The 288,358-nt window shown below is 37.9% G+C and overlaps 1 non-coding gene and 1 pseudogene across 1 annotated transcript; both read right to left on the minus strand.

Moving 5' to 3' along the window:
- Positions 1–38,733: 38,733 nt before the first annotated feature.
- Positions 38,734–197,852, minus strand: LOC113617684 (40S ribosomal protein S12 pseudogene; annotated as a pseudogene).
- Positions 98,030–98,137, minus strand: LOC113617742 (U6 spliceosomal RNA). The gene has a single exon (XR_003431751.1). It is a non-coding gene; the product is annotated as a U6 spliceosomal RNA (small nuclear RNA).
- Positions 197,853–288,358: the final 90,506 nt, after the last annotated feature.

Raw genomic sequence — 288,358 nt, forward strand, 5'->3', positions numbered from 1 at the left:
AATATAAAAAGAACTCTTACAACTAAATAATAACACAATTGAAAAATGGGAGAAGAGTTGAATAGACATTTCATCAAAGAAGATATAATAATGGCAAATAGGGGCTTCCCTGGTGGCACAGTGGTTGAGAATCTGCCTGCTAATGCAGGGAACATGGGTTCGAGCCCTGGTCTGGGAATATCCCACATGCTGCAGAGCATCTAGGCCTGTGAGCCACAACTGCTGAGCCTGCGTGTCTGGAGCCTGTGCTCCGCAACAACAGAAGCCATGATAGTGAGAGGCCCACGCACCGCGAGGAAGAGTGGCCCCCGCTTGCCACAACTAGAGAAAGCCTTTGCACAGAAATGAAGACCCAACACAGCAAAAATAAATTAATTAATTAATAAACTCCTACCCCCAACATCTTCTTTAAAAAAATAAAAATAAAAAAAAATAATGGCAAATAAGCACATGAATACATGGCCAAAATTATTAGTTATTAAGGAAGGGCAATCAAGGGTACACTAAGATACCACTTCACACCCATTAGGATGACCATAATCAAAAAGACAGACTATAACAGGTGCTAGTAAGGATGCGGAGAATCTAGGACCCTCATGCTTTGTTGGTGGTAGTGTCAAATGTTAGAAGCACTTTAGAAAACAATTTGGTAGCATGGCAGACAGACCCTAAAATGACCCCAAATAATTCCCACCTCCCAGTAGTCATTCCTTTTGTAATCACCTCCCCTTGAGTCTGGGTATGACAGGTGGCTTGCTTCTAACCAATAAAATATGGCAAAGGAATGTTACTTCCATGATTACATTTTGTAAGAATGTAACTACTATCTTGCTAGTGGACTCTCTCCCTTGCTGACTTTGATAAAGTAAGCTGCTGTGTTGTGAGCTGTCCTACAGAGAGGCCCACATGGCAAAGAAGTGACAGTAGCCTCTGGCAGACAGCAAGAAACTGAGGCCAGCAGTCCTACAACCCATAAGGAAATAAATTCCGCCAAGAACCACAGGAGCTTGGATGCAGATTCTTCCCCAGCTGAGATCTGAGATAATACTACTGTCAGCACCCTGACTATAGCCTTGTGAGAGACTCTGAGCCAGAGGACCCATGTAAACCAAGCCCAGACTCTGCCCCACAAAATCTATGAGATAGTAGCTAAAAACAACACGTAGCTATTAAGTTTGCAGTTTATTTTTACACAGCAAAAGATAACTAATACAGGCCATTTCTGAAAGCTAAACCTTAACTTCCCATGCAATCCAGCAATTCCAATCCTAGGTATATACCAAGGATAAATGAATACATATGTCCACACAACTATTTACATACATATATTCTTAGCATTATTTGTCATAGCCCAAAAACTTGAAATAATTCAACTATTCATCAATTGGTGAATGGATAAACAAAATGTGATCTATCAGTTCTATAGAATACTATTCACCAATTAAAATGAACTGCAGTGCAACATGAATGAACCTCAGAAACATGACGCTAAGTGAAAGACACATGCCAAATATTAAGCTAAGTGAAAGAAGACAGATGCATATGATTCCCTTTATATGAAATATTCATAAAAGCAAATCTTATAAAACAGAAAGCTCTGTGGTTGACTGGGGCTGGAGCTGAGAGTGGAGCTTAACTAAAGATGGAAAGGAGGGATCCTTGGGGTGATGGGAATGCTCCAAAACTGGATTGTGCTGATGGTTACCCAACTTTATTAATTATTAAAACTCACTGAATTGTACACTTACAGTGGCTGAAACTTACAATATGTCAATAGTACTTTAATAAATTAATTAATAAACTCCTACCCCCAACGTCTTCTTTAAAAAAAATAAAATAATGGCAAATAAGCACATGAACATATGGCCAACATTATTAGTTATTAAGGAAGGGCAATCAAGGGTACACTAAGATACCACTTAATAAAGTGTTTCTTTTAATCCTGATGGAGATCCTACCTTAGAAAGGATTATTTTCACTCTCTGGTCCTTGCAATACAGCCCCATATGGAACCCACAGAGTATCCTCACCAAACCATCAAGAACTTCCCCAGCCAAAACTGACCCCCTCAGACTGTGGCTTCTCTAAGCAGCTAAAAGGAGGAAGATCAAGATGATATGGCTACAGATCTTGATGGAAAAAGGGAATTTCTGCGCTGAGTCTTAAAGGAAAAGCAGGAATTATAGAGCCTGAAAGGAAGGCAATTATAAGTAAAAAAAAAAAAGCAGAAGCAGGAAAGAACAAGATATATTTACAGAAGACTAAGTATATTTTGTTTTAGTTAAAATGTTTCAGAGGAAGAAAATCTAAAGATGAGAATAGTATTCTTAATGTGGGTTGGTCTTTACAGATAGAATCTCTGTGATCATCATTATCATTTTCTTCAGCACTCAGCAGATACTTACCAAGAATGTGTGGCACACAATGCTACACCATAGGGATAAAATGTGCAACACATATGCCCTATAGACTAGGCATAAACATCAAAAAATGGTAAAATTATCAAAGAGAAAGAATCCTCTCTGAAAATACTTGTACTATCATATTTTCCTCTCATTCTCCTTACGTGGACAGGGAAGAAAATGGTGAAAGAAATCTAAGCTATTTTATCTTATCTAAAAAGTCTCTCTATTCCAGAAACCAGAGGAACAAAGAAAGAGGTACATAGTCACCTGACAACTCCCTTTTTTTTTACCCTATATTGAAATGGATGCATGCTGTAAGGTCAGAGATTCTAGTTCTAATTACTAACTTTTGCCAACCTTTATTTCTAAAGCTCTTTCTCAGAAGCACTGCTAATGGCTGGTAAAATATACACTTCCACTCCAAGTAATGGGACAAGGGAAACCTAGTAAGAAAACAAATAGAGGGCACTCCATGCTTCAGAGATTAAAAAAATCTAATTTTTCACAAAGTCATGGTGAAAAAATGGTAGCTATTATTCAACATTTAAAAGGAAAATCTCAGCATTCCCTTGTCTCTTTACAGCTTGTAGAAGACACAATAATAATGAGGACATTTCCTTGGGGCTACAATCAATTTGCTGAAATCAAGACTAAGCTACAATACCCTTTGTCTTCTATCCTGATGTCAGTGACAGCAGGGCAAGTCCTCTGCTCTAGCCAGGGTTTCAGTACTTTCCATTAGCAGTTAACATACCAAACACATGCTTTTAGAAGTCCACGAATTATTTTAGGAATTCATCTGTATCTAGAAGTTTAGGTAACTTCAAAGGAGATGGGAGCCACACATCTACAATGAAAGTTACCCTTTGATTATTAAATGCAACTACAGGAATGCATGTAGGAATTAGACCTGCCAGAAATGCACAATTCAAAATGAGGAAAGGCAACAAAAGCTGCAATGAAAGTCATTATAGCCCTTTGAAAAAAAGCTTCCAAGAATTTGAAACAGACTCTGAAATTCTCACTAGCCCTAGCCCTAACTGGTTTCTACACAAATATAAATATAAATATATAAATATATAAATATATAAATATATATATATATATAGAGAGAGAGAGAGAGAGAGAGAGAAAGAGTGAGTCCATCTGTCTGTATGAGTACACATTCTTCTGTTTTGGCTAAACCTTCATTTCATTTCTTGGTTAACTACTATAGAGACATTAGAAAGTTTTGTTCTGCAGTGTTAGAATGTCACAGAGTGACTAAGTCAAACTTAAAATAGAGAAAGAACATTGTGAAAGGCTGAGAATGTGACATTCAACTTGAGGGCCACAGGGGGAGCGATAATACCAAGTAAATAAATTTGTGTGCTAGATAGACCCACAAACTGCTTCTGGGAGATTACTTCCCAAGTTTTGGAACCTTGGAAAACCTAAGGAATATTCCCAGGCAACCTTTTCTTTCCAGTTCATCCTCACTCATCTAATTTAGCTCTGCTAATTAAAATTTGCTCAGGTAGTTGTAGAGAGACACATCCCCTACCTTAATTGTTCTAGATAGAAAACTGACAGGAAATGGGTAACTGCTGGATTTATTGATATTCCTATTTGACTCTGAATGGATAATACTACCACCCTTATTTTATGTATAAGAGAATGGAGGGGGAAATGAGATCTAGAGATTCTGAATCATATACCAAATGGAATTATGATTCTATTAATATAAAAATAATCATGAACATTTTCCTCTAAACAACAATTTTAAAAAAAAGATGAGATGAAAGCAAAATATCATAACTTCTTGTTTCGCAGATACATCCCAACTCAGAGCTGACGTGGACTAATGGGTTGACAGCACACACTGAACAGGCAACCTGCTAATTGTGGGTGGAGTAGAGAATTGAGGATGTTTGCAATAAAAACTGCTGCTGCGGCCCACGCTCTCACCTCCCAGAGAGCCACGGGACTCAGTGAAGAGACATCTTCATTCTTGATTTCTATGAGCAGAGATCAGAGCATTTCATTTACTTCTTGCAAGAACTGAACTTCCAGTGACAAACATTTAATCTGATGCAGAGCTACGCAAAGACAATTTATCCGTTTGTTTATTTTCCTGAGTTTCTAAAAATTGCTCTTCATTAAAACAGCCCCAGGATACAAGAACAATCAAACCACATTAGTAAACAACCAGAAAAACAACAAGCTGAAATGATTAAAATATATGAACTTACTAAAGCATATTTTAATTCTATCTTAATTCATCTATCATTTGGGATGCCTAGCAGTTTTAAAGTATACATGAATGTTGGCCAAACAGAGTATTTAATGCAGACAATGAGAAAGTGTCTCATTTGAGGAAATTATAGGAGTGTTGCTATACAGGCAGGGGGAAATAAATTACTGACAGCACAGCAAAAACCATCCTTATGGATCACCACCAAGGTCTAGAATTCAGAGAATACCACTAGAAAACTCTACTTTATCATTTTGTGCCGTATGCTGGGACAAAACCCAAAGCTGTCATTGTCTGAGTTCTTGTAAGGCTAGGCTCAGGAAGAGGCTCCGACAGGCAGGAACCACCTCACTAATATTTTTATTCTTTCACTTATTTAACAATTTATTGAACATCTATTATGTTCAAGGTTTTGAGGGATACAGGATAAATTAGACACAGTCCTTGAACTCAAGAAGCACTTGGACTATGCCTCTTTGTGGTAAGAATATTCTTACTCACCCCCTATATACTCCTCTCCCTCATAAAAACTAACCTCCCAGAATATTTTTCACTTAGGTTGGAGTTTGTTCATGTCACTAACACTAAAACCACTGATCCCCACCTTCCAATAGCCCGATAATTATCTTGAATTGTGAACCTCAATGTCAGCTCGAGCTCGTACTAACAAATACAAGCTCGGGTTAATGTCTGTCTTTGGAAGAAAAGATGTAAAATATAGACAGGATCGCTTTACAACCAAGAAGCCCAGTAAGACCAATAGGAAAGTATATTAAAGACCTTAGTGTGTGCTTTGGGTTAATTCACATGCCAATATTTATACACACACACGTTCATAACATACATATATACACACATATACACATATATATATAAAACAGACCCTAAATAATTTTAGAGAATGCTTGTTTAGAAAAAGAAAAGGATGTATGAATATGCCACAAAGCAGAAAACAACTTACAGAAGTCAACTGTGGGGCCACAATTCCAGAAATTAAAAGAACCTAAGTTTGTTTCCATTCTTCTCTCTGCATTACCTACATCTCCACAAAGTCGGTTGCTACCATAGGAACTACTTTCTCCTTTCCAGTTCTATTGACACCTTGTAAAACTGGGGCATCTGTTGACCCTAACTGGCTAAGGAAAAAGTTTCTAAGCCATTTCATGACTTTAACTGAACTAAGAATATGAGCAACACACAAAGCCTCCTTCCTGCCATTTGACATCAAGGATGGTTGGAACTGGCCTATTTAGGTGTAAGAATGACATTCAAGACAGTGAAGGATGGGAATGTAAGTCTCATCAACAGCCAGTTGGAAGGAATCTACCTGGGAGTGACTTGGGGATATTTAAGAAGCCATCCTCTAAATACTTAACTCAAGACAAGTGAAAATATGTATCACAAGACAGAAAACACAACTATAGAATTCAGATACTGTAATCCAGGTCTAATTCTCTAGAAGCCAAGTGGATACTTCGATAGAGGTCCAATGAAAACTATGAGATATTCTGTTAAACACAGTAACTTGTATGTAAACTATTATCTAGGCTTACTTCAGAATTTTCACTAAAATTATAGTAAAGGAACTAAAAGTATAAATCCAAAAGGAAAATGAACTAGAGAGTAGATAACAGACAAGAGAGGTCACCAAAATTTTGCAAGATGGACAATAAAAGAATACAATTGACTTAGGTGTAATTGTGCTGTCAACAGTTGTATAAAAGAAGCAATCTGATTCATCCTATAGAATCCCAGAGAAGCTCAGGATTTGGAATCAACAGGCATATAGATTGATTCCAGGATTTGGAATCAACAGGCATATAGATTGATTCCAGGATTTGGAATCAACAGGCATATAGGCAAAGACGACACAAACAGCTGGTATCAGATATTATTTGAAAGTCTAGTTAGACTTGAGAGCCTCTCACTCACTCCCAAGCAAGAAGCAACTATTCTTCCCCAACTCCTGAAGGAAATGATTAGATGTAGATCTGGAGGACTGAACTACAGAGGCTCCAGATTTCGTGACAACAGGCATAGGCAAGTTCAGGGAAAAGGCCCCTAACTGACAAGAAAAGGAATATATGAAAGTCTTCATAATGAAGGATGAGGCCTCCCCAACTCCCCTCTCCCCATCCACCACCAGCCAGTTCTAGGGACATTGGTGGCCAGCCAGGAGACTAGAATGTTCTTCTTTGGAGAAAACTGAAGTCTCCATAGAGAAGGGAGGAAGGGCGAGAAGGAGGGAGGAGAGTGAAAACATTTCCTGATGCTTCTGATGATATTTAGGACCTACTGGTCCAAGCTATGTGTTCACTAATTAGCATATACTATGTATAGTTAATGTCAACCCTACCTATCTCATCTTCTCAGCTAAACTATAAATTTCATAAGTTCAGAGCCCATTTCTCAATGCAGTATCTTCTGTATAATAGTTATTTCATTAAAGTATCAATGATTGCTTTAATCAAAAAACTGTCTCTTTTCATTGATCAGCACAATTGCTGGGCACAAATACAGTAAGGCTTTCCAATTGATATGGAAGAAATGGCTTCTATTATTTAGAGAGTTCCTCTGCCCTTTCTGATTATCTTCTATGGGAGCCAAGGAACACAAGAGTGTTGTGTGTGGTTGGGGTAATGATACTTTTATTTCTCCTTTGGTGCATTCACCTTGTCCAGAACTCCAAAAGTAAAGTGACTGCTTCAACATAACATGTTGCTGTATCTATACTATTGGTTTCTAATTTCTGTATAAAAATAGAGCTCCCAAGATTATGGAATCCACTGCATTTTAACAAACAAGAACATAAAAGCCTATGAATTTTAGTACAAATGCAAGTGTAAGTGTAAACACACACATACACACAAACAGATCCTGAAGTGCTTTTCCTCTTGGGACCTAATCAAAATTCACCCTTTTCGAACATGTTCTCACTGATGTAAATCTCAGTCCTAGCTACATGTAACATATTGAATTATTTGATGCAAACCAAGATTTGAGTCAGTTTTCCATTTTAATAAGTAGAAACAACTAGCTCAAACCTTGATATCAAATCTAAAATGTACATTTTACAGATAAGCAGAATTGCTTTTAAAAAAGTGCTTCCCTGGGTATATTTTTAAAAATAGCTCATTTTTAAAGTAGCAAGGCAGTAATATCTCGAAGTTTAATTGTGTTGATTCTTAACATATTCTAAAGCCCTGTAATGCTTGGATAAATATGTTGCCTAGTTCCTCAGGCCTCAATTATATACCTTTTTAAAAAGACTAACGCCTTGGAACTGGAAGCATAAATAATTAGAATAAAAACATGCTCATTTATATGAATTATCTATAGTCCTCAAAATGTGAAAATAACCAAGTTAGCACTTGTTGTATATGGCTTTTAATTTTTTTATTATATACTTTTTGTTTCTTATATGAGCATCTTTATTGCTTACAATTTTTCTTGTGGCTGATGGGAAGAGATACTATAAATCACCCACAATATACTATATGTTGTAGAATTTTCAATTTGTGAATCATGGGTGATGAGTCTCTGTGTTGGGACCCTGTATAAAAATGATGAGCTAGAAATAATAATTAACCAATAAGTCAGCTTAGTTTTATGCTAAGCTGAAGACTCTTTGCATCAGAATCAAAAAGATTTCACATTCAGGTAACAGATTACACATTACTGTATAACATGCTCGCAGCATCTAGCACGTGGCAAGTATTAATACTGGTTGGACGAATGAAGAGTTAATGATTTAATTTAATTTCTCCATCACACAATCAGCTTGTTTTACCTTTCCCATTTGAGGACATATTTAAGGATAAAAGTCCTTTCATGCCAGCAAGCACTCTACAGAGTTCCTTCTCCATTACCCCAGTGATATATTATTATTAGGAAAGGAACACAACTCAGCTACATATACCTAAAGGTCCAGCCTAGAAAAGAGGGGAGAAAGAGAAGCGATCAATGATAAAATAAAAACAAGCCACTGGAAACAGGAGGATTTCAATGGGTATGGCTACATCTGTGCTGTGCCTTTGTAAAGGAGTTTATCTATGCATGATGTAATTTTACCTGGAAGTAGTAGACTGACGACCCCAATGATAATAATGTACTGAGGGCCTATTTTGTGCCAAGAACTGTATTAGAGGCTTTATATAAAACTCTCACTCAATCTTCATATAGATTCTCTTTTAAAGAAGAATAGTATCATTGCCTAACCACAGCAAACTCTTCCAAATGAGAGAACTTACATATTAAAGAACTTTGAGTGATATGTCTAGCAAATTGGTAGCAAAAGCATAGCCAACTCCTCTTAGCTCTCTACTTTCCCATAACCTCAGATACAGCATAGTGTGGTAGGCAAGGAAATTAGGATTATAAATTACCTAGAATGTAGTTCAAGTACTGGCTGTATCACTTACTGATATTATACCATTGGGCATATTATTTAACCTTCCTCAGGCTAAACTTCCTTGTTGATAATAATACTTTGTCCTGTTATGAGACTGGTATGTCTCAAGATGTATGATGTACTTAGTTCAGGATCTAAAACATGGCAAACAACTGTGGAAGCTGTTCTTTATGATGCAGGATTTTACATTTCTGTGGGTATTAAGAAGGAGTCTATTATGCTCTATGTGCATTTTTGGAGCTCCTTAAAAGGTAGACTGACTATGTGACTCAACCATCCTAGCCACAGCAGAGTAAAACAGAGATCTACGCCTCTCCCATAGGCAGCCAATATCTTTATGGCCAGTAGCATCTGAAGTGATCTGGCATGACAGATTTGCCCAACAGGGTCAAAAATGTCTAACTAACTGAATAACATCTCTGTGTTGGAGACTTTGAACACACAATCTTTAGAGATAATGAAGTTGGTGGCTGCTGGCATATCCCAAATGCTTATATACTAAGATAGGGTAGTACACAGAAGCAGTTAGCAATAGAAGCCATGAGTAAACCAGAGGCCGTGAGAGTACTTAATTAGTTGATTCAACTTGAAGTGCCTCTGATCATTAAAACCGGAAGTAATTTAACTAAGTTTATTTGATATTAGAATCATGAGCAAGGGGACCAAGTGAACACAGTTGATCAACAACCAAACCACTATATTGAAGCACATTTCCCAATCCAAAAAGACTACAAGGAGGAATATGATGTCTGTATGATTATTTAGGGAAAAAAAGAGTTAATAACGAAGGGAATACATGGTCCTCTCCCTCAGAACAAGCAAGTTTTTCTCTAGGATTGTGTGTTAATATAACAACTGCAAGAATAGTAAAGAACAACAATGAAATGGTCAACTGACCACACCAGCCACTTCCATCAGCACAGCACCAATTGACAAATAATTTGCAAAATGTCACGGGAAGCATTTAATTAAGCCTGTGATGGCAGTTTCTGTTAGCTTTGTCTATAATTATTCTTTATTTCCTTAACATAAACAAATTATCTTTAATAGTATGTCAGATAGTGTTTTCAGTCCCCGCAGAACTTCTAATTTGTAGGCTTTTCAGTTGCTGGTTTATCAAAGCTGTCCGTAAAACATGTTCTCAACCCCGTGCATCTGCCTTCTGGTGCTCTTCTGGCCCCTGAATATCTATTAATATACTGTCTTCACACTGGGACAATTTTTTTGTTTTTTTTTTAAAGGGATAATTTCACTTTCTGAGAATAGATGTAACATGGTGTCAAGCATGTGGTAGAACTCCAGGATACTAGTATAATTTTGAAAATTCATGCATGTGTTAGAAAATTCCCATGTTTAAGGCAACAATGTTCCTCATCTGCTTAATGCAGCTGAAAGACAAGACACATTTTAGAATTTGCAAATATTTTCTCTGTCAACTAGTTTAAAATAGTGAGTTGCTACTGGCATCTAAACATAAGTAATAGGGGTGTCATACCTATCCACGAATATGAAATAGCCATTCAAGTGAGAGCCAGGAACAAGTGAATACCTTTCCATCTGTGAAATAGAGGGGACTTAAAGTGTTGCTGAGTGTCATGGTGTTAGTCATCATTCAAACTACTGCCATCACTGCCTATCAAAATGGGTCATCAAACACAGGCTTCCAGGGCTGATATGTGCATGGCAAAGGGGGAGAAAGAGACATTCAACCCTCTCACCAATCCATTCTCATTCCCACTGTATCCAATGTAGTCCTGATATTTTGTTGATATTTTTATTAAATCACATGGACCCGAAAAGTACTGCCTGGGCAAAACAATGTTGACAGTGATCTCAACCAATTACTTCACAGTTGGCATCAGTCTCTTATTCTAGCTCAGCATAATGAGCTGTCCCCTATTTAGAAATATATACTCTAAATTTATAATCCCAAGGTCATTTTAGAGATGGGATTTCAATGTTTCAGTATATTTCTGTACCAAGTGGCTTACCATAGCTTCCCAATCTTCTCTTACACTTCCTAAAACTTATCTTCCTTATTGTCCTATGCCCTTCCTATAAAGTATTGCCTTTAAAATTTCTTGAGTTTTCCCAAATTCTGAAAATCCACATATTTTAGAAGTCATTTGGGGACAAACAAAATGTTCTGGAGATGAAAACAATGTCTGAGAGAAACCAGTGAAAAATATAATCATAGTAAGCAACATCTTCCTTACGCAAGCATGTCAGGGGGAAACATCTTTTATGAATGCTAACCCACCCCATGGGTAGCACCATGCTCAACGAATAACTCAAATGAAGATTCCAATGTCTTTCTTTCTTTCTTAGTTCATTTCTGAGGCATCAGAGGTCCCGTTCTAAGTTACAAAGACCTATTGCTTTAGAGACATCTCTATTTTTCAGTAATCCTTTAGCTTATATCAGTATCACAAAAGACCAGCTGGAAAGAATTCCAGGGTTTTTATAATAATGACTTTTAATACTTCAGGGCATCTGAATTCTTCCAAAATGGAAAGACCTTCCACCCTCTCTCTACCCCTTAGCAGTGTTCATTGATATATGTTTCTGGCATATTTAAATATTTTAACTCAACTTGATTGAATTATAGAATGACAAAGTAACCAGTAAACCTTCAGAATCATTAAATGTCAACAAGAAAAAATCCTTCAAAGTAGGGGGATAATATCTCATAGCTAAGGTTTTCAGAATCTGGTGCTTATTGCCTGTCCCCTCTTCTCTGGGAGATTGCTTTGTGTGCCATGTGAATGGCAACTCACAAAGGAGAAACAAACACTTCCTAGTGAACATACTAGCCTTCATATCTAAGTTTTGAAATAAATGATTTTTTTTCTAAATGCAGCAACATTTTCCTCAGTAAATGTTCTAATTCAATACCTAGAGAGGTTTCTTGCCTTTTCTTCCATAGATTTGTTTTATAATACTTCCTTCTAGTCCAGGGAAAGAGCTCAGTGTCAGGCAGTATCTAACATAAAAACTCCAGTCTCCATTCCACATGAGCCAGGGAACAAAGCTAAAAGCCATCTACTTGCTGTTATACAGTAAAGAAAGATGTTTAAATTTAAATGAAGTATGTAATACTGGGTGTTATAGAATCAAAACTCTACAGGTTTTATAGAGATGGGGCCAAATGTATCCATTATTTCAACTGTCCAGTTCTCTATAGATTGCCACGTGCTTTTGACTTACAATGCTGTATGACAGATTACACCAACATCCTGAATGGGAAGGTGTTGGTTTATTTTTTATATATCAAATTCAGAATTTTTTATTCCCTTTGCCTTTTGGAAACTTCAGCTATTGACCCAAGGACACTCCTTACATCAGTGCAAAGACCAATAAATATAGCTTAAAACAAAGACAGTATTACTCAGCTTTTGGTTGCAAATTTAATTTCCTCAGTCCATAGTTATCTCTAATAGTCTTGAAGCTAGGCCATGTTTACAGAGGAAGTCTCCCATTTATATATCTAAACCCAAAAGTTGTTTGGCTCATTGGTTTTTTAAAGTACTACTTTTGAAAGGATAGATAATATGACAAAGGAAAAGTTCCTACTTGATAGGAAGAAGTAGAAATCTTGTGCATTTTGGATTGTAAAGAGATATGGAAGTATAAGACTAGGGGAATTATGAACCCTGAGTTTCTGGGGAGAGACATTGTTGAGAAAAAACATCTGGGGAATTGTCAGATTGTCAAGCTGGTGATATACATCCTTACAATATGACACAGGAGTAAGAGCTCCAAGGACAGAAATGCATCGAGATAGATGGTCCTGGAAGATTGAACTCAAGTTTCTCTGATCTTCTGTGTCATGTTAAAAGAATCCAGATTATCTCAAATGTCCATGAGTGGCTGTGGAAACTCTTTCATCATAACAAAGGACAGAAGTGGCATTGAAGCAGAAAGACAAAGAAACTTAAATGCTTGATCAGATGGTGCTGCAGCCAGGCTTCAGGGATTAAACCATGCTTTCAAGAACACTGTAGAAAAAGCCATCATACCTTGCCTGTAACAAAAGAGCATGCTAGAACTTATACAAGCCCAGACTTTGCTTCAGTGACTGTAGTCAAGGTCAGCCAGAGCCCTCAGAGAAGACTAACATGCCCCTCCCTTAACGCTATAGTGAAGCTTTCCACAAGCTTTCTCCACAAGTTGGGAGGCACAAAGCAGGGGAGAGACAGACCTAGAGAAGAGTTTACTCAAAGGATGTTCAGTTAAACTGAAACAGACTGCTTAAGGCCAGAAGAGTTACCTCTAACTGGCAAGTTTTCCTTTCTCTTCTACTATCAGCAGAAAGGGGGGCTTAAGAATATACAAGCAGTTACATTTCTGTACATTTTACAATATAAGTTATGCCCACTTTTCTAATATTGTATTTTCATTCATATCAGCTTGTATTTATGAATGTTTCTCTTAGATGTGACAACTATATCTCCCTCAGTGGTACCTATTATGTCAGTCTGCACAGAAACACCACCTTCATTAGTCATCAAATCCACTCATTCTACCTGATGTCACTGTCTTTTAAATCTGCCAATTTTCCTTCATCACCATGGCCATTCATATGGATAATCGCAAGAGATTCCTAAGTGGTCTTGATCTCTGTGCCTCTGAATTTTTTCAATTCCATTCATAGCCAACACAACCTCGGTCCTCTGTTTCATTCTTTATATGCTGCATCTAAAATAATCTCTCAACTGATTCACTTTGTTATAAAGCAGAAACTAACACACCATTATAAAGCAATTATACCCCAATAAAGATGTTAAAAAATAAATAAATAAAAATAAAATAATCTCTAAACATACAACTCTGTTCCATTATTGCCCTGCTCAAAATCCAATAGTTTTCAATTTTCCTTAGAATAAATCCAAGCACACTTTAATGGTGTATCATCCAGGGTCCCAATGGGAAAGACATGACACATTCAAATTAGTATCATTTCAGGTGGATCTTATAAGTAATGACTTATTTAGGTACTATAGGGTATAACATAAGGAAACCATAAGGAATAGTGTGGTGAGATTGCATCGTGTCAATATGGCTAAGCTAGAACCACATTTTTCAGAATCTCCTTCACTGTATGGTTATGGATGTGAGTTGACCAGAAAAAAAGTTTATTTTGAGATCTGGAAGACAGAAGTGAGGCAGAGGCCATTACAATCCGACGGCAAGTGTTTTACAGTGGTAAAGGACAGATACAGAGGTACAGATGGGTCCCAGCTGGTCCTTGCCCCAGTTCCAGCTGTCCTTCCCAACTGCTACCTCAGGATCCCTGTTAAATGCAGACTTTTCCCCCGGGGCTCCATCATCACCCCAGTCCACGAGCTGAAAGTAACTGGCATCCCAGATTGCCTGAGAAGTTTTGATTTACACAGCTGTACCAGTGCTTCAGAAGGGCTGATTTATGACTTCTCTCTCATCCTCTAACTCTCCCCATGGACCATTATTTCCCCAGCTTCTCCCACCATTGTGGAAGGTCTTATTCCTATAATAAATCCCTTATTTCATAATATCCATAGCAGTTCTGCTTCCCTGACTTTGCAGAGCATTTAAGAGTCTGGGATTATTGTTATCCCTAGGCAGAAAAGAGAGAAAACAATCAGGTGGAGGAAGCCTCCTTGAGATTAGGAGGGACTTCAAGCTATGGAACACAACTACTTCAAGGCTATTTCATAGGAAGGACAGTAGGGAAATACTTCAAGGCTATTTCATAGGAAGGACAGTAGGGAAATAAATACCCTGATTTCACTCTCCTCCTGCCTTCCAGTCTACTGTCTGGGGTCCTCATTGGCAGAAACTACAGGCACAGGAACCATTGATATAATCCATACATGTTGACCTCCAGTGCAGAGAGTAAGGGACATATTGGAAGACACCCAGCACACATATATTACATGACACATCATGACCTGCCCCCTACTCCCCAGTCCTTTTAACCCCACATATCTCACCACCCTTTTCCCCATACTCTATGCTATACCACTCTTTTTCTTTTTATATATTTGAGTCTTCTATATTTTTACTTTCCTGAGGGCCTTTGCAAATGATCTCTCTGTATGTGTTATTTTTTTCCTTTCTTCTTCTTCTTCACTCGGATAGTTCCAAGTTGCCTTTCAGCTATCAACTTTATCACTTCAGCATAGAACCATCACTAGACAACTTAGCTAAATTATAAATCCTTTAGGTGGGCTTCTATAACAACATGTATTCTCCCTATTATATCTTATATCTCATTAATTATAATGTCTTTCCTGATAGAACATTAACTGTAATAGGAGAGGCCATGTATATACTGTTCACTGTCATAACTCAAAATAACAGTGTTGTGCCAGGCACATAGTAGACACTCAGTATTTGTTAAATAAGGGAAATAAATAAGTGAATGAATGAGGACTATGGCTTTACTACTAAGGCAGCTGAATACCAACTAGAATATTTTTGTACTTGTAGAATTTGAGCCTAAATCTCAAGAGTGAACCCACTAGCATGTGGTGTCCATGTCTTCTTTGCATAGAGGGATCACCAGTGTGCGGAGAGCCCATACTCCTGAGAATATTGTCTCTTTCTGAGAGAGAAGTAAAAAGGGAACAAACGATGACCACTGTGTCTCTAACAGCCCAGGACCAGATTTCACTGGAAATGTCACTTTCAAGTAGGACACTAAGGCTACCAGATGGACCCCTCTGCAGAAAACAACTATAAAACTTAGACATAATACAAAAAGCAAATATCTGAAGGTACTGGAGAATGAAGATAACAGAGTCTGATGGAAAGTGCACACTCACTTGGAATGGGGAATATGGCATGCTCCATGACTATGTTTCCATCTTTTGTGGCCTTAACCTAGGACTAAATACATGCACGTGGAACACACAGTGGTGAGAGAGTCTCACATGGAGAAAGTCCCACTCTCTCTGGTCTGGGGAACCAGAAAAGTGAAGCTAGGCAATGTCAAACTCTGAAGGAATTATGGCAGTTCTGAAGTGGCAAAAACCATAAAGGGGATCTCCACACTCTTCTGTCAGTATCTCCAACTGAACCTGAACATGCTCAAAGCAGAATAGGCTCAAAGCACCTGAATTAAAGACAAAAGCTCTCAACTGAGACCATATCTGATACCCATGCAGCAGAGCTTATAGTTCAAATCCAGACAAGCCAAGTACCTGCTGCAAAGGAAATGATCCTTATCAGAGATAACAGAAGCTAGAATCTTTCCAACATTCATAATATCTTGAATGCAATCCAAAATTATTCAACACGAGAAAAACCAAGAAAATACAAAGGAGAAAAGGAAAAAAGGTCTGACCCAGAGATGAACAAATGTTGGAGCTAACTATAAGAAATTTTAAATGGCTCTTATAATTATCACCAATGAAGTAAAACTTTTGGTGAATGGAAGAAATAGAAAATTGTTCAAGGCAAAGAACACGGAGATAAAATATTGAGAAAAAAATAGTCTCAAGAACTGATTAGATGGTATCAAATGATCTAATATACATGTAATTGATATACCAGGAGAAAGTGAGGCAGAATATAAAATGACAGTTGAAACTTTCCCAAATTATTGAAATATAGTATTTTTCAAAAAGAATATATTAAACATCAAGAAGAACACAAAGAACCTGTTATGAGGCTCATCATAGTCAAAATGGTGAAAATCAAAGATAAGGAACAACTCTTGAAAGCAGTAAGAAAAAGCATTATGTACAGGGGACAAATGATCCAATTAATGGCTGATTTCTCATCAGAAACCATGAAGAGTGAGAAAATCTCTCTGTAGTGCTGAAAACTGGTTTGTTTTTTTTTTTGTGGGGGGTCTAACAAGGATTCTATGATATCTTTATCCTAGATATACAGGATATTTTCCTTCAAGAATGAAGGCAAACTAAAGATTTCCAGGTAAAAGAAAACTAAGAAGACTTATTACCAATATAATTGCACTATGATAAATGCTAAAGGAAATTATTCAGGTTGTGGGAAAATGATATTTGTGGAAACTTGGATCTTCTGAAAATAATAAAAAGCAAGAACTGAATTCTGCTAGAAACCTGAATGAACAGGGAGATAGATTCTCCTAGCATCTCCAGAGAAGACTACAGCCCTGCCAATACCTTGATTTCTGATATATGAAAGAGTGAGATAGTAAATGAGTGTTGCTGCTAGTTTGTGGTAATTTGTTACAGCAGCAAGAGAAAACTAACAGAGGGACTTTCTGATAAATGCTAACCTCACGTTTTGAATGGAACGTGGAAAAATCCACACCATTTTTCCAAGCGTCCCCAACAGAACTGAGTCCCACTTTTCTACAGCAGTAACCAGCCCAAAGATGTTACCTGGGATATACTTTCCTTCCTTTCTTGATTTATTCTTCCCATCCCCCCCATCTCTGGGTCTCTGGAAGCACATTCTAAATTAACCTACCTGAAAGGCAGGCTTTGTCTCAGGTTCTGCTTTTGGGGGGACTCAGGTTAAGATAGCTGGTCTAGAGAGTGGCCCTAGACAGGAGATCCTTAGTTTGGGAGAGTCCTCAGGTTAGGATACTTGGTTGTTCTCAGTGACCAACAGGTCAGCTGGCAATCAGGGCCCCAGGGCTGTCAATAGGTGGAGTGGTGATCAGAACTGGCTGCAGAAGCATCATAATTATAACACTCTAATCCTCTGCAGATTAGGATAAGTTACAGGTGAAAGTGAAGCACTGGTTTATGAGGTAGGGATAGCACCTGAAAGGTTTGGGGTCAATGGTAATAAGGTCTATAGAATTGGCTGCCTTTGGTTAACTGTTTTTAGAGTTGTTTTTTTTTTAAAGCAAAGACAGGTTTGGGTTATTCAACTCAATTCAAGGCATACTGTGAAAATCAGAAAGCCTCATAGCAATATTTAAGACCCTTTTCAGGTCCAAGTGTGGGGAAAATTTCAGGTTCAGGCTTTAAAGATACTGGTAGGACACCTACAAGATGAATGATAGCCTCAGCAGGACTTCTGCATCAAAATCAGGACCCTAATAGAGAGTGGGACCCTGATACCTGGGAAAGACGCATTTGCATGAAAGAAACTGAGAAACTTGAACGCCCTCGGCCAATTGTAGCAGATCCCACTTTCTTGATGGAGAGCCAGACTTCACTTGCCTGGACACCTTGCAAAGACCTCATCTGAGGCAGGTGCCTTATAAGATGAAGACTTTGCCATTTCCATCTGCAGAAAGGCTAGCTCTAGCAAGAGTTCACCTCTCTTGTAGGACTTTTTGAAAACTGCAAGAAGCAGGTAATATACCCTTTTGCAGCACAGGGAAATATAGCCATTGTTTTGGAGTAACTGTAAATGGAGTATAATCTGTAAAAATATTGAATCACTATGTTGTATACCTGAAACTAATATTGTAAATCAACTATACTTCAATAAAAAAGCAGCTAACATACTTCAACATTTTGAATTCATATGAACTTAAGAATATACAAAACAAAACTCTTTCAAAGGTGTAAAGAGAAAAGTCAGAGAAATAGAAAAGAAATATTAAAAATGTGGGTACTAGAATAATTTAAAATCAATTACATATAACAATGTTTTATCTTAATAAACATCCTTGTAAAGAAATCCTTACAAGGATTTCTTTAGTCAGGAAATGCTATTTAAATTCATGAGTACTTCCAAAGATATCATTATTTGAATGCAGAACCTGAGGCAAAAAAAAAAAAAAAAAAAAAAACAAGCAAGCACAAACACCAGGTAGTAAGTTTTGGTTTGTTTACATTGGTAAAGAAGGTTAGAAAAAAATTTTAAATAAGGTATTAGTTTAACAGGTAGTATTGCAACTGTTTATGGTTGCTTTGCTGTCTAGGTACTTTAAATAAAGGACTTGAATTCATGCTTTTGGAGATAAATATGCTCCTCACTATTGCTCCAGGCATAAATGAAGAGAATTGTCTTCCATCTGACTTGGCCCATAAGTCAATTGAGCACATTTAGCAAGTAAACCTTAGTAATTCTCAAGTCAACAACAAGTCAATGTTATTGAATGCAGTATGACAACATATAAATAAGTGATATGTCTGCTTATGAGAAATGTGGCACAATGAAATAAAAGACTGTGGAGCTAAAAAAAATAAAAGTTCAAATTATATTCTTCATTTATAAGTTATATGAACTTTGGTAAGTCAATTTCTCTGAACTTAAGCTTTCTGTTTCAAAACATTGACATAAAAATGCATAGTTCAGAGGGTTATATTATATAGCACATGCAAACATAGCAAATATATTGGAGAAATATAAATCCAAGACAAAACCTTCTGCCAACCCAGAAAACTTTTCACAAAAGTAGAAACAGAGTTTATTATTGAATGAACATTAAGCCAGAATATAAGTGCATCACAGTCAGTCTGCTAAGGGACTGTGAAGACAGAAAGAAATCTTCCCCTTTTATGTAGCCAAGAACATACAGCCCATTAACCACATGTTCAAGGTGAACAATAACTAGTCCTCAAGCAAGATGACTTGACAGCACCATGTGTCGTGCATAGTCCATCTTAACTTCACCTGGTAATTATGGTGGCCACCTGTGTTTGCTAATTTGCTTTAGCCAAAGGAAAATAAGCGTCTCCTATCTTTATGATGGGAGGTAGTTTTACATCTTGGAGCAATGGACCCACTGAAGTTAGGCTCTGACCCTCTGACAGAGACGAGGAGATAGGGATGCTATCTTTCTTGATTACATTTTAAAGGAATGGCTCCCAGGTCCTTCAGAAAGCCATTTCTGGGAGAATCTTAACTACATTACATATCAAGTAAGCATGTTTTTCATTTTTTACCAAAATTAAAACTGGTACATAAAGCCTCCAAATATTTCTTGTTCCTTCTGTCCTATTAAGTAGCAGTGGAAAAAATAAAGAACTATAAAGACTCTCAGTATTACAGTTCAGCCCAACAGAGGCTAAGGGAAATGGTGTGGCTGGGGAACACCTTTGGGAGTTGCCAGGTAAAATCTGAAACTAGAGGGCAAAGAGAGAACAGAAAAAGAGGCAGACCACTCCAAATTGGTAGGTGGCAGTTTTACAACAATAAGCAACAGAACTTACATACAGGGCTTGTCTTAGGTGGTCCTAAGACGAGCAGATCTCCACACCAACCCACCAGAATCTTAAGAGTTTATATAGAGGTCCTAATTGGGTTCAACCCCATATTCAGTTCAGGTGGTCTCAATCACTCCTTACTCTCTCAAGGTTTTATCCTTGAAACCGAGTCCCACTGTAGGAACAGTGGACAGAATGTATATTCCTAGACAGGGGAGGGGGTGAAGAGCCTCCAGTTGCCAGGGTCCAGCTCACAAGACCTCCTCCAACAACAGTCTACTATACTCTGATCAAGATGCTGACCAAAGTTAAATGGATAAATTACTCAAAAATTTAAAAAAGCCAACACTGTTGCAACAGAAATAGAAAACTTAAGTTTTAAAGATACTGAAATAATTCAAACACTTTCTCTCAAAAAAAAAAGTTTGCAGATAACTACTCCCAAGTATTCAATATCAATGTCAGGTTTTCTAATTTAAGCTAAACAAATATTGCTGTTTCCCTTAGCCTCCTCTGTTGGGCTACCCCCCAGGCCTTATAGTTGCCCAGCCTCAAGACCTAAGAAAGAACCCAGAGACAGCTACAGACACAGCAACAGTATATTGTACAGAGGATCTTACACACCTGAAACAAAGGGTCCTGGAGTGACACCCCACTGTGTACAGCAGACAGCAGGCAGGACGTGGCAGCACTCTTCACTACTTGGGAGAGAAAGAGGCTACCATTTATAGAGGGAATTGACGTTGTGTTGACTCATCTGTTACCAGGGAAACGAGTGAATAGGGCGGGGGCAGGAATGTAGGCAGTTACTGATTACGCCCTATAATTAGGAGGATTGGATAGTCATGGGAGTGAGGCAGGGACTGGTAGAGCAGGGGATATACAGACAGCAAGAGAACAGCCATCTTGAATGGCCTCAGAAGAAAAGTAGAGTCGGTGGCAGGGAGCATACAAACATATTTTGTTACAAACATATTTCAAAGGTAATTGCTTCTAACTTAAAACATTAATGACAACTTTCCATTTGGAGTTGAGTTTATCTATGACCAGAAATATTTCCATAACAAGTTATGGACAGACTGGGAAAAATCTCCTTGAGTTCAGAGTTAAATCTCCAACAATCTATATAAAAATTAAAATTTACACTGCAAAGGTGAAGAAGCAAAAGTAATAAAACTCAGTTACAATTAATTGATACATATAATTTGAAAACCAGCACACCAGTTGATTAGGCTGTATGGATTGAATAAGCATCCCAGCACCCACTCAAGGCACTGCTCCTTTGGGGATAAAACACCTTTCACTCTGAACAGATGACTTACAAATGGACTTTGGAAAAGATGCACTGTCCCCTTCTGATCATTGAAGCTTCCTAGGTCCACAGCCCTAAGTTCCCTATGTTTATATATCTATGCCATTTTAATAACCCATAACTATTAAGAATAAAATAATTATTTTATTAAGAGATGGATCTGACTGAACCAAGAAACAATCAACTATGATTGAAAAGTACACCTCTCCTAAGCTATTCTTTAAAGCAAGCATAGTTCCCAGACCAGTAACATCAGCATCAGCATCACCTGGGAACTTGTGAGAAATGGAAATTCCAGGGATCTACTGTAGATTTACTAAATCAGAAATTCTGGGGGTGGGCCCCAGCAGTTTGGGTTTTAACAAGCCATCCAGGTGACTCTGATGTACACTCAAGTTTGAGAACCACTGGCCTAAAGGTTGACTCCAAGAAGCAGTTACTAAAGGTGTCTGTAAAGTACAGATTGTCAAACAATATTGTTTTCTACAATGTGCCTGAATTTACCTGTCATTTCAAAGAATCTGAAGTCTACAACCTCATTTGAGTTATATTTTTCATGCCTCCAGAAAACTGTAAGACTGAGAGCAGGCAGGTTGTTGAGGTTCCTATCATGCTCAGCAATTCCTCTAAATGCTAATACCTTGGATGTCCCTGCTCTCCTTCTCCAGACTTTAAAACACAACTGCCCAGGCCCCAATGCCAGCAATTCTTATATAATAGATCTGGAGCAAGGCCTTGGTATCAGTATTTTTCAGCCCTGCACAACACACACATGTATGCAGCCCACCACCACCCCACAATGGCCCCCCACACACCTCCTTCTAATATATAGGCAGAGTTGAATACCATTGGCCATTGGCCTTTGAAACCATTGCTACATAGAGGTTAAAGAATCCAAATAAACTTTCAACAAGAGACAAGACAGGACACTGGATAATGATTAAGGGATCAATCCAAGAAGGAGATATAACAATTATAAATATTTATGCACCCAACATAGGAGCACCTCAATACATAAGGCAACTGTTAACAGCTATAAAAGAGGAAATCGACAGTAACACAATAATAATGGGCCTCTTTAACACCCCACTTACACCAATGGACAGATCAAACAGAAAATTAATAAGGAAACACAAGCTTTAAATGACACAATAGACCAGATAGATTTAATTGATATTTATAGGACATTCCATCCAAAAAAGGCAGATTACACTTTCTTCTCAAGTGCGCATGGAACATTCTCCAGGATAGATCACATCTTGCATCACAAATCAAGCCTCAGTAAATTTAAGAAAATTGAAATCATACCAAGCATCTTTTCTGATCACAACGCTATGAGATTATAAATCAATTACAGGGAAAAAAATGTAAAAAACACAAACACATGGAGGCTAAACAATACGTTACTAAATAACCAAAAGATCACTGAAGAAATCAAAGAGGAAATCAAAAAATACCTAGAGACAAATTACAATGAAAACACGACGATGCAAAACCTATGGGATGCAGCAAAAGCAGTTCTAAGGGAGAAGTTTATAGCTATACAAGCCTACCTCAAGAAACAAGAAAAATCTCAAATAAACAATCTAACCTTACACCTAAAGGAACTAGATAAAGAAGAACAAACAAAACCCAAAGTTAGCAGAAGGAAAGAAATCATAAAGATCAGAGCAGAAATAAATGAAATAGAAACAAAGAAAACAATAGCAAAGATCAATAAAACTAAAAGCTGGTTCTTTGAGAAGATAAACAAAATTGATAAACCATTAGCCAGACTCATCAAGAAAAAGAGGGAGAGCACTCAAATCAATAAAATTAGAAATGAAAAAGGAGAAGTTACAACAGACACCGCAGAAATACAAAGCATCCTAAGAGACTACTACAAGCAACTCTATGCCAATAAAATGGACAACCTGGAAGAAATGGACAAATTCTTAGAAAGGTATAACCTCCTAAGACTGAACCAGGAAGAAATAGAAAATATGAACAGACCAATCACAAGTAATGAAATTGAAACTGTGATTAAAAATCTTCCAACAAACAAAAGTCCAGGACCAGATGGCTTCACAGGTGAATTTTATCAACATATAGAGAAGAGATAACACCCATCCTTCTCAAACTCTTCCAAAAAATTGCAGAGGAAGGAACACTCCCAAACTCATTCTATGAGGCCATCATCCCCCTGATACCAAAACCAGACAAAGATACTACAAAAAAAGAAAACTACAGACCAATATCACTGATGAATATAGATGCAAAAATCCTCAACAAAATACTAGCAAACAGAATCCAACAACACATTAAAAGAATCATACACCATAATCAAGTGGGATTTATCCCAGAGATGCAAGGATTCTTCAATATACAAAAATCAATCAATGTGATACACCATATTAACAAATTGAAGAATAAAAACTATATGGTCATCTCAATAGATGCAGAAAAAGCTTTTGACAAAATTCAACACCCATTTAAGATAAAAACTCTCCAGAAAGTGGGCATAGAGGGAACCTACCTCAACATAATAAAGGCCATATACGACAAACCCACAGCAAACATCATTCTCAATGGTTAAAAAACTGAAAGCATTTCCTCTAAGATAAGGAAGAAGACAAGGATGTCCACTCTCACCACTGTTATTCAACATAGATTTGGAAGTCCAAGCCACGGCAGTCAGAGAAGAAAAAGAAATGAATGGAATGCAAATTGGAAAAGAAGAAGTAAAACTGTCACTGTTTGCAGATGACATGACACTATACATAGAGAATCCTCAAGATGCCACCGGAAAACTACTAGAGCTAATCAATGAATTTAGTAGAGTTGCAGGATATAAAATTAATGCACAGAAATCTCTTGCATTCCTATACACTAATGATGAAAAATCTGAAAGAGAAATTAAGGAAACAGTCCCATTTACCACTGCAACAAAAAGAATAAAATACCTAGGAATAAACCTACCTAGGGAGACAAAAGACCTGTATGCAGAAAACTATAAGACACTGATAAAAGAAATTAAAGATGATACCAACAGATGGAGAGACATACCATGTTCTTGGATTGGAATAATCAACGTTGTAAAAACGATTATACTATCGAAAGCAATCTACATAGTCAGTGCAATCCCTATCAAACTACCAATGGCATCTTTCACAGACCTAGAACAAAATTTTCACAATTTGTATGGAAACACAAAAGACCTCAAATAGCCAAAGAAATCTTGAGAAAGAAAAACAGAGCTGGAGGAATCAGGCTCCCAGACTTCAAACTATACTACAAAGCTACAGTAATCAAGGTAATATGGTACTGGCACAAAAAGAGAAATATAGATCAATGGAACAGGATAGAAAGCCCAGAGATAAACCCACACACGTATGGTCAACTAATCTATGACAAAGGAGGCAAGCATATACAATGGAGAAAAGACAGTCTCTTCAATAAGTGGTGCTGGGAAAACTGGACAACTACATGTAAGAGGATGAAATTAGAACACTCCCTAACACCATACACAAAAATAAACTCAAAATGGATTCGAGGGCTTCCCTGGTGGTGCAGTGGTTGAGAGTCCACCTGCCGATGCAGGGGACACGGGTTTGTGCCCTAGTCCGGGAAGATCCCACATGCCATGGAGCAGCTGGGCCCGTTAGCCATGGCTGCTGAGCCTGCGTGTCAGGAGCCTGTGCTCCGCAACAGGAGAGGCCACAACAGTGAGAGGCCCGCATACTGGAAAAAAAAAAAAAAAAAAGGATTCGAGACCTAAATGTAAGACCAGACACTATAAAACTCTTAGAGGAAAACATAGGAAGAACACTCTTTGACATAAATCACAGCAAGATCTTTTTTGATCCACCTCCTAGAGTAATGGAAATAAAAACAAAAATATACAAATGGGGCCTAATGAAACTTAAAAGCTTGTGCACACCAAAGGAAACCATAAACAAGACCAAAAGACAACCCTCAGAATGGGAGAAACTATTTGCAAATGAATCATCAGACAAAGGACTAATCTCCAAAATATATAAACAGCTCATGCAGCTCAATATTAAAAAAAACAAATAACCCAATCCAAAAATGGGACGAAGACCTAAATAGACATTTCTCCATAGAAGACATACGGATGGCCAAGATGCACATGAAAAGCTGCTCAACATCACTAATTATTAGAGAAATACAAATAAAAAGTACAATGAGGTATCACCTCACACCAGTTAGAATGGGCATCATCAGAAAATCTACAAAGAACAAATTCTGGAGAGGGTGTGGAGAAAAGGGAATCCTCTTGCACTGTTGGTGGGAATGTAAATTGATACAGCCACTGGGGAGAACAGTATGGAAGTTACTTAAAAAACTAAAAATAGAATTACCATATGACCCAGCAATCCCACTGCTGGGCATATACCCAGAGAAAACCATAATTCAAAAAGACACATGCACCCCAATGTTCATTGCAGCACTATTTACAATAGCCAGGTCATAGAAGCAACCTAAATGCCCATTGACAGATGAATGGATAAAGAAGGTATGGTACATATATACAATGGAATATTACTCAGCCATGAAAAGGAATGAAATTGGGTCATTTGTTCAGACATGGATGCATCTGGAGACTGTCATACAGAGTGAAGTAAGTCAGAAAGAGAAAAACAAATATCATATATTAACACATATATGTGGAATCTAGAAAATGGTACAGATGAACCAGTTTGCAGAGCAGAAATTGAGACACAGAAGTAGGGAATAAACGTATGGACACCAAGGGGGGAAAGCAGTGGGGGGGGGTCGGGGAGGGTGCTGTGATGAATTGGGAGATTGGGATTGACATGTATACACTGATGTGTATAAAATGGATGACTAATAAGAAAACAAAGAAAGAAAAAAATATTTCAACTGGGGATCTGTGTGAGGAAGATTTAAACATTTCTGATGTTAAGTGCCCATGCTGTTCTTCTGCACTCTGCCTTATCTCCTCTTCACATTCCAAGGCAAATTATGATGGATAGGGGCAAAAATGGAAGAATAGAAATAATTAGGATCATGAAGCTCCATACCACCATGTCCCACTTTCGTAACTCGTGTAAACTCCAGAGAAAGCATCAAACACGAGCCATTCATGGAAAGTAGAAAACATTTTTTTCAAAACCAAGAAGTTCCCTATTATACAGATTAGCACACTTACAGGACATTACTAGCAGTATCATTGTAAAAATCAGACCTTGATCTTTTAAGAATATATCTCCACAGGAGTGACTTTTAGCCATTCAGACTCAATCTCTTCCTGAGTATTGCGTATTTAAGGAGAATTACGTCACTGTTCTTATCCTCAGGTTTGACAGAAAAAAAACTTGATAAGTTACAATGAAGATAAGCAAGTTTTTTTTCTCTCTTTTTTCTGAATTTATTTTCCCAATTATATCTGTTTTCTTTTATTCATCAGAAATTGACTTCAGATATTTCTCTAATATGTTTCAAAGACTCTTACTCAAATGGTTTAGCTGGGCCACTAGTCTGACACCAATCCTTGGCCTCTCTCTCCTTTAATTAGATAAATCAGATGAAAATGTTGCCCAGGGGGCTTGGGTTACTCATGTCACTAGACAGGATAATAGGCAGAGGAAAAGATATCAGATCAATACCGCCATGGATACAGGGAAGCCTGCATTTCACTCAGTAGAAGTATAAAATCTCACAGAAAGCTTATACTATTGTGACTTTTCTTTCATGCTTTTCAAGAGATAGATGGACAGGACTAAGCAGCATATTGCAACTTGAGTTTGCCATGGATCTGGAAGGAAAATTAAAATCTGTGCTGAACCACTAGTATTTAAGAGATGTCAACAGAGTAAAATATTTCCCCTGGCCAGAGGCCTCCTCACGCTGTATAAATCTTAGGTAGTATCAAGGAAAGCCAAGTTTATAGTTATCAATATAAACGTCTAAAACCTCAGTTTTTAGACTAATTTTAGCTAATCATCTGAGGTTGAGAAGCCAACTTATGCAACTATTCAAGCACAACAGACTGTCAGCACTAAAGAAGAAAGCTAACCATAGAAGATAATACCTATGTAAGACTCAGTGAGGTCTTCAATCCGATCAGCTGATTCTCATAGGTGAGGTAACTTGTGACTCCTCCCTGGAAAACTGCCTAGAGGCAAAAAGGTTCTGAGTACTTGAAGCTGGGAAGACAAGGCAGCCTAAGAAAGAATATCAGAAAGATGGGGAGCAATGGAGTCACATGTCACATATATTTAAATTGAGTAAATATTGTCCATTTATGTCTGTTTTTCTTTGAAGGGACATGAATCATCAAAGACTGTACTCAGCTATTAAAAAAAATGGTCAAGCCTGGAAACCAGAATTACACGCATTCTCTGAAAATCAATCAAATAATGATGAAGTAATAACATTATATTTTATTTATGAGTAATTATCTTTTCCTTACTAATAAATATAACAATTTTCCCAATAGCCCTATGTGATGGACAAAGAAAGAGAAAACTATCCCCCATTTTATAGATGGGAAAATCAAGATCGCAAGTTATTGATTTGCTTAAATTAGCAATAAAATTGAGGACTCGGGACAACAGATTTCTTATTTCACAAGAGACACTAGAAGAGTTAATGTGATTCACACAAAAGAAATTTGGTTACAGTCACAAGGCAGAGAAATAGGATTTCCTTGACAGATTTGGAAACAAATCACATTCTGTGAAGCAGTGATGTTCATTTGCCTATTTTTCATTCTGAATCTACCCTTCTGTGTGCTTTTACCTGTGGAAAATATGAAAATTAATAAAAATGGACAACTATATCTAAACTACTATAATTAACAAACTTATTTAGGAAGTTTAGAATTTAAAAGTCATAGTACATCCAGGGGAATACAATGAAATACTGACATACTAAATTTTAAACGATGGGATACATAATGTGCCAAATAAAATACAATCAAGAATAGAAGGAAGTTTTTTAACGTCACAAAGGAAATCTACTAGAACTTACAGTAAGCATCATACTTAGTGATAGAAAATGTAAAGAATTCACATTCTTTACAGGAAAGAAATGCCTGCTACTACTTTTACTTTCCAACATTGTGCTCAATGTCTTAATAATTCAGTAAGAAAAGACAAAGATATTAAGAGAGGAAAAGCTTAAAACTGTCATTATTTTGAGGTAATGAGTTATAACTTACAAAAAAGCCAACAGAAAAGGCAATTAGCTCTAGTTAGAATTTATTAAGGAGACTTGATATAGATGTTAACACTAAAATCAATAGCTTTCCTACTCCTTATCAATATCCAATTACAAAATGTAATGTTTTAAGTTCCCATTTTTTAACTTTTTATTTGAACTAATTATAGATTCATAAAAGTTATAAAAATACTACTGACAGGTCCCACATACTCTTCACTTGGTTTGTCCCAATGGTTACCTTCTAGAATGAGAATATTATACCAAAGCAAGAAATTGATATTGGTATACAGTGTGTATTATTCCTATGTCATGTTATCACATGTGTAGATTCATGTAACCACCCTACAATCAAGAAACAGAATTAAAAGATGTACTTCATGCTACCTTGAGAAGATGTAGGTATAGATCTTACCTATCTCCTTCCTCCTCACCATCCCTAATGCTTGACAATAATTAATTTGTTCTCCATCTCTGTAATTTCTTCACATCAATAATGTTAAATAAATGGAATCATACAGCTACAGCATGTGACTTAAGTTTTTTTTTTCCTGTTCAGCATAATGCGCTTGATGAACTGGATATTTTGAATATTATAATGTAATAGCCCTGAAAATCAGACTCCTTCCCCCGCTTTGGAGTCTGTTTATGTAGCTTGATGTAGACACTAGCTCTTTCTTTATTTAGTGACTTTGTTTTGTGACTTTTCTAAACGATTTTTGTTAAACTGTACTTTTTTGTTATATGTGGTCTCTGAAAGGAACTGTTCATTTAGCGTAGGTTCAGCTAGTATTTTGAAAGGTTTCCTTAAATGCCAGGAGCCAGTTGAGAGAGGGGAGAGAGAGAGAGCTGAAAAAGAAGTAGAACAAGAAGGAGGAGGAGGAGAGGAAGACAAAGGAGAAGTAGAATAAGAGTAAGAAATAAAAAGAAAAGAAACCCTTTCCCAGTTTTTGAAGACTGGTACTCCTTCAATGCTTAACCAAGCTATTTACAACCCTGCCTTAGCTTTCACTTCTGCTTGCATTGTGCCTAGAGATAAGTCAGAGGTAAAAGCTTAAGGTCTTCTGAGGTCTGTGCTAAGCATGCATTCTGCCCTGGTCATGTCTGTGGCATTCTAAAGTCCCCACTATACACAGACACTTTTGTATGCTCAAATTCCCCAAAGAACCTCTCTCCCCAGCTTTACCTCCCTGGCTCCCAGTGTCTATAGTTGGCCTCAATTTAACCTTTTGCCTCAGGTGGCTGCTGATTGTTCATTTACCTCATAATATTTTTGAACAGTGACCAGCACTTTTCTGCCCTCAGTGAGTTCCAAGGTAGGTGAAACAAACCTTGCCCTCAGGTAACCCCCAGATAGGTTAGAATAATAGTTTACGAATAAAGTCAGCTCTGCCCCCTCCAAAACCAGAGACTAAGGTCCCATGCTGGAAATGCAGGCTGCCATCTTTAAGACCGTCATCAAGCCTGGGAGAGGTATGGAACAAGGGCAAATAAAAGGCTGCCAAGCTTTCCTACCATTTTTAAGTTGCCTGTTTCCTGATTCAGCTTTTGTTTGGTTGGTATAAACCTTTGACTATTTTCCAGAATGCTGACGAAGTTGATTCTAATAGCATTTGCTTTCTTATTCAATGTTTCCATGGAGGCCTGAGCCCTTGGAGCTACCTACTCCACCATTTTTGCTAATGTCACTCAGTTTAATGCCTTTGAGATGCACCTAAGCTCTTGTGTATATCAATAGCTTATTCCTTTTTATTGCTGAGTAGTATTTCAGGATATGGATCTACCATGGTTTGTTTACCCACTCACCTATGATAGGACATTTGGATTGCTTCCATTTGGGGCTATAATAAATGAAGCTGCTATGAGCTATCATGTACAGCTTTGTGTGGACCTAAGTTTTCATTTAGATGGGATGAATGCCCAGGATTATGTATGCTGAGTGACATAGTAAGTGTATGCTTACTTTTTTAAGAAACTGCCTATTTTCCAGAGTGACTATACCATTTCATAGTCCTATCAGTAATGTCTGAGAAGTACACTTTTTCCACATCCTAACCAGTATTTGGTATTGTTACTATTTTTCATTTTAGTTATTCTAATGGGTGTGTACCGGTATCTCATTGTGGTCTTAATTTGCTTTTCCCTAATAGTTAATGATGTTAAACACACACACACACACACACACACACACACACACACACACTGGAATATTATTCAGCCATGAGAAAAAAAGGAAATCTTGCCATTTGTGGCAGTATGGGTGAAACTTGAGTGCATTGTGCTAAGTAAAATAAGTCAGACAGAAAAAGACAAACCCTTATGGCTCTTACATGTGGAAACTAAGAAAACCAAACTCACAGAAATAGATAGTTGTATGGTGGCTGCCAGAGGCCAAGGGTGGGAAAAATGAGAAGATGTTCATCAAAGGGTATAAATCGCCAGTTGTAAGATGAATAGTTCTGGAGATTCCAAGGTACCACATGGTAACAATAGTTAACAGTACTGTATTATATAATTGCAGATGGCTAAGAAAGAAGGTCTTAAATGTTCTTACCATAAATAAGGAATGGTAATTATGTGAGGTAATGGAGATAATAACTAACCTTACTGTGGTAATCACTTTGAATATATGTGTATCAAATTATCATGATGTACATCTTAAACTTATACATGTCAATTATATCTCAATAAAGCTGGAATGAATGAATAAATACATAAAATAACACAGGTTTCTGAGCCTCAAAAAAAACTGTAATGGGATAAGCAAATATATTTAATTAAAAAGACAAGTTGAATTGGAAAGCATATCTCTAAATACATTATATAATTATATGTTATTATATTTATTTATTTATTTTTTGTGATACGCGGGCCTCTCACTGTTGTGGCCTCTCCCGTTGTGGAGCACAGGCTCCGGACGCGCAGGCTCAGCGGTCATGGCTCACGGGCCCAGCCGCTCCGCGGCATGTGGGATCTTCCTGGACCGGGGCACGAACCCGTGTCCCCTGCATCGGCAGGCAGACTCTCAACCACTGCGCTACCAGGGAAGCCCCTATATGTTATTATAGAGACATCTAAAGTACGGTGATTCTGAAAGCTTTGAAAGTAAAAGAATTAGAAGTTTGGTCATTTTGAGTATAATTAACCAAAATCACAGCATTATCTGTATACAGACAGAACCAGTTTAGAAAGATTACTAAAAGGATAAAAGATCTACGTTAAAACTTATGCTTAGAAAAATATACAAGGAAAATGAACCAAAAGGCCAGTTGAAAACTGGGAAAAGTTATTTCCACCGCATATGATAGATGAAGGGTAAGATGTCCTTAACATTGTTAAAAGAAGACTAAAACCCAATAGAAAAAAATTTTTCAAGCAGATCATAGAAAGGGAAATATAAATGGATCTGAATACTTGAGAAGATGCTCAACCTCATTCATTATGTAGCAAGTATAAATCACCACACGGAGAGGCCCTTAGGCTATGTGGAAAGGAAGAGAAGCTCAGCTGAACCCAGTCTTCCAGTTGTCATTTTGAACCTCTAGAAAATACCAGCCACCAGCTGAACAGCAAGTGACCCCAGACAACACCATATGGAAAAGAAGAATAATCCAGCCAAGCCTTTCCCAAATTCCTGACCCACATATTCAAGCACAAATTAAATGATTGTTGAATCTTAAGCCACTCAGATTTAGGGTGATTTGTTATACAGAAATAAGTAAACAGAAATTGGTCCCCAGAAGTGCTACTATAACAAAAAACTAAAACATGTGGCAATGACTTTAGGAACCAGCAGCAGGTAGAAGAAGCTGGAAGAGCTTTGAGGACACTATTGATGGAAGAAGAAGGGCACTGAGGCAGTGTCAGCAAAGAGTGGAAGGAAGGGGAAAGAGATACTAAATTCTAGAGTATCTGCCTCTCCAACTTTTCAGTCTGCTATATCTTTTTCCCAGTTACAGCTTCCCAAGTAACTGGAAACTGTGTCTTGTCCACCATTCTCTTGACTCCGCCTGAGAAACCTACAATCTAGCTTGTTTTGTGTGCGGATGGGATAGCCTACGCTTCAGAGAGGTTTGGCTTCTTTGCTTTTTGTTGGCTACTATTGGTTTGATCAAAAACAGCCACATAACCTGTCAGTGTTAATTCTTAATCCTCATTCCTCATGCTTCCATAGAGACAGAAATGATTTGTACACTACTGACCAGGAGGAGCCAGGTTGACTCTTCTCTGTCCCTCTTCATCCCTTCCCATGGAGGAGGAGACACTTGATGGGATGCTAAGTTCAAGAAAAGAATTCAAGTTCAAGAAAAGAATTCTTTCTGTTGAAAGAATTCAACAGTTGCTCCAGATTCTCTCCTCCATGTCTTTCTGCCTGGAAAGACTGCTGTGTGGTAAGCTTAGCTGGGAAGGCTATGCTGTGAGAGGGGAGACCTGCTGCTGTATCTCTCATCTCTCATTTGGTTCTAAACTATGGTGGAGACAAGGAGGATATTTACACCCTATTCCCCCAAAATTCAAAACTTCTAAGATGTTTACCTGTATCTTAGTTACAGGAAACTACTCGCTTACTTGACTCTATATCCACTCAATTGCATTCTAGAGCAGAGGTTTTTAATCATATAAGCTTAGAGGATCTTTGTGCACCATGAAAATATATGCATAATCTTGTCTTCATTTGTATTTTTTCTAGGAGAGTGTCAGTAGACTGCTCTCATCAGATTGTCCAAGAGGTCCATAACCTAACTCTGGTTAAGAACTAATGCTCTTGAAATATCCTGCTGAGCTCCTATTTCCTATTCCCACACCCTCACCCCACCGCATGCACCTAGTTCTTAATTGCAGAAGTAAAGGATCCTTTCCTCTTTCAGAGTACTCTCTGACTGGTGTTTGCTTTCAAGGATCTTAATTTTGCAATATCAGTGTATCCCAAATTTAGGAAAATAGGAAGATCGTCTTCACCAAAGCTAAATATGGAAATGAAATTTGACAGTCTACAAGCTCCGGGAACAGATGTGTTTCAAAATTCACACTTTTTCAAACTTTAGAGAAGATGGTGCATATATTCTATGTTACCCAATGCCACCAACAAGGCCTGGAACAGTATTCCATGACAAAACACGTAAGTATTTCTGCAACAAAACATGAATATTCACACCAAGTGGGAGAGAGACTGTAAATAGTGTCACCTCTATTCAGTCAGGTTTTTGCTATAAAATGAGTTACGAAATACTTCTTTTTCAGTGACTTGGGGGGAGCATGTGGTTAAAGAATTGTGAACCTATAACTAAATACCATCACTGCCTTCCTTTAATCTCCCCTTGTCCAAGACTAAATAATTCTAGTTTCTTAAATATTTCTTTGAAAGTCTGTTTGTCATCATCTTAATTATCCCCATAGCTGTCCTGTTTCAGCATAATCTGGCAAACAACAGAACTGAGAACACTGTATGTTATTATGCAGTAGGGTTTAAAGGGAAGATTACTTTTGACTTCCTAGGACTGTGATGATACCTGAACATAGTCAACTTCATATAGCCTCAGGGATAACACAATTTGCTCTGCATCACTCTTCCTAAACTTGATTATTAATCCCTGATCTAAACTCCAGTCTCCAAACATCTGCAAAAGTAATCTTCTTCTTACAGCCCTCGGAAATAGGCCCAGTGATCCTTTTATCCTACAACAAGATGAGCTGTCCAAAAACGGAACAGGCTGTCTTAGAGTATAATGAGTTCCCTTTTATTAGAGGTTTTTAGGTGGAAGCTAGACAATGTAGTGAATGTGCTCATAATACTGAACAAATAAACAATGAAAGAAGTTCATTTAATCCCTATGTGATTGCACATTTCATCTTGTAAAGCCACGGATACAGAGTTCATAATTAAGCCTTGTTCCACATGCTCAAATTTATTAACTCACACTTGGGCAACTAAAGCTATGATCTCAATTGTTTTCTTGCCCACTGGGAGAATGAGTATTCTATTTGGACTCATAGGGTTCTCATGTCACAGGACTGCTCTTCCCTAGAAGAGGCAGACAACTAGAATCCGTTTCAATTCAAATCAGTTAATGAGTATTTATTGCTAACTTGCTTGATCTCTAATAAACAGCATAGAGTCTGTTGAGGAGAAATTTATGTGTATATATAACACCTGGAGAACCACACTAAGGACAACATAAGCATCTGTGAAATAATATGGTGAATTCCTTAGGCAAGAATACAGAGAAAATTTAAATTAAGAGTTAAGGCACTCAGATTGAGGAGTCTGAGTCTTGCTACGGACTGGGCCATCTCAGGGCAAAAGAGAAAACTAGATGGCATTTGTAAACAGGGGACCAACCTATTTTTCAACCTTTCTTCCACTGAGTATTCTTGGGTCTTCAGTCCAAAATTCTCACTGGATCTCGTTTTCTTCAAAACTTGATATCAGGAAAAATTCTGATCAGATTATTTTTTTATTTGTATCAGATTCTATTGAGGGTTCAATAGCATTTCGCACAGTGCTAGACCCCTTAATAAACCCTAAATAAATTGTAGCAATTATTATAAATAAAGCATTGTATTTCTAAGGGTATTATCAAGAGATAAAAAGTTGTAATACAATAGAAAAGAGCTTAAATGATGTATTATTATATGATTATAAAAAAGTTGCAAAAAGACATATGTAATATATTAACTTTGAAACACACAGAAAATTGCTATATGCTCAGATATATGTGGTGAAAAATATATAACCGTATATGGGAAATCTATTCTCCCACATAACAATAGTGATTTTTCTCTGGGAAAGAAGGAAGTGGAACTGTGCCTATAATATTATCTTTAAAAATTCAAACAAGGTATGTACATTCTCTTCATAAACATTTGGCAACACATTGTGTGGGTTGGGGATGACAAGAGAAAATGGCCAAAGATAACAAAGTCCTTTGACTAGATTCCATTAGACAATCAATAATTCTTAAACATCATCTATATTCAAGTCCATAGTGGTGTTATGGTTGCTCCAACATGAACATGACAGAATCCTTGCCCCTGAGATGTTTGTGTTCTTACTCAGACACAGAAAACAACCAGGAATGATGTACAATCCTTTGGAAATTGATGACCCCTCAATATGAATAACATCTAGCATGTTGCAGTAACCAGAAATGCTTGCTTTATCAAAATTGGGCACTGTTTCAGGCCACATTTCCAAATATACTTCTGCCTACGTGCAGTCCAGTACAGTGAAATAAAATCAGGGTTTTCAGATGAGTATCCTGCATTTAAGTCTTGGCCCTCATGCTAGACAGGCCATAGAAAAGTCTTTTTACTTCTTTAAGGCCTCAGTCTGTTCATCTGTAAGTTAGGGATCAGCAGTAATACCTGTATTACAGTTATTGTGGTTATTAAATATAGTAATTTTTTTCTAAAAGAAGTTCTTGATTGTATATAAATTGCTATACAAAAAAATTTCAGCACCAAGTAAGTACCCAGCACCACACTAAGTACTAATAATTCAGAGATAAATAAAATATGGACTTTGTCCTCAAGAAACTTATAGGCTGTTTTGAGAAATACTGATAACTAACTGTAAAACAAGGTATGATAAATGGTAACAACTTGTTATGAAGATCCAAAAGAGGGAGAGATTAATTAGGAAAGTAGGCAGATGAATGAGTCATAAAGATAACAAATAAGATGTTCCATATGAACTGTAAAGAATGACTAGAAATGTGTTGAATCAGCTGAAATTAAGGCAAGCTCATCATGAACTAAAGTTAGGAGATGGGCCAAAGCACTTGGAGAATAGTGAGATGGCCTTGTGTCTAGAGTAGGGGGTACATGGTAACAAAAAGTGGGAGACAAGTTCTCAGAATGAGGTTGTGCCTGATTTTAAAAGATATTGATGTGAAAAGAGTCAGGACCGTGTTTGTTGGCCATGTGGGCATCAGAGCTTTTTGAGCAAGAGAGAAAATAATACCACCTTGGTTTTAGGAAAATTAATTTTTTGAAGACAGTGTAAATGACAAATTGAAAAACCCAATTTGGGTATATTAGTAAGGATTATTTTTTGGCTCTAACCTGGATGAGGGATGATGTGACACTGGACAGAGCAAGAGATTGGGGCAGGGTTGTTTCAAGAGAATGGACGAATTGGAGAGCTATCTCAGAGGAAAATGAGATACACTTCGTAACTGATTGTATATAGAAAGTGAAAGAAGTCAAAGATGACTCGAGGCTTCCACCAGGGGAACTGTGTGGATAGTAGTGCCATTAACCAAGACAATGCCCAGACAGAGAGATGTGTTTTGGAAAATGGAAGGGAATGAATTCAATTTGGGGTAAGTTGAGTTTGACAAGCCAGCAGGATATCCAGATGGAAATGCCCAGAAGGCTGGGCACAGATGCAAAGTGAACAATTTACTTTGCCATTCTTTCCTCCACTGCAAAATGGGTGGGATATTGCTTGCCACTTCTCTCCAAGGACCGTGGAGAGGATTAATGAGGCAGTCACATTTATTCCACACCGAGGATCAGTGAGAGCTTGGCAAAATATTACGTTGAGTCCCATTATGTTAACTTGGAAACAAAGCAGCTTTGATATGAAAGCCATTGAAGGAGGAGAATGCAAACTACAAGGCAACTTTGTAGAATATAATTGTACTTCAGGCAGCCAGTCCAAGTACTGCCTTGATGTGGGTGAGCACTAACCTGTTTCCAGCTGAAGGCAAAGAAAGTGAAGCAGCCTTCCTATTGTCTGCATTTTCTTTTTGAATTCCTTCCCAGTCACCAGGACTCAGCCCAGATGTGAGCTCAGGAATTAGTTAAATAGAAACCTTACAACACTTTCTAGTGAAACTCATCTCACAATTTCTCCCATCATCAATAACACTGATTTCTGAAGCAAGCTACTGTTAGCTGCCTCTGTCCTATATAAAAGTAACTTTGTTTTATAAATAAGTTCCACAAATAAGTGATATCATATGATATTTGTCTTTCTCTGTCTGATTTACTTCACTTAGTATGATCTCTAGGTCCATCAATGTTGTTTGTGAATGGCATTATTTCATTCTCTTTTATGGCTGAGTAAAGTTAGAAAAAAAATTTTATGGTTACCAAAGGGGCAAAAGGGGTTTTGGATTAAGAGATACACACTACTACACATAAAATAGATTAAAAAAAACAAGGACTTACTGTATAGCACAGGGAACTATATTCAATATCTTGCAATAACCTAAATTTAATGGAAAAGAATCTGAAAAAGAATATATATTCTTTACACCTGAAACTAACACAACATTGTAAATCAACTATACTTCAATAAAAAAAATTGAAAAAGAAAAAGTAACTTTGTGTTGGCTCATATGCCAGTGATTAACTGGCAACACTGAGGTCACCAGGTAACATATGCTTGAGACCACTGCCAAGCCAGCAACTCATATCTGACATGTTCCTTCTAAAATGTGGACTCAGGCAGAGAATTATGCCTATTCATAAAATGGAACCTTCCAGAATATTTCAAAACCTTTTAATTTACAAATTTTATTTCCTCTTCCTACACTTCAGAGAAGGCAGAGAAACAAAACACAGAATGAAAGATATATGATACAATAGAAAGAACATGTTCTTTGAGGGTTCTGACAGATCTGATTTCCAATTTGCCATTTACTGTGTCCCCTTGGTTCTGGTCTTTCTGGGCCTCAATGTCCTTAGTTGTAAACTGCAGTGTAATAAGGATTGAATTCTTGCCACTTGTTATCTCTGCGACCTAGTGCAGATTACTGAGACTCTCTCTGCTTCAGTTTTCTCTTCCATCAAATGAGGATAATGTTACCTGCCACAGTTTATGTAAGAGTTGGATGAAATAAAATTAGTCTTTAGCTTTGGTTCTGACACATAGTTATTTCTAAATAAATGGCAGCTGTTATACTGGTGGCAGTGGTACTTCTGCTGCTGATGTGCTAATATGAAGCAGATGGCTCATTAAAGGTCCTCAATAAATGTAAATTTAACTATGGAGTGTGAGTAGGGATACCACTATAAGTAGTTCCCATGTGATTCAGGTTACAATATACATCAGTGGTCATTTTATTTAATTTTAATTTTTTTTTTTGAGGAACAAGAGCCCAGTGTTTTTATTTGATCATTTCTTGCATTTGAAGTACTCCTCGATGGCATCCTTGGCCTGAGCCTCTTTGCCACAGCCCTTAACCACCACACAACTGCAACCAACCGCTTTACGGGTTTTCCCTCTCTGTCAGTTTTACGGAGGCCTACCCATCCCCCTAGTTTCTTGTTGTCATCAACCTTAATCAGATTGATTCGGTGCTCAGCACAAAGGGCCTCCACCAACTTGACATACATAGGCTCATCACAGTTGGATGCAAGCACGCAGAGATGGGCTTGATGCTTGTCTAAGGCTTTGGCAGCTTCGCATATTCCACGTGCTAGGCCATCGTGGATAAGGTTGGTCTTCAGCACCTCTTGCAGAGCAGGATTAACGTCCATTACACCTCCAGCAGCAGTGCCTTCCTCGGCCCTGGCAGTGGGTTATGGGTGGAGCCGAATCTTAAGTGCACCCGAGCCTCAGTCTCCGCGTGACTCCGTGGCGTTAGTGGTCATTTTAAATAGGAATAGAAACCACCAAAGGACAGCCTTGGGTGGATAAAAGTATATTACCTGCTTTGCCTTGGCTTTCAATGAGGAAACCTAATAAGTTGGATATTTTTTTAAATACTAAAATAAAATAAAATAAAACTTTGGAATTAAAAAAATAGTTATGGTAGAGCCAATTTCTTCATCTTCAGTGGTTGTTTCCCAGCTGCTCATAGTGAGGGTCTTCAAAGCAGGCCCAAGGAGCCTCTCTTGGCCTCATCCTAAGAAAACCTCTGTATATGAGATGTAAATGATGTTGGGGATATCCTGAGTAGCTGAGAAAATCAGCAGAGATGACAAGACAAAAACAGATGCCTCCCAACTTCAATTCCAGTGGTTTCAGGAACAGGTGGAGACATCTATGAAAGGCAGAAACACTTTCTTCTGCAACAATTTTCCTCTCTTTATTAGAAAAATAGGTGGTTTCTTGTCTAGTATTGTATTTGTTGCCATGTTGGCACTTTAGAATAGCTAAACCTTATATTCCTTAAAAACAAGGTCATTTGAGAAAGATTTAGGAAGTAGGCAAAGATTGCCTCTTTCCTTCCTTTCCTGAAGTTCAGGTTGTTGGAACTAGAACTAACCCTCCCTTTTCATCCAAACCTAAGTCCACTACTAATCAGGAGCAGATTTACTAGCTGTTTCTTCTAAAGACTGCTGTTTCTGCACATACCTAATTTTAGAGGATTCTCAAACATCCCCTGCCATTGCCTTCCTCACCCTATCATCCTGTGCCTCAGAAAAGATCCAGTAATCTGTATGTCCTCAGGAAATAGGAATTTATTGTGTTTCATCCCCCAGAAGTACCTACTATATTTCCTGGAAAAAAGAATAATTGGTCTTAATGATGTCAATTCTGCTTAATCTTTTATTACATTTCATTAGAATTTGGAAGAGGTAGTTCACATCTCTCTTCCACTGCACCCCTCCCTGCAACCCTTCTAAAGACAGAATTTTAAGCAGGATGGCATCTAGGGAAGAAGGGAAGAAATATACAGTAGAATAAGTCTTTCTCACCACCACTTTAAGCCCTACCATGGGCACCATGATTTATTCCATCTCTTTATAAGACCTGTGTTTGTTATATGAAAACAAAAACTAAGCACTTCCTTGGTGGTCCAGTGGTTAAGAATCTGCCTTGCAATGCAGGGGACATGGGTTCGAACTCTGGTCAGGGACCTAGGATCCCACATGCCGCAGGGCAACTAAGCCTGTGTGCCTCAACTACTGAACCCACACACTCTAGAGCCCATGTGCCACAACTAGAGAGAAGCCCACTCACCACAATGAAAGATCCCATAGGCCGCAACTAATACCTGATGCAGCCAGATAGATAGAATTGATTTTTTTAATACTTTTTAAAAATAAATTTATTTATTTATTTCTGTATTTATTTTTGGCTACGTTGGGTCTTCGTTGTTGCGTGCAGGCTTTCTCTAGTTGCGGTGAGCAAGGGCTACTCTTCATTGCGGTGTGCAGGCTTCTCATTGCGGTGGCTTCTCTTGTTGCGGAGCATGGGGTCTAGCACACAGGCTTCAGTAGTTGTGGCATGCGGGCTTCAGTAGTTGTGGCTTGTGGGCTGTACAGCTCAGGCTCAGTAGTTGTGATGCATGTATTAGTTGCTCTGTGGCACGTGGGATCTTCCGGGCCCAGGACTCGAACCCGTGCCCCCTGCATTGGCAGGTGGATTCTTAACCACTGCACCACCAGGAAAACCTCAGAATTGATTTTTTTAAAAAAGGAAAATAAAAACTATACATAATAACAGCAATGACTATAATTCCAGCCAAACAAATTAGTTTCAAGCACCCTAATGCAAGTTGTTGGATTTGTGAATGGTAAGGAACCTGCAATGGAAACAGGAAAATTTATATCAGACTCAAAATCAGTCTCATATTTAGGATGTACTTTTTGTTATATATGTCCTGAAAGCTATTCTTCCACGCAGGACGTCAAATTCTTCCATTAACTAACCTGTTGCCTTGCTGAATAGAGGAGTGAAATAAACACTTAGAAGTGTTTATTTTGATTTCCATTGTTAGCACCAAAGTTTCAAGGTTAAGATGTTGCCTTTTATTTTTGTACAAGGTTGCTATTAAAGTTGTTGCACTTTCAAAGGTGATTGTGCAGTTGGCCAACTAACTGCTGTGGAGGTATAACTTTTACCAGTTACACTGAGAATTAATATTTTCACACAGAATTTTGTTCTAAAGAATATCAATGTTAGAAATGATTTGTAAAACTATAAATTCATTTGACTGACTTCATTAAAATATTGCTGCCAAACTCTAGATATCATAGAAACAAAATAAAGGATTATTATCAAAGGTGAAAGTGCCTGGAAAGAACAAGAAGTATGCAAATACTAGTGTATTATCATAATGTTCCTCAAAAAGAAATGTATTATAAATTTTTTTCCATACCTGGTCCCAAACATGGATTTTTAATGTAGGTTAAGCAAAAGTCATATGCAATAAAACCATTATGATAAGGATTATAACAATAAAAAACATGAAAATAAATGAAAGTCATGTATCATTTATGGTTAAGAATATAATCTTAAAGTGAGAAATTAAGTCTTATAACTGATTAGAAATTGTAGTGTTGAGATTCATGGCAGCCAAAGAAAAGAGGAAATCATTTATTTGCTCAGGAGACACAATTTTACCTAGCATTAAACTCTAAGAGGAACTTAAAAACTTTTCTTTATATAAAGAACATTTAACTAGCTATTGAGCAATGAATTAAATAGATGTTTTACAAAAGATATGGAAACTATATTCATGTAACTGAGTTTTACACAAATTTACAACAAAAAAAATTGCCAAGAAAATAGTAAAATCATATTTCCATTAAGGGTTTCCACCTGGCTCTAAAACAATGCAATCCACAGGTGCTGTTTTATTTTTATTTTATTTTATTTTATTTTTTTGCCGTACGCGGGCCTCTCACTGTTGTGGCCTCTCCCGTTGTGGAGCACAGGCTCCGGACGCACAGGCTCAGCAGCCATGGCTCACGGGCCTAGCCACTCCGCGGCATGTGGGATCTTCCCGGATCGGGGCACGAACCTGTGTCCCCTGAATCAGTAGGCGGACTCTCAACCACTGCACCACCAGGGAAGCCCCCACAGGTGCTGTTTTAGGTAGCTTAATTGATAACAGGAAAAAAAAGCTCTCAACAAAAGAGGTTACCACTTTACATTTGAAACAAAAAGTTTAATGGATTATCTGGTAAGCAAGAGAGATCTGTATGAACAGAGCTCAGTATTACTGATCAAAGCAAGTTGCTGATCTTATACAGGGTTTGGGAAAGCAGAGATTTTGGGGACTGTTAGACTTTCAGAACTCGGAATGACTCAGAATTAGTTGATCTTTAGTAGTTATGGAAGTGTCTCTAAAAGTGGAAGCATTTCAAGCAGTAGAAGTGTCTCTAAAAGTCAGTCATAGTGAGGCTATTGCTGATTGCCTGGCCTTCAGCCAAGTGATGATGTTCCCAGTGGGTAGCTTTCAGAAGTGTAGTTAAAGAAGCAAATTTACAGGGATTGATTGAGATGGATTATGACCAACTTTTTTGAGTTTGAAGTACAAGAAGTTTTTCTTCTCAGAGCAGAGGATCTAGAAATGGATCATTATTTCTCCCCAACTTAACTTGGATAGGATTTTTAAGAAGTTCATTAGTAGTCAATTTGGATTTTAGTTCTTACTGAGTCCCTGAATAACAGATGTTATATGTTTGAGAGGAAATCAACATAACTTTGGAAACCAGATGTGTAGGTAATAAAGTTAACATATTGTTATAAAAAGTGAAGAATCTACATTGTTACTTTTCTATATGCCAGCAGTGAACAATAGGAATTTGAAATTAAAGGTACAAGCATTTGCCTTAGTGCCAAAAAATAATAATACTTGGGCATAAGGGTAAAAAAAGAAGTACAGGTCTATATTAGGAAACCAAAAAACTGATAAAAGAAATTAAACAAAAAAATCTACACAAGTGGAGAGATATTCCATGTTCATGGATAGAAAAAGTCAATATTTTTAGAATTTCAGGTCTTCCCAACTTGATTTATAGAGTCAACAGAATCCAAATCAAAATCAACCCCTTATATAGCTACTAGGAAAATTAAAAGACAAAAGTAGTAAAATCATCTATATCCACAATAAGTAGTTAAAGGAAACAAAAAAATGTAAAATATGATATCAGAACATTAAATATACAGGAAGGGGAGTAAAAATGCAGGGTTGTTAAAATACCTTCAAACTAAAGAAATCAGCAACTTTAATCATATATATAATGGTAACACAAACCAAAAATCTATAATAGATACACATGTAAAAAGAGAAAGGAATCCAAATATAACACTAAAAATAGTCAGCAAATCATAAGGGGGTACAGAGTAAAAGAAGAAGAAAAGAACAACTGCAAAAACAACCAAAAAAATGGAAATAAGTACATACTTATCAATAATTACTTTAAATGTAAATGAACCAAATGTTCCAGTCAAAAGAATGAATACAAAAACAAGGTCCACATGTATGCCACCTACAGAGGATTCACTTCAGATCTAAAGACACACACACACTGAAAGTGAGGGGATGGAAAAAGTATAAATGGGAAATAGAAAGAAAACCATGATAGCAATTTAATATCAGATGAAATAGACTTTAAAATGAAGACTGTAATAAGAGACAAAGAAAGACATTATAAAATGATCAGGGGAGCAATCCAAGAACATATATCAATTGTAAATATATATGCACCCAACAAAGGAGCACCTAAACACATAAAACAAATATTAACAGACATAAAGGCAGAAAGTGACAGTAAAACAATAATGGTAGAGGACTTTAACACCCCACTTACATCAATGGATAGATGATCCAGCGAGAAAATGCTGGCCTTAAATGACATTAGACCAGCTGTACTTAACAGATATAGAGAGAGAACATTCCATGCAAAGCAGCAAAACACACATTCGTTTCAAGTGCACATGGAACATTCTCCAGTGTAGATCACATGCCAGACCACAAAACAGGTATCAATAAATTTAAGAGGATTGAAATCATATCAAGAATCTTTTCTGACCACAACACTATGAGAATAGATATCAATTGCAAGAAAAAAAATAGCAAAAGACACAAACACGTGGAGGCTAAACTATATGCTACTAAACAGGCAATGGGTTACTTAAGAAATCAAAAAATACATGGAGACAAAAGAAAAGGAAAACCCAACGATCCAAAGTCTATGGGACAGGAGGAGACCTTCAAGATGGTGGAGGAATAAGACATGGAGGTCACCTTCCTCCCAACAAATACATCACAAATACATCTACATGTGGAACAACTTCTACAGAACACGTACTGAATGCTGGCAGAAGACCTCAGATTTCCCAAAAGGCAAGAAACTCCCCACGTACCTGGGTAGGGCAAAAGAAAAAAGAAAAGACAAAAGAATAGGGGTGGGACCTGCACCTCTGGAAGGGAGCTGCAAAGGAGGAAAACCTTCCACACATTATGAAGCCCCTTCACTGGCGGAGACGGGGGGTGGGCGGGGGCAGGGGGAATCTTCGGAGCCACAGAGGAGAGCATAGCAACAGGGGTGTAGAAGCCAATGTGGAGAGATTCCCGCACAGAGGATCGGTACTGACCAACACTCACCAGCCTGAGAGGCTTGTTTGCTCACCTGCCAGGGCAAGTGGGGACTGGGAGCTGAGGCTCCAGGTTCGGAGGTCAGATCCCAGGGAGAGGACTGGGGTTGGCTGTGTGAACACAGCCTGAAGGGGGCTAGTGCGCCACAGCTAGCCAAGAGGGAGTCCAGGAAAAAGTTTGGAATTGCCTAAGAGGCAAGAGACCATTGTTTCGGGGTATGCTTGGAGAGGGGATTCAGAGCATTGCCTAAACAAGCTCCAGAGACCAGAGATGGGGATGAAACACTAAGGCTGCTGCTGCAGCCACCATGAAGCCTGTGTGCAAGCACAGGTCACTATCCACACCTCCCCTCCTAGCAGCCTGTGCAGCCCATCACTGCCAGGGTCCCATGAAACAGGGACAAATTCCCCGGGAGAACACCTGGCATGCCTCATGCTGTTACAATGTCACCCGAGCCTCTGCCACCAGAGGCTTGCCCCGCATTCCATAACCCTCCCTCCCACCAGCCTGAGTAAGCCAGAGCCCCCTAATCAGCTGCCACTTTAACCCTGTCCTGTCTGAGCGAAGAACAGATGCCATCAGACAAGCTACATGCAGAGGTGGGGCCAAATCCAAAGCTGAACCCCAGGAGCTGTGTGAACAAAGAAGAGAAAGGGAAATCTCTCCCAGCAGCCTAAGGAGCAGTGGATTAAATCTTCACAATCAACTTGATGTACCCTACATCTCTGGAATACCTGAATAGAGAACGAATCATCCCCAAATTGAGGTGGTTTACTTTGGGGGCAATGGTAGACTTGGGGCTTGTTTTCTGAATCTAATTTGTTTCTGGTTTTATGTTTATCTTAGTTTAGTATTTAGAGTTTATTATCATTGGTAGATTTGTTTACTGATTTGGTTGCTCTCTTCCTTTTCATTTTTTTATATATAGATATATTTTTTTTTCCTTTTTCTCTTTTTGTGAGTGTGTATGTGTATGCTTCTTTGTGTGATTTTGTCTGTATAGCTTTGCTTTTATATTTGCCCTAACGTTCTGTTTATACTTTTTTTTTGGGGGGGGGGTATAGTTTTTAGCACTTGTTATGATTGGTGGATTTCTTTTTTGGTTTGGTTGCCCTCTTCTTTCTTTCTTTCTTTTTTTCTTTTTTAAATTACTTTTTAATATTTTTTAATAACTTTTTTATTTTAATAACTTGTGTTTTATTTTTTCTTTCATTCTTTCTTTCTCCCATTTCTTTTCAGTGGTGTGGCTAACGGGGTCTTGGTGCTCCAGCCGGGTGTCAGGCCTGTGCCTCTGAGGTGGGAGAGCCGAGTTCAGGACACTGGTCCACCAGAGACCTCCTGGCTCCATGTAATATCAAATGGTGAAAGCTCTCCCAGAGATCTCCATCTCATTGCTAAGACCCAACTCCACTCAACGACAAGCAAGCTACAGTGCTGAACACCCTATGCCAAACAACTAGCAAGACAGGAACACAACCACACCCATTAGCAGAGAGGTTGGCTAAAATCATAATAAAGTCACAGGCACACCAAAACACACCACTGGACGTGATTCTGCCCACCAGAAAGACAAGATCCAAACTCATCCACCAGAACACAGGGACCAGTCCCCTCCACAAGGAAACCTACACAACCCACTGAACCAACCTTAGGCATCGGGGGCAGACACCAACAACAACGGGAACTACAAGCCTGCAGCCTTCAAAAAGAAGACCTTAAACACAGTAACTTAAAATGAGAAGACAAAGAAACACACAGGAGATGAAGGGGCAAGGTAAAAACCCATCAGACCAAACAAATGAAGAGGAAATAGGCAGTCTATATGAAAAAGAATTCAGAGTAATGATAGTAAAGATGATCCAAAATCCCGGAAATAGAATGGAGAAAACACAAGAAACGTTTAACAAGGACTTAGAAGAACTAAAGAGCAAACAAACAAGGATGAACACAATAAATGGATTTAAAAATAATCTAGAAGGAATCAATAGCAGAATTACTGAGGAAGAAGAAGAGAGAAGTGACCTGGAAGATAAAATAGTGGAAATAACTACCACAGAGCAGAATAAAGAATGAAAAGAATTGAGGACAATCTCAGAGACTTCTGGAACAACTCTAAATGCACCAATATTCGAATTATAGTGTTCCCAGAAGAAGAGAAAAAGAAAGGAACTGAGAAAACATTTGAAGAGATTATAGTTGAAAACTACCTTAATATGTGAAAGGAAATACTCAATCAAGTCCAGGAAGTGCAGAGATAAATCAAGGAGAAACACGCCAAGACACATATTAATCAAACTATCAAAAATTAAATACAAAGAAAAAATATTAAAAGCAGCAAGGGAAAAACAACAAATAACATACAAGGGAATCCCAATAAGGTAAACAGCTGATCTTTCAGCAGAAACTCTGCAAGCCAGAAGGGAGTCACAGGACATATTAAAAGTGATGAAAGGGAAGAATCTACAACCAAGATTACTCTACCCAGCAAGGATCTCATTCAGATTCGACAGAGAAATTAAAACCTTTACAGACAAGCAAAAGTTAAGAGAATTCAGCACTACCAAACCACCTTTACAACAAATGCTAAAGGAACTTTTCTAGGCAGGAAACACAACAGAAGGAAAAGAACTACAATAACAAACCCAAAACAATTAAGAAAATGGGAATAGGGACATATATACTAATTAATACCTTAAATGTAAATGGATTAAATGCTCCAACCAAAAGACATAGACTGGCTGAATGGAAACAAAACCAAGACCCATATACATGCTATCTACAAGAGACCCACTTCAGACCTAGGGACACATACAAACTGAAAGTGAGGGGACAGAAAAAGATATTCCATGCAAATTGAAATCAAAAGAAAGCTGGAGTAGCAATTCTCATATCAGACAAAATAGACTTTAATATAAAGACTATTAAAAGAGACAAAGAAGGATACTACATAATGATCAAGGGATAAATCCAAGAAGAAGATATAACAATTGTAAATATTTATGCACCCAACATAGGAGCACCTCAATACATAAGGCAAATACTAACAGCCATAAAAGGGGAAATCGACAGTAACACAATCATAGTAGGGGACTTTAACTCCCCACTTTCACCCATGGACAGATCATCCAAAATGAAAATAAATAAGGAAACACAAGCTTTAAATGATACATTAAAAAAGATGGACTTAATTGATATTTATAGGACATTCCATCCAAAAACAACAGAATACACATTATTCTCAAGTGCTCATGGAACATTCTCCAGGATAGATCATATCTTGGGTCACAAACCTAGCCTTGGTAAATTTCAAAAAGAAAATTGAAATCATGTCAAGTACCTTTTCCGACCACAATGCTATGAGACTAGATATCAATTACAGGAAAAAATATGTAAAAAATACAAATACATGCAGGCTAAACAATACAATACTAAATAACCAAGAGATCACTGAAGAAATCAAAGAGGTAATCAGAAAATACCTAGAAACAAATGACAATGAAAACATGATGAACCAAAAACTATGGAATGCAGCAAAAGCAGTTCTAAGAGGGAAGTTTAAAGCAATACAATCCTACCTCAAGAAACAAGAAACATCTCAAATAAAGAACCTAAACATACACCTAAAGCAATTAGAGAAAGAAGAAAAAAAAAAAACAAAAAAACAAAGTCAGCAGAAGGAAAGAAATCATGAAGATCAGATCTGAAATAAATGAAAAAGAAATGAAGGAAACAATAGCAAAGATCACTAAAACTAAAAGCTGGTTTTTTGAGAAGATAAACAAAATTGATAAAGAATTAGCCAGACTCATGAAGAAAAAGAGGGAGAAGACTCAAATCAATAGAATTAGAAATAAACAATAAGTAACAACTGACACTGCAGAAATACAAAGGATCATGAGAGATTACTACAAGCAACTATATGCCAATAAAATGGACAACCTGGAAGAAATGGACAAATTCTTAAAAAGGTATAACCTTCCAAGACTGAACCAGGAAGAAATAGAAAATATGAACAGACCAATCACAAGTAATGAAATTGAAACTGTGATTTAAAATCTTCCAATAAACAAAAGTCCAGGACCAGATTCCTTCACAGGTGAATTTTATCAACATATAGAGAAGAGATAACACCCATCCTTCTCAAACTCTTCCAAAAATTTGCAGAGGAAGGAACACTCCCAAACTCATTCTATGAGGCCACCATCACCCGGATACCAAACCAGACAAAGATACTACCAAAAAAAAAAACTACAGACCAATATCACTGATGAATATAGATGCAAAAATCCTCAACAAAATACTAGCAAACAGAATCCAACAACACATTAAAAGGATCATACACCAAGATCAAGTGGAATTTATCCCAAGGATGTAAGGATTCTTCAATATACGCAAATCAATCAATGTGATACACCATATTAACAAATTGAAGAATAAAAACCATATCATCATCTCAATAGATGCAGAAAAAGCTTTTGACAAAATTCAACACCGATTTATGACAAAAACTCTCTAGAAAGTGGGCATAGAGGGAACCTACCTCAATATAATAAAGGCCATATACGACAAACCCGCAGCAAATATTATTCTCAATGGTTAAAAACTGAAAGCATTTCCACTAAGATCAGGAACAAGACAAGGATGTCCACTCTGGCCACTATTATTCAACATAGTTTTGGAAGTCCTAGTCATGGCAAACAGAGAATAAAAAGAAATAAAAGGAATACAAAACAACAACAACAAAAAAAAAAACAAACAACCCAATCCAAAAATGGGCAGAAGACCTAAATAGACATTTCTCCAAAGAAGATATACTGATTGCCAACAAACACATGAAAAGATGCTCAACATCACTAATCATTAGAGAAATGCAAATCAAACTACAATGAGGTACCATGTGACACCACTCAGAATGGCCACCATGAAAAAGTCTACAAAGAATAAATGCTGGAGAGGGTGTGGAGAAAAGGGAACACTCTTGCACTGTTGGTGGGAATGTAAATTGATACAGCCACTATGGACAACAGTATGGAGGTTCCTTAAAAAACTAAAAATAGAACTACCATATGACCCAGCAATCCCACTACTGGGCATATACCCTGAGAAAACCATAATTCAAAAAGAGTCATGTACCACAATGTCCATTGCAGCTCTATTTACAATAGCCAGGACATGGAAGCAATGTAAGTGTCCATCAACAGATGAATGGATGAAGAAAATGTGGTGCATATATACAATGGAATATTACTCAGCCTTAAAAAAAATGAAATTGAGTTATTTGTAGTGAGGTGGATGGACCTAGAGTCCATCATACAGAGCGAAGTAAGTCAGAAAGAGAAAAACAAATATCATATGCTAACAAATATATACAGAATCTTAAAAAAACATGGTTCTGATGAACATTGGGGCAGGACAGGAATAAAGACGTAGACGTAGAGAATGGACTTGAGGCCATGGGGAGGGGCAAGGGGAAGCTGGGACAAAGTGAGAGAGTGGCATGGACATATATACACTAACAAATGTAAAATAGAAAGCTAGTGGGAAGCAGCCACATTGCACAGGGAGATCAGCTCAGTGCTTTGTGTCCACCTAAATGGGTGGGATAAGAGGGTGGGAGGGAGATGCAAGAGGGAGGAGATATGGGGATATATGTATATGTATACCTGATTCACTTTGTTATAAAGCATAAACCAACACACCATTGTAAAGCAATTATACTCCGATAAAGATGTTAAAAAGAAAAAAAAAACTACATCTATGGGACACTGCAAAATCTGTTTTAAGAGGGAAGTTTAAAGCGATACAAGCATACCTGAGTAAAAAAGAAAAATCTTAAATAAACAAACTAACCTTACACCTAAAAAATAGAAATGATCAATGAAACTAAAGCTGGTTCTTTGAAAAGATAAAGTCAATAAACCGTTAGCCAGACTCATCAAGAGAGAGGGTTCTTATGAATAAAATCAGAAAGGAAAAAGGAAAAGTAACAACTAACAGCACAGATATACAAAGGGTCAGAAAATATCACTATGAATAATTATACACTAATAAAATGAACAACCTAGAAGAAGTGGACTCATTCCTAGAAATGAACAATCTCCCAAGACTGAATCAGGAATTAATAGAAAATATGGACAGACCAATTACCAGTAATGAAATTAAATCAATAATTTTAAAACTCCCAAGCAGCGAAAGTCCAGGACCAGATGACTTCAAAGGTGAATCCTACCAAACATTTAAAGAAGAGTTAAAACTTATCCTTCTCAAACTATCCCAAAAAATTGCAGAGGAAGAAATACTTCTGAACTCATTCTATGAGGCCAGCATCACCCTGATACTAAAATCAGACAAAGACATCATAAAAAAAGAAAATTTCAGGCCAATATCGCTGATGAACATAGATGCAAAAATCCTAAACAACATATTAGCAAATCAATTCCAACAGTACATTAAAAGGATCATACACCATGATCAAGTGGAATTTATCCCAGGGATGCAAGGATTTTTCAACATTCACAAATCAATCAATATGATACACCATATTAACAAACTGAAGAATAAAAACCATACAATCATTGCAATAGATGCAGAAAAAGATTTTGACAAAATTCGACATCCATTCATGATAAAAACTCTCGAAAAATTGGGTACAGAGGGAACGTACCTAACATAATAAAGGCCATGTATGACAAGCCCACAGCTAACATCATACTCAATGGTAAAAAGTTGACATTATTTCCTCTAAGATCAGGAACAAGACAAGGATGCCCACTCTCTCCACTTTTATCCAACATAGTATTGGAAATCCTAGATGCAGAAATCACACAAGAAAAAGAAATAAAAAGTATCCAAATTAGAAAGGAAGAAGTAAAACTGTCACTTTTTGCAGATGACATGGTACTGTACATAGAAAATCCTAAAGACACCACCAAAAAACTACTAGAACTCATCAGTGAATTTTGTAAAGTTGCAGGATACAAAGTTAATATATAGAAATTCTTTGTGTTTCTATACACTAAGAACAAACAATCAGAAAGAGAAATTAAGAAAACAATCACATTTATAATTGCAGCAAAAAGAATAAAATACTTAGAAACAAATCTAACTAAGGAGGGCAAAGATCTATACTCAGAAAACTTTATGACAAAAAAAAATTGAAGATGGCACAAGCAAATGAAAAGATATACCATGCTTTTAGGTTGGAAGAATTAATATTGTTAAAATTACCATATTACCCAAGGTAATCTACAGACACAATTCAACTCTTCTCAAAATAACAATGGCATTTTTCACAGAACTAGAACAAATAATTCTAAAGTTTGCATGGAAACACAAAAGACCCTGAATAGCCAAAGCAATCTTGAGAAAGAAAAACAAAATTGGAAGAATCAGGCTCCCTGACTTCAGACTATACTACAAAGCTACATTAATCAGAACCAGTACAAAAATATGCACATAGGTCAATGGAACAGAATAGAAAACCCTGAAATAAAGTCATACTTATATGGGCAATTAATCTACAACAAAGGAGGCAAGAATATACAATGGGGAAAAGACAGCCTCTCCAATAAGTGATATCAAGAAAATTGGACAGCTACATGCAAAGAATCAAACTGGACTACTCTCTCATACCATGCACAAAAATAAATTCAAAATGGATTAAACTCTTAAATATAAGACCTGAAACCATAAAAGTTTTAAAAGGAAACAGGCAGTACACTCTTTAACATTGTTCTTAGTAATATTTGTTTGGATATGTCTCCTCAGGCAAGGGAAACAAAAGCAAAAATAAACAAATGGAACTAAATCAAGTTAAAAACCTTTTGCACAGTGAAGGAAACTATCAACAAAATGAAAAGACCACCTACTGAATAGAGAAGATATTTGCAAATAATATACCCAATAAGGGGTTAATATTCAAAATATACAAAGAACGTATACAATTCAACACCAAACAAAGAAACAACAATGATTAAAAAATGGTCAGAGGACCATAATAGACGTTTTTCCAAAGAAGACATACAATGGCCAACAGGCACATGAAAGATGCTCAGCAACACTAATCATCAGGAAAATGCAAATCAAAACCACAGTGAGATATCACCTCATACCTATCAGAATGGCCATTAACAAAAAGACAACAAATTACAAGTGTTGACAAGGATGTGGAGAAAAGGGAACACTCACTCATGCACTGTTGGTGGGAATGTAAATTGGTGCAGCCACTATGGAAAACAGTACAGAGGTACCTCAAAAAATTAAAAATAGATCTACCATATAACCCAGCAATTCAATATTATATATATATATAAAATATTACTATATGTATTCTATGTATAGAGAGAGAATATTAATATTACTCAGCCATAAAAAGATAATTATTACCATTTGCAAAAACATGGATGGACCTAGAGGGTATTGTGGTGCTGAGTGAAATAAGTAAGGCAAAGACAAATATTATATGATTTCACTTATATGTGGAATCTAAAAAAACACCAAATGGACAAATATAACAAAATAGAATCATAGATACAGAGAACAAACGGTGGTTGTCAGAGGGGAGAGGGTGAGGGGAGGAGAGAAATATCTAAGGGAGATTAAGAGGTACAAACTTTTGATTACAAAATAAATGTGTCAAGGTACAATGTAGGGAATATAGTCAATAATAATATAATATATTTGTATGGTGACAGATGGTAACTAAACTTAACACAGTGATTATTTTGAAATGTATAGAAATATTGAATCACTATGTTGTGTGCCAGGAGCCAACATAGTGTTGTAAGTCAGTTATACTTCAAAAACAAACAAATAAACAAAGAACTCATAGAAAAGGAGATCAGATCTGTGGTTACCAGAGGCAGAGGGTGGGGGTAGGGGAAATTGGATGAAGGTGGTCAAAAGAAAAAAACTTCCAGTTATAAGATAAATAAGTACTAGGGATCTAATGTACAACATGATAAAGATAATTGATTATATTTCAATTACATGTGAAATTTGCTAAGAGAGTAAATCCTAAAAGTTCACATCACAAGGAAAAAAACTTTTTTCTATTTTTTTAATTTGATATCTATATGAATGATGGTCACTAAAGTTATTGTAGTAATAGCTTCAGGATAGTGTAAGTCAAATCATTTTGCTGTACACCCTAAACTTATACAGTGCTGTATATCAATTATATCTCAATATCTCAACAAAACAGGAACTAAAAAAAAACTTCTACTCTGTGAAAGGCACTGTTAAAAGAATTAAAAGACAAGTAACAGACTGGGAGAAAAATATTGTAAGATACATATTTGATAAAGGATCCTAAAATATGAAAAGAACTCTTAAAATTCAACTATATGGAAACAAAGAACCTAATCTAAGAAATGGACAAAAGATATGAACAGACATCTCACCAAAGAATACGTACCAATGGCCAACAAGCATATGAAAAGATGTTCAATATCATAAGTCATTAGGGAAATGCAAATTAAAACTACAACATGAATGCCAATCCACGTTTGGATTTGGTTAAAATCCAAAATATTGACAACATCAAATTCTGGTGAGGCTGCGGAGCACCAGGAACTCTCGTTTATTGCTTGTGAATATAAAATGATACAGCCCATTTGGAAGACAGTTGGGCAGTTTCTTACAAAACTAAACATACTCTTACCATATGATATTGCAATCACTCTCCTTGGTATTTACTCAAATGAGTTGAAAACATATCTACACAAAAACCTACACCCAGATGTTTACAGCAACTCTATAACAGCCAAAACTTGGAAGAAAGCAAGATGTCCTTCAGTAAGTAAACGGATAAACTGTATACATTAATACAACGGAATATTATTCAGCAATAAAAAGAAATGAGCTATCAAATCACAAAAAGACATTAATTAGATCATTAAATGCATATCACTAAGTGAAAGATGACAATCTTTAGAGGCTACATACTGAATTATCCCAACTTTATGACATACTGGAAAATGCAGATCTATGGAGACAGTTTAAAGATCAGTGGTGCCCAGGGGCTTGGGGGAAGGGCAGGAGGGATGAATAGGTGGAGCACAGGAGATTTTCAGGGCAGTGAAACTATTCTGTATGATACTGTAATGTTAGATACACTACATTATGCATTTGTCAAAATCTATCTAGCTGTATAACACAAAGCGTGAACCCTATTGTAAACTATGGACTTTAGTTTACAAACTATTAACATAGTTTAATACTATGTTATTAAACTATGTTAATAACACTGTACATATCAATAATAGTCATCAATTGTAACAAATGTACCACACTAATGCAGGATGTTAATAATAGGAGAAACTGGGGAAGGAGAGAGTATGTGGTAACTCTCTGTAATTTCAGATCAATTTTTCTGTAAGTCTAAAATTGCTCTAAAATATAAAGTCTGTTAATTAAAAAAGAAGTGAAGAATCTAACTTGACTTCTTGCCCAAAGAAAAGGCATTCTATCCCTGCAAGGAAACAAGCTACATGAGTCAAAAGGTCAACAAGTAAGACAAAGCTCTTCTCAGGAAGCAGATTTAGATTTGCTAATATGTTCAAAACTACATAATCTAAACCTCTAAAGTATATTTTAAAAAGCCAATAGGACTCTGAGAATAGATGACTTACCCTTGGTTCTCCTACGTGTTCAGCATGTCAACAAACTACTTTTTCCTAAAGCCTTTGCCTTATATCTACCCTCAAGAACTGGGTAAGGGTGTGTGTTGAAGGAAAGGTAGATCTTGTAAACCATCAGAGATGAAGCAACCCTGGGCACATGGCATGCTGGAGTATCCAGTCAGGGAGATAAGAAAAAGCAGAGACTGGTGTAAGATTGAGGCTAAGGATGAAATCACTGGGCAGAGAGTACCCTAGTACAAATTATAAAGTCCCAGATAGTACAAGAAAAGACTAAGCTGGATATTGATACACAAATGGTAGAATAATGTTTTGGGCATCATATGGGGACATAGACTTCTCAATAACAGAAGTGGTCAAGTCAGGTGGGGACCAGAAACCCAGATCAATTCAGGGAGAGGCTTACTGTGAGAGGAAAGGAGTTGGGGCTCTATTCCTACATACTGAGTTCTACGGACAGGCTCAAGACCCATTAGGACCCAGACTAGAAACTAGTTGCCATGGCTTTGGCAGTGTGTCCATCATATGAGTGGAAATGGAGATTGTAGATCCAAGCTCATCAGTTGCTAGGCTTCCCTCCCTCCCTCCAGTTTCACTAGGCATTTTTTGGATATTCCAGACCACAGTCTGATGGGGAAAAAAGTCCATGATATTCTATAACATTTTGTTCTCAATGGTTTTGAAATTAAGTGGAACTGAGCCTGTGAGTAACAGACCTCTAGTATATCCTGCAGGTTGAGCAGAGGTAGTCATTTTCTGAAATACCTGATAGGAAGAGTAAGTTCTGAAGTGTTGAAGCGTTTGCTAGAGAGTACCTAACTGTGCGGGACTTCTGCATGGGCAAAAGGTCAGCCCAAGAGCACTGGGAAAGATGGCTCTGCAAAGACTGGAAGGCTGGAAAAAAGGAAGTTATACACCAAGAGACTTCTCTTTATTGTCATCCCTCCCAACATACACTTTCAATTGTATGCAGACATCCTGACTCTTTTCCTAATGGAACCTGGGATCCCAAGATGTTGGGATCCTGGGATCTCAATATCCATTGTTCTTCTGAATCTCAGTTATTCCAACCTCCCTTCTCAACTACCAAAGCCAGTTCAGAAGGGAGAGTTCAAGATACATGCTAAACAGGGGCTAAAAGGAGTGTGTGCATGTGTGTATCTGACAAAACATGCACCTCTAACTGAGTATGATCATGTTTTTAAATCATGAATGACTAGAATAGGAAACATAAAACAGCCATTATGTCTTGACAGGTCATTTCCAGGCCACAGGAATCATCAAAACTAGCGGTTTCAGGTGCCAATCAAGGAGCTTCCCTCCAGAGATGACACATATCAATCAGACTGATGAGTTTTCACAATCATGATATTTTACAGGACCAAAAGCTCGCTAAATTATAGATGTATTTCTTCATTCAATTCTATATAAATATTCCCCAAACCAGTGTTAGTGCCTTTCCATGGAGAGCAATCAATATGTGCTTACTTGATTGAATCAAAATGAATTATTTAATTGAATTGGCTCATACAAAGTAAATGCTCAATTAATTTATTTTTTGTATTGATTTAAGGACATCTTCATCTTCAGAACTGACTGTTAGCAATTAAGCCAGTCTCTGCACAGCCTTTAATGGGATTACTGCTCCACAAGTTTGACAGTTGTGCCTGTACTAATCAGGAACAAAGCCTTGATATTCAGGTGATTGAATAAGTGATCAATTATTCAGGTAATAAGTGATGTTAGGTCAAAAGAGAGGTGATAGAATCTTTGTATCTTTCCATTCATTTGTCAACAAATATTTTTTAGCACCTACAATGTGGCTTATAGTTTCATTTCTCCATTGTTAAAACAGTTCCTATCGAATTTTTGATATTTTATAAATTGTTGCCAAATGAAGTTATACAAACATTTGTAATGGACTTAGGTCAAAATCATTTTAGTGATTCCCTTATAAGGTTAGGAAAGCATTTAAACAAAGAAAGGGCACCTCAGAACATTATAGACTAATTCGTTAGCAGATTATGTTAATGCTATTGCCTACAGCTATTCCAGTAGAGTAATTTTTGGTAATTGTGCTTGCATACAACAAAGTAAAAAATTATTGAAATGTAGAAATCCATTAAAGTTTCAGAAAAGCACTAGAAGCCTTTTATATTTTATAGATCATGTAATGCAAAATTAGTTCAGCACTAAATTATTCATGTTCTATATAACTCTTCACTGAAATACCAAAAATCTCACCTTGGATACATTTTAATGAGCATTTTCTAATTTAAAAAAATAAAAATATTATCAAAGGCACCAAGTGTATGCTGTGCTAATAAGATGCTGCCACATACAAAGATACCTCAGTTATGGGACTTCCCTGGTGGCACAGTGGTTAAGACTCCATGCTCCCAATGCAGGGGGCCTGGGTTCGATCCCTGGCTGGGGAACTAGATCCCACATGCGTGCCGCAACTAAGACCCGGTGCAACCAAATAAATAAATAAATAAATAAATAAATAAATAAATAAATAAATAAAAAGATACCTCAGTTAATGAAACTCTGGACACAAAGGTTATTTTTAATAGTAAAGAAAATTGACTAAGTCAAATAAACAACAGTCCTTTTAAATCATGAAAAAGCACTTTGGCATAGTTCATGTGTCTCAGGCCCAGAGACATTCATAAGATGCATCTACGTATAGTTGTACCTGACATAATTACACACACACACACCAACACACACAGTGTTACAGGTATGCCAAGCAGAGAAAAACTGGGAAGTTTCCAGGGTCCTCATCTTTTCTTTCCCAAAGGAGGTACCCCTCCCCATCACCTTGCATGAATTCTCTAGCTCCTTAAACGCCGACTAGTTAGGTATAACCATATTACTGAGTTCTAGACACTGGAATAAATACCAATGGAAATATTTGCCACTTCAAGACCTGGCCCCTAAAAACATCCACATATGTTCCTCACTGCCTTTTTCCCTTTTATGGCTAGTTGAAATAGAGATGACCCTCCCACCCCTGCAGAGACCATGGAAGCTACATATTAAAGATGGCAAAGCCTCCATCAACCAAGTCCATGGAGAGCTACATGCAAGAAGGCCACCATGCCAACCTAGGCAAACACCCAGTGCTCTTAGCAAGAAATAAATCTCTTTTGGTTTGACACTGTACACATTGGGATCTATCTGTTATAACAGTTAGCCTCAGCTACCAACATGCAGAGATGTAAATCTAGTCATGCCTCTAGATTTTTTCATAATGGCCATTTTGACTGGCGTGAGGAGATACCTCATTGTAGTTTTGATTTGCATTTCTCTAATAATTAGTGATGTTGAATGTCTTTTAATGTGCCTCTTGGCCATGTGTATGTCTTCCTTGGTGAAATGTCTATTTAGGTCTTCTGCCCATTTTTTAATTGGATTGTTTGTTTTTTTGATATTGAGCTCCAAGAGTTGTTTGTATATTTTAGAGATTAATCCTTTGTCAGTTATTTCATTTGCAAATATTTTCTCCCATTCTGAGGGTTTTCTTTTTGTCTTGTTTATGGTTTCCTTTGCTGTGCAAAAGCTTTTAAGTTAAGGAAGTCCCATTTGTTTATTTTTGTTTTTATTTCCATTACTCTAGGAGGTGGGTCAAAAAAGATCTTGCTGTGGTTTATGTAAAAGAGTGTTTTTCCTCTGTTTTCCTCTAAGAGTTTTATAGTGTCTGGTCTTACATTTAGGTCTTTAATCCATTTGGAATTTAAAGGTGTGGTGAAAAGGGAACCCTCCTGCAGTGTTGGTGGGAATGCAAATTGATACAACCACTATGGACAACAGTATGGAGGTTCCTTAAAAAACTAAAACTAGAACTACCATATGACCCAGCAATCTCACTACTGGGCATATACCCTGAGAAAACCATAATTCAAAAATAGACATGTACCATAATGTTCATTGCAGCTCTATTTACAATAGCCAGGACATGGAACCAACCTAAATGTCTGTCGACAGACGAATAGATAAAAATGTGGCACATATATACAATGGAATATTACTCACCCATAAAAAATGAAATTGAGGTATTTGTAGTGAAATGGATGGACCTAGAGTCTGTCATACAGAGTGAAGTAAGTCAGAAAGAGAAAAACAAATACCATATGCTAACACATATATATGGAATCTAAAGGGAGGGATGGTTCTGATGAACCTAGTGACAGGACAGGAATAAAGATGCAGATGTAGAGAATGGACTTGAGGACACAGGGTGAGAGGGGGAAGCTGGGGCAAAGTGAAAGTAGCATCGACATATATATACTACCGAATGTAAAACAGTTAGCTAGTGGGAAGTAGCAGCATAGCACAGGGAGATCAGCTCGGTGCTTTGCGATGCCCTAGAGGGGTGGGATAGGGAGGGTGGGAGGGGGGCTCAAGAGGGAGGGGATATGGGGACATATGTAGGCATATGGCTGATTCACTTTGGTGTACAACAGAAACTAACACAGTATTGTGAAGCAATTATATCCCAATAAAGATCTATTAAAAATAATAACAATAAAAATAAATAAATAAATAAAGCTAGTCATGCCCACCTGTGTTTAGTGTTCTCTGGGTCTGCTTCCTTAGAGGGAATATTCAAAGAGTTAAAACAGCTCTAGCTACTTGAGATGCTTTTCCCCTGAGCTCTGCAAGTCGATGAACTTATGCCAGATTTAACCTGGATTTTCCCATTGTCAAGTCTAAATACTCCGTCCAGACCTCCTCCCCTACATCTTCCCCATTTTCCCTGTCTAACCACAGACCAATCCTCTTTACTCCCATTTCCAATTTAAGCCTGTCTTCTTTTCTGCCCTAGGACTTATAGGAACACTTTATACTTTTGACACTTTGGCCATAATTTTCATTATTACCAGCAATGTTTTATTTGCCTCATACAACCTGAACAACTGGTAATGTTATATAAAATACTTTTCTCCACTTTTGAGCTGTCTGAAGGAAAATAAGACACTCCTTCTACCTCAGAGTGTGTCCCTGAGTTACATAGTAAGGTAAGTAAAGAAATAAAGTGCAGTGTGCTGCTCTACTGAGAAGGGGGAGTAAGGAGTGGTAGGGGTTAGACAGGGAATCCAGTTGGTTCACTAGCATGACCACTTATCAGCATTCCCTGGTTAGTGACACTTTCATGGTTCTTCTGGTCTCATACATTCTTAAAGATGATAAGCTAACTCAACTAAGCTTTATCAAATAAAAATGTATAGAATATATATTATATGCTGAAAATTATATTAAGGGTCAAAGAGAATACCAAGAAGTAGAGGCAGAGTCCTTTCCCACTAAAAGCATATGGCCTAATTAGAGACACAAGATATACACATTTATGTTACAAGACAGTGAGTGTACGATTAAGTGCCAAAATATATCACACAGATAATACAGGCCTGAGGTGGGTCAAAGATGGAGGAGATTGGTGTGAAGTGCATCTGTCAAGAGACATTTCAGGAAGTTATAGGAAAGGGATGAAACTTGAACCAGATCTGATTTCTCTTTTCCTGTACCCTAAGTGGTTTATTTTTGCCTCGACTCTATTCAACAGAATGCATAATTTGATAAAGTTCCAGGAACTAGAAAGCCTCCCCTCTGTTGACAGATATAGTTTACCTAAAAATGAGGATGTCAGAGATTCAGAGGGTATGAGCTCTACCTGGCTCTTGTCTTCATTATGAGTTCTCCTCTGGGCAAAAGCTATAAAAGAGCACAGCACTTACATATCTGAAACGTAATGAAATGACATGTTTTTAAAAGGTCAAGATGCCAGAATGCAACATAACTATTGTGTTAAACTCATATTTTTAAAAATCAGCAACCTTAAAGTCTTTGCAGAAAATTACAATTAAATATTAGATAGAATGACATTAAAAACCCTTGAAAAACGTTATGAAAAATGGCATTCTAACAAAATCCAACCCCACCAGAGGTCTAAGGTAAAATTTCTTTCTCTAGCGTCTTCCATTCTCAAAGAATTCCCTTTTGGGTTATAAAGTCTGACTTAGCACAATATTTTAGATCCATAACAGCTCAAAGAGTCAAATGTAAGGAACCAGGTGGAACTGTAGGTATTACAATCTTTAGCTTACAATTACCCATCTATTTGGACTCTACCAAAGTACTTGACTTTGAAAGTATTTCATTTGGTTGGCTGCTTTTAACTCTGAAGTCTTTCTAGTGGAGCCTGACTCCCCTGTAGGACTTTTTAGAGGCAAAAAATGACATTTAGAATGCCGTCAACACACTCAGTTTGTGACATATTAGTTGTCAAACCCAAAGCTTGGAGGTTGACCTCTTCAATGGTTTACCAAAAAAAATTATCAAAAACAAATCAAGGACAATGTATGTTTTTTAAAGTTTCAGGTTTTAAGTCAAACATTCATCATATTTTAGTTATTATTATTGGTGTGATGTTGTTAATATACTGAAGATTATTTAGTTCTTCATTTAAAATTAAATTACACAAAACTATGCCCCATCTCTACTAATATCCCGAAATATCTCACCCCTTTGCTCCTTCTTGCTGGCACACACATCCCGATAAACTCCTACTTCTAATTCAAGAGTCAGCTAAAAGCATCACCTCCTTTGGGGAGGCTTTCCTAGTCCCTCAGTCAAAATGAGACAGTCTAATATTTGTAGTTACCTGATATTTTGCATATTCCTTCATTTTAAAAATCATATTTCATTATATTCGTGCATTTTTCCACTAGGATTCCTTGAAGGGAAGGATTGTTTTTTATTCATCTTTGCTTTATGGTATCTGGTAAATGGTTAGCATGCAGCAGGAATTTAATAAACATTTTTAAAGAAATATATAAATGAAGGGAACTAAATTCTTAAGTAAGAAGATCTGTTTTTCAAAGCATGCACTACATTATACAAAAGGACAAGAAGGTAGTTAACCACTACAAAGTGCAGAATTTATGCAAGTTGTTATAATAAAAATTAGTATCAAGTACATTATTTATAACAGAATCTACACTATAAACCCACAACCAACTTGGTTAATTTAAATCATATAATTAAAAGAAAGGATAAATGAGTATTTAATAAACAAATAAGAAAAGTGGTTGGTGAGTGATGTGAGCAGAAGGCTTGTATACTGCTACTATAAAAAAGAATATATATTTACATTATCAAATAATTTTCTGGAAAAATGTAATGAAAATGTTTCCCCTATGAATCTAAGTAACTGATCATTAAACTATAACACTCTGAGCTCTGATACATGTTCCTTTTTAGCACTGATCTAAATCTGTGCCTGATCTGATTCATGACAACTATGCAGCTAAGGTAAAGACCAAGACCTGAAAGTGTAAAAGTGCTTATTGGATTCTTTCTCATTCCTGAGAATGATGAAAGTGACAAAAGCACACTGCATTGCAGAACGTACTTCCCAGTATTTTCTAAATCTTAAAATCTTATTTCTAAATTAGATAGGTAGGTGCATAAGTTGTGTAGCCTTGCCACTAGTTTGTCACCTAGAAGAAATAAAATGCTGCTACTGTCACTATTTCTTCCTGGTGCTCTCTTGTTCTGTTCTCATAATACATTTTCTCAGGGGCAATGCATTCTTTCACAATAGACCATGGGCTAGAAGTATCAAAGTGTCTGAGAAATTATTGTTCCCATTGCTCAGTAACACCATATACTGCATCTGAATTCAAATAATCCCAACATAGATCAAAATATTCATTTCTAATCCCACATTTTTCCTTAATAAAAATACATCAAAGATTGGAAAAGACATAAAACACTACCACAAGTTTATGGTGATTTGGCTATAAAGAGCTTCACAGAACTCGTTCTGCCAATTTGTGGTAGCTCCATCCCACATACTTTTATCCTCTTGCAAGGAAAAAACCATGGACCCTGCCTAGTTCTACTGACTTACAAAGAAAACACCATGGACATAACACAACAAACAAGAAGAGGAAGATGCTGAAAGCCGGAAAGAAGGCAGCAGATTCTAGGGACCTTAGGACCTAAGCAACAACATGGCAGTGAGTCCCCTGGGTTTCCTTAGTGCCTCTTCATATATCCCAGATAGGACACTGAGCCCCCAACTCAGAACTACTAACAGACACAGATTTTTTAAAATGCTCCAAGAAAAACCTGTTTATACTACATTGTTTTCTACATCCAGTTGCTTATCCTAGAAAAGACATATGTATATTCATGTTTGAAGAACAGCTGACACTCAGAAAACATCACCAAGAACACAGAAGTCAGATCTTTACCTCCTACAGGAGAAACAATTATAAAGTATGTTTCTGTGTAGATCAGTGGTTCCCAAACTCTGCCTTTAATCACAATCTCCTAGAGGACTGGTTGAAATAAATTGCTGGAATTCAGCCCCGAAGTTTCTAACTCAGTAGATCTGGAGTGGGGTCCAAGAATTTACACTTCTGAAAAGTTAATACCAGCATAACTCCAAAGGCAATACCAGTGATAGCAATCTGTACCGTGCAATGCCCAACTTAACTGTAATGTTAATACTCTCGCATTTAAGCCAAAATCCCAGCTACAAATGTACTGCTAATGGAGAATAATATTCTGTGTGTATCATGCACTGAAGACATAATCTTCCAAGTGGATAATACTGTTTGCCTGGAAGGTAGAGAATATTTCCACTGTCTATCATTTTGAGAAGAGTTAGGTTTGGGAGCAGGAAATGGGCATATAGAAGGCAAGCTTTAGAATATAAAATACAGTGAGGCAGCGGGATATTTCCCTACTTGGGTACCATGGCTGTTGGAGTCTGAATACAAAAAGTATAGAGATGAAGCCCTAAAGTCATGGAAATTAGTCTTCTTTGGAAAGCTGAGGGATTAGTACCACAATCTGGGGAAAAGAAACAACAGCAGACATTATGCAGTTAGATAGTTGATTCCTATGTAGAAAAAGAAGACAGTGGTTTTGGATCTGTGAAGTAACAGCAATACATAGCTGATCCTGTCTTACCACTTCTGGGACAATGAGGAAACATGGAAGTAACTTATAAGAGAGCTGAAATATGTGGACACTAAAGATCCCATAATGTGGAGAGCTTTGGGGCACTCTTAGCCAAGCTTAGCACCAAGGGATTATCTATCCTCAAAGAACCATCGTAGTCTCCGCAGGAATCTGGATCATCTAGGCTTCATAACATCAGTGATTCCATACTAATTGCATGACAGAGCAAGACTAAATGCAAAAGTCACACCACGTGGTAATAGATTTCATGGCAGTAGACTGGAAAACCCCAGGGTTCTTTCTTGTTGGTGTAAAAATGTGAACTGCTTTGGGGTTGTGTGAGATTCTGAAGTTTTTGGGCAAATTAAGGGTAGGGGAAACCCCAAGAGGGAGATTCTAGATTTCCTGATAAAGAAGGAAGTTGGGTACTGAAGTGATTAATTGAAAAAATTAAGGAGATGTGACCAAATTGGTCTTCTGAATCAGTGGAGCATTTCATACCAATTACATGGTTGTTGTTCAGTTCCCTGTAGCTGGTTGGCTCACTGGTTAAATGATGATGCTAGGAAAGAGTGGATAGGAGATTTAATTTTACACTTGAATAGGCCTGTTTTGCTCACGACACAGGCTCTGGATTCCTCCCTAACACCGGCCAGGCATTTTACAAAAGGATGGTGATAATCCAGATTAGGAACTTGAAATCATTGCTGATGAGTACAAATTCATTACCATGGCTGGAATAAACACCTCAAAAATGCACCTGATGTTAGTGGGTAGTTGTATTAGCTTCGTATTCCAAAAAATACAGCACTATTCTGAAAAAGCAGAATTTCAAATTGACTGAGAAATGCCAATTTGACTCTCATAGAGATCCTGGAAACTCGTTCAAAAAATTTATGCACCAGATACCACTATGCTGAGTGCTTTACTGTATTCTCCATTTATTCCTTATAACAACCACATGAGATGGGTTTCATCCACCAATTACAGATGTAAGAACATCTGTAATTTGATTACAATTTGAAAGTTTTCTAAAAGAAAGTTCTGAGTTATTAGGATGGTGCTATCTAACAAGCTTTATCTTTTTAATATGGATCCCATTGTGTCCAATCAGTACAAAAGGCATGAAATAACGAGGGTCAGAATTTGGTCAAACTGACTTGTACCCATGTAATTATAAATTAACATTATGCCTGATGAATCCCTCTGGGAGTCTTTTGAGTAGTTTAACGTTAGGTCCCAAACCTGTCTGTGGATAAAATTAACCTGGAAGAGTGTAAATCTATACCTTATTAAAAATTCCCAAGTTTTCTTCTGATATACAGCCAAGTTTAGAAACCATTAGTTCGTTCTGGTTTTTTTCCAAAAGAGCTGGAATAAGCAAGCATAGAGAGATGGGCCCAAGGGGTGCTACAGCTTTTGGTAATACAGCAGAAGTTGTAGGTTGAAAAGCCCTCCTGCTTCAAATCATAGATTTTGGGTAGATGACCACAAAGAGTTTTGGTTTTGGTTTTGGTTTTTGAAGTTTTTATGGAATAATAAAAAATACAGTAAAGTATACAAATTGTGAGCATAAACTCAGTGAATTTTTACAAACTAAACAAAGTCATGTAAACAACAAATGGATCAAGAAACAATACTACACACATCCCAGAAGCCACCCTTATACTCCCTTCCTATCACTGACCTAACCCACTTCATCTCAGGATAACCACTACCCGATTTAAAATAGCACAGATTAGTTTTGCCTGGTTTTATATCTATATAAATAAACCATATAGTACAACTTTGCTATCTAGCTCCTTTTCATTGTTGTAGATAGTTCAGTCTCATTGCTGTATAGAATTCTACAATTTATCCGTTCCTTACAACAATTTAGTTATCCATTCTATGGTTGACGGACATTTGGGTGGTTCCCATTTTTTGGCTTTTACAAAAAGTGCTGCTAAGAAAATTCATGTATGTGAGTAAGTACATGAAATAAGTACATTGAAACATACACTTTTTTTCTGTTGGGTATAAACCTAGGAGTGTAATTGCAGCATCACAGGAATGAGTATATCAGTTATAGTAAACACTGTCAGTCTTACGAAGTGACTGTACTGATTTATGCTCCCATCAACAGTATAGGAGAATTCCAGGTGCCCTATATAAAAATCAACACTTAGTGTTTTCCATCTGTTTAACTGAAGCAAATTCAGTTGCATAGTGATATCTCACTCTGGTTTTCATTTTCACTTCCCTAATGACTGATGAAGTTGATGATCTTTTCATATGCTTTCACATCTTCTCCCACTGCATAGGTTGTCTTTTCACTCTTCTAATGGTTTCATTTTATGTACAAAATTTTTAATTTCAATATCATCAAATATATGAATCTTTTTTTTTTTTTTTTTTTTGCTATATGCGGGCCTCTCACTGTTGTGGCCTCTCCCCTTGCGGAGCACAGGCTCCGGACACGCAGGCTCAGCGGCCATGGCTCACGGGCCCAGCTGCTCCGTGGCACGTGGGATCCTCCTGGACCGGGGCATGAACCCGTGTCCCCGGCACCGGCAGGCGGACTCCCAACCACTGCGCCACCAGGGAAGCCCCAAATCTTTCTTTTTTTTTTCGTGTGTCTTGTTAAACATTTGTCTATCCCAAGGTGAATAATATTTTCTTATATATTTTATTCTGAAAATTTCATAGCTTTACCAGTCACAATTGGATCTTTGAGCTACTGTTATTTTGAATAAAATTTTGTGTGTGGCATGATATGAGTCAAGATACTTTTTTTTCCATATATATAGATATATATATATATTCAGTACAATTTATTGAAAATACCTTCATATCCCCCATTGAATTGCAGTAATTCCTTCACTGTAAATCAGTAAATTATTTAGGTGTGACTACTTCTAGACTACTTTTTCCATTTGTATATTTGTCTGTCTTTGCACCAATATCGCACTGCCAAATACTATGACTTCATAATATCTGCAGTCTCATAGACTATTCAGCAAATATTCACTTTCCAAAAGAGGAGGTCTCTGTGACAAAACTTATGTGAGAAGTGCTGAGAGGTAACAGAACTCTAACTTTTCAGTAAGTGGAGAAAGAAGTTGCAGAAAGTGCCCAGGGGAGCCACAATGAGTGGCTTTCAGAAAACACTGCTTTAAAAGTGAGTCATCACTCGGGCAGGCAACAGTCCCTGGATGATGGCTGCCTCTGAGCCAGCCTGTGAGACTTGGCAGCCCCAGGAGTCACACTAGAAGTCGTCCTGAGCCAGATTATATTCTGAGATTCAGAGGCAGCCTCTCTATACAGAAGCATCAAACTCTATGGAAACAGGCTATAGCTATAGCAATAAAAGAGCCTCTGAGCTGAGAGGCTTAGAAAACTACCCAGGCCTCTCCCCCCACCACCTCCCACAAAAACTTCCTGCTAGTACCTAAGAAAATTCAATGCCATCACCTTGGAATAACAACAAAAATATATGTTTAATAAGATATTATCAGAAAAAGGGGGAAATGAACAGCTTAACCATTTTACAGATGATGAAAATTCACCAAGAAAATGTACCTGCAAAGCAGATAAAAAATATAAAAAAGGATTCTGGCTTCAGCTCTGACATGTAAAAGGTTTGGAAACACTACTTCTATCCCTACAAGAAAAACTTTAACAAACTGAAAATCAAGTACTTTTCTTTAAGCTATCAGAAAACTGAGGTTGCAGGGCATATAACCAGGCTGAAATCTGGACAGTCAGGTTGCATCCAGAGAGATATAGCTCCTGAGGTATGCTTACCTGGGGCAGAATCTGCTGGATGTCATAAGCTGGTATAAATATTAAATAAAAAAATTCTGTCAAACTGCTGGAGACTAGGTGTGGAGAGTTTGAGAGTGAGAAATTTCTGGGGCCCACAGTCATTGGGGAACCCCCTCACACTAATAAATTAATTAATATTTATTATATAAATATCATTAAAATAAAAAATCTTAGAGTACAAAGTTCATTTGAGGTCTAAAGATTACTTTTAGAACATTTAGCCTAACAACATTTGGGAACAAATAGTTTTTTACTATAAAGTAGTCCATATGAAGTTGAAAATTAATTTTAAAATGTTTCTACCTTACCTAAACAGAGTGATAAAAAGCAAAGTTTATTATAACCATTAATCCTGAAAACAGCTAATTTTAGTAAGAATAAGGAAACAATACTATTATAACAATACTACCGTAAAACTAATAAAGAAGATAGACATTAAAAAGACCTGAAAATAAAGGCTTTACTTATATCTGATTGGTTTATATGACTACTTTTTAAATAAATTTAATTTTTAAAACAAAACATTACTAAAAACTGTTAAAAAGTTGAATGACTTTTTCGCATTAAATGTATTAAATCAAGACAGCATGGTACTGGCACAAAAACAGACATATAGATAAATGGAACAGGATAGAAAGTCCAGAGATAAACCCACACACATATGGTCACCTTATCTTTGATAAAGGAGGCAGGAATGTACAGTGGAGAAAGGACAGCCTCTTCAATAAGTGGTGCTGGGAAAACTGGACAGGTACATGTAAAAGTATGAGATTAGAACACTCCCTAACACCATACACAAAAATAAACTCAAAATGGATTAAAGACCTAAATGTAAGGCCAGACACCATCAAACTCTTAGTGGAAAACATAGGCAGAACACTCTATGACATAAATCACAGCAAGGTCCTTTTTGACCCACCTCCTAAAGAAATGGAAATAAAAACAAAAATAAACAAATGGGACCTAATGAAACTTCAAAGCTTTTGCACAGCAAAGGAAACCATAAACAAGACCAAAAGACAACCCTCAGAATGGGAGAAAATATTTGCAAATGAAGCAACTGACAAAGGATTAATCTCCAAAATTTACAAGCAGCTCTTTCAGCTCAATAACAAAAAAACGAACAACCCAGTCCAAAAATGGGCAGAAGACCTAAATAGACATTTCTCCAAAGAAGATAATAAGATTGCCAACAAACACATGAAAGAATGCTCAACATCACTAATCATTAGAGAAATGCAAATCAAAACTACAATGAGATATCATCTCACACCAGTCAGAATGGCCATCATCAAAAAATCTAGAAACAATAAATGCTGGAGAGGGTGTGGAGAAAAGGGAACACTCTTGCAGTGTTGGTGGGAATGTGAATTGGTACAGCCACTATGGAGAACAGTATGGAGGTTCCTTAAAAACTACAAATGGAACTACCATATGACCCAGCAATCCCACTACTGGGCATATACCCTAAGAAAACCATAATTCAAGAAGAGTCATGTACCAAAATGTTCATTGCAGCTCTATTCACAATAGCCCAGAGATGGAAACAACCTAAGTGTCCATCATCGGATGAATGGATAAAGAATATGTGGCACATATATACAATGGAATATTACTCAGCCATAAAAAGAAATGAAATTGAGTTATTTGTAGTGAGGTGAATGAACCTAAAGTCTGTCATACAGAGTGAAGTAAGTCAGAAAGAGAAAGACAAATACCGTATGCTAACACATATATATGGAATCTAAGAAAAAAAAATGTCAGGAAGAACCTAGAGGTAAGATGGGAATAAAGACAGAGACCTACTAGAGAATGGACTTGAGGATATGGGGAGGGGGAATGGTAAGCTGTGACAAAGTGAGAGAGTGGCATGCACATATATACACTTCCAAACGTAAAATAGATAGCTAGTGGGAAGCAGCTGCATAACACAGGGAGATCAGCTTGGTGGTTTGTGACCACCTAGAGGGGTGGGATAGGGAGGGGGGGAGGGAGGGAGACGCAAGAGGGAAGAGATATGGGAACATATGTATATGTATAACTGATTCACTTTGTTATAAAGCAGAAACTAACACACCATTCTAAAGCAATTATACTCCAATAAAAATGTTAAAAAAAAAAGACCTGAAAATCAAGGCTTTATTTATATCTGATTGGTATATATGACTAGTTTTTAAATAAGTTTAATTTTTAAAACAAAACATTACTGGGCTTCCCTGGTGGCACAGTGGTTGAGAATCTGCCTGCTAATGCAGGGGACATGGGTTCGAGCCCTGGTCTGGGAGGATCCCACATGCCGTGGAGCAACTAGGCCCGTGAGCCACAACTACTGAGCCTGCGCGTCTGGAGCCTGTGCTCCGCAACGAGAGGCCACGACAGTGAGAGGTTGCATACCGCGATGAAGAGTGGCCCCTGCCTGCCACAACTAGGGAAAGCCCTTGCACAGAAACGAAGACCCCACACAGCCAAAAATAAAAATAAATTAATTAAACGAAGGCTCAACATTAAAAAAAAAACTTACTAAAAACTGTTAAAAAGTTGAATGACTTTTTGTTATTAAATGTTATAAAATTTTTAAGAGAATTTTGTTTTTAAAACACTGAGATACTTTGATACAAATCTAGCAAAAAATGTATACAGAATCTGTACATGAAAAACTATAAAATAACAATGAAAGAAGTTAAATATCTGAGAGAGTGTGGAGAAAAGGGAACCCTCTTGCACTGTTGATGGGAATGTAAATTGATACAGCCACTATGGAGAACAGTATGGAGTTTCCTTAAAAAACTAAAAATAGAACTACCATTATGACCCAGTAATCCCACTACTGCACATATACCCTGAGAAAACCATAATTCAAAGAGTCATGTACCACAATGGTCATTGCAGCTCTATTTACAATAGCCAGGACATGGAAGCTACCTAAGTGTCCATCAACAGATGAATGGATAAAGAATATGTGGCTCATATATACAATGGAATATTACTGAGCCATAGAAAGAAATGAAACTGAGTTATTTGTAGTGAGGTGGATGGACCCAGAGTCTGTCATACAGAGTGAAGTAAGTCAGAAAGAAAAAAACAAATACCTTATGTTAACACATATATATATGGAATCTTAAAAAAAAACAATGGTTCTGATGAACCTAGGGGCAGGATAGGAATAAAGATGCAGATGTAGAGAATGGACTTGAGTACACGGGGAGGGGGAAGGGTAAGATGGGATGAAGTGAGAGAATAGCATGGACATATACACACTACCAAATGTAAAATACATAGCTAGTGGGAAGCAGTGGAAAACCACATGGAGATCAGCTCCGTGCTTTGCGACCACCTAGAGGGGTGGGATAGGGAGAGGGGGAGGGAGATGAAAGAGGAAGGGGATATGGGGATATATGTGTGTGTATAGCAGATTCACTTTGTTATACAGTAGAAACTAATATAACATTTTAAAGCAATTATACTCAAATAAAGATGGTAAAAAAAAAAAGAGAGAAATTAAATATCTAAATAAATGGAGACACAGTCTATTTTTATGGATTGGAAGACTTTATATTGTTAAAATATCAATTATGCCTAATTTGATCTACAGATTCAATACATTCAAAATCAAAATCCCAGCAAGCTCTTTTTGTAGATATTAATAAATAGATTCTAAAATCTATATGGAAAGGCAAAAGTACTAGAAGAACCAAAACTAGTACAGTTTTTAAAAGAAGAACAAAGTTGGTGGACTCCTTATAACCCAATATAAGATTAAGTATAAAGTTAATTAATCAATACAGCATATATCAGTGAAAGTATAAACAAGCATGTCAATGTAATGGAATAGAAAGCCCATGAATAGACCCACACAAATATAGTCACTGATTTTTGACAAAGATGCAAAGGCAATTTAATTGAGTAAGGATGGTTTTTTTCAGCAAATGGTGCTTCTAACTGGATATTCACATACAAAGAAAAAAAAAATGAGAATCAACACAGAACTCACACCTTACACAAAAATTATCTCCAAATGGATCATAGACTTAAATGGAAAATACAACTTATAAAACATCTAGACAAAAACAGGAGAAAATATGAATAACCTTGGGTTTGTTGATGAGTTTTCAGATACAACATACCACAGGCAAGATCCATGAAAGAAAAAAAATTAATCAGTTTGATTGTATTAAAATTAAAAGCTTTTGCTCTATGAAAGATGCTATTAAGAAATTAGAAGATAAGTTTCAGACTGGAGAAAATACTTGAAAATCACACATATGATAAAGGATTTGTATCCAGATATGCAAAGAACTCTTAAAACTCAACAATAAGAAATGATCTCCCGAAATGGACTAAAGATCTGAACAGACACCTCACCAAAGAAGATATGCAAATGACAAATAAGCATATGAAAAGACAGTCAACATCATTTGTCATTAGGGAAGTGGAAATCAAAACAACAATGAGGGCTTCCCTGGTGGCAGAGTGGTTGAGAGTCCACCTGCCGATGCAGGGGACCCGGGTTCGTGCCCCAGTCTGAGAGGATCCCACATGCCGCGGAGCAGCTGGGCCCGTGAGCCATGGCCGCTGAGCCTGTGCGTCCGGTGCCTGTGCTCCGCAACGGGAGAGGCCACAACAGTGACAGGCCCGTGTACCGCAAAAAAAAAAACAAAAACAAACAAAAAAAAAAACAATGAAACATCACTACACACCTATAAGAATGGCTAAAATCCAAAACACTGACAACCCCAAAGGCTGGCAAGGAGATGGAGCAGTAGGAACTCTCCCTCATTGCTGGCGGGAATGCAAAATGGTACAGCCACTTTAGAAGACAGCTTGATGGTTCTTATAAGACTTATCATAAACTTAAATATGATCCAGTATTCATGCTCTTAAATATTTACCTAATTGATTTGATAACTTATTTCTACACAAAAACCAGCAGGCAAATTTTTATAGCAGCTTTATTAATAATCACAGAAAGCCTTCAACAATCTAGATGTACTAAATAGGCGAATGCATAAACTTGGTACATTGATGCATAAACAAACTTTGGTACATTGATACTATGGAATACTATTTAGTATAAATAAAAATAAATGAGCTATTAATCCACACTCAGCATGGATGAATCTTAAATATGCATTGCTGAGTGAAAGAAGCCGTTCTGAAAAGGCTACATACTGTATGATTCCAATTATATGACATTCTGAAAAAGGCAAAAGTATAGCTGTAGTAAAAAGATCAGTGTTTGCCAGAGGCTCAGGGGTAGAGGAAGGTAGCATGAGTAAAGCACAGGAGACTGATCTGTTTTTAGCATGGTCAATCTATTCTGTATGATATTATAATTGTGGATATGTAACACTATGCCTTTGTCACAAGCCATGAATTTTAAAGCACAGAGTGAACTTTACTGTATGCAAATTTTTAATAATATTTAGAAGGTTCTGGGATCCCAGGATATAGCCAATTATACAGGCTCCAAACAAAATGTTTTGAACTCTCAAGAAAACAGGGAATATTAGTCACATGAGTCTTTCATGAAGAACTACTAAGAGACAAATTTAGCCTACTTCACCCAAAAAATAAATGGAGAAAGATCAACAGAAGGACTAGTGAATAAAAACTTCAGTAAAATATAAAATAGAAGTAGTGCTCTCACAGATAATTATCTGGTTCCTGATTTTGAAAAGAATGTTCATATTTGCCTTCATTACCTCTGTATCCTATGGATTACTGGCAGTGCCTTTTATTAGGTGAAAAAATTATTTTCTATACCTAATTCACTGTGTATTTTTCATCATGAATTGCTGTTGATTTTATGTTTTTTCTGTATCTACTATTATTTTTATATGTCCTTTCTTCTTTAATCTCTTTCTTATATTCCTGAGTTAAATCCTACTTAGTCACAGTATTTTAAGCTATTTTTACATTGCTGCTTTGAGTATGTACTCACTTTTTAAGAATATTTACTTTAAATTCACCTATAGCATTGTAAAACTTTTCCTATGTTCTATTCTTAAGAATAATGTGTGCATGACAGAGATGCTGAAGCTTTCAGAAAATTGCTTGAGTCTGCTAATATTTTGACATGTAAATTTTAACCATTGTTCAATTTTTAATGGTTATAAATATATGCAGATCATTTTTAACTCAGGTTTGATAAATTAGATTTTTAGAATATTTCCTGTTTTATTATGTTCTTAATCTACTGCCATTAAGTGATTTTCATTGTTTTCTTATTATATATGAATCTGAGTCCTATCTCATTTCATTCCTAACATTATTTTATAGCTTTGAACTTTTTAAGTTGATAAATAGTGGTTTCTGTGTAGAAAATTATAGCATAGAAATATAATGTATAAATTGCAAACCTGTAAAGGAGAATAAATAGAATGAAAAGAAAATCAATCCAAAAGAAAGCTAGAAAGGGGGAAAACAGGATCCAAGATAAAGTGAGACAAGTAGAAATAAAAAAAAATAGGATACAAAAATAAAACCGAGCATGTAGTTATAAAAATAAATATAAATAGATCAAGCTCACAAAGCTAAGAACAAGAATAAATCCAAAGCGTATGGAAGGATATAAAGATAAAAACAAAATTAATATTAATGAAATATAAAATAATATTATAAAACAGAGACTTTTTAAAAGTTAGATATTAATATTCTAAAATGACTGATAAAACAGACAAAACTCTGGTAAGAGTTACCAAGAAAAAAAAATAGAAGGCACAAATTAACAATATTTGGAATAGGGGATTCTGGAGAAGATGGCGGAAGAGTAAGACACAGAGATCACCTTCCTCCCCACAGATAACATCAGAAATACATCTACACGTGGAACTGCTCCTATACAACACCGACTGATCACTGGCAGAAGACCTCAGACCTCCCAAAAGGCAAGAAAATCCCCTCGTACCTGGGTAGGGCAAAAGAAAAGAAGAAAAAACAGACAAAAGAATAGGGATGGGACCTGCACCAGTGGGAGGGAGCTGTGAAGGAGGAAAGGTTTCCACACACTAGGAAGCCCCTTCGCAGGCAGAGACTGCGGATGGTGGAGGCGGGGAGCTTCAGAGTCATGGAAGAGAGCACAGCAACAGGGGTGCGGAGGGCAAAGCGGGGAGATTCCCGCACAGAGGATCGGTGCTGACCAGCACTCACCAGCCTGAGAGGGTTGTCTGCTCACCTGCCGGGACGGGCGGAGGCTTGGAGCTGAGGCTCGGGCTTCAGAGGTCAGATTCCAGAGAGAGGACTGGGGTTGGCGGTGTGAACACAGCCTGAAGGGGGCTAGTGCACCACAGCTAGCCAGAAGGGAGTCCGGGAAAAAAGTCTGGAGCTGCCGAAGAGAAAAGAGACTTTTTCTTGCCTCTTTGTTTCCTGGTGCGGACGGAGAGGGGATTAAGAGCGCTGCTTAAAGGAGCTCCAGAAATAGGCGCGAGCCGCGGCTATCAGAGTGGACACCAGAGACGGGCATGAGATGCTAAGGCTGCTGCTACAGCCACAAAGAAACCTGTGTGCGAGCACAGGTCACTATCCACACCGCCCCTCCCGGGAGCCCGTGCAGCCCACCACTGTCAGGATCCCGTGATACAGGGACAACTTCCCTGGGAGAACACACGGCACGCCTCAGGCTGGTGCAACGTCACACCAGCCTCTGTGGCCACAGGCTTGCCTGGCATCCGTACCCGTCTGTCCCCCTGGCCTGAGTGAGCCAGAGTCCCTGAATCAGCTGCTCCTTTAACCATGTCCTGTCTGAGCGAAGAACAGACACACTCAGGCAACCTACACACAGAGGTGGGGCCAAATCCAAAGCTGAACCGGGGAGCTGTGCGAACAAAGAAGAGAAAGGGAAATTTCTCCCAGCAACCTCCGGAGCAGTGGATTAAATCTCCACAATCAACGTGACGTACCCTGCATCTGTGGAATACCTGAATAGACGACGAATTGTCCCTAACTGAGGAGGGGGACTTTGGGAGCAAGATATATTATTTTTTCCCCTTTTCCTCTTTTTGTGAGTGTGTATGTGTATGCTTCTGTGTGAGATTTTGTCTGTATAGCTTTGCTTTCACGATTTGCCCTAGGGTTCCGACCATCCGGGTTTTTTTTTTCTTTTTTTTTTTTTTTACCCTTTAAAATTTTTTTTCATAATAATTATTTTTTATTTTAATAACTATTTTATTTTATCCTACTTTATTTTATCCCCTTCCTTCCTTTCTCTTTCTTTCTTTCTTTCTCTTTCTTTCTTTCTTTCTTATTTTTTCTCCCTTTTTCTGAGCCATGTGGATGAAAGGCTCTTGGTGCTCCAGCCAGTCATCAGGGATGTGCCTCTGAAGTGGGAGAGCCAAGTTCAGGACATTGGTCAACAAGAGACCTCCAAGCTCCAGATAATATCAAATGGCAAAAATCTCCCAGAGATCTCCATCTCAACACCAAGACCCAGCTTCACTCAATGACCAGCAAGCTACAGTGCTGGACACCCTATGCCAAACAACTAGCAACACAGGAACACAGCTCCACCCATTAGCAGAGAGGCTGCCTAAAATCATAATAAGGCCAAAGACATCCCAAAACACACCATCAGACATGGACCTACCCACCAGAAAGACAAGATCCAGCCTCATCCACCAGAACACAGGCCCTAGTCCCCTCCACCAGGAAACCTACACAATCCACTGAACCAACCTTAGCCACTGGGGACAGACACCAAAAACAACGGGAACTACAAACCTGCAGACTGCAAAAAGGAGACCCCAAACACAGTAAGATAAGCAAGATGAAAAGACAGAAAAACACAGAGCAGATGAAGGAGCAAGGTAAAAACTGACCAGACCTAACAAACGAAGAAGAAATAGGCAGTCTACCTGAAAAAGAATTCAGAATAATGATAGTAAAGATGATCCATAATCTTGGAAATAGAATAAAGAAAATGCAAGAAACATTTAACAAGGACCTAGAACTAAAGAGGAAACAAGCAATGATGAACAACACAATAAATGAAATTAAAAATACTCTAGATGGGATCAAAGCAGAATAACTGAGGCAGAAGAACGGATAAGTGACCTGGAAGATAAAATAGTGGAAATAACTACTGCAGAGCAGAATAAAGACAAAAGAATGAAAAGAACTGAGGATGATCTCAGAGACCCCTGGGACAACATTAAAAGCACCAATATTCGAATTATAGGGGTTCCAGAAGAAGAAGAGAAAAATAAAGGGACTGAGAAAATATTTGAAGAGATTAGAGTTGAAAAGTTCCCTAAAATGGGAAGGCAAAGAGTTAATCAAGTCCAGGAAGCACAGAGAGTCCCATACAGGATAAATCCAAGGAGAAATACGCCAAGCCACATATTAATCAAACCATCAAAAATTAAATACAAAGAAAACATATTAAAAGCAGCAAGGGAAAAACAACAAATAACACACAAGGAAATCCCCATAAGGTTAACAGCTGATCTTTCAGCAGAAACTCTGCAAGCCAGATGGGAGTCACAGGACATATTTAAAGTGATGAAGGAGAAAAACCTACAACCAAGATTACTCTACCCAGCAAGGATCTCATTCACATTTGATGGAGAAATTAAAACCTTTACACGCAAGCAAAAGCTGAGAGAGTTCAGCACCACCAAACCAGGTTTACACCAAATGCTAAAGGAACTTCTCTAGGCAAGAAACACAACAGAAGGAAAAGAACTACAATAACAAACCCAAAACAATTAAGAAAATGGGAATAGGAACATACATATCGATAATTACTTTAAAGGTAAATGGATTTAATGCTCGCACCAAAAGACACAGACTGGCTGAATGGATACAGAAACAAGACCCATATATATGCCGTCTACAAGAGACCCACTTCAGACGTAGGGACACATACAGACTGAAAGTGAGGGGATGGAAAAAGATATTCCATGCAAATGGAGATCAGAAGAAAGCTGGAGTAGCAATTCTCATATCAGACAAAATAGACTTTAAGATAAAGACTATTACAAGAGAAAAAGAAGGACACTAAATAATGATCAAGGGATCGATCCAAAAAGAAGATATAACAATTGTAAATATTTATGCACCCAACATAGGAGCACCTCAATACATAAGGCAAATACTAACAGCCATAAAAGGGGAAATCGACAGTAACACATTCATAGTAGGGGACTTTAACACCCCACTTTCACCAATGGACAGATCATCCAAAATGAAAATAAATAAGGAAACACAAGCTTTAAATGATACATTAAACAAGATGGACTTAATTGATATTTATAGGACATTCCATACAAAAACAACAGAATACATATTTTTCTCAAATGCTCATGGAACACTCTTCAGGATAGATCATATCTTGGGTCACAAATCTAGCCTTGGTAAATTTAAGGAAATCGTATCAAATACCTTTTCCGACCACAACACTATGAGACTAGATATCAATTACAGGAAAAGATCTGTAAAAAGTACAAACACATGGAGGCTAAGCAACACACTACTTAATAACAAAGTGACCACTGAAGAAATCAAAGAGGAAATCAAAAAATACCTAGAAACAAATGACAATGGAGACAAAACAAGCCAAAACCTATGGGATGCAACAAAAACAGTTCTAAGAGGGAAGTTTATAGCAATACAATCCTACCTCAAGAAACAGGAAACATTTCAAATAAACAACCTAACCTTGCACCTAAAGCAATTAGAGAAAGAAGAACAAAAGAAACCCAAATTTAGCAGAAGGAAAGAAATCATAAAGATCAGAGCAGAAATAAATGAAAAAGAAATGAAGGAAACGAGAGCAAATATCAATAAAACTAAAAGCTGGTTCTTTGAGACGATAAACAAAATTGATAAACCATTAGCCAGACTCATCAAGATAAAAAGGAAGAAGACTCAAATAAATAGAATTAGAAATGAAAAAGGAGAAGTAACAACTGACACTGCAGAAATACAAAAGACCATGAGAGATTACTACAAGCAACTCTATGCCAATAAAATGGACAACCTGGAAGAAATGGACAAATTCTTAGAAATGCACAACCTGCCAAGACTGAATCAGGAAGAAATAGAAAATATGAACAGACCAATCACAAGCACTGAAATTGAAACTGTGATTAAAAATCTTCCAACAAACAAAAGCCCAGGACCAGATGGCTTCACAGGCGAATTCTATCAAACATTTAGAGAAGAGCTAACACCTATCCTTCTCAAACTCTTCCAAAATATAGCAGAGGAAGGAACACTCCCAAACTCATTCTATGAGGCCAACATCACCCTGATACCAAAACCAGACAAGGATGTCACAAAGAAAGCAAACTACAGGCCAATATCACTGATGAACATAGATGCTAAATTCCTCAACAAAATACTAGCAAACAGAATCCAACAGCACATTTAAAGGATCACACACCATGATCAAGTGGGGTTTATTCCAGGAATGCAAGGATTCTTCAATATACACAAATGAATCAATGTGATACACCATATTAACAAATTGAAGGAGAAAAACCATATGGTCATCTCAATACATGGAAGCTTTTGACAAAATTCAACACCCATTTACAATAAAAACCCTGCAGAAAGTAGGCATAGAGGGAACTTTCATCAACATAATAAAGGCCATATATGACAAACCCACAGCCAACATTATCCTCAATGGTGAAAAACTGAAAGCATTTCCACTAAGATCAGGAACAAGACAAGGTTGCCCACTCTCACCACTCTTATTCAACATAGTTTTGGAAGTTCTAGCCACAGCAATCAGAGAAGAAAAATAAATAAAAGGAATCCAAATTGGAAAAGAAGAAGTAACGGTATCATTGTTCGCAGGTGACATGATAATATACATAGAGAATCCTAAAGATGCTACCAGAAAACTACTAGAGCTAATCAATGAATTTGGTAAAGTAGCAGGATACAAAATTAATGCATAGAAATCTCTGGCATTCTTATACACTAATGATGAAAAATATGAAAGTGAAATCAAGAAAACACTCCCATTTACCACTGCAACAAAAAGAATAAACTATCTAGGAATAAACCTACCTAAGGAGATAAAAGGCCAGTATGCAGAAAATTATAAGACACTGATGAAAGAAATTAAAGATGATACAAAGGGATATACCATGTTCTTGAAATGGAAGAATCAACATTGTGAAAATGACTCTACTACCCAAAGCAATCTACAGATTCAATGAAATCCCTATCAGACTACCACTGGCATTTTTTACAGAACTAGAACAAAAAATTTCACAATTTGTATGGAAACACAAAAGACCCTGAATAGCCAAAGCAATCTTGAGAACGAAAAATGGAGTTGGAGGAATCAGACTCCCTGACTTCAGACTATACTACAAAGCTACAGTAATCAAGACAGTATGGTACTGGCACAAAAACAGAAATATAGATCAACGGAACAGTATAGAAAGCCCAGAGATTAACCCCTGTACATATGGTCCCCTTATCTTGGATAAAGGAGGCAAGAATATACAGTGGAGAAAAGACAGCTTCTTCAATAAGTGGTGCTGGGAAAACTGGACAGGTAAATGTAAAAGTATGAAATTAGAACACTCCCTAACACCATACACAAAAATAAACTCAAAATGGATTAAAGACCTAAATGTAAGGCCAGACACTACAAAATTCTTAGAGGAAAACATAGGCAGAACACTCTATGACATAAATCACAGCAAGGTCCTTTTTGACCCACCTCCTAGAGAAATGGAAATTAAAAAAAATAAACAATTGGGACCTAATGAAACTTAAAAGCATTTGCACAGCAAAGGAAACCATAAACAAGATGAAAAGCCAACCCTCAGAATGGGAGAAAATATTTGCGAATGAAGCAACTGAAAAAGGATTAACCTCCAGAATTTACAAGCAGCTCATGCAGCTCAATTAAAAAAACAAACAAACAAACAAACAAACAAACCACCAATCCAAAAATGGGCAGATGACCTAAATAGACATTTCTCCAAAGAAGATAATAAGATTGCCAACAAACACATGAAAGAATGCTCAACATCACTAATCATTAGAGAAATGCAAATCAAAACTACAATGAGATATCATCTCACACCAGTCAGAATGGCCATCTTCAAAAAATCTAGAAACAATGAATGCTGGAGAGGGTGTGGAGAAAAGGGAACACTCTTGCACTGCTGGTGGGAATGTGAATTGGTTCAGCCACTATGGGGAACAGTATGGAGGTTCCTTAAAAAACTACAAATGGAACTACCATATGACCCAGCAATCCCACTACTGGGCATATACCCTGAGAAAACCAAAATTCAAAAAGAGTCATGTATCAAAATGTTCATTGCAGCTCTATTCACAATAGCCCAGAGATGGAAACAACCTAAGTGCCCATCATCGGATGAATGGATAAAGAAGATGTGGCACATATATACAATGGAGTATTACTCAGCCATAAAAAGAAACGAAATTGTGCTATTTGTAATGAGGTGGATAGACCTAGAGTCTGTCATACAGAGTGAAGTAAGTCAGAAAGTAAAAGACAAATACCGTATGCTAACACATATATATGGAATTTAAGGGGAAAAAATGTCATGAAGAACCTAGGGGTAAGACAGGAATAAAGACACAGACCTACTGGAGAATGGACTTGAGGATATGGGGAGGGGGAAGGGTGAGCTGTGACAAAGTGAGAGACAGGCATGTACATATATATATATACACTAACAAACGTAAGGTAGGTAGCTAGTGGGAAGCAGCCGCATGGCACAGGGATATCGGCTCGGTGCTTTGTGACCGCCTGGAGGGGTGGGATAGGGTGGGTGGGAGGGAGGGAGACGCAAGAGGGAAGAGATATGGTAACATATGTATATATATACCTGGTTCACTTTGTTATAAAGCAGAAACTAACACACCATTGTAAAGCAATTATACCCCAATAAAGATGTTAAAAAAAAAAAAAACTACAAATAGAACTACCATACAACCCAGCAATCTCACCACTGGGCATATACCCTGAGAAAACCATAATTCAAAAAGAGTCACGTACCAAAATGTTCATTGCAGCTCTATTTACAATAGCCAGGACATGGAAGCAACCCAAGTGTCCATCAACAGATGAATGGATAAAGAAGATGTGGCACATATATACAATGGAATATTACTCAGCCTTACAAAGAAACGAAATTGAGTTATTTGTAGTGAGGTGGATGGACCTGGAGTCTGTCATACAGAGTGAAGTAAGTCAGAAGGAGAAAAACAAATACCGTATGCTAACACATATATATAGAATCTAAGAAAAAAAAATGTCATGAAGAGCCTAGGGGTAGGACGGGAATAAAGACACAGACCTACTAGAGCATGGCCTTGAGGATATGGGGAGAGGGAAGGGTAAGCTGTGATGAAGTGAGAGAGCGGCGTGGACATATATACACTACCAAACGTAGGGTGGATAGCTAGTGGGAAGCAGCCACGTGGCACAGGGAGATCAACTAGGTGGTTTGTGACCACCTAGAAGGGTGGGATAGGGAGGTCAGAGGGAGGGAGACACAAGAGGGAAGAGATATGGGAACATATGTATATGTATAACTGATTCACTTGGTTGTAAAGCAGAAACTAATACACCATTGTAAAGCAATTATACTCCAATAAAGATGTTAAAAAAATATTTGGAATAAAAGAGGGTAAATTGTAAGGCAAAAATTTTTGTTAGAAGTCTATTGATATAATAGACCAGTAAAGATGAAAACAGAGATGAGATGTCAAATTCCAAAAATATATATAACTTTCAAAAACTGGCTCAAGAAGACCCCTACTATTTACATAAACATTACATAATTTGAGTAAGAAGTTAAAAACATGTCTCCACAAAGAAAACTCCAGACCCAGACAGTCCAATAGGTGAGTTCCATGAAACTATCAAGGAACAGGTAATTCCAACTTACAAAAGTTGTCCAGAGTTTTATAAAAAAAAGAGGGCCAACTCCTGAAATTGTTTATGAAATTAGTGTAACTAGATACCAAAACCAAGCAAGTACAATATGGGAAAAGAAAACAATAGACTAACCTCACGCAGGAACACACATTCAAAATCATAAACAAAATATAGACAAGCCAAATCCTGAATTATGTGAAAAATATAGTAAACCATAGGCAAGTTTTTTTTTTTACACAGGAATGCAAAGTTGGTTAACTTTTAAAAAATCCAATTAATTTAATTTATTACATTAATGGATTAAAGGAGAAAACAATAGAATCTTATCAATAATGAAGGAAAATAACTTAAAATTCATTACCCCTTTATGATAAACAATTCAGCACATCAGCCCAAAAAAGAAAAAAACCCAAACAAACAAACATAACAAGCTAGTAAAATAAGAGAACTATCTTACCTGATAAAATGATAAATGTGGTATTTATAAAATGTACAGCAAACACAGTAATATGGCTAGTTTTGTGATTAGGGGCTTTATCTTACTGGTTAAACAAAGAACTCTGAACTTTGGGGGGACTATTTTGGAGAATATTAAAGGACTTCAAGCAGATTCTCTGTCCATTTTGAAAAGATATTTCTATGGAATATGTAGGAGAAAAATTAAAATATAGGTCATGGTCTACAATCTAGTGTGTAACTCAAATAGAGAGGAATTGGAAGATTTGGAAACGAAGGGAGTGATATGAGATATTGAAGTAAAACAAAGTAAAAGATATCTTAATCCCAAACTCCTAATTTATCATACACACATTACTATATATAACATAGATAATCAACAAGGACCTACTTTATAGCAGAGGGAACTCTACTCAATATTCCGTAATAACATATAAGGGAAAAAAATCTGAAAAAGGATGGATATATGTATATGTATAAGTGAACCACTTTGTTATACACTTGAAACTAACACAACATTGTAAATCAACTATATCCCAATATAAAATAAAAATTACATTTAAAAAAAAGTAAAAGACTTTTAAAGAATTGCCTGTGAAGGGAGGAGAAGCAGAAATAGTGAAGATGTTTAGCTTTATTGAGTAGACACTGGGGGAAACAGGTAAGTCTCACTACCTGGAGGTGGGACATAGAACTACCCTTTAGGCAGCTGTGTGTACAAGTGTAAAGCTCAGCAGAATTGTGAGTGGTAACAGTAAGTGTAGTGCTTGAAGCCATTCATTTAGAGGAGGTCATCCAAAGAGTAGGTACAGAGGTACATTTAAATGGAAAACAAAAATAAAAAGAGGAGCATGAAAAGCCAAGGAAATCAGAGGAGAACTAAAGGAGACTTCTGTCATTAAAGGTTTTAAGAAGAAGAAACTGTCCAACCATGTAAAATACTACAAAGCTATAATTCCCTTATGTTCCCTCATTTTTCACCAATCATAAATCTTCAAATCACACAAGATCTTTTGCAAAGACCATTAATGTATATCTGTGAGCCAGCACTATCAGATCTGTATAAAGAAAAAAAATAGATATTTATCCCCACCTCTTACCTTGCCTTAATAGAAAGCTAGTTAGCTTCATCTGCCCCAGCAGAGTAAAACAGCTGTCATTAAGGAGGCATTGGTTAGGACAAAGTCTCTACTAACTGAATTATACCTAAGACTACAACAGCACATTGGAAAATGTTTCTCACAGAAAATGAGACAAATAATATGACTGCAATTATCAATGGACTTCCAATTACTGAGCTTGATAAAGGGAGAATAGAACCCAACCAAGGCAAAATGTTAGGATAAAGGTGCCGTAAGTGGACAATGGCAAAAGTGTCCATGGGAGATTAATGCTAATTCATTTAAATCCACTTAAGAGCTAATTTCCAAGAATTTAATCAAGTACAATGTTTTCTTTCTTTTTCTCAGAAAAAAAAGAAACAGCAACATAGATAAAAGAAGGAAAATATATTCTATGTTGCTACTCTTTCAACAGCCCTCACTTAATTCCATTCTAAATCCAATTCTACTCGCCAGAAATGACTTTTTTAACAGCTTTATTGAGGTATAATTGACATACAATAAACTGCACATATTTGAAGTGCACATTATGCTGTTTTGATCGCTGCAATCAAAATAATTAGTATGTCCATCACTCCCAAAATTTCCTCATGTCCCTTTGTAAACCTTTCCTCCTTCCTCCTGTCCCCAACATACCACCCCCATATTTCCAGCCAGCCACTCATCTAATTTCTGTCACTATAGATTAGTTTATATTTTCTAGAACTTCATATAAATAGAACCCTACCTTGTATTACGTTCTTAGGACTGCCGTAACAAATTACCACAGGCCAAGTGACTTAAAACAACAGAAATGTATTCTCTAATAGTTCTAGGACTAGAAGTCTGAAATGAATGTGTTGATAAGACCACATTCTCTCTGAAGACCCTAAAGAAGATGCCCTCCTTGACTCTTCTAGCTTCTGATAGTTGCTGGCAATCCTTGGCATTTCCTGTCTTGTGCCAGCATAACTCCAGTATCTGCCTCCGCCTTCACATGGTCTTCTTCCCTGTGTCTCCTCTATGTCTCTGTGTGCCCCCAAAGCTCTCTTTCCTTATAAGGAAATCAGTCATTGGATAATCCAGCAAAGAGTCTATTTTCAAATAAGGTCACATTCACAAGTACCATGCCTTAGAATTTCAACACACCTTTTGGGGACCAGAATTCAACCCATAATAGTCTGCCCCTGGTCTCCCAAAATTCATATCCTTCCCAAGTACAAAATACATTCACCCCTTTCCAACCTCCTCAAAAGACTTAACCCATTCTAGCACCAACTCTAAATCCAAAAATCTCATCTAAATGTCATTAACACAAAAAGTCCCAAAACTCATCTTCTAAATTATCTAAATCAAGTATAATAAGACTTGGGTTATGCTCCATCTTGGGGTAAAATTCTTCCCCATCTGTGGGCCTGTGAAACTAACAAACTAGTTATTTGCTCCCAAAATACAATGGTGGGACAGGTATAGAATAGATATTCCCATTCCAGTTGGGAAGGAATAAAGATGTTGCAGTTCCCAAGAACATCTCAAACCCAGCAAGGTAAATTTCATTAGGTTTCAAGGCATGAGAATACTCCTGGGGTCCTGAAAATGAGTCTATCTTTTCAGTCATCTGTGTTTTTTATACATTTAAGGTAAAAATAACTTTCTCTGAACCTGATTAATTCAGTGTTTATTGTAGTGACTCCTGGACCATCATCATAGGTAGATCAGGTAACAGAATTAAAGAGTTTCCAGGTCTTATGGTTTATACCTCTAGGGAGACACAAAGTCCTATTGGTGGGCAGGAAAGGTAGACGAACTTCATCTCTATAATTCAGGTATTAAGATTTCTACCTCTCTACTTATTTAGATATAACTTTTTAGTCATGAAGAAGCTTCCTGCTTATCCCTAGATAGAATTTTATAGTAAGGATACCATGCCCTATTACAATGAACAAATTGTATGTCTTGATTTTAACTAACAAGAAACCGAGGTGACCTTCCAAAGGCATTCTTTAACTTACTCTGCTGTATTAATCATGGAAATGTAGGCTGAGGCAACGTTTACCATGACTAGTTGTTTCTCTAGATCTTTTTAAAATTTTCCTGGGCTTTCAAGCTGTTTATTCATGTCAAACTGCATCAATGTACTTATTTGCATACCCTGTATAGGACTTTTCTTAACCTCTCCAGTTCCTACTCCTAGGGCACCATTAACTGCAGTCTCTTTTTACTCTGTATGGTCCTTGTAGGGATCAGAGAGAAGTGAAGTTAGCATTATGTAGCCCCACACTGATGCTCTAGAGTTCAAAAAATTTGAAGCTAGACTCTGGGGGTAATAGTCAATGCTTATTATCCCCCTGTTGGTATAATGAAATATAATTACTGCACTTTAACAGTGTTTAGTAATTACAGAATCCCACTTTCATAAAAAGAGAGGGCACGATTAGTAAATAAGTTATATTTTTTGACCACCTTGAGGAACCAGTGCAGGGCTTGGCTAGAGTTGTTAGGGTGAATGTGTTGGAGTCTTCGAATCCCCCCAATATTCACAGAGGCAGATGTCACTATTTGGGGATGACATCCTGCTCCACCAAGCTGGTCTACAGGTCTAGTACTTTATCTTCAAAGCCAACATCCAAAATACATGTATCAACCTAAATGGGAAAAGAATTTGAAAAAGAATAGATACATATATGTATAACTGAATCACTTTGCTATATACCTGAAACTAACACAACATTGTTAATCAAATATACTCCAATATAAAATAAAACATTTAAAAAAAGAAAAAGACAATGACAGGAAAATAATTACTGCCAAATCCAGCAATTAGGAATGGTTTTGGTAAAATGGTAGGAATTGATGCCAAGACACAATGAGTTGAAAAATTACAAATAAATTAAACTAATTATTAAAGAACACGCCTCAAAATTTTTTAGAAATAAAGAGAAGAAATGGGGTAGGAGCTAAAATTAGATGCTCTGATAAAGAAGCCAAGAAAGAAAAATGAAGATACTCCAAATGGGAGGCTGAGTGAGCCTGGAGATAATGGAAGACAATACACCAGACGAAGGTCACTCAACTGGGGCTCAAAGAACATCCAAATAAGTTAGCTGCTATTATCAGGGAAGTGACTTGTTTAGTTTTGTAGAGGAAGTTCTATAAGTAGTCAGCCAAGGTTCCAGATGAAATGTGAATTCCCACTTTGAGATCCTGTGTTAGGGTTATTGCTCACACTGCCTTTTCTTTCAAGTCGTCACAGACTGTATATAAAGTTTTTTAACTGATATATTCCATAACATGTTTTGTAATGAGCTATTAGCGAATGTACTATACTTGCAGCTAATAATCATTTTATAACACTGAATTAAACATTTTAAAACCATATTAATTTCTATGTTATCAACAAGACCTTAACATCCTTATGCATAATGAACATACCAAAAAGGTAGAATTTTTCTAAAAACTACCAGAAAGTGTTAGAAGATGAGGTCTCATTTAAATGCTAATAAAAGTTTTTTTTTCACAGAGCAGACATTTTCAGAGTTAACCTTATTTGGCCATAGTTTATAGCAAAATAATAAAACTGACTTTCAAAAGAGTTTAACTTTTTGCATTTCTAGAAGATTATAATTATTCCTCTGTCCTCTGAGGCTTATAATTTGATAGCCTGTCACTCTTAATAAATAGATCAGTTTTGCAATTCTAATATAATCCTATCGCATCTTATTATTAGATGATCATTAATACTTAAACCCAATGATCTATTCTTGCCCTCTGTTAATATGTACTGTCATGCCTTATAAAAGAGATTAAAGGAAACAGAGAGTGTGTTCTCCCTGGGGAGAGGGATGCAATTTGTAATAAACTGGCAAGTAAACCTCATGAATAGCTTCTACACAGTGTCCCCATTCTGATCTAAATCTTTAACCAGTTCAAAAAATAAATAACTAAAAAGTAAAAATACTGATAGGACATAATGAGCCCAAGCACAAACGATGTCGAGAGAGAATCTACTGGGACAATGTCCTTGCTCAGACAACTAAAGGACCACATCTAGGTTTCTACCTCTAACTCACTTCTACTTTAGATTTGAGGAGCCTGTGGAATAGTCCAAGTGTCCAAATATTGAACAGGATGCTAAATATCTCACAAGAAAGGGTAGCTGGAAACAACTTGATTTCTGTTTTAGCACTTTCTGTGTTAGCCTTTGATGTTCTAGTGATGAGGCGTTCATGTCTGCTTATGTTCCGGACTCTCAGACCTAGCATTCACTCCTTCATGTTACCCCAAAGCCAAGAGTATTTATACAAAAAGAAATTGGGGAAAAAACAAAGTGGAAGACCAAGTGTATTTGCTTCCGTAGGAGTGGGTTAATAAGGTGGAAAAAGAGTCAAGCAGGAGAGCACCACTGGAGAAAACCCCTCAAACTCTTTTTCTTTTCATGAGTCTCCCTCCAAGATGTGATAACTACTTTTAAAGGTGAGGTTTCCAACAACAGAGAACAATGGTGTCATAAATTACTATTTATTTATTTCAACACTTTGTTAAATAGTAATTTTCCCTAGTGGCTAAAACCAGATAGAATGTTATGGTATTAATGGTTCTTGGCTGTGAGGCTTATATTTCATTTGCAATCAAATCAGCAGGCTCCTCATCCTTTAAAGCAATCTGGATTTAAAAAAAAAAAAAGATACAGCCATCAGAATACTCAAGAGGAAACAAATTCACACAAAACCGCACAATAAGGAAGAAAAACCTTTTCAAATTAATTTTTCAAAGGCTCCTAGATGTTATAGCATTAGGAAACCTCCTCCTGGTGTAATTAATGAAGTCTCTGCACTTAAAATGGACCCAAAGCAAATTTAGAATCTTTATTTTAATTAAAAAGGGCTCCGCTGTGAAGAAGTGACCTTCTTGACACCAAAAGGCATAGGACAGAACAAGGCAGAATACTTACAAGAGAACTAATGTAATAAACCTGAAAATCTGAAGGAGATCAAGACGGATACAATTCTCTCAGCCAGAGCTGACCAAGGTTTTCACTATTTCCTTAGAAAGGAGAAAGTAAAATGCTAATCTCAAAACCCCAGTCTATAACATTTTAGTTGTTGCATCTTCAAAATAGCTAAATTCTATAAAGTTCTAAGTCTGTAACTCGTGTTCAGTCATTTACAACATACCTTTTTGTTGTTCTGATGAAGCCCCTCTGGGAGTAGGATTTATAGTTATGTGGCCCGTGTGGACCCTGATGGACAAGGGCTGGTGCCCAGAATGGGCAGATCATCCAAGTAAGCCCACCTTGCAGAATTGTACCTTAACATTGATTCCTGAGTAAGAGAATTATAACACCTGATTTTATTCATTCTTCTACAAGCATTCATTGAGCACCTACAATGTGTACTGCCTTCTGAGAAATACAAAAATAACAATTCTTGGTTGGGTAAGAAGAGGGTTCCTAAGGCATATGAATAAATGCCAAGTTAAGGACATAACAAAATCTCCTGATTCCTCCTTAAAATTACTCTACCCCCCCCCCAACTATTCTGCAATGGCACATGGCCACACATCTCTTACAAACATTTCTACTCTATTATAGTAAGTTACTAGGGAGAAGTTACTGACATTTAAGTTTATGTGCCCAAGGTATTAAAAATATAGTGGGTGCTTTGGAGTATGTCTTTGGAATGAATTAATGAATTCAAAGAACAGAGACTTTACTTTTAGTTCATGTGATCTCTGGAAAGATGTCAAGAAGAAGAAGGAAACTCAACAGACCTGAAACAAAGAAATTCTGATAGAAATAGTGGTGGGACGTAATTTAGGAGAAAATGCCTCTGGTCTGGATAATGTAACTGGAAGATGTGTACCCTGTCTCCTGCTTCAGAGTTCTCCTCCCCTATGATCTACTCCTAGATCAGCCATCAAAATGTAACACCTACAAAAAATGAACAATTACTTAAGACAACTGGAGCTGATTTTTATTTTAATTCAATCTTCAAGACATATTCAGGTAATGGAGGGAAAAGAAACTTTTGATTTGAATTTTCCAGACAAATTATAGCTGTAGACATAGCGCTATTTTTCAGTGAAGTCCCATTCTCTTAAGACAGTTTGTCTATTTATTGCATGTTATGGGCTAAATTGGGTCCCATCAAAAATTCATATGGCCAACAAACACATGAAAGAATGCTCAACATCATTAATCATTAGAGAAATGCAAATCAAAACTACAATGAGATATCATCTCACACGAGTCAGAATGTCATGATCGAAAAACCTAGAAACAATAAATGCTGGAGAGGGTGTGGAGAAAAGGGGACACTCTTGCACTGCTGGTGGGAATGTGAATTGGTACAGCCACTGTGGAGAACAGTATGGAGGTTCCTTAAAAAACTACAAATAGAACTACCATATGACCCAGCAATCCCACTACTGGGCAAATACCCTGAGAAAACCATAATTCAAAAAGAGTCATGGGGCTTCCCTGGTGGCACAGTGGTTGAGAGTCTGCCTGCCGATGCAGGGGACACGGGTTCATGCCCCGGTACAGGAAGATCCCACATGCTACGGAGCAGCTGGGCCCGTGAGCCATGGCCGCTGAGCCTGCGTATCCGGAGCCTGTGCTCCACAACGGGAGAGGCCACAACAGTGAGAGGCCCATGTACCGCAAAAAAAAAAAAAAAAAAAGTATAAAAAAAAAAGAGTCATGTACCAAAATGTTCATTGCAGCTCTATTTACAATAGCCCGGAGATGGAAACAACCTAAGTGTCCATCATTGGATGAATGGATAAAGAAGATGTGGCACATATATACAATGGAATATTACTCACCATAAAAAGAAACGAAATTGAGGTATCTGTAATGAGGTGGATAGACCTAGAGTCTGTCATACAGAGTGAAGTAAGTCAGAATGAGAAAGACAAATACCGTATGCTAACACATATATATGGAATTTAAGAAAAAAAAAATGTCATGAAGAACCTAGAGGAAAGACAGGAATAAAGACACAGAGCTACTAGAGAATGGACTTGAGGATATGGGAAGGGGGAAGGGTGAGCTGTGACAAAGTGAGAGAGAGGCATGGACATATATACACTACCAAACGTAAGGTAGATAGCTGGTGGGAAGTAGCCGCATAGCACAGGGAGATCAGCTCGGTGCTTTGTGACCACCTGGAGGGGTGGGATAGGGAGGGTGGGAGGGAGGGAGACACAAGAGGGAAGAGATATGGGAACATATGTATATGTATAGCTGATTCACTTTGTTATAAAGCAGAAACTAACACACCATTCTAAAGCAACTATACCCCAATAAAGATGTTAAAAAAAAAATTCATATGTAGGGCTTCCCAGGTGGCACAGCGGTTGAGAGTCCACCTGCCGATGCAGGGGACACGGGTTCGTGCCCCGGTCTGGGAAGATCCCACATGCCGCGGAGCGGCTAGGCCCGTGAGCCATGGCCGCTGAGCCTGCACGTCCGGAGCCTGTGCTCCGCAATGGGAGAGGTCACAACAGTGAGAGGCCCGCGTACTGAAAAAAAGAAAAAAATTCATATGTTGCAATCCTAATACCCCCATACCTCAGAATTTAATTGTATTTATTTATTTATTTATTTATTTTATTTATTTATTGGCCATAAATGCATGAGTTTATTTCTGGAAACCCAATTGCATTCCACTGATCTATACGTCTATCATCACACCAGTGTCATACTGTTTTATTTTTTTAATAGATCTTTATTGGAGTATAATTTCTTCACAATATTGGTTAGTTTCTGTTGTTTAACAAACTGAATCAGCCATATGCATACATATTGTCCCCATATCCCCTGCGTCTCCCTCCCTCCACCCTCCCTATCCCACCCCTCTAGGTCATCACAAAGCACCAAGCTGATCTCTCTGTGCTATGCAGCTGCTTCCCACTAGCTAACTATTTTACATTCAGTAGTGTATATATGTCGATGCTACTTTCACTTCACCCCAGCTTCCCTCTCCCACCCTGTGTCCTCAAGTCCATTCTCTATGACTACATCTTTTATTTCTGCTCTGCAACTAGGTTCATCAATACCAATTTTATTTTTTTTAGGTTCCATACACATGTGTTAGCATATGGTATTTGTGTTTCTCTTTCTGACTTACTTCACTCTTTATGACAGACTCTAGGTCCATCCACCTCACTACAAATAACTCAATTTCATTTCTTTTTATGACTGAGTAATATTCCATTGTATATATGTGACACATCTTCTTTATCCATTCATCTGTTGATGGACATTTAGGTTGGTTCCATGCCCTAGCTATTAGAAATAGTGCTGCAATGAACATTGTGGTACATGTCTCTTTTTGAATTATGGTTTTATCAAGGTATATGCCCAGTAGTGGGATTGCTGGGTGATATGGCAGTCCTATTTTAATTTTTTAAAGAAGCTCCTTTCTGTTTTCCATGGTGATTGTATCAATTTACATTCCCACAAACAGTGCAGGAGGGTTCCCTTTTTAACCACACCCTTTCCAGCATTTAATTTTTCTAGATTTTTTGATGATGGCCATTCTGACTGGTGTGAGGTGAAACCTCATTGTAGTTTTGATTTCCATTTCTCTAATAATTAGTGATGGTGAGCATTTTTTCATGTGCCTCCTGGCCAGCTGTACATCTTCTTTGGTGAAATGTCTATTTAGGTCTTCCACCCATTTTTTAACTGTATTGTTTGTTTTTTTGATATTGAGCTCCATGAGCTGTTTGTATATTTTGGATATTAATGCTTCATCTGTTGTTTCATTTGCAAATATTTTCTCCCATTCTGAGGGCTGTCTTTTTGTTATTTATGGTTGCCTTTGCTGTGCAAAAGCTTTGAAGTTTCATTAGGTTCCATTTGTTTATTTTTCTTTTTATTTCCATTACTCTAGGAGGTGGATCAAAAAAGATCTTGCTGTGATTTATGTCAAAGAGTGTTCTTCCTATGTTTTCCTCTAAGAGTTTTATAGTGTCCGGTCTTACATTTAGGTCTTCAATCCATTTTGAGTTTACTTTTGTGTATGTTGTTAGGGAGTGTTCTAATTTCATTCTTTTCCGTGTAGCTGTCCAGTTTTCCCAGCTCCACTTATTGAAGAGGCTGTCTTTTCTCCTTTGTATGTTCTTGCCTCCTTTGTCATAAATTAGGTGTCCATATGTGCGTGGGTTTATCGCTGGGCATTCTATCCTGTACTACAGATCTACATCTCTGTTTTCGTGCCAGTACCATACTGTCTTGATTACTGTAGCTCTGTGGTATAATTTGAAGTCGGGGAGCCTGATTCCTCCAACTCCATTTTTTTTCTCAAGATTGCTTTGGCTATTCAGTGTCTTTTGTGTTTCCATACAAATTGTAAAATTTTTTGTTCTAATTCTGTGAAGAATGCCATTGGTAGTTTGATAGGGATTGCACTGAATCTGTAGATTGCCTTGGGTGGTATAGTCATTTTCACAACATTGATTCTTCCGATCCAAGAACATGGTATATTTCTCCATCTGTTTATGTCATCTTTGATTTCCTTCATTAGCGTTTTATAGTGTTCTGAGTACAAGTCTTTCGCCTCCTTAGGCAGAGGGAGAAAGACTTAGGCAGGTTTATTCCTAGGTATTTTATTCTTTTTGTTGCAATGGTAAATGGGACTGTTTCCTTAGTTTCTCTTTCTGATTTTTCATTGTTGGTGTATAGGAATGCCAGAGATTTCTCTGCATTAATTTTGTATCCTGCAACCTTACCAAATTCATTGATTAGTTCTAGGAGTTTTCTGGGGGCATCTTTAGGATTTTCTATGTATAGTGTCATGTCATCTGCAAAGAGTGACAGTGTTACTTCTTCTTTTCCAATTTGTATTACTTTTATTTCTTTTTCTTCTCTGATTGCCATGGATAGGACTTCCAAAACTATGTTAAATAACAAGTTTTTTAACAAGTTTTTAACAAGACATCCTTGTCTTCTTCCTGATCTTATTGGAAATGTTTTCAGTTTTTCACCATTGAGTATAATGCTTCCTGTGGGTTTGTCATATATGGCCTTTATTATGTTGAGGTAGGTTCCCTCTATGTGCATTCTCTGGAGAGATTTTATCATAAATGGGTGTTGAATTTTGTTAAAGCTTTTTCTGCATCTATTGAGATGATCATGTGGTTTTTATTCCTTAATTTATTAATGTGGTGTATCACATTGATTGATTTGCATATACTGAAGAATCCATGCATCCCTGTGATAAATCTCACTTGATCATGGTGGATGATCCTTTTAATGTGTTGTTGGATTCTGTTTGCTAGTATTTTGTTCAGGATTTCTGCATCTATGTTCATCAGTCATATTCGTCTGTAATTTTCTTTTTTTGTGATATCTTTTTCTGGTTTTGGTTTCAGGGTGATGGTGGCTTCATAGAATGAATTTGGGAGTGTTTCTCCCTCTGCAATTTTTTGGAAAAGTTTGATAAGGATCAGTGTTAGCTCTTCTCTAAATGTTTCACAGAATTTGCCTGTGAAGACGTCTGGTCCTGGACTTTTGTTTGTTGGAAGATTTTAAATTACGGTTTCAATTTCATTGCTTGTGATAGGTCTATTCATATTTTTTAATTCTTCCTGGTTCAGTCTTGGAAAATTGTACCTTTCTAAGAATTTGTCCACTTCTTCATGGTTGTCCATTTTATTGGCATATAGTTGTTTGTAGTATTCTCTTACAAATCTTTGTATTTCTGCAGTGTCAGTTGTGGTTTTTCCTTTTTCCTTTCTAATTTTATTGATTTGAGTCCTCTCCCTTTTTTTCTTGATGAGTCTGGCTAAGGGTTTATCAATTTTGTTTATCTTCTCAAAGAACCAGCTTTTAGTTTTATTGATCTTTGCTATTGTTTTCTTCATTACTATTTTATTTCTGCTCTGATCTTTATGATTTCTTTCCTTCTACTGACTTTGGGTTTTCTTTGATCTTCTTTCTCTAGTTGTTTTAGGTGTAGGGGTAGACTGTTTATTTGAGATTTTTCTTGAGGTGAGATTGAATTGCTATAAACTTCCCTCTTAGAACTGCTTTTGCTGCATCCCATAGATTTTGGGTTGTCGTGTTTTTGTTGTCATTTGTTTCTATGTATCTTTTGATTTCCTCTTTGATTTCTTCAGTCATCTCTTGGTATTTAGTAGCATATTGTTTAGCCTCCATGTGTTTGTGTTTTTTATGTTTTTTCCCCCTGTAATTTATTTCTAATCTCATAGTGTTGTGGCTGGAAAAGATGCTTGATATGATTTCAATTTTCTTAAATTTACCAAGGCTTGATTTGTGACCCAAGATGTGATCCTGGAGAATGTTCCATGTGCACTTGAGAAGAAAGTGTATTCTGCCACTTTCAGGTGGAATGTTCTATAAATATCAATTAAATCTATCTGGTCTGTTGTGTCCTTTAAAGCTTGTGCTTCCTTATTTATTTTCTGTTTGGATGATCTGTCCATTGGTGTAAGTGGGGTGTTAAAGTCCCCTACTATTATTGTGTTACTATCGATTTCTCCTTTCATGGTTGTTGGCATTTGCCTTGTGTACTGAGGTGTTCCAATGTTGGGTGCATAAACATTTATAATTGTTATATCTTCTTCTTGGGTTGATTCTTTGATCATTATGTAGTGTTCCTCCTTATCTCTTGTAACAGTCTTTATTTTAAAGTCTATTTTATCTGATATTAGTATTGCTACTGCAGCTTTCTTTTGATTTCCATTTGCATGGAATATCTTTTTCCATCCCTTCACTTTCAGTCTGTATGTGTCCCTAGGTCTGAAGTGGGTCTCTTGTAGACAGCATATATATAGGTCTTGTTTTTGTATCCATTCAGCCAGTCTTTTCTTTTGGTTGAGGCATTTAATCCATTTACAATCAAGGTTATTATCAATATGTATGTTCCTATTACATTTTCTTAATTGTTTTGGATTTGTTTTTGTGGGTCTTTTTTTTCTCTTATGCTTCCCACCTAGAGAAGTTTCTTTAGCATTTGTTGTAAAGCTGGTTTGGTGGTGCTGAATTCTCTTAGCTTTCACTTGTCTGAAAAGCTTTTGATTTCTTCATTGAATCTGAATGAGATCCTTGCTGGGTAGTGTAATCTTGGTTGTGGGTTTTTCTCTTTCATCACTTTAAGTATATCCTGCCACTCCCTTCTGGCCTGCAGAGTTTCTGCTGAAAAATCTGCTGATAACCTTATGGGTATTCCCTGGTATGTTATTTTTTGCTTTTTCCTTGATGCTTTTAATATTTTTCTTTGTACTTAACTTTATATAGTTTGATTAATATGTCTCAGTGTGTTTCTCCTTGGGTTTATCCTGTATGGGACTCTCTGCACTTCCTGGATTTGGGTGGGTATTTTCTTTCCCATGTTAGGGAAGTTTTCAACTATAATCTCTTCAAATATTTTCTCAGACCCTTACTTTTTCTCTTCTTCTCCTGGGACCCCTATAATTCAAATATTGGTGCATTTAGTGTTGTCCCAGAGGTCTCTGAGATTGTCTTCAATTCTTTTCCTTGTTTTTTCTTTATTCTGCTGCTTGGCAGTTATTTCCACCATTTTGTCTTCCAGCTCACTTATTTGTTCTTCTGCCTCAGTTATTCTGTTATTGATTCCTTCTAGTGTATTTTTCATTTCAGTTATTGTGTTGTTCATCTGTATTTGTTCTTAATTCTTCTAGATCTTTGTTAAACATTCCTTGTATTTTCTCAATCCATGCCTCCATTCTATTTCCGAGATTCTGGATCACCTTTACTATCATTACTGTGAATTCTTTTTCATGTTGATTGCCTGTTTCCTCTTCATTTATTTGGTCTTGTAGGTTTTTACCTTGCTCCTTCATCTGTCACATATTTTTTTGCTGTCTCATTTTTTTTTATTTTTATGAGTGGGATTGTGTTCCTGTCTTACTGGTTGTTTGGCCTGAGGCTTCCAACACTGGAGTTTGTAGACTGTTGTGTAGAGCTGGGTCTTGGTGCTGAGACAAGGACCTCCATGAGACCTCACTCCAGTGAATATTTCCAGAGGTCTGAGTTTCTCTATTAGTTCAGTGGTTCAGACTCGGAGCTCCCACCACAGAAGCTTCCTTCACCTGACCCCCAGCTCATGAACCAAGATCCCCCAAGCTGCGTGAGTGGCAAAAAAAAAAAAGAACAATAACAAAGTAAAAAATTAGGCTAGGAAACTAACAGATATGTTAGAAAGAATACAAAAATATTGAAACAACCAGAAGGTACATCAGCACCACAATAGAAAAAAAAAAGTGTGGAACGCTTCACAAATTTGCGTGTCATCCCTGCACAGGGACCGTGCTAATCTTCTCTGTATCATTCCTATTTTAGTAATATGTGCTGCCGAAGTGAGCACTAATTGTATTTATTAAGAGTCCTTAAAGAGGTAACTGAATTGATATGAGTTCATTGGGGTGAGCCCTAATCCAACATGACTGATGTCCTTATAAGAAAAGGAAGTGTGGACATGGACACATACAGAGGGAAGACGATATAAAGACAACAGGGAGAAAACGGCCATCTAATAAGTCAGAGAGAGGCCTGGAACACATCCTTCCCTCAGAAGAAATCAACTCTGCCAATGCCTTAATTGAGGACTTCCAGCCTCTAGAACTGTGAGAAAATAAATTTCAGTTGTTTAAGTCACCAGCTGTGGAACTTTGTTACGGCAGCCCTAGCAAACTAATACACTGCATTTAAATTTTGTAGCCCTTTAGCCATGCTTCAGTTGTTGTTTCCTTCATTTTTCCTAGGGGATTGGAAAAGTCTGCCCATCTTTGACACTCCCACTTTTGCATGGAGGGGATATTATGTGCAAACCAGTGGCCTTGGAGATAACTGGTCCCTTAGGCTGACTCCCTCCCAGAGAAGGCAAATTCATCCCAGCCACTGAACTATCTCTTAGGAAAAAAAAAAAGAAAGAAAATATTTCTGTAACGAGGTAATGACCTCTACTGGAAGCTGTGTGGACTTACAGAGATCCCAGTTAGTCTCAAGACTTAGGGAGAAAAAAAAATAGAACAGGTTTAAATGTTAAGAAGTGGTGACCTCAGAGGAATTTCTAAGGCAGAACACTGTTACCATCAACCAGTAAATAAATCTAAATTAAAAGAAAGTGTAGCAGAATAAAATAGAAGGAAAACCTTCAAATCATGTGTTGCTTATTGCTGCTGAGGGCAAGGTGGGCGAGAAGGAGGGTCACATCCAGTCAGGGGCATCTCCACACTCAACATCCTCTGAAAGATTTCTAGCTCCTTGCTACTCAGAGTGTGTTCTGGGGACCAGCAGCTGAGGTCCCACCCCAGAGTTGTTGAATGAAAATCTAAATTTTTTAACAAGCTTCCCAGATGATCTATAAACGCGTTAAAGCTTGAGATGCACTGCAGACTTATTCAGAAAGGTGACATCTTTGTTCTTCTCTGGTAATTCCAGGTGGGAAAAGGCAAATCAACCTAAAGAAGGTTCTAAGTTCCTAAGCTCATTTTTCTTCACATTAGTGCGTATTATCCAAATACCCATAAAATGTACAGGTTGAATTAACAAATGTTTAATTAGTCATTTTTTTAAAAATTTTTAATCCTGAAAACAACTAATGACAGCTTGGAACTCTCTGATTTCCAGAGTTTTCCATGGAAATGATGATCCTTCTAGCCCTCCTGTTAATCATCCTCTGTCAGGGAAGCAGGAAGTTTGAATTTTAACTCTTCTTAATGAATGCATTTCACATACCAGAAGTACCTCGGCAATTTGCTCAAGAGCTTTAGAAGCCATTACTAGATTGCAGTTCAAATTCATTTCATCTGCTTCCTAAACTGGCCCTATTGTTCATCTTCACACTATTCTAATGCATGGTACCAAGACACAGCTACTTTTGTTCAACAGGAAAAACAGTTTTTCTTGTAAGTGCCCCTAAAACCAGAGTGTATTAATTTGTTTAAAACACAGTTTATATCTGGTGGTGTTCTGGTGAATGTTTAATAACCAGCTTTCAAAACAAAGTTGAAGCTATAATTTACAGCACTTGCCAATTGCCATAGTATAAATTCTCCCATCTTGAACAATTTCACGATACCAACATGATCATGAAGTTGGGGAAATATGCACACAGTTGCTTCATGACAGTACAAGCAGGCATCACTATGTATTTCCAAAATACCATCAAATACCTTCCCATTTCCCAGACTACCTTCAAAATACATGTCAGTGCACAGTATATGTGCTGTGCAATTGTACAACCTTAATATATACCAATAGAAAACTACCAGGTTTGGGATAAAATACTAGTTTTATTAATGATGTGATTAATGCTTTTATTATAACAGTAAGATGGTGATATAAAAATTTAATGCTATGAAACTCTCAGGAGCAGAGATTCAAAACAGCTACTCCAAAATTTACTCTAGTAACCTTACCCTTCCCACACTTCCCTGTAGGAGCTGTCTTCTACATAAAGAAGGCTAAGTTTGTATTTAGTGTCCTTGCAACTACCTTAAGGTAGTTCTCCTAGTTATGACAACCCTTCCCACAGTCTTCATTACCAATTACTTTTTGCTGGCAGTTTAAGGCCTTTCAATCTGGGCCAGTCATGCCTCTGGCAGTTTCTGTGCTCCATCTTTAATTTCTCCATCTCACACCAGAAAAACCTGTCTATGTTTTTATTAATTTCCGAGGACCATGATCCACCTCATAAATTAATTCATTAGATTTTCACCATCAATGCCACCATACAATGGAATGACACTGTTATGGGTTTAACTGTATCCTCCCCAAAATGTTAAAGTCTTAACCATCAGTACCTGTGAATGTAACCTTATTTGGTAATAAGGTCTTCACAGGTGATCAAGTTAAGATGAAATCATTAGGATGGATCCTTACATAATATGACTTGTATCCTCATAAAAAGGAGAAATTTGGACACAGAGCCAGACATGCCTGGAAAGAAGAACACCTTGATTTCAGACTTCCTAGCCTCCAGAACTGAGACAATAGGTTTCTGTTGTTTAAACCAATCAGTTGATGGCAGACCTAGCAAATTAACACAGTCACAATCAGAAGAGGCATGTCTCAACTAATTTTTTTTTACTCACATCCAACTTGGAACATTAGTGATACTTTTGTTCTTATAAAACTTGACCAGATTCTAGGTTATTCTAATAATTATGTCACTCTCATTCTTTGTATTCTGAGATGCTTTCATAATAGGAAGGAAAAGAGTAGAGATACAGTTGGGCATCATACACAACACTGACTGCATCAATGAGAAAGAAAAGCATGTGTGAACACAACTAGTCATAAGTGTCATGATAGAAAAAGTGGCTGAGAAATGCTACAATATTTGGTACAAAACTATTATCAACTTGCTAATGCAGTTACTAACTCCTACAAAAGGGGACTTAAATATGTAACTAAAGAGACCTCACTTTAACCCATTCCTCTAATGCACAAATTTCCGAAACTGAAAGCAGGCTGGTGTAGAAGATGTTCTGAGGAAGAAAAACCTGCTTGGAATCCTTTGAATTGGTGCTATAGTCAGCCACAAACTCCATCTACATTAAAAGCAAGCTCTGAAAATTAGTTTCTAAACCCAAAGGCGCAAAAACAGAAATGTAACTGCTAAAACTCTTATTTATTGTATCATAACATTTTAGATCCTGGAGGGATCTGGGAGCCTCATATTTTATAAGAAAGAAGTAAAACCTAGAGGTACTTCTCTAAGGTTGTAATTAAAGGGAAAACTCAACCCCATTTCTTAGTTTCTTATATTCTAGTCCCAACTACCAGAAATGAAGTTTATAAACCTGATCATGTCTCTTAGTCACTTCAAGAGCTTTTATAAAAATGCACATTTCCAGGGCCCAAGCTTAAAAATTCAGATTCAAATCCCAAGTTTTGCTCATGGATCTGTACTTAAATTCTTGGGGACTTTGGCTGTGTAGGGAAGTCTGAAACCACTTTTGAAAAAACTTCTGCCTAGAGACCTCTTACCTTTGGTCTGCTTCTCATTTCACTCAGACCCAGCTCTGTGTGATGATTACCACATCTTCTCTAATCCTGAGAAAAATGCTTAGGGTCCTGTGGACCTGCTGATAATACAGGTTCACACTGACTCTGATAATGTAGAAGCTGCTCCCCTTGACTCCTGGGCAAGTCCTTAGTACACAGAATATTTTAGAGCAGAAGAGGAAAAACAAACCTGAAACGTCTTAAAACAACCTTTTTTGAATGCTCTCATTTCATACTCATTTTCTGCTCCTTAATTTGCCCGAGTACATTCAATTTTCAGCCTCACACGAATAGCCATTTTCCCATTCACCAAGGGTAAGATGATTTATGTAGGGTGAGTTGTAATAAGCACAGGTTTCATTTATTTTCTATCATTGCTGTATCTCCTAGGGGAAGAGTTGATTTTAAAACAATAAACCAAAATGAAAAATTTAAAACTATGGCGAAGTGAATCACAATTAGTTATAAAATTTGATACTTCAAACTGGGACCTAGGATATCCCACGGGATGGGGAGACTGAGGAGAACACAGGAGAGAGCTGAATGTAGGAAATTTAGAGGTGTAAATAACTTCGCATTGGTGGTAGTGGTGGTAGAGGTTGTCAACTGCAAGGTGTGCGACTAGAATGAAGCTGAGTCTGTATTCTGGGCATCCATCCTGAGCTTTCTCACTCTCACACTTGAAGCTCCCGTGCATCACCAGAGAGGGAGACTGAAACTTCAAAGTTTAAGAGGTATGGTTGTACTGAAGATTTTACCTGTGAAACATCTCTCAAATATTCTTTCCCTTCTTCATCCCAGCTCTATCTCCTTAGGTGAGACCCTCATCAACTCTCTCCTGAAGTAGCTCAGGAGACTCTAACTGATTTCCTTGCTTCCAGATTCTTCCATACTCATGCCCTTTCAGCAATACTTCTTTCCCATCTGAGCACTTCACCCTCAGTATCTCCAGCTCCCACACCCCACACCTCAGAGATCACAAGGCTTCTGGAAAATAGGAACTATCTCCTCTTGCCGCCTGTTTGGAGATTCCTGCTGTAGAATACAGGTTCAGGCTGAACTCCCGTAGCCTATACAGCCTGCAGTAATGTCAGGGTTTCTATTCCAAACTGGAGAACCCAAGGAGGATCTGGAAGAGTCATATTTTGAAATCTTCCTAGTTGGGCTGTCTCTCCTTTGGAGCCCTATTTATTTGCAAAGGACAAGAAAAAAAAGGGCAATGGGGCTCTTTTGGAATTTGTGCTTCAGAGTCTAGGGTTGACCTTTTTGCCTTTGTTTCCAGCACTGAAACATGAGACCAGTTCGGTTCAGTGGCATACAGCGTGATTAGGACTAAAATCAATTTCATATTCCTTTAGGTCTCCTCAGAAACTGCAATGTGAACCACAATTTTCCTATCTTTTTAATAATGAAATAGATATAGCACATCTTTATATTGACATTTTATGACTTCATATTTCATATTTCGTTATGGAATACTTCCGTAATGAGCAAGGCATCTTCTGACACAGAGGTGTCCTGAACAAATCACCTCTGGACAAATGAATATGAACCTATGGAAATTTAGGTTCAGGTGAAGCACTTGCACAGTCCTGCAGTGTCCCAGTAGAATAGGGATAAACCTTCCAGCCCTCTGGTACTGTTCTCCAAGAAGTGAGAAGGAATCCAGAAGCTTAAGTACATGGTGTCAGAGAAATTCGAGTCGCCGAGCTTTCTTTTAGGGATATATATCTACAGAGCCCAAGAGGCATAGACGTACATGTTACCTGTCTTAGAAGATCACAGAAAGCTCCTAGATACCTGAATGTGGGGAAATTCGTCCTCATGACTACAGCTTAAGGAAGCCAACACTAGCCAGGCAAGAACTGTGATTTTCCAGCCACCTTGGAGTCCCCCTGGCCATGGTGAAAGCCTAAGTCCCTCACTTCCTTGGCTTTCAAAGACCTTCAGAAAGGAAGAAGGAAGAATTAGAGAGTTCTCGCTGGCTTTTCTTTAGCCTCTACCCCTAGTTACTCCTAAGTGGACAAATACATACAACATAGTGTTGTCCTAAATAAGAACTCAGGAACTGTGGAGTATAAGTCACCATGAAGGCTAGAGAAATCTCAGTAAGTCTGGTAACTGCTCATCTTAGGGGTACAAACGATTAAAACTAATCACAGTAAGGTGCATGGTGTAGCTCTAGAGTCCAGCATTTTCGTATTTCAACTATTCCTTTGATTCTGTAGCTTTTGTCTCTAACTTTGTGTCACCTCTTTCTGGGCCTGATGTCTTCTCTGTGGTCATTACACCATTGATGTCATAGCTGTGTCTGAAGCTTTCAATCTATGCACAGCTCTTGGAGAAATTTGCTCCTTTAACCCTGCTTATCTTCTGTCCAAGTCTCCGCTAGTGTGCTCCTCTCTGTGGAACTGTTCCCTGGCAGTGTGAGGCCCATCATCTATTCAAAGGCGATGATGTATACAGAGGCACCTGGTGCATATAGGTGCCTAAATATTAGTTCCCTTCTCTCAGGGCTACCAGGGAGGACTCCCCACTCAAGCCTAACTCTTTGAGATGAGACTCCCTGAGGCAATACCTCAGCTTTATTCTCTACCATCAAATATCACCTACAATCCTAATCTATTGATATATCTGTGCATCTGCTTTCATTCAAAACCATCTCGAACTTAAACCAGCCTTTGTTTCTGTTATTATTTCCCCCCATTTGTGTTCCTTCCTTGGATAATGACTTCCTCGTCCAAATTAACTTTCACAAATATCTTAATTTACAAAAGCTATAAATAAAATTCTATCAATGCGAGTGGAGATGACACCTGAACGGGGGCACCCTGGTGAGAATTGGTGCCCTGACCTTACAAGCCTTCTTCAGACACCCCAAAGGTGGCTAAGATTGCCTTTGGCAGATTAGCCAAGGGCCCATTTCTTGAGAGCAAAAAATCAAGGCCCTCTGAGCTCTTCCAACTAAAAATCGAGAAGCATACAACAACTAATAAAGTTAAATTCATGCATTCTCAAGGAGAAGGGAAACTTCAATCATTCTCCCTATGCTCCGGAAAATTCATGAATAAATACGTTAATGCAAATAGCTCCCACCTCAGAGATAGGTTTGTAAGAGGATGTCCTGTCCTTAAACTAAACTGCCTTCTTAAGCAGCTCTCCCACCTGGCAGTATATCTGGCAGAATTAGTGAGTAGGAATGACCTTTACTCAGTCTGTAATCTGAACATGTAATTGATGACAGACTCCAAAAGGATACTAACATCTGACCTGGTAATATTACATTTTCAAGGTAATTTGTGTCATAATGGTTCATTTAAAAACATGTACAAGCAATCTTATGCAGCATTGAATATAATTACTTGTTCACATTCTCAGGATCTAAAAGAAGCAGAATAGGCTTTTTTAAATCAATAGAAAAGCCTAAACCTAATGGATTATTCATTTAAACCTGTTCTGCTGATCCACAGATTTACAGTCCCAACACAGTTCTGAGCAGAGCTGGGTCAGAGTGAAAGAATCTATCCTACCCACCTCCCACTCTGAGGAAAAACTAGGTGTCAGGGGAAAAGAAGGCTGCAAAGAAGTTCCAGTGGGCGAGAAATTAGAGTCCAAGACAGTTTTAGGATGAACCAAGTTCTACATTAAAGCAGAAAGTGATGTGGTTCATTTTTCTATTCTAACTGTGTTATTCATAACAGCCTAGGATTTAGGAAAATAAGCCTAGGTGTCTTGGGTGGGCAGCAGCAGGAGATATGAGTGGCTGAGAAGAGCTTGGAGAGCACCAAGCATGGGCTGAGGGCTCCTTCTGAATGGAATGTGTCCTGGTTGGTAAGGCAAGAAAACTAGGGGGTTATTTTGACTCAATAAATGATTCTAAGAACAGTACTATTCTACACCTCTGTACCTTAGTAGCTTTCTGGGGTGAAATGAGTATGGAAAGGAGGGTTTTATGGTGAAAGGGATGCCTTCCCTTCCAATGACATGATGCACGGATGAAAGACAGGAGCAGGTTTCTGGATCAGAGGACTAAGCCAACCGACCAAGGTGATAGCAGGGCTCATTAAGCTTCCAGCCACACCAGGGCCTGCAAAACTGACAACATGAGGGTTCTGGGACTCCTCAGTGTATCTCCAGCCACATAACAGGGATGGGACGCAAGGGCTCAAGAGGTGTCACAACATTTTCAAAAATAAAAAAGCAAATTTGGTTCATTTTTAAACACTCACATAGGCCATATAACAACCTGGGAGTCTGCAGAAATTTTTGAAAGGGATCGGGGGGAGTGGAAACATGGAGAAAGCTGTATCCATAGGACAGTCAAATATTGAGTACTTCCATATTAAATAAGTGAATTCAAATGCCAAGGTTCAATAGCCATTCAATCAGATACAATGTTACATTTATATTATCCTTGTTTATTTTGCTATTAGAGATTGATTTTTACAAACCTGCATTCTGGATTACATTTTCTGAATTCTGTCATTGTAAATCAAAAACTCACACATTCAGGGCTTCCCTGGTGGCGCAGTGGTTGAGAGTCTGCCTGCCGATGCAGGGGACACAGGTTCGTGCCCCAGTCTGGGAAGATCCCACATGCCGCTGAGCGGCTGGGCCCGTGAGCCATGGCCGCTGAGCCTGCACATCCGGAGCCTGTGCTCCTCAACGGGAGAGACCACAACAGAGAGAGGCCCGCATCCCGCAAAAAAAAAAAAAAAAAAAACAACAACTCACATTCAAATATCACTTCATCATCACATGGGTATAAATTAAAACACATACACACTATTTAACTTTAATTGCTTTCAATACCCAACAGAGTAAACTTCTCAAAGCACTCATATTTACAGAAGTAAAAATCCATGCCTACTTTAACAACAGCTGTCTAATAAATTGAAATTGAAGCAATAAAGACTTGTAACACGTATCAGGTGAGAAAAAGGTAGACTCATATTCAGATATGGTTTGCTGTCATGACTCATTTCCCCAACCCTCTTGACAATAAGGGGGAAAAGCACATAAATGAAATGTTAATTAAGAGTTCATACCAAAATCCTGCTAAGCAAAAATTCTAACTCCTATTTTTCGGTTAGTAGGAAAAGTCAAACATTGACAACATTTATTACTATGGTGTGATGATAACAGATGAACATTTTCCCCAATCTATACCTCATTGCCAGGAATCTGAGGTTCAGGTGTCAGCTGTTAGAGACGAGCCTCCTCCATCTGGAATTTCTAGAAGGTAATGGGCATAAAGGTACTTATCACAGAACCCAGCAGGCAGTCCATAACTGTTAGTTTCTTTTCCCATCCTCCTTCCAACATTACTAACTCACCTGGTCGTAATTATGTCTAGTTCTCATAAGTCTTCCAAGCTCGAAATGAAATATGAAAAAATTCCACTGCCTCAAAATATACATAAACAAGAAAGGTCAACTCTTCTTATCTCTTTTAAGTGTCCTATGCCTATAAATCCCACTTTCCTTAGCTCCAACAACTGTCTACTGATGGGTGACCATCGTGGCCCTCTGTATCCTCTCTGTGCAGCATTGTGTCCCCCTCATCAGGATCTCCACATTCACCTTGCAGGGATCCACAGGAGACTGGTAGGGACCCAAGTAACAGCATTCAGAAGGGAAACGTTTACTCTCAAGTACTATCAAGTACCATGGCAGAAAGTGAATAGTGCAAAATGGCACTACCTCTAGGATAAATGAATGTCATTAATTTTAATGTGACTTGGTTATAACAACAAAGGGAAGAGAGAAAATATGTATTATCCTGTTTCTTATTTTTCCTAATACTTTCTATCTCCTTTACCATGGATGACTGATAAGAAATCTATAAATACACTCACTTTACAAGTATTGACATTCTCTGATACATAAAACTTCACAATTTTCTTTAATAAAAATATTCAGAAAATTAATACTTCACTGTTCTGGGAAATTGCCTAAAAGAAATGACCCCAATGAGTCCTCTAGTGGTCTCTGTTATGTTTTATTCCTCTCATATAAAATATTCATTCAACAAATATTTATTGAATGTCTACTATGTACCAGGTATTGTAACCACCACGTACTGAAGTTACAAGAGGGAATTAGAGCGATATGGTCCCTGCTCTCACAGAAATTATATTCTAGTGAGGAAGACTAAAACTTAGCAAGCTGCAACTCTTCCTAGAGTCCCTTTAAAAAAACATGCACAGGGTGTTGCGATGGAGATGATTAACATGACTGTAAGAAGAGGGCCTAAAGGAGACAGAGCAGAGCAGTCAGGAAAGGCCATTTTGAGTAGGTGACCAGTGATCTGACACTTGAAGAACAAGAAGAAGCAATCCTCCCAAGGGCTGGAGGAAGCACATCTCAGGCTACGGGAAGAGCTAGGGACCTCTGCCTCAGAAAACACTGTGAGCCTTAGCGATTGCCTTGAGGAAGGAAGGCTACATGGTTAGACATTTCTCTTTGCTAGAGATCCTCTTCTGTCAGCCCTTATGTACCCCCAGGAGAACACACACTGCCCCCTTGACTCAGGTACGTTTCCAAACTGCCCAAGGATGCCCCACGTGTGGTGTCCATCAAGGCATGCCTCCATTGTTCAATCTCACATGAGTAAAGAACTCACTGAGTGACAACCAAAATTAGTCATACTGACTTTGCTTTCTGAAACAAAATCAGAATGCAAGGCTGAAAATCACTAACGCAGTGATTTTCATGCTGTGCTCTGCAAAGACAAATGTTCACTCTGAGACTACCTTTATATGAGGCCAAGAAAGTAGAGCTCTACCTCACTATGATCATTTTCATCTATTTAACATAATAGAATCTGTTCAAGAGTTCAGTTAATAAAAGAGTTTTGTGAGTAAAAGGGATTTGAAAACCATGGTTTCCAGCCTGTTCTAGGACCTCTGAATGAATGCAACTCTCTCAAGTATGGAAGAGATGTTGGCAAATGCTCTTGAGTTCCTCCAGGCTACCTCCTATTTTTCCAATCACTAAAGCTAAATCTTTTCTTTCCTGGTTCCCCAGCTCACATCCCATTTTGGCTTCGTACCTTGCATCCAGTCCTCTGCCTACTTGATAAGCCAACTTCTTTATCCTTACTTTAGGACAAAAAAAAAAAAAAAAAGACCAAAATCCTTAAAATTAAGATGCAGAGATCATTAATGTATAAAACTAGATCAATCCAGAAACAAACATTTTAAACATTGATTCTAAGTATGTTACTGATTTTCATTAGGGAAAAATTGAGAAAAATAATTAAAAATTCAACTTTCCAACTTTTCAAAATAAATACATGAAAATATACAATGTGATCCAAACACAAATCAAAATACATTGTATAGTCTCTTATTATGACCCTCTCTTTTGTCAGAATATATCTCCCTTCTGTCATCTCTTTACTCTGGAAGGAAAAAAAGACAAAATCAAGAGTTGAAAGAAGAGAGAAAAAAATACAAAGACTGAAAAAAGTAGAAAGAGAAAGAGAACAGGACTGTTGCAGATAGGTTTAAAAAACAAAAGGCCATCTTTCAAACTTCCAAAAAACTGCTATCTCTAAAATTATTAACCAGATATTCCCATATATATTGTTGTTCAGTGACTTCATATTAGTAGTCTACAGAATGAGCAACCTGCAGAAGGCATCCATCCTCATTTTTATGAAAATTTTATCAGCAGACTCACTGCATGCCAATCCCAGGTGGACTGGTCCCTGATGATTTTCAGGGCAGCATGACACAGCTTTCTGGGCTTTCCTTCAGGGTTAGTTAAAATTAGATGCTAAGCACTCGAGGAACAAGGGAACTCATTTTTAGCTGTCACAGATGCCTATGCACCCCAGAGAAGATACTGATATTGCATTAGGCATGGTGGAGATGCCCACTTAATGTCTTGGTCAAATTCATTTACCTGTTGTGATGAGTTCATTTCCACAATGCAATTTCCAATCTGAAGCATGAAATCAAAATCAGCCAACTATATTCTAGCTTGTAATGCAGTGCAATGAACAAGTAGAATTACAATCAGCGTAGCTCATCACTGCCCAGAAAATTAGTGAAAACCTCAGATTCACAAATCAACAGGATTTACGTATGCAGTGAAATCTAAAAAATTATCTGTTATTTAACTCTAAAATAAACACATTTGAACATTGATACTCAAAGTATTCCTCATTTGAATTATACAGAGCTTAGGAAACCAACATGTGTTCTCAAAACACAAGAGCAGGAATAATTTACTGGCCTATTTACATATTAGCAGCACATGGCAGGCTTTTGGTAACCACCATCCATCTGTTCCTGTAATCTGTCCAAACCAAATTCATTAATTGGATTTCCTCAGCCTCCTGATATAGAAGATAAATCTGTAAATGTATATACCAGAAGATGTGCCCTTGGATTTCCCTGGGGGGTGAAAAAAAACATGTTAAAACAAAACCACAAACACAACAGGACAGCTATCAGCTTTCAATTATCCTTCAGAGCAGACAGAATGTTCATTTTACATTTTAGGACTTAATAATAGAGAAAATAACTCTATGATCTCTAGTCACTTCTTGAAATTCAAACGTGGGACTCCATTGGGCCTCTAGAGATGTAAACAGTGAGCTCTTCGAAAAAGTTTGGAAAAGAGGCTTCCAGTAGAATAAGAAGGCAATCACCCTTCTGAAGAAATCTAGAGGGACACCATTTTCCCATGCCAGATTGTAAGAGGCAAAATAAACCCTTCCATTGCTACCTTGGGCATGGCTACCATTGCCACCCATTCCAAATAGCCCTACACTGGCTTAGGATGAGGTGGGATTTGGAGGTGCTCACACATCTTTACCCAGCCCCTCTTCCCCCCAAGTAATGAGATAGTGGTGTCCTCCAGCATAACATTTTTGTCTTCGTAAGACCATATGTCCTGGGTTGTCACTCACATTGCTTTACCAAGAAGCAAACACATTATTTACTTAATTGATAAATACAGTTCTAATTAGAATCCCATCTGCATTCATCCTCTTGTAAAATTACATGTAAATGAGCATGTTTGTTTTTTTGTTGTAATCATAGTCTTATGATGCATTTAAAAATATTTACATAGATAGACCTAGAGATTGCCATACTGAATGAAGTAAGTCAGACAGAGAAAAACAAATATCATATGATATCGTTTATATGTAGAATCTAAAAAAATGGTACAAATGAACCTATTTACAAAACAAAAGTAGAGTCACAGATGTAGAAAACAAACTTATGGTTACCAAGGGAGAACGGTGGTGGGGGGGATAAACTGGGAGATTGGGATTGACATATACACACTGCTATATACAAAATAGATAACTAATAAGAACCTACTGTATAACACAGGGAACTCTATTCAGTTCTCTGTAATGACCTATATGGGAATAGAATCTAAAAAAGAGTGGATATATGTATATGTATAACTGATTCATTTTGCTGTACAGCAGAAACTAACACAACATTGTAAATCAACTACACTCCAATAAAAATTAATTTAAATAAAAATATTTAGAAGAAACATAAAATAAGCCCTTATTCTTAAGAACTATTAAAAGACAAGTAGATCACAGTGCATAAATAAAAGAGGACTCTTAATAAACACATGTATATCACCTTCATATCAATTCATAAATATTTTATTTGAGAAGTCATATAACATAACCTTGAAATATTAGTAAAAGTTTGAATTTCTCCCTCTTGATTCTATAATTAGAAGCTAAACTAACCAATCATTTCCACTAAACACAGTGTTTCTACTACAATTTATTATAGTAACATGTTACTATAATCAATATACATCTGTCTTGTGCTTTGTATGTCTTTCCGCCCACCATAATTACTGTAAAGGCAATGTTATAAAACCACACTTTAATTCTTTATCTTGACTATAAATAGAAGGGTTTAGCAAGCCTTCGTGGCCTTATATTTTGTGAACTTTATCTGTATACTGTAACTATAAATCCTCTAGCTTAATACATTACAAGTCAGCTATATTACTTTGTCTACTTAATAGACAATTTATTTAGTTTTTTTAACATCTTTATTGGGGTATAATTGCTTTACAATGGTGTGCTAGTTTCTGCTTTATAACAAAGCGAATCAGTTATACACATACATATGTTCCCATATCTCTTCCCTCTTGCGTCTCCCTTAATAGACAATTTAAACTAAATAATTGATAACCCTTGAGCTTTCTTTTGAGGAAAAAAATTATTATTTTTTCCAGAAGGTGAGTCACTTAATCACATCTACGTTCACTCCTCTCATGAACACAGCACATCCACGAACCTCGTAGGTGTCCGCAGGTCATCAGGTCAGTCACTTTTCCCCAGATCCACCCTGATTCTTATGTATACCACCACTCTATATTACTAGGGTAATTCCAGCATGCCTTTTGCCGGAGAATACACAAATTCTAAAATAATGAACCATTATTACAGGAAATAAAGACTAAGCCTTGAGGGAATACATCCAAGAAGGTAAGTTTGAATTGATATTTGGTGGAGAGATTTGCAGATAAAGGACAAAGGTTTAGAATATGAGATATATCCCCCAAAAAGGGGAAAAATCAAGGCTGGACTTCAAGGGCAGACACTAAACCTTTCCACTGCCTCATGAAAACTTTATAGTTCCTTAGGTAGGAAAAGGATTCCCAATTAGTCAAGTTTACAGTGGGTACAGCTTTACCATTTTCCCTACAGTTGCCCTTATCAGTGGCCCTTTGACCATAAAACTTTGGGGTGAATTGGTAATTGATAACATCCTACTAGATGCTCCTTAGCTTGCATGCTTATTACTAAGTTCTCTCTCCTAAAGAGATATGGAGCATAAATTACATGAATCATGCAGACATAATTCAACCTCAATGCTGAATGAGAAGCTTTTCCAGAGAAGCATAAGCTCAACTGTCTGTGATGTTCTCTTCAGGGACAGGCTCTGTCACAAGCAGAAATAAATCTTTAAATGTGATTTAAGCCTCTAGATAAGTTACTGACATACTCCTATTGACTAATGTCAAAATTTTATATACAACTATTCCCAGTTAATATGACTGATGTGTTTCTCGGATGATTGGCTAGTCACTACCTCTTTTGATTGATGTTCATTAAGTTAATCAGTAAATTGGCACTTCAAAGTTCAATTTGCGCGTCTGGAGCCTGTGCTCCACAAGAAGAGAGGCCACGACAGTGAGAGGCCCGCGCACCGCGATGAAGAGCGGCCCCTACTCCCCGCAACTAGAGAAAGCCCTCGCACAGAAACGAAGACCCAACACAGCCAAAAATAAATAAATAGATAAATAAATAAATAAAGTTCAATTTGATAGGTATATGTGTGTGTGTGTGTGTATATATATATATATATATATATATATATATATATATGTATAAAGTTAAGATAAATTTTCATTAGTAAGGATTTTTTTTTTTTTTCTGGTACGCGGGCCTCTCACTGTTGTGGCCTCTCCCGCCACGGAGCATAGGCTCCAGACGCGCAGGTTCAGCGGCCATGGCTCACGCGCCCAGCCGCTCCGTGGCATGTGGGATCTTCCCAGACCGGGGCACGAACCCGTGTCCCCTGCACTGGCAGGCAGACTCTCAACCACTGCACCACCAGGGAAGCCCAGTAAGGAATTTTTAAAAGGTACACATACGTGGCATGTTAAGGAGCTCGGTATTTCAAAAACAGGTTTCTGCTCTAGAATTTACCATAGTCATCAGTAGAATCTTGCAGTACATGATTGAATAAGTATGTCTGATAAAACTGTCCAAATGATTTCTGTGGAACTTCCCAAATCCTGTATTTCAGACATCATTATATTGGATTTACAGAATGTCTCATCTCTACTCACACTTAACAAAAAGTAAGGGAAGGGGAAGATGTTAGCAGAGAAAAGCTTCCAATCATACCCATTGCAACTATTTGATAGATTGAACTGGTGGAAATAGGAGATTTTCCATCAAAGTTAGAAACTTAACCACCATAGTCACAGATGAAAAGCTGTGATTTAAAATATTAGAAGTTTTAAAAAATTTTATTAGACCAGAGAACTAATAAATGTCTATATTATGGGAAACAAGAGCTGGCATCCAGAGAGAGAACGAGACAGAAAGAGAGATCTTGTGCTCTGGTCACACAGAGGGAAGGAAGGGAGGAAGGAAACTAAATTGACAGCATTTTTCTCCAGATTCCATTTGACAGCCTAAATTCCTAAGGCAGTAAACATTTCTTTAAGGTCTGTGACCTCATTTTGACGCTTTCCAAAAGGCATCTTCTTAATATAATCACGTTAAAATATAATTTCCAAAATACCCCAGTTCCCAGGTAAATAAAAATATTTTCATTAGCAGAGGATGGAATGGGAGAGGATTGCAGTTTAGTCACCTGATCACATTATCAGAGAGCTCTGCTCCTGACCTGAGATGGCTATAACAAACAAACAAACAAAAAAAGAAAAGAAGAAGAATCCAATACCACCCATATTTTATTTTATTTTTTTAACATCCTTATTGGAGTATAACTGCTTTACAATGTTGTGTTAGTTTCTGCTGTATAACAAAGTGAATCAGCTGTATGTATACATACATCCCCATATCCCCTTCCTCTCATCCGTATTTTAAATGTTGAGTGACCTGATATTAGTGGACTGATGGGAAAAGAAGAAGAACATTTCACTTCTCAAAAGAATATCTTTTGAAATTAAAAAAAAAAAGAATATCTGGAAATAATGGACATAGAAATTGCTAAAACAAGAGCCTTAAGCTTACCCAAACTCTACCCGTTTTTTCTGATTGGAGAGGAAGTAATCAAATTACCCTAAGACTGTGGCTTAGTTTAGCAGAGCAGAAAGTAATCAGAAATAATTTGAATTGTGCCAAATACCACCCATCAATACACACTGCTGTGCCTGAAACTCCAAAACTCAGGGTCATTCCTCAAAGTCAAGGCATTTTTTTTTCTATAGACTTGTGTTAGAATAAATAATAATATCTGGGAAGGATAAAAATTTACACCTTCATTTTTATTGTTATAATAGTCTCTTCCATACTGAATTCATCACAAAAATTTATTTCTGAAAAACTTCACCAAGCCTTAATATGCTAATGAGAATTGTGAATCTTTAAGACGGTGGTATAGAATGCAGAATTTTACAAACTTATTTTGCCAAGTAACTCTTTTTCTATCACCCTGAGTTGTATCTACTGATATCTGGAGGAACACTAGAAGTTGGGTTTGGGAAAGCACGGGTTATCAGATACTCTCATCTAACAGAAAACGTGGCCTTGGGGTCAGGAGAGCAAGGACATGTAAGTTTAAATAGAAGCTAGGCAGAAAGGAAAGGGCTGCAGCAGAGACACAGCCAGAAGCAGACCCAGGTGTGAAGTCTCCGTGAGCTAGAGGATGTGAGTGAGCACTAGGGAAATGGAAAGTGTGGGAAAGTTCTGGGAACAGGGACAGAGGAGGCAGGTGGGAGTAAGAGACACTCGAGATGAACTCTGTCTACTGCACAGTTCAGCATAGGCAGGCACTGTTCTTCCAGGACACAAAGCTTACTGTGAACAGATAATTTTTAGGGGTCTTATTAGCTCAGTGCTTTTAATCAACTAGGCTAAACATCCTGTCTGGCCACACTGTCTGTATCAGAAACCGAAGTAATATAAAAGGTTATATATTTTTATCTCTTAATTTGTTTGCAGGATATTAAGCCTGTCTTTGTTAGATAAGAAAGTGAGCAGGATTATTACTGGACTGTCTTCAGAAAGATCAGGAACTAGGCCCCTTCCAAAGTCCTGTTATCACCCTAGGAATGCTATTACCCTGTCTCTTTAAGTGTCCAGAGTCACGTGTCCTGCTTTTCTCCCTTAATTCTAACCCTGTTAAAACCTTTTCTTACAAATGACTGTTGAGTTTATGTACATTATGACTTAAAATCCTGCTAAGGCTTAAAATTTTACCCCTCCCTGGGGGAGTTGTACTTTCATGACTTATGTGTATGTTCAAAGACAGATGTCCTTTCCTGACAAGGGGGCGGCCAACTAGGATTCTTTCTCAGTTTATATCATTGTCTTTAGGCAACAAAATCCCATTCTTCTCTTTCTGTAATTGTTTAATCTTTCTACCAAAATTTTATTTTCCTTTATAGCATCACTTACTTGACAGTCGTAGCTATATCTATCACAGTTGGTTCTTTGGGACTCTAGTAATCTAAGACAATTAAATTCATGCTTCTGAAAATAGCATTTTTCCATTATAGTAAAAAAAAAAAAATCAACTTTTTTTAAATAACTAGCCTTCCACAAACTGATTTTTACAGTAACATACAGGCCAACCAATCGTGAAAGAGGAAATCATTCTTGGGAGAGAAACAGGAAAGGGATTACAAGAGTCATTTTAAACTTGAAGCTGTTTCCATGTGTTGACCTAAATAATTTGACAAATATCAGAAAACTTCAAATAACATCATTGTTTAGTCAAGAAATCTGAAAAAGAGTAAAGGATCTAAGCTTTTCACCTTGGAACTATAAAGCAGAATTCAAAACTGACATTACAAGCCTCAGTTTCTTAGCCTGAAGAAAGAATCCCTGTAACGTTTAAAAAAAAATTTAATAAAAATTAAAGTCATCACCATTATCCTCAATGTAATCAGCAAGATAGCTGGGGTAATAAAGAATGGGCTCCAGCTGAGGTCACATGATCTATCTCCACCACTCACTTGCTGTGTGAGCTTAAGCAAATTAAACAAGAAAGTTTAGCCTCAGTTTCCTTGTAAGAAATATGGGAACAAAATAGTTTCTTCACAGATTGGGAGGATGAAAAGAGAACTGATGTATATAAGAGCTCTTTGTATGCTCTAAAGCACAATTCAAGTATTAGTTATGGGAAGGGTTTCTAATAAATAGAATGCACATTTCCACCAAGCTCCTTTGCCCCCAGAAATCTTAATAAACTTTTTCTGCATCCCATTTCCAAGTCCAAAGCTTTCTCCAAATTTCCAGCTTTCCTTCCTCAAAGCTCTGACTGTACTCCAATATTTGTGTGGGTCATCATGCTTAGGCATCCTATCAGTTGTATAGAATTTTCCGCCCTTTCTCCAGTAGTCTCAGGGAACCCAATCAGTCAGTTTACAGTTGTCCTCCCTTATCCTCAGGAGGATATGTTCGAAGACCCCCAGTGGATGTCTGAAACAACAGATAGTACCAAACCCTATATATACTATGTGCTTTTCCTATAATAAATAGCTATGATAAAGTTTAATTCATAAATTAGGTACAGTAAGAGAATATCTGCATTGCCAGCCTCCCTACTCTTGTACTTTGGGGCCAGTTTTAAGTAAAATAAGGGTTACTTGAATACAAGCACTGTGATACCACTACAGTTGATCTGATAACCCAGAAGGCTACCAAATGACTAAGGCAGGATGGAGCAGGATGGTGCCAGATTTCATCACGCTACTCAGAACACTACCCAATTTTTATAACTTATCTATGTTTTACTTCTGGAATCTTCCATTTAATAGTTTAGACCATGGTTGACTGTGGGTAACTGAAACCATGGAAAGTGAAACCACAGTAAAGGAGGGACCACTGTATTGTGAAATAAGTTATTATACTGAAGATTTCAGGCTTCTGCCATCTCTCCACCTGTGCTCCTGATATCTGATCCTCTCTGCTGAGAGCAGTTGCATGGCAAGTGCAGCCTATTCTTCCATTACAAATGCTTTTCTCACAGGGAGTGGTCTCATGTGCCAGTGAATATAGTTATCACCAGCTATCCTATGCATATAACGATTGTAAAAATGAAGATAGAACACAGTTGAAAAGTTATTATAGCAAACTTGACCTACCATAGCCACCCTTGCAAATTATGAAAAATGCTCCTTTTGATTTCTACACTCAGGAAAATGATGTAATCCTGAAGCACAGATGGGAAGGGGGGAATGCAGTACACCCAAGAGGAATTCATGGCTCTTTTACACATTAAACCTACTCTACCCTTTGAGGAAGGGGGGTGGGGGTGGGGAAGAGAGCAGGAGAAGGGCAGTCCCCATGGAAATGACCTTGGCCTTTTTCACTAGACAACACAAGTGCCAGGGTCCCAGTGTTCCATCTTCAAAAGACAGACTTGACTTAGCAACTACCCAGCAACTTTCCAGAGACCTAAGAACCTCTAGGCGACTTCTACTGTTCTTCTATTTACTCTTCTATTTATTCTTCTATTCTTCTATTTAATTGAACAAATAATATTTGGGGAATAAGAAGTTTTCATGGGTAATAAAGCATTCAAAAAATTGGCCATCCTTTCTAGAACTGTAGATGAAATGTATTTGACTCTCCTGGGATCCTGAATTGCTATATCCTGATCAGAGGCCTTACGTAATTTGAGAAAAAAGACGTTTGCATGCAAAGAAATATATATGTTCTCTATGCCTTCCTAAAAATGTCTTTCCTTTTTTCTGCTAGTAATCCGGCTTTTTAGAGAAGAGCCAGATTATATTAAATTAAATTATAATAAATTATAAATGGATCTGGCATTTATTTTCTACTATTTTCTACTCACAGAGATTATTCAAAAGACCATAGCTATAATAATTATTATTTTATTTATTTTAGCTTTTCATTGCCCACAGAACATTTTTATCTGATCTTCCAGAAAACTTGAATGGATGGAAAATACTACTGTGATGATTATTTCAATTTTATAATGAGGAAACTGAGTCTCAAAGCAGTTAATAAACTTGCCTAAGACCACATAACTAATAAAGGGCAGTGCCGGAACTCAAACAGATCTTCTGATTTTTCACCCCATGATCCAATGCTTCAGCGAAACAAATTTGCTGAATCATATGCAGCAAATCAATGCAAAAGCAAAATCTTAAATATGATATTTTGAACCCAGAGTGAGTCTTCATGTTATCTAAAACATTTTCCTCATAAGCATCTTAGTTTCAATAGAACACTATTAGAGTAAAGCTATATCTATTAGTGGTGGAGAAATATTGTAACCATTGATAGTCCCGACTTTCAGATTTTTCTAAGGATTGTCTTTATAAAACAGATTAATGTCTACAGTTTTTCCCTCTTCAAATATGAAGAATAGAAGCAATATTGGTAATGTTGTTGTCCTGGCCAGGGTGCTTTGCTGTAGCCAACAAACCCTGTGTTACTGGTTTAAGCAGAGAGAAGACAGAGAGAGTCCACAGAATCTTTGTAAGGCTGAAGAGTCAGAATCCAAGCTGAGCTTCTGGGGAGAACACCCAGAGCTACATCTCAGAGCCAACCTACCAAGAAGGAAACTGCTTCCTCTGCCATCATCAGAAAGTGCCTAAGTCAGGGGGCTGCTACCATCACTGTCAGTAATAGAGCCTTCCTCAGTGCAATTGTCTAAATGTGTGTGTCCCCCCACAAAATTTGTACGTTGAAATCCTAATCCCTAAGGTGATGGTATTAGGATTTGGGGCCTTTGGGAGGCGTTTAGGTCGTGACCACAGGGCCCTCATGAATGGGATTAGCGCCCTTATAAAAGAGGTTACAGAGAGATCCCTTGCCCTTTCTCTGCCATGTGAGGATACAATGAGAAGTCTGCAACCCAGAAGAGGGCCTTCACCTGACCTGGCACCCTGATCTTGGACTTCCAGGCTCCAAAACTGGAAGAAATAAATTTCTGTTGTTTATAAGCTACGCAGCCTGTGGTATTTTGTTACAGCAGCCCAAACGGATTAACACACTTTCTCTGTCTCAGTACCTGCTGCAACATGGAAACTCAGCACCATGCCTCTTCACTACACGTGACTCAATTCTGCATGAAGTCTCTTGCAGGTATATCTGGTGGGTAGAATCTAAATCACTTATTCTTCTCCAAAAACAAAGTTTTCATTTGTTAGTTTCCTCACTAGGATAGTAAGACATAATTCAATGGAATTATTACAAAATGGGAAGGCTTTTAAAAATATTTTTGTGCAACCAGATATAACAGAAGTCCATTACAGAGTTTAACTGTTCAAATGAGAATAACAATAGAACTATCATATGGTATTGTCATATGGATTAAGTGAAACAGAATACATAAAATGCTTAATACAATCAGTACAAAGGAAATCATCTATAGATATTGTATATTATAACATAAAGGGCTGCTGAGTAGAACCTTTCCTACTATACTATTGGCAGTGAGGCCTCACGGCTGAGGACACAGAATTGTCTAGTAACACACTTCCTAAATAAACGTACAAGCAACTGGGGAGCAGGACAGCCCCTCCAAGTTCTTGTAAAAGGTGAGTATATTCTCTCTGTTGCTCCAAAACATCCCTCAGGACTCTCCCCCGAGACAGAAACAGAAAAGTAGAGAGGGAGAAAGGGAAGAAGGGGTTGAGGATCCACAGACTCACACGTGACTGATTCTAAGGTCTAATCAGGGTACTGAAGCTTTTCCTCATGGAGGGAGGAAGGAAGGCGAGTGCTCATCCACCAAAGTCCAGTGAGGGCTCCACCAAAAGACCACTTGTAGGATTTGGGGGTGTCTACAGGAAAAAGAGACGAGCATCTCATTCCTAGTGTTATTGCTAATCTGAACAGACAAGAAAGTTGAACACAGATGGCAAAAGTGAAGGAAGGAACGGAAGCCATGTGGTGTCTGGGGATGTTTGAGTACGTGAGTGATGTGTGATGTATGAGTGATGTATGAGTCTCTCATATGTCAAGAGAACACTGGAACATAGTAGCAAGACTTGAGTCATGAGCTCACACCCTAAATAGGAGGGCTCTCTGTTGCTTCAGGAAGCAGCAGGAGCTTATGGCCATGTGAAATACTAATGGTGAAGGAATCTGGAGGCCAAGGGAAAAGTTTGAGCTGGAGATGGATCTTCCATGAGAGTAATTATGAAGTGGGTCCCTCCCACAGTCCACCTAAAAAGCTTACACATGTGTCCATACATCTATTTCTATCTTCTCCCTCTCATGCCATCTCCTTCCTCCCTAGCCCAACACACCAGAGGAGGAAAAGGGAAGGGAAGTGGACTTTAATAGCGAGGGCCTCCTTCCCCCCGCCCCGTGCTGCATGCCCCCTCAGGCCACTGATGAACCCTGAGCTAGGAAGAGGGGGTAGGTGTGATTGAAGTTTTATATTGGACTGGACTAGACTTAATAACTGAAATTTATTTGGAAGCTATGAGATCTGACAAAGATGTTATTAAAATCTAGGAAAGCCAGATTCAACAGAATAATGTCAAAGGCACTGGCTGAGAAGAAATTAGACCCTTCCAAGTTTGTATCCATTAGGATAAACTTTCAAAAACCAGTTACAATGGGATTGCTTTTATTATTTGTATTCACTCCCCTGTTTTTCTGTCAGGACTTGGTTCACCTTAGAAAGATAAAGCAACTAGAACCAAGATAGCCAGTGGTCTCAGCTAATGCCATGAAAGTGTCTCACCATCCTCTGAAGCTTTTCTCACCAATATAGGCCCAAATTTCTACACTATGTAGGCAAGGCAGATGGAGGACAATGAACTATGGTTTTTCTTCTTTAACATTTTTTTTTCTCTGCCTATTTGTTTGCACCCAACGCATATCTTAACTGGAGCAGTATCTAGGAAAATGTATCTTCATGCTCTCTGTTAGACCATGATCTGCTTCCCCACAACCCCTGATTTACAATGTTGGAATGTTGTAGCACAGCTTCTGAAACTTAAAAAGGCACATAACTCACCTAGAAATTTTGTGAAAATGTAAATTCTGATTTTATATGTCTATGGAAAAACCTGATATCCTGTTTTTCTAACACATTTCCAGGTCTGTGCACCACATCTTGTGTGACAAGGCTTAGAGCCTTAGAGAATACTCCACCTCATTAAATGAGAGAACCAAAAAAAAAAAAACCACACCACACACAAAGCTTTCCAGATCCTCTGAAAAGACATCAGTAAGAGCAAACAAGCAGGAATTCTATTTATTCTGCCATTACAACATTGTTCAGACTGTATTCTGTATGCTTTAGGACTAGATTTTTCATATCTACACTGGTCTCTTTTCATGGTAATGTTTATCACCTGATAGCAATCATATTTTTCTTTCTGGTACATGAGATATTCTTAGAATATTTAATAAAATTCATTTCTCACCTGAGAAAATCAACTGAAGTCAACATTTAAAAGGTGACCTGTGGTGTCAGGAGGAGTCAATCTACAAATTCGACTTATGAGGGGAAAGAAAATGTGTGGGACCTTAACCACAAAATTCCTAACAATTGAATTCTGTTCAATTCCATGTATGTGCTAGAGTTCAACTTGTCTTTCATCTTACATAGAATTATTCTGCTTCATCTTCTTTTCGTGCTCCTCTTGTGTCATTGTTTATATTTAATAAAATCAAGTATCAGGTATTTTTAGGATAGTCATAGATTTGAATACTCTTGTTAGGGGAACCACTGACTGAAACCACCCTGGCCAGGCATGAGTTATCTTAAAACAGGAGGTCCTGGTGAGGAACTTGGAACTAACAAGCTACCACCAACCAGAATTTGGAAAAGGTCAAAAGGAGAGAAGAGATGCCAGTCCATATGCCTACCAACCTCCCAGAATCCTTCTCGCTGGAATCCATCTTGGCTAAGTGATGCACGTGCCACCAGGAAGGACCCTGAGTCAGAATGACTGGCCAGAGACAACCAGGAAACTAACCCCATTACCATAAAGCTGAGACTGCGAGTCACATGGCAGAGCAGTCCTCCTGGGTTCCCTTACCCTACTGCTCTCTGCCCAGGCAGCCCTTCCCAATAAAGTCTCTGTCAGCACATGTGTCTCCTTGGACAATTCATTTCTGAGTGTTAGACCCACTCTAACACTCTAAGAGACCACTCTCGAGCCCTGGAAGAGATGTCCCTTCCTGCAACACTCTGATCTGTGGACAAACTATTTGACCTGATGATGTTCACTTTTGAAACAGGAGGAAAGGGGGCAGGGCACAACCTCTAAAAGAATGACATAGCCATAGTACATAACAAAAATTAGTGAGAACCAACTGGGTCCAAGATGGCAGAAGATTCGACTTCCACTAGACCTTGAGCCTCATTATAAGCTCATTGTGACACGTTAGCATGTTAAGTGACACACCCACTAATGCCATGACAGTTCTTAGGCTAACCATAAAAGGCCAGAAAGTGGGAGGTGGCCCAATTTCTGGAAATCCCCACCCCTTCCCCAAAATAACTGGAATAATCCTCCCACTCATTAGCCTATGAAACTACCCAGCCCATAAAAATTAACCATACCATATTTTGAAGCCTCTTGCCTCTTGCCTTCCAAGATGGCCCACACTGTCTATGGAGTGTGTTTCTTTCTAAATAAATCTGATTCTTACCTATCACTGCATCTCCGAATCCTTTCGCGACAAAGAAAGAACCTCAAATTCACCAGGAACACTTTCAATGAGCGTAGAGCCCAGCCATCTATTTTAACAAACACCCCAGTTGATTTTGACACACAAAAATGTGAGAATAATGGCTATAAACCTGTGGCTTTCAAACCAGGTTCTCAAGCCTATCTCCCCCACCACCCCAGTCCCCAACGAGTCCCTGATTCTGACTGAACTGTTCCAGAAGTGGGCCCAGCCACCTGTATTTTTTCAAAACTCCCAGATGAGTCTAGTGCTCTAATATCCAAATAAGGTTGGAAATCACTGCTCTAAGGTGTGTGTGCTGTTCGGTACTGAATCATATATGGACAGATGTACAGTTGAGGACAGAGCTGAGATTTGAACCCACATTCTTGGATTCCAGAATGCAGCACTATGCTGACATTTTGGTTCCCAATTCCTCTGTTCCAAGTCCATGTAATTATCTCCATTCCCAGTCAAACTTCAACTTTATGACTATCTGTGATTTCTCTAAGTTTGCTTCTATAATATTTTTCATCATGGCTCCTTCATGCTGGGATTGATCTCTCTCAATCCTCATTTTTTAGGTCACATGGACATTGAAACCCTCCCTTCCTCATACCCCTTTGCTCTCTGCCTCACACACAATAGCTCAATCATTTGGAGATCAAATTCTTTGTTAATACTTGAAATTCCAGGCTGTTAAACCTGAAAGGATCTCTGGGATCAGCAGGTCCAGCTCATTAGTATAATTACTCTAGATTTTCCAGATGAGATCTTCTCAATTATATACATTTCCTGCAAAGGATATGAAGGTAGTGCGAGCAAGTCCTCTGACACAACATGCCAAAGGAAGTTTTGTTCTTTGGAACAAAGAGGGTTGGAATTGCCAAAGTCATCTGTATAAATCTTTATTTTCCTTTTACTGTGGTGCTATGACCCATATGCTCTAAAATCCAAATACAGGGCTCATGTGGAGAAGAATCTCAGCCTTTGCTTCAGGGTAAAGAAATAAGCAGAAAGGGGCTGGGAGGGGATTAGTGAGGGATACAAAATCCCAAGCCTATTTAATGGTCTGTGCCTTGTCTCAAAGCACCAAATCACACTGGTGCTCCAAGTTGCAATATATAGATGAAAAAATAGCATTAAAAATATTGGGTATCTTGAAAGTGGAGAGTATTATCTTCAACTACTAGACCATTTTACGAGCCTAAATATGAATGGGGAATGCTCTCCTACGGTTAAATTATGTGGCATATGTTAAATATGAATAACTCATGAAAATGAAGATTAAAGCCTATTATGAACTAATAATCTAGGGTTCTAGTGCTGCCTGATAATAACAGTTCTCTGCCTCAGATTTCTCACCTGTAAACTAAAAATAAAGCACTTTCCCTAAGAACCTCATTACATTATCCCAAATATAACATAACCAAGCATGTGTGAAAGGAATTTGGAAAACAAAGATAAGAAGAATTATCTTTACTATTAGCATCCTATAGCCAAGTAATATATTCTTTCCCAGTAACTAGTAGGTTTAGCTTCTGTGGGCAAAAGTGGCAAGTGCTCTGGGTCACTGTTTTGAGAGGAGAACCATGATATAAGGCCCTTAAAGGAGTATCTTTAAAAAAAAAAAAAAAAGACAGCTGCAGCAGCTGTCAAATTCTATCAACTACTGAATGTTCAAATGATCAAATCCCACAAAGATAGACAGCTTGACAGGAATGCTCTAGTAACTTTTTCTAACAGAAAAATTCCTTTAAAGTTTTTACTCATGCTGGGGATCGTAAGCAGTTTTGGTCGTTGATCCTTTTTGAAAATGAAACTGGATAAAATCCTTACCAGGAGAAAGGTGACCTCAAATCATCTCATGAGTCTTACCACAGTGAGGGCTGAAATAGGCACATTTGGCTTTTCTGACCATATATACACTCTTGGAAAATTTATGAGAAAGCCCAAGGGTATTACTACCAGGCAAATTTCATGAGTATAAGCAGTTTCTATTTTAACTTGAGAGGTAGATGGGAAAGTCAAAAGAATTGCAATCCAGAGAATACACCCAGAGCCCTAGGGATGGTTTTTAATACTACTAATTGGTAGTAAATACTTTTGCCATATTGCCAAACGAGGCTTGTCTAACTATTGTATATTTTTTATAATCTGTATATTGCTACATATAAGAAAACACTGACCTAGAATTAACACTTAACAAAAAAGCAATACTTGTTGAAAAATAATCCAATACTGAAAATAATGAACAATAGTTGAAAGGCACTATTTATAGGAAGACTCTGTGTGTATGGATTCATCTCTGGTTTTCATAGGCACACCTTGCTTGTAACTTCCTTTAAACTACATTTGTCTAATCATCCCAGTCCAGATTCCCCATAGAAATATAAAAGTCCAAAACGTAATAGGCTTCCTTCAGTTTCTTACACATTGAGTCATAGAACATTTAGAACCAGAGGAGACTTGTGAAAGAGCTAATTCTGGACATCTATGCTCACCTCCCTCTAGCTGAGCTCACGGCAGTCATCACTGACCCACCATGGCCCCTTCTTTGATGAACAGTGACATAAACTAAGAGATCTTCTCATAATAGTCCATTGAATATACATGTCAGGGGGCTTCCCTGGTGGCACAGTGGTTGAGAGTCCGCCTGACGATGCAGGGGACACAGGTTCGTGCCCCAGTCCGGGAAGATCCTACATGCCGTGGAGCAGCTGGGCCCGTGAGCCATCGCCACTGAGCCTGCGCGTCCGGAACCTGTGCTCCGCAATGGGAGAGGCCACAACAGTGAGAGGCCCACGTACCGAAAAAAAAAAAAAAAAAAAAAAACATGTCAGGGTGCCAGCAGGAAACAGTTGGTACAACCAAATTAACATAATTCAAAGAGAGTTTAGTAAAGAGACAATTTATCAAGGGAAAATCCTCAGCTTGTAAGGTAGGTAGGGACTATATGGGTGAGGGATAAAGGGGGACAGCAGGGAGGGTCACACAAGGATAATATGCCCAAGGGCAGTTATGACCTTTGGTTGAGGGAGAAAGTCAGCCCAAGGTGAGCTCACAGAAAAACATCCAAGCTCACTGTTATCTCTCCCTCCAGCCTCCTGCTGGGGCTCAGCATTTACCAAACCCAACAGGAAACCAGAAGACTAGGAAGCCTTCTGATATAGTCCCTAAAAGTCAGCCCCCTGGGACAGAGAGCAGGTTAGAGAAGGGTAGGTAGGACATCCAGAGAGGCAAAAGGCAGTTATCCAGCGTGATTTGCTGAGGTGATTTGCTCTAGACCACATAGCTATTAAGTAACAGAAAAGGGATAAAAAACACAAGCTTTCTTGGTCTTATTCTCAAGCCTTTCCTTTGCACACCATGGTGTGTGTGCATGTGTATGTGTTCACTTGGGGGCATGCACACAGGTGAGTATTCACATGTGCACCGTGAAGATAGGGAATTGGCCACTGAGCAGATTCATCTGGCACTCTGGGACTGGTTGAGTCAAAATGGTTCTTCAGCTCTGTGACCAGCCCAGGCCCTGAAGGTCAAGCACTCTGTGACGTTCTAGATCCAACCAACCTGATCACAAGTGTTGCAGTTTAAACGAGATGGCCTTTAGGACCCTTCCAAGGCAGTGTTGCAATGGACTGTAAGGATTGTTTCTTTCCTTCTACTGGGTAAAACATAAAGCTGCTTTCCAGATTTACATGAGCCCAAATTAGCTTACCTTTCTGACCCATGGCATTACTGAAAATGTCAACCTGTCTTCAACCCAGTGTTATTTTGGAAAGTCCTGCACCCATAATTAACTCAGTGTCATGTCCCAACCTCCTGTGCATTTGGTGAAAGTAAACGAAGAGGATTTATTGAGCAACTGGGCCATTCAAGTTTGTTTAAAATGCCACAGTACCTCAGCTACTACTGTTAGCTAGAAAGCCTCCCTCTTCTTTCTCTTAAGCTCATAGCATGAAAATATGTTTTTTGAAAGCACAGATTTGGGTTGGGACAACTCTTTGTGTACTAAATCTTACAACAGGACCATATTTCTAGACATTCAATAAAAAACATTTTTGGCATGATATTGATATAGAATGTTTTGCAAAAAGCTTCAGTTTCCCACTCCACTTTTGTACTGCATAGACAGGATATTAAATTTCCACCTGGATTACTACATGTTCACTTCCTTTGGTGAGAAGAAATCAAATCAGAATTAAAGCAATCAACCAGGAAACAAACAAGTCTTGATTTTCACATTCAATTCACATTAGTGATTGACTCTCTACTGTCATCTAAGTCACAAACCAAGAATGGTACTATTTGCTGAAGAAATTCAGCAACAGGTAACACACAAATAATTAGCCTGAAATATTGACCTGCTTTAAGCTACTCTGTCATCAAAAGCATTGGAAGTGTTATTAGTAAATATGAATAATATGGGTAAATATTCATGATTTTTTAAATGATATGAATTATGTGAAAGACTTTTCACTAAGAATAATAATAGTTTCTAGATCAAAGTCACTAAAAGAAATTCTGGTTTGGCATTAACAACAGAAAGAAGGTCACAAAAAGAAAGAACCAGTAATATAATCATATCGACACACTCATGTTGGCATATCACCCTCACTCTTACAAAATTCTTTCATATCCAGGTGAACCTCTGGTAACAGTTGAGCCTTAGTGGTTTGAACAGGTAAAAGATAATGAAGTAAAGAAAGAGATAAGAGGGGGGATACAAAAGGAAATACATTATCAGTTACTTCACCATTCAGGCCCCATATTCATCTTATCATATTTATTTATCCTACAAGCAACCTTTCCAGTTACCCAACTAGTCAGTGACAGAGCCAGAAACAAACCCAGGTTTTCTGATTCCTCTGGTGCCATTTCCACCATATTTGTTTTGATGATTCTCCTCTATTTGCATTGACTTCACAGCCCCACCTTTCTAGGCAGAGTACTTCAAATAAATGGACATGTATTTTTAGTTAAACCAAAATAAGCTGTGTTAGAAACCAAAAGCAATTAAGAATCATATGCCACCTCTTCATCTGAGGTAATCTTACCCCAACAATTTTGGGCTCAGCTAATAAAGTAATGATGCCTCTAGGTTATAATCTCCCAGGTGGCAGCTTATTTTAATGTACAAATCATTTTTTGATAGAAATAACTTCTCTTTGAGGATCTCAAATTGTGTACAAAGCTACATTCAAATACCATAAAGATGATGGATCCTGAAGCCAGACAAACAAACATAATCAGCAAGTGGGCAAATAAAAATGTAATTGAAAATTAACAATGACAACAGACATAGCTAGTCTATTTCTTTTAGGGCACTGTTTCCAACTATATGTGGTTTTTCTCCCTTCCCACTACCAATTTGCTAATTCAGGTCCATGCTGTCTCAATATCTAGAAATGCTATTCTTGAGTTTGCCATATAATTTCTGTTCCTCCAATCTGTCCTCAATATAAATTAAAAGCAGGGAGTGGAGACAGTTTCAGTAAATGAACTAACAATTATTAAGCCCAAACTAAGTAAGTACTAACTCCATAGACACACAGACATATACACACACAAACATACACTGGATTAGTCAAGGTTCTCCAGAGAAACAGAACCAATAGGATAGTACAAAGAACTCTGCATATGTAGTTCCTCATTTAAATTTATACACTTTGAGGTGAGTAACAATCTCTCCATTTTAGGTGAAGAAACTAGGGCTCAAAGAGGTTCAACAACTTGCCCAAGATCAGGCAGCTAGTAAATCAGAGAACTCAAAATATCAACCCACAATATTTTCCATATCTAATCTAATCCATATCTAAACCACATTCCACGCCTACATTGTGTGGTCATATACATTTTAGTAGCACAGCTGGCAAAAGTAACTCCCTTGGGATCTATGGCAAACCCAATCCCTTTGGCAAGTGATCCTTAGGTTCGTGATCCTTTTCCTGCCTTGCACCTGCTACTTCCTCTATTGGAAACTGCCGCCAGTCCTGTGAGACTGAGCTTTGGTCACGTTTCATCTCTTATAGGAAGCCTTCCTCATGTCACAGCTTGATCTCAGCACCCTTCTTCTGCTTTGCTACGCCCATAAGCTTACCTCTATTACAGCATATGTCACACTGTAATCCAATCTACCATTCGTCTGTCCCCACAAAAGACAGTGAGCTTGAAAAACAGGTCTGTGTTTCGTTTATCATTATCCAACACCACACTCACTTTCCCACTCTAGGCTTTTAGCCTAAAGAAGGCAGAGCTGGAGCAAAGAAACGAAACAGCATTAAATCAAGTTTAACGCTTTAATCATGTCTTAGACTGGAAATTCGACTGAATTGAGACAGAGTTTGTGACTTAGGTTAGAGAATGTCAATTACTCAAGAGTGAAGAGAATATCTATAGGACTTGATGGGTTCTTATCCAGTGGCTGAGAAAGTTTTAAAAACGGAGGGAAGAAAAATATAATGTTGCACTTTAGTTCCAACAGGCTTATTCAACAAACTGGTCACTTTGTATCCCCAGTGCCTAGGACTCTGAAGAAATAAAGAATGATTTTCCTTGCTCTAACTATGAAAACTCCCCTAGTAATTTCCTCGGAACTCAGGACATCACTTGTCCTTCTGAGCAAACTTTCCAGATACCAGAGCCCTCATCTTTAGAGATCCAAGAAGTGGGAAGAACTAACTCTGCCTTGAGAAATTTTGGTCATAGTATCTAACATTTACCATACATTTACTGTTCTAAGAAGGGATGTGGAGTCCTGCTACATGTATTTTATCATTTAACTCTCACAACAGTCTTAAGATACAGGTATCATTATTGATCTTCCCACGTTATGGACATGGAACCTAAGACAAGGGAAGTTAAGTGACTTGCCTGAGATCACACTGCAAGTTGGTGGAGGATTCCAACCCAGACTATCTGTCTCCATAGCCCCTAGTCTTAACCAGTATCCAAGATTGTCACCCGTTTGGAGGTGGCTTCAAGGAGAATGCAGGAAGAAGGAATAGAGGAATTCCAAGCAGGGGGAGTTGCAGATACAAAGGAGTGAAAGTGCAAAGGAGCCTGGCATTTTGGGGGAATGGTTAAGAATTCCCAAGAGCTGGGCTTTGGGAAGAGGGAGTGGTTGTCACAGGAGAGGTGTGTTGGGACCCGGCTGTGAGGGGCCTTTGTGGCATGATGAGGAGTTTGAGCATCACCAGTGGTCTGCAGACTGGGGAACTGTTCTGGCAGCAGTAATGGCAGATGGAGAGAGATTCAGAAGGACTGGAGAAGCACAGACCTGTTGGACTCTGTTGATAAGAGTCTGAACTAAGGCAGGGGGAAGGGAGGCACAGGACAGAGGCTTGCATTCAAAAGACAGTTCTGAGGTAGAAGCAACAGGAGTCAATGGACAATCAAATATGAGGAGTAAATGGAAAGGAGGGGAAAAGGGTGAATCTGGGGCTTATTGTGGGAGACTGGCTGGATGGTGATGGCACTGAGGTGCAGGTTTGCAAGGGGAAGTGATGGGTACAGGTTGGGGTGTGCTGAGTCTGAGGAACCAGAGTATCCACGTAAGATGTCTAGAGGCAGCTGCCTGTGCAGAGCTCAGGTCTTTCATAGAATGTTATCTGGTAAACTTTTGCTAAAAGTTTCTCTTCTAGTCCACGTTTATACACTGACATCTGGGCTGAAGCTCTGGAAGTGAGTGAAATCATCAGGAAAGGGTGTAGAGGGAATGAAAAACAAAAGGGGGGGAGGACATTTTCCCCTTATTTTCAATGTTTAGGTTGTACTCAGGTTCTTTTGATTCAAATGCCTTTTTATTAGATTTCCAATTCTATGAAATCTGACTGGGTAATAAGTTTTTATTCTCTAATTACTCTTTATTCTTTCTTTACATTTTATTTCTATGCTTCTCAGTGGATTCTTTTCTATATCAAATACTAGCTCTATAGACACACACACTGTATTAGGGTTCTCCAGAGAAACAGAACCAATAGGATATAACAGATATGTAAAAAAAGATTTATTATGAGGAACTGGCTCAAATGATTATAAAGACTGAGAAGATCTGCCATCGGCAAGTTGGAGACCCAAGAAAGTCAATGGTATAATTCACTCTGAGTCTAAAGACCTGAGAGTGAGGGGGCTGATGGTGTAAGTCCTGGTCTGAGTCCAAAAGCCCAAGAACCAGGAGCGCTGATGTCAGAGGGCAGAAGATGGATGTCTCAGCTCAAGCAGAGAGAGTGAAACTACCCTTCCTCTGCCTTTTTGTTCTATTCAGGCTCTCAACAGATTAGATGATGCCCACCTACATGGAGGAGGGCAATCTTTACTCAGTCTACTAATTCAAATGTTAATCTCTTCTGGAGGCATCCTCACTGACACACCAGAAACACTGTTTTACCTGCTATCTGGCATCCCTTATCCCAGTCAAGTTGACACATAAAATTAACTATCACAAGCCCACCAGCTGTCAACTTGGCAACTATATGCATCTCCTTAAACCATACTTAATCTCCAGATAAAAACAATAACAAGGTCATAATTCCATCTAACATGATACAACTATCCTACATACAACTGAAAACGCACTAATACCTTTCCCAGAAAAAGAGGTTAAGTCCTTGAGTGATGTTTACTCTTCTCCCGACATCCAATAACTTAAATACTATGACGTAAAATCAACAATATTTAAATACTGATATCAAGTCAATATATCTTACTTTCCATGATAAGGGAATAATATAGGAAAGAAAAAAGATATTATACACATACACAAACGTATTCATAAGAAATACGGAGGAAATACTCATAACAATTACAGTCCTCATTTTTGTAACTGGTCATGTGGTTGTAGCTGATATTTATAGCTACCTTCTTCTACCAGACATCCTGTATTCTCTTCGTCTTCACCAAGCATCTCAGCCTGTCATGGCTCATTACCTGGCAGGGTGATCATTCATGGTTCATTACCTGGCAGGGTGATCATTCATTCCTGAAGGGTCTAGGCCATCAGTCCTACTTGGATGGGGTTGCTGTAGTTGACCATATTTACAGGGCATGGTAATACTAAGAGACAATCTAAGGGATCTCCTTTATTCCAGACATACTCTTCCTTACCTCCATTGTAGAAAAGCAGTCCAAGTTCTCCTTGATAATCAGGACCAATCACTCCAGCCAGCACAAGAACTCCCTGTTTTGCCTGTTGAGTCAGAGGCATGAGGACTTCACAGTGGACATGTCTTAACTTCCAGTTTAATGGAAACATTGTGTCTCCTGGTAGAAGCATTCCCCCCTCTGGAATTAAGACCTCTAGGCCAGCAAAACATAAAGTTACAGGAACAGATAGCAAACATTTTGCTAGTGGGTTACTACAGGTAATGGTGAGTAGTGCCACTCCCATTCCACCCCTTGATACCTGAGTCCATGGATCCTGACTACGGAAAAAACAGCATCATATATTGTATGCTGATTTCAGAGCATATACAGCCCTCAAGAGAACCTTGCCTCAGCTCTGCAAGGAACTGCCACCTAACTGGTGTGGTAACTTAGTTTTCAAATGGCATCCTACCACTCTATCAATCCAGCTGCTTCAGGATAGTGAACATGGGAAGACCGGTAAATTCCATGAGCATGGCCCCATTGCCATCCTCATTTTTCTTTGAGATGAGTTCCTTGATCAGAAGCAATGCTGTATGCAAATCTGTATGCAGAGTGTCTATCCCAGTAAGAACAAAGCACTGACCTTTCCTGATGAAAGTGGTCCCATGTAATCAACCTGCAACCAGGTAGCTGACTGATTACCCCAGGGAATGATGCCATATCAGGAACTCAAAGTTGGTGTCTCCTGCTGGCAGATTGGGCATTCAGCAGTGACCACAGCCAAGTTGGCAGTGGTCAGCGGAAGTCCATGTTGCTGAGCCCTTGCATAACTTCCATCCCTGCCATCATGGCCACTTTGCTCATAAGCCCACTGGGCAATAACAAGGGTACCTGGGGAAAGATGCTGGCTAGCATACACAGAACAGGTTGCCCTATCCACTTGATTATTAAAATTTTCCTCTGCTGACGTCCCCCTTTGGTGAGCATTCATATGGGACCACACACATGCATAAATTTCCTTTAATTTTCTTTCTAAAGTATACATGGCTCCATGATGTCTGGGGAACATGCCTGATTTGAAAAGGCACCAGGTCTTACCTTACAAGTATTTTCATCTCAGTAGCTCACATTATTATCATTAAGCTGTATTTATTAAGCATTAGATCACAGACAGCATTTTTGTAAATCCACTTGTAGTAGCCAGATCCCTTTTTGGCAAACTATCGGCTGGAATTTATAGGATATAAATTCCAGCCGAGAAATTCAGAGCAGCTGGAATTTTCTTTGCCTTAGGCAGAGATATTATCTCAGGCTATACCGAGTCCCACTGGCTTAGTAAACAAAATAGGAAATGCATTACTTATATTGGTCTTCATTAATAATTAATAAAATTACAGGTGTGTGATGTTCCCCCGCTTCCCAACTCACATCAGTGACAGTGGTACATGATTTCCTTCTCCCAAAAGATCACAATTAAATGAATGTTGCTGACCGTATGTTGTTAATTAATTTGCGTGACCTTCTCACACTGAAGCTGGAAAATAATGAGGTAATTTTCAAGTAGATAAATATGCTATGGTTTGTGAACTTTTTGTTCTTAGGTGTTGAAATTGCAGCAGACTCATTATTTAACTTCCTACAGACATCTAAAGAAATGATTATTATTAAATTATAAAGTTCCAGGAAAGAAAATGAGCAGAAGAGTATCCTTACAGCAGTGTGGGATTTGGCTTTCAAATCCAATTTTTCTTTTGATCACTTTACCTACCATCCACTCAGACTCTTCTTTTTCACCAACACCACAATCTTTTTCTCACCCTTTTACGTAAACATCTCATTTGGTAATTAACAAATAGTTAAGAAGCGCTGATTATACTTTACTGGACAATTAATAATAGTAATATTAGGGCTTCCCTGGTGGCGCAGTGGTTGAGAGTCCGCCTGCCGATGCAGGGGACACGGGTTCGTGCCCCGGTCCGGGAGGGTCCCACGTGCCATGGAGCAGCTGGGCCCGTGGGCCATGGCCGCTGAGCCTGCACGTCCGGAGCCTGTGCTCCGTAATGGGAGAGACCCGCGTACCGCAAAAAAATAATAATAATAATAGTAATATTAAAATAATAATAATTTATCATATTTATAAAAGCTCCCTAGAACTTTTTAAATGCTATCAAAAATATGATTTTACTTTCATGGTATATGCTAACCTCTGTAGAGATACAAAGATGATTGAGATCCTGCATTCAGTGTGGTAAAGTCTAATGGTAAAAAAAATAAAATATGTAGCACAAATGATTAAACTGTGCATCAGAAAATAAAAGGCCATGCTCTTCTCCACTCAGAGCTCCTTGAAGGCAGGGTCTTATTTCCTTCCTCTTGATTGCCAATATCTAGCTCCATAGTTTGTACGTGCTCATTGACTGAATGAAGAGCCCTAAGAAAAGTTTCATTCTTTCTATGCTGTGTGTCACTAACTGTGCTGAAAACCCAAGATAGGGCAATAAAGACAACAGACCAGGTTCCCGCCCTCATGGCAATGATATTCTAATGAGAGAAACAGCCACTAATATGGAAGCAAACAAATAAAAAACTGTAACAGATTTGGTAAATTCCATGAAAAAAGTAACAGATAAATGGAATAGGAAATGATGGGAGGTAAGCAGAAGAGGAGGGTGACTTTAGACCAGGAGGTCAGAAGATGCTCTGACCTGAGAAAATGATGTTTAAGGTGAACTAAAAGGAGCCAACGGGAAGAAGCAGGTAAGGAGCATCCAAGGCAGAGGCAACAATAAATTGCAAAGGCTTGAAGGTGGGAAAAGCATAGAGAAGGAATTGTAGGAGGACAAGAGCAAAGCAAAGAGACCAGGTGGAACCCCAGTAAGAGGGGAAGATACCTTGGTCTAGGAAGGTGACAGTGGAGACGGAAAAACACAGGTAGGCTTGATATGGATCTGGAGACATGGTTTCCCTGCTCTTGATTCTCTTATAAAATAATCTCAATTGCTTTTTATCGTCTAAGAATTCTTTATATTTTTTTATTTTCTAATGCACTTACGGATTTTTTTCAATCTTTGGGGGAAAAAAAACGGAAAATGACAAGTCTTTCTGATATTTCAAAGAACGTTGAGTAGAAGGACTTATAGCCCTTTACCTCATGCACATAAAACACTTATCCTCTTTTTTTTCTTAATGAGTATCTTAGCTTGGGTTCCCTAGAAAACAGAGTGGGAAACAAAGACAAATTTCTTTTCAGGGACTGTGATCCAGGTAGCAGGAGTTAGGGGTAGTGAATGAAGTGGAAGAGCTGGGAGAACCAACAGAAAGAGGCATGATGGAGATGGCTAGCCCCTCCCACCCACCCCATCACTGTAGCTTCAGGAGAGAAATCCTGGGAAAAAAGTGTTCAGATGGGGGCAGATGTACATTAAAGCATTCATTTGTCAATTTGTCAAAGATCTCTCAACAGATACAGTTAATTTCATTGTCACAATAACTATGGGTGTGTTAGAGGTTGGACAAGTTGAATACCTCCAGGACTCCATTCCATAAGGGTTGCTAAAATATCATGAGAATCATTTTAACTTTTAAATGATTTACACATCAAAACAACTTTTAACACAATAGAAAGATGTAAATGGGCCCCTCTCCTATGCAGGCCATGTAAGAAATTGCTTATTTTGCCTTTTACTATGGTCATCTGCTCATAGTAGATTTGTCAGTTTTTATTTCCCATTGCCTTCTAAGGAACGCAAATTTTGGTATCTGGAGGAACTTCTATTTGTTAAACAGGAGTAAAACTTTTGTTCCTCATATAATGGCCTTTGATGTTACTGTAGGCAGTTTTAACTAGTGAGTGGGAGTGTCTAAGTTTGAATTTAAAACTGTTACAGCACTAAATTGCTCTGCCTAAGAAAGGAAAAATTGAGAATCCCAGATACAGATCTAGAAAATCTAAGGCAGGAGCAAGAAGGCAGAGTGTGGATGGGAAAAGAGAAGGAGGAAACCTGGTAGCTGTGAGGATGAGAAGAGGAATTTGGAAAACCAGGTAGGGCTCACTGAGCTTGGTGTGCAAACTGTGAAACTGCGGGCACAGTGCAATACCAACCCTCTCCTTGCCACTCCACTTCACCTCAGTAAATACTTTATCATTCCCTAATGTTCTTATTGATGTGAAATTTTGTTTGGGAGAAAATAAAATAGGAAAAGAGGATGAAAGTAAGGAAGGAAGGAAGGGAGGGAGGGAGGGAGGAAGAATTTTTACTATTAATAAACCAGTTTCCCCTCTAAATAAATATTGAACGTGAACACATACTTAATAAATATTGGTTGAAGTGGTGCATTTTTCTTTAATTCTATAGGCCACCACATGAATTTTTCTACACCTGACTAAAGTCTATTTCTACAATCCAAAGTAAATAAGTTTTCCAGCTACATGAGTCAGGACATAACTAATGATGCAGTCTCAACTATAGAAGCCAGTATTAATTCTTCAATATTTAAACGCCTTCTCTGTAAAGCCTGTCATTATCATGGAGAGATGCAAAGGCGGAATGAGACATAACCCTACTTTAAAGGCTTGGAGAATGTTTTTTCTTCGTTTTTTTTTTTTTTTTTTTTTTTTTTAAGTTAAGGGCTTTCCCTGACCTTTCTAGCACTCCAGTCTGTCCATGACAAGAAGTGGGCAAACTATGGAGAACAGTATGGAGGTTCCTTAAAAAACTAAAAATAGAACTACCATACGACCCAGCAATCCCACTACTGGGCATATACCCTGAGAAAACCATAATTCGAAAAGAGTCATGTACCACAATGTTCACTGCAGCTCTATTTACAATAGCCAGGACATGGAAGCAACCTAAGTGTCCATCATCGGATGAATGGATAAAGAAGATGTGGCACATATATACAATGGACTATTACTCAGCCATAAAAAGAAACAAAATTGAGTTATTTGTAGTGAGGTGGATGGACCTAGAGTCTGTCATACAGAGTGAAGTAAGTCAGAAAGAGAAAAAAAAATACTGTATGCTAACACATACATATGGAATCTAAAAAAAAAATGGTCATGAAGAACCTAGGGGCAAGATGGGAATAAAGACACAGACCTACTAGAGAATGGACTTGAGGACATGAGGAAGGGGAAGGGTAAGCTGGGACAAAGTGAGAGAGTGGTAGTGTATATATGAACATATACACACTACCAAACGTAAGGTAGATAGCTAGTGGGAAGCAGTCACATAGCACAGGGAGATCAGCTCCATGCTTTGTGACCAGCTAGAAGGGTGGGATAGGGAGGGTGGGAGGGAGGGAGAGGCAAGAGGGAAGAGATATGGGGATATATGTATATGTATAACTGATTCACGTTGCTATAAAGCAGAAACTAACACATCACTGTAAAGCAATTATACTCCAATAAAAATGCTTAAAAAAAAAAAGAAAATAAGGGGACTAGGAAGTTAAAAAAAAAAAGAATTGGGCAACTATCCCTCTGAAAAATTAATAAGACATGATAATGCTAAGTTTTTAAGACCTAATGATATGATTTGATCTGTTAAAAAAGAAATATACCATTCCTCCCACATTCTGGTTATTTGTCAAGGCATTATGGTTCATAATACGGCCTCCTTGGTGCAGGTGGGCATATTTTCATTGGGCAGGCCATGGGATGAACATCAGCTAGCCTATTCCATTCACACCAAAGAGAAATGTGCTTTGGACAAAGCATTTCAATTGCAGATTAAAGTACGCAACAACATTTTCTGCATTAATATCTATTTCTATTCTGTGTACTTCCTTTCCATTCAAATTACTGTGACAGCTTATTTACAAAATTGGCCACAATTATTCCCTTCTCTATATCCATACCCATTTGTAATGTGACCTCCCAGCTGGGCTGGACTTGTGACTTAGTTTTATCAATATAATACAGCTGAAGTGATGTTGTGCCAGTTCTAAGACCAAGCCACAAGAGAACCTGTGTGCTTCGTGTATTAGTTTGCTAGGCCTGCAATAACAAAATACCACAGACTAGGTGGCTTAAATGACAGAAATTTATTTTCTCACAGTTCTGGAGTCTGGAAGTCCAGGATTAAGGTATTGGCAGGTTTGGTTCTTTCTGAGACCTCTTTCCTGGCATGCTGGCCACCCTCTTGCTGTGTCCTCACATAGCCTTTCCTCTATGCATGGGTACCCCTAGTATCTCTCTGTGTGTCCAAATTTCTTCTTAAAAAAGCATCAGTCAGATTAGATTAGAGCCCACCCTAATGGCATCATTTAGCTTAATCGCTTCATTAAAGGTCCTATCTCCAAATACAGTCACCTTCTGAGTTCATGGGGGGTTGAATCTTCAACATATGGATTTTGAGGGAACACAATTCAGCACATAATGCTTCCCTCATTCTCTCGGGACCCCACCGCCACCATTTGAACAAGCCCAGAGAAACTTCCTAGATGGCCAGCTAACCTCCAGAAGCAAAGCTGCCCACCTGACGTGCATTCCACCACAAAAGCATGAGAAAATTTTTCTAGGCACTTTCACCATAAACATCTTTAGCGACATCTTTGCCACAAGCATTTGTGCCCAAAGCTAATTGGCCTTAAGGCAATTATTCCATGAAAAGTAAAATAAATGGTTGGCAATTTTTGATTAGAAAGTTTGTTTTCATCTGGTTGAATACATTAGCATTTCTTCTGGTTAGCAACGTTATTGGTTTTTTTTGAGTTGACAGATGATGATGATGATTTGTCCCAAGAGTGGGTTTCTTATTTTGAAACACACGACATTGGAAGAGAAAGAGGCCTCAAAAGCCTCAAAGGCACAGAGTTGAACCCACGTTTCCCATAGAACTTTGAAACATCCTTCAACCAGCATGTGAAATAATGCTAACAAACAACAGTGCAGAGGCTTTCCCAACAAAATACAAAGCTCAGTTACAAATATGCATCCTAGTGTTTGAAAACTGCTACCTTTATTAATAAAGGAAGAAATTTTAGCAAAAAAGAAAAAGTGTGGCACCAAACAGGGAGACAAATTAACAATCAATCAATCAATGTATAAAATATCATGAACGAAAGCCTTGGAAGACAAGTGCTTAGGTACAACCCACAAAATAAAATCAGTTATACGTGCAGTATTGCATGAATCTACACACATTCTAAATGTATTCAAGTATTTTGTATTTTGCAATAAGGTCCTCTTAACTTTGTTACTCATTTCTCATGTTTTAGTATGTCCTTTTTAGTATCGCACTTTTATTTTTCATTATTTTATCCATGATAGCAAACTTGCCTCACAGCCATTTAGCTATGCAGTGAAAATGTTTGGGGCAAAAACGTTTGTGGCAAAGATGTTTATGGCAAAAATACTGAATGTGGGGAAATTTGGCTGAGACCAAGAGAACCAGACAGCTGAGCCCAGTCTAACTCATGGGCCTGCATAACTGCAGCTAAATAAGTGGTTGTAATTTCAAGCCACCACATTTAGAGGTGATTTATTACAGAGCAGTAGCTAATCAAGACACTAACTAAGCAATTAAAATGTATTGAGAACTTACCTTACTCATAGCTGTATAATCAGAGTTCTCTGGTGGCAGCTAAAAGAAACCATCTCTGATTAATTAGGTAAACAGGAATTCATTGGAAAGAGAGCATGCTAACAGAAACCGTGGAAAAGCTTGGAAATAGACAGAAACACACGTAGCTCTGACATCCAGGGAGCAAGAACTAATCTATAGTTTGTCAGAGTGCTGTGCTGCCAGTCAAATTAAAAAAGAAAAAAAAATCCATTTAGGACATATGCCACCAACCCAAGATTCAAAGTTCCAGAAGAAAGTATCATTGGCTGATACTGGGTCACACGCTGCAAGACTGTCAATCAAGTGCACAGCATACAATAGGCTTATCCATCACTGAGTTTACTTAGCTTTAAGAAAGCACACAGAAGCCTTAAGAAGAGGGACAACAACATACTGCAACAAGGTCGTGGAGGCCTTGGACACCCCAGACACATCTTCCAATGTCTCAGTCACTACATGGGATACACTTTAGTCATGAGGGACCAGCACTGACATGACAAGAGTGCGAATCACATAAACACAAGAAAACTGCAGGGCCTAGGGTCCCTCAGCTTAAATATCTTTCTAGTTACCTGTCACTGGGGAACTAAAGGAGAGGCTGCCTGGCTTCCTGTCTTTTATGAGGCTACAAATCAAAACTTATAGATTATACGATAAATTATCTTGACAACCAAGTATGCAAGAATATTCATGGATCAGTAATCTATTCACAGCAAACCCACAGAGACCGTTGCAATGAAAAAATTTCTTGAGTTGATATCGTAAGAAGGTTGACAGCGTTCTATCTTTCCTCAATTAATTATAATGCTGAAGAAGATTACAGTCTAGCTGTTAACCTATTTCTTCCAAAACCTCCTCTCCTGCTTGGCTAAGACAGGACAGGATAGCTTGCATTTACCCACAGTTGTCTACAAAATAGAGGTGAGATGAGTTCCCAGAAAGAAAGCAGAATATTATTATCAAGAGAAGAGGAATGGAAGAGGAAACAAGACGGCGGGGAAGAAGGACGTGCTCTCACTCCCTCTTGTGAGAATACCAGAATCACAACTAGCTGCTGGACAATCATCGATAGGAAGACACTGGAACTAACCAAAAAAGATACCCCACATCCAAAGACAAAGGAGAAGCCACAATGAGATGGTAGGAGGGGCACAATCACAGTAAAATCAAATCCCATAACTGGTGGGTGGGTGACTCACAGACTGGCGAACACATACCACAGGAGTTCACCCACTGGAGGGAAGGTTCTGAGCCCCACGTCAGGCTTCCCAACCTGGGGGCCTGGCAATGGGAGGAGGAATTCCTAGAGAATCAGACTTTGAAGCGTAGTGGGAATTGACTGCAGGATTTTGACAGGACTGGGGGAAACAGAGACCCCACTCTTGGAGGGCACACAAAAAGTAGTGTGTGCATTAGGACCCAGTGGAAGAAGCAGTGACACCAGGGGAGACTGAACCAGACCTACCTGCTAGTGTTGGAGGGTCTCCTGCAGAGGCGGGGGTTGGCTCTGTTTCACCATGGGGACAAGGACACTGGCAGCAGAAGTACTGGGAAGTACTCCTTGGTGTGAGCCCTCCCAGAGTCTGTCATTAGCTCCACCAAAGAGAACACGTAGGCTCCAGTGTTGGGTTGCCTCAGGACAAACAACCAACAGGGAGGGAACCCAGCCCCACCCATCAACAGTCAAGTGGATTAAAGTTTTACTGAGTTCTGCCCACCAGAGCAACAGTCAGATCTACCCACCACCAGTCCCTCCCATCAGGAAACTTGCACAAGCCTCTTAGAAAGCCTCATCCACCAGAGGGCAGACAGCAGAAGCAAGAACTACAATCCTGCAGCCTGTGGAACAAAAATCACAGTCACAGAAAGACAGACAAAATGAAAAGGCAGAGGGCTATATAGCAGATGAAGGAACAAGATAAAACCCCAGAAAAACAACTAAATAAAATGGAGATAGGCAAACTTCCAGAAAAAGAATTCAGAATAATGATAGTGAAGATGATCCAGGACCTCGGAAAAACAATGGAGGCAAATATCAAGAAGATGCAAGAAATGTTTAACAAAGACCTGGAAGAATTAAAGAACAAACAAACAGAGGTGAACAATACAATAACTGAAATGAAAACTACACTAGAAGGAATCAATTGCAGAATAACTGAGGCAGAAGAACGGATAAGTGACCTGGAAGATGGAACAGTGGAACTCACTGCTGAGGAACAGAGTAAAGAAAAAAGAATGAAAAGAAATGAAGACGGACTAAGAGACCTCTGGGACAACATTAAATGCAACAACATCAGCATTATAGGGGTCCCAGAAGGAGAAGAGAGAGAGAAAGGACCAGAGAAAATATTTGAACAGATTATAGTTGAAAACTTCCCTAACAAGGGAAAGGAAACAGCCACCCAAGTCCAGGAAGTGCAGAGAGTCCCATACAAGATAAACCTAAGGAGAAACACGCCAAGACACATAGTAATCAAATTGGCAAAAATTAAAGACAAAGAAAAATTATTGAAAGCAGCAAGGGAAAAATGACAAATAACATACAAGGGAACTCTGATAAGGTTAACAGCTGATTTCTCAGCAGAAACTCGACAAGCCAGAAGGGAGTGGCAGGATATACTTAAAGTGATGAAAGGGAAGAACCTACAACCAAGATTACTCTACCTGGCAATGATCTCATTCAGATTTGATGGAGAAGTCAAAAGCTTTACAGACAAGCAAAAGCTAAGAGAATTCAGCACCATGAAACCAGCTCTACAACAAATGCTAAAGGAACTTCTCTAAGTGGGAAACACAAGAGAAGAAAAGGACCTACAAAAACAAACCCAAAACAATTCAGAAAACGGTCACAGGAACATACATATCGATAATTACCTTAAACATGAATGGATTAAACGCTCCAAGCAAAAGACACAGGCTTGCTGAATGGATAGAAAAACAAGACCCATATACATGCTGTCTACAAGAGACCCACTTCAGACCTAGGGACACATACAGACTGAAAGTGAGGGGATGGAAAAAGATATTCCATGCAAATGAAAATCAAAAGAAAGCTGGAGTAGCTATATTCATATCAGATAAAATAGACTTTAAAATAAAGAATGTTACAAGAGACAAGGAAGGACACTACATAATGATCAAGGGATCAATCCAAGAAGAAGATGTAACAATTATAAATATATATGCACCCAACATAGGAGCACCTCAATACATAAGGCAACTGCTAACACCTATAAATGAGGAAATTGACAATAACACAATAATAGTGGGAGACTTTAACACCTCATGTACACCAGTGGACATATCATCCAAAATGAAAATAAATAAGGAAACAGAAGGTTTAAATGACACAGTAGACCAGATAGATTTAAACGATATTTATAAGACATTCCATTCAAAAGCAGCAGATTACACTTGCTTCTCAAGTGCGCATGGAACATTCTCCAGGATAGATCACATCTTGGGTCACAAATCAAGCCTCAGTAAATTTAAGAAAATTGAAACCATATCAAGCATCTTTTCTGACCACAACGCTATGAGATTAGAAATGAATTACAGGGGAAAAAAAACGTAAAAAACACAAACACATGTAGGCTAAACAATATGTTACTAAATAACCAAGAGATCACTGAACAAATCAAAGAGGAAATCAGAAAATACCTAGAGACAAATTGCAATGAAAACACGATGATCCAAAAGCTATGGGGTGCAGCAAAAGCAGTTCTAAAAGGGAAGATTATAGCTATACAAGCCTACCTCAAGAAACAAGAAAAATCTCAAGTAAACAATATAACCTTACATCTAAAAGACCTAGAGAAAGAAGAACAAACAAAACCCAAAGTTAGCAGAAGGAAAGAAATCATAAAGATCAGAGCAGAAATAAATGAAATAGAAACAAAGAAAACAATAGCAAAGATCAATAAAACTAAAAGCTGGTTCTTTGAGAAGATAAACAAAATTGATAAACCATTAGCCAGACTCATCAAGGAAAAGAGGGAGAGGACTCAAATCAATAAAATTAGAAATGAAAAAGGAGAAGTTACAACAGACACCGCAGAAATACAAAGCATCCTAAGAGACTACTACAAGCAACTCTATGCCAATAAAATGGACAACCTGGAAGAAATGGACAAATTCTTAGAAAGGTATAACCTTCCAAGACTGAACCAGGAAGAAACAGAAAATACGAACACAGCAATTACAAGTAATGAAATTGAAACTGTGATTAAGAATCTTCCAACAAACAAAAGCAAAGGACCAGTTGGCTTCACAGGTGAATTCTATCAAACATTTTGAGAAGAGCTAACACCCATCCTTCTCAAACTCTTCCAAAAAATTGCAAAGAAACACTCCCAAACTCATTCTATGAGGCCACCATCCCCCTGATACCAAAACCAGACAAAGATACTACAAAAAGAGAAAATTACAGACCAATATCACTGATGAATATAGATGCAAAAAGCCTCAACAAAATACTAGCAAACAGAATGCAACAACACATTAAAAGGATTATACACCACAATCAAGAGGGATTGATCCCAGGGATGCAAGTATTCTTCAATATACACAAATCAATCAATGTGATACACCATATTAACAAATTGAAGAATAAAAACCATATGATCATCTCAATAGATGCAGAAAGAGATTTTGACAAAATTCAACACTGATTTATGATAAACACTCTCCAGAAAGTGGGCATAGAGGGAACCTACCTCAACATAATAAAGGCCATATAAGACAAACCCACAGCAAACATCATTCTCAATGATGAAAAACTGAAAGCATTTCCTCTAAGATTAGGAACGAGATAAGGATGTCCACTCTCACCACTATTATTCAACGTAGTTTTGGAAGTCCTAGCCATGGGAATCAGAGAAGAAAAAGAAATAAAAGGAATCCAAATCAGAAAAGAAGAAGTAAAACTGTCACTGTTTGCAGATGACATGACACTATACAGAGAGAATCCTAACAATGCCACCAGAAAACTACTAGAGCTAATCAATGAATTTAGTAGAGTTGCAGGATTCAAAATTAATGCACAGAAATCTCTTGCATTCCTATACACTAATGATGAAAAATCTGAAAGAGAAATTATGTAAACAGTCCCATTTACCATTGCAACAAAAAGAATAAAATACCTAGGAATAAACCTACCTAGGGAGACAAAAGACCTGTATGCAGAAAACTGTAAGACACTGATGAAAGAAATTAAAGATGATTCCAATAGATGGATAGATATATACCATGTTCTTGGATTGGAAGAATCAATATTGTGAAAATGACTCTACTACCCAAAGCAATCCACAGATTCAATGCAATCCCTATCAAATTACCAATGGCATTTTTTACGGAACTAGAACAAATCATCTTAAAATTTGTATGGAGACAAAAAAGACGCCGAATAGCCAAAGCAGCCTTGAAGGAAAAAAACGGAGCTGAAGGAATCAGACTCCCTGACTTTAGACTATATTACAAAGCTACAGTAATCAAGACAATATGGTACTGGCACAAAAACAGAAACATAGATCAATGGAACAAGATAGAAAGCCCAGAGGTAAACCCACGCACCTATGGTCAACTAATCTATGACAAAGGAGGCAAAGATATACAATGCAGAAAAGACAGCCTCTTCAGTAAGTGGTGCTGGGAAAACTGGACAGCTACATGTAAAAGAATGAAATTAGAACACTCCCTATCACCATACACAAAAGTAAACTCAAAATGGATTCAAGACCTAAATCTAAGACTGGACACTATAAAACTCTTAGAGGAAAACATAGGAAGAGCACTCTTTGATGTAAATCAAAGCAAGATCTTTTTTGAATCACCTCCTAGAGTAATGGAAATAAAAACAAAAATAAACAAATGAGACCTAATGAAACTTAAAAGCTTTTGCACAGCAAAGGAAACCATAAACAAGACGAAAAGATAACCCTCAGAATGGGAGAAAATATTTGCAAATGAATCAACAGACAAAGGATTAATATCCAAAATATATAAACAGCTCATGCAGCTCAATATTAAAGAAACAAACAACCCAATCCAAAAATGGGCAGAAGACCTAAATAGACATTTCTCCAAAGAAGACATGCAGATGGGCAAGAAGCACATGAAAAGCTGCTGAACATCACTAATTATTAGAGAAATGCAAATCAAAACTACAATGAGGTATCACCTAACACCAGTTAGAATGGGCTTAATCAGAAAATCTACAAAAAACAAATGCTGGAGAGGGTGCCGAGAAAAGGGAACCCTCTTGCACTGTTGGTGGGAATGTAAATTGATACAGCCACTACAGAGAACAGTATGAAGGTTCCTTAAAAAACTAAAAATAGAATTACCATATGATCCAGCAATCCCCCCACTGAGCATATACCCAGATAAAACCATAATTCAGAAAGACACATGCACCCCAATGTTCATTGCAGCACTATTTACAATAGCCAGGTCATGGTAGCAACCTAAATGCCCATTGACAGACGAATGGATAAAGAAGGTATGGTACATATATACAATGGAATATTACTCAGCCATAAAAAGGAACGAAATTGGGTCATTTGTTGAGAGGTGGATGGATCTAGAGACTGTCATACAGAGTGAAGTAAGTCAGAAAGAGAAAAACAAATATCATATATTAACGCATATATGTGGAACTTAGAAAAATGGTACAGATGAACTGGTTTGCAGGGCAGAAATAGAGACACATGTGTAGAGAACAAACGTTTGGACACCAAGGGGGGAAAGCGGCAGGGGTGTGGGGATGGTGGTGTGATGAATTGGGCAATTGGGATTGACATGTAAACAGTGATGTGTATAAAACTGATGACTAATAAGAACCTGCAGTATAAAAAGACAAACAAGCAAACAAAACAACTAATACCAGACTTTCTTTGGGTTATTTGTATGGAAATATGTTAATATAAATATTTGAGACATTACATGAAATTTCTAAAAATCTTATATATTCTGGTATAATGTTGTAAGTCATAATTCTAGTTATTACTTTAAAATGTATATCTCAGAAATAACTAAATTTCCTTGTCAGTTGCATTATTATGAACTTTCATCAAATCTTTAACCATGGTCATTTTTAAGTCTTTTGTCATTTACAGACAGTTCTGGGTGTACTCTGATGCTTTTGCAAATATGTTCCTATAAAAGGGTTTCATCTTCAAGGAATTCATGGAAAAGACTCTGAAAGTACAGGTTTCTGGTAACTGACTATACTGGTGAACTGAATGAATAAGCATTTTCTGAACTCTAATGGAAAACTGATGAAATCATAAAAGTGCTAACAAAAGATCAAGATGAAAAAAAATTAATTACATGGGACTGAGTGAACTGATGAGGATGATTATAATTTTTGTGACTTTCTGTTTGAATAAAAAAAAAATCCCACAAGGACTCAGAGGCAAAAAATATACAAATCAATTTTCACTGCAAAGTAAAGGAGCTGTTACAGTGGAGGATTACTGGACTGAATGTCAATATTATGACATAGTATGAGTGGGTTTCGTGTTTGGTAATTGCAATCATTGTTGCTTTTGTTGTGGTCATCCATTTACAATGCTTGGTGTCAGTCTATTTATCTCTTGTAAAAATAAAATACAGTGTGTGTGTGTGAAAAAAAAAAGAGAAGAGGAATGAATAGAAGCCAGGAGAAACAAAAATAACAGATGCCTACAAAAAAAAAATAGGCACCATGTCAGGTTCTGGGTTTGAAAAAAAGAGTAGAAAAAAATAGATAAGAAGTAGTTTCTGTCCTTAAGAAGCTTAAAATGTGTTTCAAGAAATAAAATGCACAGATTAAAAAGGCACTCAGCTCAGCTAGTGGGGCCTATTTAGAAGTAACGATTGAGCAACAGAGAAATAAAGACTAGAAGATCAATAGAAAATTACTGAGAGGGAAGGAAGAACTGTAGAGTGGGGTTTCATTTAGAGTCTAAGGATGACTTCAGAGAGCTCTTTAATGGCTCTAAAATGTAGACAAAATTCTATCTGTGTGTGGACGGTTAATATATGACATTTTAGCTAATGCGGTTCCATCCTTGAAGTTCTGTCCCATCATTAGTTCAACCAGTATTTACTGGACACATGCAAAGTACAAGGCACTGTTCTAGGCTCTAGAAATATAACAACGAAAAACTCATATCAATTCTCCACCCTCAAAGAAATTCTTCTAGTGAGGCAAGACTTGGGATCAGTATTGTCCTATGTTGATGGCCTATGGTGAGAATGAGTAGTGGCGCCATAGAAGTAACCAGAAAAAAAAAATCCAAATCCTTGGCTTTTCAGTTTTTTAAAACTCTCAACGTACATATTTAATAGAAGGAGAATACTTTAATTTTTAAATATTTTTAAACAGCTGAATTGACATTGTAAATAGTAGAATACGTGTGAGGCATAGTTCAATCTATAGACAAAGCTGGGTACCCAAATTCATTTGCAGGACAGACTTTCTGCAATAGATCCTGAAGCCACCAGGGCCCACAGGTGGTTAAACACTGATTTAATAAAATGTACAACAGATGCATAGCTGGAATACCTGAGTTCTACTCCATCCCTGATGTTCACTGGTGCTTGTGTCTATGTTCATATTTTTAACCTTTCCTATGTGCAAAATGACAATAATAATCCACACCTAGATTAACTCATTTTGCGGTACGCGGACCTCTCACTGTTGTGGCCTCTCCCGTTGCGGAGCACAGGCTCCTGACGCGCAGGCTCAGCGGCCATGGCTCACAGGCCCAGCCTCTCCACGGGAGAGGATGTTCCCGGACCGGGGCACGAACCCATTTCCCCTGCATCAGCAGGCGGACTCTCAACCACTGTGCTACCAGGGAAGCCCCTAGGCTTTTTCTTTTTAACTAATTTTTTAGCTTGAAAATTTTCAAACCTATAGAAAATTAAAAGAAAATTGCATGAACACTTGCATATCCCTCCCCAAGAACCACCAACTGTTACCATCCTGCCCCACTCTTTCCAACCATCTCACTATCTGCCTGCTTCCCTTGGCTCATGGCCTGCTTCCTCCATCTTCAAAATCAGTAACTGAGTCCTTCTCATATTGCCATCTCTCTGCTTCTCTCTTCTGCCTCCCTCTTCGACTTATAAGGACCCTGCTGATTACACTGAGCCCACCCAAATAATCCAGGATAATCTCTCCATCTCCAAGTCCTTAACCTTACTCCCATCTGCAAAATGCCTTTTATCATGTAAAGTAACACATTTCTGGGATTAGGGCATGAACATTTTGGGGGGCTGTTTTTCTGCTACCACAGCACCACAGCATCCATTGATGATGCTTACCTAAATCAATTTAATATGTTAGAGTTTACAAAGTGGGGACTGTTCTATCATTCATTCTGCGTTTATTAGTTGGCATTATTCTATTTAAAGGAGGACAATCTTCTCTCTCAATCCCTCCCTCTATTCCTGCCCTTCTCCCTCTCCCTCTCCTTTTCTCTCTCCCTATTTCTGGATATCACTGTGGATTCATGGACTTTTTACTATGTATTACCATTACTATTCATGTTGTGTTCTTGACAAGACCCAGTTAGTCTTTGAACAGTTCATTGTTTCCTGTCACAAGAAGTTCCAGGCTCACTTTGTACTTTCCCCATTTTAGCTGTTTCTCTAAGAAATTCTGGTTTCATTTAGTAGATTATGGTATTCACAACCAAGGTCTGGGTACTAGTGGTACTTGCTGCCACTAGGGTGTCTTTGATTTTAGGTCTTTCCAGGGGAGAACAAATGTATACAGTTAGCCAGTTATCTCTCTGTGTATATATACATACATATATACATATATATATATATATATATATGTTAGTTCTCTATTATTTATATAATATTTATATGTGCTTATAGCTATATACAGATATTTTAAAGTTTTAATTTATATTATAATATAACTCCAATCTAAATTTAATACCAAGGAGTTCTTCCTTATTGTCCTTACATCCTGTATGTTGAAACTCCCTTCTCCTGGTGAAAATCCTGGCTGCCAACAATATCAACATATTGATTCATTTATTTTATCCTAAAATACACACAAAATAGTTTTAGAATTACAATAACTGCCATTAGTTAACTACTAAATATAGTTTAAGATTTCCCTGCAGTTATTTTATTATCTTACATTATATTCAAGTACAAATAGGTGTACAAATATACACCAATTAAATATCTTATCTATAGTTATGTTATCAGTTCAATATATAGTTAGGATTAGTATTTGTTCCTGTTAGTAAACAATTTTAAGGTTTGACTTGTTTCATCCTTTTTCATTTAATTTCATTTTTTGAATACGTAAATTGTTAAAATGGTTTAAAAGTCCAAACTATTTAAAAGGCACACTCGAAAGTCTCACTCCCTTCCCCATCCCTTTTACTCCATTCCTACCCACCCACTATAAATCATTTTCATTCTTTTTTTTGATTACTTTTTCATTTATTCTTTGTATATTTTTAAATAAGAAAATATGTAGACATATTCTTATATTCCCAGAAGGAGAATCCTTTATGACCAAGTTACTTCTCCTGTGCCATCCAGAGCCTCCAAGCTGTCAAGGAGAAAAGGATTGGAAGAAGGGCAGAGCCCTAACAGAGGGGGAATCGGGGAGTCAGGACAAAAGGACATAGCAGTGACCAGCAGCAGGGACCATGCAGGTGCAGCACAATGGGGACATGGCTGCTCAGCAAGAAAAGCAAGCAGTGATGGAAGCAACAACCAGAAGCCCCAACACGCTGTTCATATGTCTCAGGGATACCTGCTCAAAGTAGAGCCAGAACAAGAAGCAGAGTCCCAGGGTTTAGAGGTAACCCCAGAAGCAGGAAGAGGGGAGGAAATATCACGATTTTGTTGTTGTTGTTATTTTAAACCTCAAGTCATGGAGAAGTCACTGAAGGGATGGCTTACTGCCAGGAACTGGATTAGGTTCCTGCTATCAGGCAGAATGCAGGCTTGAGACAGAGACAAAGTGCAGCAGGTAAACAAAGAAGGTTACATTTTTGCACACCACTTAGTGGCCTTGGAGAACATTGTGCATAGGAGCATTTTTTTCTGGGGAGAAAATCTATCATTTTTAAGAAGATTTTCAAAAGGTCCCTGGATCAAAACAGGTTAAGAACCGAACCATTATATTTATTTAACAGAAACAATGTAAGGGCAAGAAAAAAAAAATAGACGGAGGACCTCATTTCATTACAACAGCTGCATTTTCCATTTTACGGTATCACTGGACCCTTTGGCTCTCCTCTGTCTTATTTACCTGGACTTTCTAATCTTCACTCAGAATTTCATTCATTCTGCTGTAACTATCACACAGACTTCTTTCCTTTTTCCTGTTCCCATCTATTTTCCCCTGGTAGTCTTACATGTGTATAGTTGCATGAAAATAGTATTTCTTCCATCCAAATCATTATTAATTATTAGCTAAATATCAGTTACTCTTCTAGTCTAAGAATTATTAAGTATTCAACTAACGCTTACTGTGATTAGCACGTTCCTTTTCAATTTGTAAATCTTGATAGGTAAAAGCTTGCTTTATATGTTTATATTTTCAATAGAGCAAAGTTCTGTATTAACATATAAAGTGCATTGATATCCATTTTGAAGGATTTGTGAGAGGGAAGCAGTGTATCATGGAAAAACAGGAGATTAAGGCAGCCTTCAGTGATCTGAGGCAGGGTTCTGGGCCAGGTTACTGGGAGAACAAATGGAGGCAGACATATCTTTTGATTACTTTATGGTTCACCATCTTGCTTTCACATCAATTCTTTTAATGTCTTTATACTATGGCCTTAAAAATTTTTGTGTCATCATGTGTTTAAAAATTTGTTGAAATACACAAATTTCGGAGACTGTGGACTAACACCTGTTATTCCTGATGCCCACTTTCCCTTGCTTCTGGCCAGTAGAGCACTCAGGCCAATTTCCCAGCAACAAGTAAATACATAAATAACATTGTGTCCCCTTCCCCACTAGGAATTTTCAATCACATGGAGGGTTAATATAGAGTAATATACCTAGGAATGAGGGAGAGGGAGTTTTCAACAATTTATTAAAATACAATAACTTTTACATTTCAAGAACAGTTTTAAAAATCTCTCAAATATGAAACTCACTGAATGTGTGGGTTTTACAGATGACTCCCCATCACACCCACCCCTTACACTCCTCATGGGGTGCTGAAAAAACACTGTAATCACAATATTTTAGTCTCAAAAATACACGATCACTTATAAACACTTTTTGTTGTTGTTATCCCAAATCAGTGGTTTCAAATTGTTATTATCCATCTGCATAAACCTTTTCCCTAATGAAATCCTACCTGAACCCCAAAATATAAGAGAGATAAAAACTGAGCTGTCCTGTTTGAATGGGAAAGGAATGGGCCACAGATGTGTTTCCTTGGCCTCCCCCTCACTCTGTACCATAGCTACAGAGACCTCTACAATCCTGGTTTTGTCACAAAAGAGTAACCAATTACCCATGTGATGTTGTCAAAGATCTAGACCCATGGATTTATGGCTACTACAGGTCAGTTCACACTCATTTATTCAACATATTTTATTAAGCATCTACTATGTATCAGGCACTATTTTAAATGTTGGAGATAACAGCGGTGAATAAAACAAACTACAATTGCTACACACTGGGAGCTTTCATTATAAGGTAAAGATACACAATAAACGAAAATAAATAACTATATATAATATGTAAAATAATGATGGATCCTAAAGGGAAAAAAAATAAACCAGAAAGGCGGATAGAAATGGTGTGTTTGGTCAGGACAGGGGATTGAAATTTTAGACTAGATGATGAAGGAAGGCTTCTTTGAGACAGTAACATTTGCATAAAATTTCTGAAGAAAGTGAGGATGGGAATCATTATCTGAAAGAAGAGCAATCAAGACAGAGAAAACAGAAATTCAAAAGCCCTGAGGCAAGAACATTCTATGTGAAGACAGCGAGGAGGCCACAAGTGTGGCTGAGTGAGGAGGGTGAGTGGTAAGAGGTGAATTGATCTCTCCATGGTGTGGGTTGAATCACATGGAACAGCCAGTATTTGACAGTTTTTCACCTACCAAACAGCAATTTTAAATAGCTCAAGCTAAACTGGCAAGCAAGTACTTAGAATAATTTAAATGGATTATTCACCACGTGCAAGGGCAGGGACTAAGGATACTTAAGCAATTATTTTCCAATAGCCAGCGTAATTTTTAAATCTCTAAAATAGAAGCTCTATTCACAGTCAACTAAAATATATGATGTGGCCTCAGTAATGCAGGAGACAGAGCCCTGAGTTCTGTCCTGACACCATCATACCACATAGACGCAGAGCTGTAGTTTATGTGTCTGTAAAGTGGAAATGATATGTGCCCTCCTGATCTCATCAAGTTTTGTAAGATCACTCAAGGATTTCTTTCCTTCTGCTAACTTTGGAGTTTTTTTGTTCTTCTTTCTCTAATTGCTTTAGGTGCAAGGTTAGGTTGTTTATGTGAGATGTTTCCTGTTTCTTAAGGTAGGATTGTATTGCTATAAACTTCCCTCTTAGACTGCTTTTGCTGCATCCCAGAGGTTTTGGGTCGTAGTGTTTTCATTGTCATTTGTTTCTAGGTATTTTTTGAATTCCTCTTTGATTTCTTCAGTGATCTCTTGGCTATTAAGTAGTGTATTCTTTAGCCTCCATGTGTTTCTATTTTTTACAGATCTTTTCCTGTAATTGAGATCTAGTCTCATCGTGTTGTGGTCAGAAAAGATACTTGATACGATTTCAATTTTCTTAAATTTACCAAGGCTTGATTTGTGACCCAAGATATGATCTATCCTAGAGAATGTTCCATGAGCACTTGAGAAAAATGTGTATTCTGTTGTTTTTGGATGGAACGTCCTATAAATATCAATTAAGTCTATCTTGTTTAATGTATCATTTAAAGCTTGTGTTTCCTTATTTATTTTTATTTTGGATGATCTGTCCATTGGTGAAAGTGGGGTGTTAAAGTCCCCTACTATGATTGTGTTATCATAGATTTCCCCTTTAATGGCTGTTAGTATTTGCCTTATGTATTGAGGTGCTCCTATGTTGGGTGCATAAATATTTACAATTGTTATATCTTCTCGGATCGATCCCTTGATCATTATGTAGTGTCCTTCTTTGTCTCTTCTAATAGTTTTTAATCTTAAAGTCTACTTTGTCTGATATGAGAATTGCTACTCCAGCTTTCTTTTGGTTTCCATTTGCATGAAAAATCTTTTTCCATCCCCTCACTTTCAGTCTGTATGTGTCCCTAGGTCTGAAGTGGGTCTCTTGTAGACAGCATATATATGGGTCTTGTTTTTGTATCCATTCAGCCAGTCTGTGTCTTTTGGTGGGAGCGTTTAGTCCATTTACGTTTAAGGTAATTATCAATATGTATGTTCTTATTCCCATTTTCTTAATTGTTTTGGGTTTGTTATTGTAGGTCTTTTCCTTCTCTTGTGTTTCTTGCCTAGAGAAGTTCCTTTAGCATTTGTTGTAAAGCTGGTTTGGTGGTGCTGAACTCTCTCAGCTTTTGCTTGTCTGTAAAGGTTTTAATTTCTCCATCAAATCAGAATGAGATCCTTGCTGGGTAGAGTAATCTTGGTTGTAGGTTTTTCTCCTTTATCACTTTAAATATGTCCTGGCTCATTGCAGCTCTATTTACAATAGCCAGGACATGGAAGCAACCTAAGTGTCCATTAACAGATGAATGGATAAAGAAGATGTGGCACATATATACAATGGAATATTACTCAGCCATAAAAAGAAATGAAATTGAGTTATCTGTAGTGAGGTGAATACACCTAAAGTCTGTCATACAGAGTGAAGTAAGTCAGAAAGAGAAGAACAAATACCGTACGCTAACACATATATATGGAATCTAAGAAAAAAAAAAAAAAGGTCATGAAGAACCTAGGGGTAAGACGGGAATAAAGACACAGACCTACTAGAGAATGGACTTGAGGATATGGGGAGGGGGAAAGGTAAGCTGTGACAAAGTGAGAGAGTGGCATGGACATATATACACTACCAAACGTAACATAGATAGCTAGTGGGAAGCAGTCGCATAGCACAGGGAGATCAGCTCAGTGCTTTGTGACTACCTAGAGGGGTAGAATAGGGAGGGTGGGAGGGAGGGAGATGCAAGAGGGAAGAGATATGGGAACACATGTATATGTATAACTGATTCACTTTGTTATAAAGCAGAAACTAACACACCATTGTAAAGCAATTATACTCCAATAAAGATGTTAAAAAAAAATCACTCAAGGAAATGGGTTTATTTAGTCATTAGTCATGCCTCTAGTGACACTTGGTTAGAATTTTTCCACCTCAACCATCCACCTAGCACTACAGATCCATGAGCAAGATATATACTGGGTTGGCCAAAAACTTTGTTCGGTTTTTTTCCATAAGGTGGCTCTAGTAGCGTTTAGTTGTCTTTAACTTAATTTGAAACAATTCTGTTAGATTGATTGTGAGAGCTGTCATATTAGCCTGCATTTAAAAAAGAAAATCTTATCAAAACTGGTAAATTTTGGTGTAGCCATTTTAATATTGAAGATGGAAGAAAAAAGCAACATTTTTGGCATATTATCCTTTAAGATTTCAAGAAAGGTAAAAATGCGACTGAAATGCAAAAAGAGATTTGTGCAGTGTATGGAGAAGGTGCTGTGACTGATCAAACGTGTCAAAAGTAGTTTGTGAAGTTTCATGCTGTACATTTCTTCCTAGACAATGCTTCATGGTTGGGTAGATCAGTTGAAGTTGATAACGGTCAAATGGAGACATTAATTGACAACATTATACCACGTGGGAGATAGCCAACATACTCAAAATATCCAAATCAAGCATTGAAAATCATTTGCACCAGATTGGTTATGTTAATCGCTTTGACATTTGGGTTCCATGTAAGTTAAGCAAAGAAAACCTTCTTGACCATATTCCCGCAAGCGATTCTCTACTTAAACCTAACGAGAAAGGAGGATAGGGGAGGCCAAAGCTCATTTTTTTTGTTGCTATATGGACTTAACCGTAAGTGCTGATAAAGAACCTCTAGCGTTGATGAACAGGACTGGATCATGTGGAGGCCAAGAGACTCCCTTGGTGGTTCTGGCCCAAAGCCTATACTAAAATCAAGTTCAGCAGCCTCCTCTGCCCTTTTCCATAGCCCTCTTCCAGGAGGGTGTGCCACTCTGGGGCATGAGAAGAGCAAGCCGAGGAGGTTCATCCAAAGGAAATCAATCCAAAGGAATATAACAAAAACATACTAGCCAGTGTCAGAACATACTCTAACTTAACCACAACAGGAGGGAAATGACGTACTTCACAGAATCCCTAGGAAGGACAAGAATTAGGATAGCTTGAGGATCTGGGGAACGGCATCTCAGAGAGGGTCTCTTTCGGTCTCTAGCATTAAAAAATGACTCAGCTCCAACAATCTTCTACCCTGGAATTACTCTTCTCATGATTGTTTTTAAATCTATTTAATAACATTTCCTGATAAGTGGGTCCACAGTCAGTTGAAATTATGTGTCTTAGTGACGCCGTAAAAGGAGAATTGGCCTAAATTCAAATTCCCAGAAGGAATCCCATTAGTCTTGCTTGAGTCACTGCTCACCTTCGGACAGAGAGCTGGTACATCTTGAGTAATTATCTTATCCAGATCATATAGAATGGAGGAAGAGTAATCTCCTATGGGAAAGCAGAACCTTGTTGCAAAAAATAAGAGGAAATGCTTGCTGAATAAAAGATGTCAGATAACTACTATAACTTGCCAGGAAGAAGCCCAAGTCTTTACCACTTTGCTCAGCCCCAAAATTTATTAAGCCAAAACTCATAGCGTTTTGGCTTAATAAATGCCCATGCCTAAAATTTTGACCCGTCTTTGCAAAAAATGTGAAAGGGAGACTTAAAGCTAATTGCATAGCATACTGTGTTGTTTTTTTCCTGTAAACCTCAGTAGGGCTCAGTCAAAAAAAACAAAAAAAATATGCCTGATTTTCCAAATCTTGACACTGATTCTACATATCTGCTGGAACCAATGAAACCATTAGGTAGAACCCCTCTTGGTTTAAAACATGTTTTTGTATTGTTGTAGAAGCCTGTATGAGGAGTCAAGACTGAAGATGAATTATATTTACCAGAAAGCCATATAGTATACACTCTGAGACATGACTTCATCCCTTTCCCCAAGCAGACCTGAAAGGGTTAAATGATATGAACCAAGTGTGAAGATAGCTCAGAAAATCTAACCTCAAAAATATAAATGTCCAAATCTCATGATATTTGCCCAAATGCCTGAAATTTTAATAATAAAATACTCTTCATATTAATTTAATTCTTTCTAAAGTAAATTCCTTCTCTATTGACCCACAGAAAATGAAAATCCTAAAATGTATATGAAAGCATATCCCAGTTCTTTGTACTTCTTATTTTGCTCAGTTCCGTCAGAAGCATTTAACCTTGGTACCTAGCTAGAATCTGGGTTCTACCTTCAGCAGATAAAGCAAGGACAGCATCTGCCAAAAATATGTTCCTTCAGCTCCTCCAGTCCTGTGATTTTTCTAACCCCAAATCTTCTTCATTTAACTTTCAATTCCCTGAGCTCTTAACACTCTAATTTTATATTAAGTGTTCCAACATCAGTTCCACAGAGAGGCTTTTCCTTTCCTGCGGACCAAATTAGGTCTCTGGTACATGATTTTATTCTTTTCTATACTTTCCTTTATAACGTGTCACAATCATTACTCAGTATCTTATAATTATGTAAATATGTCTGTCTCTCCCTCTGAAGTCTAAGCTCCATGAGGGTGGGAACATTGAACCTCCTCTGGTTTGCACACCACTGTAGTATCAGAGCAGAGCTTAGTGCCTAGCAAGAAGCAGGTGCTATAAACATTTGTTGGATGATTCACTCATCCATAGCTGAACACCGTCTCTTTGGGATTCTAAAGAATAGAGTGGAAGGGGAATCAGAGCTTTCCCTAGAGACCAGTAGATGAGAAAGCACTGGAAGGGAAAAATGATAGAAAAAAGAATAAAAGCAATACATCACTTAACCTACTTGGTTCTTAGGACCAGCGTTCTCTCCAATAATGCTAGGTTTTAGTACAGATAACACAATATGTTCAATCTCTTCAAGTGGAAAAAATATATTACATACATTCAAGTTCAAACTCAGTTTCAAAGTAACTGTAGCATACTTGCTTCTTGCCATCTAGCTAGCCTTTATAAATTCTATAGCTATTGGTGCCATAAAGAATGCAACAGAAAGACACGAACTACTAAATGAAACTGAATCAAGAAAAATCAATTTGAGGTTCTTTACCAATACATCTTAAAGAACATGGATTTAGCCTACATTGAATAAGAATGGTATTCAAAAGGTACTAGCTTGACAAAAACCTAAAAATACATATTGTTAAACTTGGGGTCTGGGTGTATGTAATGTCTTTTATGCCTTATTATTTCAACATTTTAGCCAAAATTTACAACAACAAGCTAAAACAGAAGTTTGTTCAGTTTCATATTAAATGTCTAGGTTGCCTTCAGGAGGGATAGGATGTCTCCAAAAGGGAGGGTGTCTACACAGCCCCAGCAGATTCCCCACTCCCACCCCAGCATCAGCTTGAGCTTGTGTTCTACATACTAGGTTTCTTCAGAAAGTTTCTTTGAAGAAAGGATGCCAAGGGTTTTTTTTTGAAAGTGCTTAAAAATAATTGAGCTAAGCTAACACACCATGTCCTTTACCTAGTTACGGATACTTTGGAGGGGAAAATGGCCATTCTAAGTTAGTAAGGGGTTTTTTGATCATTAGGACTCAAATCTTTATCATTATTTTCAACTACCAGCTCCTACATTTTCACAGCTTTCTTTGAAATCACCTGGGGAAGACAGTATGGGAAATCTAGGAAAATCCTCTTCCAAACACAATACCCCTCATCTCTAAATAATTCAGTGCCTTCTGTTTTTTCTAAAAAATTCCCATAGCCTTGTCTTGACCTCATAGCATTTCTACCTCTGGTCAGTCACGGTATTTTTAAGACGCACTTTAGCTCAAACATTCACTTTGAAGCCCTCTGAAAGTGTCACTTTAAAGGGGAATGTTGTTTGGCAGAGTATTTGTACTTTTACACTAAGAGTTTGAAGGGTTTTATAAACCTAACTACTGAAAATAGGGGGCAAAAGTAAAACTCCCATAAAGTTTTCCAGATAATACCACACATTGATACTTGGGTTAGACCAGTTACCATCTCCACTTTTGTAACTATATCATGCATATTTGGAGCCGAAAATACTTACACTGATCCCCATTACATTTAAACTAATTGTTGTTTTTTTTCCTTCGCTCGTAATCATCACTGAACAGTTTTCACATTGTCTTCTGATTAAATTGCTGCTTCACAGGAATCACTGCAATTCCTCTGGCAAGAGGTAGACAGTATACAAGTGGTTAAGATCGTAGAGGAGGGAATTGCAGTCCTTAGATTCAGATACCAGCTCTTTCACACACTAACTCTATGACCTTGGGCAAGTTAACCTCTCTATATCTAAGAGTCCCCATTTGTAAAATGGGAGTAAGAGAAGCATCTGCCTATAGGGTTGTTGTGAGGACTAAATTAGGGTGTCTGGCCGAGTAACTGATATATAAATATTAATCACTGTTGTTACTATTTACAGATGTCAGCAATGGAGCTAGAGATTCAATCTGGCTTCCAGGTATTTCTCAACCCAACCAGAAATTGGCCGACCATTCATTTATTTACAGACAAAAGATCTTGTGTTTTGTAAGGTAACTTTTCTGGATTATTCTCTTCAGTGGTGATGTAAAGAAAGGATATAAAAAGTGTGGGAGCTGGTGGTTAAACATCATGACAAAGAATTTCATTCAACATTAACATCAAGACATGGAAATAGGGTTTCCCTGGTGGCGCAGTGGTTGAGAATCTGCCTGCTAATGCAGGGGACACGGGTTCAAGCCCTGGTCTGGGAAGATCCCACATGCCACGGCGCAACTAGGCCCGTGAGCCACAACTACTGAGCCTGTGCGTCTGGAGCCTGTGCTCCGCAACAAGAGAGGCAGCGATAGTGAGAGGCCCAAGCACCGCGATGAAGAGTGGCCCCCGCTTGCCACAACTAGAGAAATCCCTCGCACAGAAACGAAGACCCAACACAGCCAAAAATTAATTAATTAATTTTTTAAAAAGACATGGAAATAACAATCTCCTTATTCAGATCCATGTTTGACACATCCAGCGTGGACTGTATTTCCAATCAAAGTTATAGAAAGGAAGGTTGGGTCAAGTCCTACTTTTCATGTAAGTCATTCATAACTTTGTCAATCCTAAATAAATATGTCCCAATTCTTTTTAAGTGTGTTTTCATTTCCTACCTATAGCTCTTCTTAATATGTCTCAACATGTTGTCCTCAACTAAGCCAATTAATGCTTCTCTGTATTTATATTAAATGTCCCTCTCAAGTTTCTAAAGGAGCTTCTCTCATCCTAGACCTTCAAGATTGTTTTGAACAAGCCCTTCTTTCTCTTATCTATGTTGTTTGTGATTTTACTGATATTAATCAGGTTTCTGCCCAGTCTTTAATTCTCCAAGTGGAGGTCTAATATTTGTAGTACATTTTCATATAGGAGCCCTTACTCTCACCCCAGTTCCCCAACCTCTTTCTCCCCATACCTACCCTTCATACACCTGTGGGTGTGCCTACACACACACACACACACACACACACTCTTCAGATGCCTTTTTTTTCTGGATTTCTCTAACTTTAATATCCTTTCTGTTGTTAACTGACAAAAATTACTCCCCATATTTCTAGTACAGATGTATCATAATTTGTAGAAGAAAGAAAGATAACATCTTGTTTTCAGTATCTCCCTTAAAGATGCCCAATATTTTGTTTGACCACTTGATCTCAGTAGTATATTGAATGAATAACCTCAGAGAACATTCTACAATGATTTCCAAGTTCTTTCGTACCAGAGTTCTGCCTTCTAAAATCATCAATGGCTTTACAATTTTCCAAAATTGAGGAGAAGGATAAGTGCTGACAATAGTGCCAATTTGTAACTGAAAAACTGTTTGCTGTGTTAACTTACATGAATCCCAATAAGCAAAACAAAGAAAAACAAAAGTCCTGTAATGATGAAAATATATAATGTAGCTTTGGTTTTCTATTTGGGGTTGTTCATTACAATTTTGGCATTTCTAAAATTTGTTAGATATAATACCAAATATAAGTTGATAATATGAATTGGGGATGGCATAACAATGAGGTTGATGGGAAACAAGTTTGGCATACTATCCGACCTGATGAGAATAAAGACAGCTCAACCCTGAATGCCCTATGCCACGTGTTCAATTAGTTTGGGCTGTGACAGAGTCCCTGAACCCCTATGTCTTTACCCCAGTGAGTGAAGATGGGAAGACAAATGCTTCATCTTTGAAAAGTCAAGGATTGATTCCCAAAACAGGAAAAGCCCGAAGGAGGCTATTCATGTGGTAATTCCGAATGTGCTGTTGAAGCTATAGGGGGAAAGAAATAAAGGGAAGGTTTTCTGAACTTTAAAATGTCTACAGAGGGAGTACAAATATACGCCAAAGACAGCTGTTTGACCTAGATGTATCAGCTCCCTATAGCTGAATTCATCTTAGTGCACAAGACATTTACCATCTTGACTAGAGAAAAACTGCCTGTTTACAGGGGGAAAAAAAAAAAAGCAAAGCCTTGTTATTTTTTTTTTTTTGACTTGTTATTCTCACTTGGGGAAAAAAACAATTTTCAAATGTATTGATTATTCTGAGCCATGAGTTTGCAAAAAGGAATCTTAAGAACATAAAATGAAAGGCCTGTCTATAGTTTCTGAGGAAAATAATAGTATGCTATGGAATATTTCTGCCATCCCAGGAAAGACAGTAATTGCTTGTGTAACTTGGAGCACATATTCATTGTTCTTTTTTAGAATCTTCCATTCTCCAAGATCACTTCATTAAGAGAGTGGTTCTCAACATGGGCAATTTTGATCCCTGGAGGATATTTGGCAAATGTCTGGAGGCTGGGATTGCTACTGGCATCTACTGGGTAGACACCAGGGATACTGCTAAACATGCCCCAGTGCACAAAGCAATTTCCTGCAACAAAAAATTATCCAGCTCAAAGTGTCAATAATGCCAAAATTGGGAAACCTTGCAATTAGAGATGAGAAAGAGGTTTGAGAAAGGAAGGCTGAAAGAAAAGCCTGACTGCTGGGGCAGTGCCTTTGCAGTGGGGCTGATGAACCTCTCTCACCACTTCCTGGTTCCCCTGGAAGTCCTAGGTACCCAAAGAATTGACCAAAGCAGATAAATTTCAGTTTCATTGTACAGAATACAGGGTACGGTTTCTCTAAAGCTGGTTTAGAGAATCCCATGAGGAACTAAGGCCAAATCCAAGCTTCCTCATTCTTTCCCCTAAACTGGAGGCAGCTAGTCACCCAGAACAAGCCTGACCTATCTTACCTACCTAGGAGTTGCCCAGCAGCTGGCACAGTCACCCACCATGCTGAAGTATCACTTCAATACTGCTACCTCCTGGCAGGTAGAACTGAAGAGCCCTCTACTCTATGGAAACATGGTGTGTGGGTGACTAAGTGATATCCCTAGTCACCCAAACCCATAAGTGTCAAAGAGCCTTGTTTGCATGAGAATACCACAGTAGTGGGCTTGTCCAACAGCACAAAGCAATTGTTTGTGGGGGTTTTTTTTTAACATCTTTATTGGGGTATAATTGCTTTACAATGGTGTGTTAGTTTCTGCTCTATAACAAAGTGAATCAGTTATACATATACATATGTTCCCATATCTCTTCCCTCTTGCGTCTCCCTCCCTCCCACCCTCCCTATCCCACCTCTGCAGGCGGTCACTAAGAACTGAGCTGATATCCCTGTGTTTGTGGTTTCTTAATTCACAATATAACTGTCTCTTTCTCCTACCATTCTCTTTGCTACTCATTCTGCTCTAACCATACTGGTCTACTTGCTGTTCCTCCAACATGCCAAGCATGTGTCAAACGCCCCAGCACAAGCTGCAGCACTTACACAGTAAGTTGTTTACTTACTGTGTACAATGTTGTTTGCCCAGAAATCCCTTACTTCCTTCCGATCTCTGCTCAAATGATACACTCACTGACCACCCATTGCTGTGCCTCCCACCCCTACAATTCACAGGGCTCTTATCCTGATTTACTTTGCTTATGCACTTACCACAGGCTGCAATTTTACATATGTATCGCTTCCTGTCTCTCTTCCTTCTCCCCACTAGGATACAGGCTCCATGAGAGCAGAGACCTTATTTAATTGCTTCATGTTGTATCCCCAGTGCCTGGAATACTGCCTAGCACCATCACAGGAACTCAATACAAACTTGTTAGATATTTTAAATGGTTTTCTATTTTCTTGCTATCTCCATTTTCCTCTCACTAACTTTTCCTAAAACGCTTAAACCCATCATGTTTTGATTTTTGTTTTATCCATTTTTATACCTTTGATTAAGTATTAAGCCAGTCATGGCTTACTACCTGTTACTAACCACTTTGTTGGCCTTTGGAACTAAAAAGTTTGCTGAACTTTCAAAAAACAGATACTGAACACCTGCTGTAAGTGACAGTTCTAGGTTCTACTGGAAACACAAAGAATGGGAGGAAGCCTGGCCTTGACCTGTGGGAGAAAAGTAGGAGAAATAAAGTGTTCACACCAACACTTTAATGTAAGGACACTATACCATAATAAAGACCGGTGTTGTGGGGTGGGGTGGGGGTCATAAAGAGGCCAGACGATTCAGCCTGTGTACACTATGAAAGGCTTCCTAGAAGAACTGGGGTTTGAAAAGAAACTTGAAAAACAGGCATCTGTTAAACAGGCAGGATTAGGGAGGGAAAAAAAGTCCCTAATTATGAGAATTATGAGAAAACAAATGGCAGATATATGAGACTAACAGGGTTTGGTGACAAAGCAGGTAGGGATGAAATAAATTAACCAAACTGAATCTCAATGAATCTACTAAAATATGATAAATGATAGCTCCAAGCCTTCATCATGGTACAACTATGACAATAGTGATAAAGCCATTAACACAAATCAGAAAGGGGCACCTTTGGGGTAAGAAATGACTAGTTTGGTTTCTGTCATATTGGTTCTGTCATCCTAAGATTCCAGAGCAGCCCCCAGAGTGTGGTAGAGCCTTGCTCCTGGCTGTGTGGCTTCATGGCCTTGCTCCGTGGCCCTCCTAGCAATTCTGTAAGCCAAATAACATCATTAATAACATTATTTCTCCTCATAAAATAGCCAGAGTGCATTCTGTTGTTTGTCACTATGACTTCTAGGCAATACAAAAGGCCATCAAACTTTATTTCTTATAGATCTCAGCTAATTCTATTAGGATGAACCTTATGAAATTGACATCATTATAGGTCAAAAATGATTAAATACTGGCAATTTGATGTTAGTGCTATGGTGATAAGCACATACTCTGGAATCAAAGAAACCTGGGTTTAAACCCTGGCTCAGAATTTATCAGCTGTGTGATTTGTATGAAGTCTCAGTTTTCTTAGCTATAATAGAGTAACAATGGTCTGAACGTTTTATAGGTGGCATGAGGATTAAGTGAAAACATAAACGTGAAGCCCCATACCAGGCAAAACTTATACTTCTTCTCTGACTGCAGAAGAAATAATGTCCTTCCTTATCTTCGAGGTCACCCTTGTCTTTTCTCTCCTTTTTCTATCATCATTGCTTCCCTGATATTCCCTCCCTCTCACACCTTCTATCAATTTCTCTCTACCCTGCAACCATGCTTAGGTCTTCGATACCAGGACAAAATGTACTGGAATCCTTCTGTGGCCTGAATATTTGTGTCCCCCCAAATTTCATTATGTTGAACCCTAATTCCCAATGTGATGGTATTTGGAAATGGAGCTTGGGGAAGTGATTAGGTCATGAGGGCAGAGCCCTCCTGAGTAGGATTAGTGCTTTTATATGAGAGGTCTCAGAGAGCGCACTTGCCCCTTTTGCCATGTAAAGATACAGTAAAAAAAGACAGCTACCTACAAACCCGGAAGCAGGCCCTCACCAGACATAAAATCTGTTGACCCCGCGACTTTGGATTTCCCAGCCTCCAGAACTATGAGAAATAAATTTCTGTTTATCATCTCAAACATCACCAATGACCTCTAAGTGAAGAAATTTAGTGATTCTTTTAAAAGTGTAGTCCCTTTTGATTTCTTTTAATTATTTGAAACTGGCAACCACCTACTCTGTCATAAAACCCCTCCAAGTTTTGAAGACTTGAAACCCTCATGGATATCTCCTCCATGCCTACCTACATCAACAGGTCAACCACATGTTCACGTTGCTCTTCCTTCTCAATGTCTTTCATGTCTTATTCCCCATATTCCTGTCACTCTTTTTCTACTTAAATATTTATTTATTTATTTTCTTATTTTGATAAATAACTTAAGCAGGTACTTTATTATTTTTTTAACATCTTTATTGGAGTATAATTGCTTTAAAATGGTGTGTTAGTTTCTGCTGTATAACAAAGTGAATCAGCTATACATATACATATATCCCCATATCCTCTTCCTCTTGCGTCTCCCTCCCACCCTCCCTATCCCACCTCTCTAGGTGGACACAAAGCACCGAGCTGATTACTTAAGTATTTAAATCAGCCTTCACCCATATATAAAATTTGGCATCAAAGGAAGAGCATATATGAGTAAATAATTTTTTTTTAATTTCCAGTTAAATTAGCAGATAGAAGAGGGGAATTAACTCAGTGGTGACAGTGATTGTTCATACCACCCGGGTTAGAGTCTCAGAAACTAGTTCTACTGAAGGAATTGCTGCATTCATTTCAACATAGGCAAAGTTAATCTACCTGATTCAGGATCCACTGCTATGAAGTTTTCTCTGGGCATATGCCTAACCATCAAAGATTGCAGGGAGAGCGTAGGGAAAGAGGTGAACTGCTTCAGAAAAAGGACGACTACAAAGGAGATTAACTGGCTTACCCTGCTAAAGCCTTATCAGTGCCGTATATAATGCCCTACCCATCTCCTTGAGCACATGTTGAAAAATCAATCCCTGGAGCCTTGGATAAACTTGATAGTGTCTGTTGTCTTATCTTTTTAAACTTATTTTTATTGAATAATCTCCTCCGAGTCTTACAATGTAAGACATGTTTTGCCCCAAAACATGTTTTCCATGAAATCCTTAAACTAGTCTTCTTATCCTTACTATCCTGACGTTAAATTTGCATCTGTCTTTGATATATCTGAAATTGTTACCAAATGAAATTTATAACTGATCTGACTGCATAACTCTTTAAATACACAACTCAATTCAGTTTGTAAATTCATTTCTGTGCAACTACTTTTTTCAAAAAATAATCTGCACTTGAGTGAAATATTCAAAGCATGTCATATATTTTTAAAGAGTCTGTTTATCTATTTGTAAGAGAACACAATTTTCAAGTATAATTTACTTTCAGTGCTTTCATCAAAAACACCCAGGGGGATTTCATTTCTTTACCTCGAACAAATCAGAGGAATGTTATTACTACGAGTTGGCATGGGGACAGCTATTTTAAAATTTGTGAAGTATTTTAATTTGAAGATAATATATTAAAATATGTTTTGGTGACAGCGGTTCTAATTGGAACATCTTTCTGTCTTTTTTTTCTTTTTCCTAATATAACTAATCTCTCTTTATTCTATCAAGAGTCTTTCCACTTTTCCTAATATAGCAACAAATCTTTTTTCCAATCTGCAAGACTGAAAGTTTTATGAAGTACTATACTTTTTTTCCCAGTAAAAGTAGAATTTTTCATCTCTTGAAAGAAAATGAAATAAGAACCAACAAAAAATGAGGCTAAAATCACCTTGTCAGGAATGACTGAAGGCTACAGAGAAAATGAACAAGGAAAAAGAGAAACAAACATTCAAATGAATATAAATGGATCAAGCCAGACTGAAAAGAGAAGCAAATGGGTCTCTGAGGAAAACGGCAAGGGAGCAAACATTTAGCAAGTACACAAAAGCCCCTCTGCTCAGCTCTTCTTACTTCACTGCACTTCCTTGGTAAACTTACAGACGTCTGTTGCTTATTTTATTCATGTAAACTTCCCCTGATCACTAGAGTTCCATTCTGCCTTTCTAGAAGGCAAATTAAACTGATAAGTATTTGGCTTGGCATTATCCATCCCAGGATGGGGATCTATAAGGAGGCATGAAGAGGGCACCAAGCCATGAGTGAGGAGGTCTTGGTTCTGGTCCCATGTCTACTTCTCAAAAAAAAAAGTGTTTCTTTCTAAAAAATTAAGAAAAATGATACATGGTCATAGCAAATAGGTTGTTCTAGCAAGTGATGGATGTTAAGGTGTCAGTATGGTAAGTGGGGTTAAGAGGTCAGGGCATGAGTTGTCCATAGAGACATTAAACCAAACCCAGGAGCTAGCACATGGTAAGTGATCTATAAATACTTGTTGAATGATCAAGTTAACAAATGAATGCATCTGTTGGCAGACAATGCCAGCCTGACCAGTGGAAAAAGAGAAGCTTGAACTGTTCGTTATAAGATATATAGATATAGGTATATAGATATCATCATGATTCTCATGTAAACATAAAATAAACATCTGTCAAAGATTTTTTTTTGTTTTGTTTTGGTACGCGGGCCTCTCACTGTTGTGGCCTCTCCCGTTGCAGAGCACAGGCTACGGATGTGCAGGCTCAGTGGCCATGGCTCACGGGCCCAGCCGCTCCGCGGCATGTGAGATCTTCCCGGACCGGGGCACGAACCCGTGTCCCCTGCATTGGCAGGTGGACTCTCAACCACTGCACCACCAGGGAAGCCCCTGTCAAAGATTTTATTTAACTCATTAATTAATGAGGAATCTAGTAAGATATATAAAACCAAAGAAGAGTCTGAAGAACAAACACAAATATAGGCAATCAAAAATGCTGAAATGAATTTGCTCATAGATGTAAAAACAATGAATACCCACATGATAAGCATCATTTACATCTCCACTGGATAAAGTCTGTTTGCATCTTTATGGACAAAAATAATTTGCATCACCATCAATTTTCTGCAACTTGCAGAGTTATAAAGCAGTTCAAAGACAATGTGAGATGCAGACACATGGATTGAGAAGACTCCCAGCAGAGTATTTTAGACATCTTCAGCTTTCATTAAAAGGACACCATACTGGTCATAATTTTGCCCATTTTTTTTCACAGATTTGCTTGATATGGTAGAAATATGAATTATTTTCTGCCTGTTTGTATTTTTATTGAAACTTCTAGCAAAACCCCAAACCTCATCAACTCAACTACTTCTTTTCTCCTTGCCTTCACCTGAGAAAATCCTATAATGATGAAAACCATAAAGTCATAACGATCACCAGCAACTGAGCCCTTGATATGACCTTCAGGAATTCTACTGAATTTCTGTGGCCATTCCGCTGTCCCACTATACACAACACCTATTCAAATATTTTCCTCTCTCAGAAAATCTCTGATCACAGTAATCTTCAAAATATTTAGCTACCAGTAAGGAATGGGAATCCGCTGATCAGAACCGGGGCTGCCTGTAGCTTTGGGGTCAGACAGTGCTACCCTCTAGATGCTGGATCATGGAAAGGTCTAGGGATCCTGGGTAAGGGTGGGGCACAAAAACAGAGGCAAATGGGGACTCTTAGCATAGCTTAGGAGTATTCCCATATTTTAACTACCAATATACCTATATTTCCAATTCAGTCACTTTCCCCTTTCTAAACAAATTACCTCACCTCCTATTCCAAAGGGAAAACTAAAGCCATTAGAAATTCCTTAGCTTTCAACTAGCAAAATTATCCTTCTTCTGCATTTACCCCATCCTCTTTTCATTCCGGGATGTAAAAAAGGAATCTGTAAGACACACAGAGAGTGTATCTGACATCTGACAGAATAACAGAGGAGAAGAAAAAGACAATATTGGGCTAAAATAATACAGTAATCCAGAGGAATGGAAGAGGACACAGAAAGGAGGTAGATACTACTGGTTAGTCTAATTTATGTTTCATACTGTAGAAACTACAGAAAACTATAGAACAAGAATGATCAAAAATACACAGCTTCTGTAAGAGGATCCCTTTGAGGAAAACGTGCTGTGAGTCACTTCAAAAGGTTGATAGAGTCATTTCCCAGCATGAGTGTATTAGGGAGCCTAATTATAAATTCAACTGAAATGAACCCAAAGGACTTTGCAATATATCAAATCCCTAAAAATAAGAATTGTATGTGTGCTTCAGACCAGCAGAGAAATGGAATTTATTTTCAGAATAGCAACAAGATAAAAAGGACCAGAAATGCTAGAAAAACTTTTTGTACTTCCACTTAGCAGGCAAGAATAAAAATTCTGTTCAGCCCTTCAGGAGTGAGAAAGAGATTCCTGTACTGGAAGTGGGTCTAGATGACACTGGGAACGAAACAGACCTCTAAGAAGTAAAGGATTAGGCACTAGGTTCAGTATCCTCTAATAGAACCTCAAGAAATGAAAAGTTTGGTATTGTAACGCTTAACGTTGGCATTCTTAAAGACAGTTTTTATACTTGTTTTAACCAGTAGTTCTTAAACTTGAGCTTCTAGAGGGCCTGATAAAACAGACTGTTGGGCCCCACTCCCAGAGTTTCTAAATCCAATAGGTCTGGGACTCAGCCTGGCAATCAGCATTTCTACAAGTTCCCTGGTAATCTGGTGCAGTGGTCCAGGGACCACGCTTTGAGAATCACTGGTCTTAACTGTATTTTTAAAATAAAATAAACCAATGGGAAAATACTGATTTGAGTGAATGGAGGGGCAATAGATTAATGGCAAATTTAAAAAAAAAACTAATCCTGAAAAAATAATTCTTTGAAGTTTTTGATCAAATGTAATGCTAATGAACTCAGTATATCACAGATGAAGAAAATAAACTGTCCTTTCTTGAAGTCCTTTCGACATATTTTTCCAGATATCACATCATTTGTTTTAAAATTTGCTCCCTATTTGTTTCCTTTTATGGCTTTTGCCATTTCCCTGAGATTTCTCTTTCTCTTACACCACTGACCTTCCTTTGGCTTCCTGATACTTGTTTTAGCCCCCTTTTTCCTTGATTCTTGGAACTCCCCTCCACACAGCACGCTGTCCTGACTGGCATCAGTAAGTCACTGATTCCCCTAGACTCTTTCTGTTGTTTTGGTTTCACCCCCAGTTAATTTTAACTTACTAAAACCAAGCTAACTAAAAGTGAACATTCTAAATTAAAATCAGACAACTAAAGCAGCACAGATGAGACAGTCTCAGCTCAGAATGTGCCCCGTCTTATTTCTGTAAGATCAACAAAGTCCACCCACACAGTGTAAAAGGATTATTTTCTTGACTGGCTCTGCTTTTGGCCAGAGACACCGGAAAGACAACAAACCTGGAACCAGCCCTCTGCATGAGGTAGCAATGGATGAGGTTGAGCAGTACTACATAGAAGCCTATTCAGGGACCTAAAATTGAAGATGGGGGAAAAAAAGAGAGAGAGAGAAAGAGAGAAGACACTGTAGCTGCTCCTATATTTAAGAAGAAAAGAGTTAACAAAAGTGAAAGTGGGTGGTAGTATTGTTTTTCAAAAATCTGTGGGAAAACAAAGCAATTTAGAAGCTTGCACAACCAAAAATTAATGGATGCCTCTGTCACCTGAATCAGAATGCAGTAAATTGTGTTTGAAAAAGGTATAGTGGGAGGAAGAAGGGTAGTCAATTAATATAGCACAAACATTTGAAATAGCAAAACTCATCAGTAATTTTTAAAATTCATATAGTAAAGTGCAAGTATTAGAAAAAGCTTTCCAGTCACTTGAAATTGATTTCCAAAGATTGTATTTTTAGACCATATAACCTTCCCTCAAAACAGAAAAACAGTTTCTAAAAGATTTTAAGTATTGTTTTTTGTGATGGTTAGTTTTATGTGTCAACTTGGCTGGGTTATAGTCCCCAGTTATTCAATCAAACACTACTATTCTAGGGCTTCCCTGGTGCCGCAATGGTTGAGAGTCCGCCTGCCAATGCAGGGGACATGAGTTCGTGCTCTGGTCTGGGAAGATCCCACATGCCGCGGAGCAGCTGGGCCCATGAGCCATGGCCGCTGAGCCTGCGCGTCCGGAGCCTGTGCTCCGCAACGGGAGAGGCCACAGCAGTGAGAGGCCCACATACTGCAAAAAAAAAAAAAAAAAAAAAAACACACACACTACTATTCTAGATATTGCCGAAGATACTCTGTAGATGTAATTAAAGTCTATAATCAGTTGACTGAAACTAATGGAGATTATTTTTAGATAATCAGGGTACTCCCAACTCAATCAGCTGATAGACCTTAAGATTGGAAGTAATCATTCCTTGATGAAGAAATTCTGCCTGTGGACTGCAGCTTCAGCTTGAGCCAGAGAGCTCAATCCTACCCTTTTTGACAGCCTGCCCTGTGGATTTCAGACTTATCTAGCCAGCCCTCACCATTACATAAGCCAAAGTCATGCAATAAATCTCTTAATATATATCTCCTCATGGCTGTTTCTCTGATTGCATGCTGATATATTTTCCTTTTGTAACTGTTCATTATGTCACGTATCTGCCTCCTGCTGATGTCCACAGGCCAGTTTCTTAGACATACTACATCAATTCTCTACCATCTAATAACTAAATATGGCAGAAAGGCACAATTTGGTAACCATTAAGAGTTAGTTTAGAATTTATTATTAAGGCAGTGATCATAGTCCAATTTACCAATTAAGTGGGCAAAGAGTATTTTTAATAGAGGAAAAGCATTGTGTACTACTCATAAGGCAGAAAAAAAAAGTTTTTTTAATTATGTCATCTATGGCATACGTGGAACCACATAAGAGAAAACAATTCCTGCAAGAATAGAAGCAATTGCCAAAGTGAGTGGGCAAGATTCCCAGCCACCACAAAATCAGAGTAATAACAGTTGTAACTAACATTAGAATACTTAAAATGGGCCAGAAACTGTTCCATGTGCTTTATAAACAGTAACTCAAGCCTCACAACATTGCAAGGAAGTGGATGCTAGAATTATGCCCATTTTACAGGTATGAAATCTGAGGCAAGAATAATAAAGCAATTTACCCTAAATCACTCTGACAGTAAGTAGCAGAAACAAATATCAAGCCCAGTCTGGCTTTAGAACCTGCACTCTCAATGCCATATGACTTTGTGACTCCTAGAAGCAGGAATTGTCAAGTAGGATGGAAGTAGGGACATTTAGAATCTGCCATTAACTTCGCTAAATAGTGGAATGAAGAGAGGCCTATTCTTAGTCTCATCCCCACTTGGAGTAGACAGTGTGCTAAGTAAAGTCATTGTTACTAAGGCAGGCAGTGCGAGATAGAGAAGGGTCACGTCAGTGGTAGGCTATTGTGACAGAAAAGGAAATGAAATCCTTTTTTCTCACCCCCACTATGAATCAGTTATCCATTTCTCTTAATAATACTGTCCCACCTAAATATTCCTTAAATTTCTTCACTTAGTTCCATCTCCATTACAACAAGCCTGGTCCAAACCACAATCATGTCTTGTCTGGAAGGCTGCAAGAACATTCTAAAGTGGTCTCCCATATCCACTTGGTCCCTACAATCTGTCCCGCACAATGGAAGCTAGAGTGGGCCTTTAAAAATATAAGTTTAAAAACACCATCCACCCACTTCATATCTTTCCACTGGTTTTGGATTATTCTCATTGGACAATTCTCATTATTGTCCTTAATGTGTCCCAAGAAGTCCTGCATGATCTGACCTCTCCTACCTCTCTGGACTCTTCTCTATGGTCACGACACTATGAACAATAGTCTCCTGTCAGTCCTTCCAATTCACCAGGAACCCATTAAGTTTCTATAACCCTTACCACTCTTGGTACTTAAGTAGATTTCTGTGTAATTATCTGATATATGACTTCTCTAAGAGTTTATAAACCAAATAAGAGCAAGGACTGGGTATGGAATATTCATCATCATATCTTCAGTGCCCAGTAGTGTCAGACACAGAGCTGGCCCTCAGTAAATACTTGTTGAATAGATGAATTCTTTGCTATAATAATGAAGCCTCCAGACACCAAAGTGCTTCTACGCCTCTCTTTCATGGACAAAATTGAAACATCAAAAAATACAAACTTCTACTTTCCTCTTTTTCTGGAACTATAGGAGCTAAAGAAATGATCTCTGACAGAGCACAGCTCAACTGTGGCTACTAGACATAAAAGACATCCACCTAGAGACTTTCATACAGAGTGAAGTAAGTCGGAAAGAGAAAAACAAATATCGTATATTAACGCATATATGTGGAACCTAGAAAAATGGTACAGATGAACCGGTTTGTAGGGCAGAAATTGAGACACAGATGTAGAGAACAAACGTATAGACACCAAGGGGGGAAAGTGGTGATGGGGGGGTGGTGGTGGTGTGATGAATTAGGCGATTGGGATTGACATGTATACACTGATGTGTATAAAATGGATAACTAATAAGAACCTGCTGTATAAAAAAATAAATAAAATAAAATTCAAAAATTAAAAAAAAATACATCCACCTGTGAGGATGAAAAATGAAAAAAAATTACTAGACAACAGAAACATTTTAGTAGTTTAAAAGAAAGTGAACAATTTGGGGGATCATAACAACTGCACTGTACTATTACAAATACTTTAAAGTTTGCAGAAAATAATTTATTTGTGCTCTCAATAGTATTTGCCTGTATAAAAAAACAATGACATGAGTTAGGAAAAATAGTTTTCATGTGAAAATCAAGAGAGATGAATTTTACTGGAGGTAGTAAAGTGAAATTAATTAGATAACACCAAAAACAAGCAAATAAATTACAAGACGTGTTTGCAAATGCTCCCAGAATTCAGTGGAAATTTACAAAGAAGGATAAATACACTGAACAAAATACTATCAGCATGGGAGGTATCCAGAACATCTAGCATAAAGTACTTTAAGAGGAGAGAAGGGCCAGAGGAGAAGCAACAACTAAATAAATAATAGAAGAAAATATCCCTGATTTGAAAGAAAAAAGAAAAGAAGATATGAATTTTCACATAGAAAAGGTCCATTTAGTACCCTAATATATTTAATTGTATAGAAAAATTAAAGAGCCACAACTGTAGAGATTCTGAATAAAGTTTTAAATTTTAAGAAGATAGAAGAGTATCTCTCAAAGAGCAAAAATTGATTAACTGCAAAGAAAGGAAAGCAATATAACCAGTAAAATGTCATATTCTGTTTAAGTAGTTTTATCAAGATTATTGTGAAATTTAATGTAAATATAAATAACCCTTAAAAGAAAACTTTATACCTAAAGAAAGAAACTAATATAAGGTTCTAGATCTAATAGCTCATGTTAGTTAAAACAAGTTGTGATGGAAAAAAAGACAGAGTGAAAAATATTTTAAACTAAGGAGATGATAGAATTTAGTGGATAAAAGAAGCCACAGAAGAGTGGGTTCAAACTCTGGCCCTGCCAATTATTAGCTTTGTGTTCTCAAGCAAATGACGTAACTTCATTTTCTCATCAATAAATTGGGGTATTAATATTTACAGGGCTGTTGCAAAAAATAAATAATATATGTAAGAGACTCAGCTTGCTAACTGGAATGGTGTGGACACTCAAGCTGCTATAAAATGCTATTTTTAACATAGAGAGAAAAATATGAGTTCAAATAACCACAGAAGAATAGAAATGTCAAGCAAAACTAGAAAATTGCCAAGAAAACCTAAACAACAGAAAAATAAAAGGGAAACAAAGAAATGTTTAAAAAATCAGAAGGCTGAATAAAATATGATAGATATAATAAAACCAAATTATCAGAAAAACAATGATAAATCATAAATATATATAGTCCAATTACCACAGATTTTATATAACTCAGTTCTTGACAAATAAATTAATATAATAGAATTAATAAGAGGTATATAACAAAATTTGTATTTGCATAGCATATACATTACTTTTGAATATTCAGAGAATATTTACAAAAATTGAAAAATTCTAGACTACTAATAAGTTCTCAATAATTGCCCCCAAAATGTTTAGATCTCACAGGGGCAAAAGGGCAACTCGGGTAGGGAGTTAAATTGAGAGGCCCTATGCCTCTGGACTCAGCACAACATGGAAGCACATAGGTTACATTTATAAATTCTTTAAATAAACAAACAAAAAAACAGAAAAAAACAGGAGCTTTTTGTTCTGTGTTGGTTCTCAGAAGCCTATCTCCTATGATGAACCAGCTCTTGCTCAGATGAAAATTTGACCCTATTGCTAATCAATAGGATGGTGTTTCATACTTCAAGTCTTCTCTTTCATCTTTGAATTGCCCCCTTCCCCCAGTTACTGCATCTCCTAAAGCATGTGGGGAAAAAAAATCGGCAACCACCACCATTTAATTTGTCTACCAAGGAGTCTCTAAAAATCTCCAAAATATACAAACAGCTCATGCAGCTTAATATCACAAAAACAATCCAATCCAAAAATGGGCAGAAGACCTAAATAGACATTTCTCCAAAGAAGACACATAGATGGCTAAAAAGCACATGAAAAGATACTCAACATCACTAATTATTAGAGAAATCAAAACTACAATGAGGTATCACCTCACACTGGTCAGAATGGCCATCATAAATACTCTGCAAACAATAAATGCTGGAGAGGATATGGAGAAAAGGGAACCCTCCTACATTGTTGGTGGGAATGTAAATTGATACAGCCACTATGGAGAACAGTACTTAGGTTCCTTAAAAAACTAAAAATAGAACTACCATATGACCCAGCAATCCCACTGCTGGGCATATATCCAGAGAAAACCATGATTCGAAAAGATACATCCACCCCAATGTTCATTGCAACACTTCTTACAATAGCCAGGACACAGAAGCAACCTAAGTGTCCACAGACAGATGAATGGATAAAGAAGATGTGGTACATAAACAAAATGGAATATTACTCAGCCATAAAGCAGAATGAAATAATACCATTTGCAGCAACATGGATGGACCTAGAGATTGTCATACTGAGTGAAGTAAGTCAGACAGAGAAAGACAAATATCATATGATATCACTTATATGTGGAATCTAAAAAATAGGTACAAATGAACTTATCTACAAAACAGAAATAGAGTCACAGATGTAGAAAACAAACTTATGGTTACCAGGGGTAACGGGGGGGGGAGAGGGATAAACTAGAAGTTTGGGATGGACATAGACACACTACTATATATGTAATAGGTAACTAACAAGAACCTGCTGTATAGCACAGGAAAATCTACTCAGTACTCTGTAATGGCCTATATAAGAAAAGAATCTAAAAAGAGTTGATATATGTATATAACACATTCACTTTGCTGTACACCTGAAACAAAACATTGTAAGTCAACTATACTCCAATAAAATTAAAAAAAAATACTTTCTACATCTATAAAATGTACAACCATCATAATAGAGGGATTCTATTGAGACAGAAAATGAGGTTACCATTTTCTGATTTGAATAATAACAAGTGTATTTGGAACAGTAATGTTCATTACAGTTCCTGCAGCATTCTGGCAAACATCACATCACCTGCCTGCTGGTTCACTGGCCGATATTTCATGTTTCCCCCAAAGTCTCTGAAGTAATGCTTTTTGAATTGGCTTATGTATGATCCTTGATGTTTCCAATGTCTCACCCTTCTAATAATTCAAAAAAGAGAAAAGTGGTTTCAAAATTACACACACACACAAAAGGAGTCTCTAAAAAAAGCAACGACTTTCCAAGCACTACCAGATTTATGAGAAATTTTTAACAGGGGTATCCCACATTAAAAATGATAAAAAGAATGATCAACATAAAAATCCTTATGATACCTTTGCAACTGTGATGGTTCACCTCTCTTATGAAATTAGAAGACCATGCACATAAATTCAAATATATTTGGAGGTAACTTCCCTTTTAAAGGAGAGTATTTTTATCGGATGCTCTCTAAGGATGAGTGAATTTGAAGAAAATTACCATCCCATATAGAACACAACATATTCATTCTGTTCCCCTCTCCTCATTGTTCCTCCCTTGGCCTCTTTTTTCACATATGACTTATTATCCTTCAAGGACACCTATTTATTTTATGTAACTTCCTAACATCTCCAACTCATATCATTCTCTCCTACCCTGAATCTTGCTGTTCTCATGAACCCCAATTTAACACTTGGTTAATTCTAATATAACTTAAAAACCATGCTACTTACTTTCTTAATAAGCCTCATAGGAACTAGAATAATGCTAGATGCAGAACTATAGAGAATTTCATTGAACTCTATTTAATATTTTCCTGAACCCATATTTGAAATATTTTCTCTTATTCTCTATTTATGGTTCTTTTCAAATTACTTTAGATCTAAGATTCTACTGAAGTAATTTTATTACTTTTTGTTACCTGATTTCTGCTATAATAATAATTCATTAATGTTTCAAATTTTTATATCAAAAAATTTAAACTATGCTATATTAATAGGACAGTTTATGACAAGAGCAACACAATTTTTGTTTGAAGCTGAAGAACTGAGGCTTAGAGTAATTAACTTAAAGATAATCTAATTTTGGCTTCGGCATTTATATTTAAGGTTTCTGAAATAGTTTTTCAACAATTAGAAATCCCTGTATAACGTTAAAATTTAACAGGTATATCTATTGAATTCATATTATGTAAAGCTTAAAGCAAATGCAATCCCAAAGGCTTTGAGATTAGAGAGACTTTGCATCAAATCAGAACAATACAAAGGCAAAATGCTATTTGTTGAATGTTAACAAAACAAAACAAAACAAACCCTGAACAACCCCTCTTTTGAAGAATTGCAGTAAAATCTGTTTAAACAATGTAATTCTTTTCAAGCTGGCCATGGGAAAAGGCTAAAATAAGAAAAGTAAATCAGCCTGATTGAAATAATAATTGACATCTTATAAGAGAAAAATCAAAAACCGTTCTTTGGTGCTATACTTTGGGGGGTTTCAGATACTATTTGTTTTTTTTATCTGAGTGCCTTCACCCCTTTTAGTTCCTTATGAACTAAATTTTTAATTTTTAAAATAACGTGAAAATATTAGCATTTTCATTTTTGCACAGCAGTAAGACTACAAAATTTTGAAATACCTCTGTAGCACAAGAAACTAGAAATTGATAACAAGCCTGGATCACAGGGAAGTTTCTAGCATCATTTTTTTCCTCAACTTCCCACAAATAAGATCTTCCCTTTGATCTCATATTTCACACTGTCTTCAAAGAGAAATTGGCCTATGCCTTGTCTGTTTAATAGAACCAGGTATTAAGAAAAGCAGATAACTTTATAAAAAGCTTGACTCCTTTGCAGTATCATTACATGAGTTTCTCTTCTAAGCTCTTCTAAGTTGAGGTCAGAGAATGCAGCATACAAGAAACTGCCTTTAAAATTTGTTGAAACATGCTTTATGGCTTAGAACATGTTCATTTTTTGTAAATGTTCCTTGAGCTAGGAAAAATACATATTTTTAAATAGTTATAAATGTATTACAAATATATTTCTTTCCTCCCATTGTTGGAAGCAGTCAGTGTTCAAAAGATAATTGTATAAAGACATGGATGCATGCCATTATAGTTATTCAAACCCACAGAATGTACAACACTAAGAATGAACCCTATTGTAAACTATAGGCACTGGGTAAAAATGAAATGTCAGTGTAGGTTCATCAATTGTAACAAACAACTGTGCCATTCTAGTGGGGGATATTGATAATGGGGGAAGCTATGAATGTGTGATGTATATGGGAAATCTCTGTACTTTCCACTCAATTTGGCTGTGAACTTAAAACTGCTCTAAAAAATAAAGTCTGTCTTAAAAAAATATAACTAGCTCAAGATGGTTGATTATATTTTTCAAATCTTCTATACCCTTATTGATTTTGTTCTGCTTTATTTATCAGTTACAAGAGAGGAAAATTAAATTCTCCCATTATGATAGCTGATTTGTTGATTTCTGCTCATATTTTAGTTTGATTTTATATTTAGTTTGATTTATGTATTTTGAACCTATGTTATTAAGCACTTCTACATTATAAATTATTATCAGTATCTTTCTGAAAACTTGAAACTTTTATCAACATATAGTAAGCATCTTTATTTCTAGTAGGGTTTTCTATGTTAAAGTCCACTTTTTCTAGTTAATATAACTACACCAGTTTTTTTTTTTTTTTTTGCTTTATATTTCCTGGCATATCTTTTTCCATTCCCTTACTTTTACTCTTCCTATATTCTTATAAACTGCATGAGATGTTCAATCTCCTGTAAACAGAAAATTGTAGGATTTTTAAGAATTCAATCTGAAAATATTTGTATTTTAACTAGGGAGTTTAGCACATTTACACTTATATGATTACTAATATAACTGGATTACTTTCTACTGCCTTGTTTTGTGCTTCCTCTTTGCCTCAATATCTTCCATGTTCTTGTTTTTTTCTCCTCCTTCTAACTTGCTTTCTTCAGGACTGACTGAGGTTTATTTCTTATTTTTCCCCTTTATTCTATTTTTTCCCATTCTTAGATTGGAAGATACAAACTCTACTTCCATTCTTCGGTGATTACCTTGGAAAATTTAATATCAATATTTATATTTACTAAGGTCTAAATATCTTTACAGTCTTTACAAAGACATAATGATCTTAGAATGTTTTTACTCTCATCATCCTCCTTCCTGATTTATAAATTGTTATCCAATGACTTGGTTCCACCTTCATTCTTAGTCCAACAAATTAGACATTATTACTGTGATTCCAACATTTATTAAATTACCCTGTAATATTTTCCATCTGTTTCTCTATGCTTCATTCTGAGCGATTTCTTTAGAGATACCCTCCAGTTTACAAACAGGTGTACTTTTCTTCGTTTTTGTCTAACCTGCTGTTGAACTTGTATAGCATTTCTACTTGGAGTTATTATATTTTTTATTCATAAAAGTTCTCTTTCAGTTCTTTTTCAAATAACTGATTATTTTCAATAGATATGTGTTCCTTTGTCATACCTTCTTTTACTTCCTTAGACAATATTATAACATGATAATTTTAAATTTGGTATCTGAATATTCCAACATCTCTATTCTCAGAAGTTTGATTCTGTTATTTGTTCTTTCAGCTGGCTCTTGTTTATGGTGGCTTACTTTTCATTTGTTTTGTGATTTTTTTTTTAAATTTTGCAATCACGTTTTGCAAAAATTTACCTGTAGGAATTCTTTGAAGTCTTGGTTTAAAATGTTTTCCTCTAGAGATTTGTTTCTTTATGCCAGGTACCTGGAGGTACAACCAATCCAGTGGCACTTTAGACTAAACTTTCTGTGGATACCACGGAGAGTATGATTTCTGTCTCCAAACTCATGTGACTGTGGAGTTGAAATTAGGAATTTTCTGGACAAATGTGTTTCCTCACTCCACCCAGAGCTAAGGCAAAAGCAGACAGTATCTCTCCAGCTACCTCTGTGCAGTGGGTTTTTTTTTTAGTACTCTTACAGGAGAACCAGCCTTATTCAAGAGCCTCTGATCTGACCTCTACCCTCCTCAGACTCAGCCTTTATCTGCCCATGCATAAGTGTGGCCCATTAAAGTATGACCCACTATACAAATGCCCCCAGGTAAAGGCCAGTTCCAGAACTCTTTTATCCGTCTAGATTCACACTTTCCCATTGTTTCTAACCTAGTATAATTTCCCTTACTTTCCTGTCAGCTTTGTCATTTTAAAATACGTTTTAATAAGCATTTTTTTGTATTCTCTGATAGGATATATTCTCCAGATAATTAATCCATCCTATAATGGAAAGTCAAAGTCAGCCCTTTTTAATTGTAGTTCGGTAAAAACTTTGGATTGACCCCTAACTACTGCACTGAAAAGTGTATGTGTATCAGTGATTTTGAACACTGCTTATTCAAGCAGGAAGATTCTAGAACTCCAGTCTCTGATCTTTCAAGGATGGACTTGCTGAACCTTGGGAATCCAATGAGTTGGTTTTGCTGCCTTGTCTATGAAAAACAGTTACTAGATGCCTTGCTTTCAACAAACCTTCTCATTTTTATCTCACTCTGTCAGTAACCAGCCCATGAGCTGGTTACTTGCCCTAATATGGATAACTGAAATAGCAGAATGCACAGGTCATTGTAAGCAACTTGAGGAGGAACCCATACATGGAGACTAAGGGCATGGAGTCTGGTCATTTCTTTCGAGTCCTTTGCTCCTCCTATTCAGGCTTCCAATAGCAGGCAAACTGGAACTGGTTAGTTTGTGAGTAAAAACTATGCTCAGAAATATCTTAAGTTTATTACATAAGTGACAATTAAAATTATAGTAAGAGCCCTGGGAAAATATTTTGTATAGAAATGTGGAAATGAATGTTCCTTCTTAAAAAAGAAAAAAAAGAGGGCTTATTAATGCTCATGCAAGTAATAAGGTTAAGAAAATCCATTCATTTTCCAAGACTTCTGCCAATGCTCCTGAATTATGAACAACAACATGCCAGCTACTTCAGACCTCTCTGTCTTGAAACTGTCACAGATTCATAATACTTCTCGCTGCACCGGCCTGATAATATCTTCTAAGGGATTCGTCTGTTTGACTAAGGCACAAATAAACTGGTGGTTGGAAAAGGGCACATTTTAATCAAAGCTGAATGAATGCTCACTCTCTGGGACAATGACAACAACAAGAACAAGAAAAATGAGTGTAAGTTTCTCCTGGACACCTCAGGAATTTAGCAAACTGCCACTGTCATTCTCATACGTTTTGTTCCCATAACATCCTCAGCCCAGTCCCCTATGGCGATTCTAAGGGCTGCCTTGGGAAAGGTGACAAAATTGGGCAGAGGCTTGTGAGCTCACTTCACGGGCTCTTCGACAGAGCTGCAGGAAGTATTTCCAGCACCCTCCTATAATTCTGTCTTCGGGGTCCACATGCAGGGCTCTGCTCCTTCTCTGCGTTGCAGCATTTTAACCAGAGCACCAAACATCCATCCAGAAGGGGACCCAGGTTCAGCCCCCACACCAAAAAGGTTAGAATCTTGCTAGCAGCTGAGCAGATCCAGGATGCAAGTAATAAGATAAAGATTAAAAACACATCTCTACTTTTCCCATCAAGTTGCCTCTTAGTTCATACAAAACCAACGTCAAGCCAGCCTGAAATCCCTCTCATCAAGTTGTTGGTCCCTGGGGCTTTGTCCTGACACTATCCCTGTAATAAGGTCAAGAAGATCACTCCCAGCTCTACCCCTGGATCTACCCTTGGATGTTTTGAAATGGCATTTACAGAAAATACAAACTTCTCTCCTACTTCATACAGATTGACTTGAACTGAAGGGCCACCCTCCCCTTCATGGGTAAGGATGTGAAGGGTCAGGTGGGGTAAAAGGAACAAAGACCCTTGTTATCCCACAGCATACTCATCACCTCTGGACTGGATACCAGATTTTGTGTTATAGCTGGATACAGCACAACACTCCTTAAAGCAAGAGATGTCTCAGGCCAACCAACAAGCCAGATCCTTAGAGACAAAATCCTAAGTGACATTTTATTTGGACATGGAATCCAAATAAAAGATAAAGTCACTGCCAAGTCAAGTCTTACTTACTCACTTGGAAGGTCTAAGATTCTGGAAACTGGAAGCCTAAGAGTATCTATATAAAGTCTTTAAGGCATTAGGTTCTCTCCACCCCAGATGTTATGGAGTATAAGCCAGTAGGTAAGAGTTCAGGAAGGAAAGGGACATAAAGTCATCAGGAGCTTCCTCTGTTCATAATCGCTTGAATTTACCTTACCTGCTACACCATCACCTCTTAAGGTCAGCTGTGAACCAACACCAACCATTTGGGAAGTACTCAAGCTTTTTTTTATTTTTATTTTTTAACATCTTTATTGGAGCATAATTGCTTTACAATGGTGTGTTAGTTTCTGCTTTATAACAAAGTGAAGCAGCTATACATAAACATATATCCCCATATCTCTTCCCTCTTGCATCTCCCTCCCACCCTCCCTATCCCACCCCTCTAGGTGGTCACAAGCACTGAGCTGATCTCCCTGTGCTATGCGACTGCTTCCCACTAGCTATCTATTTTACATCTGGTAGTGTATATATGTCCATGCCACTCTCTCACTTCATCCCAGTTTACCCTTCCCCATCCCCATGTCCTCAAGTCCATTCTCTACATCTGCATCTTTATTCCTGTCCTGCCCCTAGGTTCTTCAGAACCATTTTTTTTCTTTTTTAGATTCTATATATATGTGTTAGCATACAGTATTTGTTTTTCTCTTTCTGACTTACTTCACTCTGTATGACAGACTCCAGGTCCATCCACCTCACTACAAATAACTCAGTTTTGTTTCTTTTTATGGCTGAGTAATATTCCAATGTATATATGTGCCACATCTTCTTTATCCATTCATCTGTCGATGGACACTTAGGTTGTTTCCATGTTCTGGCTATTGTAAATAGAGCTGCAATGAACATTGTGGTACATGACTCTTTTTTTTTTTTATATTTATTTTTGGCTGTGTTGGGTCTTCATTCCTGTGCAAGGGCCTTCTCCAGTTGCAGCGAGTGGGGATCACTCTTCATCGCGGTGCACGGGCCTCTCACTGTCGTGGCCTCTCCCGTTGCGTGACTCTTTTTGAATTATGGTTTTCTCAGGGTATATGCCCAGTAGTGGGATTGCTGGGTGGTATGGTAGTTCTATTTTCAGTTTTTTTAAGGAACCTCCATACTGTTCTCCAGAGTAGCTGTATCAATTTACATTACCACCAACAGTGCAAGAGGGTTCCCTTTTCTCCATACCCTCTCCAGCATTTACTGTTTGTAGATTTTTTGATGATGGCCATTCTGACTGGTATGAGGTGATAAATCAATGTAGCTTTTTTTTTTTTAGAAGATAGGGTAGGAGTTTATTAATTAATTAATTAATTTTTGCTGTGTTGGGTCTTTGTTTCTATACGAGGGCTTTCTCCAGTTGTGGCAAGCGGGGGCCACTCTTCATCACAGTGCACGGGCCTCTATCGTGGCCTCTCTTGCCGCGGAGCACAGGCTCCAGATGCGCAGGCTCAGCAGTTGTGGCTCACGGGCCTAGACGCTCCATGGCATGTGGGATCCTCTCAGACCAGGGCTTGAACCTGTGTCCCCTGCTTTAGCAGGCAGACTCTCAACCACTGTGCCACCAGGAAAGCCCAATCATTGTACTTTTGATTTCCATTTCTCTAATGATTAGTGATGGTGAGCATTCTTTCATGTGTTTGTTGGCAATCTGTATATCTTCTTTGGAGAAATGTCTATTTAGCTCTTCTGCCCATTTTTGGATTGGGTTGTTTGATTTTTGATATTGAGCTACATGAGCTGCTTGTAAATTTTGGAGATTAATCCTTTGTCAGTTGCTTCATTTGCAAATATTTTCTTCCATTCTGAGGGTTGTCTTTTTGTCTTGCTTATGTTTTCCTTTGTTGTGCAAAAGCTTTTAAGTTTCATGAGGTCCAATTTGTTATTTTTGTTTTTATTTCCCTTTCTCTAGGAGGTGGGTCAAAAAGGATCTTGCTGTGATCTATGTCATAGAGTGTTCTGCCTACGTTTTCCTCTAAGGGACTCCAGCTTTTAAGTGAATTAACATTTCCCAATGGCTCTTGCTCTGCATCCTAGGAGGTAACAGCAACCCACAGAGATTTGTATTTATTGCCATCCAACTTCTACATCTCTCCCCTACATCTCATCATTTCACCAAACATTTTTTTTTAAATCTTTATTGGAGTATAATTGCTTTACATTGTTTTGTTAGTTTCTTCACCAAACATTTTTTTTTAAATCTTTATTGGAGTATAATTGCTTTACATCGTTTTGTTAGTTTCTTCACCAAACATTTTAAAGCAGGAAAAACAGCTTGGATATTTGCAAATGCCTTGGCAGATTTGGCAAAGCACTCCAATAAGCATCTGGTAATGTCTGCAGAGAGGCTTCTGTGGGTCTCGTGCTGTGCAATCTGAGTTTGCTGTGCAAACAGGCCTCTCTCTATAAAAGATTCCAAATGATAATAAGGAAAAAGGAGACTCAGCAAAGGAGACTGATAAGTGGCTGTAAAGACATCATTGATGGAGGAAAGGAGGAGGCAGAGGAATAGAAGAATGGCAGAGTGTCTTCTGAAAGATAGTCTTCCTTATCAACTTTTTAATTTTAAAAATGATATGACCACTCAAAACATCTGACAAAGAGAAAAAAAAGTCATCCATAATTGCGAAGCTTAACAAAATCTTCTTGCTGAATTACAATTTTTAGGATTTCACCCTACAGATCTGCTTTTCCACTTAGTCACTATCATTGGGGACATATATTATGCCAGGTCTTACTGTCATTTCTTTGTCTTCCTATGCATGATCTTAATTTTTCCTGACTCACTGTCTTCTAAAACTTTCTCTCTTGGCCATTTTCTTCAGACACGGTATGCACCTTTGCTTGCTACACACTTGTTTCATGGCTTAGGCGTCCTCTGAACCAAAGTTATTGAATTCAAAGGGCTCACAAAAAACTGCAAAACGTGCTGTTGCGACTCTTTTTAGAGGGCCCTTGTGTCTTTTTTTCCTGCCTTTTCCTGCCTCTATAACTTTCCACTCTGCACAATCCATGACTGATTACTCCTGGAAGAGGAAAATAACTTTTTCTCCCTGGTAGAAGGAAGAGCTATTTTTATTCTTTTAGTGTGAAAGCCATGTGTTTTCTCATTGGCTTCCATTTGTGTCTTCGAAAAGATTCCCCCTCCCTTTGCAGAAATTCGACCAGTGCTCTAAATCACCCTTTCTGTTTCCTCTTTCAAATACCTTACAGTAATTGCACAGCAAACCAAGAGAACTGTCTACTCCTAAGGTTATAGTTACACTTGTTAGAGGCCTTGACATTGTAGAGTCAAATACTTCTTACCAATATATACAGGTTAAACATGTAATATGGACAAATTTTAAGGAAGTAAGGATTCAACCTTTGGGACCTTCATGTGATACTTGGTTTGAGTCACAATGAATCAAATCATGCACACTGAGATGTACATATAAATCACAACCCTGTTGCTCAAAACATCACTTTTCTTTCTTCAATAAAATTACATCTGACTCTAAGCTCCAGTCATTAGAATGATAAGATCCTTGAGATCAGTTGTTACTGTTTTTTTGGGGTTTTTGGCGGGGGTGGGTGTGGTCTTTCCCCACACAAACATGAACTTAGAAGAACCTGTGGGAAACCTAAAAAATGAGGGAAGAGTCTGACTCTTATTGGCCATTGTGGCCACTATACTAATTTCCTACTGCCATTATAACAAAGTACCAAAAACTTAGTGGCTTAACACAAATTTATTATGTTACAGTTCTAGAGATCAGAAGTCCGGAATGGGTCTCACAGGGACAAAATCAAGGTGCTGTCAGGGTTGCATAGCTTTAGGAGGCTCTAGCAAAGTACCTATTGCCTTGCCTTTTGCACCGCCTAGAGGCTGCCCACATTCCTTGGCTCATGGCCTGCTTCTACCTTCAAAGTCAGCAATTACATCACTTGGACTTTTGCTTCTGTCCTCACATCTCCTTCGCTGCCTTTTCTCCCTTCCTTTTTCCCTGTTAGGACTCTTGCGATCACATTGGGCCCACCCAAATAAATCCAGAACAATCTTCCCGTCTCAAGATCCTTAACCACTTCACATCTGTGAAGTCCCTTTTGCTATATAAGGTAACAGTCACAGATTTCTGGAACTGGGATGTAGGCATCTTTGAGAAATTATTTTTCTGCCTGTGAAAGCCACCATTCTCACCTCTATTATGATGCCACTGTCAACACTTACTGTCTCCTGCCTACCAGACACTCCTGTCCTGGGTGCCCAAAGAAGTCCTTCACCACGGTTCTCTCTACTGAAAACAGTCTCAGCCACAGATCCTGCCACTGTCTTCAGCGGCCCACCTTGGTGTCTAGAACCATCCTCCAGACACTGACCCAGTGAAGCCCTGTATCACACAAGATGTAGATCTCTACCATTCATGGTAATCCCCCAAACCTCAGTCTCAGTAAAGCTAACTGCCTCTGTGTTGTGCAGAGTTGTCCTCCTTCTCCACAACACCCATCACCTTCCTTCTCAAAGGTTCTTCACATCCCCCACAATCGTGGGTGTGGGATTGTCCTCAGATGCTTGACAACCTCTGATTTTGACAGCAAAACAGAAAAATTTTTAATAAATCCCTAAGACAAGGGGCATAAACTCAGACCCACTGAAGGTTATCATTCTTCTTGAGAGGGGTTAAAAAAAATTCCTTTTGCTTTAAATTTACTACAGAAATGAGAAAAAAATGACATGAATATTTTAATAAAATTTCTTGTCTCATCTGTAAGAATGGGAAATTCCTAAGATAAAAGTGAACAAAGAAAAGTATTAGAAATAGGTGTCATTAAGCAACAATATCATATAAAACAGATTTAGCAGAATTTAATTCAGTCCCATTTCTGGGAAAATACAAAGAACCCCATTATAACACTGATATGAGAGACAGGAAGAGTCAATCCACAATATAAGAGAGTTTTTCTTTTATATTTAATTGCAATTCCAGAGTCATACCTTGACCAATAGTATTTTTTAATCTATAGGATTTTTTTTTTACATTGGTGTTCTACTCCTGTTGAAAATACTACAAAAAAAAGAGAGCAAGAACAAAAAAGTTGGAAAAAGGAAGGGAAGTGAACAATTGAACAGAAAAAAAACTATTTTGTAAACAAGTCTTAGAGAACACAACAATGAACACACCACATCTTTGGAACTGTAGTGTTTCTCTTAGGAATGTAAAAACTAAAATATGTATCAAAAGGGCTGATGGAGCCAGAGAGAGAGAGGAATAAAAGGTTTAACTCTTGGCTATCCAAATGTTCCAGTTCCATTATAGCAGCTTTATTTGTACTAGTTAAAAACTGGAAATAACCCATACATCTGTCAACAACAGAAAAATAAGAGGAGGCAGGATAAAGATGGCAGAGTAGAAGAACCCTGAGCTCACCTCCCTCCACACACACACCAATACTGCAACTATATATAGAGCAACTCTTACTGAGAACCTGAAGACTAGCAGAACAACTTTTATACAACAACAGAGTCTGGTATGAGGGAAGAAGTAGTGATTTAGTTGGGACCCACATACTAGCAGGTGACCCAGAAGAGTAGGGGGATAGCCTTCCTGGGGAGTGAGGGATTCAAGCCACATTTTAGGCAGCCCAGGCTTGGGGTCTGACACCAGGAAGATGAGCAACCTTAGCAGGTTTTAAAACCAGTGGGACTTGGCAGAGGGTTGTAAGAAACCGAGACTCTACCCTTGAATAGTGAACACACGGACTAACTTGATGCCAGCCCTAGTACACAGGCAGCAGAATGAAAACTGCCTGGTGGTGTGGTCAGCCTGCCAGGACCATTCCAGCATGACTTCACCATTACCAGTGAGCACACTCATGAACCAGGAAAGGAACAAAGTGAGCTGAGAAGTTTGGCTCCAAGCCCTCAGGCTCTGGCCATGCCCCCAATCAAGGTGGAGACAACCATCACACTGGGTAGAAGCCCAATGCCCTCAAGGATCCTGCTTCAGCCCTTTGGGGCAAAGACCTGCCTCCAGTTGCAAGTGCCATTGAGCCTAGAAGAAGACCCAGCTCATAACTGGCTCTGGCTCTAGCCCCTCTGACTCCAGCCTTACCTCCCACAAAGGCAGAGACTGTAAGTGCACCTAGAGGAAGACAAAGAATGTGCTCACTTCAGATCAAGCTCTTCCATCAAAGCCACTGGGCACATGCAGACTGCACAGGGATACTCTCACACAAGGAAACACTTTCAAGACTGGGATAGATAATTGTTTCACCTAATTTCACAGAGACAATCAGAGAAAGTTAACAAAATGAGAAAAAAGATTATACTTCAAATAAAAGAACAAGATAAAGCACCAAGGGGAAAAAAAAAACCCTAAAGAAACAGAGGTAAATAATCTACTTGATAAAAAGCTCAAAGCAATAGTAATAAGAATGCAAACTGAACTTGAAAAAAGAATAGACTAACACAGTGAAAACTTCAACAAAGAACTAGAAAATATAAAAATGAACCAGTTATAGCTGAAGAATACAATAACTGAAATGAAAAAACACCAGAAGAAATTAACAGCAGATTAAGTGATATGGAAGAGTACATAAGTGATCTGGAAGACAAAATAGTGGAAAACACCCAATCAGAACAGCAAAAAGAAAAAAGAATTTTTTTTAATGAGGATAGTTTGAGGGATCCCTAGGACAACATCAAGCATACTATAGTATTATAAGAGTTCCAGGGCTTCCCTGGTGGTGCAGTGGTTGAGAGTCTGCCTGCCAATGCAGGGAACACGCATTCGTTTCCCGGTCCACGAAGATCCCACATGACACGGAGCGGCTAGGCCCGTAAGCCATGGCCGCTGAGCCTGCACGTCTGGAGCCTGTGCTCTGCAACGGGAGAGGCCACAACAGTGAGAGGCCCATGTAACGCAAAGAAAAACAGAGTTCCAGAAAGAGAAGAGAGAGAGAAGGGAGTAGAAAATGTATTTGATGAAATTATGGCTGAAAACTTCCCTAACCTGAAGAAGAAAACAGATGTCCAGATACAGGAAGCACAGAGAGTCCCAAACAAGATGAACCCAAAGAGACTCATACCAAGACATATCATAATTAAAATGGCAAAAGTTAAAGAGAGAATTTTAGAGGCAGCAAGAGAAAAACAAAGAGCTACATACAAGGGAACACCCATAAGACTATCAGCTGATTTTTCAGGAGAATCTGATATTCTCCCCAGCAAGGTTATCATTCAGAATTTAAAAAGGGATAAAGAGTTGCTCAGAAAAGAAAAAACCAAAAGAGTTCATCACTACTAAACTGTCCTTACAAGAAATGTTAAAGGGTCTTCTTTAAATGAAAGCAAAAAAAAAGCTATAACAATAATGAAATACAGGAAGGGGAAAATCCCATTGGTAAAAACATGTAGATCAACAAATTTTAAAAGCTAGTACAAAGGTTAAAATACAAAAATTATGAAGTCAACTCTAACTACAATAAATAGTTAAGCAATAGGCATGAAGATGTAAAATATGACATCAGAAACATAAAATGTGGTGGGGGGAGTAAAAGTAAAAGATATAGATCTATTGAACTTAAATGACTCTAAGTTTAAAATAAGTACATATAGTTATAGGTCAACATACATGAGCTCCATGGTAACCACAAATCAAAAACCTACAATGCACACACAAAAAGTAGAGAGAAAGGAACTCAAACATAACAATAAAGAAAACCAGCAAATCATAAGGGAAGAGAAGAAAAGAACAGAGAAGAACTACAAAAACAATATACACTACCAAATGTAAAATAGATAGCTAGTGGGAAGTAGCCACATAGCACAGGGAGATCAGCTAGGTGGTTTGTGACCACCTAGAGGGGTGCGATAGGGAGGGTGGGAGTGAGGGAGACATAAGTGGGAGGAGATATGGGAACATATGTATATGTATAACTGATTCCCTTTGTTATAAAGCAGAAACTAACACATCATTGTAAAGCAATTATACTCCAATAAAGATGTTAAAAAAAATCAGAAAACAAGTAACAAAATGGCAATAAGTACATAACTATAAATAATCTCTTTAAATGTAAATAGAGTAATCAATCCAATCAAAAGGCATAGGCTGTCTGGATAAAGAAAAAAAAAACCCATATGTATACTGCCTACAAGAGACTACTTCAAATCTAGAGACACACAGAGACTGAAAGTGAAGGTATGGAAAAAGATATTCCATACAAATGGAAAAAAAAGAAAGCAATACTCATATCAGACAAAGTAGACTTTAAAACAAAGTCTAATAAAAGACAAAGGGCATTGCATAATGATAAATGGGTCAACCCAAGAAAAGGATATAACATTCATAAACTTATATGTACCTAACATAGGAACACCTAAATATCAAAAGCAAATATTAACAGGCATAAATGGAGAAACTGACAGTAATACAATAATAGTAGGAAATTTTAACACCTCCCTTACATCAATAGAGAGATCATCCAGACATAAAATCAATAAGGAAACAGTGGCCTTAAATGACACATTAGAGCAGATGGACTTAATAGATATCTACACAACATTCCATCCAAAAACATCAGAATATACATTCTCTTCAAGTACACATGAAATATTCTCCAGGATAGATCACATGCTAGGCCACAAAACAAGTCTCAATAAATTTTAGAAGGTTGAAACTATTACAAGCATCCTTTCCAACCATAACAGTATGAAACTATAAATCAATTACAGGAAGAAAAATGGAAAAAACACAAACATGTGAGACTAAACAACATGCTACTAAAACATAAATGGATCAATGATGAAATCAAAAAGAAAATCAGAATCACACAACTTTCTAAAATCTATGGGACATAGCAAAAGCAGTTCTAAGAGGAAAGTTTATAGAGATCCAGGCCTACATCAAGAAACAAGAAAAATCTCAAACAAAGGACTTAGAAAAAGAACAAACAAAGCCCAAAGTCAACAGAAAGAAGGAGATAATAAAGATTAAAGTGGAAATAAATAAAACACCAAAGAAGAAAAGATCAATGAAACCAAGAGCCAGTTTTTTGAAAAGATAAACAAAATTGATAAGTCTTTAGCCAGTTTCAGTAAGAAAAAAAGGAGAGAGCACCCAAATAAACAAAACTTGAAATGAAAGAGGAAAATTGATAGCAAAGAAATACAAAAGATCATAAGAGAATATTACAAACAGTTATATGCCAACAATTAGGACAATCTAGAAGAAATGGATAAATTCATAGACACATACAATATTCCAAGACTGAATCAGGAAGAAACAGATCATCTGAACAGATCAATTACTAATATTGAAATTGAATCAATAATCAAAAAAACTCTCAACAAACAAAAGTCCAGGACCAGACAACTCCACAGGGGAATCCTAGCAAACATTTAAAGAAGACTTAATATCTATTCTACTTAAACTATCCCAAAAAATTTAAGAGGAGGGAACAATCCCAAACTCATTCTACCAGGTAAGCAATATCCTGATAACAAAACCAGAGAAAGACACTACAAAAAAAAACCCAAAATTACAGGCCAACATCTTTAATAAACATAGATGCAAAAATTCTCAACAAAATATTAGCAAACTGAATTCAACAATAAAAAGGATCATACACCATGATCATGTGGGACTTATTCCAGGGTTGCAAGGACAGTCCAATATGCACAGATCAATCAATGTGATACACCACATTAACAAAACACAGGATAAGTATCACATGATCATCTCAATAGATGCAAAAGAGTGTTTGACAAAATTCAACAACCATTTTTCATAAAAATTCTCATCAAAGTTGGTATAGGGGAAAGATATCTCAATATAATAAAGGCCATATATGAAAAGTTCATGGCTAACATCATACCCAGCAGTAAAAAAAAAAAAAAACAGAAAAAATTTCCTCTAAAATCAGGAACAAGACAAGGATACCCACTCTTATCATTGCTATTTAACATAGTATTGGAAGTCCTTGCCACAGCAATTAGACAAGAAAAAGAAATAAAAGGCATCCAAGTTGGAAGGGAAGAAGTAAAATTGTCACTATTTGCAGATGACATGACAGTATATATAGAAAATACTAAAGAATCCACCAAAAAACTATTAGAACTAATAAATGAATTCAATAAAATAGCAGGATACAAGATTAATATAAAGAAATCCTTTGCTTTTCCATATACTAATAACAGAGTATAAGGAAGAGAAAATAAGAAAACAATCCCAATTTACAATCACATCAAAAAATAAAATAAAATACCTGGGAATAAATTTAACCCAGCAGGTGAAAGACATATACTCTAAAAACTATAAAACACTGATGAAGGAAAATGAAGATGATAGAGATAAATGGAAAGATACTCTGTGTTCATGGATTGGAAGAAAATTGTTAGAATTTCCATACTATCCAAAGTAATCTACAGACTTAATGTAAATCCTATCAAAATATCATGATATTTTCCACAGAACTAGAACAAATAATCCTAAAATTTATATGGAACCACAAAATACTCCAAATAGCCAAAGCAATCTTGAGAAAGAAGAACAAAGCTGGAGGTATCAGCTTTCTGACTTCAGATATACTATAAAGCTACAGTAATCAAATCACAATAGTACTGGCACAAAAACAGACACATAGATCAATGGAACAGAATAGAGAGCCCAGAAATAAACTCACACGCATATGGTCAATCTACTACAAAGGAGGCAAGAATATACAATGAGGAAAAGACAGTCTCTTCAATACTGGACAGCTACCTGTAAAAGAATGAGGTTAGAACATTTTCTTACACCATATACAAAAATAAACTCAAAATGGATTAAAGACCAAAATGTAAGACCTGAAAACATAAAATTCCCAGAAGAAAATATAGGCAGTACGCTCTTTGACAAAGGTCTTAGCAATACCTTTTTTGGATCTGTTTCCTCAGGTAAGGGAAACAAAAGAAAAAATAAACAAATGAGACCTAATCAAACTTAAAAGTTTTTGCAGAATGAAGGAAAACATCAACAACAGAAAAAGGTACCCTACTGAATGGGAAAAGATATTTGTAAATGATATGCCTGGTAAGTGGTTAATATTCAAAATATATAAAGAACTCATATATACAACATCAAAAAAAAAAAAAACTTGACTTAAAAATGGGCAGAGAACCTGAATAGGCATTTTGCCAAAGAAGACATAAAGATGGATGAAAAGTTGCTCAGCATTACTAATCATCAAGGAAATGCAAATCAAAACCATGATGAGAATCACCTCATACCTGTCAAAATGGCTATCAATAAAAAGACCACAAATAGCAAGTGTTGGCAAGGATGTGTAGAAAAGGGAGCCCTTGTACACTGTTTGTGGGAACATAAATTGGTACAGCCATTGTGGAAAAGAATATGGAGGTTCCTCAAAAAATTAAAAATAGAACTACCATATGATCCAGCAATTCTGCCTGGGTATATATGCAAAAAAAAATAAAAACACTAATTTGAAAGATATATGAACCCCAATATTCATAGCAGCATTATTTACAAGGCCAAGCTATGGAAGTAACCTAAGTGCACATCAATAGATGAATGGAAAAAGAAGATGTGAGATATATATATATATGGAATATTACTCAGCCATAAAAAGAATGAAATTTTGCCATTAGCAATAACATGGATGGACCTGGAGGGTATTATGCTTAATGAAATAAGTCAGAGAAAGACAAATACCATATGTTTTCACTTGTATGTGGAATCTAAAATAAAAATGTTTTTATTAAACGAATATAATAAAACAGAAACAGACTCACAGAGATGGAGAACTAGTTGTTACCAGTGAGGAGAAGAGTGGGGAGGGGCAAGAAGGGGGATTAAGAGACACAAACTACTAGGCATAAAATAACTAAGATATAAAGATGTAATATACAGCACAGGGTATATATCCAATATTTTAGGAGGTATTGCTTTATAATATATTAATATCCAATCAGTGTCTCTTCATTACTCCTCTTTTGCAATGTTCTTCAAATTTATGGTATGAGCATAAGCCCCCACATAACTAATTTTCCATATTGATAAATTTTTTTCCCGTTTTTTTTTTTTTTGATAATTTCCATGGGAATTTTTTTAACATCTTTATTGGAGTATAATTGCTTTACAATGGTGTGTTAGTTTCTGCTTTATAACAAAGTGAATCAGTTATATACATATATATATATCTCCATATCTCTTCCCTCTTGCATCTCCCTCCTTCCCACCCTCCCTATACCACCCCTCTAGGTGGTCACAAAGCACTGAGCTGATCCCCCTGTGCTATGCGTCTGCTTCCCACTAGCTATTATTTTACATTTGGTAGTGTATATGTGTCCATGTCACTCTCTTTGTCCCAGCTTACCCTTCCCCATCCCCGAGTCCTCATGTCCATTCTCTAGTAGGTCTGCGTCTTTATTCCCATCTTGCCCCTAGGTTCTTCATGAGCTTTTTATTTTTACTTTTTTTTCAGATTCCATATACACGTTATAAAAAATGTCACAATTTGTATGGAAACACAAAAGACCCCGAATAGCCAAAGAAATCTTGAGAAAGAAAAACGGATCTGGAGGAATCAGGGTCCATGGGAATTTGACAGAAGTGGTGTTAAAAGTGAGCTCTTGATTGTATAGTTCAGTTATTTGATTCTGAACAGAATATTTAACACAATTTTGTTTATTTCTAACTTAATTCAGTATTTTTTTTTATTAAAGTACAGTTGAGTCACAGTGCTGTGTTAGTTTCAGGTATACAGCAATGTGAATATATGTGTATAGATATAGATATAGATATATTCTTTTTCAGATTCTTTTCCCTTATACGTTATTCAAAATATTGAGTATTTCCCTGTGTTGTACAGTAGGTCCTCATTATTTATGTATTTTATATATAGTAGTGTATATATGTTAATCCCAAACTCCTAATTTATCCTTTCCCCCCCTTTCCCCTTTAGTAACCATAAGTTTTCTATGTCTGTGGGTTTATTTCTGTTTTGTAAATAACTCCATTTGTATCATTTTTTTTTAGATTCCATATATAAGCGATATCATATGAAATGATAATCCAGTATTTTTAACTTCCAAAATATTTTTTCCAGTTGGTCATCTCTTGCCTTCCAATTTGCAGATGAACCTAGTTATTTAAAAATGAATTATTTCTGCTTGTTCATCATAAAATATTCCAATATATGAAATTACATGAAAATACAGTAGTTTGTTCCTGTCTTTTTGCTAGTCTACCTGAAATTGATTACTCTTCCATATAAACTACAGAATAATTCCCTCAAATTCTAATTAATCCAGCTGGTATTATTGAATTATTGAATTCAATACATAGATTAATTTGGGAAGCATGAGCTCCTTCCCTATATTGACTTTTCCAATCCATTAATATGGTACGTCTTTTATTTTGCCTTCCTCCAGGAATCCTGTCCATTTTTTATTTAGTTTAACCTTATTTTATATTTTTATTCTTGTGAGTATCTATCTGTTCCCTTTTACCTTAGGAATGCGTCCTAAGGTAAAGGCGAACACACCCAGACCTTCATAAAGCAGCAACTTGGAACATTTACATAGGGTGGCCATTCATCCTGATTTGTCTGAGACTGTCTGTCCCAGGGTAATAATTAATAGTGCTCCCTTTCACTCTTGGAAGTGTCCTGATTTGGACAGCAAATTATATGGTCATCCTTAGGTTTTTGCCAAGAAGGACTTCTAAATCCATATGTCATTTTTATAGCTATAGTTAAAAGAGGGATCTCAATTTTCAACTGTGTTTGAATAGCAGGTTAATCAATCCAGATGTGTAGTGTGACTACAGACTAAGGATTTATTGCTCTAGTTTAAAAACTATATAAGAAGATATAGGCTACTGAAAGAGGACAAAAGCAATGGAAATTACTGCAGTCAGAACAAAGAATTACTAGGAAAAAATGAGTAAATGAAAAAGAAACAAGAGAACTAGGAAGCAAATTATAAGCCAGATATGACTTTAACAAGCCTCAAATATGCTTATTTTATCTGTTAGTCCTAAATCTGTTAGCCCTAAATCTCGTTCTTTTCTATTAACACATGATTCCCAGATCCCAGCGAAATATCACTCACACAGGTATTTTGGGGAATCCCACATGGTGTCTCATCTCAGCTCACAATCACTCCTATTTGCCTTGATCTGCTCCAGGACAAAAGCCTGCTCTGGGCTACTTGGAGATAGCTTTCCTGCCACTATCAGCCATGTAGTACCCACTTGACAACATTCATATTCCTCACAAAAGCACTATCTCCCAATAAGGCTACAAACACCAACTCCCCAAAGTGTTGCTGTACCCTCCAGATTCCTCAATGTGCCCAAGATACATTTTGAGGTAACAAATGTGAGAAAAATATTCCTTTTAATATACTTCTTTTGACAAATATTTATTGTGGTAGGGCTGTGCTGATCACTAGGGCTATGATGGTGTGCAAAAATGGACATGGTAACTTTACAAAGAGCTTACAGTTTAGTGAGAAGAATCTCTAACACTTATTGATGTGTATAGTGTGAAAGGAACTATGCTAAACAGTTTACTTGTGTTTTCTCTTTTATTATCACACAACTAGGAGGTAGGCATTTTTATTATCACCATTTCGTAGGATATTGCAGTAGGCTGAACAATGACTACCCAACTTTTCAGGTCCTAATTTCTGGAACCTGTAATTGATATTTTATAAAGGAAAACAGACTTTGCAGATGTGATTAAGTCAAGGATCTTGCTGTGGGGAGATTATCCTAGATTTTCTAGGTGGGTCCTAAATCCAATCATTAAGTGTCTTTTATAAGTGGAAGGTAGAGGGAGATTTCATACACCAGAGAGAAAAAGAGAAGGGGTTGGGAGGGGGTGGGGAGAGAAAGGGATGTAAAAAGAGGCAGAGCTTGGAATGATGCAGCCATGAGCCAAGGAACTCTGAAAAATGCCACCAACCACCAGAATCTAAAACAGGAAAAGGACAAGTTCTCCCCCAGAGCCTCCTAAAGGGAGCATGCCCCTACTGACATCTTGATTTTGGAATTCTGGCCTCTAGAACTGAGATAATAAATTTCTGTTGCTTACTGAGTTTATGGTAATTTGCCATGGCAGCTACAGAAAACTAATAGAGATGGGAAACTGAGGCTTAGGGAAGTAATTTGTCTAAAGTCACGAAGCTAGACATTTGGAGAGCAAGGGTTTAAAGTCAAGGAAATTTCTCCAGGGCTCTTTCTTAGCTACTAGGCTAAGGCCAACATACCTTCTGGGCACCATGTCGCAATGTCTGTGTCCCAGAATCTTAAAGAATGTTTCTTAAAAATAGCCTATTCTGGCAGCCCTTTTCTTTATATAGTTCTGGTAGAAATATTGGGGGCTGGGTTGATAGATAGGGACAAATCCCTGCAATACTCTCCATGCTTCTTCTCTTCCATTACCTCTGTGCCCTTCTGCTTCTGTCTTCTCTCCTTCCACCAAAAGAAAATCCTCATGAAAACAGACTTGTAAATCAACATCTAGTGGGCCCAGCAACAGTCCCACAATTAGAAGAATGAGTTCAAATAATAATGCCATAACTTTACATTATCTGTCAAAAAAAATCTCTAAGATAATCAACAAACCCCCTAGATAGATAAATATCAGCTAAAAAAGGAAAATGGAAGACAAGTAGTAGGAATATTCTCAAGGTAAACTAAGCTAATCTCTGGATTCTTTCCTTACTATTATATTTTACATGTTTATGTATATCCAGTATATGCAAGATCTTGCTTGTGAGGCAATTATTCTGGTACTTCCATCTACACTTTCCAACTTAGCAAACTACAGTTTCTTCAGAGAACATCACTGAAATATGCCTCATGCAGAAACATTTCTAGGGAAACTTTGCACAACTGAGAATCACTTTTTTTGTTGTTGTTAACAGAACTGATATGAGGTGTCTCCAGAGCAAGAGATTCAATTCTGTGAAACATTAGGAAAACAAGAAGTAGTTCTATGTTTCAGAATATGAAGCAAAGGAGTTCATTTTACTTCATCTTGGGCTTTGAGCTCAATAGACCTGTATGATTGCCTCTGAATGCAATGTTGCAGCACATAGAGATACTTTTTTATTTCATACATCATTTATAACTTCTACAGAAATTCTACAAAACTAATATACATTATTCTTCCAAACCAAATAAGCAATAACCTAATTTTGTTATTCTACTGGTTGCTGGGACTTCTGTCCAAGCATAAATAGCTTACGTTTCTATAAATAATACTGGAAAGTTTTCAAAACACTATCAGCCAGTTTTATGTTGACCTGGACTCTCCTCGGACTGGTTCTATATTTTCTTTCTCCTTCCACCTTCTAAATACAGATGTTCCCTCAGGTTTAATCCATGATCCCTTCCTTTCTGTATGTACACAAATGTTTTTCTTGTAACCATGATGACATCCATTGCCTCAAATATCAATTGTACTCAAAATTCTCTCCTACACCTGATTTTTAAAAAACTTTAAATAAATAGAAATTACTCAAGATATCTTTAACATGATACTAGTGGGCTTCCCTGGTGGCACAGTGGTTGAGAGTCCACCTGCCATTGCAGGGGACACGGGTTCGTGCCCCAGTCCAGGAAGATCCCACATACCATGTGGGATCGGCTGGGCCCGTGAGCCATGGTTGCTGAGCCTGCGCATCCGGAGCCTGTGCTCTGCAACAGGAGAGGCCACAACAGCAAGAGGCCCACATACCGCAAAACAAACAAACAAACAAAAAAAAAAACCATGATACTAGCATCACACTTAATACGAAACAACAGTGGTGTTTCCCCATTAAAGTCAAAAATAAGGTAAAGACAGTAAATAATTCTACAGTTATGTTTACATTGTTCTGGAGGAATTAGCCAATACAATTAGGCAAGATGAAGAAATGACAAGTATAAAAATTGTAAAGGAGGAGGCAAAATTATCTCTCCTTCAGGTGACATGAATTAGCAGGGTCACCATGTTTCACAACCCCAGGGACCACCCTTCCAATTGTATTCTAGTTGTGCTGGGTGGTGAACTGGCATGATTGTACACTTGGAAAACCAATAAATTTTACTGAAAAATTATTACAAGCAATAAGAGAATTTATTAAGGTGATTGGGAAAAAATAACATTTAGAAAGTAACAGCTTTCATGTATAAAACAATATTAGTAGGATACGTAATACGAGGAAAGACCCAATTTACAATAGCAATTTAAAACTATTAAATACCTAAGAATAAACCCAGTATTAAAAGGGCAATATGAGACTTCTGGTTTCCATTCCAGCATGTAAGGAGCTTGGAAGTTGTCACTCTGCCGTAACAAATAAAAAGAGAACAAACTAAAAAATTAACAATTCTTCTCAGATCTGTCATAGAAGTGATGTCACAGAGCAAACCATTCTTCCAAAGATTGGAGAGACAAATAGGAGGTTACAGAGAATCACAACTTACCAGAGCAGAAACCTCCCTAGGAAACAGCACCAACATAGGAAAACCTAAACTATAACTGCAAAATTGCTGGAGGCTCAGTGTGGAAAAAGTCTGAGAGTTAAAAACTTGAGGGGACCCAGTCATTTGGGAGACCTCATACTGTTGTGGGTTTTACCTCCAAAAGCCTTAACAGGTTCTCACAGTGAAAATCAGAGAAAACATGCCCTCAGAACTTCCAGCCAGGGGAGGGGGAAAGCAACCATTTTGAAATATACCAAAGCATTCTGTACTTCATAGAGAAATCTGGCTTCAAGAGAAACTTTTTTACTAGTTTTATGAAAGCCTAACTGATCTGGGAGAAGAGAAATACCCAACTCTAGCCTATTCTAGCCATCCTGTTCACCTAAGGTGGAGGAGAAGGAGGGGAGAGGAATCTGAGAAGCACCAGTGGAGTTCACAGTCCAGGGACACAAGTTCACTAAAAGACTGAGACCTAATCATAAGACTATAGAATGCTTCCCCACCCCCCACACCTTACCACCACACCACTAAGGGCATATTTAAAGCAATTCCTTTTACCCAGTAAATTATTTCTGACTTTCAACAAAAAATTACAAGGCAAACTAAAAGGTAAAAAACACAGCTTGAAAACACAGAGAAAGCATAGACTAAGGTATGGCATGAATGTTGTAATTATCAGATTCAGAATTCAAAACAACTATGATTAATATGCTAAGGGACCTAATGAAAAACATAGACAATATAGAAGAACAGATGGGTAATGTAGCAAGAGAGATGGAAATTCTAAGAAAGAATCAAATAGAAATGCTAGAGATAAAAAAACTGTAATGGAAATGAGGTATACTTTTGAGGGGCATATTAGCAGATGAGACATGGCAGAGGAAAAATATCTCTGACATTGAGACTATGTCAATAGAAACTTGCAAAACTGAAAAGCAAAGAGGAAAAAGATGGAAAAAACAGCAGAGGATATTCAAGAACTGTGCGACAACTACAAGAAGTATAATATAGATATAATGGGAATACCAGATGGAGAAGAAAGACAGATAGGATGCAAAAATCCTCAACAAAACATTAGCAAACCAAATTCAACAATACATAAAATGGATTATGCACCATGATCAAGTGGAATTTATTCCAGGGACACAAGGACAGTTCAGTATCTGCAAATCAATCAAGTGATACACCACATTAACAAAATGGAGAATAAAAATCACATGATCATCTCAATAGATGTAGAAAAATCATTTGACAAAATTCAACATCTATTTATGATAAAAACTTCTCAAGAAAGTTGGTATAGAGGGAAGATATCTCAATATAATAAAAGTCATTTATGACAAACCCACAGCTAACATCATACACAATGGTGAAAAGCTGTAAGTTTTCCCTCTAAAATCAGGAACAAGACAAGGATGCCGACTCTCAAAATTTCTATTTAACATAGTATTGGAAGTCCTAGCTACAGCAATCAGACAAGAAATAAAAGACATCCAAATTGGAAGGAAAGAATTAATCTGTTACTATTTGCTGATGACATGACACTATATATAGAAAACCTAAGGACTCCACACACACACACACACACAAAAAAAACAAAAACAAAAACCCACCTATTAGAACCAATAAAGTAATTCAATACAGTAGCAAGATACAAGATTAATATATAGAAATCTGTTGTTTTCTATGCACTAATAAACTATCAGAAAGAGAAAGCAAGAAAATGATCCTGTTTAAAATTGCATCAAAAAGAATAAAATACCTAGAATAAACTTAACCAAGGAGGTGAAAGAACTATACTCTGAAAACTATAAAACACTGATGAAGGAAAATGAAGATGATAGAGATAAATGGAAAGTTATTCTGTGCTCATGGACTGGGAGAAAATTGTTAGGATGTCCATACTATCCAAAGTAATCTACAGATTTAATGCAATCTCTATCAAAATACCCATGACACTTTTCACAGAACTAGAACAAATAATCCTAAAATTCACATCAAACCACAAAAGACCCCAAGTTGTCAAAGCAATCTTGAGAAAAAAGAACAAAGCTGGAGATATCACACTCCCTGGCTTCAGACTATACTACAAAACTACAGTAATCAGAATAACATGGTACTGGCACAAAAACAGACACATAGGTCAATGGAACAGAATAAGGAGCCCAGGAAAAAACCCACACACTTGTGGTCAATTAAATTATGACAAATGAGGCAAGCATATACAATGGAATAAAGACAGTTTCTTTAATAAATGGTGCTAGAAACACTGGACAAATATATGTAAAAGAATGCGATTAGAACATTTCCTCACACCATATACATAAATAAAATTGAAATGATTAAAGACCTAGAGATAAGAGTGGAAACCATAAAACTCCTAGAAGAAAACATAGGCAGAACATTCTGACATAAATTGTGGAAATATTTTTTGAATTTGTCTCCTCAGGAAAAGGAAACAAAAGCAAAAATAAATAAATGGGGTTTAACTAAACTTAAAAGTTTTTGCACAGCAAAGGAAACCATTGGCAAAACTAAAAGACAACCTACTTAATGGGAGGAAATACCATCAAAAGAAGGTATGCTAAGAAAGGAGAAAACTAAAATTATATAAAAAGCTCATTTCAGGGCTTCCCTGGTGGCGCAGTGGTTGAGAATCTGCCTGCCAATGCAGGGGACACGGGTTCGAGCCCTGGTCTGGGAGGATCCTACATGCCGCGGAGCAACTGGGCCCGTGAGCCACAACTACTGAGCCTGCGCGTCCGGAGCCCGTGCTCCGCAACAAGAGAGGCCACGACAGCGAGAGGCCCGCGCACCGCGATGAAGAGTGGCCCCCGCTTGCCACCACTAGAGAAAGCCCTCGCACAGAAACGAAGACCCAACACAGCCAAAAATAAATTAATTAATTTAAAAAAAAAAAAAAAAAAAAAAAAAAGCTCATTTCAAACCACAAAATGTAGAAAAAGAGTGGTATACAAAAGTAAGAAAAAAAGGAGTAGGTCAACCTTCAACATAATAAAGCCTATATGTGACAAATGCACAGCTAACATCTACTCAATGGTGAAAAGCCAAAAGTTTTTTCTCTAAGATCAGGAACAAGACAACAATGTCCACTCTTGCCACTTTTATTCACCACTGTGTTTTTATTCACCATAGTATTGGAAGTCCTAGCCAGAGCCATTAGGCAAAGGAAAAAAAAGGGCATTCAAATAAGAAAAGAAAAGGTAAAACTTCACTATTTGCACATGACTTGATACTATATATAGAAAACTGAAGACTCCACCAAAAAACTCTTAGAATTAATCAATGAATTCAATAAAATTTCAGGATACAAAATCAATATACAAAAATCACTTGCATTTCTATACACTAAACTATCAGGAAGAGAAATTAAAAAAGAAATCCTATTGACAATTTCATCTAGAAGGATAAAATACCTATGAATAAATTTAACCAAGGAGGTGAAAGACTTGTACACTTAAAACTCTAGGAAAATGATAAACAAAATTGAAGAAGACACTGATAAATGAAAATACATTCCATGCTCATGAAGTGGAAGAATTAATATTGTTAAAATATCCATACTACCTAAAGTCATCTATTGATTCAATGCAAACCCTATCAAAATTCCAACAGCATTTTCAACAGAAATCGAACAATCCTAAAATTGAATGGAATCACAAAAGACCCAGAATAGCTAAAGGAATCTTGAGAATGTATAACAGTGCTGAAGGCATCATGCTTCCTGATTTCAAACTATATTACAAAGCTATAGCAATCAAAGCAGTATGACATTGGCATAAAAACAGACACACAGATCAATGGAACAGAGAGCCAAGAAATAAACCCGTGCATATATGATCAATTAATTTATGTTAAAGGATCCAAGAATATACAGTGGGTAAAAGACAGCCTCTTCAACAAATGGTGTTGGGAAAACTGAACAGCCATATGCAAATGAAAGTATCTCAAACACTATCTTATGCTACACACAAAAATCAACTCAAAGTGAACTAAAGACTTGAACTTAAGACATGAAACCATAAAACTCCTAAAAGAAAACATAGGCGGTAAACTCCTTGACATCAGTCTTGACGATTTTTTTGGGATCTGACACCAAAAGCAAAGGCAAAAAAGCAAAAGTAAACAAGTAGGACTATATAAAACTAAAATGTCTCTGCACAGCAAAGGAAACCATCAACAAAATGAAAAGGCAACCTACTGAATGGGAGGTTGCCTATAATATTTGCAATTTTTAAAATATTTATTTACTTATTTATTTTTTTAGTATTTATTTTGGCTGCCTCAGGTCTTAGTTGTGGCATGCAGGATCTAATACCCTACATTTTCAAGCATACCTTGTTTATAGTGCTTCTCTTTATTGTGCTTTGCAGGTATTGCTTTTTGTTGTTGTTGTTACAAATTAAAGGTTTCTGACAACACTGCACTGAGCAAGATTATCATTGCCATTTTTCCAACAGCATTTCCTCACTTCATGTCTCTGTGTCACATTTCAGTAATTCTTGCAACATCTCAAACTTTTTCATTATTATTATATTTGTCATGATGATCTGTGATTAGTGATCTTTGATGTTATATTGCAAAATAGATTATGACTCACTAAAGGCTCAGATAATGGTCCGCATTTTTAGCAAGAAAGTATTTTTAATTAAAATATGTACTTTTTTTAGATATAATGCTACTGCACACTTAATAGACTATAGTATAATGTAAACATAACTTTCATATGCACTGAGAAACAAAAAAATTCATGTGACTCACTTTATTGTGATATTTGCTTTATTGTGGTGGTCTGGAACCAAACTCACAATATCTCCAAGATATGCCTGGATAAAAAACTCATACAACTCAATAGCAAAAACAAACAATCTAATTAATAAATGGGCAGAGTATCTGAATAGACATTTTTCAAAGAAGACATACAGAGGCCAACAGGCATACGAAAAGGTGTTCAAAGTCATTAATCATAAGAAAAATGCAAATTAAAACCACAGTGTGACATCACCTCACACCTATTAGAATGGCTATTAACAAAAAAACAGGAGATAACAAGTATTGGTGAGGATGTGGAGAAAAAGAATCCCTGTCCATTCTTTTTGGGAATATAAACTGGGGCAGCCACTATGGCAAACAGTATGCAGTTTCCTCAAAAAGTAAAAAATAGAGGTATCATATGATCCAGCAATTCCACTTCTGAGTACACATCCAAAGGAAGGAAAACAGGATCTTGAAAAGATATCTGCACTCCAATGTTCACTGCAGCATTATTCACAATAGTCAAAACACGGAAACAACCTAAGCATCTGTCAATGAATGAATGGATAAAGAGGATGCGGTATATATGTACAATGGAATATTATGCATCCATGAAAAAGAAGGAAATTCTGCCATTTGCAACAACATGGATAGACCTGAGGGCACTATGCTAAGTGAAATAAGCCAGACAAAAACAACACTGTATTCTACCATTTACATGTAGAATCTAAAAAAGCTGAATTCACAAAAACAGAGTACAAAAATGGTTACCAGGGGCTGGGGTGGGGTTCGGAGAAATGGGGAGATGTTGGTCAAAAGGTACAAACTTCCAGTTATAAAACGAAGAAGCTGTGGAGATCTAATGTAGAGCATGGTGATTATAGTTAATAATACTGTGTTATATATTTGAAAGTTGCTACAAGAGTAGATCTTAAATGTCCTCACCACACAAAAGAAATGGTAATTGTGTGATGTGTTAGAGGTGTTAGCTAGCACTATGGTAGCAGTCATTTTGCAATATACAAATGTATGAAATCAACATGTACATCTTAAACTTATACAATATTATATCTCAATTATATGTCAATAAAACTAGGGAGGGGTGATGCTCTCAGAATAGGTAGCTTGCAGAAAATTTATAGATACCATCTTTTCTTTTTGCTTTCCTCAATTGTAGTACTCATGACAAAAGCTTACATCAAATGTTCAAGTCTCTTAAATTTCAGTGCCCTTCAAGAATAATAACATGGAGATGATAGGGTACAGCATAAACTTAATAAGTATGTAACTTGATGTTGTTTATTAGATATTCTGATTTTATATTTACAGTAGGGGTGAGATTGCTTAAAAGCAAATACACAAGAGCATGTCTAGAAAATTAGTGTTTCAAAAAAAAAGTATTAAAATTCTCTCTGCCTTCTTTGTACTATCAGAGATAGAATAAATACCTTACCTAGTTATCTGGTGCTGAAGAGACAGATGGCTTTATTTTGTCTGTCTACACAGTTCAAAAAAAGATAGTCCAGCAGCTGTCACTTTTCTAATATTATAATATGTGAAACACAAGAACAACTGTAAAAGGGGATTATTCCAGGGAAGGAAAAAGATCAAATGGTTAATAAAAAATTCATTTTATAAGATGATACCTTTCACAGATACAGTATTAGCTTCTGAGTTATTTTACATCCTATGGAGGTCACAATTATTTCCACCACAGGAGAGGGAGAGGGAGAGGGAAAGAGAGAGAAAGAGAAATTTTATATCAAAAAGTACTCCTAAATTATGAGACCTTTTAAGATTTGAAATGTAACTTATGTTTTCATATCAGATAAATGAACTTTGTTAATCTGGTGAGCCAGTATATAATTCAATCTGTATGTGACATGTAACATCTTTTTCTCAGTAGATTAGTTGTACTTTAAGAACACTTGTAACTAATTCAACAGTTTAGTCTGCTTGTTTTATTTTTATGTGTCTTTAGTAGCTTGTGCTCACATATGTACTAGCTTTCCACATTACTTTCCACATTAAGGGTGGTTGAAGGTTACTGACAAAAACATTTTGATAACTTAATACACAATATTTGAAGTTGGAAAAAGGTACTTCTTAGAGATGATTGATTTGGACTTTACTGAAATGCAGAGAGAGGAAATCAATTTTTCCCCCTGAATAAGGTGATTTAACTAAGCTGCTTGTAAACAGAAATACTTTCCTGGAGACTCCCAACATTAATTAGACTAATTTCACTAGGTGACGATCCTTCAGACTTGAATAGGAAAGGAAAGTCAAACGGCTATTTTCTCATTTTTACAAGACTCTTTTCCCACATGTTACTCTTTCTGAGATCAGAATGTGATTAGTAATGAGAGGCAAATTTAATTGGGCCTTTCACTCATGATCCCCCTTCTCCCTCAAAAAGAGCTACCACCAATTTGATGATGCACCTTAGAATGAATAGGGACTTAAAACCCAAGAAACATAGATGAACCTATTTACAACTAGGTGGACAAGGGAAGTCAATTTTTAAGAAGAATAAGCTGACAGAAAGCAGGGGTAATGTCATCCTTGCCTAAGAGGATGTTGTGCCTCACGGCATCGTCAGGCAGACCGGTACTTCTTTCTCATCATCTTCCTCCGCTTCCTCCAGCATCACTATCATTAATTGAACAACTACTTGTAGCAGGCACTGTCCTTTTAACAAATGACCTTCACATGTGTCGTTTAAATCAATTTGTCCTCAGTCCTAGCTGCATCTTAGAATGTCAAGAGCTTTTTACAATACAGCCACCCAGGCCCATTACAGACCAGTTGTTTCAGAATCTTTGAGGGTAAGCCCTGAATATCTGTATTTTTTAAGTCTTTCCAAGTGATTCTGATGCACAGTGAATGCTGACAGTCACTGTTTTTCTGTGCTGCCCCCAAACACCAACAGGTACTTGGAACAGAAGCTACACTGACTCATGTCATATGCTTTCCAATCTAAAGAGATAATACTTCCTAAGATTTAGAAAGCACAAGAGAAAAAGAGCCCAATAAAAGAAATCACTCTCCTAGTATTTTTAAAAGAGGAGAAATGACCACAGAATTAATAGGTTTGAAATTAATTCTTCTGAGAACAGCTAATAACATTAATAACTACCAGGTCCTCAAGCACTCAGCCTTGGACTCCAACTTTCAGTATATTTGTCATTCATTATAATTAGTGTCAAATTTTTAGTCACATCAAGCAGATAAAAGATGCTCGTTGCTGGTAGCTAATTGCCACAGTGAAACCAAGTGACCATTTGGAACCCTGAGGTTCCATGCTCCATAACCCAAAGTATTCCCGGAAATATACCTCTCGTCAGTTGCTCCCCTTTACCATGAGTCCCATTTTAGAAGAATGTGTCACTTGTTATTAGTACCCCAGCTCATCAGAGGTGCCTCCTTGGCAGCCTGTGCCTCATACAGTAACTTTCATCTGTTTCCTACAGCAGTATCCCTTTCCCTGAGGGACAAGCTAATAATTTCACCCGCCCTGACATCAAATTCTCTTTCACCAAAGTAGCTTCTGAGGAACACCAACAAAATGCCCAGATTCTGAAAGAATGTGTTCTGTTTTCTCCTTTCTCTCAATTTAGAAGATGTTGCATTATACACAGTGTGTGAGAGACCCTGAGGGACCACTTTTTCAGCATTCAGTTGGAAAATGGACAGAGGAAACGTATTTTCTTATTCTGATTATTTTTGGCATAGTACGGTTTTAGCAACACGTTCATTAGCAACGCACAAAATCTTTCAGTAAAGGATTTAACCCCATGTGCGAAGTACATGATGGCGCCATCACACATTCATTGAAGAGTTACCCACACAAAGGCCATATGCTATTAAGCACAGAAAGCATGCCGGATCCTGCACACATATGTGGAGGAGAGACACTGTTCTAAATAGCTGCTACTTCATTCCTTTGCGATCGACACTTCTAATTTTCTTAGGGCAGAATTGTGCAAATGCTTAGAATTTTTTTTTCTTACAGATCCACAATGGCAGAAGAGGTGCTGGTATACCATGGACAGTTTCCTTCAGGAGCACATTTAATTTCTAACCAGAACAATAACAAATTCGATATACAGATAATTGTATAGTTTTTCCTTCCACATTTACTGAATGCAAACCTTGTTTATTTACTTCCATAATTTTATTCATGACTGATAAGAGAAATATTTATAATGAAGGTTTAAAGACAACTGTGTTAGAGAAGTAAGGCTTAAATATTTATTTCTAATCATACGTGAGTGCACGTGCGCGTGTGTGTTGGTTAATCAGTCAATAATCAAGAACATACTGAGCACCTTCTAGGTCAAAACACAGTGAGCCAGGGAATCCAAACGGTTCTCAGTCACAGTACTCTTCAAGGAACTTGCAAGAGAGTAAAGGAGATTTCCACCCTAAAAGTAATTGTTTTCAGAAATGGTTTGTAAAGAAGACAAATTAGCAAGCTGAGCACCCAGTGAAATCCTGAATTCCTGTGCCTGAGCCCTGGTTCATCATTATTAAAATAAATTATCTGCTGGTGACACACAAAATACCTACAACCAAGAAAAAGAATAATTTTTGTTGCTACAATATCTGTTACCATAATGCCAACTAGCTTATAAGGGATGAGTAAATGAAGGAGAGATATCAGGATAACACAGAGGTTATACTGGTTTATATATGATCGTTTCCTCACATTACCAATTTGTGCCAGCCAGTATCAGCAGCTGAACTCACGCAACACTAGCACAGCCGAGTACAGCAAGCCACTGTACACATGGCCCATGTCCTTCCTCCTGGCTCAGTTCAGTCATTTACTCTGTCTTGGAAGAGTTATTGCAGGTCCTCCCAGATCTTCATACATTTTGCTCATCTCCCTAACTCAGCAGCCTGGATCTCACATTCTATCTTCCCTCCCATCATCAAAGTACCTTTTTTAAAGTAAAGTCCTGGGCTTCCCTGGTGGCGCAGTGGTTGAGAGTCCGCCTGCCGATGCAGTGGACACGGGTTCGTGCCCCGGTCCGGGAGGATCCCACATGCCGCGGAGCGGCTGGCCCCGTCAGCCATGGACGCTGAGCCTGCGCGTCCGGAGCCTGTGCTCTGCAACGGGAGAGGCCACAACAGTGAGAGGCCCGCGTACCGCAAAGAAAAAAAAAAAAAAAAGTAAAGTCCTAAATTCACTGTAGTATTTTTCATTTTTTAGGAATTTTAAAGTCTCTTGAAACTATCCTAAAATGTATAAAAGGATTATTCTTGTTTTCATCAGTGCTTTGGTCACAAGTTGCATAGGTTTTGAATAATCTGCTCCCAACCAATTTTCCCCATGAGTTCTGGTACTTTTAGTGCATGATTTTTCAGGAACACACGTATAGGCCAAATGGGAACTCAAGGAAGGCACATCACTCTGGGTGCTGGAAGATGCTTAGGGACCGTGTTATAGCTACAGAGCCTGATTCAGATGATAAAGGAAGAGTAGGACTCAGTTAAGCACAGAGGAGGCAAGAGGTGGGAGAAGCAGTAGGCGCTGAAGGAGAAGCCATTCACGCAAACCGTGTGTGCAAAACCATCAGTAAAATGAGATCAAATAGGGGAAACATATTTTAAAGGAGGTTTGCCCAGAATATAAAGGCCTAAGATCCTGAAGTTCCTTCTATAAAGAATTAAGAGGGGGCTTCCCTGGTGGCGCAGTGGTTGAGAGTGATGCAGGGGACACGGGTTCGTGCCCCGGTCCGGGAAGATCCCTACATGCCGCAGAGCGGCTGGGCCCGTGAGCCATGGCCACTGAACCTGCGCGTCCGGAGCCTGTGCTCCGCAACGGGAGAGGACACAACAGTGAGAAGCCCGTGTACCGCAAAAAAAAAAAAAACAGAATTAAGAGCCACTGGAGACTTTAGGGCAAAGGTGAGGGCTAGTGTATTGACAGGGCAATTCCCTTTTGGTGCAGCAAGGGCTTCTGAAAACATTGTAGTCTATTCCCATTCTTTTATGTTAAAAATAACTGAGGTCCGGGTAGGTGACTGACTTATTCATAAGCACATTTATTCATGGCCTGTATCTCCTGGTTCCCAGGCCAAAGCTCATATGACAATACCCATGTAGCACAAAAGGAATTTAAAAAATAATATGATGACTACTGCAATAGTCAATAGTCCAAAAGCCAGTGAGGACCTGGACTATGAGGTATCATTAGAAACAGAAGGGAGGGAATATATTCATAAGACCTCATGAATAAAGGATCCATATCTAGGCATGGCAAATGACTAATGAGTGATCAGTATTTCCTTAAGTAGAAACTTTATATATGTCATTCTGCACCTAACAAATTACAACAGGTAATTCATGTCTCTCTTTTGTGATATTACATAAACTATTAAGGTAATATTTGCAGCACTGTAGGGTCAACATGTAGACAGTATGTGGCTCATCTCTGAAAAATAAGATTGGAAAAAGGCAAAAGGGAAAGCTGTATAGGATGGTGGAATTATTCCATGAAGCTGGACCAAGACCATCTTCTGCTCTGCATTTCCCAGGAAGGAAGTAGCCGAATAAGAAGACCCTCCCCCCTCCACAATCTGGCTGACCAGGAAGAGAGAGAGTCAAGTAAGACACCCCCATTGTGTGAGGAAGCCAATCTTTCAACACATGGCAGCAAACCACACCCACGGAGCATTTACACAGCCTGAGGGCAATATGCTACCTGGTGTAACGAGGTGGTCCCTTAGGGAGACCTCAGCAGAGTGGCATTTCCTTGGTGAAGTCCAGTTGTTATAGTCTAAAGTTATTTTGTCAGTGTACCCGGAGTTCATCATTTTCTAAGGGACTAACATCATTCTCTTATGTTAACCAAACTCAGAAAACACTGTTGCCTTCACCAAAATGCTAACGAGAAAAAGTGGACTCAATACCCAGGGTCACTCATCAACGAGTACATTCTCTTTGAAAATCTATTTGGGAAGCCAAACATAATCAGAAAATTGTGCAGCGTGTATGAAAGCAGAGGAAGGGGGATGATGCAAATGACCTTAAAGCCCGTGAAGCAAGGACAGCCTCAGCATCTACAATGTCCATAGACAAAGTTCTGCCAAACAGGCCAGAACACACAAGTTCACTGGTTACGGCTGCAGTGAACTGGTTTCAAAGAAACATTTTCATAAAGTGTTTCATAAAGAAGAAAAACTTTGAGTTAGATTTTTGAGCCATTATAAGCAGCAATGTTAAGAGCTGCAGTTAGAATCTTCATATGATAAGTGAGTTTAAAATATTCAGAGGAAAATTTTACTTTGCTGAAAGTTCATGTTTGTTGAAACTATTCTATGAACTCTTTCCAGGTAATTTCAGATTAATCTGATAACCATTGCTAATTAGACTATGAAGGAAATTAGTGAATTAATTGTGGTTATCTTGGAACAACTGTCTCCCTGAAGAAAGTAGGCTTGCTTAAAATGGCTTACTTCAGAAATAGAGAGAAAAATAGCAAAATTGAATGGGAAGTCTGGAGAGAGAAACACAGTATTATTAGAGAAAAAGCAAACTCCTTAATACTGCCTATAAATGTAACTTATGGAAGAATATTAGACTAAAACTAAAAAACAGATGTTTCATTCAATTAAATTTATTTAAAGTGTGCTATTAAAATTAATAGCACAGAAATGTACATCAAATTAAAATCTTACATAGTCTCTGCAAAATCTTATAACTCTATGTTTGACCAAGTTTTCATCATTCCTCCAAACTTGACTTGGAACTTTCAGATGTTTTCAAATTTTTCATCTTTCTTATTAAAACAAGCTTCCATTTTAGTCTGATACAATGATAAAAGTATCAATATAAGGTAATGAGTTTTGCTGTCTGCTAATGTTGCCAGGGTACTCCCCTGTCAGATGATTTCAGGTTTTGTGGAGGAATTTTCTTGGAACAAAACATACAAGCTTAGCAAATTGCCTAATTTGGCTGCTATTTCTAAGAGCTTTGGATTTTCCTTGTGACTTTGACCTTAGAATGTAGCTATCTTCTTATAGATCCTTCTCTTCATCTTCATGGTGACCCTTTATGACAGCAATAAACTGTCAGGCTGGTCTTTCTGAATACAGAAAAAATGACTTTATTGTAGGGATGAGGAGATATGTGGGCACAATATATACACAAGAGGAAATATAATCACAGAGAAAACCCAAGTTCAGCTTTGTCTCTCCTTCCACTAGAAAGAATTCTGACTGTCAGGTTAATTCATCCTACCATTTCCCTAGTCTGAAATACTCCTGTTTGGAACTTGGTAGCTTCTTTCTTTGTTTTCTTTGCATTTTTTTTCCTTTCCCATCCCCACCCCCTTTTTAGGTTGAATTCTCCTCTTCTAGGTATTCAGACAATCTTTCCATCTTAGTTCTTTAATTACTACTCTCATTTATCTACCAATACAGCACATAAATAGTTGCTAGGCAAAAGGACTGTGCTAGAGATTGGTGACAATATAAAAATATAAGACATAGACTCTGGCCTCCAGATGTTACACTCTAAGTAGAAAGATAAAGCAGGTCCAAAATACAGTTAAACAAAAAACAGATTATTCAAATAGATTCTATCCCACCAATATTTAAGGAATGCAGAAAGTAACTTCTAGAATTCAGAGACTGAGAAGATGAGTGTGGGCGAGGGGAACTTGTAGCGGTGTGGCATGACGCAATGACACCCTAATCTGGGGTGGCAGACCTTTTGACACTGCCAAATTCTCAGTCTCAGATAGGCTATGGCGCCTTCCTGCCATCTAAAAATTGGCGCTTGCCATCTGCCTCTGCAAGGATTAAGTCACCAGTCACTGCAGCCACTGACCTTCAACACACCCTGAAAGGAGTTCAGGGTGGAGATCAGGAATAAGGCAATCTGTGTCCTGGGAAAAACTGGCAGAACAGGCTTTCAAATTGTTAGATATTTTCAGGAGAAGATTTTATGAGCCCAAGTTCTTATATCTCCTCATATCTAGAAAAACACTAAAATCATCAATGGTAAGATCTGCTCCTCATGACTAGCAGCAAGCCTCTGCCCAAATGTGTGCCTGACTGCACGTCCCCCCGTCACTAAAATCATACATAATACTGACCTTCCCCCCTGCCTCTTTGGAGCAGTTCCTCAGAGCTGTCTCCCAGGCTATAGTCTTCATTTTGTCCCAATACAATTGAACTCACAACTCTCACATTAGGCACTTTTTTCAGTTGACATTCCATAAAAACCTTTTCTAAAACAATCTGTAGGCAGTGTAAAATAGAGAGTGAGAGCCTGAACGCTGAGAGTCAGATCATCCACTTTACTTCCTGAGTCTGCTACTCAGCAACTACAGGCAAGTAACATAACCTCTCTGTTACTCAGTTTCCCCATCAGTAATACAGAGTTGTGCTAAGGATAAAATAATATATATATAAAATACTTAATACTGTGCCTCACACAGAGAAAGTGTTATATGCATGTTTGTTGTTATTGTTGTGTTGTTGTCATTATTAATGGCTGATGATGCCAAGGGCCTCTAAAGTCATATATAACCTTCTAGCAACATTCTTGTCCACAAAGATGTGGATCTTGTCTTGAATGCACAAGACATGTCACTCTCCTTTTTGAGTAACCAGATTCCATCAACACAAACAGTTATTGTGATGAAGGGAGTTTAAAAGAGTATAAGGAGGAAGGAAGAGAAGAGAGAAAACAGGTGATGGTGATCACATCTCTAAATTCAGATCATACTTTCCAAACCAGCTCAAACTATGAGCCCTTGAGCCTTGATTTAATCCCAGGATGTGCACAGCTTTCATCTCTTTAATGTATTGGTAAAAATTCACAAATTCTAAAGTAATTTTCTAAAAACTTTCTTTGCCTCCAACTTCCTTAATTTCAAAAGCTGGCTCCAAAGCAGTTTGTTTTTCTAAGCACCTTTCTCATTTGCATGTAAAACTCTACCTCGTCTTACATCCTTGATGAATATCAATAGGATGCTTTAACTTTTATCATTATGAGTCCCAGAAAAATGCCTTATACTTTGTTCTTTCATGCCTTGACTGGCATTTAAAAGCATTGTTGGTGAAAGCATTGTTGGTGAATGCTTTTTGGTGACAGCTGGAGTGGGTGAACGTCTTTGATGTTTAGCATGAATGCCTCAAAATGTAATTTTTATGGAAGCATTTGGAGAGAGAATTCAAGAGCTGGGAGTGCCCATGAGACAGAAAGGCATGACATGTTCAGATGTAGATGAGAACTGTAATCAGTAAATGCTGGTGTGGTGGAGGGTGTAGGGGGACAGCAATAAGTTGGAAATCAAGTCTTTGTTTACTTTCAATGTGCATTTCAACATCAAGTTTATGTGTCACTCTGTTAAGGAGACCTAGATAGTTCAACTAACCTGAAATAATTAGCATGTGAAGCACTTCAGAGGAAAAGCAAAACAAAGATTGAAAGTATCATTTTTATTATCATCATCCTTATAAGGATAGAAACAGTATTTGTGCTGTGTAGCAACTACTTTGAAATGTTTCAGATCTTGAGAAAGAAAATATATTTGACAGCCCACTGAAGAACCCCTATAAATCTGTATCATTAAAAAGTCAAAGAGGGCTTCCCTGGTGGCGCAGTGGTTGAGAGTCCGCCTGCCAATGCAGGAGACACGGGTTCGTGCCCCGGTCCGGGAAGATCCCACATGCCGCGGAGCGCCTGGGCCCGTGAGCCATGGCCGCTGAGCCTGAGCGTCCGGAGCCTGTGCTCTGCAACGGGAGAGGCCACAACAGTGAGGGGCCCACGTACCACAAAAAAAAAAAAAAAGTCAAAGAAATACAGAGAGCTTCCACAGAGAGAGGAAAGAAAGACAGAGAGTGGGAAATGGGAGTAAGCAAATGGGAAAGGCAAGTTAATAAACACATCAGAACTGAACAGAATAATATTTTTCCCCTTGTAGCTGAATATCAGCAGTGGGGAGATCAGAACTGGTTTCTCCTCATTCCATTTTAAAGTTCACCGTTACTATTCCAATTGTTGAAACTGCTGAAAAGAAGTGAGAACATTGCAAATCCAACCTACTCTTTAAAAATCTTTAAAATGAGGCAGGACACAGAATTTAAATCCTGGATTTAAGGGATGTGTGGGACTGTGGGTCGTGTAACAGCATTAAAGTTAAGAGCATCAGAATGACCTAAAGTCCTGGTATTATTCAGAAGGATAATAACAATGTTTATTAATTTCAGATTAAGTTAAATATGATACATATGTGGTTTAAAATAGCTAGGATAACTACTAAAAGAATACACATGGACTACATACATTTCAAACAGTAAAGAGAGATTAGACAGAATGAGAAAAAAAATTCCAAAAGAATGTGTAAAGAAAAAAAGAAGAAAAAGCATAATAATCAAATAGAAAACTCATAACAATATACCAGGCAAATATTAACCAAAAAATGATGTAGCTATACTAATAACAAAAAAAAACAAACTTTAAGACAAAATATAAAACCAGAATTAAAGATGGTTGCTACATAATAATAAAATGTTCAGTTTACTCATGCAAACCTAATAACATGGTCTTACAGTAGATAACAACAAAAACTGATAAAAATACTAGGGGAAATCATATTGGGGGATTTTTCACAGACTTTTCTCTTTTTTATCAAACAAGAAAAATATAATCAGGAAGGGTACAGGTGATTTAAACAGTATAATTGACAAGTTTGATGATGATGAACATATAGAGAATATTAGACACTACATTTGGAGAGTAAACCTTTATTTTTCAAGTATATATGGAACAGTCCAAAATTTGACTGTGTACTTCACCAATGGAATTAAGTTACAAATCAATAACAAGGAGATGTTAGAAAGAAAACATAGGAATACTTTCTAAGCAGTGAGGAAATGAGAAAAAAATCATAATGGATATTAGAATATGTTTATACTGAATGATAATATAAATGTCATGTATTAAAACATGAGGGGAATATGCATCCCAGTAAATACTTATATTAGAAAACATACAGTCTCATAATTAATGAGAGTTACCTAATAAGGTAGAAAGGAGCAGTATAACAAACGTTTAGAAAGTTATAGAAGCAGGAGTTATAGAGTTCAGTGAATTCCACCCCCAAAGAAATAAGTATAACATGGCAAATTTGTCTAAATCCGCTATAGCAGGACTCTGGAAATTGACTAAAAGCAAACAACAAATGAAGAAACGTTTATTCATAAAAAACTGCTAGAAATGTGGGTAAGAACAGTGTCAATCTGGGGCCTTCGTGGCTGGGACTGCTCCCACTCCCCACTCCCTAGCTCACTAAGTGAGAATGAAAGTTTTCCAGGGTGGGGCTGAGCATGAAAACCAGCCAGTTTGCTGCCATAAAGAAAGGATCTGATTTGGGATCAGTGATGAAAAGCCCTGCTAAAAACATTGACACTTGAAGTATCACACTTGGTAGGAAAAATCTACAGATCTGTAGCCTGAGTAATTGGTTTCAGTTGGGGTGAATGATGGACCACCAGAAATTCAGTGGGAAGGTCCTGGAAATGAGAGAGCTATAGGAGGACTAGACATGCTCTCTGTGAATTTCTGGATCACTGTGAAAATATGTGCATACACAGGGGAACTCCGAAAGAGCCAAGCATAAAATAAAAACCAAGACAGACTTGATAAGTGGCTGAACACTAAATGAACTCCCCAACCCATATCCAACCAGACCCATCACCAGAGGGTAAAAGACTTACCAGATTTGAGGTGTGTGAGCAAAATCTATGTCCAAATCATTGACTTATCATTAAGCTATGTAAACACTGACATGACCTCTAGGAAGTCAGGCTATAAAAATAAGAATAACACAAGCTGTCCACTAGCATTATTATAATAAAAGAGACAGATAATAACAAGTGTTAGTGAGAATGTGGAGAAACTGGAATCTTCATACACTACTAGTATAATTATAAAATGGGGTAACTGCTTTGGAAAACAGTCTGGCAATTTCTCAAGACATTAAACATAGTTATCATATAACCCAGAAATTCCACTCCTAGGTACATATCCAAGAGAAATAAAAACATAAGTACACACAAAAACTTGTACACAAATGTTCATAGCAGCATTATTTGTAAGAGCTAAAAAGGGGAAACAACCTAAATGTCTGTCCACTGATGACACTGATAGTTAATTAAATGTGGTATATCTATAACAGAATATTATCTGGCAATCAAAAGGAGTTAATTACCAATACTTGCTATAATATACATGAACCTTTAAAACATTATTCTAAGTGGAAGAAGCCAGTCACAGAAAAACCATATATTATATAATTTCATGTATTTGAATTTTCTAGGATATCTAAATCTATAGAGACAGAAAGTAGATTAGTGGTTGCCTAGGACCAGTGGGCAGGGAAGGTTAAGAGAAAATGGAGAGTGACTGATCATATATACAGAGTTTCTTTTAGAGGTGATGAAGTGTTCTAAAATTAATTGTGGTTATGGTTGCACAACTCTGTGACTATACTAAAAATTATTTACTTGTACGCTTTAAATAGGTGAGTTGTATGGTATGTGACTTATATTCCAATTAAGTTATTTTAAAAAGTCAAAGTAAAGCAGCAAACTTAACACTGCAAAAAATAGTAATAACACAAACTAAGCAGAAACATCAATAGCCATACACCACATGGGAAACAGATTGACACAATTTAAGTCCAAACACATTACTAACAACAATAACAAAAACCATAAGGAAAAAAATTAAAATCCAGAGTTGCTACAATGTCCAGTTTTTAATAATAACAACAAAAAAAAGGAATCATGCAGAGAAACAGGACATTGTGACCACGTACAAAGAAAAAAAAAGCAGTCCATAAGAATCAACAATAATGTTGGACTTAGCAGACAAAGATGTCAACATGGTCATTACAAACACACTCAAAGAATTAAAGAAGCTTATATACAAGGAAGCACAATAACTAAAACAAAAATTTTACTAGATGGACACAACAGCAGATTTAAGATGGCAAAAGAATCAAGGAAATTGATGCTAGATCAACGGAAATAACATAGTTTGAGAAAAAGAGAGAAAGTAAGATTAAAATGAATGAACAAAAACTTAATAGGATAATATCAAGCATACCAACATACATGTAATGGAAATCCCAGAAGGAGAAAGAAAAAGAGAGAGAAGAGCCAAAAAAATATTTGAAGAAATAGTGGACAAAAATATTTGCTGAAAGCATTAATTTGTTTTTAAAAAAACCGTTTTCTACAGATTCATAAAGTTCAGTGACTTCCAAAAAGGACAAATATAAAGAGATCCATACCTAGATAAAACATATTAAACTGATAAAATTCAAAGAAAGAAAGCAGCAAGATGAACATGACTCATCACATACCGGAAAACAACCACGTGGTTAACAGCTGACTTCTCTTTGCAAACAATGGAGACCAGATGGCTGTAGAAGAAATATTCAAAGTGCTGAAAGAAAAAAAAAAAAACTGTCAACCAATAACTCTATATTCAGGAAAACTATCATTTCAAAAATGAAAGTAAAATGAATATATTCACAGGTTAAAAACAGAAAGAATTTGCTGCTAGTTTACCTAACTTATAAGAAAACCTACAGGATGTCCCTTCAGGCTGAAAGAAATAGCATTAACTTGAATATACTGGACAAAATAAAGAATACTGAAAATGGTGTTTAGTTAAATATAAAACAGTATGAATATATTTTTCTCTTAATTATTTTAAGAAACATAGCTTTGTATAAGCAATATATATAATACTTGTATTGTCTGGTTTAAAACACAAACATACAAACTTACTAAGTAAAATTTTGGCTTTTCAAAATATACCATTAAGAAAATGAAGTCAAGGGCTTCCCTGGTGGCACAGTGGTGGAGAGTCCACCTGCCAATGCAGGGGACACGGGTTTGTGCCCCGGTCTGGGAAGATCCCACATGCCACGGAGCGGCTGGGCCCGTGAGCCATGGCAGCTGAGCCTGCACGTCCGGAGCCTGTGCCCCGCAACGGGAGAGGCCACAACAGTGAGAGGCCTGCGTACCGCAAAAAAAAGAAAAAAGAAAATGAAGTTAAGGCACAGATTAGGAGAAAATATTTTTTAACCTTATATCTGATAAGGATTTGTATCTAGAATATAAAAAGAACACTTTAAAATTCAATAAAAGAATAACAATAAATGGGCAAATATTTTAATAAAAATGTCATCAAATAAGATATACAAATAGTCAGAAGCACATGAAAAGATGTTTTACATCATCGGTCATCAGGGAAGTATTATTTAAAGCCACCATAAAACATTATACACATCCACAAGAATGGCTATAATCCAAATGACTCAAAATACCAAGTGCTGGCTGAGTATGTGGAGAACCTGAAACCCTCATACATTGTTGATGGGAATGGGAAATTGTGTGACTACTCTGGAAAACAGTTTAATAGCATCTTTAAAAGTTAACATATAAATATACTTGGGCCAGCAATTCACTCATGGGTAGCCCAAGAAATGAAAACATATGTCCACTCAGAGACATGAATGCAAGTGTTTATAGCAGCATTATTTATAGCAACCAAAAACTAGAAACAACCCAAATGTCCATCTGATGGGGAATGAATAAACAAAACATTTCATATCCATAAAATGGAATATTAATTGCTATAGTAATTAAAAAGAAGCAAACTACTGATACACGTTACAACTTGTATGCACCAAAAAATAGTTATCCGAATCGAAAGAATCCAGACACAAAAGGCTACATATTAGATAATTCCACTTATAACTGAATAGTCCTATAACCACTTAGGAAAGTGAATCACTGCTTTAAAAATATCTCTCATACCACCAAGAAATCACCTTCCTTGGGTGGCTTTACCTTGCAGTTCTAGAAATATTTTTTAAAACCTTAAAATTCAAGTTCAAAAGACTAAATTCTGAGGATCTGACATATAGCATGGTGACTATAGTTAATAATATGGTATTGTATACTTGACAGTATACTGCAGAGAGTAGATCTTAAGCATTTTCACCACAAAAACACACAGAGAGTTAACTCTGTGAGGTGATGGATGTGTTAATTACCTTGATCTTGGTAATCATTCCACAGTGTATATGTATATCAAATCATCATGGTTGTACACTTTAAATATATACAATTATATTTGTCAATTATTCATCAATAAAGCTTTAAACATTCAATCTTGAAAAACCTTTAATTAATAAGAAGGGACTACTTCTGTGTCCATTTTACAGCAGAGCAGGTATATAGGAACAATGAACTACTGAATAACTGATGTTGAGATACTTATATTACTCATATATTAGTATTATAGATTAATGTGTATTATATGTTATATATAGAAAAAATATATATGTATTAATTACATATCTAGAAAAATTAAATCATATCTCTACCTCACACCACACACATACAAAATAAATCATTTCCAGGTGAATTAAGACAATTCAGTGTGAAATGCAGAATGTTCAAAAATTTCCAAAGATAGAAAATATCATTATGACCTTGGGGTATGGAAGTATTTTTGGTAACAAGATTTGTAGTTTCCATCATTGAAAGACACCAACAAAAAGAGTGAAAACACAAGTCACACTCAAACCACACCACAGATCTCTGCAACCCATATAACTAACAAGGATTAGAACTACCTAAATATGTAAAGAACTCCCATAAATCAATAAGAAAATGACAAAACCAAATATAATAATAGCAAAGACTATGAACAAGTATTTCAGCAGACAGAAAACACAATATATTGAATTTTAACATGAAATATATTTAAATTAAACTCATTCTTAATTTGGGAAATGCAAATTAAAATCACAATGAGATACCATTTCACACCAGATTAACAAAAATTAGAAAGCCAGAAATACCAAATGTTGGAGAGAATGTAATACAATGGGAACTGTCACACACTCTAGTTGGGAGTGCAAAGTAGTCAACCATATTGGAGAAGGGTTTAGGATGGTCTAGTAAAGTCTAACATGTACATACCCTATGATGCAGCAATTCTAATTCTAAATATATACAATAAAGTACATGTGCACCAGAAAACATGTACGTAGCAGCCCTGTTTGTATTAGAAAAAACTAGGAACAACAAAGTGCACATCAGAAAAATAATAAATATTCACAAAAGGGAATTTGGTACAGCATTGAAAATGAATAAACCGTAAGCCTAGAGAAATCTCAAAAACATAACTTGAGCCAAAGAGACAAGTCATAGATGAATACCTATGGTATGATTCAATTATATTAAGTTCAAAATAAGGCAAATTTAAACATTTTAAGAATAATACATAGGTGGCTGGACCATAAGTAAATCAAGGACTGATTAAAAATCAGGATAGTGGTTACCTCTGACATGGAAAGGGGAAGAATGCTACAGTGAGGGTCATACAGGGAACTTCTAAGATACATATTATGCTCTACTTCTTAAATGGGATACTGGGTACATGGGTGTTCATTTCCTTATTTTTTAAATTGTACATTACAGTTTATATACTTTTTAATGTATGCTGTATTTCACAATTTAAAAAATTGTCTATTTTAAAACTCCAAAACTAATCTCACTCAAAACTTTCCCCACCCCTGTTATAAGCCATTCTTGAGGCCTGGTTGTAGGATGACCAACCATCCCAATTTACCTGGAACTGTCCAGTTTTAGCCCTGACAGCCCCTCATTCTGGGAAACCCTTGATCCTGGGCAAGCCAGGACAGTTGCTCCCCCTACCTAGAGAATCTTAAGCAAAGAGGACAGGACCCCTGCTGCCCCTCCCTTTCCTTGGAGCAGAGGGAATTAAGTTCTGCCTCTGGGACCACTCCTCCTCCATCCCTTTTCAGAGCCTTTACTATGATGTTGGGAGGTGGGGAGGTGAGAAAACAAGAGGAAGAACACATGACTCTTAGTCACCATTGCCATCTTCCTTTGGTTGTCATCACTTCTCTGGCTAAGACTGACTTGTTTCAATGACCCTGGTACAATATAAGCTGGCCCTCGTATAGGGCACATGTGTGAGGATGCCAGCGGAGCCCTGGGGGGCCTCTCCAGCATGTAATTCCCCTGGATGGGAATTCTGGCTCCAGCTCAACACCTTCCTGGCCTGGGAACACACCCCACTCCTTTTTCTGTTCATACCCTACCTGATGTCCCCTCAACTTGGGAGAAGACAGATGTCTCAAGGCCTGCTTTCTTCTCTGGCTTCCACTTGACTTGGGCAACCCCATTTCATTGCTACACCATCAGTAGGAGTCCAGGCTTCTCTGCTGTTGCCCTCTCTCAGCCATGCCCTCTCTCTCCACTCCCCAATTGGATATTGCTTAGAGGATATCCAACAGGAAAACGAGGCGCCAATCTACCCTTCCATGGCATCACAAATCTTTATGAAAGATTCTCCTGGGGCTGCTCTTATTCCACAAGCATCCTCGCCACGGGGGAAGAGGGATGAGCCTCAACACACTATTTCCTACTGGGCCAGCACCAACAGTTCTCTTCCCAAACACTTCCCAGGCCTCTGCTCATTTAGGCATGGAGTGGGATAAGTGAGAAGCAGATGTATGGTAACAGGACTGGTTCTCCTCCACATCTCTGTACTGCCTTGACAGTTGTCTGCCACACTGAAGTACTAAGTACCTCTTTTTCCATTGGTCTAAAGAAATCATGGCATCAGCACCTCATTCTCTGTGGGACACAGTCTCTGAAAAATAAATACTTCCACGCTGTTTCATGCTCTTTGGACATAAATGTCAAAAGACACACTAAAGATCTGTTCCTGATACTTGAGAGAAGATCTCCATTATGGCAACTCCCCAGGTTAATGACACATTTTCAGTAAGATGCTATCACCTGTTAGCAACACGCCCATTTCCTTGAGGAGGTGGTTTTAGTGAATAATGATGTTGTCTATATCAGTGCTTTGCAACCCAGGCTACAGATGAGAAATCCCTGGGGAGCATTTACAAAGTCCTGAGGCCCTGGGCTTACCCCAGGCCAACTGAATCAGCATCTCTGCAGGTGGAGGCCCAGAGCAGGAATTTTTTGAAAGGTACCCCAGTGCAGCTTATAACATGTAAATCATACATCAATAAGGTTCATTTTTTAAAAACTTCCCAGGTAATTCTAATATTACTTCAATAACTTTTATATTAGGCCAGAATAACCTTGGGAGAAAGATTAGTACCATCGTAAAGAACATCCTTGTGTGCCAGACCTGAAATGAGCACGCCATTATGCTTTATATGATGTTTCATGGCCTTAGAAAACTGGTTAATTTATAGTCTGTGTTCATAGGGAAAAGGCACTCCATAATCACCAGATTATATTTGTAATATGTGGTACCATTTACATTTAGAGAGAGAATTTCAGTTCCTAAAGCACTTTCATATCTATCAAAGAACTTTGTTTCCTTTGAGACTCATATCAACTGATGAAAATAGGCAGAGACAAGAATCCTTGATGAAACTAAGACTTCAGTTCAGCTAACTGACTTGCCTAGCTGGCACGCTATGTCCTTTACCTAGAGACTTTCTCTGAACCTCCTAACAACCTGTCAAAAGCTGGAAAACCCAGACCTGTTCTAAGCATCATCTAATATGAAAAAAGGACGAAAGTGAATTCACATCCAAAGCATAGTGATTTGACATTAATGTGTGAGATTGGCTGCATTAACAGCTAGTCCTAATCTTAATCCTCCACTGATAATATCCTTCTTCTAGATTTTCAGTCTATCAGTCCTCTAATAAATGTGATTAGCAAACCCTCCATGATTGAAAGCATCCAATGTTAGATATAGCTCCTTCTCTAAAGGGAAAAAATGAAACCATTTGTCAAAGATTTGCTAGAAAGGTTAATAGAAAATAAAAATTATATCCAAACATTTAGAGAATGGTTAATTTGAATGAGAAAAAAAAGTAAAATAAATTTATCTAAATAACTCACAACTATGACCACGTATTTTTGACAAAAGCACAAAAGCAATGTGTGTTTTCAACAGCAGGTACTGGAACAATTGAACATCTATACATAAAAATAATGAACCTCGACATGAACTTCACACCTTATACAAAAATTAACTCAAAATGGAGTATATCTTTTGGAGATCGTGATTTCAATTTTGGGGGGTATATATACAAAAGTGGGATTGCTGGATCATACAGTAGTTCTATTTTTAATCTTCTGAGGAACCTCCACACTGTTTCCCATAAAAGCTATAGCATTTTACATTCCCACCAACAGTGTACAAGGGTCCCAATTTCTCCACATCCTTGCCAACACTTCTTTATCTTTTGTTTTTCGATTATAGCCATCCTACCAAGCGCAAAGCAATATCTCATTGTGGTTTTGATTTTAATTTCCCTAAAGATTAGTGACTTTGAACGTTTTTTCAGATATCTGTTGGCCATTTGCATGTCTTCTTTGGAGAAATGTTTATTAAGCCTTTTGCCCATTTTGTAATTGGGTTACTTGTTACTTTGCTATTGAGTTCTAGGAGTTCTTTATACATTGGTATTTTGGATATTAACCCCTTATTAGATATATGAATCGAAAGTATTTTCTCCCATTCAGTAGGTTGCTGTTTCCTTCTTTTGATTGTTTCCTTGCCTGGGCAGAAGTATTTTTTGTTTTTTGGTTTTTTGGTTTTTGGTTTTTGTTTTTTTGCAGTACGCAGGCCTCTCACTGCTGTGGCCTCTCCCGTTGCGGAGCACAGGCTCTGGATTGCGCAGGCTCAGCAGCCATGGCTCACGGGCCCAGCCGCTCCGCGGCATGTGGGATCTTCCTGGACCGGGGCACAAACCCGTGTCCCCTGCATCGGCAGGCGGACTCTCAACCACTGCGCCACCAGGGAAGCCCCTGTGCAGAAGTTTTTGATTTGATATTGTCCTGCTTATCTATTTTAGCTTGTGTCGCATGTCCTTTTGGTGTCATAACCAAAAATATCATTGCTGAGGTTAATGGCAACAAGTTATTCTTCTATGTTTACTTTGAGGAATTTTATAGTTTCAGGTCTTGCATTTAAGTCTTTAATCCATTTTAAGTTGATTTTTATGTATGGTGTAAGACTGGAGTACAATTTTATTCTTTCGCATGTGGATATCCAATTTTCTGATAACCATTTGTTGAAGAGGTTATCCTTTCCCCACTGTGTATTCTTGGCACTCTCATTAAACACCAGTTCACTGCATATGAGTGGGTTACTTCTGGGCTCTCTATCAGTCTATATGTCTGTCTTTACACCAGCACCATACTGTTTTAATTATTGTGGCCTTGTGATATATTTTGAAATCAGGAATTGTGATGCCTCCAGCTTTGTTCTTCTTTCTCAATATTGTTTTGACTACTTGTGGTCATCTGTGGTTCCAGGTGAATTTTAAAATTTTTTTTTCTATTTCTGTGAGAAATGCTATTGGGATTTTGATGGGAATACCATTGAATTGGTAGATCACTTTGGGTAGTATGGATATTTTAACAATATTAAATCTGTTAATCCATGAATATGGAATGTCTTTCTATGTATTTGTCTCTAATTTCTTTCATCAACGTTTGGTAGTTCTCAGAATTGAAGTCAGGATCTCAAAGAGATATCAACACTCACATATTCATTGCAGCATTATTCACACTAGCCAACATATGGGAAAAACCTAAATGTTCATCAATGGATGAACGGGTAAAGTGGTATATACATATACAAATGGAATAATATTCAGCCTTAAAAAGAAGGAAATCCTGCCATATGTGACAACATAGATGAACCTGGAGGACATTATGCTAAGTGAAATAAGCCAGCCACAGAAGGACAAATACTGCATGATTCCACTTATATGAGGTATCTAAAAATAGTCAAACTGATAGAAACAGAGAATGGTGGTCGCCAGGGCCTGGAGGGAAGGGGAAAGAGGGAGTTGTTGTTCAACAGGTATAAAGCTTCAGTTATGCAAGATGAATACTTTTTAGAGATCTGCTGTACATCAGAGTGCCTATAGTTAATTATTCAGTAGTGTACACTTAAAAAATTGTCAAGAGGGTAGATGTCACGTTAAGTGTTCTTAACACTAAGAAAAGGTCGGGAGGATGAGGAAACTTTTGGAGGTGATGAATTACCTTAATTGTGGTAATGGTTTCATAAGTGTCTACATATCTCTAACCTCATCAAATTGTATACATTAAATATGTCCAGTTATTGTTTATCAATTATACCTCAATAAAGGTGTTTTTTTAAAAAGAATTAAAAAATATATAAACAAAAAATACAACAGCAACAAAAATGGATTCTATAACTAAATGTAAAACATAAAATTATAAAACTTTTAGGAGAAATGAGTTGTTACCTAAGGTTAGGCAGCATTCTTAGACATGATTCTAAAAGCACTCTCCACACAAGAAAATAATTATTGTGTTTGTGGTTTTTCATTTGTTTTTCAAATTTTTATGAATTTCACTTAACAATTATTATAGTATTTTTAAACTTTTTTATTGAAGTATGATTTACAATGTTGTGTTAGTTTCAGGTGTACAGCAAAATGATTCAGTTATATATATATATACATTTATATATTTTATATATATATATAAATATTTTTCACATTCTTTTCCATTATAGGTTATTACAAGATATTGAATATAATTCCCTGTGATAAACAGTAGATCCTTGTTGTTTATCTATTTTAATATGATAGTGTGTATATGTTAATCACAAACTGCTAATCTATCTTTCCCCCTACTCCCACTATCCCCTATGGTAACCATAAGTTTGTAGAAAATAATTATTTATTTTATCAAAACTAAGAACTTTTGCTCTGTAAATGCAACTGTTAAAGCTAAAAACAGAGAATCACATGTCAAACAAAGAACTTGTACCCAGAATATATAAAGAATTCTCTAAACTCAGAAGAAAACAACCCAATTAATAAATGAACAAAGACAATAAGTGGGTAAGAGACAATTCACCAAAGAGGATATACAGTTGTCAAATAAGCACATGAAAGTTGTTTAACACTATTATCCATTCAAGAAATGCAAATTAAAACTATGATATATACCACAATACATTCTTTAGGATGGCTAGAATGAAAAATATTGACAATATCAGGTGTTGGCAAAGATATGGCACACCTAGAATTCTCATTCACTGCTAGTGGGAACACACATTGTATAGACACTCTGGAAGATAGTTTGCCAGTTTCTAAAAAGTTGAACATACACATATCATAGGACCCAGCAACCACACCCATGGGTATTGACAATGGAGAAATGAAAAGTTAGGTTCACATAAATACCTAAATATAAATGTTTACAGGACCTTTGTCCATAATCACCAAAAGCTGGAAATAACCCAAATGCCTATCCACGAATAAATGCATAAACAAACTACAGTATTTCCATTTAATGGAATACTGGTCAGCAGAGAAAAGGGAAGGAACTGTTGATATATGTAACAACCTGAATGGACCTCAAAAAAAGAAGCCAGCTTCAAAAGATTATCTCTTGTATGATTTTGCTTATATAACATTGTTTGAAAGACAAAACTATAGTGATGGAGAACAGGTCAGTGGTCACCAGGGATTAGAGGGGGAGGAAGATGCTACTATGGGTACAGAAGGAGAGAGTTTATCCTGATTGTGGTAGTGGCCACATGAATCAACTCATGTGTTACAATGCATAGAATTCTACACCACTTCCCAAATTTCAATATATTACTGTATACAATTTTTTACTGTTTTTAATTTACCTATATAGAAGCAGAAATGAACCTTGAGAAACATCCACTTTTATCCCTTTACAGTCTATTCTCCACTGAGCAATCAGAGTTGTCCTTTTAAATGCAAATTTGTTCATGTCATGCATCTGCTCAAGACATCCAGGGCCTTCCCAACAATCTTAGAATAAAATCCAAAATCTTTAAGGCCTTTGTGATCCTACCCATGCCCCACTCCCTGCCCTCAATCCTTCTACTCTCTCCCTGGCTCCCCATGCTCCAGCCACACTGACCTCCTTGCTGTTCCTCAAAATATACTCCTGCCTCAGGGTCCTCGCATTTGCTGTTCCCTTTGCCTAGAACTCCCTTCCCTCGGATATCACGGAGCTTGCTGCCTCACTTCAGTCAGGTCTCCATTTGCATGTCATTCCTCTAGGGAGGCCTTCTGGGACCACCGTATCTCAGAGAGCAAATCCCCTCACACTGCTTTTTTTTTTATTGTTGTGGTTATCTCAACTGATTGATTAAATCTTCTTATTCCCCTCCTACCCGCTCCCTCTCTCTCTCCCTCAATGAGGATGGCACTTCTTGGCTTTTTTTAAATGAATGAATCCCCAGAACCTAGAATAGTACCTGGTACATAGCAGGCAATCAAATTATTGTCAAAATTAATGTACAGAGTAAAATGACTTTTATCATGTGATTGAGAAAATCACAGGTAACTTTCATTGTCGTCTTTGTCCTCATCAACCCCTTGCCTGGCCATTCACCCTTGTGCATCAGGTGACAACAGCTACTCAGCCCTGCTCCTGCCACCAGTCAATTCTGAAAAGTCTCAACTTCCTTCCTCCCTAGTAAACACAGACAGGAGGTTTAAATATATATTAAAATTCACTGGGAGTTATTTATTTTGTTATTAAAATATTACTAAATGTTGTTCTAGCTACCTATTGTTCACTGTCAATGAAGTTTAAATCATTCTCACAACGTATGAAGAGACACCACTTTAGAGCAAAAAACTAAGACTCATTTCTTTGATTTCTGTGTTTGGGGACAGGGGAGGGTATGCTCAGCCATTTATTTTAGGCATATTTCACAGAATTCAAGAGAGCCCATTTTAGAAAATGACTGCAGCCTCATCCCATTATATCTTCAGAACTAAATTACTTACATTTCATTTTATTCTGAAAATAGCTTGTTATAAGCCAATTCTTTGGACACTGGAACCCTGGAGAGGGGTGGAGTATAAAGTCACATTTGTTAAATATGAAGCTCTTCAACTGGTGATTTGTTGTTCTTTCCAGAATTATGGGTAAATGTTAAACTTTGAAATGTCATCTCTTCATTGCCAGATAGCCAATCTTTTCCCTGGGAAACTGTTAGTTCTGAGATCACTGATTATATCTTTTCAATTGCACCATATTCCAAATATGAAATTTTAGCAGTTGTAACATGACCAGAATAAAACAGAAAAAGTTTTAAAGCCAGGTATTTTATAAATAGGAGATGTCTTATATTAATAAAAATAAAGTCTGTCTTCCTTGCTTGAAAAACATACTATCTTAAAGTTTATTCCTAGTTTTAAAAGATATTTTCAACAAATGGTAAATTTTAAAAAATATTATGCTCTTTATTATAAAGAAGAACCTGAAATAGTTCATTCATGTTATAATGTTTCTCAACAATGGGAACATTTTAGAACTGTATCATTCTTCAGATTACTGCCTTAGATAAATGTTTTCTTTTATTTCATCCACAGCGTCACAATTTGTGGTTAAAATTACACCTTCCAGGAAAAAAAAAAAGTTACTGAGGTGACAATTTAGCTCCTAAGTTAAAACGACATGAACAATCAGAAGAAAATGTAAGGGAAAATCTTCATGACATTGGACTTGGCAATGATTTCTTGGATATGACACAAAAAGCACAGGCAATAAGAGCTAAAAGAGATAAATGGAACTACATCAAACTTAAAAACTTTTGTGCATCAAAGGACACAATCAACAGAGTAAGAAGGCAACCTATGGAATTGGGGAAAATATTTATAAATCATATAACTGATAAAAGGTTAATATATAGAATATACAAATGACTCCTACAACTCAACAACAAAACATCTAATAACCTGATTTTAAAAAGGGGCAAAGGACTTCGACAGACACTTCTCCAAAGATAATATACAAATGGCCAATGCACATTAAAAAAACATATTCAACATCACTAATCATCAGAGAAATGCAAATCAAAACCACAATGAGATATCATCCTTCACCCAGCAGGATGGCCACTATCAAAAATAAGAGAAAATAACAAGTGTTGGTAGGAGATAGAAAATTTGAAACTCTTATGCACTGCTGATTTTTTTTATAAAATCATGCAACAGATAAGGTAAACAGTATGAGTTTCCTCCAAAAAAAATTTTTTTTAATTCCATATGATCCAGCAATCCCACTTTTGGGTATATGCCCAAAAGAACTGCAGGACCTTTAAAAGATATTTGCACATCACGTCCATAGCAGCACTATTCTCAATAGCCACAATAGGTAGAAGCAACTCAGAAGTCCACCAACAGATGAACTGATAAATAAAACGTGATACACACATACAGTGGAATATTATTCATCCTTAAAAAGGAAAGGAATCTTGCCACATACTACAACATGGATAACTTTGAGGATATTATGCTAAGTGAAATATGCCAATCACAAAAAGACAAACACTGTATGACTCTCTTATAAAAGGTATATAAAGTAGGCAAATTCATACAGAGAGAAAGTAGCATGGTAGTTAACAGGATGGGGGAAGGGGCACAAGGGGAGTTGTTTAATGGGCAGAAAGTTTCAAATTTGCAAGACGAAAAATTTTGGAGAGCTGTTTCACAGCAATAAGCATATAATTCACACTGCTGAACTGTATACTTAAAAATGATAAAGATGGTAACTTTTATGCTACCTATTTTTTACCACATTTTTTTTGTAAAGCTACATAAGTGGTTTAATTGGCCACACTGTCCAAAGACTTGGTGTGATCCTTCATGAGAGTGAGGTCTAGACACATGTCCAAGAAAGTCCTCAGAAAGAGAGGCCATTGCTGATACTTCAACACTCAGCCCAGAACTAAACCAGCATATGATGGCAGAAAAGTACAAAAAAAAAATCACTGGTTACCTATGCAATATGATTTAAAGAAAGTCAGAAAAGTTCTGTATGACTCAAAATGTCTGCCCCACAGTGTTTGAAAATCTCTCCTCTGCTTCTGCACACTGCCTCAGTTGCTCTCAGTTAAAAGCTAGCATGTGCTAATAAGCATCTATTTCCAATAGGCAATTAGCAGAAATTAACTTGATCCTATGACATTTTTCCTTCAACTAACAGAGATTTGACACAATGAGGTATTACTGAGGAAAAAAGGATGTAGGTTTGGGTCACGGGATACTTTAATAGAAGCCAGCTCACACGGAATGCTACAAGTCAGATGCTAGAGACATCAGGGTGGTAAAAAGCACTAGTGAATAGGGAAGAAGATTCAGATAGACTAATGAATTGTCCAGCCACACATTTAGAAATTCACTGACCCTCTCTGGTTCTATGTCCAACAACTGGAGAATTTGAAGGGCTGAGTTTTATTACATTTAAATGCTGGCAAGTTTTAATTTCAAAATGGACTGTTTTTATTGCTCGGCATCAGTGAACAAGATATTTTCCATCTATTTTTAATACCAATGTAGTATTTTATGTACTTTATGTGTTTAGTATTTTGATATTTTAATGTATTAATTTAATATCAATACAATGAATTGATGGACTGTTAGGACAATATTCTTAAGGACATGCTGTTAAGGTAAGTTTTACTATAAGAATAGTGGCAATAAAATATCTATAAATGAGAAGTTCAAACATATTCATCTAGATAGTTTTTCTATAGGACTGATCTTTCTAATTTTTTTTTCTGTTAAATATACTGTGCCACCAAATTCTATAGGCCAGTGGTTCTCAAACTCAAACAGGCATCAGAATCACATTAGAGGGTTTGTTAAAATACAGAATGCTGGGAACAGCCCCAGAGTTTCCTACTCAGTAGTTCTGGGGTAAGGCCTGAGAATTTGAATTCCTAGCATGTTCCCAGGTGACGCTGATGTTGCTGGTTGGTAACTAGAATTTGAAAACCCTTGCTATAAAAATTGTTATTTCTATATAACAAGGGGAGTAAATGTCACAAGAGAAAATGTTGAGTAAAATACATTCCTCATTTTAAAAAATATTATTAACCTCAAATTCACTCATTGTTTACAGGTGACATGGCTGTTTCGTTGCCTAGGCTTACAGCTCAGTAGACAGCCTATATATCACAGCATAAGATTTAGCATAAGGTTCTAATCATTTCCAGAACAGCTCTGTTACCGTGTGAAGATTCAGCCTGAGGCATGTGGGCATACTGAATTTTCATGTTGAGAGTTTTCTGTTATGAAGAGTACATAGAATTCTTTTAAAATTATATGTCACTACACAAGTTCATAAATGAATGATAAAACAAAACTAATAGCAATTTGTCCATGAATATGAACCACTGCTAGTAAGTGGTCTGTTCAATGTTGCCTTGAAATATTTCAAAACAGAAATTTGCCTTTATTTCTAAGGTCATATTTAAGTTCTCTGCAGTCTCTTTATTTTGTTTTCTGTGAGGTGATTTATGCGAGAGGCAAAAAAAAAAACTGAGCATAATCATAAACAAGATGTAAAGGTAACACTAATTCTTAGCAAGATAACCAACACATGTTCATACTACATCAAGCACACATATATAGCACTTTTTTTTTTTAGAGGAAAGAGAGTTCTAGCATGTAATATTTTCTTCTCATTTATCCTGACAGGATTAAAAAGAAATTATCTGGGAGTGAGCAGATCACAAATCAAGGCCTTTCTAGGCTAAGTTTCTCGGCTTCCCTTTTGTTGATGAGGTTAGTAGACAAGCACCTCCGTAGGCTCTGAGATGACTTCTCAGAGTTGTCCCTGACAATCTTGCCACCTCCTCCCGCAAGGCTAAGCGCGGCTTTCATCATGACACATTTCTATGCAGACAGACACCTTGACTGGCTTTGCTTTTCCTGTTGGGAATAATTTGGAAAAACGAACTAAACTTTTAATCATTGCTAATGAACCTGACATTGTGCTAGGTGTTGAGGTCAGATCGCTGAATAAATAGACAGGGTCTCTGCCCTTGTATATCAGGTGTGAGGAGTGTGGACAGGCACCAAGCCTGCAGGAGAAGGCCTTCTGTATCTATATAGTTGTGCCAACCCAGGGCAGGAAGGGATAGTCATACTATGCCTAACATGTTCTAGGACACAGTATAGATATCTTTTAAAATATTCATTAATGGACTCGGTGTTTTGTGATTGAAGGAAACTTAAAAACTGCCAGACATAGTCCTCTAGAGTCATTCCACCCATAAATATTATATGAACTGCCAGAAAATCCACTCATATGACTTGATTTCCTCATAAATTTCAAGGTTTCCAGGAAAGAAGTCATTTCATATGTCAAGCTTCATATGAAAGTTGCAACCTTCCTTCATGATCCAGAATGCATTTTCTCCAATATAAAATATAAATGTGATAAATATATATTCTATTTAACATATTTTTATTCTACTCAACCAGACAATGTGACTCACATTTTTAGGACACAGAACAAACCAACTGGCAATTTTGGCACTAACTAACAATTTGACTAAATTGCCCAATAAATCAATTCAATTATAAACCTGGCCAATGATTTTAAAAGGACGCATGTTTCTCTGCATGGCTCCAAAATACCTTTAAGACTAAAGACTATATTTGGTAGAGAGATGTTTTTTCCACTTGATTCAATAAAAGACTTAAGAATGGTCTAATTTTCAGTATCTATTCCCTTAAAGGAAAGTGGAAACTGTAGTCACCCTATTCTTCCTGTCTTACAACAAAATACTGTAAATTTACTTGCTTTGAGCAACTCCTTGCCACTACTATAGATCTTGGATTCATTCATCCATTTATTCATTCATTCAACAATTCATTATTGAACAATACTGTGTGCCAGAGATAGAGTTAGGTGCTAGAAGTACAATGGTAAACAGTAAAATGACACCATCCCTGCCCTTATCATAAAGACACCTATTAATCAAATTTTCACCGAACTAATATAAAATTCAACTGTAACAAATACTACAAAGGAGAGGAGCATGTTTTCATGAGAGTATATAATTGGGGGAATTAGTTTCCCCAAGGATGAGATATTTGAGCTGAGATTAGGAAAAATAATTCAGACATATGGGTTATCAAAGTTGGCAGGGAAAGATGGCTGTTCTAGTTATCTATCAACAACGACCAGAAAAGTTTAATAGCTTATAGCAACATTTTACCGTCATGTCTTATAATTTCGTGGGTCAGGATTTTAATTTCCTGCTCCATGTGGCATCATGTGGGGTAGCCCATGATATTCAGCTGGCAGCTCGGCTGGTCTGGAGAATCCAAGGTGGCTTCATTGACATGGCTGGCTTCTAGGCAGAGACGGCTGGAAAACTGGGTCCCTTTTCCATCTTCCCTTCCATATTTTCTCTCCTGACAGAAAGTCAAACTTCTAAAGTGGAAGCTCAGGCTCTAAGAGACTAAGATGGAAGCAATCAGTCCTCTTAATGGTTTAGTGCCACAACTGGCACAAAATCGCTTCCCCTGTACATTCTTGATCAAAGTAATTGTAGTCCAGCCCAGATTCAACGGAAGGAAAACGAACACCATCTCCCAATGGGAGGAGTGTCAAGGAATTTGTGCAAATCTTTAATCCACCGTGGTGGTAGAAAGAACATTCAGGGTATAGAAAATCACACATAAAAGGCCTTGTGACAGGAGAAACCTTGGTAAAACTGGGGAACAGGGAGATCTGTGTAGGTTCAGCGCATTGATATAAGTTGAAGCCTGAAGATGTATACAGAAACTAGCCTCTGAGGGGACACCATAAGAATGCAGTCTTTGTCCTAAAAGCAATGAGGAATCATTAAAGGATTTTTAAAGCAGGGAATGAAATGGTCAGTTTTGCAGCTCAAAGAAATCATAAAGGTGTGAAATACTAATTGGAGGGAGGCTAGAGTGAATGCATGGAGGCTAGTTAAGAAAACCAGGTAAGATGATGGCTATGGTGATGAAATTCATTAGCAGTGAATACGGAGATAAATGGAGGATTCAAGAGCTTTCTTAGGCAGTGAAGATAATGGAACTTTATTGATATATTCAATATGGGAAGTAAAGGATAGAGAGACGAAACTATCAAGAATGATTACTAGATCTGGTGTATGTAATAAGATTATAAAGGTTTCTATTCACTGTGATGGAAATGCTAAAAGAAGACTGTGTTTGGGAGAAACACATGAGTTTAAACCATCTTGGATTTGTAGGTCTGGAAATCAGACCAGACATCTGGGTTGGAAGTAGGAATCCTGTATATACCTCTAAGAATAATGTTTCTATAGCAACACAATCATCTCAGCTTCCTTAAGATGCTATTGTGGCTCCTACTATTTTCAAGGTCAAATATCTAAAGTCATTGGGCTTCCCTGGTGGCGCAGTGGTTGAGAGTCCGCCTGCCGATGCAGGGGACACGGGTTCGTGCCCAGGTCCAGGAAGATCCCACATGCCGCAGAGCGGCTGGGCCCGTGAGCCATGGCCGCTGAGCCTGCGTGTCCGGAGCCTGTGCTCTGCAACGGGAAAGGCCACAACAGTGAGAGGCCCGCATACCACAAAAACATAAATAAATAAATAAAGTCATTGCCAAGCACTAAAGTCTACCCTCTCCTTCACTGACACTAGCACACCTCTCTGGTAATTATTCTGTACATGTCGTTCCCATCACGTAGGAGGTCTTTACTTCTTATTATCCAAGATGATACCTTCCTTTAAGAGTCAGCTGACATTTCACGTTTTTTGTGAACACTTTTCTGATTAATCCAACTCTCACACACTACATTTTGTCATCATTTTTCTTACTTTAAGGGCTATATCATGTGCACTAAGGTTTGTCTTTAAGCTGTTTCATGTAGGTAAATCTTGTTTCTCCAAATAGAGTATAAACTTCTGGAATGCAGAAACTGTAGGTTTTACTTCTTTTGTAGTAATAATATTATAGTACTATTAACACAGCTAGTATGTCAAAACTGAATTAAACTGCATTTCAACTTATTTCTCTAATTACGTTAGTTTCTAAGAAATCTTTCTTGGAAATAGTGAGAGAAATGGAGGTCACTAGAAAATAAAGTAATAAAATCTTTGCCATGATACTCTACAATTAAGCAATGAAAGTATGTTTAACACTCTACCATACACTATTTTAATTTTATTGCTTTTGAACTTGACCAAAAGATGATGGGGCTGCTGACATATATTAATAAAAATAAATGTATCACTGTATAAAAATACAGATTAAAGTCAATAAAATAAACATCTAATATCATATGAATTTCATTGTTTGGCACCTGTGTTTTTAAAATTCTTTCATGCAAGTATACATCATTGAAAGATTGTGTGTAAAGGTGCTACAAAATTAGTCAAATCTTTCTAATCTTTAATCAAATTGAATTTATGCCCTATGCTGTACTTCTAAGTGTTTTATTTTCTTTGTGCTTGGAAATACTAGCTTGAAATGCTACCTGTGAACTTTATTTTAAAATATAATTTAATTTTCTAATTTGTTTCCCTGAGTTTTTATATTTTTCAATAAAAAATTCTGAATGGGACATATTTTGTGGGGCCTGACCACTCATCAGAAGTAATCATCAGAAGGATGACCAATTGTCTTGAACTGTCCCAAGGGCCCAGTTTTAACCCCAATGTTTTAACCACCAATCTACAATGGAGTAATAGGAACTGGACTGATCCTTGAAATGACGCCTTAACTAGAAAACCAAATAAAATAGGAATCCACAGTTCTTAGATATTGAGAAACAGGCAGTAAAGGACAGTGATCCTTAATATAAGGGACACAAATGAGATTAGTATTACAAAGGCAACAGTTTACCACCTAGAGAGAATATCCAGGCTACAGCACAGAGAAGGGAAATCCAAACAGAGCCCAGCAAACTTCCTGAGTTGAGGAGACAAGAATATGATATAAAGAGGCCAAGATGACCAGAATTTGTGGGACAAAATAAAAGAAAGGAAGGAACTGCACAGAGAGACATCTGCAGAAATCTGCAGAAGTTTCCCTGAAGTCTTCAGCTGAGTACCAATCCTCTCATAGGTTAAAAAAAAAAAAGTACCAATGGCCTTGGACAAAAACTACCAGGAAGAAGTAGGCAAAAACATCTCCAGAGCTTACATATGAGTAAGGTTTGTATTCCTACCAGCCAGAGTTGAAATACCTCCTAATACCCAAAGGTAGAATCCTCCAAAGGACAGTATTTTAGTAGTAGGGCCAAATTAGCCTTTGGTTAAGGGCTGATCTGACTAAGCATAACAAAGCTAAAAAAGAAACTTTGGAGGATCAAACTAATTTCAAGTATTTTAACTGTGTCCCAGAACAAAGCCCAACAGTATTTAAAGGAATTAAAAAAAAACCTAACAATGTAAAATTCACAATTTACCTGGCGTGCAAAAATATCAGGAAAATATGACTCATAACCAAGAGAAAAATCAATCAATAGAAACAGACCCAGAAATGTCAACAATGATAGAATTAGCAAAGACAGATATCATATCTATACTCCATATGTTTAAGAACATATATCTATAAATAATATGTAAAAACAGGTATTATATTTATACTTTACATGTTTAAGAAGTTAGGAGGAACTAAGAGCATAAGGAGAAGAAAAAAATTGAAGATATAAAAAGACTGCAAGTCAACTTCTAGAGATGAAATATACAATATGAGAAGTGACAACCCAGATGAAATTACCTGCATAATTAGACACAGCAGAATAAAAGATTAGTGAACTTGAAGACATAAAAAAAAAAGGAATTACCCAAATGAATGTCCATCCTTGCCTCTGGCCTGGCAGCTCTATTTCAAGTATCACTATATCTTTTTTTTTTTTTTTTTTTGTGGTACGCGGGCCTCTCACTGCTGTGGCCTCTCCTGTTGTGGAACACAGGCTCCGGATGCGCAGGCTCAGCGGCCATGGCTCACGGGCCCAGCCGCTCCACAGCATGTGGGATCCTCCCAGACCAGGGCACAAACCCATGTCCCCCACATCGGCAGGAGGACTCTCAACCACTGCGCCAAGAAGGAAGCCCACAAGTATCACTGTATCTTGATATTCATGACTGCCCTTGGTGGAGTTCTGCGTCTACAACCCAGGATGGACAGTCAAGAATGGCTTCATTCATTGTCTCACTGAGAATGAGCTCAACTTGGCTAGTGTTTCTTCTGCTTCAAGGATCTGGAAGTCTAGGAGACAGATGATGACCCACAAAGAAAACCAACAATAAGCTAAAGAATTTGAAGAAACGGCAAAGAAAATACAATATGCCACTGAGCAGCTGACTGCCTTGGAGTAGCATCTCTTGCCTTATTTGCCCAATTTCAAAGTTGAAAAAATTACTTCCAAGGCATATTCTCCTGTTTCCAACCTTTCTGTGGGACGCATTAACTATGCCTCTGTCTTCAGAAGGTGGAACTTGGAAACTTTGAAATTAGAATTTTTTTCTTAAAAGTGACATTAGGGCTTCCCTGGTGGTGCAGTGGTTGAGAATCTGCCTGCCAATGCAGGGGACATGGGTTCAAGCCCTGGTCTGGGAAGATCCCACATGCTGTGGAGCAACTGGGCCCGTGAGCCACAAGTACTGAGCCTGCGCGTCTGGAGCCTGTGCTCCACAAGAGAGGCCGTGACAGTGAGAGGCCCGCACACCGCGATGAAGAGTGGCTCCTGCTTGCCGCGACCAGAGAAGGCCCTCACAGAAACGAAGACCCAACACAGCCAAAAATTAATTAATTAATTAATTAATTTTAAAAGAACAAAAAATTTTCCTTCCCCCACCCCCCGCCATAGCACTTTGACCTTTAAAAAAAATAAATGACATCAAAAACTGCTTCTGGGCTTCCCTGGTGGCGCAGTGGTTGAGAGTCCGCCTGCCGATGCAGGGGACATGGGTTCATGCCCTGGTCCGGGAAGATCCCACATGCTGCGGAGCGGCTGGGCCCGTGAGCCATGGCCGCTGAGCCTGCACGTCCGGAGCCTGTGCTCCGCAACGGGAGAGGCCACAACAGTGAGAGGCCTGTATACCACAAAAAAAAAAAACTGCTTCAGTCTGTAAAGCTGATGCTGTTGATCCAGTATATCCTTTTCTCTGTCTCTCTGTCTCTCTCTGTATCTCTCTGTCCCTGTCTCTCAGTCTGTCTCTTTGTCTCTGTCTCTCTGTCTCTTGTTTCTCTGTCTGTCTGTCTGTCTCTCACCTCTCCAGTAATTTTTACTTTATTGAACCTTGGACTCATTTTTGCTTTTGATTCCTGAGAGGAATATAGGGAAGAAGGCAGAATGCTCATTTTTCTAAAACTGACGGATTTGTTCATGTTGATAAAGTAGCCCTCTGCACAGAGAACAGAGCCAGACTTAAGGTTGTTAACTAGATGCTGCTCTCTCAATGCTGAAATTTGAGAACCAGATTATTTGGTATGTAAATAAGATCATAGGTCCATTATAAATGACAAATGAGAATTAAGGAGGAAATTTTTTAATATATTTTTATAATAATCTAAATTTATTTCGTACACTTTCACATTGTGTTCAAAATACTTTATTTTCTCATTTTTCACATTTACAAGAACTGTAGTCTTCCTTTTATCCCCTTAGGCCTGTGATATTACAACAGCCTCCCTTACTCCCAAGTGAATTATATGAAATCACATCACTTATCAAACTTCTGAACTTGCCACACATACTAGGGGTTTCCTTGCCTGTTTATATATGCCTTTTTCATCATTTGGAAGTGTCTGTATTTTATCATCTGAAAGTTCCACATATGAAGAATCAATGAAGTTAGATACCAGATGCTGCCTCTGGAGTTGATGTGTATGGTTAGATTCCTTATCAAGTGGCTACAGCATTAAGAGCTAGAAGGAATGAAGGAGCACTGATGTATTAAGACCAAAATAAAGCTGTTATCTGTTATCTTCCTTTAAAGTCAGTTGAAAGTATTTCTTTTATCATTATTTACCTACAATGTGCAAATGGCAAGTTTCCAACAGCTCTCCAAAGCAGACCGGGAAATTTTCCTTAATGCCAAAAAAGGTATTTTGCATAGTCTCAGCTCACTACTTCCTCCATTTTCTAATTAATAAACTGTCACAAATTAGAGTACTCAAAACAGTCACAGCATAAATGTCCAGCTTACTCCTGAAGTATGTTACTCTGGATGAAGCTACAATACATAGGTGGTGAGGTGTAAGGGGGTAAAAATGAAATACCTATGTTACAGTCTTCCTAGCCTTATTATTTCCAATTTTCAGCAAATAGTTATTTCCCATTTATAACATAAATCATCTGGTTAATAATTCATCTGTCTATATATGAAACTTCCTTCCAGACAGCAATGAGATGAATTATTTTTTTTAATGGACTGTAGAAAAATGATGCCATCCAAAATAAAGCACAGAGAAAGAAATAAAAAGCCTTAAAAAGTAACATATTATAAGTGACCTGTGTAACAAATCAATCAACCTGACACACACAATTATAGTAAAAAGGAACTTGAAAAATAATGGCCAAATTTTTTTCCAAATTTGATAAAAACTATAAACTCACAGATCCAAGATTCTCAATGAACTTTGAGCACAAGAAACATAAAGAAAACTACATGAAGGTATATCATAATCAGATTAATAAAATCTTAAGAGCAGCCAGAGTAAAAAATGACACATTATATACTAAGAAACAAATATAACAGCAGACTTCTCATCAGGGAATATTCAAGATAGAAGGCAACGGAGATACATATTTAATGTACAGAAGAAAAACCTGTAAACCTAACTCTATGCCCAGCAAAAATATCTTTTATTAATCAAGGGGAAGATAGAGATTTTTGTCAAGAAACAAAAGCTGGATGTTGATTTCCAGCAGGACTATGGTAGAAGAAATGTTAAATGAAATTCTCCAGAAGAAAATGAGACAAGATAGAAATTTCCATATACACAAAGGGATGAAGGATACCATAAATGGTAAACATATGGATAAATATAAATTTTTTCCTCACTTAATTTCTTTAAAAGATGATTGATTAAAGAAAACCAATAACATTTTGAATACAGAAGTGAAATGTATGACAGCAATAGCACAAAAGGTGTGGGGGGGATGAAACTGTACTGCTTGGGGTTCCTACAATATATGTGAATTGGTATAACATTACTGATTGTAGAATCTAACAAGTTAAAGATATTTATTGTTACCCCAGAACAACCATGAGGAAAGGGGAAAGAGAGAAAGCTAATAAGCTGAAAAATAAATAAATAAAACTTAATTCTAAAGCAATACTCAGTTAACCTTAAAAAGGAGAGTAAAAAAAAAAGAAAAGTACCAAAGAAGAGTGGGACAAACAGAAAACAAATAGCAAGATGGTAGGGCAAACCCAACTACACCAATAATCACATTAAATAATAAATGGTCTAAACCAGAGCTGTTCTCTAGAAAAAAAATATGAGCCATTGCTATGATTTTACATTTTCTAGTAGTCACATTCAAAAAAGTGAAATGAAGCAAGTGTATACTTTACACTTACACCACATCTAAATTTGGACTAGATACATTTCAAGCGCTCAACCAGCTACCTGTAGTAAATACCATGTGTGACAGCAAAGATATTAAACTCCAAAAAAGGCAGAGATTGTAAGACTGGATAAAAAAGCAAAATCCAGCAATATGCTGTCTACAAGAAACCCATTTTAAATAAAAAGACAGATAGGCTCAAATTTAAAAGCTCTGGTAATAAAAAGAAAAGCTGGAGTGGCTATGCTAGTATCAGACAAAATAGATGTCAGAAAATGTTTCCATGGATAAAAAAGAATATTACATAATGATAAAGGGGACAATTCATTAGCAAGACTATTACTTTAAAATTCCACTTATATTAAATTCTGGAAAAGGCAAAACTGTAGTGATAGAAAGCAGATCAGGTTGCCAGAGACCAAAGGGTTGGAGTAGGGTATTGAATACAAAAGACCACAAGACAACATTTTGGGATAATGGAAATACTCTATATTATGATTGTGGTGTTGTTTACATGATTCTAAACATTTGCCAAAACTCATCAAATTTTAAAATTAAAATTGAAAGTTATCGTCAGGAGGCTTTTTAAAAAATACCCTAAAAGTTGCTGGAATGAATACCAACTTTGAACTGTTAAATTTTCTAAAAGCAGTCAAAGATGTCTAGATCTAAAGAACTATTTTCAAATCTCACTGTTGGAAACCACTCCACTCCCTTCAAAAATGCTTCCAAAGATTGAGATAATGACATTTTAAATCCTCTGAGAAAGATGAAAAAATGGTAGATATTTGTAATCAACTAAAGGAAGTTCTCCCTGGAAAGATGTGAAAACTGCCACCAGTATGCTGGCTTCTCTTTACTAGAGGAGGAACCTGCTCACCTACTGAAGAATCAGAGAGGGGGGTCCTGTGGGCAGCTGCTGATCAGGGAACTACAGTATGATTACAGTAGTCATATTCAAAATACTGTGGTGAATAACATTACTAAGAGAAGTATACTTGACTACTTGATTTAAAACTAAAGAGACACATGTACATTTCTATGTCTCGAATTCAAAAAGTCATTTAATTAGAAATTCAAGCTACATCTTGTCAGGTTAAAGCAGTGAACAGATCTGATATCTGCCTTATAGATGGCCTATTATTCTCTGAAGACTTGTGCAAAGAACAAAGACTGTGTTTTTGCAGTAGCAAAGAATATGAATTAGACATATTTTCAGACCTTTCAACCCAGTTCTAAACTCTACGTCATTTGAACTAAGGGTATCTAAAAAGAAAAACTTCAACTTGTAAAAGAAAAAAAAAAAAAACTTGAAGGAAGAAGCAGAACTTCAAGGACCAGCAATATGTATATATTTTTAATGCCATGTCAAGTACTCAAGTAAAAATGAGTTAGATAAAAGAAAAGGTTGAAAAATTCATACCTGTGTACTTTGGATAGAGATGCTGTGTAACAAGGATGATATGCAGCCAGCAAGAACCAGTATGACTAAATAATATGGAGCCAAAATACCTAAGACAAGAAAAGAATCTAGGCCAGGCTGATTGCTTGAAACTAGAACTGGACTGGATCTGTCCTTCCTCTGAAAGGAAGGTGAGATAATATAAACTGAGACTGCTGCCTGAAGATGCCTGCACACTCAAGAGACACAAGGAAGCAAAATCAGCTTTCCAACAAGGAACTTAGGCCTATGTCCACAGCTCAGTGATACTGATTATCAGAGTATGAAGAAAGCTCAATATACACCTGGAGCTACCTGAAAAATTGCTAGGTAGGAAACTATGAGTGCAGAGAAAGAGGAAACAGTACAACTCAGCTTGAGGCTGCAAACTAAAATTCCAACAATGACACAAAACCTACGGGATGCAACAAAAGCAGTTCTAAGTGGGAAGTTTATAGCAATACAATCCTACCTCAAGAAACAAGAAACATCTCAAATAAACAACCCAACCTTACACCTAAAGCAACCAGAGAAAGAAGAACAAAACCCAAAGTTAGTAGAAGGAAAGAAATCATAAAGATCAAAGCAGGAACAAATAAAATAGAAACAAAGAAAACAATAGCAAAAATCAATAAAACTAAAAGCTGGTTCTTTCAGAAGATAAAAAAAATTGATAAACCTTTAGCCAGACTAATCAAGAAAAAAAGGGACAGGATTCAAATCAGTAAAATTAGAAATGAAAAAGGAGAAGTTACAACTGACACCATAGAAATACAAAGGATCATAAGGGAGTACTACAAGCAACTATATGCCAATAAAATGGACAACCTGGATGAAATGGACAAATTCTTAGAAAAGTACAACCTTCCAAGAATGAACCAGGAAGAAATAGAAAATATGAACAGACCAATCACAAGTAATGAAATTGAAAGTGTGATTAAAAATCTTCCAACAAACAGAAGTCCAGGACTAGATGGCTTCACAGGTGAATTCTATCAAACATTTAGAGAAAAGCTAACACCCATCCTTCTCAAACTGGTCCAAAAAACTGCAGAGGATCAAACACTCCCAAACTCATTCTACGAGGCCACCATCACCCTGATACCAGAAACAGACAAAGATATCACAAAAAACGAAAATTACAGGCCAACATCAGTGATGAACACAGATGCAAAACTCCTCAACAAAATACTAGCAAACAGAATCCAACAACACATTAAAAGGATCATACACCATGATCAAGTGGCATTTATTCCAAGGATGAAAGGATTCTTCAATACATGCAAGTCAAACAATGTGATACACCATATTAACAAATTGAAGAAGAAAAACCATACGATCATCTCAATAGATGCAGAAAAAACTTTCAATGAAATTCAACACCCATTTATGATAAAAATTCTCCAGAAAGTGGGCACAGAAGGAACCTACCTTAACAAAATAAAGGCCATATATGACAAACCCACAGCAAACATTATTCTCAGTGGTGAAAAATTGAAAGCATTTCCTCTAAGATCAGGAACAAGACAAGGGTGTCCACTCTCACCACCATTATTAAACTAAACATACTTTTGGAAGTCCTAGCCATGACAATCAGAGAAGAAAAAGAAATAAAAGGAATCCAAATTGGAAAAGAAGAAGTAATACTGTCACTGCTTGCAGATGACATGACACTATACATAGAAAATCCTAAAGATGCCACCAGAAAACCACTAGAGCTAATCAATGAATTTGATAAAGTTGCAGGATGCAAAATTAATGCACAGAAATCTCTTGCATTTCTATACACGAACAACAAAAGGGCAGAAAGAGAAATTAAGGAAGCAGCCCCATTTACCACTGCAACAAAAAGAATAAAATACCTAGGAATAAACCTATCTAAGGAGGCATAAGACCTGTACTCAGAAAACTATAAAACACTGATGAAAGAAATCAAAGATGACATAAACAGATGGAGAGATATACCATGTTCTTGGATTGGAAGAATCAATATTGTGAAAATGACTATATTACCCAAAGCTATCTACAGAGTCAATGCAATCCCTATCAAATTACCAATGGCATTTTTCACAGAACTAGAACAAAAAATTTCACAATTTGTATGGAAACACAAAAGACCCTGAATAGCCAAAGCAATCCTAAGAAAAATGGAGCTGGAGGAATGAGGCTCCCTGACTTCAGACTATATTACAAAGCTACAGTAATTAAGACAGTATGGTACTGGCACAAAAACAGAAATATAGATCAGTGGAACAGGATAGAAAGCACAGAGATAAACCCACACACTTGTGGTCAACTAATCTATGACAAAGGATGCAAGAATACACAATGGAGAAAAGACAGCCTCTTCAATAAATGGTGCTGGGAAAACTGGACAGCTACATGTAAAAGAATGAAAATAGAACACTCCCTAACACCATACACAAAAATAAACTCAAAATGGATTAAAGACCTAAATGTAAGACCAGACACTATAAAATTCTTAGAGGAAAACACTTAGGCCAAACACTCCTTGACATAAATTACAGCAACATCTTTTTTGACCCACCTCCTAGAGAAAGGGAAATAAAAACAAAAATAAACAAATGGAACCTAATGAAACTTCAAAGCTTTTGCACAGCAAAGGAAACCATAAACAAGATGAAAAGACAACCCTCAGAATGGGAGAAAATATTTGCAAATGAAGCAACTGACAAAGGATTAATCTCGAAAATATACAAGCAGCTCATACAGCTCAATATCAAAAAAACAAACAACCCAATCCAAAAATGGGCAGAAGACCTAAATAGACATTTCTCCAAAGAAGACATACAGATGGCCAAGAAACACATGAAAAGCTGCTCAACATCACTAATTATTAGAGAAATGCAAATCAAAACTACAATGAGGTGTCAGCTCACACTGGTCAGAAGGGCCATCATCAAAAAATCTACAAACAGGGCTTCCCTGGTGGCACAGTGGTTGAGAGTCCGCCTGCCGATGCAGGGGACATGGGTTCATGCCCTGGTCCGGGAGGATCCCACATGCCGCGGAGCAGCTAGGCCCGTGAGCCATGGCCGCTGAGCCTGCGCGTTCGGAGCCTGTGCTCCGCAACGGGAGAGGCCACAACAGTGAGAGGCCTGCGTACCGCCAAAAAAAAAAAAAAAAAAATCTACAAACAATAAATGCTGGAGAGGGTGTGGAGAAAATGGAACCCTCATACACTGTTGCTGGGAATGTAAATTGATACAGCCACTGTGGAAAATAGTATGGAGGTTCCTTAAAAAACTAAAACTAGAACTACCATATGACCAAACAATCCCACTCTGGGCATATACCCAGAGAAAACCATAATTCAGAAAAACACATGCACCCCAATGTTCATAGCAGCACTATTTACAATAGCCAGGATATGGAAGCAACCTAAATGTCCATCAACAGAGGAATGAATAAAGAAGATGTGGTACATATACACAATGGACTATTACTCAGCCATAAAAAGGAACGAAATTGGGTCATTTGTAGAGACATGGGTGGACTTAGAGAGGGTCATACAGAGTGAAGTAAGTCAGAAAGAGAAAAGCAAATATCGTATAATAACACATATATGTGGAACCTAGAAAAATGGTATAGATGATCTTATTTGCAAAGCAGAAATAGAGACATAGATGTAGAGAACAAATATATGGATACCAAGGGGGAAAGGGGTGGGGAGGGAGGAATTGGGAGACTGGGATTGACACATATACACTACTGATAGTATGTATAAAATAGACAACTGATGTGAACTTACTGTATAGCACAGGGAACTCTACCTAATGCACTGTGGTGACCTAAACGAGAAGGAAGTCCAAAAGGGAGGGGATATCTGTATGTTTTATGGCTGATTCATTTTGTTGTGCAGTGGAGGCTAACACAACACTGTAAAGCAACCACATACCAATAAAAATTAATAAAAAATAAAATAAAATAAAGGTAGCAAATTATGGCCTAAAGTCTGTTTTACAAATAAAGTTTTATTGGAACACAGTACAGGGGTCCAGCATATGCCATTGAGGCATAAAAATTATTTTGAACTGAAGTCATTTGAGAATAGGCTTTTTTTTTTTTTCTGAAATCTTTTATCTGCCTAAGAGCAGAACCTCCCAGAAGAACTCAATTGTGAGGAAATTCCCCAGGAATGTTCAACCAGGGAAGATTGACTCCTATCACAGATATGAGAAATTGGAACCACATCTAAACAGACATGGTCACAAAACTATACCTGTCATCTATTCTCCTCGGGGCCCATTTATCTTTCCTAAAAGGCGTTTGTTTTTTCATAAGTGTGCTTTTTTCCCCTCCACTTCCCCTATTAAGATAATGTGTAGGTCCCAAATTATAAAGATAAGACACCTTGAGTCATGTTTTTCTGTAAACTCTTGTATATGTACATGAATAAAAATCTGTCTTTTCTCTTCCTAAAAAAAAGACAGTCAAATAAATCCATAATTGGAAAAATGGATTCACTTCGAGAAAAATTACAATGAAAAAATTGAGTGATCTGAACTTAATACTACATTAAGGAATGGAGAGGTTTATATCTTGGTTATTCTGTGGAATATATACACAGGTCGACATAAGAACATTTATTGCAGCGTTATTTGCAGTAGGAAAGCATTGAAAGAAAGTCCATTAATTTGGAATAAAAAAGTAAAATACAATATATGTGCGCAATGCAAAAGTATGCAGTTTCAGAAGTAACACAAGGCAACATGGATGGAGTTCAATATTAATGTTGAGTGAAGCATAATGAAACTTTATATAGCAATATAATTGTAGACAATATATAATTGTGCACATTAAAACACGTGCACAAAAACCAACACTAAATTTTCAAAAGCACACACAAACAGTACAATATGCTAGAGGCTTGGGGGCAAGGATGAATGCATTTGAGGATAGAGTGAGAACTAAATCAATCATTTTAAAAAACAACAAAACCAAAGACAAGGTTACTTGGATGGATGATAATGGTGTACCATGACCTAAGAAATACAATCATCAGCTGGTCTCACCCACCTGAGGCACTTTAAAAAAAAAGAGAGAATATAAATTAGTCGATCATACTTTACCATTACAAATTCTCTCCCCTTCTGTAAAATTTTAACTGAGAATAAATTAAACACACACTTTTGTTAACACTTTACTTTGAAAAAAAATTCTGATTCAACTACTGAACACAAAATACAATGAAAGAAAAAATAGTTTTCTTCAATGTGTGGGATGAGTTACTTTCACATCACTTTTAGTGAATGGTGACACATCACTCAATAAGGATTTAAGACATTAACTCCAAATGGCTGGAAATCCCAATTAGAACTGAAGTTTCACAGGAACAAAAATGGGAAAATTGTCTTCATGAAAGGTATTATCTGTCACTTTTTTTTCTCTCTTTTTTTTTTTTTTTTTTTGCGGTACGCAGGCCTCTCACTGTTATGGCCTCTCCCGTTGCAGAGCACAGGCTCCGGACGCGCAGGCTTAGTGGCCATGGCTCACGGGCCCGGCCGCTCCGCGGCATGTGGGATCTTCACGGACAGGGGCATGAACCCGTGTTCCCTGCATCGGCAGGCGGACTCTCAACCACTGCGCCACCAGGGAAGCCCTGTCACTTTTTTAAAAGCTCTTTTCTTACTCTGTATGTGTCAGGGAACTAGCCATAGTTACTCTCCACAAGCTTCCCTCTAGAAAAATTTATATTCATCCTGTGGGTTTCAAAAAATACTTGTTCACTAAAAAAAAAATTTTTTTTAAACAATATTCCTTCTGACTTACTTCACTATATATGGAAACTTAAAAAAAAAAAGGTTCTGAAGAACCTAGGGGCAGGACAGGAATAAAGATGCAGACGTAGAGAATGGACTTGAGGACACGGGAAAGGGGAAGGGTAAGCTGGGACGAAGTGAGAGAGTGGCATGGACATATATACACTACCAAATGTAAAATAGATAGCTAGTGGGAAGCAGCCACACAGCACAGGGAGATCAGCTCCGTGCTTTGTGACCACCTAGAGGGGTGGGATAGGGAGGATGGGAGGGAGACGCAAGAGGGAAGAGATATAGGGATATATGTATATGTATAGTTGATTCACTTTGTTATACAGCAGAAACTAACACACCATTGTAAAGGAATTATACTCCAATAAAGATGTTGAAAAAAACAGTAATAGCTGAGTGCTTTTCATTCCAAAATATCTTTCACGGTTATGGTACTTAAAATGCTATGCTTTGCAGAACAGAATCTATTGCATGTCCCTCCAACATCCTACAATGTGAATATCTAAACCCCTCATGAGAGAAATAAACTCAGGACAGCATTAAAATCTGACAAGCCCATCACACTGACTTCCGGAATTTCTGTCTAGAAATAATCTCACGAATCACTGAAGCACCTTGGTGAGTATGTGTCTATGCTGCTGCCCAGGAAAAGCAGAAATGGTGCCTGAATTTTCCAGATGGACTGTGAAACCCATCCACTGACAACTGGAAAATATTTTGACAGAGAATGATCTAATGATGATGTTTTTCAACAATAAAGTCCTGGGCTAAATTAGTACACAAAACTCTTTCCACAATTTAGTCTTAATTGAAGAGTTGATTTAATAATCTTCTACTATTGATAATAAAACCAATTAATAGAGAATTATTTTAACGGTGGGAATAAATCATTAACTTGAATCTGACAGGCTGTTTGACCAAATTAATCCAACGCTATTGTCAAAACCATTGAACCGGTTAGGCTTATGGATACCAATTTATGCAGAAACCACTTCCACCAACTATCATCTTTGATTAAAACTCTCTCGAACAAAAGTCTCTCTAATGTGTAATAAGTTACTCTAGGTCAAATTCCCATTTAAAAGCTTCTGTATCTCCTAACTTGTTTTGATTTGAATCTGTCACTGCTTATGAAAAAATACCTTTATTTCTTCATTGTGTAAGCACCATCCTCTTTGTTGTGTCTTCTGTCGCATTTTATACTCTCAGGAATTTTTGATCAGTTGAAAACACATGAATTTATGTATTGTGTGGTTTGATATTCATAATCCTTGCCTGAAAAAAATGTACCCTTATTGGCAAAATCAGTTATAGCAAGTCAGTGGCTTAGAACCAATTCCCACAACTGGATATGTAGTTAAAACTAATGGCTGCATAAGAATCAGTAACAAACCAAAGTTGCCTACTCACTCCTCTGCCTTTTTAACAACTGAGTACATTAGCACCACCCCATGCCATTGGCGCATTGTTTTATATTTAGCCAAGTATCAATGCGTTCATATCAACTGCCCTATGTGTTCTTAACAACCAACTCTGAAAGTAGAAGAAATATACTTATATTCTCATCTGTTCTATAAGGAAATAGACAAGAAGATAACGTATTCATTCCTTCAACAAATATTGAAATCCACGAAAGAACACAGGACTATGCTAAAGCTCTAGAAATACAAATATGCATAAAACATAATCCACACTGTCCGTAGGCTTATGGTGAAGAAAGAGTAAACAGATAAACATGAAAAAACACCTTTTAGGGAGGGCCTCTATATGAAGTGTCAAATGCTGTGTTAGGTAGCTTATATATAATATCTCCTTTATATTTTAAAACAACCCAGCAAAGAAATTTACAGTTTAAGAAAATTAAAATTTAGAGAGGTTAGCGCTTTGCTCTAAATCTTACAGTACAAAATCATATTTGAACCTTCACTGCATGATTCCGAAATTTGTCTTCCACAGTAATTAGTGCAGTAATGAGCTTTATAGGTTCTGATAAAAGAACAGAGTACAATGGGAACTTGGGGTGTAGTGGCAAAGGGAACAGAGGAAGGTGGAAAAGGAGGTTTTATAGGAAAGAGCTTTTATTCGCGTGGTAGGCAGAATTCTGAAAATGACCCCCTTCCAAAATTCTATGCCCTAATCCCTAGAACCTGTAAATATAATGACATATGGCTCCCATGATTAGGTTATGTCATGTGGCACAGTTGATCATGAGATGGGGAGATTATCCGAATGGACCAGAACGAATCTTATTATAACTCAGCAGGACCCTACAGGGCCTTCCCAGGGCACACCCTTGCCCCACATTCTCTGCTATAGCTCATCTCTGAAGTACCGAGATAACAGTATGTGACGCACATTCCCTGAGTTGTTTTGCGGATGTGAAAAACCCCCATCAAATGGAAGATGTTAACTCCTTGGTGACAGCCCTCACGCCTCCTGGAAACTAAGGATTGATAATGTTAACCCTTGTGACACGGCCCTATTACCTTACCATCAACCAATGAGAGAACTGTGCAAGAGCTGATCAGATACTCTGTGACGCCCCTCCCTCACCTGGCCTTTAAAAATGCTTTGCTGAAACCCTTCAGGGAGTTCAGGGTTTTCTGATCATGAGCCACCTGTCTCCTTGCTTGGCCCCACCATAAACGTTTCTCTGCTCCAAACCCCAACATTTTGGTAGTGTTTGGCCTCACTGTGCGTTGGGCACACAACCTTGGCGTTAGGTAACAATATGAGTGCTTAAATGCAGAGAGCTTTCTCCAGCTGTTTGCAGAAGAGGAAGTCAGAGATATTTTAAGCTAGAGAAGGATACAACGTGTCATTGCCGAGCCCACCTAGGCTTCTACAAAACTACAGAACTGTGAGCTAATAAATGAGTATAGTTTTAAGTCATTAAGTTCATAGTAATTTGTCATGCAGTGGTAGAAAGCTAACCTATCAAGGATGTAACTCCTCATAGGGTTATGAAAGTCAGTAAGTGTTCCTCAGACCAACAGAAATAAGGAAAGGATGTTCACAAGTAGAGTGGGTGGAGCAGATGCTGTAGGTGCCCACCCACACCTCTTGGGCCTTACAACTGGATGACTTCCCGCTGCCAGAATTTGAGTCCTTTTTCTTGAAGGTTTTCTCAGGAGTTGGGGAAGGTTCCTCTGCCTGGTCATGGCAGATCCAAAGGACTAAGAGATTAACACAGCCAGGCAATAGCGCTCAACCAATGGCTAACAATATTTGTATATAAATGTGAGCTCCTTTACCTTTTTTTTTTTTTTTAATTAATTAAGTTTTGGCTGCGTTGGGTCTTCATTGCTGCACGCAGGCTTTCCTTTTAGTTGCGGTGAGCAAGGGCTACCCTTCATTGCAGTGCGCAGGCTTCTCATTGCGGTGGCTTCTCTTGTTGTGGAGCACATGCTCTAGGCATGCAGGCCTCAGAAGTTGTGGCACGTGGGCTCAGTAGTTGTGGCTCGCAGGCCCTAGAGAGCAGGCTCAGTAGCTGTGGAGCACGGGCCTAGCTGCTCTGCAGCATGTGGGATCTTCCCAGACCAGGGCTCAAATCTGTGTCCCCTGCATTGGCAGGTAGATTCTTAACCACTGCGCCAGCAGGGAAGCCCCGCTCCTTTACCTTTGATAATTCAAGGATGTGTTCCCTGTGCAATCAAGCTCCAGTTGCCCATAGTGGTAGCACTTTATTAACTGCTTTCCCTTCCGTTTCACTTCCCTGCTTCCTACTATGCCTCCCAAATAAACCACTTGCACTGAAAATCTTGTCTTAGGGTCTGCTTCCAGAGCTGCTAAACTGAAACAGTGGATAATGTGAACAAAGGCAGAGAAGCCTGATGGGATGGGACTAGGCATAGTGTGCTGGGAAGAGATTGGAACAGAATACAGAGAATCTTGCATGCTCTCCTAAGGACTTGGAGACCACTTTGGGAGTCAGTGAATGTGTCAGAGAGTGTCTGCCAACTTTTCCTTGGTAGCAGAACACTGGGTTATATGTCTAGCTGAAAAATTCCATTTCCCTATCTCCTTTGAAGATAGGAATGGCCTATGAAATAAAAGCAAAGGCTTTTACTGGAGCTTCTGAGAAATCCCTTTTCATACTTCTGCCCTTCCTCCTTCCTGCTTAATTGGAAAGCAGACATGATAACTGAAGCTCCAGCAGCCATCTTGGAACCATGAGGGAAAGACCAAAAGAACTGCTGAGGCTTTGGCCAGGAAATTCTTGAGCTACTAATCCAACACCAGTAACTACCTACTTCAGACCTATAATTACATTAAAAATTTTTTTAATCTTTCAAGCTACAGAAGGTAGGCCTCTAATACCAGCTGAGCACAGTTAATACCTGATAAAGTGACAACATATCTAGAAAAAAGTCTTGTATCTTGATTGTTTGCCTACTGCTCTGACACAGCAAGAACAGAGTTATCCCAACTTGCCCTGCAACCAGAGAAATACCACCATGAAATCTCAGGATGTAGTTTAGAAACAGCAGCAAACCTAGCAAGAAATCTCAGGACACATTGCAGAAACATCAACAAAGCTTTCCAAATTTTAATTATAAGAAACTTCCATGCTGACTTTATATTGCCATTTCACATTTACTTATACGAACCTTTTGTGTTTTCAAAGTCATTCCCAGGAGTGTTAATAAGGCACTAGGGACAGTGTTTGGTGGCCTCTGCATTGTTTGATAATGCCAACAACACAAATGTCATTTCAACATCACTGAAAACACTTTCTTACCAAGTTCTAAAATCTCTAATTACGCTGAAAAGAAATCCCCCAACATAAAAGAAAGCAATATCGTTTTTACTAATTGGTCTAAAAAGTATAAATATAGTTCATTGGTTTCTAATGCATGGGAGGAAAAGGAAGTAAGAGTAGCATCTTACTACTACCACCATCACACAAAAGGAGAGTTGCAATAAGACAAAGTTTGGCACAAGTTCAGATAGATAGATAGATAAAGAATGTTTCTTCTACGGTATATCATTAATGCCCCCCCGCCAATGCTACGATTCACAAACACTTGCTCAAGTAATCTTTTTGCAGCATTAGCGTCATCAAATTCAATAAATGACTCCAAGTCATAGGTTGTTATTTTCCTTGGTGTATTAATGCTTGTGTTTCTGTTACTTTAGAGGGATCTGATATTAAAAGCAAGAAGGAAAAATGAGCAGAGGGACCTTGTGCCACTCAGAGCAGATACCTGAAGCTCCTTAATATTAAAAGATATTTATCAAATATATTGCCAGTATGTTTAGAAAGATACCTATGTAAATATGCTATCCTTGGTCTAAAAGTATTTCTCATGTATACGAGATCATTTGTATAAATGACACCTGGAGTGGCCTAAACATATTTCCTCTCTGTCTCCCATATTTATTCAATTCAGAAATCCCAACAAGTCTTTATTCTTTTCAACCTTGCAACATTAATATTGATATGAAAAGACATGATATTTCTGCTTCATGCTTCAGTCCTAAGAAATTGTTCTAGAGTTGTACAAAGTTTCCTTATCTTGTTACTTTTGTGAATTTAAACGGCATCAGGTAAGGAATGCCAGGGTCAATTCAACCTTGTAGCTTTTAGAGAGATGCGCCTGCCCGAAACTATAGAAAATCCACTGTTAAGAAAAGTAGTGCCATTCTCTAAGGCAAAAATGAATGGTTATCAAATTAAAGAGAGGGAAGAAAATAAAAATGATTCAAGAAAAGGCTTTTTTAATGAAATCAAATCTAAAGTATTAAATTTGTCCCAGAAGTTTTCTTTATTATTTCTTTAAGTCTAAGATAAGAGCAAGTTTAAGAAGCCATTATCAATACAGTAACACTTTTTGAGAAGGTAGAAATCGGTACTTTTAATTGTAAGATGCATTCTGCTTTCAGGGGAAAAATGCAAGGAAAAAACATAACCAAGAAGAAATATGTTACTTGTCAGACTTTGTCTTCCCTGGTTGTGGTCAGTTTCAGGCACTGATGCATCCAACCTGCTCAGTCATCTGCTTGCTGCGTTTGGTAGCTCTTAGAATCTCACATCCTTACCTCAAAGTCTGAGGTGCCCAGGAGGCTGTGTGATTCCTTCCTCCAAGTTCTTGCACTGTCCTCTCTAAATGTGGCCCCCCAGTTTCTCCGTGTGACATAGAAGCCAGTTCTGAATTCCAGCACAGTTGACTAAGGCCTACTGACAACCTTGCCTTCCTCCTCTCTCGTGTGATCTCAGCTGCTGCCTGAGAGGCTTACAAGCATGGTCTTGACCAGCAACATCAGCATTAGCCAGGAACTTGCTAGAAATGCAAATTCTCACTACACCCCGTCAACACCACCCCAGACCTACTGAATCAGAAACCCTGAAGGTGAGGTTATAACAAGCCTTCCAGGTGATTCTGATGTAGTCCCCCAATTTGAAAACCACTGGTGTAAATCATTTTGATATTTCCCAGAGTTTTGCTATCAAATGGGATATTCCCTCTGTTAAATATAATAAATAGGTTAGTATATGCTAGCAATAGTAGCTAACACTTACTGAGATTGCTCTAAGCCAGGTACTGCTCTAAGCTCTTTATAAGTTTTAAACTCATTTAGTCCTCACAAGAACCTGGTGACATAGGTACTGTTACAATTACTCCCATGTACACTTTGAAAACTGAAGCAAAGAAGTTCCGTTGTCCGAGGAACCACAGACACTAAATTGAGAGACAGGATTCAAGCACCGGTATCTTCTCTGAAGACTGGGCTCTCACCTACTTTGCTGAGCGGCCTCTGACCACCCGTACATCTCAGAGTCACATCAAAGATTTCCATAAAGGGCCCAGGGCACTAGAACCGTAAGGAACTTTCACACAGACAAATTGAACCCTTGAGACAAAAATTTGAGGTAGGTATTAATGGCCCAATTTCTGAAACGAATAAAAATAAGAGAAATCTCATTAACACTAATCTGAATTTTGTTGATTTGTAATTAATAATAATTTGGTTATATTATCTCTAAAACGTAATGAATGTGAGGTAATATTTTTCCTTATGAATTTTCAGACTTCTGCTCACAGATAAGAAAACCTGATTTAAATTCAATCACATTTTGCAAACCAAGGACCCAAAAGATGGACGTTCCCTTCTTCACGTCTTTGGTCCTAAAAGACAAAATAAACCTTGAAATGTCTGCTATTCACCCTACATTGAACACTCTCAGTCAAAAGAAGTAATATTAGAAGTGACTATCTCTAAGGAAGAGATCGGGAGAAACCACCTGAAGACTCCACTTCCGGTGAACTTGTGTCCGGGCCCTCTTGGAGGTGGGTGGTCAGGGAGGAGCTGTCTGGGCACAAAGCTGACAGTGCTATTTCAGTTAAAACTCTGTATGATGTTGGAAGCAAATTCTGATGACACTGGTACCAACAGAAAGCTGCCCCTCATTTCTGCGTGGAATTAAGTGTAGGGCCCGAGGAACACAACAGTGGTGTAGCCATGGGGTACCACAGCACTGAGCAGAAGATGCAACCATGCCCTGTAGGAGACAGTGATCCCCAGGGCAAGTGATTCCTCTGGGGCTCGTTCTGGCAGCGGAATCAACGGCAGACATCTGAGCAGCAGGCGTCGAAGAGAGTGCCAAAGGAAGAAAAGGCAGTTACCATCCTGAGCTGGCTGACTACATCAGTTCCTGAGGAAAAGTGACCAACCCTGGCAACTCCTAGGAATAAAGTGATGAGGGGAAGGGGATACTTAACAGGTTCAAAAAGACCTGCACTAGCAAGAAAAGCTATGACTCAGGAAATTTCAAGTTATATGTTTACATTGAACTATTAACATTGCTTCTGTAAGTCATGTCACACCCTTTGGGGAAGAATTTGGTTTTTAATGATTCAATAGTTATCTCAAAATAATTGTGACCTTTAACTTTCAGTTAGTGGTTGTTGAATTTTTGTTAGAACATGTAAAGTATAGCATTATCCTTAAACTTGTCTACCTGATCTGATTTTATATCTGTGTTATAAAATTATCTCTATTCTACAGTATTTTGTTACACTTCCTGAAAAGTAAAAAGGACATTGAGATGTTTGACCATGACCCATTTTCTGTTCCCCATCATGCTGAATTATTCACTGAGCATGCTCCATATGCTTCAGCACCTTACTCTACTTCTGAAAAAACTATGAATCATTTAAAACAAAGAAAAGATGTTAATTGGTAATACACTTGACACATAAGAGACTTGTCAAGGAAATTCTAGGACCTTTAAAAAAAAACTGTTTCATTTATTTCATAACACAAAAAAATCAGTTTTAACGACTGGGAAAAGCAAAATGAAATAGTGCAAGGTATGTTGTATTAGAGTTATTAGTTTGTGGCAAAGGGCCATGGACATTAATTCTAGCATGACGTTTTTCTTTTCACATCCTCTGACCAAGCAAGAAAGTTCAACTTGTATGGGGTTTCAAGTTATGTTTCAAAAATTATATTTCCTATGTCATTTGCAAGTATATAGAAATAATTCCAAAGGTTACTGCCTAAATAAGGTAGCTTAGATCACACAGAAGCTTCTCTTCTTCAAGAGAGGTTAGTTTCTGAAATGTTGGTCTAATTAAATCTACAGATTTGTATCTTCAAGTTAGGAGTTTAAGTGTTCGGTTCCCAGATGCATTTTCTCAAAGTAAGAGCACAAACTAGTCCTTTGGAACATTAAAGCCGGTCATATCCTTCTCCTCCTTGGTGATATATAATCTGTTGTCTTTTTCACCCCCGAATTGGCCAGTTTCATCTACACTGAAAATCTGCTGAGGCCAGTATGAAGAGAACTCCTTACAACCTTTGACGGGCATACTAATTAACTCCCATTAGTTTAAGGTGGTACAGAACAGAATGGGGTTTTAACCCAACAAGCCCGTTTTGTATAGAAACCAGCTTTCCATCAGCAGCTCTTTCCTATGCTACGTTTTCAGTTCACAGACAGTCTCAGAGCCCTGACATTCAGCTGACAGTCAGGAGGAACTCTGCCAGCACCTCATGTGCCGTCAGGACCAGGCAGCTACCGTGAAGTCTGCAGTCCCTTCATGTGCACTCAGACTCCAGTTGTGTTTTACATACTGCCTCAGGGTTCATCCCAGCTTCCAATTTTCATTTTCTATAATCTAGCCACACACACATTTTTAGGGCTACAAGATCACTTGCCCTTGTCTCTTTTTGAAGGACATGGCTCTTTCTCCATGTTGCCGGAATCAGTCTTTGCCCTTCTGAATTGCTCTCACAGTTAAAGAATTCATCCCATAGGCCTCACAACACACATCATTTCTTATCACGCACAATTTAAAAAATTATCTCTACTTTAGTTTCTGTCATAATCCTAACCTTAATACCAGGGCTTTTCACACTCTAACAACGGCTGCACTTATTGGGCAGGAGGGAGTTCATGCTTGAACTCACCTCAAAACATTGTTCAGGGCTTCCCTGGTGGCGCAGTGGTTGAGAGTCTGCCTGCCGATGCAGGGGACGCCAGTTCGTGCCCCAGTCCGGGAAGATCCCACATGCCGCGGAGCGGCTGGGCCCATGAGCCATGGCCACTGAGCCTGCGTGTCCGGAGCCTGTGCTCCGCAACAGGAGAGGCCACAGCGCTGAGAGGCCCGCATACCGAAAAAAAAAAAAATTGTTCAAACAAAGCAAGTCATCAGGGTGAAAAAATGCAATGACGATGAATAACTAAAACTGATTTGTTGATGACTGGCAGAGCTTTTATCCTGGCACATAGCTTTGTTCACATCCATGGAAGCCACTGAGTAGAAAATAATAACATTATAACCGCTAAGAGTGTGCAGAGTTATTACTGTGTGCTAGGTGCTGTGCCATGGACTTTGCCTGCATTACCTCTTTTGAAATTCACCATCATCCTAAAAGGCAGGTACTGTCAGTATTTTACAAAGCTGGAAACTGAGACATAAAATAGTTGTTAACATTCCTAAGGCACACATCTAGGGTAAACATTTGATTTGAACCCAAGTGTCCGAATCCAGTCTGCAGGCTCTAAATCTCTATAGATTAATACAACTCAAATCATCCAAGGGTTTTATTTTTATGAAAAAAAATTCATTGTTTCGCCCTCATTACCAAATAAAACTCCAAATTCTCAAAATACATAGTTTCAATATTATAAAAATACTATGCATTTAATATAGCCATTAACATAAATCATCTCATTTGATAATGAAATATATAATGCAAAAATCCATATAGCAAAATTTTCAGTTTTCACTCATGGAAAATAATTAGAGGCTATAACTTGGAAAAAACTTTACAACCTTTTATGACATTCACATTAAGATGAGAGTGCAATCACAAAAAAATTACAGTAGATCAGAAAATGCATGAATTGGGTATTTGTGTATTATATTTTACTAAAGAAATGAGTCAACATAATGAAAATATGAAGGCTAAATAAATAGAAATCTATTTCAAAGGAAAACTTTTAAATATATGTATAAAACTAAAAAATATTTAGTCTTTTATGTGTATGCAAAAATTTTTATGAGAATGACTATCTTTACAATATCATATGTCAATTATATCTCAATAAAACTGGGGGGAATACAGGCCATCTTAAGAATCTTTTAAGAGGCAATAATTAAGAATTTAGTAGGAAAAACTCATAACAGCCCCTACATGTTTCCCTAACCCAAGCTTCAAACCTGTTCAGTAAGTATGTTATAATCCTGCCTGTATTTGTACCCATGTGCATGGTCAGAGAGAATACTTCCGTCTGCAGAGTCAGAAGTGCTAGCCATTTACCTCTACTCCTAGCTACTGTGCAAATCGTTTCTGGAAATATCCTACATGTGGACAGCAGACCCTTGTTTAAAAACCAGTGACATGGAGGCCACTGTTTTCAAGACAGTTTATCTTTAGACTCTTCTTAAGGACTGTTAATAGTTCTTCCCTAATTTTAGCTGAAATTTACTTCCCTATCCATAGCTGAAACATCCACCTATCTATCCTTGCTGTGCCCCTGGGAGCAGCAGAGTTAAGCTTCTGAGTGGAAAAGAACTGCTGTGTAGTGATGAGACGAAATATAGCCTGATGTGTAAAAATGCCTCCCCAGCAGGATCTTACACAGCACTTGGGGAAAACAGCATGGAGACATCATCATCACTACATGGTTGACTCTGAGTTTCTTTCTCAGGGGAACTGCCACATCCCATGTGACTTGGGTGGAAATGTCAGCAGAATCTTACCTCTCCTCCCACAGGAACTAGCACATAACCCAAACTGGTTAATCAAAATATTCTGTCACCCTGGATCGCAAGATCTTTTGGGGTAAAGATACTGGGGAGGGAGGGAGGGGGCCTCTCCCACTCTGAGACTGGAAGCTTGTTTGAGGATGATGCTGTGCAGCCCAAATCTGAACGCAGCACGACAGGAACCTGACCCCATTATTTGAAATTCTGGATGCCGTCATCCTTTGGACTTTCTTGTTAAATGAAACAAAAATTCCCTTTTTAAGTTAGTAGTTTCAATCACCTTCAACCAAAAGAATTTTGGCAAATATATCCAAAAGGTACAAATTTCACTTTGTCCACAACTTTTCTGAGCATTGACTCTAACGGGACAAGAAAGGCTAGAGCATAGAGAAATTAGAAGTTGAGTGACTGGCTCAGTAGAAAATTAGAAAGGTGAAAACTGAAAAACTGTACCCTGGACCTACTCAATTTATGCAGAAACTTCCCTGCACGATAGGATTTCTAGAGTGCTAAGAGGAGCCATTACGCAATAAAAAAAAGATACTGTGTTAATGATCCGTGACATCCCAAAGCCCGTTTCCAAATGACAGAGGCTTTCATTACAGAAGTGGAGATGAGACGTTAATAACTCTGGCAAGCTCAAGTGGGAGGAGGATGGGAATCACAGAAATATTAGGAAAAGGATTACCATCAAAATGCCTGGGCATCGGAGGAGACGCCAGTAATGGTCCCTATCCACGTCTTGTCTTTCCTGAGAACAGCCCTGCCATCACAACCCAACTCTCTGGAGCAGGCAAAGAGGAACCCCGCCTGCAGCTTATCTCTGCCAGAGAATTTATTTCTGGCTAATGCCACAGTGTTGATTTTAAATGCCCATGAAGATTTCTGGAAAAGTTTTCAGGAGAAAAGCCATACCCCCAAATATTTCACTTGTTAGTCCCAGAAAATTGCACTATACTATTTAATAAACATAATACTATCCACTGATAATAATTAAATCTAAACTATAGGCAACTAAAAAGATGTTTCACCCAAATGCAATGTCTCACCTAGTCTTACCTGCCTCATTATACCTTTATTCTTCCTCTATGGTTCTGCCTATTTGCTGTGTGCGTCTTTCATCAGTACAGCTAGAAAGTAAACTTCTAAATATATGCTGGGAATGAACTGCCTTCTATCTCTCAGATACTTCCATTTCCCTTCTCACCTTCTGTGCTAAAAAGTCACTTCTACAAATATTCTCCATAAAGGGTAGCAAAGAATTGAAATGACATTTCACTAACTGTGAATCAGCACCTCTTCTCATTGGAAGAGCCTAAGCTCTTCAGAAATATGACATAAGTGCTACCATATATGGAAAAATATAAGACTTTAGAAAGTGGTGTTCCAGAGTGTGGGAAATACCAGTGACATCCTCCCTTTACTTACTGATCTGCCACTGAACGCTTTACTGGGTTTTCAAATGGAGAAAGTCCTTGCACAAGTCTGAATATAATATGGCCTTGCTAATAGTAAAAAAAGTATCCTCGGGCATTTGAGAGGATTTCCAAAGCCATCAGCCCAATGTCTATCCTCCTGAAGATTCTACACTTAAGGAAGTAGTTTGAGCCAGTCTGTTTAATTTTAAAAAAAAAGGAATTGTAGGTTGATTATGTTATCATCTTTGAATGAATTTAGGACTTGATTAAAATAATTACTGAGCACCACAGGCTGCAGGCACCATGCAGGCAATGGGGATACGGAAGTGAGGGGCCAAGAAAGGTCCGCCTCTCCACACAGCACACATTCTTGCAGCGGTAACCTTCAGACATTAAACAACATGCACAGGGAGTTACAGGAACATAAACCTAGATAAAGGGATCGGGAAGGCCTCGCTGAAAAAGTAATAGTTGAGCAAAGCTTGAAGGACTAGGGATTAACTAGTTGAAGGGGAGCAGGGAGGGCATTCCTGACAGAAGGAAAAGCAGTGTAAAGGCCCCTAAGGGGAAGGAGGAACTGGTCATTCAAGGAAATGAGACAAAAGCATGGAGCGTAGGAGGCGTGGGGGCAGGGGTTCAGGATATGGTGAGGTAAATATGGCTTTGAAGGTCATGTTAAAGGTTTTTTTTAACATCCCCAAACTAAACTCTCCTAGATCTGTTCTACCTGTAGATTCCTCCATCTCAATGAATGGCAACTCTACCCTTTTAGTTGCTTAACATCATCTGTGACTCCTCTCTTTCTTTCATACCCTACACTGAATTTATCAGCAAAACTTATTCATTCTATTTTCAAAATATATCTTTACTGGACCACTTCTCATCATTTTTACTATACCATTGTGGTCCAAGCCAGCATCTAGCCACCTCTCTCCTAGATTATTGCAATAGCCATGAAACGGTCTTCCTATTTCTCCCTTTGCCCCCCCAGGAGCAATCCTTTTAAAACATGAGTTTTAAAGGCTCCCTATCTCATTCAGAGTGAATATCAAAGTGTATACTATGGCCTATAAGGCCCTACATGGTCTGATTTTCTGTTCAGTCTCTGGCTTATCTCCCATTACTCTCATTCTCATTCTGTATGCCCCAGACCCAATATCCCATCTTTCCTTGAAGGGCAGACATGTTTCCCTCTCATGGTCTTTTCACTTGCCATTCCCTCTGCCCATATTCTCTCTCTTCAAATATCCACATGGCTCACACCCTCACCTATTTTGTGTCTTTGTTCAAATGCTGTCCCCTCAGTGAGGCTTTCCCTAACTATCCTATTTAAAATTGCAACCCATCCTTTCCCTATCTTTTACCTGGTTCTTATTTATCCCTAATACATCACAGCAAATACTTGTACTTATTTACTTTGTTCCACACACACATACCAGAATGCAAGCTCCATAAGGACAGGAATTTCTGTCAGTTGTATTCACTGTGGTATCCCAGGGGCCTGGAATATTTGCTGGGGACAGAGTAAGCACTCAATAAATATTTGCTAAATGAAGGTCTTCATCCTAAGAGCAATAACAAGCCACGGAAAAGCTTTTGAACATGAAGAGTCATGATCAGATAGAAATTTTTTTAAGTATCTCCAGCTGCCCTAAAAAATATATTGGGGGAGAAGGAGATGGGGGTGGGGTGGACAAAAGTGGATGCCTGCGAGAAATCTAGCTCACCTTCATTCTAAGAAGAGTTACTACGGTGAATTGAAGAAGTGAGGCTTACCAGCCTTGGTAATGACTCAGTGTGGGAGCTGGTCTCCAAAACGCCCCCCACCCCTTCACCCAATGATCCACACCACCCAGTATTCACATCTTTGTGTTGTCACCTCCCACGCTGAAGAGAGACTGGCTCTGAGAGACCAACTATGACAGAGTAATGCTGCCTGACTTCTAAGACCAGGTTATAAAAGTCCTTGCAACTTCCACCATGGGGTTTTGTAGTACTCACTCTCAGAACTCTGAGCCACTGCATAAGAAGTCTTGCTACATCAAGACCAGCATGCTAGAGACCACATGGGGAGACCGCATGGAGAAACCGTGAGGCTACATAAAGAGAAAGATACCCTACCAGCCCCAAGCTGTTCCAGGTCCCAGCCATTTGAGTGGCCCTGGCTAAGACCCCTAAACCCTAGGAACAGAGATGTGCTTTCCCACTGTGCCACGTCTAAATTTCTAACCCTCAAAATCAAAACAGAAGTTTAAGCCACTCCACTTGGTGTAGTGTGCTAAGCAGCAGGAGACGCCCAGAACACTCAGTAAAGAGGACTCCTTGTACAATGGGATTTTACCAGCCAGGCAGAGGTTCAGGGTTTACTAGCTTGAAGGACAGAATACCTCAAGGTGCCTTCTGTGTTTAAGAGCTTAGGTAGGATGAGTAAAATGGATCATTTTAATAAAAGAAAAATGCAGCTGTTTCCAGGCAGCTCTTAATCTAAACCATCAAAAATTCACCTGCCTGATTTTTCTCCAGATTTTTATTGCACCTATGCCCTTCAAGAAGCTGACAATTTGCTTGATTAACTGAGGGAACTGGATTACCATGACACCTTCCTCTTCCAACTCTCCAGAGAAACTTAGAACATAAACTGGAATCAATATGCTCTCCTCTCAAGGACAAAAAGTTAATTCTTTGCTCTGAAGTTCATCAAAGAACTAATTGGAACTGTTATTTCAGGGATATTTGATGCCTGAACTCTTTAGGCTTTTCTATACAAATCAAAGACTAGATTATAATATCAGAGACCTTGAATTATAAATGGAAATATTAGCAAATTAAGTCCCCTTTTAAAATCATGAACATGGTATATACAATATACAGCTTAAAATAAATGACAAAAATACTAGTAAAATTTCATCAAAGTGTGAAGACAGAAAGAAAGCAAAAGAGCTCTACAAGTTCTTATATCAAGTTCTTGAATAGAATCAAAACATAGTTCCTCTAGAAGCACTAATTAATATGGCATCTTGGAAAGCCCATGTATCTACAATAAATCCTACCTGCAACAAACTTATGCCAGATTGTCATCCTGCCCCATGCTCTTAGCCTTATGAAATAAGAAATGTGCCAAATTTCTCAAAAGCCTAAACTTGAGCTACCTCAAGTCCCTCAAGGAACATCGACACAAACACATGTATAGTCCATATTTCCCTTTGATTACTATGGACTCTCAAAGATCATCCTAGGCCTTTGACGGTATAAGGGTGCTTGGGCTATTGGTGAAAGCCCATGACAGAGATAGGGAAATATTAAGAGATCAGCATCCCAAAGGCTCCCCATCACCTACAGAATAAAGTTCTAGTTTTTTAGTAAGACACACGAAGCCCTCCATGAGCTCAGCCTTGCTTACATCTCCAACACAATTTCTTGTTATAACTCCTCTAATCATCACCATCCTTACCCTGCCTTCTACAGCATACACACACACACACACACACACACACACACACACTATCTTGCAGGAGTACTGAACTAGTTGCAGCTCCCTGGATGGACTGTCCTGTTTCAGATCTCCCCAACTTTGTTCACAGCCCTCTCCCTGTCTAGCATGTCCTTTCCCCTTTTATAAGACTCAGTTTAAACATCACTCTTCTCTGAAACCCTTCCTCTTCTCCTTCCCAGGCAGACTCTGGCCATTCTCTGCTTTGAGCCCTCAGAAGGCCCCATATATCATTCTTTCTTTTTGTATCTCTATTCCTACTTAACTGAGCCATTTGGGAGAGCAAATAACCTTATTGGATTATTTCCAAGTCAGAACCCCCTAAAACATAGGCCTGGTCTCATATGTAGAAAGAATGGAAGGAAGAGCAATATACCCTCCAAATAAAAGGAAAAGATTTGTGAATTTTAGCTTTCAGTGACAGTGCTATTTGACCTTGTCCTTGTACATAATAAATTGTTTTCATTTTCCTTTCATCAACATCACTTTTTTTTTTTTAGAAAGCACAAGAAATCTGTTTTAATAAACAACTTTCATAAACAACAAGGATCTACTGTATAGCATAGGGAACTATATTCAATATCTTGTAATAACCTATAATGGAAAAGAATCTAAAAAAGAATATATATATACATATATATATCTGAATTACTTTGCTGTACACCTGAATCATTGTAATTCAACTATACTTCAATTAAAAAATTTTAATACATAAAAATTTAAAAAAAGAAACAAAATGGACTTTCAATATTTAGATGTGAACTAAACTTGATACTTAGTAATGTTCTAGCCCAGCCGAGAGTGATAGGGCAATCTGAACTCGTCTCCTTAAAATGAATTTATGTCCCTACCATATTAAAAATTGTGATTTCTCAAGTATTTGCTTCTTGGGCTGAATTTTAACTAACATCAAAGAGATTAATGAGGTAATCATTTAAATATGGAACATCACTTTTTAAATGAAGGCAATCTAAAGTGCTGCCACAAGTTTTCCTCAAATAATAACATGACATTTATTAGACATAATTTTAATTGACACGTCAATAAAACCATGTCACAGAAATTTGGGTTCACAGAAATACCCAGTCTATTTTACAAAAACTCCCACAAAACTGCAAAAGAGACAATCTACAGAAGAGTAACTAACCACTGTGCATGATTCTGTTCATCATGCATTCTATAACAACACAGAATTCTGCTCCCCGATACTCTGTGGTTACAGGCACATACATAGTATTTTATTGAGAAAGTGTCCTTGAATTATTAAGAATCTTTAAGGTGATCAGAACATCTGAAAGGAATTAGTAACCAAAAACGCCAGTCTGATGAGTAAGTAAAGACAGGTCAGGATGCACATTTAGTAAAGAGAAATGGATGACAAAGTTATTCACCTCTATCTCTGGAAACAAAACTGAGGCTAAAAATAGAGAGCTCCAGAGGGTGAGGTAATACTTGCTTACGATTGGCTTTTAGTCTTTACCCATTTTAGGCAGTGACTATTATCCCAGCTCCATGGGGATTCTAAAAATTTGAACATTTATAAAAGATTTACTCTTGGGTGGAAAATGCCATAAAATGGTGAATCCCATAGAGTTTTTCAAAGTAATAGTATGATATTCAACTTTCAGCTCAGTCTTTAAATACTGCATATGACAGCCACCATATAAAAATTATAGTCAATATTACAATCTATTCAATTCTTTCTATAACAGGTCTCTTATTTTGATGGACACACCACCTTGAAGAAATGAATGAGGCAGAAAATAAAGTTTTCCACTGATAACAATTGGAGACCTTTGTCATTGCAGAGAACCCCTATCCCATAAAGGCCAAATTAAATAGAGACTGAGCAAAAGCAGTATCTGGGAATTATGGAACAGATCTTCGGGAAATAGAACTCAATTTTCTCTGATTATCTCAAAAATGTCTTTTGGTATGACTTGCTTGAATCAGAATCCCAACAAAATTCACACACTGCATTTGGTTGATATGTTTTACAAGTCTCTTTAAATCTATAATATCTCCCCCTCTCTTTTTTTTTTTCCCCATGACATTTATTTGCTGAAGATTCTAGATTTAGCTGATTGTTCCATCATGGTGTTAGTTAAGATGGTGCTCTACCCCTCATATTTCCTATAAACTGGTGGTTAGAGATTTACCTAGATTCAGATTCAAATTTGGGGGCAAGAATATTTTAAAGGTTATGCTGTGAGTCACATCAAGAGGCACATCATGTCTGTCTTTCCCACTTTTGGTAATACTAAGCTTAATCAGAGAGGTTCAGGTGATGCCAGCCTGAACCATTCACAAGGTAACCCATTAACATTTTACCTAATGACTTTAGCATTTCGCTTGCCTAGATCCATTATTTCATTAGGGGTTGAATATGGGATTATTCAAATCTTTCGTTTCTATGCTTTTATTTTCTACTATCTATTTTTAAAAGAAAAGAAAAGCCCTTTCAGAACTGAAAAATAGCCCTAAACCTTAGGCGTTAGCCTGACACTCATAGCTAGACCTCAAGGGTCTCCTACTGGACACAAACAATCTCACAGAATGGCAAGTCACTTTCTGAATTTGAAGAAATGAGATGAAAAACAAGACCACTTCATAATGTTGTTTTGTCACAGGTAAAAACAAGGTCACTGTGCACATGATAAAAATATTAAACACACTCCTTTCGTAGATAATATGAATTGCTTTACAGCTTTAGCCTTGCTCTAGCCTGCCTTATAGAATTTACTAAATTCCCTCATGCCATTCTTTAGGATTCATTAAAATACCCAATCATAAAATTATCCTCCCTTCCAATCCAGAGCAAAGCCCCTCTTCATTGAACCACCCCCAACATCATACAGCAACAGCCCAAATCCTGTAATATGTCCTTTCTAACACCCTCTGAGATGCCCCACAGTTCCCTGTTTCCTTCTCTGCAACAAGTAATAAACCTGACTTGCTGAGCTCCAGGTATGTTCTTGGTGGTCTATCATTTGGGGTGACAGGGGGAGGGGGGGTGCAGCAGAAGGACATTTACATCTATATGGTTATCATGAGATACAGTCTATACAGGAAAGACAGGATACATTCAATTCTTTCTCTTTAATTATCATTCTTCGGAAGAATGAGTTGTGGTCTGGTAACCTACAAAGGTAACCAACATGGTATACATTTTCCTTTTCGAAGTATCATTATGAATTCACAGATTTTTTTCTTATTTCTATCTATAGCAGTCTTTTTCTTTAATGGTGTTATGAGTTCTGGGGTGAGGACACGGTCCAGGATCTTGAAGCTCATGTCCTGTATCAGGGGCCTGCTGCAGGTGCTGGCACACGAAGCTCACCTCCACGGTGCTGTTGTATGTCTTAGACCGTCCACCCCTCAGAACCTGAAGTCCACCATACTGGTCTGGTCCACCACGGGGGCACCATAGCCTCGGGTCTACCCAGAGTAAGGCCTCCAGAGCTGCCATCACCAAGTCCTCAGCTACTCCCTGGTCACTAGGGGAAGGACTTCTGCCCAAGCTGGACGTGATGCCATGACATATGGCAGTCATATTTTTATGCTCAAATGTTCCCATCTTTGCCCAGTAGGAGCCCTTTAAGATTGACTCTTGTGTCCTACTATAGGCATGACTCAAGAAATCTTTGATGGCTTATACTTTCAGGTACAGGTAAATATCCTAGATTTACCTCCTGCCTAAGGCAAGTGTATTGGTTTGGGTTCTCCAGAGAACAGAGTCAACAGGAGATAGATAGATAGGTAGGTAGATAGATAGATAGATAGAAAGATAGAGAAATTTGCTCTAAGGAATTGATTCATGCAGTACAGCGGGTGAGAAGTCCAAGATCTGCAGTCAACAATCTGGAGACCCAGGAGAACAGATGGTACAGTTCTAGTCCAAGACCATAAGCGTGAAAGCTTGGAAAGCCAATGGTGTAAGTTTTAGCCTGAGCCCAAGTCTAAAAGCAGAGGAAGACTGATGTCCCAGCTTGAAGATAGTCAGGCAGAAAGAGAGAAAGCATTCCCTTACTCGGGCGTTTTATTCTACTCATGCCTTCAACCAATTAGATGAGCCCTCCCACATGGAGGAAGATAATCTACTTTCTCAGTCTACTGATTCAAATGTTAATTCCACCCAGAGACATCTTCACAGTCACACACAAGAATAATGTTTAAGCAAATATCTGGGCACCCCACGGTGCGGTCAAGTTGACACATAAAATCAACCAGCAGAACAGTTCAGCCGGTTTTCCATAATATTCACTTTAAGCAAAAAATGAGAGTGGTGATATCTTGTCTAGACATAAGCTTTGTACTGTACTGAGGGACAGTCAGACCTGTATATGAACATCATTGGCAGTTTTAGTTTCCATACTTTTGTAAGAATGTAGAGGCAAGGCAGAGTTTGTGGGGAAAGCCATGAAAAATGATTAAAGAAATGGAAAATCTGTCCAAAGAAGGAATACTAAGGAACTTGCCTAAAAAAGAGAAAACTGGGCTTCCCTGGTGGCGCAGTGGTTGAGAGTCCACCTGCCGATTCAGGGCATGCGGGTTCGTGCCCTGGTCTGGGAAGATCCCACATGCCGCGGAGCGCCTAGGCCTGTGAGCCATGGCCGCTGAGCCTGCGCGTCCGGAGCCCGTGCTCCGCAATGGGAGAGGCCACAGCAGTGAGAGGCCCGTGTACCGCAAAAAAAAAAAAAAAAAAGAGAGAAAACTAAAGAAGGATTTTATTTCTGTCCTTAAATAAGAAAGGTTTTCCGAAGGGTGGTGTTGGGCAGTCAGCACCATGTTATGAAATACTCTGCTAGAGAAAAGAAGTCAAAGCAAGGGATATTTGGCTACACCTAGAGGATGTCAAAATCACTCAGTCTTAGGTTTAGAAGTGACATTTTCAGGTCTAGAATCTAGCTCTAGATGATTCAGAAATTTACTTAAATGCTCAGACCATTGGCCATCTAAAGGTACTTTTGGGAATGTAATTCTCTATTGCTTAATTTAAATAGATCCTCTCCACCTGACACTATGCAAAGTAGCTAAACCTCTCTAATCCATCCCAAAAGGCTCCACTACAAGGACGTTTATGGCTGCCTCTAAACAGAGAGGAGGGAGACCCCGGGTGTGGCCATTGCTCTCTGCATGGGAGGCAGGTTAGCGGCTCCAGAGACCACTGTGAGGGTAGAAATGAGCAGTGAGCTCCTCCAGGGGCTAAAGAGCCCAAGAGGAGTCCCCCCCATGTTCTTCCCCTACAAAGCTTTGGTCCTCCTTCATACAATTTGTAGAGGCCGTTATTATTCCCAGGGGTGAGAACAGAAGCAAAACTAGTGGGCTTGGTAATTGTGGATACTGTGAACACTCCACGGACCAGAATAAACAGGTCCCTGTTTAATCTAAAGTCAAATTAGGCAGACTAGATATCAACACGAGGACAGTGCTTCTCACAGGAAATAACCCTGGGATTTTTAGTCATCCCAGAAGAGAAAGTTATGAGCAGGACACTTAGAATAATTCCTCTCCTCTAACTTAGTAGGTGAGACTTGGCAGTTGGATGACTGGAGGAAAAAAGTGCTGACAAGAATAACTATTCAAAAGGAGGATTTCCTCAGGAAAGGTTGACTCAAGGTCAGCAATATAACTGTGCTTTCATGGGCTAAGAGAGCAGGACGAGGGAATTTCACAAAGAACACACCAAGGAAATGTAGCCAAGGAAATAACTCCAACAGCCTGAATAAAGCTGTAAATATTTTTTCTCATGTTCTTCTAAGCCCAGAAGCTACTTTCTATTTCTATATTTTTCCCCTCTTTGACTGACAACTGACAAGAAAGGACAGCAAGGTAAAAGCTGACTGTTTCACTAATAAATTTTTTGACTACACTTCACAAAGCCCAGATTAGATGGAAAAATACCTGTATAGATGGTCCCTGACTTAAGACGGTTTGACTTACAATCTTTCTACTTTATGATAGTGTGAAAGAAGTACACATTCAGTACCCACTGTACTTCAAATTTTGAATTTTCATCTTTTCCTGGGCTAGCAACATGCAGTATGATACTCTCTCCTGTTGCTGGGCAGGGGCAGCTCCCAGGCAGCCATGTGATCACAGCCAATACACTTACAACCATCCTGCACATACACAACATTTCTGGTTTTCACTTTCAGTACAATAGTCAATAAATTACATGAGATCTTCAAACTTTATTATAAAATAGGCTTTGTGTTAGATGATCTTTCCCAACTGTATTCTAATGTACGTGTTCTGAGCATGTTTAAGGAAGGCTAGGCTAAGCTATGATGTCCAGTAGGTTAGGCATATTAAATGCATTTTCAACTTAAGATATTTTCTATTTATGATAGGTTTATCAGGACATAGCCGCATCATAAATCAAGGAAGACATGTATAGTCAATTTCTCTCCACAGTCATCTATTGCTTCCATTATGTATGTATAGATGTTCAATGAGAAGAAAATAGGTCTGGTTCAAATGCATTTTCTCATTTCATGACCAACATGGTGCCAAATGGTACTATTTTTCATTGGGACTATGTGTCAATATATCTAAGTTAACACAAGTCCTTTTGATACGATGGTTACTCAGAGACTGATTTAGGCAAAATCTTGAATCCAACCCTTGCATCCTTTATCTCCATTCTTATCCTTTAGAAAATGTTTGACAAAGAGGAAAGCCCTGGAAGATGTTTTCAGGTTTTCAAGTACCTGTTTACAGTGTGCTGAATGGTGTCCCCACCCCACACAGACACAAAAAAGTATATGTTCATACCCTAATCTCTAGAACTTTGAAAATTACCTTATATGACAAAAAGAGTGATTATTACCTTATGTGGCAAACGATGAGCTTAAGTAAAAGAACTTAAAAGGAGGACCTCTCTGGGTGATCCAGATGGGTCCTAATGCAGTCATATGTACCCTTATAAGATAGAGGTAGAAGGAGTATAGAAACAGATACACAGAGGAGAGACCCACAGGGAGGAGAAGGCAATGTGAAAGCGGAGACAAAGATTGGGGTGATGCGGCTACAAGCCAAAGAATGTCAAGGCATGCCAGCAGCCACCAGAAGTAGAAGAGGCAAGGAACGAATTCTCCTCTAGAGCCTCAGGAGGGAGCCTGGCCCTCCTGATGGTTTTATTTGGGACTTCTGGCCTCCAGAACTGTGAGGAAATAAATTTCTATTGCCTTAAACCATTACATCGGTGGTAATTTGTCAGAGCAGCCACAGGAAATTAAGACACTTTCCAATTCACATTGTCCTCTTTGGAAGACCCCATGATAAAGGACTAGGCCTAAGTTGCATGTTTCTACTAGCTAACCAAGACCTCCTACTATAACTAGTGGGATCAGAAGTAGACATTGACCCAGAGCCAACAAACTAGCATGAGCTATGGCCGTCCCTCTCAAGAATCTGAATTGAGACATAAACACCACTGTAAGACCATGTTGGTCATCACTGCTATAATGTTAACGTCGATTTGAGGCCAGAGTCGGTACCATGGCAAGCCAAAGACACTTGCAAGCTAAAGTTACAGGAGAGCTAAGGTGCTGTTCTCAGTATTCTGGGAAAATGGAAAATAAGAGCTGAGAAAAAAGAATCAAATACCAGAGATCTCACTTCATACTTCACAGAAAAACTAAATGCAATCGGATAAGAATGATATTTTCCCACCATCAAACTAATCCTGAATCTGTGTCCACACATTCTGGGGGTTTTTTTCCCCCCATTACATAGAAGTTATCTATCCTCATTGTTTCCATTGCCTTGCCTCCAATTTTCTGTTCAGCCCAATGCAATGAGGATTTTGCCCCCATTGTTTCATTGATATAACTCTTATTAAAGTTGCAAATGACCGCTAAGCCCTCATCTTACTTGACCTTTCAGCAGCATTTGACACAGTTGACACTTCTTGAAACAATTTTTTACAGTTTTATGCTGTGAGGTTTCCTCCGACTTTCTCCAGTCTCTTTCCTTATCTCCTTTGCTGGCTTTTCTTCCACCAGACCTTTCATCACTGTCACGCCTCCCGGATTCTGCCTTTGATTCTCTTCTGATCTCAATATTCTCTTTCTAGTTAGTCTCCGTCAATCCCTTGGCTTTAAACAAAGTAAACACGTTGTGACAACTCAATTCTGCATGAGCAGTCTTTATTTGTGCCTGAGCTTGACACGCAAGTATCCAACCACCTATGTGACATCTCCCTATGGCTGTCTAAAAATTATCTCACCCTTAACATGGCCAAAAGAATGTTTGATCCCTCAGTCCACATCATCTTAGATGGACAGAGACTTATTCGCCTGCCTCTTTTCAACAAAGGCACCAACATCCACTGAGTTGCTCAGGTCAAAAATCCTACAAGTCATCCTCAATTCCTCTCCTTCCTTCATATTCCATATCTAATCCATCAGCAAGTCCCATGAGCTCTATCTCCAAAATTTATACTGACTCTGACCACCCCTCACCAATTCTTTACCACCACCTCATCATCATTTCTCAGTAAATTTCTGCAACAATCTTTTTTTTTTTTTTTTTGCAGTACACGGGCCTCTCACTCTTGTGGCCTCTCCCGCTGCGGAGCACAGGCTCCGGACGCGCAGGCCCAGCGGCCATGGCTCACGGGCCCAGCCGCTCCGCGGCATGTGGGATCTTCCCGGACTGGGGCACGAACCCATGTCCCCTGCATCGGCAGCGGACTCTCAACCACTGCGCCACCAGGGAAGCCCCTGCAATAATCTTTTAACTATGGTCAGTTCTACAAATAGCAGCAGGATCAGTTATTGCTATACTGCTTATCACTCTTTGATGAATTTCCACTGCATCCACGTAAAAATACAAATTTCTCACCTAAGTCTAAAAGGCCCTCTACGATCTGTCCTCTGCTTACTCCTTTGACATTATGTCCCTTATTTCTCTCCTCAATTCTTTCATTTGAACCACACCAGCCTTATTCCATCCCCATGCATTTAAAGCTCAGTTTTGTTTCAGGGACTTTGTACTTCCTGTTCCTTCTAGTTGGAAGTGTCTTCCCCAGATCTTCACATGCCTGACTCCCTCTCATAACTCAAATGTCACCTCCTCAGAAAGGCCTTTCCTGACCACCTCAGCTAAAGAACCTCCTGCCCCATTACTGTCTATTACATTTCCCTGTTTTATTTTCTTCACGGCATTTATCAGTAAATGAATTAATCCTATTAATCCATTTGCATGTTTACTGTTCAAACTGTCCCACTGTAACATCAGCTCCTTGAGGAAATGACTTTGAATTTTTCACTTATGTGTCCCCAAGTACCTGGCGTATAGCAGCTACTTAGTAAATATTTACTGACTTATCAACTCTAGAACCCTCTGAGAATCCTTTAATTCCAATCCTCCTTAAGCTTTGTGGTACATTATTTCCTGTCCTTCAGTATATGACACTAATTGTTACATTCTTAATTAAATTACCTTCTTTAATTTGTGCTAGTCTGAGTTTCTCCCCTTTGTAGCCAGAGACTTAATAAAATTGTTGAAATGATGCTGTATCCTGGATTTGGACATCAATTAAACATCCCTAATAGTAAGGCTGAGAATGCTGGGTACAAAACAATGTTCAATGCCAGCAGCTCCTCTGTCTATGCTGACCCTTATTTTTCTGATGCATGCTTAAACTATGACTTCCAAAGCCTATCTGAGGGGCTAAGAATGATACCTCCAAAGATTATGCCCTGCTTTCTACCACTATACACTTCCCCCCAGGAGGAAAAATGAAAACTTATGTATGTATAAGTTATTTATTTCCTAACTTGCCAAGAACACTGAACATAAACCAGGTTTAAGACTCTAAGCATTCCCTATAAAGCAGCATGAAAATAGCACCAGCTTCGGAGTCAGAAACCTGAACTCCAGTTCTGGGCTGCCCCTACTTAGTTCAGTAAGATTGGCAAGGGACTTAGCTCTTTTCTTCTCAATAAAATAAGGAGGTTGGACCAGTTGACCACAACGCTCTCTGTGATTATTATCCAGTTATGTACCTGCTTCTTTTTTGTTGGTTCTATTTTCAAAGCTTCTTTTCCCTCTCACTTTCCTAAGAGAATTACGGCTCTGCAAAAGCATCGGGCTAAGTTTCATTTGCAGCGCACCTCTGATCACACAGACGTGCGCTCCCGCAGCAGAGAAATGTGTGATCGTTGATTTGCACCTTGCTGGTTGCATACATGCAATGGCAAGTGGGAGTTTTATTGGGTTCACGGATAGCGTGCATTCTTTTCCTTTAAGTGCAAGCGTGGTTTTGTTTGCTTGTTTGGTTTGATGAAGAAACACATTTATTCAAGGGCTCAGTTATGAAGTGAAATGGGGCTCCACGCAACTAAACTGTGTGCGGTGAAATTCAAACTGCAAGCTATAAACCCACACACACTTAGGCTGCAAGCCAACTTCTCACCAGAGGGTTTCAAAGGTGAGGTGAAAGGAGGATTGCAAATGCCAGGCTGTGTACATCTTTAGCAACAAATATATGTTTGAACTGATGTTATGATGACTGCAGGTTAAACTGAAGACCTCTGCAAGTGAATCTCTGGATATCAAGCCTTCTTGGGCAGATAGTTAAACTAGTTTTCATTTTCTTTGACCTCTTTCTGTATTTTTCCAGGCTTCCCATGAAATGGGGAAAGGGGGTTGGTAGGGAGTAAGATAGTTCATAGTAGGTCACTCCCTCCCCGCACTGAGACTTGAGCATAGCCTCTGGTGAGGGCCCACATCTTGATTTATAATACCATTCTCCAAGGAAGAGAACTAGGGCTTTTTGGAGAAATGACTGATTCTCGGACTGAGGCAGGAAATATACAAGATGAGCCTGGAGCTTCTTGTAGCACCACAAGTAAGGAAATGCTAAAAAAACAAACAAAAAAATTAAAAACTAAAATGATGGGAGTATGTCAACAGGACACAGGAGCCACATGAAAGAGTTTCCAATGGCCAAAGCTGGAACAATCTGAACAATAAAATAAAGGAGTATTGACTTATGACCCCAAATATGAAATAATATCCATGAGTCCATATTGATATGAATAAATGATGAAATAAATAAGTAAATGGGGGAGAGCAGACAAATCTCCCATGCAGGATTCCAAAGGTCCCCACTTTTTAGTTGATGGCTGCTTATAGTATCTTCCTTCCAAAAAGTATGGAAAGGAAAAAAAAGAGTAATTCTGCAATGAAGAAACCTGACAAATACACACTGTCGCAGCCAGGTGGTCAAGGTTCACACCAACAGGGATAAGTCACGGTGACAGCATGTGATGAGCATGGCATTTCATCTCTGTGGTCTTCCTCCCCAAAATCTAAAACCCCAGTGTAATCATGAGAAGCAAACCAGACCAAGCCCAACCGAGATACATTCTTCAAAGTATCTGACCACTGCTCCTTAAAACTGTCAAGGTCATCAAAAACAAGGAAAGTCTGAGAAGCTATCACAACCAAGAGGAGCTTAAGGACACATGACAACTAAATGTCCAGTGGTATCCTGGATGGGATCCTAGAGCAGGAAAAGGACATCAGGGGGAAAGAGGAAATCCATATAAAGTATGGACATCAGTTTGTGAAAAAGTATCTATATTGGTTCATTAACTGTGATACATACACTATACTAATGTAAGATGCTAATAATAGAGAAAATTGGATATGGGGTATACAAGAACTCTTTACTATCTCTGCAATTTTTCTGTTTATTGAAAATGATTCTAAAATTAAGTGCTTATTTTTAGGGGAAAAAAAACCCTGCCAGTTCCAATTAAGTTCAAAAGAATAAATGTATAGAACTACTTCTTCTTTGACAATGACTTCTCTCACATCTGCTGTCCTGGTTACCAAATACCTGAAAGTTACTTTCTTGCCACTTCCAACAATTCTTTCTCTCTCACTCTCTAGCATATTGCATTTCGAGAATGTAGGTTTTTTTCTTAAGCCTGAACTTTTCTCTCCTCTCCTTTATTGCTGAAATTTGAAAACCACACAATTTCCTCTAGTAGTAATGTGATTCCATTAGTAAAATCTGACAGCAATTTAAGTGTCTGTCAACATTAATTCTCAGGTGCTTCTCATAGTCACTTACAAAGATTCCTCCACTTCAGCTCCTGATTGATTTTTCAGTTTGTTCCTTCCACCAGTAGTTCAAATTGTCTCTCTCTCTCTCTCTCTCTCTTTTTTTTTTTTTTTTTTTGCCTCATGGCGTATGAGATCTTAGTTCCCCGACCCGGGATCAAACCTGTGCCCCCTGCTTTGGAGGCACGGAGTCTTAACCACTGGACCGCCAGGGAAGTCCCCAGATTTTTTCTTGGCTCTCCTTAAACATTATGAAGCGCTGAGGTCTTTTATTTCTTCAAATTGCCATGAGTAGAAAAGTCAGTTCTCAATAATAAACATGGCTTGTGTGATTAAGGATTTCCCTTGCTGGAAAAAGGTGCTAATAAAACCATCTTTTGGTGAGAATGGAGGGAAGTGAAGACCTGGCATTTGTCTTTCCTTAATCATTCAATCTTGACATTTAGCGTATTTTTTGAAACCCCTCTAGGACTAGTTTAAGATTATCCTCTATTATTTGCTAACTTTGGAGAAGAGTGACAATTAAGTTCACATTACAAATTATCCATACAAAGTTCTATTTCATAAAACTTCCCCCTAAACTATACCTCTACAAGGAGAAAATTTTCACACATATGGTATATAAGCATGCGTGAGAATGAGGAAAGGTATGTGTTAATAAATATTGGCAACTGTTCATACCGTATGAATTGAGCAGCAGATCAAACCCCCATTTCCCTTCAAAATCTCCCAACAAGCCTGAGATAGTACCACCTAATGAAATCTTCACCATTAGAATCATTTCTTTAGTTTAAATGATTTTTCCAACCTGGGATCCCTGATCCTCCTGGGGTCGTAGAGCTTTCTTAATATCAAAACTCTCTTTGTATGTCACATGTTTATCTGAAATATGTAAGCACAGCTAAAACATCAAGTTTCTTCACTCGTGATTGTAGTCGTATCAACTCAGGGAGCTGATACTTACATCAAGCTAAGTGAAAGCCTTAATTAATAGGAAAATATATCCTTTGTTTGGTAGACAAAATTCTTTAAAAAAAATTGGGGTGAAGGGAAGAAAATTGTAAGAGAGATTGGTGGTGAAAGAAAGATTGGGAAACACTGAGCTATATATAGTCTTTAAGGATGGACTTTGGCCTTGAGAAAGCCCCTAAAAATGCATACAATTGGGGAACTGAAGCAGAGCCCCTCAGGTCTCCTCTAAGTTTCTCCTATGAGCACTGATTTAATAGACTGATGGGTTACTACTTTAGCAAGGGCAGATGAAGAATTGGATCCAAAAGAGACACTTGTCCAGTTCAAGCCCAAACATCTGGAAAACCAATATGGCGATCCATGCAGGCAGATGGAAAGGAAACGGGGAGGAATGAGACATCAGAAGGCCAGGGTGAGGGCAGCACCAGGATAGACTCAGGGCATTGTGGCTCCTGGAACAAATACCTAGTACAGGAGAGTTGAAATAAGGTAAACAGGTAGGGAGATGTTAGGAGGAAACTAAGTACCAAATTGTCTGTGTGAATTTGGTACAGTGAAAAGCAGCTTCCCCACACACACATTAAATCACCTCTAAACACAGTTAAATCTTCACAAGCTTAACCATGCTTCTGTTTTGTTCTAAAATGTTAGCGATTTCGGTCAAATGAGTCTTACCATTCTATACCTACTTCCTGCCTGGGAAAAGCTTTGGAATCATACATTTAACCAAAATGCCCTATTAAGTTCACTGGGTTAGAATAAGTAGCATGAAATCCAGAATTATTACAAACATCCTCAACAGAGAAATCAAAAATCTTAGAATTCAACTCTGTGGAGGCTTTATCTAGCTTTTCAAGCACAGTCTGAATGCTAGGTTTTCTTCTTATTCTAAGTTTTACTAAGTTACTGTAATTCATAATCCTCCGTAGAAAAATAGTTGCTTAAGGCTTACGCCACAACAAAGTAGAATTTATCTACTCTCTCCTTCTCAGAGTGCCTTGCTCACCCCCTTTGCTACCTGTCAACACTGGATTCATCTTTGGGTCCAACATGAATCCCACACAGAAAAGTAGAGACAACAGAAAATCGGTAGCCTCAGCTAGAAATTTCCTTTCCTCCTATAATGTCTCAGAAACTATGTGTATCACTGATTTGATATTTACAAATCAAATATTCCTTGAGCCCCTAATGTGCACAGAACTGCCAGAGATTTCCTTATAAAGTCATAGTGCATTTTCCCAAGGTAAAGGTTCTAGAAGTTCTAGAGTGAAAACTATACAGTTTGGTGTACCCCAGTGTTTTTAAACTTGATTTTGCAACCCTGGGTATCAAACAATCATGAATATCACACAAAAACACTTGGCTTCTGCAATGCTTTTTAACTTGACTTTGGAACCCTGCCTACAATATGTGGTAAACTTATATTTTACTGATATTGATATATATAGTTATAAGTCCTGTATAATCAAACTCCAAGCCACACTAAAAGTCTTTAACGCAAAGAGCTTCTCTAAGCCTGAGGTCAAGCACCAGGCCTTGCTCACTGTTGTTTTACCCAGTACCTAGCAAGTGCTGGGTACATAGCAGGAACTCACTGAGTAGGACTGGAGTAAAGGGAGGTGGGTGGAGAGAGCAACATAGAAAGTAAATAGCACTTATCAGGGGCCTGTTATGTCAAATGCTGAGCTGGGAACGTCACATGGATTAGTTTATTTAATCCTTGCAGCAAGTTATTGTGATCCCCATTTTATAGAAGAGAAAACAGACTCAGAAAGGTTAAGTAATCTTTCCAAAGCTCACACAACGAAGGACTATTGGAGTCAGGATATTTCTGTTTTATATATTGGAGCTTTGGAATACTTCATTTGAAAAATGTTTCTGCTGCTTAGAAAACCAGAGTCTATATAGGAAATAGTCTAGTAAAAAAAGAAAGGCAGCTGCATAGCACAGGGAGATCAGCTTGGTGCTTTGTGACCACCTAGAGGGATGGGATAGGGAGGGTGAGAGGGAGACACTAGAGGGAGGGGATATGGGGATATATGTATACATATAGCTGATTCACTTTGTTATACAGTAGAAATTAACACACCATTGTAAAGCAATTATACTCCAATAAAGATGTTTTAAAAAGACATAAAAAATTAATTAACTTTTTTAAAAGTCCATCCATGTTGACACAAATAGTAAGATTTCATTCTTTTTTATGGCTGAATAATATTCCATTATCTATCTATCTATCTATCACATTTTCTTTATCCATTTATCTATCAATAGAAACTTAGGTTGTCTCCATATTTTGGCTATTGTAAATAATGCTGCAGTGAACAAGGGGGTACAAATATCTTTTTGAATTAGTGTTTTCATTTTTTTCAGATAAATACTCAGAAGTAGAAGAGCTGGATCATATGATAGTTCTATTTTTAATTTTTTTAGGAACCTCCATACTGTTTTCTACAGTGACTGCACAAATTTACATTCCCAACAAAATCGTACAAGGGTTCCCTTTGTTCCTCACCAGCATTTGTTATTTGTCGTCTTTTTTTTTTGCGGTACGCGGGCCTCTCACTGCTGTGGCCTCTCCCGTTGCGGAGCAACAGGCTCCGGACGCGCAGGCTCAGCGGCCATGGCTCACGGGCGCAGCCACTCCGCGGCATGTGGGATCCCCCCGGACCGGGGCACGAACCCGTGTCCCCTGCATCGGCAGGCGGACTCCCAACCACTGTGCCACCAGGGAAGCCCTATTTGTTGTCTTTTTGATGATGCCCATTCTAGTAGGTATGAGGTGATATCTCATTGTGGTTTTGATTTACATTTCCCTGATGATTAGTGATATTGAGTATCTTTTCACGTACCTGTTGGCCATCTGTCTGTATGTCTTCATTGTAAAAATGTCTGTTTACATGTTTTGCCCATTTTTTAATTAGATTGTTTGGTTTGTTGCTATTGAGTTATATATTTTGGATATTAACCCCTTATCAGATATATGATTTGCAAATACTTTCTTCCATTCAGTAGGCTGTCTTTCCATTTTGTTGATGACATGATTGCCATTAATTAAGCCCTTGTTATGTTATATGCACCATCCTAAGAGCAATACATAGATCAGAGCATTTAATCAGCATTTCAGTTCTGGGAAGTAGGTATCATTATAATAATTTTACAGAGGGGGAAAAAGCCTGAAGTTACAGAAGCAAAAGGGACAAGTGTCTATTATATTTAATCCTGGGTTTGTTTTTCACCAAAGCTTGGCTTCTAGAGCTCCATCAAACAACTAGAAAAGGTAGATAAGAAAGAAAAGCTAAACAATAATTTTATCTATACCACTGAGAGTTAACAATTAATTGTTTCAAATATCATTTTCCGCTAAATTGAGCCTAACTACTGAAAATAATAAAAACATCTAAAGACACTGAGAAAGTCCACAAAGAAAGTGAGAATTATTTTGTTTCAAGTTGTGAGTTAGTTCTCTAGCCTAGGTAAATTTTATTTAAAGCTTAAAAAAAAAAAAGGTGTAAAACACTGAAAGAAAACATTGGGGGGGGTGGAATAATTAGTGAGATAAATAACTGCTTAAGACAGTACCCAGAGGTCACACAGCAGAAGAAACTTCCAGGACTTGAAATGAATATGAACTGGCATGTTCCAGGGAAGGTAGGCTCCCAAAGAAGGTCACTCCTGTAAACAGAGGCACCCTCTCCAGGCATCCGGCAGGGAGCACCTTGAACAAGACACCCTTCACCCTGAAGCTGGTCTTCTAACAGTTAGTTATGGTTCTTCACCGAACTCTGCCCTCCAGAGGATCTTAGATATCCATGATTCCAATGGCTGCGTCTATCCCAACTGTGTCTACAGCACAGGGGAGAAAGAACTTGGCCCAGAGTTATTGAAAGGACCCAGCGTTTCCTTGTGTGTGGAGAGATTTTGTGGAAACAATAAATGGGAATGAGGGCTACCACAATCAGTCCCCAAATGGAAATTAAAAGTTACATCAGCATCTCCTATACATAGCCCCAACTGCATCTTCTGGATAAAGGAAAGAGGAAACAGAAGCAGTAAAAAGAACACCAGCTTTTGTTTCTTCATTGTTCTATGGTTTTGTTTTGTTTTGTTTTGTTTTGTTTTGAGGTTTCATTTTGGCAATGAGAGCAACTAGCACTAAAGACAGCTGAAAATTACAAAGTTTACTTTTTAGTTGATAAGAAAACTATCCTGAACTCCAGATCCTTGGTGAACCAGGTTGCTAGAAAAGCATTCCTAATCTCTTTGAGTGAATGATTTAGTTAGGCCACTTCAATTAAACTGGTATTTATTTAGTGTCAGCCTGGGCCAAGTAGCCATAGACACCATGGATATGGTGATCCCAGTCTCTCTCCCTCTCTCTCTCTCCCTCTCTCTCTCTCCCCCCCATGTGAGGGAGGGGGGATGTATACATATATAAAATCACCCCTAACCTTCCTCTGTTTATGTCTGACTCATTCTCTAAGGTTACTTGGAAATCCAATCTTTCTCTGCCAGGTACTCAAGCCACTTACTTAACATGATCTAGTTTGCACACTTAATGAGATGTTGTCTGGTCCACCATCCAAATCAAAATATGAAATAGGACTGGGACAGTGTGACCTTATGCCATGCCACATGCCCTCCTGGAGACATTCAAATCATAGCTACAGGCTCAAGTTCACAGGGCTCTGATTGCCAACAAATAGTTGTTGAAATTCAAATTGTTCCTGTTTCCAGGGAAGCTCAACAGAAGCCATATAACAATGGCCCACATCTCCCTGAGTGTCTACTGGGATTTGTCCCCTGAGAACTGACTGAGAGGGGGGTCAGAGGCTTAGCTGGCCCCTGGGCCACCTAGTCTGAGGAAGGCTATGCAAGACAGCCACTCTGGGAGAGGAAAGAAAGAGCCAAGGTAAGAAAAACAGAGCAACCATGCCTTTATACCTATGAGCATTTAAAGAGGTACAGGTTTTTTGGTAAGAGACACAGATATGTGGACTTGACACATGCCTGCCCATACAGTCCAAGGTCAGCAAGGTCAGCGAACAATTTGCTTTCTGAGCCTTTATATTGCAAGCCTTCATCACCTGCTTTGAATATGCATTGTCCAGATATGCAGATTGGGACTTGTCTATTAAGTAAGGGCATTAATGAAATCACTCCTTCTGAAAATCTTAATTTTAATTAAAATTAGATCTACAGCCTCACAGGTCTCCAGTGCATTTCTTTAAGCTATGGATGTTGTTTTCTATCAGATGCTAATGTAGGGTCTTGGGAAAGCCTGGTGAAGCTACTTTTGGTCTGAAATGCCTCTGCTCTGTTTCATTTTATTTCGCATTTTCTTTCATAAACCTAAGATAAAACAAGTACTTTTCTTGGCTCTTAGCAAAAAAGCTTTAGGATTATATTAAAAATTATACAAAGTTAAACAAAGCATTAGAAATGCTATACTGAATCTTTAGTTGGAACAAAATCTAACAAAATATACTAATGTAATAAAAGTTGTTTGATGACACTAAAGTCATAAAGGAAAAAAGGTCATGCCCCTGCAATCTGAAGAAGACAAGTGACATTATTACCCACATTTTCAGGAGTTTTGTCTCCTTGATAGCTACTGTTGAGTGTTTGCTCTCCCCTGAGCACAGAGCTTTGTGATTATACACCACCTCACCTGTTTCTTTCAATAAACCTGAGAAGCAGGTATTCCTCTCCGAACTCACAGAAGAGAAAAACTGAAGCTTAGGGAGGGTAAGCAAATTGTCCACCATGAAACAACGAAAGTAAGGGAGGAAAGACAATTCCAGTCTGTTTCACTCCAAAGCATGTGATAACCACAAAAAAAAAAAACGACGAGCAGGTGACCAAGCTGCTCGAGATTGAGTATACCTGGTATAAAAAAGGTAAAGCAGCTAACTCCTCTCCCCCCAAGGAGCTTACAAATTTGGAACAGAGATCATCTCAGAATATGTCTCCCAGACCAAAGGTGAATTTCTAGCCCCCAGGTTGAGCCAGAACAATAGTCACCTTGGCCCCTGGACTTGGTGACCCTTAGAGATGTTTATTTTCAGACTTTCTCTTTGGCACTATTAACTTAGCTGGTGTGCTGATAAGCCATCACTTGGAAATACCTCCTGTGTTTATTATTGGAATGTGCTGTGGTATTTGAGAATATGGGTCACTATTTCATATGGGTCTCTTTTAGGAAGACTCAGAGGAAAATTTTTTCTCAGGTCTGATGCCAGGGAAAACATGCCTCTCTTAAGCAACAGGTATGTTTCTCTGGCTGTTGTGAGCTTTATGACTGATTATGTTTCCCTTTTTGCTTTCACAGCTAGGAAGCTTAAAACCAGCTGACTACAAAATACTGGGCAGAACACTGGGCTATGCCTCATGTACTAATAATTTCCTGGACTTAATTTAGGCTTAACCCTAACCTTTTTCTTTCCCCTTTTATTCATTACATTAAATTTTTTTTCTCCTACGGTATTTTACTGCGGACATTTATGTAATGCCTTTCAAAACCTACTCGAGGTAAAGGCATTCACCCATTTATCAATTTCTGTAACAGAATCTCTGTATTTGCATCTGGAACAAACAGCCCCCATTAGACTGAGAGTTCCTCACGGACAGGGAAGATGTCTTACTCATCTCTGTCTCCTTAGTACAAATCCTGGGCTTGGCATATCATCAGCACTTACTAAACACTTAACTGAACTGAATTGAATTTTGAAATATCCCCAGGGAATCTTTAGGAGATTCTGCAAAACTATTTAGAACTTTAAATTACTGTCTCAGCACTTCAGTCCCCATAAGATGAGGGAGCTCTTTGTTTATATTCTGAATCCTGTCATAAGTGGGAAGAGAGAAGGTTCTGTTCTACTAGAGTCCATGTCTGAAAATGCCAGTGCCCCAGCACGCGTCCACGACATGATGCCTCTGGTACACCACCCCTATGAGAGCACCCCACATACCACAGGGTCTTAGGAAATGTTTGCTGAATCAATGTTGAAAGCTGAGGATCTTGTTATCTTTTGTGTACAGAAGTGAGAAAATGCTTTCTTCTGACGCCTCTCTTTGATTACCCTCAATAATCAATGTTGAATAAACAGAGCATTGCATGAGGCTAAAAACTAAGTTGCTGGGCTCAGACATACTTGGTTTCAAATCCTGGCTATGCCACTAGCTTGGCAACCTCACCCCTTCTAAGTTAGCAAGTTCTAAGCCTCCATTTACTCACCTTTCAATGGTGAGTAATCATAGCACTTACTCATGGGATTATTATAAAGATTTAATGATACACTGCAGTGCACCTAGCCTGACACCTTGTATGTTGTGAGTCTCAGTAAATGGGGGTCTCTTGCCCATTTTCTTATATTTGTTCCAAATTCAAACGTCAAACGTCTGTCCTTAGGGAACTAAACTGTGAGTAGCATGCTTGTGACCAAAACACCCTTTATTTCAATCTCCAATAGCACCGCAACCTTGCTCAGTCCACCCTCCTTCCCCAGCTCCAGGGTCATGTAAGTTTTCACTCTCCTCCCTGCAGTGGAGAGCTGCTGTGGGGTGGGACAAGAGGGAACAGGGTTCATTAATAGATAACTTCAAAATCCTCTTAACATCCCAGGAATAATTGAAAAATGACAGGGCTTCTCAACTATTTCAAAGAGATATTGAGAAATAGGATTTGAGCGTCATTAAAAAGACTGAAATATTTGGGAGCCCTGTGGCTGATTTCTGAGGATTAGATTGAGTGACTCTTTAAGTGAAGCCTGAATTGAGTTTAGGAGTCAGAGATAATTCTTTGCTTTGAAAGATAAATCTCTTCAAAGTGATGATAATATAAAAATATGTTTGCATTTAATTTAGTGTTTACGAAAGACACTGTAGACTTACCTACATAGAACTCAAGCTCACAGGTCTATGAGTCGGCGATTCGTATAATCTCCCACTGAAGCCTTGTCCTGAAGTCACCACAAACCCATCTGGTCCTCTGTATGCAGGGGAAAGAAAATGACATTAGCATCGTGTCTACACAAAGACCAACTTTGCATTTAGAGAAACAATAGAGGAACCATTGGATGCACAATTACCCAAGAGGCTTGGGTCCCCTCCGTACAGAAATGTGCCTCCCTGGGAACTTTGACTTCAAGGTCATGAGCACCATTGCTTCAGGGTGCTCAGCAGCGACACACATTGGGGTACAAGGAACGCATGTTTGGACTCTTCAGGTCCCTCTCATTATTAAGGAGCCAAATTGAGTGTTTTGTCTATCTGTCCCCCAAACCCACACCCCCAAATGGAGGCCTCTCCTCTGGGCTCAGAAACAACACAGCTATTAGTGTTTCCCACCTTGTAATTATAAGCGAGCAACATGACTACACCAGCTACACTATACCCTGTACCCCTGAGGGGCCACAACATGAAACATGAGGGCCCCTCATTGAGCTGCCATTGCTCCTCCTGGAGAGTAAGCTTGTCAGCACTAACAGACAGCTTATCTTTGAGAGTTTACACTTGTGTTCTCGTACATTGCACAGTGGCTAAGAGCATGGGTTTGGAGTCTGACTGCATGGGTTGGAATTACTGTGCAACTCTGGCCAAGTCACTTTCTTCTTTGTGTCTCAGTTTGTTTGTTTTTTATCTGTAGAAAGTGAATAATAATGGGACTTACTTCAGAGAGCTATTGTGATGATTAAATGAATTAATATGTGTATTAGTCTGTTTGAGCCACTATAACAAAACACCATAGACTGGGTGATTCAAACAATTTAAACTATTTTCTCATAGTTCGGGAGTCAAGAAAGTCCAAGCTCAAGGTTCCAGTAGGGTTTAGTTACTGGTGACAGCCCTCTTCCTGGCTTCAGATACCTTCCTTTTCACTAAGTTCTCACATGGTGGAGACAAAAATCTACCTCTCTTCCTCTTCTAATAAAGCTCCTAATGCCATCATGAGGGCCCCACCCTCATGACCTCTTCTAACCCTGAGGGGGTCCTAAAGACCCCATCTCCAAATACAGTCACATTGCAGGTTAGGGCTTCAACATATGAATTTTGAAGTAATGCAAGTCAGTCCATAGCACTAGGTATAAAGTTTAGACCAGTGCCTGGTATGCATTAAGTACTAAATAAATGATAGTTACTCTGTTTCTTGTGCCAGGTAATTTATATATGGTCTTGCTTAAAAATCACAGCAATTCAGACATAGGTATATCCTCTTCATCTGAGGAGCTCAGAGAACTATTCGCCTTGAACTTAAGGCGGCAAAACTGACTTGACCCTTGTCTGACCCTAAAGCCAATGTGTTTTCTGTATTACGACTCTACTGCATCTTTTAAAAATATTTAATTAAAGCTATAAATTTTCTCTACCATTTTTAGTTATTAAAATATTCACATTAAAAAAATATTTTATCGAAACATAACGGTCCTACAAACACCCTTTTTTTGTGGAAGGAAGATTTAGTGGCTTAAAATAAACAAAGGTCAATTTCTGACTCATACTATATGTCCAACCACAGTTAGGCATGGAGGCGTTACTCATCATCACTCAGGAACTCCGTCAGATAAAGCAGCCACCATCCCTAAAATCCAATTAACTCACATCATCGGCTCAGTGTTCCAGCCCAGAAGTGGCACAGTTCATTCTCACCTAACCCTAACCAGGA

Source organism: Aethalodelphis obliquidens, unplaced genomic scaffold, assembly GCF_003676395.1.
Source record: "Aethalodelphis obliquidens isolate GAN/ISIS:26980383/991018 unplaced genomic scaffold, ASM367639v1 scaffold4, whole genome shotgun sequence".
In the NCBI taxonomy this organism is placed as follows: Eukaryota; Metazoa; Chordata; class Mammalia; order Artiodactyla; family Delphinidae; genus Aethalodelphis; species Aethalodelphis obliquidens.